The sequence below is a fragment of the Bos javanicus genome, chromosome 27, assembly GCF_032452875.1.
Source record: "Bos javanicus breed banteng chromosome 27, ARS-OSU_banteng_1.0, whole genome shotgun sequence".
Lineage (NCBI taxonomy): Eukaryota > Metazoa > Chordata > Mammalia > Artiodactyla > Bovidae > Bos > Bos javanicus.
Window position 1 is genome coordinate 28,393,334 of NC_083894.1, and position 288,358 is coordinate 28,681,691.

General features: G+C 39.5%; 2 protein-coding genes and 1 long non-coding RNA gene across 17 annotated transcripts; 2 read left to right on the top strand and 1 right to left on the bottom strand.

The window, feature by feature from the left end:
• Positions 1-5,304: 5,304 nt before the first annotated feature.
• Positions 5,305-239,170, top strand: NRG1 (neuregulin 1). Of its 15 annotated transcripts, XM_061404435.1 has the most exons (14): positions 5,305-5,491; positions 60,162-60,339; positions 70,456-70,577; positions 79,994-80,044; positions 82,064-82,114; positions 202,596-202,725; positions 214,958-215,016; positions 221,558-221,581; positions 226,549-226,651; positions 228,163-228,289; positions 230,888-231,018; positions 232,035-232,241; positions 234,381-234,522; positions 234,942-235,031. In XM_061404435.1, the coding sequence occupies exons 1-13, from the start codon at positions 5,392-5,394 to the stop codon at positions 234,499-234,501; spliced, it is 1,404 nt and encodes a 467-aa protein (XP_061260419.1). In that variant the 5' UTR covers positions 5,305-5,391; the 3' UTR covers positions 234,502-234,522; positions 234,942-235,031. The 15 variants fall into 15 exon arrangements, with proteins under 15 accessions (XP_061260419.1, XP_061260410.1, XP_061260420.1 ...); XM_061404426.1 differs by lacking the exon at positions 234,381-234,522 and having other exon boundaries at positions 234,942-239,170; XM_061404436.1 differs by lacking the exons at positions 214,958-215,016; positions 221,558-221,581 and adding an exon at positions 214,306-214,373.
• LOC133239972 (uncharacterized) lies at positions 113,090-113,278 on the top strand. The gene has a single exon (XM_061404440.1). It carries the CDS (start codon positions 113,090-113,092, stop codon positions 113,276-113,278), a length of 189 nt encoding a protein of 62 aa, XP_061260424.1.
• On the bottom strand, positions 204,799-214,964 carry LOC133239973 (uncharacterized). Its single transcript, XR_009734059.1, has 3 exons — positions 214,850-214,964; positions 207,515-207,893; positions 204,799-205,639 (listed from the first exon to the last, which is right to left on the bottom strand). It is a non-coding gene; the product is annotated as an uncharacterized LOC133239973 (long non-coding RNA).
• Positions 239,171-288,358: the final 49,188 nt, after the last annotated feature.

A 288,358-nucleotide genomic window follows, 5' to 3' on the forward strand; every position in this document is an offset into this window, starting at 1 on the left:
GCCCTTCAAGGACACTGCCTGTGGTTCTGGGAAGCAAAGGATGACTGGGTTAGATTTGCATTTCAAAAAGACATGGACTGCTGTCTGTAGCAAAATAATTGGAGGGAGCACAAGTTCGAGTGGAAAGCTTTAAGATGATCAAAGCAAAGATAGGATGAAGGCTTGGACTTGGGTGGTTCTTAGTGAAGAAAATAAAAGGAGACAAGTTACGTTGACAGGACTTGGGAAGGGGTTGGCTTCGGAAAGGAGGTGTCAAAGATGATTGTCAGGGTAGGTGATTGGTAATTGACTGATTGAAATGCTAATATGAGAACCAGGCTTTTTATGTTCACCTTATTCTATTTAAATTCATTCTATGCAAACCAGTTAGTCCTTACTAGGAGCAATGTATGGTGCTGGGAATTCTCATGGATAAGTGATACGAAAAAAAAAAGTAGATAAAGTGATATATATAATTTCCACCTTTTAGTAGATAAAGTGATATATATAATTTCCACCTTTTATAGATTCACAATCAAATAGTGTTTCTCCCTTCTAATAGATGAAATAATAACTATATGCCACAAACATAGGTGTTTATACACAAATGCACATGTCTACACACATGTATGTCTACATGCATATATGTGCATATATGGGTTTCCCAGGTGGCTCAGTGGTAAAGAATCTGCCTGCCGATGCAGGAGGCATGGGTTCGATCCCTGGGTGGGGAAGATCCCCTGGAGAAGGAAATGGCAACCCATTCCAGTATTTTTGCCTGAGAAATTACATGGACAGAGGAGCCTGGTAGGCTGCAGTCAACGGGGTCACAAAAGAGTCAGACACAACTTAGTGACTAAACAATGACAACAACATGTGCAATATATGTGTATATATATTTGAGGTATTTGTATCACAGATATTAAGTATATATTGAAAGGAGATGAAGAATATAAAAATAAGTAATTAGTGTGGAGTTCAGAAAGATAAATCAAAAAATTATGTGAGATTGTATTCTTAAAAGAAATTAAAATGTTTCAAAGACTATTAAGTTTTACATCTCCAACTTATTACAGATCAGATTTATGACTTTAGCCCTGTTTTTCGAAGTGTCCACAAAAAGAAATTAGACTCTAGTATTCAGATGTATAATCCATTTTTTATTCTATGATGTATCCCTATAATCATGAGAGTAATCCTATCATTAATAATAATGATAAATAATAATAATAACAATCATTGGTGTGGGATGTTTACAAATCATACACAGCAGAAAAGCGTAAATGCAGATTTCATTTTAGTGTTGTTGAAATGTAACCTTTTTTTTTAACCTATTTAGTATTTTTCTTAGGATTCTAAACTCATAATTTGTTAGCAAACTGACTTTACAGCAGACCGACTCTTCACAGCAGACCAAACATGACTGGTTCATAACTCTGTTGAATATTTTCCAGATGTACTGGAGGACACCATCGCCAGTTTTGCAAGGGTATCTTGTTGGTCAGAAGCCTTTTGTTTAACAAACTCAGCTTGGGTGTTTATTCTAAGAGTCTAACTAAACATAGAGGACAATTGCTAATCAGTGAATTCTTAAGGCTACTTTTATTTCATCCTCCTTACACAATAGTCTTTGCTTGTTTCAGTTTTGTGTGTTTCCCTTTGATTGCTTGTTAATATCTTTTCTGTAGTGATAGTATGTGAAAGTAGTATCTAATCTCTGAATTAGTATATAATTGTTGATCATCACTATAATTGTGCAGATAGTGGAATATACTTGGAATCACTAGTAGTGAATTTGCCATTCACATGAAACTAAGGAAGTTTCAGGGCCTTGGATTTCCTTTAATAGTGTTGGATCTAAATTTGTATTTTTAATTTTTAAAAAAACCTCTCAAATCTTAAGAGCTTCAGGTCTTAGAAAACTTATCTGGGTCTGCTTTTCATCTGTATTGTAATAATTAATTTGTTTTTATGCTTTTCTTATATCGTTTTGGCTTTATGAAAATGGGTCAATTTTTTTTTCTGTCAACTATCTAGCATTTAGTTCAGTAAATGTGAATTAGTGAATAAGTCATGTGCCTTTACTATTACACTTGGAAACATTTAACAAAATTATTAACTCATCATGTTCTATCTGCTGTGAAGAGTCAGTCTGATAACAAAATTTTGAGTTTAAAATCCTAAGAAAAATCCTAAAAAGGTAACATTCAAACAACACTAAAATGTGTGTGGTAAGGGAGATTTTCTTTTGTATCCATGCATCTTTATGAATAACTATTTTGTTGCAAAGTTTAAAAAATAATAAATTATCTTGTTAGTTAGTTTTTAAAGTTCAAAATGTCTGCAGAATTTTAAATGAGATTCCCATACTGTCAATATGTACAATACTTTGCAAAAATGTAAAATATGGTCACGTTAATGTACTTTTCATTCTTCTTTCTTTTTTCTTTGCAAAATTTTCTTGAAGTGTTTTCCAAATGGGAATGAATGAGAGAAAAGGTATATTTGACCAGTTTCATAGATTCTAAGAGTGCTTCTAACAGCTAAAACATAGCCAAAGAAAAGTGTTAAAGCTTATGATAGCATTTATTTTAAGCTGTCACTTACTATAACATCTCCATTTTGTCTTTATTTCTCAAGTTGCTTATTTATAAATCTCCACTCTGTTTTTCAGGAGTTGACATATGTTGACAGGCTAACAATATATTACCTGAGAACTGATATACCCCGTATAATATATCCTCTAAGAGCTGAACAATACATAGTAAGTTAACAAACTTATACTGTGAAGAAAAGTCATTATTTCTAAAGGGAGGTTCATATTTTGATTTTCAAGAAAGGAAAAAAATTTCCCTCCTTTCTCCATCCTGTTCTGATCATTTCCAAAGTTTGATAAAAATGTAAAACAACAAAAAATTCATCTGCTACTTCCTGACCACAGAGGTGAATAATTTAAGAATCATCTCATTGGGTTTTCTAACAGCTTCCTATTTTATCTGGAAAGATCTGAAACTTCATTTTTTAATTCCAAAATACATTTCTGCTTTATATCCTTCAATTCTAAAATAATGCTACATCTGCTAATCTGTAGCAATCAAATACTAAGCACTTACAGGGTCTCCAATCCTGGAGGAAAAGTTTCCTTTTTGAAAGGATTCCCCTTTTCTGAGCTTTGCTGTTTCCTGTTTGTTAAGTAGTGGCCCCACCTGGGAAAGCAGAGTTATTTCAGCCATCATTCACTCTCAGTTTACATTAGACTCTGTGGAGTATTATAGTGCTATTCAATATTCATAATCTCCCAGACTTTGCTGTTTTTATGGCTCAGTATAATTTATATGTGGTGTTTGTTGGAACGTTATCAGAAGCTATTTGGACATAACATTTTTCACAATAAATAATGATGGCACTACTGCTAAAATATCTTTTATTAACTTAATTCACCCAGTAGAATTGGTGTTTAAAACAATGCAAATTAAAGGTGAAAAAAAATCATTCTTAATTTAGGACAGGTTTTAAATAAATGTCCTCCGTGCCTTACATAGCAAGAAGGCACCCAGATTTCATCTTTATTTGAAGGGTGACATTTAAAAAAATACACTAAGAAGGTTGTATGTAGGTAATGGTTCATTTAGCATTCATCCCAGAGGATGGAAAATCAGGAGCAAATCCCTTTTAAAGAGGAGGAAGTAAATTTCACATAGGGATGGTTGGTACTCACCTTTTACAGACAACACCATGGGAGCCTGCACATGACCGTTCTAACTTAGCCACAGCTGTCATCTTAACTAGAACAGAACGTTTTCTTTACTTGATTCTGGATCATTCCGCCCTGCGGATCACCCTGACCTTTCCCTGTTGTCCTTCGCGGCAGGGTGCTAACGTTTTCTGGATTTCACTGCTCTTTAGAATTCTCCACCAGAGGGAGGACAAGGGAAGCGAAGCAGGTTTCACCCGCAGTTCTGAGGGAACTTTGAATCCCAAAAAACTAGAAGGATCTCCGGTCTGTCTCACCACTCCACCTCCCTGTACTCTTTCACAGCAGAACGGAGGGACTCCAGCTATCTCGGTAATTTTATCGCGGACTGCTTTTCAACCAGGGTTTTATCAGTTGACTTACAACTTAAGTAAGTTACAGTGAGAGACACTTTGGGAGGGCCCCCCATCCTACCCGTTGCAGAGAACAGGTTATTCTTTTAGGAAAAGCTGAAGATGAGAATTCTGGCAGGCACGTTGCTAAATACAGGAAAGCGGGGCACAGACACATCCGAGGAGCAGTTGAACGACCTTGGAGCCCTCTAATCATCCTTACGGTTCCCTGAGCCCTTCCTCTATCCACAACTGCCTCACTCAGTCCCCTTTCCACCCAGGAGTTTCTCTTTGCCCTGCGTGCGCGTAGGGTTTTTCACGAAAGTCAGAAAGGACCGAAAGCCAAAGTCCAAGGGGAAAAACAGCAACCGTTCCTTCCCTTCCCACGGGTTCCAAGCCTTGATTTGGCGGGCAGGTGTCAGAGCGGCAAACTTTTGACTCCAGTTAATTTTCTCTGCTTTGCAGGGCAGGGACCAGCCCTCCGGGGCGCTGCCTGGCGGGGAAGGGGCGCGAGGAACGGGAGCCCCCGCGTCCCTTCCCGGGTCTCAGGATCTCCCGGGGCCGCGCGCCCCGGTTCCCGCGGGCGCCGCCGCGGCGGCTGCGCGCAGCTTCCAGCGACCTCTGTCGGGGGTGCCCGGCAGCCGCCCCGCGCGCCGCCCCCCGCCCGGCCGGGCTCGGGGAGGGAAAGGGGCTGCGCCCGGGAGCGCCGAGCCCAGGCTCCTCCCGGTGGCGTGTCCGCGCCTCAGGGTGGGGGTGTGGTGGGGACGAGGGAGGGGGCGAGGCCAGGGGAGGGCGAGAAGGAGGCGCCAGCGTCCAACCTGCGGGTGGGTGGCGGTGGGGCAATTGAAAAAGAGCCGGCGAGGAGTTTCCCCCCCCAACTTGTCGGAACTCTGGGCTCGCGCGCAGGGCAGGAGCGGAGCGGCGGCGGCTGCCCAGGCGATGCGAGCGCGGGCCGGACGGTAATCGCCTCTCCCTCCTCGGGCTGCGAGCGCGCCGGACCGAGGCAGCGACAGGAGCGGACCGCGGCGGGAACCGAGGACTCCCCAGCGGCGCGCCAGCAGGAGCCACCCCGCGAGCGCGCGCGACCGCGGGACGGAGCGCCCGCCAGTCCCAGGTGGCCCGGACCGCACGTTGCGTCCCCGCGCTCCCCGCCGGCGACAGGAGACGCTCCCCCCCAGCGCCGCGCGCGCCTCGGCCCGGTCGCTGGCCCGCCTGCACTCCGGGGACAAACTTTTCCCGAAGCCGATCCCAGCCCTCGGACCCAAACTTGTCGCGCGTCGCCTTCGCCGGGAGCCGTCCGCGCAGAGCGTGCACTTCTCGGGCGAGATGTCGGAGCGCAGAGAAGGCAAAGGCAAGGGGAAGGGCGGCAAGAAGGACCGAGGCTCCGGGAAGAAGCCCGTGCCCGCGGCGGGCGGCCCGAGCCCAGGTGAGTGCGCCGCGCGGCCGGGGCTCCGCGAGCCTGCTCCTCCTTTTTTCCCTCCTCCTCCTTCTCGGATGCCGTCGCCTCTCCCTCGCCTGCCCGCGCGCCCTGTGCACCCGGCTCCTGGCTCTGCTCCCGGGCGTCCGCAGGGCCGGGCGATGCTCGCTCCTCCCTGGAGCCGCCCCTTACCTGGGCGCCGAGCCCCACCCGGGCGTCCGCGCCCCGCGCGCCGGGTGAGGGCGGCAGCCGGGCCCGCGCCCCGGGAGGATCCGGACCGGCCGCGCTCCCTGGCACGGCCTTTGCCCAGCGCCGCAGAGCAGAGCCTCAGCGGGAGCCGGACCTGGCGTGCCGGAGCGGAGGCCGGGTGCGCGCTGGTTCTGCGCCAGCTGCGCTTTGCACGGGGCCCGCCTGCCCTCTAGCGAGAAAAGCGGGAACGGGTGTCCCCCCTTCCAAGCGCCTGGCTCGGAAGAAGGGGTGCTCTAGAGAGAGGCCACGCGAGCGCTCGCGCAGCGGTGTTTTGGGCTCCGGGGAGGGACTGCAGGGTCCGGGTGTGCACGGACGTTCACCCTGCGTCAGCCGGGCGGTACTGGTGTTCGGATCAGCGGAGAGAGATTCCTAGAGGTCAGCGAAGCAGATCAAACCCAGCCCAGTGCCAGGACTCAGGTCCACTCCAAAACGGTTCTCAAACTTTCGGCTTTGCAGTTCTATTTCTCGTGACCTCTTTGATCAATACGGTTAATTTATGTTCCCAAGAGATGCCCATAAGGCAAAAGTTCACCTGAACTTTTGAACCCAGTTGCTCGCTGGGTGTAATAGAAAAGGAAGCGCAGTTGAGACTTTCTAGAGAAAAGTCTACTGTTGGGTCATCAGAACACGGACGTGAGTGACAGTTTCACCGTCTGTTTCACTGAGAAGGTCTGATGCTGTAGACATTACCTTGGACCTAGGAGGCACTCCATATAGATACTTGATTATGAGTGATTCAGTGAAGATGCTAAAAAAAGGCGGGGGGGGGGGCGGGGAGGGAGAAGAATATCAGGGCTTTTTTCTGCCTCTGCGATTCCCAATTCTTAATTGATCCAAATACCAGTAAGTCACTTAGAACATCCCCCAGCACAGTTTATAAAGCGCTTGTGAGGAATTAATTCAATAGCACTTGGTAGTACCATGACTGAGAAAGATAACAGAGGTATTTGCCTGTTCCTTGCAGGAAGAAAACAAGATTTGCCTAGTCCTCTTGTTGGCATCACTGAGAGCATTTCAGAGCCGGGCTTATTGGCAGAGACCTTAAGCAGGTTTTGAGCAAAACAAATTGAACAGAGAGTAATTGTTTGGCCACTGACCGACCGTTCCTGCGCCTGTTTCTGTGATAAGATACTGCTGATCCGCTTCACCTTCCTTACCTTGCACTAGTCCTTAGGAGGATGTAATTGAAATTTTCCTTATCTCCCCCAATTTTGGAGATACCCCATCGCGGTTTATTCAAGCAGGGCTGAAATGGGGGAGCTGGATTAGCAACCTCCCTAAGTGACATTCTCTACTGCCCGTTCATAGGTCAGCCTAGTGAGTGAAAGAGCTCTTAGACCTAACCACGAGGGTAAAGTTGTTAAGAGTTTTTTTGCGGGGCTCTTTAAGTGTTGCCCTGTCCTGCCTGGGAAGACTCCGCCTTCAGAAGTTTCTAGGGTCCTCTGGAGGTGGTCTGATGAATTAAGGAGGGGATGGTGGTTTGAAGTAGCATCTCTTTCAGTCTGCACTTTGTCAAGGCTTCAGGGCAGCAGTGCCTTACTTAACATAGGCATTTCAGATAAGCAGCCCTGGAGGTGGGAGATACTTTAAGAGCCAGCAGGCATTTCTGGGCCCTGCAGACCTCCTCTACTAGGTCGGCAGCTGTGTGAGGACCATCTAATGTTGTCTCCTGACACGGGGTCGCAGAGCTTCCTTGGTGACTCTCACTGTGCTATGCAGTTCCATCGCTGTAATCCCCTTTAAACCAGATAGATTGGCATCTTTAAGTGACATTTTCTCTTTATTTTTTCAACTTTTTATTTTGTATCGGGGTATAGCCGATTAGCAATGTTGTCATGGTTCCAGGCGAACAGCGAAGGGACTCAGCCATACATACACATGTATCCATTCTCCCCTGAACTCCCCTCCCGTCCAGTCTGCCAAGTAACTGAGCAGAGTTCCCTGTGCTGTACAGTAGCACAGGTCCTTGTTGGTTATCCATTTTAAACATAGCAGTCTGCACTTGTCCATCCCAAACAAATGAACTTACTTACAAAACAGAAAGAGACTCACAGACTTAGAGAAGAAACTTATGGTTGCCCGCTCCGGGGCGGTGGGGGTGGGGAAGAATGAGGGGGAGGGATAGTTAAGTGATGTTTTCTTTACCATCTTCCCAGAGAATCTGGGGTGAACTTGGCTCTAGATTAGCTTTTGGTGTGTTTGTCTCTTTTCCATCGGGTGGGTTGTCTTCTTTGGGGAGTAACTTTTTACCCCTCCTCCAAGGCCCCTTGTGCTTGTTAAACCCTAAAAACCAGATAAGAATATTTATTCTTCATTGGACTCAAAAAGAGCCATCAACTGAAAACCTGCTTTAGGTAACAGCACATGGCATTAAGTAGTACTGCTTGGAAATCACTGTTTGTTGCTTCTTGTCCTTTCCCTTGTAATGCTGTCAGCATACTTTCCCTTATCTTAGGAGAATAAATAACTGAGAGCCACAGTGGTTTGCGAGAGGAAAAACACACCTCTTTGTCAAGGTTTTTTGCACTCTTTAGTCCTCAGGCATTCTCAAAGGAAATGACCTCTAGAGGCCATGATTATAACATTGCCACTTGTAGTACCAGCTCAAATTAGGACTTACGAGGACACCCATCTCTTAAATAGCTCCCCCATCAGTGTCCTTCAATCCCAAGTTTCATCTCTTTCTTTAAACAGCCGCTGAAACTTTCTGTCCTCTATGAAGCCCATGCAGCGGCCAGGCCTCCCTTTGGATGTTATAATATTACTTCATGACAGTCAAGGGAGAGATAAGATTCAGAGAACTCAGCCACTCAGCCCTGCTGTGTGCCGTATTATATGCAGAGGCATAAACACATCTGTTGGAGGGATCGTTTCGGGGGGGAAAAGGTTTCTTTAACTTTCATGCGACATGTGTGACTGATACGTGATACATACGTAGCTATGTTTCATAGCATCACATTTTTCTACAATTAACTGAATATTGAATTGCATACTATTGGGGCTGCAGATGTTCAGCAGCATTATCTCTGCTGCAGTAATGGCTCTAATAGGTCCCAAGCCCTTGGGGTCATTGATTCTTCTTCTTTGCTAAAAAAAAAAAAACAAAACAAAACCCTCAGCATTATCCTGGGCTTTGTAACTCAAATCCATGTACCAAGAGCCCTGTAACTTCCTTCGTCTCTTGCACGGACTTTCCATGTCCAGGCTCTTCATCTTGATTCAGCTCAACAGACTTTGTCTCTCGAAGCCTGAATTGCAAACCCAGAGCTTCACCCTCCTCCCCAAATTTGGTGTCTGGCTCTAAGCTTCTTTTATGAACCTCTGCTTGCTGATGTTTTTGTTTCTTTAAAACACGCAAAGTATTCTTTTTTCCTCTTAAATGACCTGGAACCAACTCATTATCAAGCCTAGCTTAGTTCTAGAACTACTAGGTCTCCCTTCATCTCTGGCATCAGGGGTCATTTGTAAGTACAAGTGGTGGATACATCAAGACCCTTAATATACCAAATGAGTAGAAGCTGGCCAGGTGCTCCCCCGGTGACATCACCCACCTGTTTTGTTAACTCGGTGTCTCCCCAGGCTAAAGTGCTTGTCAACATTCTTGGGTATAAAGTGCGCCGTCACGATTAGGGCAGCATGTGTTCTCAGAACAGAAAGAATGCCCCGTGATCTGTTTTCAGCCTGCTGGCTTGTAACCGCTTAGATTATGTAATTACGAAATGCATTAAATGTTCATTTTAGAATGAAGTTGGGTTTATTTTGGAGAATGGTTTTAAAGCAGAAAGAGTAGGAGAAACTTGAGATACTGTTCTGCTATCTGCAAAATGAGAAGAGGATACTGATGGAAAAATGGGGAGAAAAGAAACACAAAATATGTATGTAATTAGAAAATATTGAACCAATGTGAAAGCAGTGAACATGTTATTACATGCCAGGCACTGGGATGGACACTTTTATACTTCTTAATAAGGGAGCTGCTATTCATTCACTACCCTACCATGTTCCAGGCAATGTAACACATGCTCCTGTCCTTTAGTATGAAATTGCCTCACTATTACAGGATCCCTAGTCCTTAGCACTACAGCCGGATTGCCTGGGTTTAAATCCTAGATCTGCTGCTCTTTACTTGTATAGTCATGGTCAACTGACTTAATCTCTCCATGGCCGTTTCCTTATTTGTAAAATTGGGATCATAATCACGTTATCGTAAAGTTGTTCTGAGGCTTAAACGAGATAACAGCGGTAGTAAGTGCCCCATCAGTATCCAGAGCATCTATGCCTTTGCCAAGATATTGGATTAAAATTTTCCAAATTCACCTTTTATGGTAAAAAATAATCCACAGCTGGCCTTAGATGAGAGTGAGTATAAATATTAATATCTACTACCTGTAAATAGAGAGAAAAGTGGATAAGTATGTCAAATACCATCACTGCATATATGTATTATGAAAACAGTCCTGAATGGAGTCTAAATATTGAAAGTAGAGTGAGGTGCAACATCATTTTATCTCTGGCTGAAAAAGGTTGAGGTTTCAAGCTCGAGAAGGTTTGAAACATGAGTCCTTTTCTGATCACACTGAAGAGTCGATGCTTATATAGAATGTGTGTGTAGTCTTCTCTTTGGAGACTAGTACCAATTGAAAAGGAAACTGTGTATCAACATGCTCTTGGTTATCTTTTAATCAAGTGTAACCGTATATTGCCAGCAAGGTTCATAGAATCCAGTGCAGGTATTTCTAAATATAAAGAAAATAATTAATATTAAAAAATCTATATATTTCATTATTTTATCCCCCTACTCCTCTCTAGAATGGCTATAGGCTGCATGTCTGTGCTCAATCTCTGTGACCCCATGGACTGTATCCCACCAGGCTCCTCTGTCGATGGGATTCTCCAGGCATGGGTACTTGAGTGCCATAGGTAATGCTTAAAAGTTCTAGGAGTGTGAATCTTAGCACATCCATGTTTTATTAGCATTCTCAAAGTCACAGGTGAAATTTGACACTAACAGTATCAAGAGTTATCCTGTTTTTATATGACAGGAGAAAATAGAGCAAACGTCAATATTGTGGATGAGTGATTTAAATTTTTTTTAAAGAAACAGAGAAGTGGACTTCTAGTATTTTGGTTAACCCTTGAATTCTCCTCTTGACAAACAGAAAATATAGAAACTGATATACAGTACTGGCTTAAAATCTCTTTCTCTTCATGAGAGGGAAATAGTAAGTATACTATCAGGTACATAAAATGAATTTCCTTAAAGGAACATGTGCTTTGGTGGGTTCATCCTAATCCTACATGTTTACACATGTGTCCTATGTGGGTTGTAAGAGATTTTTTAAAAGCAAGCTACCAGAATGCCAATAGATGTCAGTGTTTGTTGCTTTAGAAAAAGTGAGGTGTTAGAACTAAAAAAAAAGTTTCATCCTTCATTTATTCTCAATTTTGATAAACATAAAGCTGGCTACTTTGAAAAGTTGACAATTAGTAATACCCTCTATAACCTTGTTACCTTACTTCCTTTAGGATTGACTTAAGTCAGTCCTAAAGAAAATCAATTCTGAAGCTGAAGCTGAAGCTCCAGTACTTTGGCCACCTAATGTGAAGAGATGACTCATTAGAAAAGACCCTGATGCTGGGAAAGATTGAAGACAGGAGGAGAAGGGGATGACAGAGGATGAGATGGTTGGATGGCATTCAGTGGACATGAGTTTGAGCAAGCTCTGGGAGATGGTGAAGGACAGGGAGGTGTGGTGTGCTTTAGTCCATGGGCTTGCAGAGTTAGACACAACTGAGCAACTGAACAACAGCAGCAACCTTACTTCTTACATTTCGTAAATGAAAATACCACATTTTCACAGCCCTCTCTTCTAAATATGAAAAGATGTCTCTGCAGTTCATTCCTTAAGGAATTTAGGAGGCAGGCTGAAAATACACATCAATGCCTTCTTTTTTTTTTTTTAACTGAATGAACAATTATTTGAGAATGTGTTACATATACCTTGGATTTATTTTGCATTTGTAAACTATGAATTAAGTATGCATGTTTCTTAGGTCACCTTATTAAGACTGAGTAAGTACGTTTTTGAGTCCAGCTCCAGTAGGTCTGTGGAGCTCTGCCTTTGGAAGGTCAGATGTGGTCAGAATTCTTGTCTTTCTGGTTCACCAGTGTCGCCTTTTTCTGGCCTCCAGAGGGTGCTCCAAGAGCATTGCACTGCGATTCCCCAAAGAATGACTCCTTTTTTCTTTCCTTAAATGACTTCGGTATTCTGGGCAATCTTTGGGGAAGAAGGGGATCTGGATTTCCTCAGAGTTACTACCTCAACTGGAGTTTGTTTCCCAGTTAGACCAAAATAGACCAAATTTGCTAAGAACTCTGAATCAGAACATTCCAAGACATTATTCTGATGATGACTCTGCAGTTGTCAATTTGCAAGGGCGCATCTCTGAGATTTACTTTTATTTTCTTTTGATTTTATGGGGATATAGTTGATTTATAATGTTGTGTTAGTTTCAGGTGTACAGCAAAGTGATTGAGTTATACGCATATATATATATATATATATATATATGTATGTATGTATCAACTGTTTTTTAAGATTCTTTTGCCTTATAGATCATTACAGAGTATTGAGTAGAGTTCCTTGTGCAATACAGTAAGTCCTTATTCCTTATCTGTTTTATATGTGCTGCTGCTGCTGCTAAGTCGCTTCAGTCGTGTCCGACTCTGTGCGACCCCATAGACGGCAGCCCACCAGACTCCGCCGTCCCTGGGATTCTCCAGGCAAGAACACTGGAGTGGGTTGCCATTTCCTTCTCCAATGCATGAAAGTGAAAAGTGAAAGCGAAGTCGCTCAGGCGTGACCGACTTGTAGCAACCCCATGGACTGTAGCCCACCAGGCTCCTCCATCCATGGGATTTTCTAGGCAAGAGTACTGGAGTGGCTTGCCATTGCCTTCTCTGGTTGTATATGTAGCAGTGTGTATATGTCAGCCAGAAACTTCCCCCAAAGAACTAGCATCTTATAAGCATCTTTTGGTTGCCTTTTAGAGCAGTTTCTTTGGCATAAGTTCAGGCAGTATCTACAAAGATATTTAGTCATATTGAAAAGTTTCACTATAGCATTGGAAACTTACACATGAACACATCAAAATTAAACAAAGGATCTTTAGGGATATGTCCATTGTCATGTCTTCAGACCGTATCCGCAACCCCTAGCTAAATGTTTATGAACCTTACTTTGATTAAACTACATATTTTTGAAAACGGGTTGGAATGACTAATTCTTTTGGATATGGGCTAATGTTATAACACTGTCACAGAGGCACTGGTGTTTGCTCATGGTTTATTCCACCCTGCGCTGATCACCTTCAGCGTGAGTTCCTCCAAGTCTGTTACTCCCTTCTCTTTTTAAAGGACAATGTTGTTCACATTGTTGTGGTCCAGGTAAGGTATCACTGATGGAAAGTAGCCTTTGCTCTGCGTTGGTGTTCCAGGCCTTCTGTTTTATAGCTTCAGTCGCAGGCAGCTGGGTCCTCTGGGCAGCTGTTGAGTTTTAGTTTCAGTGATGTGAGAGAGTCGGGGAAATGCTGTATTAGGCTGAACCATCGGAACTTGTCAATTCTGTAAATGATGCACGACTGGATATTGTCAGTGTCTTATAGTTTTGTATTTGGACTGTCTTTAGTAGCTTGACTTTATGCCTTACATAGTGTTTTTGAAAATAGAAGAATGCCAACTTTGAAAAAAATTCATAGAAGTTTTGTTAGTTAAGTGAGGTTAAAGTAATATATGGTATAGAAGAAATCTGGGCTAGGAAGTCATTAAACCAGTGGCATTTTCTTCAATAAATAGACCAGGTCATGTGATATCCATGTAAAATGAATTCACCATAAACGTAGGGTGCCAGGACAAAGAGCACGTTCCCTTGGAGAGAAAAGTAATACATTTCTACCATAACATATCACTTAGATTTTTTTGAACCTTTTAGCAAACTATTGTTTTGCTTTATCTTACCCACCATATTTCTACAGAGATGTGAGTGAGAAGTATTGGTGACTAGTGAGCAATCGTGGCCTTATTTTATGGAATAATATTTTTAAAAACTTGACTCAGTTTCCCTGTAGTACAGCAATTCAGTTTTTCCAGTAGTTTTAATAGAATTTTACTGTCAAGTGAAAATGTGTTCATTATGAATGGCCCCTATTACTTTGTAAAGAAGGATAATATTAGACAAAACCAGATTTTTAAAGTATATATGTATCTGTTTGCAATTGTAACTCATCTGTTTGTTACATATAAGCTCACAATTGTAAAGACAAACTCCATTTTTAAAGGATATGTCAGTCTCCTTAACTATTCCACACTAAATGTAAAACCAGTTGTTAAAAGGAAATGTCTGAATTCTAACTTGGAAATTTTTTTTTCAGAGCAAATAAGTCTTATGCATTTACCAAAATATTCTGAATACTGACAGTTTTATATTTAAGGACTCCAGAATTTAAAGTGAAAATTCCTGTATATTTTGTAACTTTTTCAAAAATGTATTTCAATCCTAGATAAGGCATGGTTTGGATATTAACTATGCATTAAAAAAAATTCTCTATTGAAGCCCTAAAGAGAATTTTTTATCTTAATTAACTGTTTCCAGCTCAGTTCAGTCACCCAGTTGGGTCTGACTTTGCGACCCCATGGACTGCAGCATACCAGGCTTCCCTGTCCATCACCAACTCCTGGAGCTTACTCAAACTCATGTCCATTGAGCCGGTGATGCCACCCAACCATCTCCATACCAATTAACTGTTTAGTACATCATCTATTTGAAATTTTCCACTGGTGTATAATAATAGGAAATCATATTTACATATGAACTGGTAGGAAATAAATCCAAAAATCAAAGCAGAAAAAAAGTGGAGATAGTCAATAGGTATTTAAAAATAAACTAATGCCCATGATAAGAGAGTTTTCTTTTTTAGAGATAAATGCATGCATTGCTATTTAGAAATGTGGATTTTGTGAATTGAATGCTCTTTCTGTCCTTAAGTTTATCGGGAGTTACAAAAGTTTCTGGTTTTCCCTGGATGTGTTTCTTCTCCCTTTTCCTCATGGTGTTCAGTGGACTTTCTGTTGTATTGAGAGACAAGTGAGGCGGGGCAGAAGAGGATCCGAGACTTGCTCTAGTAGATGTTGACATGAAGTAGGCTGCAGATTTCTCCTGGGACACACAGCACACTGTGGTGTCATGTCTGCAATGTGAACACTTGCGTTGGGTTGACCAAAAAGGTCATTTGGGATGTTTAACATGAACTGGTATATGGAAAACATTTTTGTGTGTGTGTGGAATTTCCTTTCCCTTTCTTCTCCAAACTTGGAAACTTGACTTTTTAGTTACGAGTTTATACTGTATTAATGGTTACGAACATTTAACTGAAAGGGTTGTTTTGTATTTGTGTTCTGTATTCATGTAATATGTGAGTATACGGTAGGAAGACTTCTTTGGACGGAGGCCAACATTCTATCCATTTGTAACCTCGGTTGGGGCTGAGCTGAGTCTAAAACATGTACTCATGCAGTTCAGCATAACCCAAATGAATGCTTTAATTCCTCATTTTGATGGTTGTCTTTTCTTCTCTCCAAACCCACTGGAGTAAAGGAAGTACACAGTGAAGGATGACATTTGGAATCCACATCTATATATTCCACAGGGGATGGGATGAACCGTTACCCCTGCAAAAAAAGCCCATGTGTGTTGTGCTATGCTTAGTTGCTCAGTCATGTCTGACTCTTTGCAACCCCATGGACTACAGCCCGCCAGGCTCCTCTGTCCTTGGGGATTCTCCAGGAAAGAATACTGGAGTGGGTTGCCATTCCCTTCTCCAGGGGATCTTCCCAACCTGGGGATCAAACCCAGGTCTCCCACACTGCAGGTGGATTCTTTACTGACTGAGCCACCAAGGAAGCCCATACCTGGATTTAAGCCCTCCTGGGTGTGGTCCCACTCCTGACACCTTTGATCCAGCCAACTTCTGACAGGCAATATCTTGACATTTGGCAGCACTTTAGAACTGAGCAATATTTTGCCTTTTCCCCACATTTTCTGGCCTGTTCGCCTTAAAAATAAAAACCCCATTTCTGAATGAATGTGACCACTGAGGGGAAAAAATTGGCTCTGTTCTTCCCTGACCAATAGTCCAAGTGAGAATTGAATTATCATGTTTGAATAGTGTGATTCAGAATATACCAGCCTGAAAATTTGACCTTGAGCATCCCAGAGTAGAGGTTTCTGGGGCACTTGCGTGGTGGCCCTGTCTTAATGATGGCTGTGTGGCTCCAGGGTTGAGAAGTGCTGGTTTTAGTCCGCCAGAGGAGTGGTTAAAAGGCAAAGCTCTGGTTCTGTCCTCGGACTGCGTGGTGTGAACTCTGACAGTGGCAGGCACGTAAGCCTCACTTTCTGTGTGTGTACGCTGTGGGAAATATGACATAATTCATGTGGTTATTCTAGGAATAGTGCTGAGTATTGTGCTGGGTACAGAGTAAGAACTAAATGATCGCTTTTGTTTGTTTGTTTGTTTAATTATTAACAAAACCTAAGCACTTTTCCAATGTATCTTCTTACTTCATGCATCTGTATCAATATTGTCTGAACTTTAAGTCCTCCAAAAATAACTATAAATACTGTACATTTTTTTTACAGGGTCCTGTACCCAGAGGTTCTTTGTAAATAACCACTGTGTTGTTGATAATACATGTCAAATATTTATTAGGCATACCTTCTATGGCTTTGGACTCTTGCTGAGAGTTGGATGCCATGTATATAACACATTCCTAAAAAGAGCAGCCAGATATTCTTGACCTTGAACTTCCCTTGAATTTTGGTCTATGGATAAACTCGTATTTTTGGAGAACAGAGGAATACTAGGAGTGATGTTTTAACAGATGGGGCAATAACAGTTTAGTGTACTTGTGTTTTTAATAATATACTTCTTTGAAAATATATGCCAGTTAGTTCCTTAGTTATAACTTCTGCTTTGCTAATCTCCCATGCCTTGATGGTCAACGATAATTTTGTTTTACACGTAGTGCCTAGCAGAGTGCTTTGCATACAAATATTTATAAAATTAAGGAGTGAGAATCATTTGTATATATTTGTTGACTATTTTGTTTCCTGCGTTACAAGGATAGATAATTGTAATGATGAATTGATTTTAATTGGAGCATATTGTGTTGCACTATGTAATTTATAGTCTGAAAAAATTTTCCATTTGTGTATTAAGTTAACATTGTTTTGTGTGTGTATGTATATACATGTATATATGTGTATATGTATATAAAGCCTGCTTTTATATTTTGGTATGTTCTCTTTTCTCTGCCAACAGAGTGACAATATCTGTATTAAGCACATGATGTTTCATTGTTTGAAATTATGGAATTTTCTACATTTTCCACTTTAAATGGTTTTTCAGTAAATAAAGAAGGGGAGCCTGCCTTGAAGCTTGTGAAATGGCAGATTTTTATAAACAGTTATAATAGCAGTAGTATTGAAAATTATTTTTACCTATCTGAGAAATATACTGAAGACTGGTACTTTGCCCCCAGAAGGGTTAGTTTGAATACAGAAAATAGACACTGGTTATAATTTCTTTAGTGAGGTCACCTTGCTGTATGCTTGAAATTTTCCCTGGGGAGCAGAAGAGAGAATGATTCATGCATTATCCATTTTGGGAAAGAGTTATACATGTACAGGAATTATGGAAATGAGCTGGTGGGTTTGTCAAGAGAAAACCAATTATTTGAATACTGAGTTGAATAGAAAATGAAATACATAGTTTTCCATATATTAAGTTGAATAAGAATGAGAGATTTGGGTCCTAATGGTTGTTTTTTGGGTTTTGTTTTCACATGTTGATTGTATGGTGTGTTCTCCATTGCCCTTAACCTGACAGGAAGGAGAAATATGGATAGAAAGAATTATTTTATATATTTTGGTATTTGGAAAGCAGCATCAGAGTTTTAAATATTGTGTTCATTATTCATGCCCTATTGAAAAGGACTGGCTTGGGACTTCACTTGAAGTCCAGTGGTTAAGACACCACGTTTTCACTACTATAGGGGCACAGGTTCGATATCTGATTGGGGAACCAAGACCCTGCATGCTACACAGAGTGGCCCCAAAATAAAGAGACGGGGCTCCACTGGGGCACGGGAGAGAGAACAGCTCGTGCATTATCCATTTGGGGAAAGAGTTATACATATAACAGGAAGGTAGGTAAGACAAGGCCGTTATCTTCCACTGGTAATTAGCAGAAACTAAGGGACCCTGTAGAGAGTATAGTCTCTGAGAGCCACAGACTCTCTCCCCTCTCAGATCGAATGTACAAGACACGCCCTTCACCAAGAGAGCATCTGAGTTAGACTGTGCAGGGCAAAAAATGTCACCACTTACAAGATGCCACTCGCAATAGAGAAAATATTCACAAAACATAAAAAGGTCAGTGATAGCCTGGTATCTGAATTTGGTGACCATAGCCACACTCTAAGATAAAGACAGGTTTCAGTTTTTCCTTGCACCCCTCCACTGACGGTAGGCTTACTTCATCTCACCTCTTGAAATCGTGATGAAAAGGCAGGATGCAGCCACCTTGCCCTGAGCCCATCAATCTGGGACCAAAACTCCCTGGAGCCAGAAGGGTAGTAACAACTGTCTTACAGGGATTTGCATCTGGACAGGCATGTTTGGGAAAACTTCAGGGCACCTATACCATCAGACATCAGAGGATTCCCTGAGAGAGGCAGCCAGAGGCTGAATGGTCTTTTTTGTCATTTTAGACATGTGACTTTGTAAAGTTAATGCTGACCTTAATGCAAATGCCCATTTGGGATTTGTTGCTGTGAAACTCTAAGGCGGCTAGATGGCATGGCTTTTGAATAATGTTGTTGCTCTTGAGCAGGATAAGTTATAAGTGTATCAGGAGAACAGTGTATCCATCCCCCAGTGGTCTTACAATTCTCACATTTGCTCAGAGAGAAGTCACCCTCTGGAAGATTCAGTGTTTTGCTAGAGTCAATATGTCAACTCCCTATAAAATATAAGAATAGACTCCCTACTCAGAACTTAATAAGAATCTAATTTTTTGTTATGAATACAGTGGTTCTTTGTTTAAAGCTCCCTTGACAAATTAAGGAAATAATAGATATCCTTTCAGTTATCATTTTTCATGGTCCATTCGTAACTAAAAGCCTCTTATTTAAGTAAAAACATGGTTTCATGGACAAAGTCACTATATTTCTGGTCACTTGAGGAAATAAGAAATGGGAAATTTTATTACATATTGATATACATATTCAAAGGTCTAAGTTCTAAATTCGCACATTGACTTAATATGTGGGTATATGCTTTCTATGGAAACAAGCTTTATTTTCAATTACTTCCAAAAGGCATTAATAAATAATTGTATTTAAAATGGACTACAATTACCTTTTAACCAGTCAGATAAGTTTACGTTTTATAGGATTACTTCTGTGATTACTCATCCTATGAATATTCAGGATTTGGTATAAGAATGGAGTCATTACATTGTAAGGACATATGTACAAGCATATGTACAAAAATAGGTAACTTTCTATCTTCTATCCCCTTAGTTTCTATAAAGCAAAAAGCATACTTGGGCTATTTTTTATCTATTTTATTGACTTTGATTATTTGATTTATTTTAAATTTATCCTTCTTTGGTTTTCGTTTTTGGTTTGCAGGATAGAGGTCAAAACAGTCTCAGTTTTACTTCGAGCATTTGATTTGGTCACTTATATACTTTTGATTCTTAGAGAACAAACCAGTGTCCTCACCCAGAGGAATTTTTAATTGAGCAATCATACATGCACATTTTAGCAGTTCATGTCTCCCGACTGTGAACCTCTCAAGGTCATGTCTGCCTTGTGCTTGTTCCTATCACCAGGGGCCAGCGTAGTGATGGGGACATAGTTGTTGGTCTTAAGAATTTATTCAGTGATCGAATTAAGAAGGAAATATCTCTAATTTACTTAAAACAATGTGTTGTGGGAGTTTATGAGGATCAGTTTAATTATTATGTTTCTATTAGTTAATAGTTAATAAGAAAGTCTGAGTGGAAATTCAGCAGTACTAGCAATTCATGGATTTCTTCCTAAATTGACCATGTGTGGTTTTCCTACTTTAAATTTGCACATTTTATCTTCAAGTTCTCAGTGAGTAATAATCAGTACTGAATTATTCAGACTAATAAATAGGAATTCAAAATTTATTCGACCCTAAATTGTTTTGGTTACATTTTCTCTTAAGAACGTAAAGGCAGTTAAGAAACTAAGCTGATGCCGGTCAAGGAATTAATATTTATAAATACTTAGACCATTGCCTGGAACATTGTGTTTGTCATGTTAGGAGTTTGTTATGTAAATAAATAACAGTCGTTCCTGGTAAGTAGTGAAAAGAATCTTAAACAATGTTAATATTGCCTAAAAAGTAAGCTCTTAAATACAACCACAGCAGCTCTGGGGGAGAATCAGAACTGAAAAGGTTATCTTAGAGGTCATGTCCTTGAATCACTTCTTTTAAAGTGAGGAAACCACAAAATCCAGCAAGAATGTCTGTCCCAGTACTAGAACCCAGGTGTCCAGATTTCATGGTAGCCATTTGAATTACTGTAATGCTACATTTTCAAATCTAAGATGGACACCGTATATGAATTCAATGTTTATAGTACTGTAGGTGTTATTATGCTTCCAAGTAAGAGAGAGAATATTTCTATCATCAGATAGCTGTTTAGGGGTACATCACTGATATGATTTTAATCATTTTGAGGGGTGCAGTAAATTTAAATCTGCTAAATTTTTGTATCTAATTGTCCCTTGTTATAGTATCTGGTGCCCATGTGGGTTCAATAAATATTAACTGACAAGATGACTAGTAAAGGAAGTCGTCCTAATGTCATAACCTGAAAGATGGGAGTAGTGTGTGTATGGGGGGGCGGAGGGGAGCGGGTGTGAATTCACAGATGGTGTGTGTGAGCTGTCTCAGTGCTCCAAAACCTTGTTAGCACTGATACCTTGATGCAACAGTCTCTAGCAACAAGAATGACCTCTGTGGGCTGAGTATTCTGTAGAAAAGATGTTCAGGCAAAAAGAGCCATGAACACTTGTGCCTTGACAGCTGCTCGGAGGCCACCAGTGACTCCCTTGCATCTGTGAGCCCCTGACCAGTCACTGATCACTGTGACATTTTACCACTAACAACCTGAATTATCTTTGACCCAGAGACCCAGGGGGTCAAAGGCCTCCTAGTCCATTATTAAATTTCCAGAGTGGTAGTTCAATTTGCTTTAGGAGATTTATTTATGTTTATTTATTTAGCTTTTTGTGGAGGAGAACGAGGGAAACAGGAGGAAAGACAGATGCAGTTGTTGTCTTTTCCTCCCTTAAAGGATTATTCTTTTGTCCAGACCTTTACATGGAGGATTTTGCTAAAATCCTAAAAGAGAGGAGGGTCCCAAGCCTCAGCACGGGGTGGTTTTCATCTGCGCCTCCTACGGTGTCCTCAAGGTTACCAAGAACCATCATTAAACTGGGGCTTCCCAGAAGAATAACCCTCTCTCCACAGGTTGGACAGGGAGGGGCTTTGCCTGCAGGACAGCGCAGATCCTTTGAGAGTGGAAGGAACTTACAAAGTTTGGCTGATTCATATTCAACTGGCCCTTTTAATGAGGGCCTTAATTAGTGGATAGAAGAGACTGAAGAGTTCATTTGGAGCCCATCCAAGGAGCTGGGAGGGCAGACAGTGCTGATTCCCAGCCAGTCACAGATTGAAAGACTCTCCCAGGGAAGCAATACTGGCTGGGAGCGCTGAAGAGTGAAAGCCTGGCTTCCGCATGTGTGTGTGTGTGTGTGTGTGTGTGTGTGTGTGTGTGTGAACCTGTAAAACTGTCCAATAATCAGTCATCTTTTGAGAGAAAGAGGAAAGCAGTAGATGTGGTGAAGGAATCCCGATGTGATGGGTGGAAGGGATGCTGCTCAGGTGGGCGGAACAGAGACACACAGACAGACAGACACGATCATTTAAAATACCTGGGCTTTATTGTCTTATCTCAAAATTATGACTTTTTTAGATGAAATGTAAACATTTTAGATGCGATCTGGAACATTCAGGGTGGTATGACCCTAGACTGAAGGTGTAAACATGTTAGATGTAAAATAAAGCTATCAGAGGATTCAAAATCTGCATTGTGTCTGTCAGTGGTCTCTATAAGACTGTCCTGCCGTATCCTGTGTAATGCTTTCCCAGTACATTTTATAGTGAATACCTTTACAGAAATCTTAAGGTATTCGATAAATAATAGTCATGTAAGGTCTAGGCAAGTCAATCTATTGTATGTAGGAAATTGTCTTCTGTAATTTTTGACGGGTGAGCTAGTAATGTGGTTAATTTATCTTGGGAAACACCTGGAAGATTTTTTAGGTATGTGAATTATTTATTGAAAATATAGAGCATGATAATAAATATGTCCATAAATGACTAATACAGAAGCCTTTCATGTGAAATACCCAGGAGGAGCTGGGTGCTGGCTGTGAATTATGAACTCTGATAACCTTAAGGTAGCTGTTCCTAAAAAGGATATGATATAGTTAAGAGTTATGAGATTTTACCTCTACCAAGACCAACAAGTGTGAAGCAGCAAAGAAACAGACTAGATAGAGTTGAGAAACTTTTAACATGTTTGCTTTAAACATGATAACATTGTTTAATTTTTTTCTGTGTTGATTTTTCTTCAGATTTATGTGTAAGACGTTTCCTTTTATTTTTTGTTATAGTCTCTGTTGTTTTTCCAGAAATGATCTCCTGCACTAAAATGCACAACATGTTGTTTTAACAGTGTCAATCATCTTACTAACAGGAAGATCATAATATTAAGTTAATTTAAGGTACTATATATTTTCTCTGTCGTAACTATGAATTGTCATCAAGGATACTTGTAAACTTTCCATTATGAAGATTCACAGATTTATCTATTCTCCTGTTGATAAAGCAAATATTTTATGGAAAAGCAGCAGACTTCTTTTTTTTTGTTTGTCTATTAAAGAAGTTTTATTATTTTTTCTTTTTTTTGTTTTAAGAGAAGTGGATTAAGCTATTGTGATTGTTGCTGTGAACGTGTGAACAAGTCATTTTGATTGCCTTTTTTGACATCTATAACACTGGGTCCCTCACATAGAAACAAAAAAATGTTTTCTGCATACTATGCATTTCAAAGATCTATTGATAAGATATAAAGTGCAAATAAAGGGTCTGAGGAGAAGTGTATAAAAGAAAACTTATTTCTCAAAAACTTAATCTAAGTGAAAAAATATTGGGTAAACCCTGGGTGCCTCACTGTGGCCTAGAGATATATTTAAGTGTATCATCCAGAGGTCCATTTATTACCAGGAGAGGATCAATTCCACTTATTCTCTTTCTCTGTGGCACAGCTCCAGGAAAGAATTTTAATTGATTGGTGGGAAGATTTTAACACACAGAACTTATAAGCCACGCACTATTATTTCTAGGCCAGTGGCTTTACCACATTATTGGGTAATAAAGCTAAAAGCTGCCAAATGTTTCAGAACTTTTTTCAGAAATTTACATCCTCTCTGAGAAAGAGCTAAGAGAAAGGGCTTAGTCAGCGTGCAATTATGGTATTAGATAAAATATACAGTTCGGTCTAAAACTAAGATGCGGTGAGTTGTCACTGTACTTTAATCAATCAAAAACTGTGGAGAAGTTAGTTGTCGTTCTCACTGCCACTCCTTTGAAAGTAATCTGCCTTTCTTCTCTGAATGCTTTTAAGATTTTGTCTTTTTTTTTCTCCTTTTTCTGGTTTCACTGTGATGTATTTAGGTGTGTATTTATCCCGCTCAGGATTCACTGGGCTTCTTCAACCTGTACCTTTGCTTTATTCTGGGAAATTCACACCCATGTCTCTTCAAAGAGTTCCTTGATCCCATTCTCTTCTCTCCTTCTGGAACTTTAATTAAAAGTGCATTGGACCCTCTCATCCTAATCGCTTCTCTTTATACCTCTTTTAAAGTTCCAGTTGTTTGTCTCCGGCCATTGCTGTATTTCTTCTGATCTGTCTTCTACTTCGCTCATTGTTTCTTGTGCTGTGTATGGTCTGCTACTAAGATTTTTCATTTCAACCCTTTTTTTTTTTTTCTTAGCAGTTTCATTTGGCTGACCCCCTTTCAAATCTTCCATGTAGCAGTTTATATTCTCCTGGTCCCTGGAGATATTCTCAAGTTTGTTATTTACTTTAGCAGAATAAGCACACTTGTTTCATCATTTCTGTGTGATGCTTTTAGAAATGCTGGTTCTCACTCACAGCTTGTTTTGTGTGTGTGTGTGTGTGTGTGCTTAGTTGTCTCTGACTCTGTGCTAGTTCTTGTTCAAGACATGGAATGAAAATGAATTAAATAATTAATTGATTTTTTTAAAGGGGACTTCCCTGGTGGTTCCGTAATTAAGAATTCACCTTCCAATGCAGGGGATGCAGGTTCGATCCCTAGTCTGGGAGCTAAGGTCCCTCATGCCTGAAGCCCCCCAAACCAAACCATAAAATAGAAGCCATGCTGTCACAAATTCAATAAAGACAAAAAATAAAAAGACAGAGCAAAAGCACACGCATGCCTGCCTGGGTCTGGGTTTGTTCTTGCGGGATGCCTTAGGACCCTACCAAGTTCATGGCTGCAAATGCCAAGGCTTCTCACTCTGCTTATCTGGGTTTACAGAACCTGTCTTTAGCCTCAGCCTTCCCTTCCTGCTTCTCATAGGGTTAAGACAGTGTCCCTTAGTTCTTTGGGGTTGGAGGAGACGTGAATTTTGTTTTGGTTACCTGTAAGTATAGCTTTGGGGGGCTTCTGCATAGGAATAGCCCTTTGGCGCCTGGGTTAATATGGAGAGGATCCCATATTTCCCACCTCAGGCCACCCCTGGGTCTTGACTTCTGGATCCTATATCTCCAGGTGGGTAAATGCTCTTAAAGAAGCTGTGTGTGTGTACTGCCAAGATTATTTCCTTTATATTTCAAGATTTTCCTCAGACTTTGTCCTAAATGTTCCCAATTGTGTCAGATTCTTTTCAGGTGATGCTTATTATACGTAACAACATTTTTAGTTGTTTGCAGCAGAGGGCTATCATGGAAAACTCACCCTCTATTACTAGAAATCATTAATCAGTAAGAAACTAAAAACTTTAGGGTGATATGAATGCCTCACAAGAGATTTGATATCCTGAAGAGCCCTCAAGTTAGGAATTTTCCAGAAGGTAACATTTTGAGGATGAATTGTTGCATTTCATTGACCTTTGGGATCTAAGCAATCTTATATCTGGCCAATTTCGAGTTAAGGCGATCTCTAGGAAATGCCTCAGGTGGAGGTAGGGATGGGCTTTATAAACCAAAAGGTTAATCCTGAAAACTTCAATGAAATAAGGAGAAAGTGTCACAAAACATGTAATAGGACAAGGTTTAAATCCCACTGAATATAATTGCTGTGGTCGCTACCCAGCTTACAAGAGAAGGGGTAATACATTACCAGTGTGCCAAGGAATCAGGTTAAAAACCTGTTTTTTTGTCTTCTGGTAGAATTCAGTCATCAAGAGAAAAATGAAGACTTGACCAAGATCTCACAGCCGATTACCTGGTGCCCCTGGATATCTGTCTACAGAAGTGGGCGTGCCTGACACTTCACTTCCTGCCTTGCCTGGGCCTCAACTTCATGGGTCCCTCACTTTTTTTTTTAATTGGAATACCATTGCTTTACAATGTTGTCTTGGTTTCTGCTGTACGATACAGTGAAGCATCTATATGTACACGTATATCCCCTCGGCCTTGGACCTTCCTCATCCCATCCCTCTAGGCGATCACAGAGCACCGAGCGGTGCTCCCCGGGCCTGAGAGCAGCCTCTCACTCGCTATTTTACACATGGTAATGTACATATGTCCAGCGGCTGTGTTCTGTTGCTGTAGGGCTCTGAGGCTGCTGGTGTTGCACTCCATCAGGGCCTACTTCAGGGCGTCACGAATGAGTGTGTCCTGTAACACTCTGCAGGTGTGTGCATGGCGTGGACTGATAGTGTGCAGAGGTAAACACAGGCCTCTGTGCTTTTCAGTGTCCGTTGCAGAGATGGTTTTTGCACTTGAATTGGCAGTGTGTGCTCTCGCTGCTGTTGGAGTTCTGGGCAGAAAAGTAGATGTGATGTTTATTGAGGGGTGGGGGGCAGGGAGCAGCTGCAGGACGTGGGGAAGTGGTTGGACTCTGGTAATCGTATTTGGCGGGTCAAGGGTGAGATTTAGCCTGACGCGATTTGGACTCTACCCTGGGCCAGCGAAGCCGTGTTAAAATCAACTCCAGGTGTTTCCGTTATTCTTACTGCCTAAGTATTATTAAAGCAAAAAATAATGTGTTTTAGGATATGAAGAGGAGGGAATGGGTCACTCATTGCCTGGGAATCACTGATTTGTAATAGAGCCTGTTCTCTCTTGACAATTGCTCCTGCATGTTGAAAATGCACCATAAATCTCGAGTGAGTGTTTCAATAGTAGTTGTTCTTCCAAGTGAGCGGTTAGCACTTTTGTCTTCAAGAGGACGCTCACTCAGTCAACCTCTTTGAGTGTTTTATGCTTTTTCCTGCAGAATTTGGACTTTGCATGGGTGTAGCTACAGGTTTCCAAGTTAAATCCAGAATGAAGATGTTTTAAATCATTATGCTTATTTTAAAAATCTCAAGTATTACCAAATGATGGATGGTAGAAATATGCTGTAGAAATACGTCCATGCAGTAAAGGAGAGAAATTATAACACCATGGAACATCTTCCAGGAGATGCTTTTGACGGTAGAAATGTTGGTTTGCAAATTCCTAAGTCAGGGTCAGAAAAGATGAAGGGTAACCTTTGGGTTACTACCCATGAAGGGTAGTGCCATTTAAGACAGGTGTTTCTTTACAACTTCTGCTTATTTTATCCTAGCCCCATTGCTGTAGAATTTTCTAGGGTTACATACCTTCCTTTTTTAACCTTGAATGCCTGGCAAAGTTGTTGAAGCTCAATCTAGGTATGAACTTCATACGGGTATAGGAGAGAGCTGTTCTTAATCCGCGTGCGCGCACGCGCGTGTGTGTGTGTATGTGTGATAATTGTTCAGTTGTGTCCAACTCTTTGCAACCTCATGGACTGTAGCCCTCCAGGCTCGTCTGTCCAAGGAATTCTCCAGGCAAGAATACTGGAGTGGTTGTCATTTCCTTCTCCAGAGTATCTTCCCAGCCCAAAGATCGAACCTGGGTCTCCTGCATTGTAGGCAGATATTTTACCGTCTGAGCCGCCAAGGAATGGTTAAGAAGCAACCTTATTCCTGAAGGATAAGTTATGTCTTTCTTTGGCATGTAATTTTGGCATGAGGTGGGAGAGATAGATGTCCTGTGACTGTGTCATCTATGTCTTCCCCTTCCTTGTCTCCCACCCCAATTTCTCCTCATATTAAATACAAAATTAAGGGAGTAATACTTTGTTCAACTCTGTGATCCTCTCTGGAGAATTCCCTGTTGAGGCAGCCTGCACTCTTGCAGAGAATTTTTTCTGAGAGTAAGTTTCTCGCAGGGCAAGAGCATGGCTCCAAATTAAAGTGAAATTGGACTATCATCATCTTGGTGGCAGATAGCGTGTCTTGCACAGCTATAGGTATTTACAGCTGTGACTTATATATAATTGAGTGAATGTGAGTTGCTCAGTCGTGTCCAACTCTTTGCGACCCCATAGACTGTAGCCCTCCAGGTTCCTCTGTCCACGGGGATTCTCCAGACAAGAATACTGGAGTGGGTCACCATACCCTCCTCCAGGGGATCTTCCCAACCCAGGGATCAAATCCAGGTCTCCTGCATTGTAGGCAGAGTCTTTACCTTCCGAGCCACCAGGGAAGACCCCCTCCCCCACCTTATATATAACTAGAGCTCCTTAAATATGAAACACAACCCATGGGTCAGCAAGTTGAACAGACCATTAATTAATGATTCATTAATCAGTGTTGTTAAAAGGCGTGAGTACCAACTCTTCTTTCCGCGGTGTTGCCCACACTTGCCTGTTGACCACGTCCTGCCTGTGATGCCTCCAAAATGCCTTTCAAAGGGGACCTCCTCTCTCCACCCTCCCTACCTCTCCCTGAGCCCTGCTGGGCTTAGGAGGCTCGTTTCCCCTGCCTTTCTTCTGCCTCGCCCCCACTTGCAGTTCATTCTCTGTGCTGCTGAGAGACTTACTGTCTAAGAGTTGAACTGGGACATGACAGTCCTTTGCTTTATAAGTCTTCTTAATTCTCTTTACGTACAGATTGAGATTTCTGTTCCTAAGGTTGGCACTTGCCTGCAAGGCCCCAGGCATTTCTGGCTTCCTTTCCACTGCTCTTTATCTCCAGCCACACCCTTTCACGCCTCAGCCACAGGAACCTCTCTCCGCAGGGTGGTCTCAGTTTTGTGCCTGTGATCACGTGGTTGTCTCTGCCTGGCAGGTCTTTCTCCCATTCTCCACCTATCTAGTTCTTCCTTATCCTTCAAAGTCACCTTAAATCCCTCCTCTACAGAGCCTTTCTAACTCTTTCACACAGTTGACTACATCTTCCCCTCTACTTCCATGGTACCATCGCTTGTACCTCTTCGGGGATTCTTTTTGCTTATTACAAGTTAAAAAAAAAAAAATCCGTTCCCCCATCTCTCTCCTGATAAGGACATCATTTGATATCCCAGCACCATATCCGTGTAGAGAAGGTGTCCCGTGCATGTTGAAAGAATGAAAGTATCTGAGTAATGGTTCCTTTGTGGACACCATGACTTTTTCCTAGAAGTTGACCTTGACCATCATTCATGCTGTCCGCTCTATGGCTGTCTGTAACTTTTGTTCCTATTCCAGTAAAGTCCTCAAGCTAAGACCCACATAAAAGTCAGCTGAAAAGCCCCTCTCACGCTGCACCATGCAAGCATTCTCCTGGTAAGGAAGTCTGTGTCAAATAGAATTTTTGGTTTGGCTCTTTCTGTACAAGTTTTGGTCAGAGGAAAATCCTTCAGATCTTTTAGGCATCATCTGCATCCTCTGTTCTGTAGCTGTAGGAAATTTAGATTAGCGGCCATTATTCTGTGAGGAATCCTGAATATGTTTAATATCAGTTCTTTTTTATGGGTTGTCATCAGATCTGTGTCATCTGTTTTGTTCTTATTCCTCAGGATGTGTCAAACCCAGCGTGGTCTCTGGCGCAGCAGCATTAGCAGATCATCTGGCTTCAACCCAGACCTCCTGAATCAGAAAGTCTGGGATGAGGCCTGGATGTCTGCGTGTTAACAAGCCCTTCAGGTGATTTGATTCAGATGCCTACCCAACTTTGGGGATCGTGCTTATGGAGGGACCTATTCGATATAGGCGTTTGTCTATCTGGATAAGTCAGAAGAGTTGTCTGAAAGTGATACCTGTATCTGAGAGACTGCTGTGATTGTATAGTTTCAAGCAAATTGTCATGTGCAGATGATGTCTTGTTAGTACGGGGAGTTTTTTTAAAAACCCGAAAGATGATAAATATGCATGTGAGTAATCCATCTAAGAGCCACTTGACACAGAAGCAGAGATGAAAGGCTTTGACAAAGAAAAAAGAGCCAAGACTTTCACAGTACCCTTTGGAAGTGATAAAATTATGTACAAAGACCAAGATGTGTTTTAAGTGTGTGTTCCTGTGTGTGTGTGTGTGCATGTGTGTGTCCATGAGTGTGTTTTTCAAGGCTTACTTTAGCAATATTATAAAGAGTGAGTGTCAAGATTGTTTCAGTAGAAAACTAAAAGCTTATTATATATTTTTCTTTAAGTTTTTCCCTCTAAAAAAGAAAACATTTCATGGAAGAATCATCATATTTAACATCTGTCAGAAAAATTATATGAAAACGGTGACCATTGGAGGTGAAACGCATGTCCTTTCTTTTCTTACTTAGCTATGATAGTTCTCAAGTTCATTTTCTTAAGGCTTTTTTACTGCATCAGAAAGATAAGCTGGTGTCAAATTACTGATTTATTACAGGAAGTTTTGCTTTCATTTGTTCAGCAAATAGTTCTTAATTATATGTACCTAGTAGTTCCTTGTATTGTGCCAGATGCCGGGAATAAACAAGGAATAGAACAGAAATGATTCTTACCCCAAAGGAGAAGGTAATTTTTCGTCTAATGATTCTATACTTTCTAACAAAACTCTTATACACAAAAAATCCAAGAAGGGTAATTCTTGCTTTAAATTTTTTTTTGTACTACCCACTACTTGAACTTCATGAGCTCATAAAAAAAAATTAAATGGTAATTTCTAAATAAGTATTGTGCCCCATTCTATAATTAAGCTTTTTAATATGAACAAATCTCAACCAAACTATTTTCAAATATAATATCATTGCTAATTGTTCTCTAGTTAATTTAAGAATTAATCTTAAATCCCTGGATATCAACCCTTGTTTTGAAAGAAACCTTTTTTTAAGATAAAGTACCACATACATAACTGAATTATTGATGATTTTGGATGTTTCAGTAATCAATGAGAAGGTGATTATGTTAATATGAATTATGGTTATAAGGTATCAGGAAAGGACAAGCATGTAGGTGATTGAGAGTAATGTCCATTGAGCTTGCCGTACCTTGAAAGTTGATCTTTGAACCAAATCCAGAAGAAGTGCTTTCCTCATTGCTTATTACATGAGAGGAGTAGTTTATCAGTGAACACGTGAGCTCTGCCCAGTTAAGTACAGGAAAAACCTATGGTGGGAGAGTTGTGTCATCTGGACTCAAGGTGGGAGTGAACTTGTCATAGCCTTTATAAATATTTTTATAGGCAATAAAATAAAACAAAACAATAAAGACAGTTCTCCTCATTAAAGAAACAAAAATGACACATATGTTTGAAACTAGGAATAATGGATGCTGGCTCTCTTATTACTTTCTGTTTAGCATCCCTTACTTACTGGTACTATTTTAGGATCTCAGTTCCTTTGCAGTTTGAATGTCTATAAATTCATGTTGCTCTGTTGTAAATGATGTGCATGCAGGAGATGTTCAGCACCACTGTCTTACTGAGGGTCCGGCCCTATCTTTCAGTAATCTGCAATGTCATGATTTACAGCACAGGTGAAGAGGTTTTGATTTTGAGATTCTGCCTGCAAGACTTTGACTTGTGTCTTCTTCCTGCTTGGGTGCTGCCTCAGTGTCTTCCCACCTTCTCAATTCAGCCTTTATGTGCAAGCCTTGGATTCCTTTGCCTTCACACAAACCAACAGAGATATTCAGAAGGAATGGGTAGAAATAAATTCCATGGTAATACAACTCACAGTTAGTAAATCATCGCACGTGTGCAATCCTCATATTTCTGTTTTTAAAATTACAAATATATAAATGGCCATAAAAAAGAAACTGAGGAAATTCAGTCCCTGAACCATGTCTGATTCCCAAACCCAAGTGCTTTTTCTCTGTAGTTCGTTATTCCCCCTTTTTCTTCAATGTTCATCTTTATCTTCTATCTTTCCTATATTCTTATGCTGCCTGCATTTTTAAAATGTGTCTTTCATTTGACATCTTACTCAAGTATTTCATCTCAATCTACTTCTCTACTTCTCATTTCCTCCTTTGAAAGAAATAATTGCAACACATTTTAGAAATATTTACAATGTATGACACACTTCCAAATCTTTCTAAAATCTGTTTTCCTCAACTTCTCTATTTTTTATTTTAAAGTCACTTATCTCTTTCCTGCTAAGCCCCATTATGGAAACCCAGCATAATTTTGTAAATAATATAAATGGTCTCAGAGTTCTCCTGGAAAGAAACAAAATTGTCTTCCAGACAGCATAATCAAGGTACAGAATCAAGTCTCTGAGATAAAGTTTAGAGAGCCTCCTAATATTGTTACTGTCCCAATTTGAGTCCTTAAACCAAAAGTCCATTCTTTCTAAATAATTCATTATCACAATCCTGGAATAGTTCCTGCTTAACTACAATGTATTATTCCCACTTAACATTTATATCTTTCCCAGTCATCTTGACTATAGTTGAAAATCACTGAGTCATTAGGGACATATTGACATAACTTCCCAAATTTAAACAGCATAGACAACTTTATAAACTACTAACACAGTGATACTGGAATTTTTAATGCTGATTTTTCTGTGTGTTTTGGCTGTGTTGGGTCTTAGTTGAAGCCACAGGATCTTCCCTGTGGTGCACAGATTCCCTGGCTGTGGGCCTGTGCTCAGTAGTTGCAGTGTGAAGGCTTAGTTGCTCTGCAGCATGTGGGGTCTTATCTCCCCAACCAGGGATCAAACCCATGTCCACTGCATTGCAAGGTAGATTCTTAACCACTGGACCACCAGCGAGGTCCCCCAAATCTTTTATTTTGATTAGATGCAGTTGTTCAGGTTCTAAATGAGTGAGATATTTCATGATTATATCTCTAGTTCTCTATTCTGTAGACCTCATTTCTCTGCTCTGATAACTATACTCACCAGGGGGGTTTCTATGAGCAGGGTTTGGATAAATCTGTCCTCTTTTTCTAGGTAGGAAATCATTAAATGGAATTATATACACTGAATAACTGTATACCAAAATGAAGTATTCATTCACAAATTTATAACATTTATTTTCTTAATTTTGAATTTGATTTCTCCATCATCCTTTTCTAATCATTATATCCCATCCCTAGTTGCAAGCATTTTTTTATTTTCCTAAATTAGGTGATAGAGAAGCCCCAGCAAGACAGTAGGCACTCATGGGCAAGTCTGGGTCAGTCTCTTGTGGGGTCACTGCTCCTTTCTCCTGGGTCCTAGTGCGCACAAGTTTCTGTCTGTGCCCTCCAAGAGTCTGTTTCCCAGTTCTGCGAAAGTTCTGGCAGCTCTATGGTAGGGTTAATGGCCACCTCCTCCAAGAGGGCTTATGCAATACCCATGTCTGCTGCACCCAGAGCCTCTGCCCCTATGGCAGGCCACTGCTGACCCGTACGTCCTCAAGAGATACTCAGACACAGTTCTGTCTCAGTCTCTGTGGGATCTCTGGGAACCTTTCATTCAAAGATGGGCACAATAAAGGACAGAAATGGTATGGACCTAACAGAAGCAGAAGATATTAAGAAGAGGTGGCAAGAAAACACTGAAGAACTAAACAAAAAAGATCTTCATGACCCAGATTAATCACGATGGTGTGATCACTCACCTAGAGCCAGATATCCTGGAATGCAAAGTCAAGTGGGCCTTAGGAAGATTCACTACAAACAAAGCTTGTGGAGGTGTTGGAATTCCAGTTGAGCTGAATTCAAATCCTAAAAAATGATGCTGTGAAAGTGCTGCACTTAATATGCCATCAAATTTGGAAACCTCTGCTGTGGCCACAGGACTGGAAAGGGTAAGTTTTCATTCCAGTATCAAAGAAGAGCAATGCCAAAGAATGTTCAAACTACTGAACAATTACACTCATCTCACACACTAGCAAAGTAATGCTCAAAATTCTCCAAGTCAGGCTTCAACAGTACGTGAACTTTCAGACGTTCAAACTGATGTAGGAAAGGCAGAAGAACCAGAGATCAAATTGCCAGCATTTGCTGGATCATTGAAAAAGCAAGAGCCTTCCAGAAAAACATCTGTTTCTGCTTTATTGACTATGCCAAAGCCTTTGACTGTGTGGATCACAAGAAACTGTGGAAAATTCTTCAAGAGATGGGAATACCAGACCACCTGACTTGCGTCCTGAGAAATCTGTATGCAGGTAAGGAAGCAACAGTTAGCAATGGACATGGAACAATAGACTGGTTCCAAATCGGGAAAGAAGTACGTCAAAGCTGTATATTGTCACCCTGCTTATTTAACTTATATGCAGAGTACATCATGAGAAGCGCTGGGCTGGATGAAGCACAAGCTGGAATCAAGATTACCGAGAAAAATATCAATAACTTCACATATGCAGATGACATCACCCTTATGACAGAAAGTGAAGAAGAACTAAAGAGCCTCTTGATGAGAGTGAAAAAGTTGGCTTAAAGCTCAACATTCAGAAAACGAAGATCATGGCATCTGGTCCCATCACTTCATGACAAATAGATGGGATGGGGAACAATGGAAACAGTGACAGACTTTATTTTTTTGGGTTCCAAAATCACTGCAGATGGTGACTGTAGCCATGAAATTAAAAGATGCTTGCTCATTGGAAGAAAAGTTATGACCAACTTAGACAGCATATTAAAAAGCAGAGACATTATTTTGCCAACAAAGGTCCATCTATTCAAAGCTATGGCTTTTTCAGTAGTCATATATGGATGTGAGAATTGGACCATAAAGAAAGCTGAGTGCCAAAGAATTGATGCTTTTAAACTGTGGTGTTGGAGAAGACTCTTGAGAGTCCCTTGGACTGCAAGGAGACTCCTTAGATCCAAGGAGATCCTAAAGGAAATCAGTCCTGAATATTCATTGGAAGGACTGATGCTGAAGCTGAAACTCCAATACTTTGGCCACCTGATCTGAAGAACTGACTCATTTGAAAAGACCCTGATGCTGGGAAAGATTGAAGGCAGGAAGAGAAGGGGAGGATAGAGGATGAGATGGTTGGATGGCATCACCGACTCAATGACACATGAGTTTGAGTAAACTCTGGGAGTTGGTGATGGACAGGGAGGCCTGGTGTGCTCCAGTTCATGAGGTTGCAAAGAGTCAGACACGACTGAGCAACTGAACTGAAAACTATGTATAGCCAGCATTTACCATAAGCATATCATAGCCTCCTCTGCTTATCTGGATGGGAAGTTGGTTTCTTTTGTATTCACAGGTAATATTTTGGACATTTCATTCTGTATATTCACTTCATTCTTGGACCTCAAAATGTAGATCCCACAGGAATTACTCCCTTTCTGCAATCTGCCTTTATGAAACCAGCCAATTCTAATTGCTAGATGAAATTCTGTAGATTCCTTATCATGACTTGCTGATGCTCTGTAACAGCTATCTGCAAATACTTCTGTGAAGAGCCAACTTTGCAGTTTAGCGTGAAAGCAGGTATAGATGATATACAAACAAATGGATGTTTGTGTCCCAATAAAACTTTATTTACAAAAACAGGTGGTGGACAGGATTTGACCTGAGGGCTATATTTAGCTTTCTTCTGCTCTATAATCTCCGTTGAAAAGTTGGAAACTTGTCATCTCCATATTCTTTCATAAACATATATCCTTGCTATTTTCTCTGGCAGTCCTTATTCTGACTTTTTCTTAACTGACATTGCATATATTCCCTGGCCTATTCTAGCATTTTACTAGGAATCTGAGTTCCCATGAGGCCTTCAAAAGGCTTTTGATAAATTTATTCCAATATAGTTCTTTAAAAAATCTCAAAATAAGAGATTGATCAGATCAATGAGTATCCTTTATTTTATATTATTTATTTATTTTTAATTTTTTGGCTATGCTGTGCAACATGTGGGATCTTAGTTCCCTGAGCAGGTCTTGAACCCACGCGCCCTGCATTGGGAGTTCAGAGTCTTAGCCACTGGACCACCAGGGAAGTCCCAGTATCCTTTATTTTAGAGTTTATGCTACAAGTCCACCGCCCACCTCTCCTGCGTTTGTTCTCATAATTGTTGAACCTTGAACTATGCTCAGGATGCCATGCTGTTGTAAGAGAACCAGTTATTGCTGCAGCCCTAAAGGCATGGAGTCCTATGCTATTAGGGAAAACCAAGTGACTCAGAAACAGAAGCGAACCACACATTTAGGGCCAAATGTAGAACAGAGCTAAATAGCAGCTTATCAGTCCTTCTCTTTGCTCCCCACCCAGGAATACTCCTCCAACTCCAGCTTCTAACCCTTCCCCAGGTTTCACAGCTGACCTTTGCTCAGTGTCCACACTGGCTCTGTCTCTGGTGTGGGATCCATAACGGATGTCACCATCCTTCACGGGCACAGTTCCTTTCTGGTTACTTCCCCTTTTCCTTGCAACCAGGTTGACATTTGGTTGGTGTTTAATTGCCCTTGCGGTTGGCCTACTTCTTCTTTCCCCTCTTTTGAACTTCTGTGGTTGCTTTACAGTTGACGCACTTCTAGTCCACTGGCTCTGCTTATTGCTTAATTTCTCGTTCAGAATTTCCCTTCCAGGAACGGGCTGGGATGGGGCATGGGGGGATGGCAGAAGGTGGTAGTAAAGTTGACTAGATTTTATGGTGGACTGGATGTAGGGCGTGAAGTGATGAGAAAATGAAATTTTATATGTGTCAATCCCAATCTTCCAAGTCACCCCCCCTCAATAGGAGGAAATTCCAAGAGGAAGGGAATATATGTACACACATGGCTGGTTTGCTTTGTTTGACAGCAGAAATGAACACAGTATTGTAAGGTAATTATAGCCCAGTTAAAAAAAAATGAAATTTCAGATTTGCTCCACTGAGTGGATGTTTGTGCCATTTTTTGTTTGTTTTTTAACTAAGCAACACGAATAAAGGTCTAAATGTCAACCAAGAGATCTAGGCTGGAGACACTCATATTCACACAGGTATTCATGCTCATGGTCACCTCTGAGAGAAGGATGCGTGAGAAGATTTAGAAGTAGTGTTTTGTAAAGATCGGTGACATTGAGGTGGAGCTTAAATGTTTGAATGAAGGGTACACTCGGTCTGAGAATGCAAAGTTCTTAATACCATATTTTATGATTCTTAACTATTTTTTCTAGATCTAGCCAGTCCAGTCTGAGGATGGGTATATATACTTATCTTTGTACAGCAGAAAACAACCCAATAATGTGAAGCAATTATCATCCAATTAAAAATAAATTTTAAAAATTGGACATTAAAGAGATTTGCAAAAAGAAAAAGAAAGCACAAGTTGGAAGTTGTTTCTTTCTCTTACACAGCTTTAAAGACCAGGGAAAAAATATTTTTAAGCAACCTCGATAGGAACTCTCCAAAATAAATGCATGCCTGATTGATTCAATACATTTTAAGTCAGTTGTTTAAATATGATGAAATGACTCTGCCTTTACATAGAGAATAGTCTACCTTTCCCAACATATAAAGAAGCACTCAGATGTCTAGTTCAGAAGAAATTTTTAGGAATATATGATTCGCCCTTTCTCATTTTCTCTTCTTTATCAAGTTTTTGAAAAGCAAATTAAATCAAGTACCTATTAACAGTTAACTATTATTTTGGTTATCAAGGGTTAGAATTTGAGCCTTGTTGGTAACTGATTAGATGCCACCCATAAGCACTGCCCATAAGCATGTACTTAGAACACTTCCCATGAGAATGTAAAGTTTCTCATAATTTACTTTTGTCTCATTCTGTAAGATTCTGAATTTCTCCATAAGGGAAATGAAGTCTTATTTCTTTGTAATTTACCTAGGAAAATAAATGTTAAGCCTTCCCCAAAAAGATGTCCATACTGGAAAGACTTAGTGGAGACTGGATTAACTCTGAAAATGCTGAGCAACTTTGTAGAGAACTGTCCTGTTTCTGAAAATACTGTGCCCAGATAACCCGTGTCCAAATCACCTGAGATCCTTTTTGAAAAAGCACATTCTTGGCCTTTTCTCTGACTCTAGCGCATCCGAGTCTTCTGATGGGTCTATGAATATTTCATATCTGTTTTGGTAAACGTGCCCAGGTGACTTGTATGGGCCCAAGGTTTGAGAACCTCTGGCTGGGGAGAGGGCAGTCTGCCAGACCACTGACAGATCCCTGACCTATTTACAGATATTTTTGCCGAAACTCCATGTTTATATTCCTTAAAAAAAAAAAAAAACCTTATTGTGCAAAATCATACACTAAAAATAACAGGTCTTCTGGGATAGGAAGGGAGGAGTGAAGAGAAGTGAAAAGGTATGAAAAGTGAAAAGTAACTGGATCACTCATAAGAATAATAAGAAACTCTAGCCCAGTTACGAGCTTTTCAGGTGGTGCTAGTAGTAAAGGATCTGCCTACCAATGAAGGAGATGTTAGAGACTCAGGTTCGATTCCTGGGTCAGGAAGATCCCCTGGAGTAGGAAATGTCAACCCACTCCAGTATTCTTGCTTGGAAACTCCCATGGACAGAGGAGCCTGGCGGGTTACAGTTCATGGGGTCGCAAAGAGTCAGAGGTGACTGAGCACAGCACAGCCCAGTTACAGCTCCCAAAACATTTGTTCTTAACAACACAGTCAATTCTTTATACCCTTAAACCTAGAGACCAGTACTTCTTTTTAGGCATTGGTCCTTGAGGGCATTCTCTTCTAGCAGAGATCAGTATTAACTTCTTAATCAACATTTTTTTTTAATGACCGATACTTGCCATTAGCTGTTAAAGTGCTGCACTCAATATGCCAGCAAATTTGGAAAACTCAGCACCATCCACAGAACTGGAAAAGGTCAGTTTTCATTGCAATCCCAAAGAATGGCAATGCCAAAGAATGTTCAAACTACTGCACAATTGCACTCATCTCACATGCTAGCAAAATAATGCTCAAAATTCTCCGAGCCAGGCTTCAACAGTACATGAACCATGAGCTTCCAGAGGTTCAAGATGAATTTAGAAAAGGCACAGGAACCAGAGATCAAATTGCCAACATCCGTTGGATCATTGAAAAAGCAAGAGTTCCAGAAAAACATCTGCTTTATTGATTACACCAAAGCTTTTGATTGTGTAGATCACAACAAACTGTGGGAAATTCTTCAAGAGATGGGATACCAGAGCACCTCACTTGCCTCCTGAGAAATCTGTATGCAGGTCAAGAAGCAACAGTTAGAACCAGACATGGAACAACAGACTGGTTGCAAATTGGGAAAGGAGTACGTCAAGGCTGTATATTGTCACCCTGCTTATTTAACTTATATGCAGAGTACATCATGTGAAATGCCAGGCTGGATGAAGCACAAGCTGAAATCAAGATTGCCAGGAGAAATATCAATAAACTCATGTACGTAGATGACACCACCCTTATGGCAGAAAGCGAAGAACTAAAGAGCCTCTTGATGAAAGTGAAAGAGGAGTGTGAAAAATCTGGCTTAAAACTCACCATTCAAAAAAGTAAGATCATGGCATCTGGTCCCATTCAGATCAGATCAGATCAGATCAGTCGCTCAGTCGTGTCCAACTCTTTGCAACCCCATGAATCGCAGCACGCCAGGCCTCCCTGTCCATCACCAACTCCCAGAGTTCACTGAGACTCACGTCCATCGAGTCAGTGATGCCATCCAGCCATCTCATTCTCTGTCATCCCCTTCTCCTCTTGCCCCCAATCCCTCCCAGCATTCATGGCAAATAGATGGGGAAACAATGGAAACATTGAGAGACTTTATTTTCTTGGGCTCCAAAATCACTGCAGATGGTGACTGCAGCCATGTATTAAAAGACACTTGCTCCTTGGAAGAAAAGCTATGACCAAGCTAGACAGCATATTAAAAAGCAGAGACATTACTTTGCTGACAAAGGTCCATCTATTCAAAGCTATGGTTTTTCCATAGTCAGGTATGTATGTGAGAGTTGGACTATAAATAAGCTGAGCACCAAAGAATTGATGCTTTTGAACTGTGGTGTTGGAGAAGACTCTTGAGAGTCCCTTGGACTGCAAGGAGATCCAACCAGTCCATCCTAAAGGAAATCAGTCCTGAATATTCACTGGAAGGACTGATGCTGAAGCTGAAACTTCAATACTTTGGCAACCTGAGGGAAATAACTGACTCCTTGGAAAAGGTCCTGATGCTGGGAAGGATTGAAGGCAGGAGGAGAATGGGACAACAGAGGATGAGATGGTTGGATGGCATCACCGACTTGATGGACATGAGTTTGAGCAAGCTCTGGGAGTTGGTGATTGACAGGGAAGCCTGGCGAGCTGCAGTCCATGGGGTCGCAAAGAATCAGACACAACTGAGCAACTGAACTGACTGATTGACATGCCATCATTATAGCACTTCTTACAAAAATAGGGAAATGTCTTTCCAGCCTTTTCATCTGTGCCATCAGCTCCTCCAGTCATAGTGGAAAATGTAGCAATTCTTGAAGCCACTAAACCAGCTGCAACTCACAATGCACGTCTGTATATCAGCTTTTTTTCATAGGATCTTCATGTATTACTGAAGCCATCTTTTTAATCAGAAGAAAGCTTGTCTAGTAGTAATTTTTAAAATTATTGTCCAGGCCATGCCTTTTTTTTTTTTTTAACCCCAAGTGAGCTGGGGGTGAGGTAAAGTTTCTTTTTTGAAATATATTGTGCTTGAAAATGGAAAGTTTTACAGATTTGAATACAGAAATGTTTAAAATATCTTTATGTACTTAAAGAATATAATACAATTTAAACATAAATAAAAATAGCAAGAGGTTTATAACAAATATGATAAAGTAATATTACACTTAATATATACAGAGTACATAGAAACTGATGGTAAAAGTCTTAAGATCTCAATAGTGGATAGTTAAAAGGAAAAACTCCTTAAAAGAAGAAACATAAGCAACCAATAAACATGTGAAATAAGCTTTGGTACAGCTAGTAGCCAAATAAAAAAAAAAAAAAAAAGACAAGAACAAGTCTTCATTTTCACCTATTAAATTCATGAATATTAAAAAAGTGATAATATTCTAATTTTTACGGGAGAATGGATGAACTAATTGCCTATATTTTTGAAAGACAACTTGGTCTTTTTTTTTAATTGATGTATAATTGCTTTACACTGTTGTGCTATTTTCTGCCATATAACAAAGTGAATCAAAAGTGAGTATAATATAAATCTGTAAAGTTTTTGTTTGAAGATTTGTTTTAACTTTTTATTAAAATCCATAAATCACTTTTTCCAAAATTCAAGAAAAATTACTGCTACTTAAATAGTAAAGTTATTTGAAAAATAATTTTGTTAGCTTCACTGTCAAATTTAAGCTGATTTCTGCCGATTTGTAGGTTTGGGTTCTTAAGGGCCTTGGAAACTTTTGCAGAAGTCCTTTCTTCTCTTTTTAGTAGAATGACAATACTATTGTCATTGGATGCTAGTATTCATAGATCAGATCAGATCAGATCTGTCGCTCACTCGTGTCCGACTCTGCGACCCCATGAATCGCAGCACGCCTGGCCTCCCTGTCCATTACCAACTCCCGGAGTTCACTGAGACTCACGTCCATCGAGTCAGTGATGCCATCCAGCCATCTCATCCTCTGTCGTCCCCTTCTCCTCCTGCCCCCAATCCCTCCCAGCATCAGAGTCTTTTCCAATGAGTCAACTCTTCACATGAGGTGGCCAAAGTACTGGAGTTTCAGCTTTAGCATCATTCCTTCCAAAGAAATCCCAGGGCTGTTCTCCTTCAGAATGGACTGGTTGGATCTCCTTGCAGTCCAAGGGACTCTCAAGAGTCTTCTCCAACACCATAGTTCAAAAGCATCAATTCTTCGGTGCTCAGCCTTCTTCACAGTCCAACTCTCACATCCATACATGACCACAGGAAAAACCATAGCCTTGACTAGACGAACCTTTGTTGGAAAAGTAATGTCTCCGCTTTTGAATATGCTGTCTAGGTTGGTCATAACTTTCCTTCCAAGGAGTAAGCATCTTTTAAAATCATGGCTGTAGTCACCATCTGCAGTGATTTTGGAGCCCAGAAAAATAAAGTCTGACACTGATTCCACTGTTTCCCCATCTATTTCCCAGGAATAGATGGGACCGGATACCATGATCTTCATTTTCTGAATGTTGAGCTTTAAGCCAACTTTTTCACTCTCCACTTTCACTTTCATCAAGAGGCTTTTGAGTTCCTCTTCACTTTCTGCCATAAGGGTGGTGTCATCTGCATATCTGAGGTTATTGATATTTCTCCCGGCAATCTTGATTCCAGCTTGTGTTTCACCCAGTCCAGCATTTCTCATGATGTACTCTGCATATAAGTTAAATAAGCAGGGTGACAATATACAGCCTTGACGGACTCCTTTTCCTATTTGGAACCAGTCTGTTGTTCCATGTCCATTTGTAACTGTTGCTTCCTGACCTGCATACAGATTTCTCAAGAGGCACATCAGGTGGTCTGGTATTCCCATCTCTTTCAGAATTTTCCACAGTTGATTGTGATCCACACAGTCAAAGGCTTTGGCATAGTCAATAAAGCAGAAATAGATATTTTTCTGGAACTCTCTTGCTTTTTCCATGATCCAGTGGATGTTGGCAATTTGATCTCTGGTTCCTCTGCCTTTTCTAAAACCAGCTTGAACATCAGGAAGTTCACGGTTCACATATTGCTGAAGCCTGGCTTGGAGAATTTTGAGCATTACTTTACTAGCGTGTGAGATGAGTGCAATTGTGCGGTAGTTTGAGCATTTTTTGGCATTGCCTTTCTTTGGGATTGGAATGAAAACTGACCTTTTTCAGTCCTGTGGCCACTGCTGAGTTTTCCAAATTTGCTGGTATATTGAGTGTAGCACTTTCACAGCATCATCTTTCAGGATTTGGAATAGCTCAACTGGAATTCCATCACCTCCACTAGCTTTGTTCGTAGTGATGCTTTCTAAGGCCCACTTGACTTCACATTCCAGGATGTCTGGCTTTAGGCCAGTGATCACACCATGGTGGTTATCTGGGTCGTGAAGATCTTTTTTGACAGTTCTTCTGTGTATTCTTGCCATCTCTTCTTAATATCTTCTGCTTCTGTTAGGTCCATACCATTTCTGTCCTTTATTGGGCCCATCTTTGCATAAAATGTTCCTTTGGTATCTCTGATTTTCTTGAAGAGATCCCTAGAATTCATAAATCATGTTTAAATATAAAAATTAGGTCGATGACTTTCTGCTCATAAATTCCTGAAACGCTATGTACACAAAGAAGAAAAGGTCTCCTTGACTCACTTTGGAGCTTAACAACACTGAAAAATGACCCGACCTCTTCATTTTATGAACAGGAAGCTGAGTCCAGAAAGAGAGAGAATGGTGATCTGGGCCATGATTGTTTGGGGTCAGTCTCTGGGATTGAACTTGGTTCCTGAGCTCCGAATGATTTCCAACCTCTGTTCCTTGAGGTCTGGGATTCTTTTGGCGTGGATCCTCTCTCCGGCCCTGAGTAGGAGGCTGTGAAGGGTGATGTGATGCACAGCTAGTGGTTCTACTCACCCTGATTTATCTAGTTTTATACACAAAGGTCCTATCTATCGTTTCTTGAGATACAGTTGCACAATTCTTCATACTGGAAAATCAATAGGCTCAGTTTCTCTTTGGAAATTGTATTAGGTGTCTGGCTGCTGTAGCTAATTACTGCAAACTTCGAGGCTTAAAGCAACACATGTTTATTATCGTGAAGTTCTGAAGGTTAGAATTCCAAGACAGGTCTCACTGGGCTAAAAATCACAGTGTTGGCCAGGCTGCATTCCCTTCTAGAAGCTCTGGGAGGCAGTCTGTTTTCTTGGCATTTCCAGCTTCCAGAGGCTGCCTGCATTCCTTGGCTCAGGTGCCCATCGCCCTGACTACAAAGCCAGCAACATTACACCTCTGCCCATTCCTTTACCAATGACACCTAGGGGGCAGTATTTGCTCTTAAGGATTCACGTGAGTAGATTGGGTGAACTGGCTGATAACAGCATCATTTCTGCACTTCCAGATCCTCCCCTTGATCCCATCTGCAGAGTCCCTCTTGCCTTTTGAGGCAACCCATTCACAGGCTCTAGGAATTAAGATTGAGACTTCTTTAGGAGTCAATATTCTGCCTACCAAAGGAAGAAATGTGCTGTCTTTGGTCTCAGCTCTAAGTGGGCAATCATTTTAAAAACTTTAATTTAGAAGACTTTATAAACTGCTGAAACTTTCTGAAGACTTAACGATATAATAAGAATATCTACCAACATTTATTGAGGGCTTGCACTGCAAAAGACGCTGACTACTCAGTGCTTAAATGCATGATCTTATTTAATCCTTTTAACAGACCTATGAGGTAGTTTCTATTATAATCTCATTTTGAATGTTTAGAAACTGAGGTCTAAAGGATTCTAACAATTTGCTCATGGTTGCATAATGTATATGGCGGCAGAATGGGATTTGAATTTAGGTCTGTCTGACTCAACCTTTTATCCAGTAAGCTTCTCTACTTACACTGAATCATCTAGTGGTAAAAGTGTAACAGAGTATAATGAAATATTGAGAGTATAATTTATGTAGAGAAAGCCTCCATGATAGTTCTTTTAATATGAAAAATAATTTTTTACCATGAATAAAAGCTTTCAATATGCCATTTTACCAATGAGCTATGTTTAACTGATTAGTATTGGTTGGTTGTAAGTAAGATTTAATGATGAATTCTCAGAGTTTTCATTTAAATAGAAAAGAGAGCTATTTTGCATGACTAAGCTGAAAGTAAATAGATCCTTCAACATTTTTTAGTGCTCTTAGATTCTATAGGTAAAGAATTTATTTTAGAAGTTTTATCATAGCTTAATTGATTAATAGGCTCTCCCTCCACGCCTGTTGTTGATGTTCAGTCACTCAGTTGTGCCTGACTCTTTGCAACCCCATGGACTGCAGCACACCAGGCTTCTCTGTCCTTCACCATCTCCTGGATCTTGCTCAATCTCATGTCCATTGAGTCAGTGATGCTATCCAATCATCTCATCCTCTGTCATCCCCTTCTCCTCCTGCCTTCAGTCTTTCTCAGCATCAGGGTCTTATCCTCTGACCCAACCCCAGATGTAAGCACTGTGGAGAGCAGGGTTCTTGTTCTTCTTATTCAAGTTTGTTTCTTGAGTACATAAAACAGTAACATCCATTTAAATGGGCTTCTCTGGTGGTTCAGTGGTAAAAAGTCCATCTGCCAATGTAGGTTCAATCTCTGGGTTGAGAAGATACCCTGGAGGAGAAAAATGGCAACTCACTCCAGTATTCTTGCCTGGGAAATCCCACAGACAGAGGAGCCTGGCGGGCTACAGTCAATGGGGTTGCAAGAGAGTCAGACGTGACTCAGCGCCTGAACAACAACAAACCATTCAATAGACACTCAAAATATTGGATGAAAGAATGGAAATTGAGAACTGTCTAAGAGAATAAAGCTGGCCATCTCTATGAATGAGCCAGTATCTGGTTACTAGTTGGATTTCAGAAGGTCTTTTCAATATGGAATATTCTAATGTGTTTGGCTGAAAGACAATGTAATAGGTTCATATTATATGAGTAGGAAAGGTACATGATAACCCTGATAAAGCCAAGGTGTTTTTGCATAAATCTGTGCATCAGAGAGAAACAAGTGGCTTATTTAATATGAAGTATTTGACTCCTGTACCGACTTTATTACTTTATTCATTTTCCTGTTCAGCAAATATTATTGGGCACTGTGCTAGTTACTAGGATAAAAGATGAATTAAAAGAAAAAGTTCATGATGTAAAGGAGTCTTCTCTCTCCTGGTTAAAACAAATACTTATTAAGATAAAATGCATTGTATTAAATGGAATAATAGTGGATTTATGGGAATACAGAAGAGGGACCCTTAACTTAATACCCAAAAAATACTTCAATTGGGCTGGTCATCTTGAATATATTTTGGGAAAGGTGTAATTTAGATTTATTGGAGATTTGCAAAGATAGGACACAATTCTTACATACTCTTCATCCAGCTCCTTATTCCCTTGGTGTATTGATCAATACTGAAAATTAACATTGGTACAATGCCATTAGCTAAACTTTAGGCCTTATTCTGATTTTGCCATCTTGACTATAACCTTTCTTGCTAAAATGAAGTCATGCATCTAAGTGCTTCATTTCCTTTTTTATTCTAAATCTTCTTGCTTTATGCTTGGAGGGTTTTCCACTCATTGTAGTATTCTATGAATCTAAAATTTTTATGACTTTACAGGCCCATTGTTTTCCTTTCCTGGCCTTCCTTGTATCAATCTTTAGGTTCCTAGAATGTTTAGTCTATTCCTTTACATTGGCAGCCCTTCCCTTTGAACATTTTAGTGACCCTTCTTGATAGTTTCCAGGTGCTTTTTTTTTTTTTTGTCTTGAGGAATGACCATAGCCACATGCAGTTTTTCAGCTGTTAATTATATGATTAGGTGCCATTTGGATTCATATGAGCTAGTATTTTTTTACTTTTCAGATGATTTATGGATGCTGGCAGTCAAATCAGCACTAAGAATGAAAAGTAATTATTTTAAAGATGCAAAATATTTTCACCACCATCTTTCATTAGATTTTTACAGCTGTGTGAAATAGATATGGCAGATCTAGTACCCATAGCCACCTTCTTTTTATTAATTTTTTATTGGAGTATAATTGCCCCCCCCCCCCCTTTTTTGACCACACTGCACAGCATGTGGGATCTTATTCCCAGACCAGGGATTGAACCCTTGAGCTCTGGCATTGAAGCAGAGTCTTAACCACTGGACCACCAGGGAAGACCCCTCTTACTTCTTTTAAGGATAAGATGATTGAGTTTCAGAGTGCCTCTCTGGTCCCACAGACCAAACAAGCCTTAGACTCTGAATTTGCAAACTCCTGATTCTTGCTATTCAAGGAGACTATAAAAATCTATGAGCAGTAGCACAGGATGTTACATGTGGAGTTTAGTCATTTAAATTCATGAGCTAGAAACTATTAGCAAAGAAGCCAATTAAACTTCTTCCGAAATAAAAACAACCAAAACAAGAGCCTTTCTAGTGGCGTGCTTGTCCCTATGGAGGAAGTGAAAGTCACATGTTGTCATGCTAAGTAAGCTTCATTTTATGCAATGTGTGTGAATCTTTGTGCTGAGAAGATGCGATTGCAATTTAGGAACCAGTGGATTCTCTCAGAAGGTACAGAAAGCAGCTCACTTGTACTCTCAAGAGATGCTTTAGTGAGCTAATTTTTTATGCCAAATAAGGGAAACTGTGAATTCTAACCTTCCTTATTGTGATTGTGTGTGTTGTCTAAAACCGGACTCCTTTCACTCTGATCTGATCCTTTGACTTCCAAGGACTGTACAGGAGGGTATCACAGCCTTGTAGCTCTGTTAGGTGGGTCACAGAATTAGACTGCTTTTGATGATCAATGATGTGCCACAGATTTTCTCACTGTAACGTTTCTTTGACTCTGGTCATTTTCTGTCTCTTCAACAAATTCATGACACTGGGAACCCTAAGATAAGAAACTCGCCTTTCTTAACCTTTCCTGTGGGAGAGCAGTAAAATGATAAGGATTCAGCTGTTAGGTTGTCTGTGGACCAGCTCAAAATTGCGAAGAAAAGTCTTTAAAGCTACACAAGCTTTGAAGATACTCCAAAGTCAAACATGGGCCCTACTTAAGGAAGGATGCAAAGCTGGTTATTTAACTGTAGTGAGCAGAGCATAGAGAAATTTAACTTTGATCGGATTGGCTTCAGTGCATCAGGAAGCTTCCCTTCGATCCTGGCATTCACTTTTTAGTGTCATTCAGTTTAATAAGTTATCCGTGAATTAAAAAAAAAAAAAAATTAGAAACATGGTTACCAGAAAAGCTGACCTGCCTAAATAACAAAGGAAGACATTTTCAAGGTCCTGAAAGGACGCACTGATTTTGTGATTAGCTCTGCTAAAGTGTTTTCTTCTTCATTGCAGGTTTTAAGGGGCTATGTGAAAAGTAGACGATAGGGTGCTATTATTGGTATAAATTAGGGCTTTGTTCAAAAGCAGAGTTTTATGTTTGATGCAGTGCGTCAAAGTTTTCCCACAGCTGTTATTGTTTAAAACTACTTCTAATCATGTGTGCACCTATTCATCTTACCTGGGAATTTTATCCAGTTTAGAACATCTGAATGAGGTTCTCTCAAAAGAAAAAAAGAATTTTAGTGACATCCGTTAATTAAATGATTGTTATTCTAAATATTAATTAATATTAATATGGACACTTCAAGGTCATTTTCCTGTCCAAAATTTACTTAAGCACATCAGAAAGCACATTTTCCATTACCATAAGAAATCAATATAATATCAAATTCTCAGTAACCGGATATTTCTCAAAGTCTCTGTTTAAGTGGCTTGTGGGGATAAATATGGCAGGTATGGACAGCAAATGAAAAAGAAAAAAAATAGCTTTTGACAACAGAAAAGATCAAATTTATAAACATATGTCAAATGGAATTCGCTGTATGTCAGTTAGGTCAAACTATAATGGATCCGTTTTAACCCTGTGTATTGATGGCCTTAAATGAGGCTTGCAGGTTAGCCTCTCTGTGTTCCTGGGTGAGATGTTCTCGTAATTGGGGGCAGCTGTGGCGACAGGACTAATCAGGCAGGCCTGTTGAACACTTACCTTAAAGCTGCCAATAACGGTGCGGCTGCTGTGATTGACTCCAGATTCATGGTCACGGCCATTTGCCTTTACACCTTGACGGAGCATCAGTAATCTCTTCAGACCCACTCGGTGCTGGGTTCCCACATGGGAGCTGTCTCGTTCCAGTGAACACTAGAGTGAGACAACACTGGGGTGAGACGCAGTGTGCTCCACCCTTGTGGCATTTGGGGGACGATAGGCAATTGCACAGTTTAAAAAAATATATATTTTTTGTATCATACCATTTTTAAGAATTCTGTCGTATTTCCCCATAAATCATCAAGGTAGCTTAAAAGAGACAAGCCATTTTCATATCCGCTTATCTCCACTTTCTCCCCCAGACTATATGTTTTGCACTTGGAATATGCAGAAATGATCTATCATGGGGCGTATGCCAGGATTTATCAGGGCACTCTTAATACATCAATAAGATAAATCTTACATTTGACTTATAAACCTGTTGGACAGAGCAAACTGTTCAGTTGGTTGCCTGGGAGTTAAGAGCAGGAGCTGGGACTTCCTTGGCAATGCCGTGGTTAAGATTTCACCTTCCAGTACAGGGGATGTGGGTTCCATCCCTGGTCTGGGAGCAAAGGTCTCTTGGCAAAAAAAAAGAAACAGAAACAATATTGTAACAAATTAATAAAAACTTTAAAAATGGTCCACATCGATTAAAAAAAAGGAGCAGGAGCTCTGGATCAGACTTCTGGGGTCCAGATACTGGCGCCCCAGTATGCCAGCTCCGTGACTGTGGGAGGTTGCTTTACCTCTCTGTTTCTGTTTGGTTGTCTGTAAACTGGAACAATGCACATATCTTCTGGAATTGTCACAAAACTTAAAAGACTTAATAAACATGATGTTCTTAGGACAGACAGTGCTTGATATTTAATACATACTAGGTTACTCAACCAGTGTTAGCTATTATTATTCTAAGGGAGTTTATTGTTGAAAGTACTATTGTAACTTCACCTTGTAAGTCTTAAGACCACTATTATAGTAGTTTTATAGTTTTGTCTTTGACCTTTACTATGAAATACTGGGCACAGCCCTACAGAGCTGTATAGAAGATGAAGATTGCTAATTTCAACAAACATAATATTAATTTTTCAGGTTGAAAAATTCTCTTACCTAGTAAATCTGTGCTTATTGCCCTTGTAGAATTGTACAGTGTTGTAAATCTCTCACAGACATTTATGGAGAGGTGATCTGACTGTAAGAAACATAAAATTACTGTGGAGGCTATGAAATGAAATAATAGTTCCTAGATTTTGGTCAGCTGTCCTGGCTTTAAATCCTTGTCTGCAGCTTGACAGCCTTGTGACCTTATACAAATATTGGCAAAACCCCCCGTATCCTCACCTGTAAAATGGAAAGAATGGTTATCCACTTTATATGAAATACGTACAAGGAATAAGAAAGAGGGAAATTGACCCAAATGGTAAGTTTGGGGATGTGCATTGATCATAATAGTTTCTGACTAGTTAAGGAGCAAATTCAGACCTTGTAGACTGGGGTCAATCGATGAAGATAGTTGATCAACTTTGATTTGAAAGCAGAGGAGATCATATTAAAATGTTTGCTCTTCTTAAAATGGAGTAACAGCCTGGCCTTTGCAGGAGCCTCTGAGATAAAGTGCATTAAAGGAGATGGGAAAGTTTAAAAATAAAATTTAAAATAATTAAAAAAAAAAAAAGGAGATGGGAAGGAATGTGGTTGTGGTGACTGGGGTCTTAGCTGCTGCAGAAATCAAGTAGAAAACATTTTTTTAATTTGTTTTTAATTGGAGGATAATTGGTTTACAGTATTGGGTTCTGCCATACCTCAACATAAATTAGCCGTAGGTATACCTGTGTCCCCTCCCTCTGGAACCTCCCATCCTACCCTCTGGGTTGTCACAGAGTCCTGGCTTGAGTTCCCTGAGTCGTATAGCAAATCCCCACTGACTATCTGCTTTCCGTATGGTAATGTGTGTGTTTCCAGGCAACTCTGCATTTGCCCCACCCTCTCCTTCCCACCTCACCCCCGTGGCCATAAGTCTGTTTTCTATGTCTGTGTCCCCGTCGCTGCCTCCAGTAGAGGACATTTTAACGACGATGACCAGATGAGAGAAATCCAGGAGGATGTAAAAATGGCAAAGTCAAGGCAGGAATGCCTTTTTGACCGTTTTCCACTTAGATTTACATTTCCTTTTTTATTAGCGTCATATGGCAGAAGAGCATAGGAGTCCTGATCCAGTGGAATGCATAAAAATGAAAATAATGTCAGTGGGGCCCTTTGATCTCAAATTTTAAAAAAGCCTTTTTGAGAAAGTGGGTGTGGGTTTTGAAGTAATATTTGGACCTGGATCTCTTCTTTATCAGTATCTTCTAGATCCTTCCTTCTACTTAGTTTTTTCAGCAAGGAAATTTTGTGCTAAGTCCTTGAGATCCCATGTGTCTAATACACTTAGACATCTGGATGTTTATTGGCTTCTCCATTGGCTCAGCGGGTAAAGAATCTGCCTGCAGTTCAGAAGACGCAAGAGTTGTGGGTTCAATCCCTGAGTCAGGAAGATCCCCTGGAGAAGGACATAGTAACCCACTCCAGTATTCTTGCCTGGGAAGTGGAGCCTGGCGGGCTATACAGTCCCTGGGGTCACAAAGAGTTGGACATGACTGAGAGACTAACACTAGGCTGGACATTTGGATGTTTGGAATATCAGATCATATCAGTCACTCAGTCGTGTCCGACTCTTTGTGACCCCATGAATCGCAGCACGCCAGGCCTCCCTGTCCATCACCAACCCCCGGAGTTCACCCAGACTCACGTCCATCGAGTCAGTGATGCCATCCAGCCATCTCATCCTCTGTCGTCCCCTTCTCCTCTTGCCCCCAGTCCCTCCCAGCATCAGAGTCTTTTCCAATGAGTCAACTCTTTGCATGAGGTGGCCAAAGTACTGGAGTTTCAGCTTTAGCATCATTCCTTCCAAAGAAATCCCAGGGCTGATCTCCTTCAGAATGGACTGGTTGGATCTCCTTGCAGTCCAAGGGACTCTCAAGAGTCTTCTCCAACACCACAGTTCAAAAGCATCAATTCTTCGGTGCTCAGCCTTCTTCACAGTCCAACTCTCACATCCATACATGACCACAGGAAAAACCATAGCCTTGACTAGACGAACCTTTGTTGGCAAAGTAATGTCTCCACTTTTGAATATGCTATCTAGGTTGGTCATAACTTCCTTCCAAGGAGTAAGTGTCTTTTAAAATCATGGCTGCAGTCACCATCTGCAGTGATTTTGGAGCCCAGAAAAATAAAGTCTGACACTGATTCCACTGTTTCCCCATCTATTTCCCAGGAAGTGATGGGACCGGATACCATGATCTTCATTTTCTGAATGTTGAGCTTTAAGCCAACTTTTTCACTCTCCACTTTCACTTTCATCAAGAGGCTTTTGAGTTCCTCTTCACTTTCTGCCATAAGGGTGGTGTCATCTGCATATCTGAGGTTATTGATATTTCTCCCGGCAATCTTGATTCCAGCTTGTGTTTCTCCCAGTCCAGCGTTTCTCATGATGTACTCTGCATATAAGTTAAATAAACAGGGTGACAATATACAGCCTTGACAAACTCCTTTTCCTATTTGGAACCAGTCTGTTGTTCCATGTCCATTTGTAACTGTTGCTTCCTGACCTGCATACAGATTTCTCAAGAGGCACATCAGGTGGTCTGGTATTCCCATCTCTTTCAGAATTTTCCACAGTTGATTGTGATCCACACAGTCAAAGGCTTTGGCATAGTCAATGAAGCAGAAATAGATGTTTTTTTCTGGAACTCTCTTGCTTTTTCCATGATCCAGTGGATGTTGGCAATTTGATCTCTGGTTCCTCTGCTTTTTCTAAAACCAGCTTGAACATCAGGAAGTTCACGGTTCACATATTGTGCCAGTCAAAATAGACCCGTCACCACCACCCCCACCACCACAAGCCTGAGCCTCCACGTGGGGACTGTGACCACCTGCTCAAGACTGCTCCTGCCCCTCTTTTGATTGGGTAGTGACAGATTCCTTAAATGGCCCTCTTTTTGTACATGTGCCTCTTTAGCGCAGCCTGTGGGTGTGATGTTTAGCTGTAGAATGTGATCAGTCATTTTCTGTAGCCTTAGAGTAAGCATGGGCTTCCCCAGTGGCTCAGTAGGTAAAGAATCTATCTGCCTGCGATTCAGGAGACACAGGAGATGCAGGTTCGATCCCTGGGCCAGGAAGATCCCCCAGAGAAGGAAATGGCAACCCACCCCGGTATTCTTGCCTGGAAAATCCCATGGATGGAGGAGCCTGGTAGGCCACAATCCAATGGGTCACAAAGAGTCAAACATGCCTGAGCGACAAAAAAAAAAGAGTAAACATAGTTTTTGACTGAGCTGGTTGTGACTCCTATCTTCGAAAGGAACATTTAGAAGAATCCTGCTGTTTCAGTCAGCTTGTAGCAGTGAACTGGGGGATGTGGAACTTCATGCAGGTCTCTATGTGAAAAGCCCCGCTGAAGACTGAAATGCTTGAGAGATGAAGGTTAGCACTAGTAAGAAGCCAGCGCTGCCTTAGTGGTCCTACGCTGTGAGTAAGAGAAGTAAAATGCTGAAATTTTGCTCCTGAATTTATTGTATTATAATATGTTGTATAGTGACATGTTCTGTGCATATGTTATGAGGATTGTTCCAAATGCTTGTAAAGATATTATTTGATGATACACATTCATCCTTGTATAAGGAGTTGGGCATAGAACTGCTAAAATGGTATTTCTGGATCTAACTATCTTAACTATACTTTGAAGCCTAGTCTTCGTGTGTTGACTGGTTTAGTTTATTGCCAGTGGTATGGAGTAAGCTTGAGAATATCTTGTAATAAACCCCTGAACGGTATATAGTGACTTTCTCACGAGTGCAGGTACCCATATGCTTTATCTCATCCTCCAAAGATCCTTGCTGAACACACAGGGACGCGTAGCAGGTTTCCATTTAGGCTCACAGGGAACTCTAGTTAACTGCAGTTAGGGACAGTCTATCTGGAGGATGATTCGGCTGGACTTGAGGCAGCGTGAGCCTTAAGTCACCACATGTGGCAGCGAATAGTGACCTGTGAGATGGTCCCTAACATAACTTAAGCCCACACACTGCCTCAGTAGCAGTGGTTTTAATCCTAGGTGTATTGTGAAACACCATTGCTGCTAGACCTTGCTGCCTTACACACAGTTATATTTACAAAATATAAACCTGATAACTTTTCCCTTTTATAGTCAAATTTGTGAGTACAATTCAGAAGAGAAGACCAGATGACTAAGTATAATAAACTTTATCCATTCTGTACATTGTGACCATAATTTTCTCGATAAAGGACTTACAGAGATTTTCCTCACTTATTTACCTTTAACATGACTATAAAAACAGGGCATCCTTCTGTGTAGAAGACTCATTCATGATATTCATGTGGCTTTCCTTAACTAACATGATAAGTTACATGATAACTAACATGATAAGTCACCAGTTTTCACCGTGAGATCTGCACCTGTGTGGTAGGGCATCCTTCTGTGTAGAAGACTCGTTCGTGATATTCGTGTGGCTTTCCTTAACTAACATGATAACTAACATGATAAGTCACCAGTTTTCACCGTGAGATCTGCACCTGTGTGGTATCAGGCTTTTAAATGGTTTTGTGCAAGGAAGACTTCACTGGGGGTCGTAGCTAAAAGCTCACAGTGATTTGATAATATTTTGCAGGTTTCCTGTTTAATTTGTTCAGTGTCAAGGCTCTTCAGTTTAACTGTACAGTCAAATGTGGAGAGTTATGAGCTAGTTTTGCACCATCAGGACATCCAAAGAAAGAAACAATTCATCTAGTGTCCCATGCTATCTGCATATCTCCTCAGCACACACACGCTAAAATGCATTCCTTGTTCTTAACAATACAGTACAACATTTGATAATAGCAGTATTGAACATATTAAAAAAAATAAGTACCCAGTAGACAAGTAAGATGAGAGGATTGCTTAGATGGATAGTTCTTCTTCACCTTTATCACAAATACTCATTCGCACATTAAAGAATTGGAATAAACAAGCATCATGCCTTCAATTTTTGTGTGGTCAGCATGTAAAATAATTGTTTTTGAATTACTGCCATGGTTTTTTTCTTCTCCATTGTACAACGTATCAAATAAAAAATGTAGACATGCAAAAATAGCCTTTTTAAGTATACAGTCATACCTGCTTGCGTTGACTTAGAGTCGGAAGAGCATGTTTGTGATCTTTGAAAGCCCTGTAAAACCTTAAAGCCTGTAAAAACAAGTGCCTGTAAAATGCGTGACATCGCTCTGAGGGTTTGGGGGTTTCTATTTTTATAGGCTGCTCCTTTTTGCACTTTACTGTCTGTCTCTGTTGATACATTTCTAAGGGTGTGGATAGGTTCATATTAATGTCAAGCAAGTTTGAAGTAGATATAAGCAATGACTGTTTAAAACTTGCTCTGTCATTAAACTGTTTCAGGGTGTGGAAATGCTGCCTCCCAGAATCACAGTGAAAGCAGAATTATGAACTGTGGTAGACCAAATACAATTAAATCATTCCAAAGATGTTCAGATCATTTACTACACTGGCAGCAGTAACTTAGCATTGTGTTTACCGTCAATCAGTTTTTAATTAGGGCTTCCCAGGTGGCGCTAGTGGTAAAGAACCTGTCTGCCAGTGCAGATGGACGTAAGAGACACAAGTTCGATCCCTGGGTCGGGAAGATCCCCTGGAGGAGGAAATGGCAACCCACTCCAGTGTTCTTGCCTGGAGAATCCCATGGACAGAGGAGCCTGGAAGGCTGCAGTGCAGAGAGTGGCACAGAGTTGGACGTAGCTGAAGTGACTTAGCACACACAGCAGTGGTTAATTAACAGACTGTTTACTCTTAAACAAGAATCGAAGGCCATGTAAATTTTTTTTTACAGTTTTAAAATCCAAGTACTCGCTTTAAAATATTGCCCATGATTTAGAAGCTACCCTTGGTCTTATAAAGTTATATCTGAATTTTAGAAAGTGCTTAGTGCTTTCTCAGTGAAATAAATGAGATTATTTTATATGAGTAAACTTTGTGAGAAACACAGGTAGTTTTAAAATGTATTCTAGTAACATATACGTATTATTTTATAATCTAATGGAAGGAAATTGATTCTATTGAAAGTTGTCTCATTATGAAGAGAGGAGAAAAAGCACACAGACCATGGCGTCAACATTAGTTTGCACACTTATCAAGAGTCTGTGAAATATCCAGGGGTATTCCATTCGGGTGGTTATGTGAGAAGAAATAAAGAAAAATGTATGTTGTTGCCCAGTGCGGCAGGATGCCTCCCTTTGGGCTCCACCTGGAGTGAGCGAGGAACTTCATGTGTACTTTGCTAGAAGGTATCACCGACCGCAGAATACCCAGGGGCCAGCAGTGCAGTCGTGTGGCTGGGTTAGTGGGTCACAGATTTGTTTCTCCATTTACGGAGAATTTTAACGCCTCAAAACAGCTGTTCCCTGAAAAGCTGTGTATCCTCACGTCATAGCTGGTTTCTCCTGAAGACACAGCAGAAACATTATGACAAGTGGACTTCCAGGGATGTTGGAAGCTTCTGTGCTGGTGACAGTCTTGAAGCTACATTCAAGAGAGAAGCTTAGGCTAATCAAGAGAGGTATATCCAAATCCCAAACACCAAGAAATGTTTATACGTTGGGGTCAGCTTAAGGAGTGGATATTCTAGTTATGAAAGGCCTTGCCTCTCAAGGTCTGTGCCTCATTATGTCATAGATCATCTCTTAAGGACAAAGATGTACCAGTCTTGCATGTGAACCCCCAAAGGAGAGGGCAGATGTGTTGGCCTGCCAAATAAGAGACTGTTTTCCTTCCATCAAAGGGTTAGTGGGATTGAAGCCCCAAAGTCATGGTTACCAGGTTGAATGTAGGAGGATTTCAGTGCCATACCACTCACAGAATTTTAATGGAGAATATAATCTTAAGAGCTACATTTGTAAGTTACAGCACAGATATTCCCAAGGATCTCAATGACTACAAATTTAGCCAAGACTTCAAAAGTATTTACTGAAAGCTTGAAACTTTTTTAATGGCAGAAAGATCAGATTAAAAAGGCAAGAAAACTAAGAGAAACCAATATTCCTTTTCCTCCCTTTCTGTGTGTGTGTGTGCGCGCGCGTGCACATGCGTGTATGTATGTATATCCTTATTTGCAGAATCATGTGAAATTTAGTTGTAGATATCATGACATTTCAGCAAATACTGCCTAAGAACAAGGGCATCTTCTGCATGACCACAATGCAGTTATCACACTTGAGAAACTTAATTTTGATACAGGACCTTTATTCAGATTTCCCCAGTAGTCCTAATAATGTTCCTTATAACTATTTTTCCCCTGAAGCAAGATCCAATCACTAGTCAAAGTCTATGGCAATTGTCAGTTTTGTTTAATCTACATCAGTTTCACAGTCTTTTATCTTTCGTGACATTGATATTCCTGAAGCCTAGGCCAGCTGTTTTGTCAAATATCCCTCAATTTGAATTTGTCCAATTGTTTCCTTGCATTTGAAATCAAGACTCTTTACTAAAGTCATAATAAGTAAAGAAATGAAGATAGGAGGGTAATGGGGAAGGAGAGGTGACAGAAAGAGACAGTGGAGTAGAATAAGAGAAAAGAAAGTAAAAAGAGATGCAAATGGACTTCATGAAGATTTCAAACAAGATGACAAGATCTAGTAGATTTGTATTCAGGCTGTATTGGTAAGCAAACGAATGGAGAGGCAGGTGAGGGAACATGGTACTTATTGAGAGTTAAGGACATGTCAGATATTGTGTTTAGAACATTTTGGATAGAGATAAGGGAATGAACCTTGAAAATCTGGGCTGTATGCCAAGCTAAACACAAAATTAAGTGAAAACAACAACAAAAATTCAAACTAGTTCTTTTAATCTGTACATAAAAGAATGAGGTGGTTTATTTTTCTTAATAGATATAAACTAGTTTTGGGGTATCATTTAAAACCCTTTACTAGGTTTACAAAATTGAAAATGATCTTAAGGAGTTAAATCAGTTCCGTTCAGTTGCTCAGTCGTGTCCGACTCTTTGCGACCCCATGAATTGCAGCACACCAGGCCTTCCTGTCCATCACTAACTCCTGGAGTTCACCCAGACTCAGGTCCATCGAGTCAGTATACAAATACTATACCAGATAGATGAGAATTTAGTCTGTTTTTAAAACCTCCAGAACAGAAATTCGTGGACCACATCTTAAAGGGAAGTCTCCTAGGAAAGCTCTTCAGGAAGTAAATCTTATTTTCAAACTGTCCAAAAAAAATAACCAGAGAAAATCATCAGGTGTCAGAGGCTAAGAACAGCTGAAATATTGACTCAATTTTCTAGCTTGCTGCTGTGTCTTCACATTCAGTGTCTGCTTCTCCACCTCATCTCCCAGCCTCTAAATAAGAAAAAGGGGGATGTGTAATTGTAGGAACACTGTTAAGAAGTCACAGTGTTCAAATAGTTTTTGCTGTAATTTAATGGAAAATTTATATACTCATTCCTGACATTTTTGGAGGGATTTTCTTGGTAAGGGCAGAGTGGTAGAAAAATAAATATATGCAGAGTGGGAAAGGTACACTATTTCCTGTGCGTGCCTAACATGGTTCTGATTGCCATCCTTGGAGTCTTGATGCTACACATAGTGAATAATTGCTCACTGGATCTGAGAGGTGCAGTCTCCTTTGGTGGATTTGAAGAATTAACTTCTCGTTAAGTCCTGAAGTGGAGCAGAAATAGACTTTGTACTTGGCTTTTCTAAGACTCTATTGAAACAGAGATGTTGAGACATCACCTTCTGCGGTGTTGATTAAGTGAAATTAGGCGTGCAGAAGAAAATCCATTCAATATGCTTTTATTTTTTAAACTGTTTTATTATGGGGGAAAAAAAAAACAAAACACCAGACATTCTATATAGTATTGTAGGGATTTCCCTGAGTCCAGTGGCTAAGACTTTGCCTTCCAATGCTGGGGTGAAGGTTCAATCCCTGGCTGGGCAGTTAAGATCCCATATTCCTTTCGGTCAAAAAGACAAAACATACAACAGCAATATTGTAACAAAGTCAATAAAGACTTTAAAAATGGCCTATGTTTAAAAAAAATCTTAAAAAAGAATCTTATACTAAATCCCTGCTTCTATATATTGACTGACTTACCACAGTCAACTTCTTGGGGAATTTATTTCATTTTTATGCCTAACCATTCCCCACTGGCTTCCCAGGGGGCACTGGTGGTAAACGACCGGCCTGCCAGTGATACAGAGATACAGGTTCCATCCCTGGGTTGGGAAGACTCCCTAGAGGAGGGCATGGTAACACACTCCAGTATTCTTACCTGGAGAATTCCATTAACAGAGGAGCCTGGTGGGCTACAGTCCATAGGGTCACAAAGAGCAACTTAGCACATTCCCCACTACCATTCCGTATTGAATTAAATCTCAGATATCTGTAAAGATTTCCATAGAGAATAGGTACTCTTTGAAGCAGTCTTGCTTAAAATAGTAATGGTATGTAAGCATTTAATATAAGTGAATGAATGACTGAAAGTCACTCAGTCGTGTCCGACTCTTTGTGACCGTATTCTCCAGGCCAGAATACTGGAGTGGGTTGCCTTTTCCTTCTCCAGGGGATCTTCCCAACCCAGGGATCGAACCCAGGTCTCCCACATTGCAAGTGGATTCTTTACCAGTTGAGCCACATAAAATGTCCTATAAATTAATGCACAGTATAAGTGCTTTCCTGTCTCTGTTGAGAAGATTTAGAAGGGTGAAATCCAGTCGAACTGATAATCTGATGGGAGTGCGGTGGTCTTCTGGAAAGGTCATTTGTTGTTTGTGGGAGAGTATCTGTAGACCCAATAAAAGTGTTGTCACCAAAGAAGAGTGATGTCACCAAAGAATCCCTGTCTTGAAGAAATGAGTGTTGTTAAGATTTATGAGTGCTCTTTGTTCTCTGGATTACTACTGTTGATAGCATAGTCTAACTCTGGCTCTCCAGAGTGTTGTAACTGTGGACAAGAGACACTTACCTGTCTCTGAAAATAAGCTTCCTATTTGAAAAAACGTGTGTGATACCTGTTGTACCTATTCACAGAAGAGTCATGCAGATTAATTGTGATCTGGGATGTGACTGTGCTGTAGAAATAATGGCCCAGTTGCCTGTTCTTCTTTAGCGTAAGATTTTGATTCTTTGAAATGACCAGTCTTCAGGATTTTTAATAGTACCAGAGGATGTAAAGATGGAAGAATTGCTATCTTAAATATATATATGTATATATGTGTGTGTGTGTGTGTGTGTATATATATATATATGTGTGTATTTTTTAGAATATTTTTAAAGAATAGATTTTTATTGAAGTAGACTTGATGTACAATATAGTGATTCACAATTTTTAAATGGTGTACTATATTTTATGCTTTATGCTTTCCTGGTGGCTCAGACAGTAAAGAAGCTGTCTGCAATGCAGGAGAGCAGGATTTGATCCCTGGGTGGGGAAGATCCCCTGGAGAAGGAAATGGCAACCCACTCCAGTATTCTTATTTGGAGAATCCAATGGACAGGGGAGCTTGGTGGACTATAGTCCATGGGGTCACCAAGAGTTGGACACGACTGAGCGGCTAACACTTTCACTATATTTTATAATTGTTATAAAATAATGTCTGTGCCCCCTGTGTTGTACAATATGTCCTTGTAGCTTATGTTATGCCTAATAGTTTGTACCTCTTAATCATCTACACATATATTGCCCCTCTCCTCTTCCCTTTCCCCACTGGTGACCACTGGTTTCTTCTTTATATCTGTGTGTCTGTTTCAAAGAATAATTTTATAACCTGAGTTCTCTTTTTCCCCCTGAATATATTTTATCTGAGCATTTTTATTATTCTCTAAGCAGAGATACATTTTGACGGACACCCCCCTCCCCTTTTTCTTTGGTCTCTCAGTTAGTAAAACCTTTGTGAATGGTCTCTTGATCGGGCTCACCAAAATGAACATGTTTCTCTTGGAAAGGTTACCATGTGATCAGAACTTTCTTCCTTCTCTTTTCTTTTTTAGCCTTGCCTCCCCGCTTGAAAGAGATGAAGAGTCAGGAGTCTGTGGCAGGTTCCAAACTAGTGCTTCGGTGCGAGACCAGTTCTGAATACTCCTCTCTCAAGTTCAAGTGGTTTAAGAATGGGAGTGAATTAAGCCGAAAGAACAAACCACAAAACATCAAGATACAGAAAAGGCCAGGGTGAGTATCCTGCATGTCACAGCAGGGGCCATGCCTAGCAATACAATGGTATAAAATATAAAAATTACTAACAGCTTAGTAAATAAATATTCCATCAACAAACCTGATACATGATAAGTGAAAAGATTTTTCGTTATACGGGGGCTAGAAATTGGGTCATTATATAGGAAAGAATTTCAAAGTATGTCATCTTAGAACTTCTGGACAAAGGAAGGATGGATATGGAAAGAACTGTAACATGTGGCTAAAATAGAAGGGGTGAGAGAAGATAATATTAATAGCAAGCTGCTGTATAGCACAGGCAGCTCAGCTCAATGCTCTGTGATGACCTGAAGGGTGGGAGCGAGGGAGGGCCTAGCGGAAGGGATATACATACATATATATATATATATATATATATATATATCAGATTCATTTCATTGTGCAGCAGAAAAACTAACCAAAGTGGTAAAGCAGTTACACTCCAATTAAAAAATAAATCAAAAAAAGAATTCAAATCAAAAATTTTTCAAAAACTAAAAAATATTAATAGGAGCTATTGTAGTAGTAAGTAATACATGAGATCCTAAAATCATGTATAGAATACCTGTGCCTTACACAATCAAGCTCAGTTGGGAAAGAATCTGCCTGCAATGTAGGAGACCCGAGTTCGATTCCTGGGTAGGGAAGATCCCCTGGAGAAGGAAATGGCAACCCACTTCAGTATTCTTGCCTAGAGAATCTCATGGACAGAGGAGTCTGGCGGGCTACAGTCTGTGGGTTTGTGAGAGTCGGACACAACTTAGCGACTAAACATACTTCATCATGTGAGGAGTTAGAATGTAATCAGTTGAATCTGAACTATTCTCCAGTAAATTTAATACGTAAAAGTAATGTGTAACTGACAATTCCATTAAGCTCCATCACCGTGAGAGCAGATTAAAATATCTAGTAATCCTAAGTAGCAAGAATGCCCTCCTTGAGGAGATCCCTATTTGGGAAGGCTTCATGTGACCCCTTATAACGTCTGTGTATTCTATACCTACTCTAAAATGATGCTCTTTTATTTATTTTTTCTTCATTTTTTCCCTCCTTATTTAAGAACGTTTACTTCTAATCTCAAACTACATTTTGAAATTACAGAAGAGCTAAATGCCTCAGGTTTTTGCTTGTGAACAGTCCTTTCATCAGTGTGACATGTATCATAGGGGTTCACAGCTCCAAGGTGACCTTTTCTTCTACTTACACTTCAGAGGATTCCAGTGAAATCCCAGAGATGATATATGAAGCAACAATGAGAATCACCTCCTAGACTTTGATTTTATAGGGCAAATACCAGAAACATCAAACACACATGAGCCAGAAAAAATAAAGCGATATAAGGGAAGTGAATTTAATCTTACCAAAGTGTTTAATGACTGTGAGAGCCATAATTAGGGCTGTTTTCCTGTTTCTATGGTTTTAGTAACTACTCTGCTTATCCTTGTTATTGATTGTGTCGGTACAATGTCTTGATTTGGAAGAATAATACAGAAGGAATATCACTGTAGCAGGTACTTCAAATATACAAAAAAATAATAATAATAATTCTGTGAAGTGACAGAGTGCTTTTGTATATAATCTTATTTGTTTGGTTTTTTAACAAGTTTCCCCTAGTAGTAAGGGCAATTTACTGCACGTGGTGACTCTAATTTTGCAGGGTAAGAAATGAAGGGTCAAAAAACTGTTGTCTTTCCTTGAGTCACCCAACTAGGTATGAATAAGCTGGAACACAAATCAATGTCTTAGATTCCTTAATGTCTCATTCCTTCTCTAAAAATGGAAAGCAGACATATTTTATCACATGTGTCCATGTGGGGAAGGGAGGAGAGAGAGCAACTTGAAAAAATAAGCATGATTCTTTTTGAGAAGTTTAACAACAAAGAAAAATTACTTTTAGCTAGGTTTTGGTGTCTGTTTTGTTTTTCATCAATTAGCCAGGTTAGTAAGAAACAGTTATCTGCATAAGCGGAGTGATGTCTCATTTGTTTCTATGTGGCTATTATTTGAGAGAAAAAATATTTAAGAACCCGTGAAAAGCTTATATTGCTAGAAATATGAGGAAATGAAAGAATACTAGGGTGTTTTATACTCAGAGCATCGAAAGATTGTAGAGAGATTATCTAGTACAGCCTTATATGAAGCAATCAAGTGCTGAAACCCTGTTAGGGCTGGGGGAGCTTCAGGATTTTTAAGCAGCCCATCTATTTACAAATAGTGGTCTAAAAACTTGATTATTTATGCTGAGGTAAATTCTACCTTGTGGGAAGTTAAAATTTATTAATAATTAGGGAACAAAATAGCTAACACTAATATCAAACAGTAAACCTAAGTGCTGAATTACAGGTTACTGATGCTAAGTGCCGTGGGAGTTGGGAAGTGGGGAAGACCCCAGGAGCTTCAGGAGTCACTGTGAGAGGGTGGATTTGACTCTGCTAAAGAGAGAGAGTCCCCCTGGATGGGTAGGGTGGGTTATAGAGTAGAGCAGTAGCAGGTTCTGTTTATAGGACAATAAAGAGGCCAGTCGAGTTGGGTCAGTGAAAGAGTGGATGGGAAATTTTGCCTTGGATAAGATGCTCTGTGTTGGCCCTGGGCTAGAAGCTGGGTCCAGAGAGATGAACAAGAAGTGTGTGCTGTCTCAGAGGCTTGGTCTCAAGTGGGGAAGGGAAATATAAGCAGTTATAATTCTCAGTTTTAAATTTGATGATAGTGACGATCACAGGATGCTTTAGAAAGGTACTCACAAGGACGGTGGAGGGGACCCAGTCCTGGACTGTGGAGGCTTCCTAGAAAGAAGGGGGGGAAGGAGAGAAGGAGAAGAGGATTATCCAGGCTGAAGGAACAGAACGAAGCAGCTGCGGATTGCAGGTATTTAAGGTGAGGATACCTAAAGAGAAGAAGCTGAATAGGTTGAGTAAATAAGATGACAAAAAGGAACAACAGGAAAAAAAAGAGAGATCCCCCGGAATGAGTATGGTTCTAAAAGGCACATGTATAGGTAAAGAACTAATTTGTTACATGGCTTGGATGACATATAAAAGTGTCATTAGTATTCAGAAAGGCATTTTCATGTTGGCTTCATAGGCTCAGACAGCTAAGAGCACTATCTACATATTAATAAAATCCCATTATCCCGGAAAGGCCAATGTTCAGAAATTACTTCTTTTAAACAATAGCCTTGCTGGAAAGAATTAAGTAGGAACAAAAAAAGACTTTTATTCAGGTAATGTGACTGCAAATGATGACTCTTGGCAAAGCATTGAACATTTTTGAGCTTCCAAAAATAAGACACTTTATGTAAAGTGGGCAGCCACTGATAAGTGATCAGGTAATTGTGTTTCAAAATTGGGTATTTGATCATTTCTGAGGTTGTATCTTTAAAAAAAAAAAATTAGTGCTGTCTTTTTTTAAGGGATCAAACTGAATCTAAATTTAATTAACATTTGCAAGATGCTCTATTATTTCAGCTTTCAACTTATAAGAGAATGGATACTATTATTATACTCATTAAAAAATTAATATCCTGAGAATGAAGGAAATTCGGTTTCTTCCTGTAGATCTAATGTTAATAAATGGTTACTCTTGGACTTGAAATTGATCTGTATCTATGTCTTTTGTCTTTTTAACTCCATGTCTCATGTCTTTTCACAACTACTTGTGATTTTGCCTTAGTATCCAGTGAAGTCATAACATGTTTAAGGCAAGGGACCTGTTTAGGCTTAAACTGCTTAATAAAAAGCATTCTTATTTGTCAGCTTCCTCTACATGCTCATAATTTTTCATTGTGAAGACATTTCAAAATGTTAACAATTTGTAGTGGTTACTTGCTTACTTAACTTTATCTTACTACATTTGCTTTTAGCCCACAGGCCAAGAAGGGATAAACTGTCTCTTAAGCTATGATCACAAGCAGAGGTGAATTTTAGTGTAAGGTTTAGGATTACCCTGGGACCCTCTTTATTTAAAGTAAAATGTTGACTCTCTTCCAATCCTTCGCCTAGATTTCTTTTTCACATTTTATAATCTAGATTGTTTGTAACAGTCAGAATTTCCTTTTAATCCCTTAGTGTTATGAAAAGATTTTACACCAATAGGGACTCGCTATTATTTTGTAAAGTCTTATCCCCTCTTCAGCCCCTGCTCCTACTAATAAATGACATTCCTACATGTTCTTCCTGTGATTCTGCATTCATGTGTGAGCCTTTTTGTTTGTTTTATTTGGCTGAGCAAGATGTGGGACCAATTAAAAGAAATAGAAACTGCCCTGGTCTTAAGTGTCTACTTATCCCTTTGTTTTTGTTTCCTTTGCCTGGTGGACGATTTGATTTAGAAAACTGGTTAAAGAGTTTGGTTGTGTGACAGGTTATATTTCAGGTCAACCTGTTGGCCTCACTTGCATATCTGTCTTGTATCAGTCTTTTTTTAAATTTTATTTATTTATTTTAATCGGAGGCTAATTACAATATTGTAGTGGTTTTTGCCATACATTGACATGAATCAGCAGTCTTATTAAAGGCTGACTTCCTGTTGTTTGTGTATGGTATACATTTTTGGATGCTCTTAATTTTGTATCAGGGGCTTCCCTGGTGGCTCAGTGGTAAAGAATCCACCTGCCAATGTGGGTGCCATCCCTGAGTCAGAACGATCCCCTGGAAAAGGAAATGGCAACCCACTCCTGTATGCTTGCCTGGAAAATCCCATGGATGGGGGAGCCTGGTGGGCTACAGTCACTGGGGTTGCAAAAGAGTCGACACAACTCAGTGACTGCTGCTGCTGCTGCTAAGTCGCTTCAGTCGTGTCCGACTCTGTGCGACCCCATAGACAGCAGCCCACCAGGCTCCCCCATCCCTGGGATTCTCCAGGCAAGAACACTGGAGTGGGTTGCCATTTCCTTCTTCAATGCATCAAAGTTAAAACTGACTAAACAACAACAATTTTGTATCAGCTCTTCATTCCTGTTCTTGCTTTTTTTTTTTTTTGGACTCACCTTGTGGCTTGTGTGATCTTAGTTCCCTCTTGAACCCAGGCCCTCGGCAGTGAAAGCCCTAACCACTGGACCACCAGGGAATACCCTGTTCTTACATATTGTAATTTTGTTTAAAATTGATTCTAATTGGTTTGGTCAAGTTAAAAAAAAATTAAGGAATGATTTCTCTTGTTATCAATTGTTTCAGGGTTTTTGACTCTTAATAGAAGAGGTTTATATACATCTCTTTCTTTTATTAGTTGAGCTACTCCAACAGGTCATTTTAACTTTATATGTAAGAAGACCTTAGATTCCTTAGGTATAAAATGGGAATAACCAGTGTCTGTTTCATAGCATTTATGTGAAGCATTTTATGCAGTGTCTGATCTGTAGAGTTTCATAGGTGCTGCAGTGGCAAGTGACTTCATTCTGGTAGAACCAGATGATGACGGACATTCTGTAGTTTGCACCATGAAATCGCTCTCTCTTTTCTTTACCCTTCTCACTATCAGCAGTTCAACAGTATCTGAGCTGTGTTAACATACACACGAGAATTCATATATGATTCCTTAGGGATCAGAAGAATGGGATTATATAAACTGAGTTGATCCTTTCTGTATGCATTTAAGTTGCCTTTACCTGTAAAATATGGTGGAAGAATTAAGTATGAAAAATGAGATAAGCAGCTATGGAAACCTTGAATCTATCTTGTGAGTGAGAACTAATTAAAAGAACACAGATTGCATTTTGATATAAAAAATGAAGTTAATCTTTATAACTTCCATGTATAAATGTTTTATTGCTTTATTGTTACATTGTATCATTTTTTCTTATTCCAAGACAATGCATGCTTATTAGAAAAATCTAAAAATTGCAGGAATTTAGAATGTCATTATAATAGTAGCGGACACTTACTGGGAGACTACTCTATTTCAAGCATTGTTTTAAACACTGTATATGAATTAACTCTTTGAAAGCTTTTAGAAAATGAAAATCCACCAAAACATGCACCCCTCCCAGAACCCCAGATAACTCACCAATTAAAGAGCAAAAGGTTAATTTTGTGATTGGGAGTTCATTCATTCTTCCAAGTTAACTTTATTCTTATAGACAAGATATAGTAGCCTATTGAAGAAAGTAAAATAAAACTATAGCCATATTTATTAAGGCCCCAAATGGTTGCAATGTGTAATTTTCAAGAAAGGTTTGTCTGTTTCTACTCTCTCAGTATTTCCCATTCCTGCTCTAAGACCCACGGATTGAAGAATCTCACAGTTAAATATATCATTATAGTTCAAAGGAGTTTTTTGTGTCCCTGGAGAAATTTGAGTTTCCATTGAACTGCAAAAAGGATTGCCAACCTCTTTAACATAAATGCTTTCTCTCTTCATAATGTTTTTAAATATGCAGCTCTCATTTAAGCTTTCGTTTAAAAACAGGATTTATTTTTTCAAAACTAATTGAAACCACTGATCTAATTAAATCTTTTCTGCATAGAGATATTCTTGTTAGGAACTGCTTGACAGGTGGCAGTCCAGACTTGAATCTGTCTAAAGAGAAAACCTCTTTCATATGATATCCTATCCTTTTTGAACACTGAAAAGGTCCTTCCTTATATATCATCCAAAATATGCCTTCTTTTTCCTGTAAGACATAATTCTACCTTCAAGAGCTTCACCAAATAATTTCCTTTTCCAGATAATAAAGATGGAATATATTTACATATATCTTGTTCATAGCTCCCTGCCAGTGGAACCTCTCTTACTTTAATAGCATCTTCTCTGGTGTTAAGATATCTAGGCCCTATTCAATTCTGATCACCTTCTAAAGTCCTCTAGCTGTTGATATTATTTTTTAATCAAATGCCACTTTGAAGCATAATTCAATACTCCAGATACGATCCAGCCTATGAGCAGTGTATTGAGACTTTTATCCAATTTGATTTATGCTCTTTTAATATTAATTTGGCCATACAGTGGTACTTTTTTCTTCTTTTTTAAACAGTTGTTTAAAATGGAGTAATATTAAACATGTGGCTGATGGAAATATATTTTTCTGTATACATTGTTGTCAAGGTTCTTCTTTCCCAACCTGTATTTCTTCTACAGATTTTTGAACCTGAATGTATTTGTTATGCTTATCTTGATTACACTGATTCTTGATCTTGGCCCATTGATGCACAGTCCTAGAATTCCCAAGGGTGTCTCTACAGAACAGATTTCTTAGTCACTTCTCATGCCTGCCTTAGAAATTCACTGTAACTGTATAAAAATGACTAAGAGGTAGGTTGTAAAGAAATCTGTTTGTTTAACGAAACATTTGAGCGCAGAAAATTTCTTTTTTTTTTCTTATTGTCTTTCTATTTCTCTGTCTTTTAATTTTTTTATTGGAGTATAATTGCTTAGAATGGCAAACCACTCCAGTATTCTTGCCTGGGAAAATCCCATGGACAGAGGAGCTTGGTGGGCTACAGTCCATGGGGGTTGCAAAGAGTCAGACACAACTGAGCATGCACGCATGATTGTTTTACATTGTTGTGTTAGTTTCCACTCTACAACAGTGTGAATCAGCTATATATATACACACACACACACACACATATATCCATATATCCATATATCTATTATACATATATCTACATATACATACCTATATATACATATATCTATATATACAAATAAATACATGCATATATATATATATATATATATATTTCCAGCCTCCCTGTTGAGCCTCCCTCCCTCCAGCTCCCTCCCACCCCTCCAGGTCATCACAGAGTACCAAGCTGTGCTCCTTGTGTGACAGCAGCTTCCCACTAGCTCTCTGTTTTAAACATGGTAGTGTATGTATGTCAATTCTAATCCCCCAGTTCATCCCACCCTCCCCTTCTCTCCCTGTGACCACAAGTCCATTCTCTACATCTGTGTCTCTGTTTCTCTTTTTAAGTGTAACATTTATTTACATTCCCTGGAAGAGTATTCCAATAAACACTGCCCAGGTCTTTAGGAGAAGTTTGAGTTTAAGAGCTATCCCTGTCAGATTAACTATAAGTTAATGTTAACTGTAAATTTCATTACCTTATTTCTTTAAGAAGATTCTCCTGAGAGAGGTACTCAAGGCTGGCAGAATTTAGATCAAAGAGAGAGAGAGAGCGAGCAGCTCCAGCCACATGATCATGAGAGGCTTGATGCAGGAATTGGCACTTGAGGTGGTCTTTAAAGATCGGCTGGGGCTTTGCTAGTAGCTCAGACGGTAAACAATGTGTCTGCAATGCAGGAGACCTGGGTTCAATCCCTGGGTTTGGAAGAGCCCCTGGAGACGGGAACAACTACCTACTCCAGTATTCTGGCCTGGAGAATTCCATGAGGTCAAAAAGAGTCAGACACAACTGAGCAACTTTCACTAAGATCAGCTAATATCTTGATGGGTCAGAATACAGGGTCTGCATTCTTAGGAAGAAGAAATACACAAGCAAAAAAGCACGAAGATGGCAGGGCATAAATCTTACACATGCAGGTCGTGGAGGGTGGATTAATTCAGTAGATTGGAGGAGGAGAAGAGTTGAAATTAAATTTGAAACAATTGATCCAACCTGATTAGTTAATATTATATGACAAGAAGAACCAGAAAATTCACTTAAAATTAGGAAGGTGTAATTTACAGGAGGACTTCCCTCGTGATTCAGCGGTAAACAATCCACCTGTCAATGCAGGAGACGTGGCTCCTATCCCTGGGTCAGAAAGATCCCCTGGGGAAGGAATGGCAACCCACTCAGTATTCTTGCCTGGGAAATTCTTGCCTGTCTCCCATGGACAGAGGAGCCTGGCAGGTTATAGTCCAGGGGATCGCAAAATGTCAGAGAGGACTTAGCAACTCAATAACACCATCAACAAATTTACAGGAGGTTTGCGTGTAATTCTGAGTTGCTATCTTTGCTTCCTGCCCTGTTTTCTCCCTGTTGTCTTCCTCTCAGGAATCCAGACTGTCAATATCAGGCTCCTGTATATAAGGACACTTTAGAAAGGCTTTAATAAATCCTGAGCCAATCCCAGTAGTTTTAAGTTTTTAAATCATAGGCACTGCTTAAATTATAGGCTTGTGCAATAGTAAAGCATAGACAGATGCAAATCACAGTGTTGCCCATGTTCAGAAAGAGTGCCAAATATTGATTTAATATGTAGTTTTATGAAAGTGTGTGTTATTGTTGCACGAATATTTATTTCAATATTAAGAACCATTTGTGTGGTATGGTGCTCCCAGCAATGAGAATCGTTTCAAAGAATGACAAATTCCTTTGCTTTTGAAAGTATTAAATTCTCTTCATTCAAAATTAACATAATTCTTGATGTCATTCTACTAAGAAAGGAAGTGTAGAGCATTTTAATCTAGTCTAGCCTTCACTGAAGTATCTATCCTTACCAGATTTATAAGAAACAGTTTACACTTTTAACTTCCTTAATTAACCCTATTGGCTACTGACACTGAGATATAGAGAGGAAAGAAAACTTAACATTTGGGTGAAAAAAATATTCTGAAATGTAATGTGGTTAGTGGTAGTGTTAGAGGAATAAGTGGTAGTGTTAGAGGAATAAAAAGAAAACTTAAAAAAGAATTCCTTCAAATTGCTGATCTGGGTAATGAAATTAAGACTATGTCCAGGGTATAATTTAAATGAGATGTATCTCACTTTTGGTGTGATTTTGGTAAAATCATGAATGTATATATAGATATATGTATATATATCTACCAGTCAGTTGTGGGGGGTTTTTTTAAAGATTTTTTGGATGGACACCATTTTTTAATTAATTCATTAATTTTGGACTGTGCTGGGTCTTTGTTGCTGCACCAGGGCTTTTTCTCGTTGCAGAGAGCAGGGGCTTCTGCTCCTTGTGGTGCACTGCCTCAATAGCTCCAAGGCATGTGGAATCTTCCCAGACCAGGAATCAAACCCGTGTCCCCTGCGTTGGCAGGCAAATTCTTAACCACTGGACCACCAGGGAAGTCCAGTCAGTTGTGTGCGTGTAGAGTGAGAAGGGGGGAGTTTGAAAACTCTAAAACTACAGAGACTGTATTTTGATGATCATCATAGTTCTGTGAAATATACTTAAACCGCTTTGGTCCTGATCTTGTAGGAAGTCAGAACTTCGCATTAGCAAAGCGTCACTGGCTGATTCTGGAGAATATATGTGCAAAGTGATCAGCAAACTAGGAAATGACAGTGCCTCTGCCAACATCACCATTGTGGAGTCAAACGGTAAGAGATGCCTACTGCGTGCTATTTCTCAGTCTCTAAGAGGAGTGATCAAGGTATGTGGTCACACTTGAATCACGCAGGTGTGTGAAATCTCATTGTGAACAAATAAAAATCATGAAAGGAAAACTCTATGTTTGAAATATCTTATGGGTCCTCCTGTAAAGCTCTTCACTCCATAAGGTGAAATAGACCTGAAATATACATAGATTATTTAAAAAGGATTGGAATAATATCATGAATAGCAGAGAGAGAATGGATTGCTAAAAGAAAGAGATTATACATCCACTCTAAGTTAGTCAGGGACAGCAGGTAAGTTTTTTGCTCTGTCGAAACAGAATATGTATGTATGTATGTGTGTGTATATATATATATATATAATTTATATACAGAATATATATTGTATATATTTCATGCTAATGTGTATTATGTATGAATATATGTACATTGTGGATGTGTAAACAGAATACAATCCTGACTTAGTCCTGGCAATTTTTATGTTCTTATATATGTTTTCAATATGTCTGGCTCTAGGTAGTAGAAAGTTAAGGTTATCAGGGCTTTTTTGAGCCCATTAATTCAGAAATCAAGAGTCTTAGAGGCAAAGCATTTTTTTACTCACTTGTATAGGCTTTATAAATAAGCATTATATAGGTTTCAGCTTCTGTTTTCCTAAGAGCAGTGCCAGGGACTATTTGTTAAACAAATGAATACCTTGGAGACAGAAGGTGCCCCCTATCCTCTGACAACCCCTCTGAGTTATCTGAGGAAGCGTAAAGGAAGGGCATAGCTGGTGGCTCTCTGTTCACGATCCCTTAGTACTCCACAAAGTGATGGAGTCATTCATCGGTAGAAGCTGATGACAAGCTAGCAGTGAGCATCTCTTGAAACAATAAAATGCTGCTTTGAAACCTTTGGTGCTGTTTTGGATGATGGCGCTGGACTGCTGTCTTCACAAGCCTTGTCATCTATTATAAAACCAAGCATGACTGCACCACTTCTAGGCAGGTGATGAGAAAGAATGCCCACTGCAAAGGCCTGATCTCTTAAAGTGATAAGATAAAATTACAGAGCCAAGAAGGGAAGAACGAAAGTACTCTTAGGGGTTAACTCCTTAGGAGACTCGTGTGGTTTGATTCAGTTGATAACAGGATAGGGAGAAGGGAGTGAGATAAAAATATGGAACCAGGGTTGGGAGTATTCAGGTTAATTCCTAGTCTTCTGTGGACTTCCCAATGCATTGCTGTATATTGCAGTGTAATCAAAATTCATTTCTTTCATTTTAAATACCTCCCTCCACAGAAAGTAAAAGACAACAGTGAAAACTGGTTTCCATGATTATTTTTAGGGGCCGTGTTTACTGTATATAAAGTGTAAAAGCCATTTAAAATTTTTGTGAGTAAATATAACGTCACTTTACTTTTTAATCAGCATAGGTAAAGCAACAGGGTTTTGCTTGTGTTATTTTTTTCCACTTGGAATTTTATACAATGCAACTAGAAATGCAAATTTGAAATTTCAGTGACTTATCTTTTCTTTCTATAATACCATGTTTAATAGCTTTTTCTCAGTTTGTCAGTGACTTGCTTCAGTGCATCTTCTCCTGGTAAAGGCTCCTGAATTATGATTTGGACACTCAGATTAGATTTGTGTAGCTATGTATACTATAAAGTCCCAGGAAAATAGAATTAAAGTGTCATAGTTTCACTGAGTGCATACAGTAGGATTATATTTAATATTCCACATTTTCTGAATTGCAGTATTAAGCAGTGAATTACTTACCACTATTTTATTCTTGGCAAAAACTCATAGGATTTCTTTTTATTAATTTGGGGGTGCTGAAGTTTTGGTAACAGTTTTTCACATCCCTTTCATGGGAGAGATATTCAGCTTATTTTCCATGTTAATTTATTTAAGAATTGATCTCAAATTTGAATGTAGTATTGAATTATAAAGTGTAGAGAAATGAAAATAGGGATGTTTTGGGTAATCAATCTTTTTTACCTGACAAGAAAAAAGAGAAGGTTATGAAATATTGTCAGGAAATCATCCTTAAAACAATCAACTAAAATTCCTTAAGGACTAGAAGGGAGGAATGAAGAATCTCAATTACTGGGCATGGTGGTTGTTTTTATTTTCTTCTTAAAACGTTAAGACTAGTTCTTCCATATCCAACCTTCTCATTGTATTTAAAAAGAAATAGAAACCTAAGATTTGTTTTAAATTCCTTACTTCCTGGTTCAGTACAGCTTGCTCAATACCAGACTGTGTGTTTGTGAATGTTTAAGGTCGATTCTTCGATTTGTGAAGGACAACAACTGGAAAAAACAAAAATGGTGTGAGGCGGAAAGAGAGAAGGATTCCACTGGGATGAACTAGAGCTTCATTATAACTGGGGCTCCAGGAGAAAGCGGTACCTAGCAAGTGGTACCTAGGGATGTTTACAAGTTTAAACATCAGGAATTTTTGGCTTTTCTCTCAAGTCTGCCCTTCAGGTGCCCAGATGCATTCTTGACTCGCCGACTCTTTCTTATATTTTCCAACCTCTCCTGCTTTCACTTATGTGCCTTTATAATTCCAAACTTTGACCTGATTACGGCTCCATTTGGCCATATTCTTCTTCATGGTTCTTTTGAAGGCATCCTTTCAGTTTTGACTCCGGCTATGTGATTGTTGCCTCAGGGGCCAAATCAGATTCCCCATAAGAATCTTACTGGCAGAGCTGATCATGTCCGAAGATCCATAGAGCTTACAGCGCATCAGCGTGTTCTCCCCAGGTCCCCACCACAGCCCCAACCCAGGAGAGTGAAGCCGGAAACATGGCTGCCTAGAAATGCTCCTCTTTTCCTAGGCTGTGGGTCAGACATGCAGTTCATCAGGGCCTGTACTCTCAGGCACCAGGACAGACAGGGCCAGAGCATCCTGCACATTGGGAAATGCTCTTTTCTCCCTGCATCTCAGCAGCTTGGTTGTAGCACCACCAGAAGGAAAATATGTAATCATTCTGATGTTCACCCTTTTCTACCGTGATCTATGAATTTGCTATATTCAGCTCAAGGTTGGTTATCCAAGAAATCTCAGCTCAGATCCTGAGCTCTCAGGGACTCAAATTCACTACCTTCATGTTGTCAGGTTCCTGTCTTCCAAGATTCTGAGCAGAGGTTACACAGAAACACTCTTTCAGAGAGAAAAAGAACGCTCTACTGTGGTTGTAAGCTGTCACTCAGCCAAACCATCTCTTCTTAGATATGTATTTACCGTTGATTTGGGCTGAGAGAGTAGAATTCTCAAGAATCTCCCCCACCCCCTACCATAGTGAGAGTGTTAGGGGGAAAAAAGGTCTTAAAAATAAGAACGTGTTGCCAAAATATTATACGATGTAGAACTCCTCTTGAGATTTTATGTTGTCTGTGGAATATTAGTCATTTTGTTTGTTTTGCATGGTCTCACTCATCTCTCCCATATTTCTCCAATAAATATATAACTATGGCTTGATAATTTCTATATAGCTTGGCTTGATGAAAGATCCTGGAATACAGCCCTGAGCTAATTATCCTAGCTCTGTGCAAAGGATTTCTTTTGATTTACTTAAATTCTCACACCAGTGCTTTCTTTGCATTAAGATGTTTAGAATATATTTTAGGACAACATTCTAGGAGAAATGGCAGGAGTTAGAGGGAGAAATACACGAGAGACTGTGTTTTCTTTTCTCCTTAGGAGAAAAAGAAAAATTTAGCAAGTTGAGCTTACTGTTGGACACTATTTTTAATCCCATTATGACAGCTATGTAACTATTAGAATGAAATTAGCACAGATCGTAAAGATCTTCCATCTAATGTTATAAACATCCTAAAATGAAACTCACTGTTTAGATCTGCTTAGATTAACAACTAGATATAAATGAAATAATAGAAAAAGACTGAGAAATTCTCTGAGAAATTCCCCTTGAATCATTATATGCGTGAGTGATACAATGATCCGATTTCCAATGTTTTCAAGCATTTAGAAAAGAATGTAGATTCGGCTAGTCATTTTTTTAAGTATTTTGGAAATTTATATGTTTTCTGCCTTTTCCAGTGCCTTTTAACCCCTACCTTATTTGGAAATAAGAACCTGTCATACAGAAGCATATATAAACCTGTGCAGTCTGCTGATGACCTCTGAGACTATGTCAGTCTAACAGTGCATTTGAGTTTTCATACAAAGAAGGATCTCAAAGGCAGTCATCATTACATGATAGATTATAGGTGAATTCTTTTCATGAATTCAAATACAGTGGTTTAAAAGGCCGCATACACCATGCTCAAATAGACCCTACGCTATATGTTCATTTTCAGTTGTATTTTATTTGGCTTGGTCTTTATAGAGGAAACATTAATTTAGCCATGACTTCGTATCTAAGAAGCTCTTAAAAACTCCTGGGCATCAGATTAGGGAAGAGAATAATAGACCTAACTAGTTTTCAAATTAATTAAGTACTGCTGTCTTTTCAAAGATTGATACAGGAAACTATACAACTAATCAATCATATTTTCTACTAGGTTTTCTTTTTTTAATCAGGAGAAAAATTATTTGAGTGAGATTCAAGATCCCATAGGAGCCATGGGGCTCCTGGCAATAAAATAGCTGTTTCATTTTAGATGATCAGAAAAAAATTATTTCCACAAAATTTGATTAATGTATCAACTGTTCCTTTAAAGAGTTGGCTCATATGGATAACCAACATTGACAGTGTTGTTAGAAATGCCATGATATTGGTGAACAGCTTATGTTGTTATTGTTGTTCTGTCGCGAAGTTTTGACCCATGAAAGCCAGGCTTGCCTGTCTTTCACTATCTCCTGGAGTATGCTCAAACTTACGTCATTGAGTCGGTGATTCCATCCAACCATCTCATCCTCTGTCGCCGTCTTCTCTTTTTGCCTTTAATCTTTCCCAGCATCTGGGTCTTTTCCAGTGAGTTGGCTCTTCGCATCAGGTGGTCAAAGTACTGGAGCTTTAGCTTCAGCATCAGTCCTTCCGATGAATATTCAGAATTTATTTCCTTTAGGACTGACCGGGTTGATCTCTTTGCTGTCTCAGGGACTCTCAAGAGTCTTCTGCAGCACCACAGTTTGAAAGCATCAATTCTTCGACACTCAGCCTTCTTTATGGTTCAACTCTCACATCTGTCCATGACTACTGGAAGAACAATAGCTTTGACTAGATGGATCTTTGACTATAGGAGCAACCTATAGTGATACTAAGAAGTACAGAGTTTGTGTAGCAATCTCCATGTATATTGCATCACATAGGATTCCCATGAAGGGTGGTATGCAAGAGAAGTTTGAGTGGAAAAGGACTCTCTTTTCAATGCATAGTATTCATCCTGCCTCTATGCCATTTGTTAATTCCAAAATTTCTCAATTGCTTAACTCATTATTGACTAGAAACATATTAAAGTGTCTTTCGTTGCTCAAGTGTTATTGACTGGAGACATTTCAGTATTCACTTACATAACAAATCACAGGCCACAGGCATTAGTTTCTACAAAAATCCCCCAGTCAATACCATGCTAAAACTAACACTCATTATGAGCAAGAATTCAGATGCTTAAATATATTCCTGAAGTCATTTTTACTAGTGCTAATAAATAAGTATGCCCATCTTAAATCTTTAAAAATACTTTATCACTATTTTCAAATGTACAGCAATGACCTATAATTTTAGAATAATAAAGAGTCACATAATTGGATTTTAAATACACACAGACACATCATATGTATGCTTATATTTGTTTATGTATTTTGCTAAATAGTTATATTTAGTATATTGTGCTCACAATGAATTCTCAAGCAAGTCATGCATACATAATAATTAGAAAAATTCCTTTCCAGAAGGTGTTATTTTTAAGACAGGGCAATTTTTCTTGAGACCAGGTCCAGTTTATTAAACAAGCAAACATACAAATATATTAATGTTTCATATGTTTACCTGTCTATGCAGCATAAATTGCTCAGCTGTGTTCAATTCTTGATGATTCTAAGTCTTTATTAATTTTCCCTAATGAAGGGGGTGTCCTTTATCAATTAACAAAATTTACCAAATTACTCAGGGGGAAGATATGTTGCTTAAATATCAAGGAGACTGCAGGACTTGATAATTTTTTAAAAATCTGTAATTGTTGCAAGATTATTTTCAGTCACCACTATAACAAGAGCTAATGTGCTCAGTCTGTACATTCTACCCCAAATACACATAGAAATGTTTCCTGAGTGGCTTTAATCAAAAAGATTTTTATTAGCAAGATTCTTTTAGTATAGATGTGTACAAGTTCTTAGCTTGTAGTTATCTAGTCACTAAGTCATGTCTGACTCTTTGCAACCCCGTGTACTGTAGCCCGCCAGGCTCCTCTGTCCATGGAATTTTCCAAGCAAGAATACTGGAGTGGGTTTCCATTTCCCCCTCCAGGGGATCCTCCCGACTCAGGGATCGAACTCACATCTCTTGCATTGGCAGGCGGATTCTTTACCACTGAGCCACCAGGGAAGCCCATGAGCTTGTATTACCTCCAAGATAATTCAAAAGGTTTTTATTTGAAACCATAATCATTAAAGATATTTTTAAGGTCTCCAGGATAAATATCTAATTTTAGGAAAGGAGGTTATTTTAAGTTTTCTGTGTGTAGACACATTTTTGTACTAACCTCCTGTTCTGGTAGTTTTATGTGTCATTCAACTAAAAAAGGAAATATTTTTAACCTTTCCTCCCATTGAGATATCTTTTATGCTCTGAGATAGAATAGCTCTGAATGTGGGTTTGTGGGTTTCTTTATTTGTTTTTTTTGGTTTGTTTTGGAAGGTCACAGTGAACAACTACTTGGTTTGTCAAAAATAAATTTTAAGAGAGTCTTGATCTTCATACTAGGATTGGGACTCTGGCCCAATCCTTGTGACCCTGAGCTTCCTGCTTCTGGCTGGCTATTGTGTCACTGATGAGTCCAAGCACAGAATGAGGAAGCATCACTCCCCATGTGGGTACTTGCTTGGAAACTTATAGAAAAAGACAAATGCTGTGAATCTTTCATAATATTTTTCTTCGATTAGATTTTTTTCCCCCAAAAGGAACATTTTTATTTTCTGCAGCCCATATCAAGAAAGCTAGTTGTACCCACTTCAGAAACAAGTTATTGCCATATTACCAACTTGGAGTATCCTCTTTATTGTTTTATTTTTTCAAAGTGAGTATACAATTTATTTAACATTCAGACGTCATTAAGACGTGCAATATGGCAGTTTTACTAAGGGTTTAACTCTACCCGCGATGATTGCTTGCTAGGGCTTAGCAACAGGGTCTAGTTCACACTTAGTGCTGATTAAATATTTTACTGAATGATTATAATACCAAGCAAGATGTATTCAAAGGCTTTCATAAAAAATCAATTTTAAAGGCCTTCCTATTCAGGCTAATGACAAACACAATACGGCAGACATGTCAGTTCAACATAATTGACTGATATTATATATCACTTATATCTTTTAGTCCATCAGTATATTATGAAATGATACAGGACATCTAATAAAACCATATCTACAGAGCCAAGAAATAAATTTCCAAGAAAGAGTGATTTTACAGACCCCATCTTTTATATCCAATGCCAGCAGGCTAACTCTAAAGAGGATAAAGCCAATGGCTTTCCTGTCCAGGGTTCATGATTCCCTGGTGGTCCAGTGGTTAAGACTGTTCTTCCAATGCAGAGGACATGGGTTCCATCCCTGGTTGGGGAACTAAGGTCTCACCTTCTACATGGCTTGACTGAAAAAAACAAAAAAACAAAACCCCTGGGATATCCTCTTTAGTGGTTGCTGCTTGAGAATGTCCCAAGAACATTATACATCCTCACATACAGATTCCTTTCACTGTGTCCCATTTTCAGTAGGTGTAAGAGCTTATATAGGCCACTGGTGGCTTGATAATCTTGCACCTTGAGTGGTGTGTCTTCCTAATGCCTCATTCGAGAGGACGTCCGTATTAATTTGCAAGAGAGAAAATATAATTGGTCTTACTAAAGATGTATTTCTGATGTTTATATATACTCATTTAACTTGATGCTTATTCTTAAACATACCTACTGAATCTCAGAAGCCATTTTTTTTTCCAATTCCACAAACCATTTATCCTTAGAGCCTCTGAACTTGAAGTAATATTGCCACTTAAATTAATTCATCTTACCTACTAGTCTAGTTCTAACAAGGAAACCCTAAGTGGTCATATCTGTATTTAAAGATGATTCTATTGGTCATGAACTTTTCCAACTACATGATTAACAGGCTATTAATTCCAACATAAAATGATAATATATGACATACTTAGGATTTTAGTGCAGAGGAGCCTGGTGGACTACAGTCCGTGGGGTCACCAGAGAGTCAGACACTACTTAACTACTAAACAACATAGTATTTTAGTAGAATCTAGTAACTTTTAAAATATATATATACATATATATATATATATATGTATATATATATATCACAGATTCAACTTTTCTTTTTGTCCTGGTTAGTAATAGTGAATAATAGAATATCATTAAGTCATCTGATAATAATAATACACACAGTGATGGTTAAATAATACCCACTGTTGCATCTCTACATCTTGCCAGGCTTCATAAACCTTTGCCTTACTGAAAACATTAGATTTTAACAGCTCTTTTTGGAAGGACTGAATGAATACAGAGTTAGACAACATATTCATCCTTCAGGCCATCATAAAAGGCAGTAAGAAAGCACATCAAAGTTTGAACAGTACTGTCACAATTCCCATGATGATGGTGTGTCCAGAAGTGTGCAGGTCAGTTCTGCATGTCCTTGAGTTGGAAGCTGCCTACTTGCTCTGTACCCTGCCCTGAGTAGCTGAAATGATCAGACACTTGTATGATTACCATTGGCAATTTTATGTAGCATTTGATGCCAGAATCTGATGTTTTTCATCAATCCCAACTAGAAACATTACTTGCTTTTGATTTGGGCAGAAGTGGAATTCTCCAGAGCTCCCTAATTTAAAAATATTGACCACAACTTTGATCCCCCGGCTTTGATTTTTCCTGGTTTGGCCATTTCTATCTTCCTTTCTGAAGCGGAGCCCGCTGTCTCTTTGCTATATATATTCTTCTCCACTGAGCCCAGTGGGGGCAGGGACTTCTTGCTAATTATTCTGTCACAGCCCATCTCCTGCTCTTGGCCCAAGAAAGAAAAACTACTTATTTGGACAGTCTTCTTTTCACGTTTCTCACTCTCTGTGTGGATAAAGCCGGGGCTTTCATCACCTCCTTGCAATACTTCCTTCTTTAAACACATTTTTTGGTTTGCAGGCAGGCTGTGGAGCTGACTCCCGGCCTCCTGACTGTACATCGTAATGTCCTATCAACTTTTCTTTTTTGCAGAGATCACCACTGGCATGCCAGCCTCAACTGAGACAGCGTATGTGTCTTCAGGTAAGGAAAATAAGCTTGTCGAGTTTTACTAACCAAAACGACAGGCATCACAGCAGGCTCTTCCTTCTACTAATCAGAACCCCTTCTGCATCCACGTTTCAGCTGCTCCTGTTTTCTGCGCCAACATTTTTTCTCCAGTTCATTCTGCCTTTTTTGGATTTTCTTTAAAGGAGTACAGTTCTTGCTGTGTGTCTGAACTTGGACCTGAGAGGCATGCATGAGAAAAAGAAAACTAGATGCAACTTAAGGAGTACTACACCAGGAAAGGAGATATCTGGGTTGTAACTTCAGCTTTTACATCTTTCTAGGTGTTTCTCTTAGTGGGCTCTGCCCTCCTTCATCCATCACAGTTCATTCCTGGATAAAGTATCATTGTCTGACCTCTGACCTTTGGGCTCTTAATGCTCAGTTGTCAGTCACTAAAGTTGGGCAGAAGCACTGTTATAGGCCTGACTTTTTAAAATGCTGTTGCTTTTTTCTTTTTGGTTTGTTTGGTTTTGTTTGTTTCTCACTTGCCTGTAATATTTGCTGATAGCAGTTGTGATCTGAGCATATATTAGCTACTTAAAACCCAACTCTACTATCCCATGTATAACCCTAATTCATTGGTTTCTCCACTAGCCGTGAATGTCATTCATCTGGTGTGAATTTAATTTTTTTTTTTTTTTTTTACTTTTTCTTATCCTTTGTGATTCTGTAGTTAACAAAACCTTTAGCATATTTACAAATAAATATTTAATCTCAGAGGCCATGTGATTTAACAGCCATTTTCTATCTTACCTTCCCCAGTTTAGCCTCTTGTCTTCAAAGCCATTGTTCAAAATCATAAGAGCTAACTTTCTCTATGTCTTAGCCACTTTGACCATATTTAGGGCTTATGCTTGTGTTGCAAGGTGGTATGATCCTGGAGTATAAGAGGATCTCACTTTTCTGAGTAGCAGAAAAAGAATGATAGAGAGAGAGAAGGAATATAGAGAGATGGAGATAAGAAAAAATTTGTAGAGTTTCTGAATTTCCTCACCTTTCACTCTGACATTTCTTTAATGTACGGACTTCATTTTCTGACCCCAGTTGGTGCTGTTACAAATCTGAGCTTTTAGATTTATGGGCTGCTTGCCTTGGGAATTTGGAATGACTGTAACTATTATTTTCGGATATGTGACTTGAATCTTTATAGCTTTATGGTTGCTGAATTTCAATCCTTCTTTGATACTGAGTTGTTCTTAGTTCTTACTCATAAAAACCTTTAGGTCTCGTGCTTTTTTTTTTTTTTTTTGCATGAGATATGTTTTATGTTCTGCTTTACCTAAATATGGTCTCATGCTTTTTTTTTGCATGAGGTATGTTTTACGCTCTGCTTTACCTAAATGCTGGTTTTCCTTCTTTAGCCTTACCATCTAAGAGAATCAAGCTGCTGTGCAACCCCAATGATTGTATTATGTATTTATTTAGTACGTTTTGTTTGATCCTAATGTAATCGCTCTAGTGGACCTTGCATGGACTATATTCAGCATCGTGTTTGGCCAGAATGTTTATGCAGAGCAGTTTGCCTGAAAATATTTTCATCCTTCTTTTTTTTCCTCTAAGCATGAAAGTTGCCTTTCATTCTCTCTGAATGTGGAGAGTGTTCTCTTTGGTTTCATGTTTCTTAAAATCAAGACCAACCTAAGAAAAGGAATTGTCTGTCTTACCTGGAGTGTGGATCTGTTCAGAGTAGTGGTTCTAGGAAATTTGAAGAGAGCAGCTGGTGTGTGGAGGGGTATCTTTGCAGATGGGTACCTTTTGCAACTTTCCGAAGTCTTTGTGTCCACACTGTAGAAACATTCCTCTGTGGAATATTCAGATATTCTTTGAATATTGCATATACCTTCCTTTGACTTTGAGATGCTTTCAGCTTTTCTGTTGCACCATTTTCTAGATCTCTTGTTCTAGATGATACCCAAGGCTGGCAAAATTTCTAATTTAAGAATCCAAGTGGCATGACTCAATAAAGCTTCATTCCACTTTTATTTTTTATAGAGTCTCCCATTAGAATATCAGTATCAACAGAAGGAACAAATACTTCTTCATGTAAGTATATTTAAATATTCTGTTGACTAGTGTTTAACCCAAGACAGTATCTGCTTCTGAAGATCATGTTCATATCTCTCCTCTATCCTTATTGGGGAATGGGGTATCAAGTTTGGGAACAGAATGGTGTTTGCTGTTTGGAATAGAAATGAACTCCTGCTCTGCTTGGGATTGACCAGATATCCCCTCCCCCTGAGATACATACATACAGTTTTAAGGTAATGTAATGTCTGTGAATGTTGGAATATAATTGCACCCATTCTGAGGCCTAGTTCTGGATGAGCAACAGAGAACATTGTCGGTTGTTCTTTGTCTCTTTACTTTTGTTTTTTTAGTGTTTCGTGATGCCTTCAGCAACTGCCTAAGGCGTGATACCCAGCTGTTTGCGATCTTTATTCCAAAGCTCCTCAGTTCTCATATAAAGTCTGTTGTGATGGATTTTGGAAACTATATATAGATGCCCTTGATTCAAATTTGATAGCAAGTGACTAATTATGAAAATGTTTGAAAGCAAGTCCCTAGGCAAGATCTCAGATTAGTTTTCAAATGTTTAATGTGAAATGTGCTTTGTGCTTGTGGAGGTCTACAACTGTTAGATTGATTGGTGCTTTGCGCTGTATCAGGGGAACTTAAGAAGTTAGCAAGGACTAGTAAAAATAGTTTTGATACTTATAAATTGTGAATAGCCTAGAATTAAATTTTGATATGCAACAGGGGAGTTTATCAGGCCTTGAAAATAAAACTTACAACTACAGTCTTTCTGTCCCTGATTGTAGCTCTTTATTTAAAGCTTGTAATTATTCTATTCTAGCCCAGAGAGTGTGTTTAATGAACAATTTCCTTTCTCTATCAGCCTTGTATAAAATACTTGAACTTACTTGAGGCAATTTCAATTGTTTTGCCAATCGGTCTAAATATCCAGTTTGATTTTAAAATCCATTTGGGTTGGTGATACCCAGACTGTCACAATACGATGTCAGTGTATTTTTATTACATGAAGTATGATGTTTTGACTATACTTTAACTAGATAAAGCATCATTTAACTGGATTGATGGCAATAATCTAGTAAGATCAAACAGGAAAGGAAATGCTCAGATTAGATTGACTTCCCCTAAGGATAAGCATTACATTCTCCAAAATGATAATCCTTTCTGGGGAGTTTGGGATATTTGTTATTTAATTCTCATTAGGAAAAGATTAGAATAATTATGTAGATTTTAGCTAACTAGTGTTGAGGAATCATATTGAGCCTTGTTTTCTATTTTTGAGTGTTTATTAAGCAAAAGCAAACACTAGGATTTTCTCTCTGTCATTTTGTCTGGGAATCATTTCCCCCCTGCATGATTCACTGAAAAAAGTTATTGAAACTCTTGTAATTGGAACCCTTCATCCTATCATTAATGGGATGGATGTGATTCTTAAGTATATCTGAGTAGTTTGGGAATGGAAGAAATACTTAGGGAACTGAAATGAATCTCTCAGTTTACATTTCTGTTCACTGCAACACTGTGGAGAGAGAAGTCATTTTGAAATTTGACTCTGATCTTTAACTCTCAGCAGAATTAGTTCCTGATACTTGGTCAGGGTTTAAAAGTAAGAAAGAAGGCTTTGTGTACCGTTGCGTTAAAACATTTCAGTGACCCATTTCCGTATGTCACTCCCCACTCCTGGGGGGGTCTCAGTAAATACTGCTGAGTTGATTAATGAATTTTTTTTTTTGGCATATTGTATCCATTTAATGAATACATATTTTAATCTCAAAATTATGTTCTGTATTTTGGAAATATAAGCCAATAGTGGCAGGGTCCTAGGTCCATGCTAGCAGCATGCAATACTCAGCTCCTCCAAAGGCCATATTCAGTGGAATTCTGCACTGGGGCAGGGCTCTGATGCAAGCATATCTCAGTTTAGTAAAGGCTGGAGCTGAAACTTGAAGAACCAGCAATCATAATACCCTGGACTTAAAAATTCAAAATATATAAAAGTGTCAAAGGCCCAGGAAAAGTTCCCACAGGTCAGAAATAATCAGCCCTGAGTAGGTTTCTTTTTGCTTTGTTTCAGCCAGAAAGGAGACATGCAAAACACCTGTATGTGACTGGAGATTTTAAGAGATTCATGTTTCATCTGCAAACACTTTATCATTTTTGCCCTCTATTTGTTTTTCCTAGCATTTCATAAATTTGGTGAAATAGCAAAGATATGATACTAATCTTTCCCTTTGTAAGGCTCATTTTAACTACTTCCTCTGTGAATTTGCATTATACATTCACTCTTTTTAGAGTTGTTCATTTATAATTCTTTTAAAGTGTCTTATAATAATCTTTTGGTAAGAATTAGCATTGTTTTCCTTCATTTTATGTTATCCTTTTGTAAAGGAGGCATCTGTGACTTAAAAGATATGAATACTTTGCTAAATGAGTGTCCTGTTACACATAAGTAACAGGTTGTAGAAAAGAAGAGCTTCAAATTTGCAAAAGTCAGTAGGACTATCTTGTTCCTCTTTTACACAGCATCAGCAAAAAGTAAATTGATTGTTTAGGACAAACCTTAACGATTTCTCTCTGAATTGCCAGCTGCTGGTGACCCCATTTTGCAGACGATTTTGTCAAATGCTATAAAAAATATAATTGTTATACCAACCACTTTACTGAATTAAGTCCCATCCATTCCAATTGAATATAAAAATGAGAGAAACAAAAATAGAAAGTCTAATGAATAATAACAAGAAAGAAAATAAAGAGAACTTTCTGGAAAACAGTCTTAAATAGTAATATATGTTTCGAATCATAGTAATAGTAATAGCAAACCTTTATTGAAGGCTCACTGCATGCCAGGCAGCGTATAAGGTGATTTACATGGTTCATGGTTCTCATAAAACCTTCTTCCATTTCTCAGATGATGAAACTGATGTATTTTATCTAAAGTTTCTCAAGCAAGATTCAAACCCAGGCAGTATGCTAGCCTGTTGTAACACATGACATTTTGTTGCCTTTAAAAAAAAAAAAAGAAGAAGACTTTAATATGGAAAGGGATGAGATTCTGTGAATGGGTGGAAAAGTTGTCACTGATACAAAGTGGATTGAAAGTATGTGTAGTAGATTAAACTAAATGCATTGCCTTGAACCAGCTGAGCCCATGTAATCTTTATGTTACCCATCAAAGGGTGGTGAAGGGAAATGAAAAGAACACAGACATCAGATGGACTCATGTTCTTAAGTCTAAATACCAGTGCTGTTAATTACTGTGTATTCTTAGGCAAGTGATTCAGTGTCCTTAAGGCTCAGTCACTGTGTCTGTATAATCATGTTTATCTTAAACTATACTGAGAAGCCTAATATGAACGAATGAATGTGAATCGTTTAGCACTTAGATGGTCTTCCCTGTAGACAGAAGAGAACCAGTACTTGAACAATGCACGTGTCTCTGAAGAAAATAGAAATGAAGGGAGTCCTTCCATTTTATTTGAGCAACATAAGAAATTATCCTTATTGTTGGAGCAGGAAGGAGTTAATGATTTTTCAGTCTAAATGGTGATGTTGGAAGTTCTATGCCAAGAAATCACTGTCTTTTCCAAAATAATATATATTCTTAGCTAAGACTGCACTGGAAAGGAACTTATCCAGGAAGTCCTCTTTGAAATCTCTGAATGAAATGAACAACTCAGTCTTTAATTTGGCACCTAAAAAAGCTAGCTGAAGGAAGAATGCCTTTTGTCTGCAGAAACATTTCTGTTATAATGAGATTTACAGCATGTTCCCTGGGAGACAGCTTGGTGCTCTGGATTGAATAGATTGGACCAGGTCTACTGGCCCATTCGTGAGCTTCAGAGCTACGGTTCTTACTTCCCCCTTCATCTATAACTGACTGACCTACTCTAAATGTAGACAGAACTGCCCAGACCTTTGCTAGATGATTCTCAGCTGGAAAAAAAATGTCATTCCAACTTCAGATCTTTTTTGGTACCAAATATGAACTCTGTCCTGTGATGGTTGAAGAGCTACTTCTGATTGAATGCAAACTGTGCTTCCAGATTTCTATAAACATGGTCTTTTCAAGGGTGTGGTAATTCTGTGTCTTATGGAGAATGACAAAAAAAATTGCATGCTCTTTGGCAATAAAAGAAAAACTTTCAAAGGAGATTGCCCAACTGGTATTACCTCCACTTTCCTGCTTGCCTGGAGAGTGAGTTGCAGATTTTTAGGGCAACAGAGGGACTTGGGAAAAAGTCAGGGCTTGTATGTCAGTGTTCATATTCTTACCTTCATGCTCACTTCTTTCATTTTCTATGTGAACATGTCTTACATTTTCCCTTACAGCTTTCCCTCGTACTCCCTGCAACTGGAATATCATTCCTCAGTTCTGCCTTTCTAAAGGCATTCAGTGTCCCTCATTGCATTCCACTACTTGATAAAACGTTTCATCGAGCTTATAACTAAATTATCCTTACCCTTTGTATTCTGTTGAAATTAATCTGTTACAAAATTATTCTTTTGACCCATACAAATATGTGTGTACTGTGTATATATAAATAACTGATTTTTGTATCATACTGTAAATTTTATAAGGTATATTTTCATATATTGAGTCATTTATTCACACAATAATTCAATAATTCTATGACTTAGATTTCATCCCATTTGTTAGATAAGGAACTTGAGACTCAGAAATTTCTGACATATCCAAATTCAAAAACTATGTAAGTGGTAAAACAGAAATTTAAGCCTGAATCATCTGATTTAAATCATGTTGTTTTTTTAAATTAAAAAGTCTTACAGGATCCATGCAACTACCTTGAACTTCTTTTTTTTTTTTTAATAGTTAAAAGTTTTAAATTTTTATTGAGGTATTTTCAGTTGTACAGCAAAGTGAATCTGTTACACATATATGCACTTTTTTTAGATTCTTCTACCATATAGGTTATTACAGAGTATTGTGAAGTATCAAGTGCCATACAGTAGATCCTTATTAGTCACTTATTTTATATATAATAGTGTGTATGTCATTCACAGCCTTCCAGTTGATCCCTCCCCACCCCTTACCCCTTGATAACCATACGTTTATTTTCTATATCTGTAACTCCATTTCAGTTTTGTAGATGAGTTCTCTTATACTCTCTCAGATTCCACATGTAAGCGATATCATATGATATTTGTCTCTGTCTGACTAGCTTCACTCAGTGTGACAGTCTCTAAGTCTGTCTGTGTAACTTGAACTTCTTAAAAAAAGGGAAAAAGAGAGCTTCTTTTAAAAAAAAACATCAAAATGGAGTCTAGGTGTATAATCACACTTATACCAATTATCTCAGAGTCAACTTTTTGGTGAAATAATATACTCTCTACAATCTCCTACATAATGAAATGGACAGGAAAGTGCTGAGTTACTAGCAACATAATTCAAAGTTTTAATACTATAAAGGAGACAGAAAACAGCCTAGAATCATTCCAATGACTTGCTCTTTGACTTTGAGAATTTACCTGTTTCAAAACATTGCTATTTACAGAAGTGGAATTAAGAGCCATTGTGCTAGTAGGAATCGGATTTTCAACAAACAGGGAAATCTTCCCCAGTGGTTGTTGATGTTGGGGGTAGATGGGTAACCTTATTCTAGGATGATTACTGTTTAACCTCCTGCATGTGATGTGAAAGTCCCTCGGTCATGTCCGGCTCTTTATGACCCCATGGACTATACAGTCCATGGAATTCTCCAGGCCAGAATTCTGGAGTGGGCAACCTTTCCCTTCTCCAGGGGATCTTCCCAACCCAGGAATCAAACCTGGGTCTCCTGCATTGCACACAGATTCTTTTCCAACTGAGCTATCTGGGAAGCCTTGCATAATGTCATAAATCCTAGATATAATTTGTATGATAGCTATATTTGTTAGTATAAAATTATCAGCCCCAAAGCAATTATTTTCCTGTATTTCATTCTTTGGGGGGCTTTTTATTAGAATATTCCCTTGAACATTAGAAAAGATCCTCCATCTTTTTATCAGCTGGGAGAGGAAGGACATCTCTATTTTTCTTGCTTTTAGAGAAGAATTAAAACTATAATTGTTTTTAATCATTAGGAATAGAGCAGTGAGGTGGATTATATGTAAAAATTAAAGGAAAATTAAGTGGTGACATGAAGACAAGAGAATGGAGTCAGAGAGGCACAAAGAAAACATCAAGGAAAACAGAGCTAGCAGGATTTTGATGTTTGCTTATCAAAGTAAATGATTGAGCTGGTGGATTTCTTCAGTCTTCACTTTTTTTTCAAGTTGTCTAGGGATCTTTTAAAAATGGGAAGAGGGGAAAAAAAATGGGAAGAGGGGCCTATCTATTATTAAAAGACCTGCATGCTATAGGAAGCAGTACCCCCACCCCTCAAAAAGGAGCAATAGGTACAGGAAGGGTTAAGAACAACGTCATAAAGCAGTAAGAAATATGGATGGTGATTCAACTAGAAGTTTCTCAACTGCAGGTGATAGAAATTCAACTGCCAAGAGCTTAAATATAAATGAAGTGTACTGGCTCATAAAACTGGCCCAATTTGATCCAGAGGCTCAAATGATATGATATGACAGTTTCTCAGTCTTTATGCTTTGCTTCTCTACAAATGTTGGCTTTGTTCTTAGTGGGTTTTCTCTGTCTGATAGGGGTATAGCTGCTCATATCTTGAGGCCTCTTTCCTCTTGGTTCATAATCTAAGAAGAGAAAATCCACTTCTTATGCGAATACCAGATTTTAAGGAAGAATCTGATTGGCTCTGCTTGCTTCATATACTTACCCCTAAAATAATGACTGTATCCCAAGGAGATTAATGACTCCAATTGGGTGGGGGCTGGGTCAGATATCCACTGCTGTGTGTGTGTTTGGGTTAGTGGGACAGATGGGCTCAGTCCCTTGGGAACTAACTGCATGCTGTGGGTTCACTATAGAGAGGAGGGTTCTGTACCTAAACATGGAGAAAGTGGACCAGCCAGGCCAAACCAACATGGTCCTCTATAGCTGATGAGCAGACAAATTTAGAAGAGTCAGGAAATAGGGCTCAAAAAAAAAAAAAAAAAAAAGAGAGAGAGAGAATTTTAAAGGAAAGTTAACAATAAATGTTATTGAAAATTATTTAATTGGGCAAACAAAATTAAAGCAAATTTACCATTGTGAAGAAAATAATGAGTTAAATAATTGAAGACAACTGAAATATCATTTTTAAAGGACTCTTTATTAGTACCTAAGAGCTATCATCATTCTTAGGAATGCCCTCTTTTAATTTCAAAACTGTTTTAGCCTCTTCTGAAGAAAGTAGAAAAGAGTAGAAAAATGGGTTACAGTTTTCAAACCTGAATGCATGGGAAGCATTTTCAAATCAGTAAAATGTTCAGACTTTAGAGTTAAAAGCCAGAAAGTACTTCAGATTTTTTTTTTAAACCTATGATTAAGTAGATTTTGAGAAATTACTAGTTTCTTTGACTAGAGTAGTTGCATGTTGATTAGGATTTTCTTTTTTTTTCCAGTAAGAAAAGGAAAAGAAGCATGCTTAGTCCATTCCATTTAAGATTGCATAGAACAGTCAGCAGGTCTTTTGAAAAGTGTGAACTCACGCTGATTGAGGCTTTATCAACCTCATAGATGTTAGACTAAAACTCAGAGGGAATAATGTCTCTAGTAGTTCGTCCGTGAGCATCTCCCACGGTTCTCTGCCTTATTCTTACCATAATGCCTCTAGCGTAGCCATTGCTTGGGTACTTACTTCATTTCTTTAATAGAGAGGCTGTGGATACATAGGTCAACTAATCCTCAAAGAAATGCTGGAATGGCGCTTTCCATTTTATCTCTGTCAGAGGTCAACAAAATCTTAAAAACCGATAACATGGGCCAGTGTGGGTTGTAGCCTAAAGCTGTGCCCATCTTCCTTCAAGTCCATAACTGTCTCTTTTTAGGAGATTGGGTATTTAGATTGGGTTAGCTCATCAAACATGAGCTGTTGTTCTGGTTTTTGCTCAGGTATTCCAGAACCTCTTCTTCAAGCCTTGTAAAACATGACATGAAGAGAGGGAGCAAGAAGGAAGGACAGACTGGCTTTGTTAAATAAAGGAACTTTCATCTGTAATGATAAACTGTTTCATCAGTTTTTCTTTTAAGTTTTAAAAGAAATTTGGGAGCTATTAATATTTCCATTTTAATAGTAAGAATAATAATATATAGATAGGGATAAGCTAAGTGTCTACTAAGGTCAAACAGCAAGTAAGTGGTAAATTTACGATGCAGATTTGATGGGCCTGTTTCTACTATTTGATTCTTAGACCACTGAGGACTGACCTCCCTTTAATTAAAATAAACAAATAGTCAATAACCCAGTTCCTACTCTGTCCCAGCACAGTGCTAGGAACTGTGATGTGTGTTTCTTGGTGGAGGAGGTGGGTGGGAGAGGTGGGTATAGAATAGTCCTGGGGCTGAAGGAGTTTGCAGTAAAGTAGAAGAGCTTATTTGCGGCTAATTGTGCTCTTTGGATGTGAAAATACATGGTATAACAAAGTAGAACGTGGGGTGCAGACTTTTACTTTTTTATTTTTTCTTTTTTTATTTACTATTTTTTCTTTTTTTTTAAATTTATTTATTTTAATTAGAGGCTAATTACTTAACAATATTGTATTGTTTTGCCATACATCAGCATGAATCCGCCACGGGTGTACACGTGTTCCCCATCCTGAGCCCCGCTCCCACCTCCCTCCCCGTACCATCCCTCTGGGTCATCCCAGTGCACCAGTACAAAGTAGAACATGGGGCGCAGACTTTTAAATCGAGTTATTTTTTAAATAATATTGCTTCAGATAGAACATGTTTATTCACTCTGTGGTAAGTATTGTTTAAAACGAAGTATTGTTTGGGTAGTGATTTGTTTTACTGTTGTCTTTTTTTTTAAGTAGTCAATTGTTGTTTCTGCCTCATATTTAAAGTTTTGTCATTTTACCAAGAAGTCAGAATTCTGGCATTTATCTCATTTAAAAAGATGATGAGAATCTATCATTTGCCACTAAAAGTAGGAGGAGGGAGGAGGGTTCAGGATGGGGAACACATGTATACCTGTGGCGGATTCATTTTGATATATGGCAAAACCAATACAATATTGTAAAGTTAAAAAATAAAATAAAAAGTAGGAGTCTAAGATTAAGAGGCATCAGAAATTATGTCATACAATGTAGGATTCTGAAAGAAGTTTGGAGAGTTTCTAAAGAACTTAGAAATTTAACTGGGTATTTTAGAGGAGTTTAACTGCAGTGAGATTACTCTTTGATTATCAGAAACTTTTCCATGATACACAAATGGACTTACAAAGATACGTGATATATCTAAGGAGATATTTTTTATTAGGTGGCCTAGAAATGCAATGGCACCCCACTCCAGCACTCTTGCCTGGAAAATCCCATGGACGGAGGAGCCTGGTAAGCTGCAGTCCATGGGGTCGCTAAGAGTCGGACACGACTGAGCGACTTCCCTTTCACTTTTCACTTTCATGCATTGGAGAAGGAAATGGCAACCCACTCCAGTGTTCTTGCCTGGAGAATCCCAGGGACGGGGGAGCCTGGTGGCTGCCGTCTATGGGGTCGCACAGGGTCAGACACGACTGCAGTGACTTAGCAGCAGCAGAAATGTATATGGAAAGCTTGGAGCTTCTTGAATTTTATTTTCATTAGGTAAAGTTTGTTTTTTATTTTTATTTCCTAAAGGAAATAAATTGGCCATTTAATTGGTCCAAAGGTATCAGAAATGGCAAACTTTAAAATGTATCTTAGTTATAATGGAGTGATACTCTAGTAAATTAAAATAGTAAATTAATTCGAATTATTGCTTATTAAATATTGAAAAGTAAAATTATCCTTTAAGATGATTTCTCTCTCAATTTTATTAAACTTCATTTCCTAAGAACAGTGATTAATTGACAAGCTTCTGGTCATTTGATCAAGTTTTTAACTATAAATTCCCCATATAGGAAGAAAGATATATTAACAGAATAATCTACAGGAGATAATATGTTAAATTTTTTATAATGTTCTGTACAACTGTTGTCTTGCATTTTTACTCAGAGATACATTTTGTCAACCTGCAGAAATCTGTGTCATTCAAAAATAAGGTAACTTTGAGAACAAGTCATAATTATTTATAATTCTCAGCCTACAGAGCTATAAGAAAGAAGGAAGCTGCTACATTTATTTTTTTTAATGCTGTAAAATCTAACATATCCTCCTTCTGATAAAATGTGCCCGGAGGAACCCACCTTGTCAGACAGGATATTTTTATGGTAAAGTATGATATGAAGGGAATATAAAGAAGAGTAACTTTACATATACCTGAGAAAAAAATTAAGTGGCCATAATAGATTTTTTATAAATTATGTACATTTCCCTCTAGTTGACCTAGATGAATTTTTTCCTCTTCTCTCCTTGTAGAAGCTTCTTAATTTCATGTCCCTAATGCTCCAAAGCAGAAATACATCTTTGTTCACTCAAGCTATCTGCAAAAAAATAAACCACACAAAGAGTCCTTGGGTATGTTTTAGAATGAATAGATCATGGGGGCAGGAGAATTAGCTTGTATGTGCAAATGAGGCTGTGTGAAAGCAAGATAAGCTTTAGGAAGAAAATAGGTAGCTCAAGGGCACATAAGCGGTTTATTCGAGCCTTTATAAGTGTCTTTACGGTGCAGGTAAAGGGAACTGAGATTTAAAATTGTTAAGCTTAGTACAAAAATAGGAATGAAACATCACATCCACTCCGTGTGTACACATAGGAACAAGTATTATGGCAAATTTTTCTGCTCTTTTTTTTTTAAGTTTCTAGAATGTTGGCTGTGACCTTTTGGGTAAAAAGGGTATCAAGGATAAGTCTAACTGAAGTTTCTGGTAGAGTGAGACTTCATGAAGAATAGGGTCAGCTCTAGTCTACATAATTTTTAAAAGGTCATTCTCTCCCACGTTTTTAGAAGAGGTGCAGACCTTGGTATATTTTATTAAAGAATGAAAAAAAAAAAAGAAGAAGAAAGTAAGAATGAAGAAGAAAAAAAATTTTGAGTGTTTTAAAAACACACAAACCATCCCCAAACTTTCTTTATAATTTTATTAAAGGCAAATTTCAGACATTTTTAGGCAGTCTCTTTAACAAAAAATGTTTTTAATAAAACAAGTTTTAAGTGTCAAAAAAAAGGATGTTTGAAATTGTAAGGGAAAAAAAAGTCTTTTTGTAATCAAAGAATAAAAGTGAACTCTGTATTTTGTTATACCCATATGTTAGATCTATCTTCCAATGCCCAGCCTTACTGTCTTGGTGACTTCCTTGCTCTTGCTTCAGACAACAAGCTTGCCACTTTTAACTGTCACGGGTGTCTACATCACTTCCCAAACTGGAATGTAAGGTCTTGAATGAAGAAATTTTGGTTTGTGTTTCCATTCCAATAACACACCACGATTCTGATTCCTAGGAAGGATTTTTTTAAATGGAAATGATCATTAATAGTGAGATGATTTTTCTAGTTAGATTGTCATAATTTCTAAAAGTTGTACATAGGTGTAATTATTGGAAAACCAACTAACCTTCAATCATGAAAAATATATTTAAATATTTAAATACTTTTAAATATTTAAAAATCAAGGTTGAATAAATTCACACTGACAGATCACATTGACTTAAATCATAGATTGAAGGTTTCTTCCATTTATGATCAGTTTTTTACATGATGATTTATAAGACTGTTTCACCTTGTGTGCATGCGCTCGTGTGTGTGTGTGTGTGTGTGTGTGTGTGTGTGTGTGCGCGCGTGCTTAGTCACGTCTGACTTTTTGTAGCCCCATGGACTGTAGCCTGCCAGGATCCTCTCCTCTGCCCATGGAATTTCCTAGGCAAGAATACTGGAGTGGGATGCCATTTCCTACTCCAGGGAATCTTCCTGACCCAGGGATCGAACCCTTGTCTCTCGCATCTCCTTCATCCATAGGCAGTTTGTTTACCACTAGAGCTACCTGGGAAGCCCCCGTTTCATCTTAGATGGGATTATTGCAAATTATCTGAAAATCTACAAGTTAACTGGTTGGTCGCTGTTCCTCCCTGTGGTGCTGAAGAGTCATTTGGGAGTGAGGGAATGCCACAGCATTAAAAAGGTGGATTTTTCTTTTGTTATTATTAAAAAGGTAATAATGAAGTATAATAATATTTTTTAATGAAGACCTACCATGTGTCAGGTACTTTCATCTGAGAACAGATAGTATTTGTCCCATTAGGTAGATGAAGACACTGAGAGGCTTAGATAACTCAGTATTTGTCAAGGTTATTTTAATATCTAAATTCCACACCAGCCTCTCTGACTCCATGTCCACTGTTCTTTTTGACCACTGAGAGTAGAGGTCGAGGTGAACAAAAAAACCTTCAGAAGGTTCCTTTTGTGACCTCCATCATGTGTCTCTAAGGCCATATAATCATTGCAGCTACCTTTAAATACGCTCTTTTCCCCTACTGAGATCACTTGGACCAGATCAATTCTATGGATCAGGGTTCCTGAACAAGGTACAGAAATATATATGCACATTTACTATGATAAAAGGAGTTAAAACTAGATGGTTTTTGGTAACAAATTATATTTGTTAGATACTTGGATAATGTAGACCTGAACTGATGATCCTGTGCTCAGTCGCTCGGTCGTGTCTGACGCTTTGTGACCCCGTGGACTGTAGCCTGCAGGCTCCTCTGTCCATGGGATTCTCCAGGCAAGAATACTGGAGTGGGTTACCATTTCCTTCACCGGGGATCTTCCTGACCCAGGGATGGAACCCGCATCTCCCTCATGGCTGGTGGGTTCTTTACCACTGTGCCACTGGTGAAGCCCATGGGTAATATAGAAGGAATTCCATAAACCATTCCTCCTCCACCTAAAAAAGTATCTTGTTAAATATTAAATATCTGAAACTCAGTTTGCTCAAGATAAGACTAAGCATAGTATGTGCTATGTAGCTTCAACTACTTGATTTTGATGATAATTTTCAGTTTTTTTGAGATACAGAATAAAAACCATAGCTTTTTGTTTATATATTAGAGTGATAGGGAAGGCTATTTGGTTTTAACAGTTCCTTCAGTAAATTTTGTGTGTGTATTTAGACTGAAATTTTTTTGTCCATCCTTAGGGTCTTTTTCTCCCCAGGCAAGATGGCATTCTCATGCCCTGCTGCTGTTAACATTTAGCAGGCAGCCTTTTGTTGCACTGTGGTATAAATTCCAAGTGCCTGACAATGATTAAACAGAAAATGAAACTTGAATGGCACTACCTCAAAATCTACTTAATGTCATGTAGGTATCGCTGTAGCAATATATCAGTTTTGAATACATGAAGAATAAAAAATTTTGGCTTTTTGTTTGGGGCCAGATTTACTTTTCTTTGAAATCAAAAAGGGAAAATATACCAATTTGCGCAGAATCACTAAAACAGTGAAGTGGAGTTATAAATAGGGTGGACTATACAAATACAGAATGAATTCTATCTGAACTTGAAACGCGATACTGTACACCATGCCTAATGTATAGCAGTTGTAATTTTCTCATTTGTATACTGATTCTATTTGTTGTCATTCAGTCACTAAGTTGTGTCCAGCTCTTTTCCACACCAGGCTCCTCTGTCCTTCAGTGTCTCCCAGAGTTTGCTCAAATTCATATCCATTGAGTCAATGATGCTATCTAACCATCTCATCCTTTGTCATCCCCTTCTCCTCCTGCCTTCAATCTTCCCCAGCATCAGGGTCTTTTCCAGTGAGTCAGTTCTTCACATCAGGTGGCCAAAGTATTGGAGCTTCAGCTCCAGCAACAGTCCTTCCAATGAATGTTCATGGTTGACTTCCTTTAGAATCGACTGGTTTATTTATTTTTTTTAATGTATAACTGTAATTAAAAAGCAAGCACTCAAGAGTGATGAGACAAAGAATTAATTGGGATTACAACTCTTTCTGCATTGACTGCAAAAGCTTGGTGATCCGAATTGTGCTTCAGTGGTGAGCTCAGGACTCCCTGCAACCCCCAAGGCTCTTCTTTACCATTTGTTATTACTTAGCTATTTTATTTGGCAGGGATCCCTTCAATCTCATCTTCTAATGCACTGGCAAGCTTCCTGTCGCCAATAGCTTAGAGCCTACTACTGCTGGGGTAGGCAGCATAGCCGAACTTTCTAGCTTCTGCATCCTTATAAATAATGCATCTGGTTTCCTGTAACTACATGAACCCTTAGACTTTGGTAGGCATGTCGCTGTTAGTCAGGGAAAAAGAGTTGGGAGATGAACAGTTGTGGAAATATTTGCAGGCAGTTATTGTCACTGATTGGAACCTGACTCGATCATATATGCATTAATTACTGGGTTAGATGCTAATGGAATGCTTATGATATTTATAGTAGACATAAACAAGATATATAAAAAGAATATCTTTGCTGACTAAACTACACGCTTAATTTAACATGGAAAGTGCTTGTAATGTTAATCTAGGACCTTTCAAAATTCTATCACCCATAATTAGATCTAATTTGCTCCTCATTTTAAGAACGTCTTTTAGTTTGCACAGAATTCATTGACTTTTTGGGTGTGTGCAGACTTGTCCTTAAGAACAATAAGGAGATGAGATATTGGGTACAGATAATACCTGATGCTCCAAGTATCTTGATGGTGTAACACACTGTTGGATTTGAAATGAAGAAGGGAAAATACTATGTTAATGAAAAATGGGGATTTCCCTTGTGGTCCAGTGGTTAAGACTCTGCCCTCCACTGCAGGAGGTGTGGGTCCAATCCCTGGTTGGGGCAGCCAAAAATTACCCAAAAACAGTTAAAAGCAAAGCAAGAAATGTACATCATAGTTTTAACACTCAAGTTGTTACTTTTAGGATTAAAAATTAATGTTTTATTTTTGAACACAAAAGATATTAGTACTTAAACAAGAGACACCATTTTTTAAAACTGAAAACTGTTTTTGCAATGTTCTTTCAAATGCACCTTCAGACAATGTTAATATAAAATAAGAAAGTTTCACCCCAGTATATATCCTTCTCTTCATTGAATATGCTGTCACTGGACATTCACATTCTGACAATGTTTAGCTTATAAACACTTATAAAATTATAAGAATAAAATATCTAAATTGATTTAGATGTTGAATAAGTGGGTTTCTCTATATATTTTCATCAGAATTAATTGAAAAAAGGAAAAATCATGTTTCTAATTTGATAAAGGAAATTAATTCTAATCACTTTATTGTTGGTTTCTTTAATAATCATCCATTCATATTTGAAGAGCTGATATATTTATGAGGATAATAACATATAACTTGAATAGTAAAACTCACTTGGTCATCTTTAGTCTTGCCAAGTCAGCGCTTTTGCAGAGACTAGATAGTTATCAGAACTAATGTTAGTCAAAATGTTTAATACTTATTTCTTCAAATAACTTCCTTATTGATTACACTATCTTCTACAAGAAACCAGTTTTTTTAAATCAAATCATCAGATCTCTATCTATATGTATGTAATGTGGTTTTTTCTTTTTGATGTTTATGTTTTGAAATGTCAGAATTTCTATGCATTTAAAACATTTCCTGAATAATTCAGGAAACTTGTCTACCTAAATTTAAAACTGCATTGGCCTCATCAGTAACTAAGAAGCCTTCATCAAGAAAAGGGACTTCCCTGGCGGTCCAGTAGTTAAAAGACTCCACACCTCCAATGCAGCGGGGCATGGTTTCAGTCTCTGGTTGGGGAACTAAGATCCCACATGCTACATGGTGTGGCCCCCAAAAAAGATAATAATAAAATGTATGAATATTTTTTAATTTTACTCTATCTGCCAGAAACAATCAAGCAATAAAGTTTTTTTAAAAACTTAAAAAAAAAAATCAACCCACCATTAATTTTCTATTACAGCCCAGTTGGGTTGATGGGTGTTTTGTTTTGATATTAATAGTGACTGAGAATGAAAAAGATGGATTGTGTTTTTCTAATAGCATAATTGTCACAGTAATTCCAAAGCCTCTAGGGCATGGTCCTTTCTGGAAAGGAATTTCTGCATTTTTCTTCCAATACTCATCAAAACAAAACTCTTCAGAGGTAATCGCTTTCATAACTGGATCCTCAGTGAAGGAAAATCTGAGAAACTTATGCATGCTTATACAACAAATAGTATTTCTTGCTGGGCTCTTTTTTTTTTTTTCCTTTTAATCACTCCACAATGTGTCTGCCACACAAATAGAATCTATTCTAAGACTGCGGACTCTCACTTCTGCAGTGCTGGCATTTGTGCCAGACTGGGATTAAGAAAACGAAGTTCCTTTTTAGAATATAACACCTTGGAAGCAGGAACCACTGCAGTCCCTTCCCTCTTCTCAGTTTTGTGCAGGGCCTGGCACATATCGTGTTGTTCAGTCGCTAAGTCATGTCCCACTCTTTGTGACCCCTTAGAACGTACTAGACACTTACCAAACAATTACTGAATGAATTAATGAAATTCCCAAAGGCAGTAGGGGCAAAATCAATCTAGAACACATCTGGAAAATCTGAGAAAGAGCACACATTTTAAGAAATACATGGGAAATCTTGTTGATGTATGACAGAAAACCACAAAATTCTCTAAAGCAATGACCCTTCAATTAAAAATAGAAATAAAGTGCCCAAAAAAGAGAGAAATATATGGAAAATCTATGGCAGAAGAGTCATTAAAGACCAAAGTTTCGCTTTTCAGTTTAATATGAATAATTTTGAACTTGCTGTAAATGCACAATGTTTTCAAATACTGATTTAATTTCTCCCAAGTAATCATTGAAAGAGAGAAATTAAACTTTCCTGCTGAACTCTGTTGGAGAAGGCAATGGCACCCTACTCCAGTACTCTTGCCTGGAAAATCCCATGGTGGGCTGCAGTCCATGGGGTCTCGAAGAGTCAGACACGACTGAGCAACTTCATTTTCACTTTTCACTTTCATGCATTGGAGAAGGAAATGGCAACCCATTCCAGTGTTCTTGCCTGGAGAATCCCAGGGATGGGGGAGCCTGCTGGGCTGCCGTCTATGGGGTCACACAGAGTCGGACATGACTGAAGCGACTTAGCAGCAGCAGCAGCAGCAGCAGCTGAACTCTGCATTTATGGTATATCTTCTTCTCTCATCTTATTCACAGAAGAAATAGGCAACAGAGGGGCATCATACTGTTTATAGGTTAAAGTTCTTAGATTCATGGGCTTCCTGGAAACATCATTTGAATGAGTGGGATTCATCATGGCCAGAGTCAAGCCACACAGCAGAATGAAATGGATCACCCGATGTTGCAGATTAAATTCTGGTGCTGGGAAAAAGTGCACTGATCTGAGAAGTAAATCTGAAGTGGAAACTGTGATATGCATGTGAACTTTCACCTTCTCATGATTTCATTTGTTCTTATTTTCTTCTCTTCCTCCTATCCCCACTTCAGTCTTGTTTGAGTTCAAGTTCTGTAGAGCTCAACAGAAAGTAGTTTCTTATGTCATCAATGATTTTTTAAATTTATTTTTTATTGAACTGTAGTTGATATATAAGTTACAGACGTACAATATAGTGAGCCACAATTTTTAAAGGTTATACCGCCTTAGTAATTATTATAAAATAATTGCTAAGTTCCTCTATATTCCCCGTGTTGTACTGTATACCCTTATAGCTTATTTCACACGTAACCGTTTGTACCTCTTAGTCTTCCTACCCCGTATATCCTCTCCCACACTGGTAACTGCTAGCTTGTTCCCCGTAGCTATGAGTCTGCCTCTTTTTTATATTATGCATTTTTTATGTTCATTTGTTTATTGTATTTTTTAGACTCTGCATATAAGTCATATCAGACAGTATTTGTCTTTCTCTGTCTGACTTATTTCACTTGGCATATATTTACCCTCCAATGACTGTTTTAAAGTCTTCTTCCATTGGTTGCACTTTCCAAATGTAATTCTCAAGAGGAGACAATGATTTACAATCCTGAGAGTGAGGACAGCAAATAAGGAAGGACTGATGGGTATATGGAGAAGGCAAAGGCACCCCACTCCAGTACTCTTGCCTGGAAAATCCCATGGACAGAGGGGCCTGGTGGGCTGCAGTCCATGGGGTTGCTAATAGTCGGACACGACTGAGCGACTTCACTTTCACTTTTCACTTTCATGCATTGGAGAAGAAAATGGCAGCCCACTCCAGTGTTCTTGCTTGGAGAATCCCAGGGACAGCGGAGCCTGCTGGGCTGCCGTCTATGGGGTCTCACAGAGTCGGACACGACTGAAGCGACTTAGCAGCAGCAGCAGCAACAGATGAGTATATACAACTTGCCACAATATCTGACCTGCTTCTGTTTTTTACAGTTAGCCTTCTCTTCTGTTTTCCAAGGTGACTCAGACCTTACCACTCTCAAAATTTGAATCATGTTGTCTCTCTCAGCAGATTACCTCGCTTACTGCTTCAGAGAAGAGGGTGATTATGGGATGGAACTTCTTTTACTTTCTTGCTACCCAATCTGTAAGCCTCAGCATAATGCCAGGCACGTAACTGGTCACTTAGTAAACAATTTTTTGGTTGGATGGGTGGATGGATAGGTAGATAAATTAACATATATCATGGGGCTTTAAGTTACTTTCATTATATAAAATACAGTGGCCTTAAAATTTGAAACCTGCTTTTGAGAAGCAGGTCATCCTGAGGTTTTCCATTTTTTCCCACCAGACCGCGAAAAGAAGTTAGTTTAAATGCTGAGCAGCAAATTTCCTAATCACTTGCTGTATGCTGGCAGAATTACAGTAATATCATTTCAAGTTGGACAACTCAAGCATTTAGCCCTGATTTTTGACAGCATACACATCACTAAAATAATAATTTCTGTACCCATTTTTTTCCCCAGCCGGAGGTTATTTTGAAACCTCCTGTCTCCAGGAGTAAGTACAGCTAGTTCTAAGCCTCAGATCCTTAAAAATGTTTTCTCATCTTAGAGATCTCGCTCTGCTGTTCTTCTGCATCACCCAACGCTTAGGTAGCTTAAAAAATCCTTAAGTAGTAGTACATATCTCAATAGATTCTTTGGTATTAAGAGGTATGAATGGTTAACAATAATTTAACTTTAGATAGACCCATACAAGGGGCTTCCCCGATGGCTCAGCCGGTAAAACATCCACCTGTAATGCAGGAGACACAGAAGACACAGGTTCAATCCCTAGATTGGGAAGATCGCCTGGAGAAGGGAATGGCAACTCACTCCCCAGTATTCTTGCTTGGAAAATCCCATGGACAGACAAGCCCGACAGGCTACAATCCATAGGTTCCCAGAGAGTTGGACAGGACTGAAGTGACTTAGCATGCATACCCAGACAAAACCTGGAGTCTTTTTGTGAGTAAAGGGAAGGCTGATGGGGATCCAGTTGGACATGGATACATTTTAGGTGCCTTTAACATCAATCAGTGATAGACTGTAGTAAACATTTGGAAGGACGTGGTGATAGAAGAAAAGATGGGACTAAATCCAGGTATTTAACCTGGGGTTAAGGAGGCTTAACCTGAGGATGGGCTATTTGTCTGACCTCTAGTGACAGAGTCCTGGCAAAGCCTCAGGGAAGAATTTTTGAGGAGCACTTCAAAAGATTTATGTTTCATTTGAGAAGCCTGTCTAAAAGCCCTTTGAACCATTTAAGTTAAGCTTTCCCTTCTTACAGGAGGTATGTGGGGACAGAAAGAAGCATATGGTTGAAACTCTCTGCACTGCAGTGTTATGTAAAAGAAGTACTTTTCCTGCTAGGTTAAATTGCTGTACGTGCCTCTTGCTGTCAGTGACATGATTTAGTTAAATACAGATGCTTTTAGAGGGGCTTTGTACTGCATCATAAATATTTAATAGTTTTATAAAATTTCTGTATGCCAAACTGGAAGGCAGATACAGCAGTGGAGAAACTCAACTTCTGCATCAAAGCCTTTGACCTCACAGTGTCCACTGACCAGTTGACCTTTGAAAAAGATATCTTCAGGATGGGAGTGTCGTTAACAATAAAAGGATTCTTTTTTTTTTCCCCAACAAAATGAAGTTTACTGTCCAACCCTTCTGATTTTGTCAGTAGAATGAATGTTACGATTTCCCTGTTCACATTATTCATAGATGTTTCAATTCCCTAGTGATTAAAGAATCACATTAAGCAAAATCTCTTCTCAATAAAGGAATGGTATGGAAGGAGGGGTCAGGAAGAGATCTTAGATTTTCTGTAGCAGCTAATGGTTTGTCATAGATACTCCTTTGCCATTAGATAATGACTCAAATTGTGTGACTTATATTCCTGATATAATTTTGGAATTCATCTTAAAGTAAGTGTGATAGGGGAGGGTAGGTGGGGAGGGCTTATGCAATAGAGGAAAGAAAATAATTCAGTGAAGGTTACTGAATGTAAGATTGGTAGATTATTTGTTTTCTTTGGCATCAGGTTACAAGGTTTATGGGCTTCCCTGATAGCTCAGCTGGTACAGAATCCGCCTGCACTGCAGGAGACCCCAGTTCAATTCCTAGGTCGGGAAGATCCGCTGGAAAAGGGATAGGCTACCCACTCCAGTATTCTTGGGCTTCCCTTGTGGCTCAGCTGGTAAAGAACCCGCCTTCAATGCAGGAGACCTGGGTTCGATCTCTGGGTTGGGAAGATCCCCTGAAGAAGGGAAAGGCTACCCAGTCCAGTATTCTGGTCTGGAGAATTCCATGGACTGTATAGTCCATGGGGTCACAAAGAGTTGGACACGACTGAGCGACTTTCACTTTCACTACAAGGTTTTATAATAAAACATATGATATATGTCGTGGTCAGAAATAGCCATGAAAAAATCTTTTTAAGTTTTTCTAGCATTTTTATTATGAAAATTTGAAACATATAGAAAAGTTGAATGACTTGTGAACAATGTAGGCCATATCTCTAGATTTTACAGTTAACTTCTGCCACAGTTGCTTTGTCAAATGTGTATCCATTTATCTATCAGTCAACTTTTTATTTTTGAGGCAGTTTGAAGTAAGTTGCATTTGTGAATGCATCTTATCCCCAAATATCCCAGCATGAATGATGTACATGTTTAATTGCTTTATTTAAAATAATGTATGTTTGATGGATTATGTCAACAAACAGAACACGTGTTTCCCTGGAATAAGTCATCATATTTGGACCTGGAATTTTTTAGTCATCGTATTTCAGGTTTTAACTCAGTCATCAGAAGCCTTCCTTTTCCTGTTTCTGACGATCACGCCTTCCCCTGTCCCAGATTTCTAATTCTCCAGATTAAAAAAAGATGTAACCCTGGCTCACCAATTCTCAGATTGACATTGTATGTGTTTGAATCACTGCAGTAATACTGGACTGATCTCTATTTTTTTTAAAGATTTTCTTTGGATGTGGACCATGTGTGAAGTCTCTATTGAATTTGTTACAGTATCACTTGTGTTTTATGTTTTGGCTTTTTGGACACAAGGCATGCAGGATTTAGGCTCCCCAACCAGGGATCTAACTGTACCCTCTGCGTTGGAAGGTGAAATTTTAACCACTGGACCACCAGGGAGTCCCCTGATCGCTATTTTGGGGTGACAGTCTTCTTTCCAGAAGATAAGCTCCATTTTATCCACTAGAGTCTCTTGATTCTACACCTTCCCATGGAAGTGATTAAAGCCTACATTTTGCCTACATTCTGCACTCTACATCCCTTAGTGATGAAATGTTAATAACCGAGTCTAAATATGAATACTGGCTTCTTAATAACCCCCAGAAAAAGGGTCTGAATATTCAGTAGAGCTGTGACCAAAAGCAGTCAGAGGAGCATTAAAAAGATTAAACTTTCAAGTAGAAACAGTCACAGTAAAAGTTCACGTAAGGTATTGCTATAGGGATAACTGAGGGTAGTGGTGATGAAATTGAACCGTTCACTTTATGGCAGTTACTAAAGGGTGTCTATATGGTTAGTGAGAAACTAAAAAGCTTCACTTTGTAGCAATGAGTTGAAAGGGGAGGAGCAATATCCTTGACTTCTAGTCTTGTCTCTGAAATTAATGTTGGTGCTCCAGGCAGATTATTTTTTATCTCCAGAGATCTTTTTTGTGTAAGATAAAATTCATGGGTCAAGGCTGTTCCAGCTCCAACAGTCAGCCAATGAAAAATTTAAAACCTAATTATTCTCAAGATGACAGTTCATCTTTGCATTAAGCCTACATCCTTTCACTCCAGATGATTTCTGAGATAGAAAAGATACAAGTCATTCTTAAACCAATCTAACTAACAATACGTGGTGTGGTGTGATTTATGATAACAAAGTTTTGAACTGGAGTTCCAATCATAAGATATTTTTGTCTTACAATTTTCAAATTCATATTTTGAAAGTAATAAAAAGTGTCCCACAAGGCAGAAAAAGTTTCCACCCCTTGAACTGAGACACTGCAGAAAATATGGAGCTGGCATCTGATTTTAAATGGAATACTTCTGCTTGTAAGAGTATCATAAGGCTTATGACCTTACAGCAGAATTGCCAGTTAGATGGCTCACTGGGATGCCAGATCAGTTCTAGAAAATGCATATATTTTTATCCCTCTTTTTTTTTCCCTTTGGCACAACTTTGCATTTTCATTTTAATTAGCAAAAAGGAGAGAGAACTGTGTAGATTCTGTGGAAAATGTATATTTTTAAGATGTTTCCTCTGGCTGAAGTCTTCTCAGATGTACAGGTTTGGGTTGTGTTGAAAAGTAGAACAATTCAGATCATTCCCTTCCCAAGCTTCCCTTATTTCAGGTAAACTGAGGGTTTATTTTACACATGGCTTTTTATGACATTTCAGAGTGTCTTGAATAGATGGAACTCTTTTGTAAGTAATTCACAACTGCCTTCACATGTGGACCATCTCATGCTTAACAGTTTCTGTTTGAAACAGAAGATTTTCAAAACAAATTAACAGATTGCTAGGGCATTTGTAAGGGTGATGTACTCAATGCATTTTTTTTTAATTCCTCTGGAGATCAGTCAGCTGATCAGCAACCCAACTATAAACAAATAGCTAGTGCGTAAGTATAAATCAAGTTCAACAACTTCTATTTTTTGAAACTGTACTGAATTGTATTACATTTGCATTGATTTTCATGTTTAGTTAATTATTTATTATATTTAATTTCTCTTACTTCACCAAAGTATAGCCTTTACAATTTTCCTTAAATACTATTATACATATCCATGCACTTAAAAATACAGAGTATTTCTTGTATATTGTGCAATTTGCCACAATACCTAAGAATATAACAAACAAAAATTCTCTGTTAGCTGTGTTGCTTTGTGCTGGGAGCTTATAGTAGTGAATATTAATGAAGTGAAGCAAAGATACTTGTTGAAGGTAACTAATTCCGCATGTATTGTCTAATAATCATGAATGACCATCCATCCATATAACCTCAGAGTAGTCACTATAAAGATGATTTTCCTTTTGGTTTTTCTTCTTCCCATCATACACAGTTAATTTAATATTATTTGCTTCATTCACACAAAGAAAACTCTATATGGTGTATCCATATAGACACGACTGAGCAACTGAACTGAACTGATGATGTATCCATGTCTTTTAAGATATTTTTTCAATAGTTTTTACATCCTTTCAGTTCAGTTCAGTCACTCAGTCATGTCTGATTCTTTGCGACCCCATGGACTGCAGCACACCAGGCTTCCCTGTCCATCACCAACTCCTGGAGGTTGCTCAAATTCATGTCCATCGAGTTGGTGATGCCATCCAACCATCTCATCCTCTGTCATCCCCTTCTCCTCTTGCCTTCAATCTTTCCCAGCATCAGAGTCTTTTCCAGTGAGTCAGTTCTTTGCATCAGGTGGCCAAAGTATTGGAGTTTCAGCTTCAGCATCAGTCCTGCCAAACTACTTCCTTCTTTAGTAGTTTCCATGTTGATGCATTAACTCAGTAATACTTACTTACTGGCCTCTGTGTGCCAGGCATGTTCTAGGTAGTAGGGATGTGTTAATGGAAACAGTCACAAGTGCTGGCCCTTATGGAGCTCACATTCTGGTAATGAGTTTATCACACTTTCCATAACAAACCACACTGTGTTGAAAATACAGATAATTCAAATACCTGCTACTGTCTACCCATCTTTTGGCTTATATTTCTAATGTATTCTAAATATGTAAATGGAATGGCATTAAAGAATGAGAAATAATATTTTAAGTATATAAAATGAGCTAGAGTTATAAGCCTTTGCTCATTTTCTCATAAAACTTTTGTATTGAAATTCTCAATGACAGATCAATTTATTATATCCTTATTTGTGCTTTTGAGTTCCTTGGGATGTAATATTGCATCATCAACATCAATTTAGAGTCCATAGATAATTAAGAATTGTCAGAGATTCAATGCTACATGACCTGTTAGATTTTGTAGAAGAAAGAGCAATCTATACATGACAAAGTCTGATTATTTTAGTGCAGTGCACTGGAAAAACTGGTCAGATTGACTGTGTTTTCCTTTAAAAGTAAATGTTAGAGAAGCTGAAACCATGATGAGTGTGTAGTGTAGTATTATTTTTTTATTGAGTTGGAATTCACATAACATAAAATTAACCATTTTACTAGAAACAGTTCATTGGCATTTATCACAGTGATGTGCAGTGATCTCCGTCTAGTTCCAAACATGTCCAAGATAATATTAAAAGAAAGGTGACTTGTAAAACTAAGAAGAAAATCATTGTATATAACTAATGATTTTACTCATGGGGAGTGAGAAAATAATAGTTTCTCTCAAAGTAATCAGATTATAAACATGGGATTTAATAAAAAAAAAATCATGTCTGTATAAAATTCTCACATCCTCATCTTTGAGATCCTTTACTGTCTCTTGAACTGCAGCTGAAGATCAAAGGACCTAAACTTATAAAGAACAAAATGTGCCAGAGTAAATGGATCATTTGTTACAAAATGAGGACAACAGTCCCAGAGTCAGTATCAGACAGTCAATACAACTTCTCACAACATGATTCTTACAAGTAAGTCAAACTGTCTTTATTGAAATAATTTTCACTGGGTAAAAATAAAGGAGAATCAGAGTCTTGATTCACCCTCAAAGTGGGGAGAAAAATACTTGCCCAGTAAAGTGAAACGGGTTTCATCTTAGCCTGTTTAGCATTATGAGTAATATAGAAGAACATTGGCAAGCCCATGAATTTGGTTTGCCCCGAGAAAACTTTTCTGTTCAGGTGAAGAGAGAACTGCAGGAAAAACAGTTCAATATTGGGTTATTCCTAACTGTCCATCTCCTAAAAGGATCTATGCAAAACATAAGATTATGTAGCCTAACTTGACTTGAAGTAGCAGAGGAATTTGAGTGTTTTCTATTGGATGATATAATAAGGGGCTGCCCTGATGGCTCAGCGGGTAAAGAATCTGCCTGCAGGAGACATGGGAGATGCAGGTTTGATCCCTGGGTCAAGAAGATCCCCTGGAGAAGGAAATGGCAATCCACTCTAGTATTCTTGCCTGAAAAATACCATGGCAGTTGAGAGTTAATATAGTTGGGGTAACAAAGTTTCCCTAGATGAAAATAAATTCATAAAAGCCATATTTGGAAATAGTCATAAATTTGATAAGCATGTATCTGAACTGATCATTAGAAGATGTGAAAAAATAGAGTGGAGTATAGAGGGCATTTTAAATAGATAGATGGACATGAAAAAAGTCTACCAATTTATTAGAGGTGCCATGATTAGTGTAATTGAATTACAATTAAAAATAAAACCAAACAAAATGTGTGTATTGAATGGCTAGCATAGCTCTAGTTTGCAACAGCCAGATACTAATAGACCTGGCCTTCAAAGAAATTGCATTCTTCCCCATCCATCCTATATATGTCACATAATTAAGTAGTAACACCTGGGAAGATGTACCCCAACAAAAATAAAGTTAAAAAATGATGTATCTTTGACTTGGGACCATGAAGGAGTTCCATGGAGGGGCTGAGATGTGAGCTGGGGGAAGATTTTCAAATGGACGGGGAGAAGCTAACAGATCCACTTGAGTACTTGGTCCTCTCATAAGAAGCAGCAAGTTTTAGGGATCCTTTTAAGTCCTGAAGCTTTCTTGTGAAAATTGTGATTAATTCATTAGCAATGAATAAATCATTATAATTTATACATAGTCATCCTCAAAGATTGCAATCCAAAAAATGAAATCACTGCTATCATCATGGTATTAGATATCACAAAGTAAATTCTATGTTTTGGCCATAAACATACAGAGCAAGGGTCGACTTTTTCAGAGATAAACGTTTTCAGTGGGAAATAACCAATACACCAAAAAAAAAAAAAAAAAAGCAAAAGAGAAAGCAAGTTTATGTGATATGGTCATCCTCTTTCATCTCCTGGAGGTATGCTAAATATTTCTGATAATAAAATAAATAAAAGGGATGCAGATGTAGTAGCCTAGCTTGACTTGAAGTAGCAGAGGAATTTTAGTATTTTCTATTGGACGATATAATAGAAGGCTTCCCTGATGGCTCAGTGGGTAAAGAATCTGCCTGCAGGAGACACAGGAGATGCAGGTTCAGTCCTGGGTCAGGAAGATCCCCTAGAGAAGGAAATGGCAACCCACTCCAGTATTCTTGCCTGAAAAATCCCACGGACAGAGGAGCCTGGCGGGCTCAAAGGGTCGCAAAGAGTCGGACACACCGGAGCATAAGCACTCACGTATGCACAACATAATGGGATTGTTTTCTTCATTGAAGCTGGTTTAGAAGGAAGCTGGAATACTGTGTATCAGAAATATAAGTGCGTTTTGACTTGGTTCTGCTGAATCTCATTCTACATTACCGCAGAGCCTCTTGACCCAGGTTGACTTACTAACATTGACTTTAACTGTTGTGGTGGATTAACTGCAGTTGCAAATTCCTTGTCACTGTCTCCATCAAGGTTTATCTCCCCTTTCCTTGAATCTCAGTTGGCACTGTGACTATTTGGCCAATAGAATGCAATGGAAATGAGCCTGTACCACTTCCAAAGTCAGTCTTAAGGAGGACTGGCAGCTTGTGCTTCCTTGCTCTTGGGCTGTATCCTCTCAGAACGCAGCTGCCATGTGTGAGAAGTCCAGGCCACATGGAGAAGCCACATGTTGGTGCACCATCTGACAGTCCCAGCTGAGTTCCTGGCTGACATCTGGCATCAGCTGCTAGTCATGTGTGTGAATCTTGACTTTTTCAGCTCAGTTACACCTCCAATGGATTGCAGCCCTAGCTGATATCTAATGGAGCAGAAGAACCACTCAGCTGAACCCAGTAATCCTGCGGGCTAGTGAGATGTAATACAGTGGTTGTTAGTTTAACAACAAATGTAATGTGTTTCAGGGCAATTTGTTTCATAGCAATATGTAACTGAAATCCTGAGATCTTCCCAAGATCTCAGAACAGAGACTGTGGAAGATCTCTTCTATTTAAACTATAAACAGATCGTATGTAAATAACCTATGCTTAATTCTTGCAACTTCTAAAGATCACTAGGCAGAATTTTAGAAGGCTATTGTTCTGGAAACTTGGCACCTTTAAGTTCATTTAGCAACTACATTAAAGTAAAATTAAAATGCCTATTTCATTGTTACACTTTCTGGTTCTCTTATTTTTCCTATTGAAGTAATAGGTAAACAATATGTAATCAGATGCCTTCTTTTGATTAAGAACAAGAAACAGTATTATTTGGTAGAAATAGCATGAGTCACAATTTTGTTCAAAATCGGTGCTATTGGTGCTATTGTTTAAAAGCTATGTGTCCATAGCTGAGTTATATAAGCTGCCTGGGTCCTTTTTTTTTTTTTTTAAACAAAAAAGATAATATGTTCTGTATAGAATTTAGTGAAGATCAGAAATCATGTATGGCAAGAACCTAGCAGAGCGCCTGGAATCACAGTGGAGCTCTACAAAGGTAGCTTTTGTTGTTATAGAAGAGGTGGTTATGTGGTTTTAAAAAGGTAATAATAGTTTGTTTCTTGTTCATTGTTTGTTTAAGGGGACATGGAAATATGGGTGTTCCTGAGCTTTATTGAAGATGGAGGCTAAAGGGTTAAAGTGACATATGCTTGCAATTCTTCTTAAAAACATGTATGTTCTAGTCAAAGAAATTCTGACCTTCAATCCCATTCATATCATCCTGTATTCACTTCTTTATTACTAGTAAGACTTGCTAAAGGGATAAAGGCAACTTCTGACTCCTCGTCTCAAGTATAGACCTAATGGAGAATTCCTTTTATTCGTTACCTCCTGTCCTACTCCCGTTCTCAATTACATTTACCTTCCAACTGCATAGGAAGAAACACCATGGGAGGCTGGCTCTCTGCAAACTGATCTTAGCTCCAAGAAGCCACTTGCCTGTCCAGGGAGGACACATATATATCCCACAGTGTGATTTGTGTAGTCTGTCTCTTAAGTTCCTATCCTTTACATAATCCATTCTTTTCCATTGTAAGTGCTGGTCATCTTTAATATGATGGCTAGAGCAGTGTCCAGTAATTACTTTGTCTGCTGAATATGTTTGTTCTTAATGATTAAGGCAAGGCAAATAGTTGGTATTGGCGCAACTGAAGGAGCACTTTTCTTAATTACAGGTTACTCTTCTCAGTCCCTTCGGTTCCCTACCTGATCTGGGCTCTGAACTCTGTGTTAGTCTTTGAAATCCAGGTGACCTTGGCTGTGGGTGAAATGCCAATGTATGATACTTGCGTGAAATACTGGTTTGGTGCAGAATCATGAAATTAAGTACCACAAATTTAACCTGGGTGATATCTAAAGGAATTATAAATGATCCTAATTTAGCATAAGTATTTACTTGCCTAACTGATTTTGAGCGTTCCATGAATAATGATCATTAAAATCTTAATTCCTCTCAGTCTGAATTCTGTAAATACCTCCCTATAGATTTTCGATGATGTGAAATTTCATGTCCGTTGCTTGAATCTTTAAGAAAAATCTTTCTGCTTTCAAATCAAATAGTTAAAAGTTAGAAAGTGGGCATAGGAATTATTTTAAAGTACAAGTTACTGCTATATAAATGCAGGTTATGTAGAGGTGAACTTAAGGATAATTCATTTTGCCCAGAAGCTTGTCAGAGCCATAATTACAATTATGCAAATTGGTTCAGGCTTTTGTTGTTGTTGTTGTTAGTTATAGTACTGCAAACACATTTTAAAATATCAGTACCCTTTAAATCACTTATAATTATGGGCTAATTTCATTTTGAAAGAATGATAATATTATCTCATGCCCACTTAGAAGCTTAAAAATATTTCAAAGCAGTGGAGATTGTGTTTTACAAAATATAACGTGCTTAAAAAGCAGATTCTCTCCGGACTTCAACTTTAAATTTTATTGCTTCTGGGACTCACATAATGGTTATGTAGTATGGATTTAGAGACAGTTTTTAAGACTCCTATTGACATAGGTGAACAAAATGGTTCCTTGGAAACCATTCAGGTGTCCAGTCACAGTAAAGCGTGGATTAAAGATTCAGATGCAGACATGCAGTGAACAGGAGGGTCTGGACTGCCTGTCCTCTGTATTAAGGACAGTGCATTTCTTCCAGCCTTTTAACCACTGCTGTTTTAAAAGGAAAAAGAAAAGAGTCGGCAGTGAAACTATCTTTAAGGTAAAGCTCCTGAAACTTAACCCTAAAGGCGTGCTCTTATAGAAAAGTCTTCTTAATCCTTGCAGTGCAGTTATAGCTGAGGACATGTGGTATACATTACAGCGCTCAGGGAATTCAACCTCCGCAGTGTGGAGTCACAATGAAGGCTAATTTCAAGGCGAAGCGGGAGCCTCCTCTCTAGCTGTTACTTACTGCTGTTCCTTGTTGGCTGGACGTCAGTCCGGGACTGCTGTGAGTGGGACAGAAGGATGGAAATTTAAAGGTGACCAGTGTAGGTACATAAAGACCTCTCTTCCCTCCCTGAGCACCCCCTTCTCCAATGTATATTCCACACTTCATACTTGGGCATCACCAAGTCTTACCCAATCATTGCGACAAGGGCTGAAGGCAGAGCTGTCCATGGTTAGGAGGAAAAAAAAAACAATGTTCTTGCCGTTGGTTGAAACACCAGGCAATAACAGTCCTCTCGGTGAACAAAACTTATTAGAGGGCTGGGGACGGAATGCTATCTCTCTGCAGCAGGCAGGAAGAAATTGCTGTTGAAAAGCTTACCTCTCTAGGGAGGAATCAGATATCAGACTTTGCCAAGCCTCAGGTCCAACCCATAAGGTCCCACCTACATCCAACCCCCTGCCTCATCCTAGCTTTGTTAGATTGCTAGTATTGATCGCTGGCTTTTTCTGACCCAACAGTGGGTGCAGAAGAGAGAACCAGGGAGACTTTAGAGCATGGGAGGTGGGGATGGAAGATTAGGGCAGCTTTGGTAGGGAGGAAAAAAAAGAGAGAGAGAGAGAAGGAGGCTAGCCGGGTGGGGGCCATGGGGACTCAGCTTAACTGCTGTCTGCCTGCTTCTCTTTGATTTGATGGCCTTTATTCCTTCTAATTGGATAAAATAGGAAGTCACTGGCAGTCCCGCCTTGCTGGGTTATCCTGATTCTACTCAGACCAGCCAGCAGCCCCAGAGTGTGGATAGAGGGGTGGGGGTTGGGAGAGGAGGGAGGTAAAAAAGAAAGAGAGAGGGGAGAGAGAGAGTCTCTGGATGAGGAGGGGGACGGCAAGGGGAAGAGACTGTGGAGAAGGCAGGAGCCGCAGAGGAAGAAAGTGAATGAGCGCTCAGGAAGGACAAAGAGGAGTGGCTGGTGGGGTGGGGGAGAAGGCAGGGCGGCGAGCGCGGTGACCGCCCCTCCCGGCCGCGCTCTCGCCTCCAGCTCGCTCTGCGATGAGACGGTTCGCTGTGATGCTCGGAGGGCAGGCACCTGCTGCTCTGTGATGATTCAGCCCCTTTCAGCCGCCGCGCTCACACCACAGGATGCTGTTGCTACTGTCTCTGCTGCCGCTCCTGCCGCCGCCGCTGCTGCCGCCGCCGCCGCCGCCGCTGGTCCTGCTCCTGCTTTTACTTCTTCTGCATGACAGTTGCTTTCTCCATCTGAGCAGACCCCAGCTCCAGCTGCTCGAGGGGAGAAACATGCCTTTCAGTTTGGGCTACTGGTTTACTTAACCGACCGCCGCCACATCAGCTCCTGGGTTTCTCCGCTGGCCTCCCGTCTTCCTGACCCAGCCAGGATGGTTTGGAGAAGCATATAAAAGAACTGCAAAAGTGGCCCAGAAACAGCAGTCAAGAATTACAATATACTTTTATTTGGTTGTTGCTAGAGGTTTGTTGTTTTTTTTTTTTTTTTTTTTTGGCCTCCCCTGCCTTCCTCCTGAACTCCTCTTGCTTTTGATAATGGCCTTGGACTTGGACGACTTATCGATTTCTCCCTGTAAGATGCTGTATCATTTGGTTGGGGGGGGCTTTGCATGGTAATGGACAGTGTGAGAGGCCAGGCCTCCTGGAGGTGAGCCGATGGAGATTTATTCCCCAGACATGTCCGAGGGAGCTGCTGAGAGGTCCTCGAGCCCTTCCACTCAGCTGAGTGCAGACCCATCTCTGGACGGGCTTCCGGCAGCCGAAGACATGCCGGAGACCCAGACTGAAGATGGGAGGTCCCCAGGGCTCGTGGGCCTGACTCTTCCCTGCTGCGTCTGCCTGGAAACCGAGCGCCTGAGAGGTTGTCTCAACTCAGAGAAAATCTGCATCGTCCCCATCCTGGCTTGCCTGGTCAGCCTCTGCCTCTGCATCGCTGGCCTCAAGTGGGTGTTTGTGGACAAGATTTTTGAGTATGACTCTCCCACTCACCTTGACCCTGGGGGATTAGGCCAGGATCCTATTATTTCTCTGGATCCAACTGCAGCTTCAGCTGCTGTGTGGGTATCAGCCAAGGCGTACACTTCACCTGTCTCCAGGGCTCAGTCTGAAACTGAGGTTCGAGTTACAGTGCAAGTTGACAATGCCCTTGGGTCCTCCGAGCCTTCGGCGGTCCCCACCCCCAAGAACCGTATCTTCGCTTTTTCTTTCCGGCCGTCCACTGCTCCATCCCTCCCTTCACCCACTCGGAACCCTGACGTGAGAACACCCAAGGCAGCCACTCAGCCACCATCAACAGAAACTAATCTCCAAACTGCTCCTAAACTTTGTAAGTAGAGAGAGATGGGTGAGGATGTGTAGAGGAGATGGGTGGGCTTGAGGTCATCCGAAATGTTCTCTAGAGCGTAGAGCGGGGTCCTTGTCTTCTCGGAGTTGAATAGCAGGGTTTGGTTTAAGCGCATCATGTGACTGGGTTGCTCCGGGAGAGATGAGTGAAAAGACCTTACAAACTGCTGGTTAGAACTGATGCTATCACAGCAACTCCCTCTTCCTGGATGGTGAAATCTGGGGTGAGGACCCAGAGCTGCAGCATCTCTGAGCCATGCTTGACTTTCAGTTCCATTCCATTGGTTTCTAACACTTTTTGAAATGAAAACATCAGACCATTATATATATATATATATATATATATATATATATATATATATACTTATATATATATATATATATGACTTCTGTACAGTGAGTAGGATCCTGATTTTTTTTCCCCATATAAATTTTGCATTACCTCTCTTCACCTTTCTGTTATCCTTTGCCTTCCAGCCAGCCCAAGTTACCAGTTATCTTTCTCCATCTCTTCTTCTTGTTCCCTAAACCACTTCTCCCCACGTTTGTACTTTAATTGCTTCTTCCCAATACCACATGAAGTCTTAGATGTTTACAGCACTCACCTCTTACCAGCAGGTTGCTGTCATGCTCAGATTATAGTATAAGTTGCTGAGCACTTGTTAGGGGCAGTTTTATTCAGGATCTGGTACAATTCCACATGAAAGGATTTTCCCCAAATTAGGTTTTTTTAAATTTTATTCAAGTATAGTTGATTTTACAATGTTGTGTTAATTTCTTCTGTACAGCAAAGTGACTCTGGTGTATGTGTATATATATATATATATGTATATACACACACACACACACACACACACACACACATATATATATATGTATATGTATATATATTCTTGCCTATTATGGTTTGTCCAAATTAGTTTTGTCTTCTGGAATCAAATATTTAAATAGCTTCCTTGACAGTCATTAGAAAGTACAAGATTCATTAGTAAGATAAATCATTTTTTTTCAGATGCGTCTTTTTTGTCCATAAGACTGCAGCAATCCTGTTTAATAATCTGTGAGTGAAGAGAGCCCATGCTCTTAAAACAATACAGAGGAGTCCTACTGCCGTCTGTACTGGGTCGTTGCAATGCTTTATAATGGAAAAGTTGACAAGGATCAAACCATGACTAGTCAGATTGTTTTAAACGTCATTATAGAAGAGAGGCATTTTCTATAGCTTTTAAAAAAGTTTCTAATTTACTTTTGTTTCACTGTCTTATTTTCAGCATTGAAACTGTTTCCTTAGAAAAAAGTAAAAGATCAGAGAATTCTGTTTGAAGACCATGTGTAAAGTCTCTAAAGGAGAGGTGAGGGTAAAGATTCTGTGGTGAAATACCCCTACTGTTTCCCTCTGGATGGTAATGAAGATTAAAAATATCTTTTGCAGACATGTTGTTCAGTATGCAGGAGAGCCATATGTTCTAGAAATGCAGAAAAACTTGATTTGTGCTTGTGATTCAGGCTCATTTCATACACACCAGTTTCAGTGGCAAAGATTTAAAGAAAAAAAAAAAAGAGGCTTGCTTTTCAGGTGTAATTAGGGAAGAACCTCCTTTCTGCAGACACTGCTTTGTATCTTTATCAAATCCCTGAAGCATCATTAAAGATCTGACAGCCATCACTGTATTCACCGCCTCTTCCCACCTGGCAAAGTGACCGGGAAATAATACCCAGATGAAATGACAGGCTATAAAAAGCAAGTACAGATCCTGCAAAGAGAAGCAGAATTCACCGTGAAGACAAGGTTACTTCTTTTGTCTTTTTATCATTTTCAGCTTCAGTCTTGAATTAAAATGTGCCTGAATCAGTTCAGCTGTTCAGAAAAAGAAAGAAGACCCTTTGAAAAACTCTTTGACTCAATCCTATAATTTTGTCATTGGAGGAAAACAAGCAAACAAAGAAACCTCCAGCACATTTTCCTGATCTAGGACTGTTTTAAAAATTATCTTGTGATGTTTTGAGAAATTCTTTTCTAAGGTAAATTCTTTTCCTAAGTGTTTTAATAGATTATACATTCCATACAGTTTCTTTTCTTTTTTTTCCAAGGCAGGACATTGATTTTTCTGGCGTTTCTATTGAGTGGAAAAGATTTACTACTGTCTAAAAGCATCATAGTAGCCAGTTCTGGCCAGATACACAGCTGCAGCACTCTGAGTGCACTGGAGATAAGCCTACAAAAGCTGTCTGGGATGTAGTTTTCTAGAAAGTTAGGGCTAGACAGTTGGTTAACACTTTACCACCTATAGGGTTTGCTGTGTGAGACCCTTAGGGTTCCTTTTTTGAACTAGTGCCTGAAAACAACAAAAACATAAATATCCTAAAAATTATGAGTCTATATTTCTTTTATTTTGGAAAGGCACTGGTCCAGGGAGCTTTGGTTTTAAACACTCTTAAGTGATTGTTTAGCTGTTTTAAAAGCTTGTAACCATTAACTAAAGGACGGCGAAAAAGAAAGAAAGAAAGAAAAGCTTGGCATTAGATAGTCATTTTGCAATCCCTTTCGCATTTTGCTCTTCTGCTAAGAAACTATCGCTTAGTCACAGAAAGAACGGGGCTTTTCTTTCATCATCCTGCATGCTTTTGACATGCCTGAAGCTGTCACAGCTTATGTTTTAAAAAGACATTATCTGCGCTCTTCCGTGGTCTTAGAACTTGATTCTCTGTTTCTATCTGGCTCAGCATATTCAGTGTATTATGCACAGAGCTGTAGCCTTCAAGGTCATAGTCTGTGGAGGGCTAATTGATTCTTCTTTATCCTGGAGCCGGTGAGAGTAGAACAGAGACAATCCCGGTAATTGTGTCTGCTGTGTTATTTCCCAAACCAATCTACCTATTAGCACATCAGGGTTTTATTCCGTAAATACTAGAATTACTCTCTCCCTTACTGACTCTTCTAAAATCAAGACACTCTTTGTCTTTATTATATTAGGCAAAGTGTCACCTTTTAAATAGACTAGAGGTATAGTGACTATGTCAGCTATTTTAAAATGAGCATTTCTTTCATAAGGCAATATAATTGCATGTTCTTACCATCTTCGACAATGCATACAAGTAGAGAGTAAGCAATCTAATACAAGGCTTGAATTTACTATTTAGACAATACATAAAATATGAAAACATTAAAACAGGTATATGTAATTCTAAAGTTTTTCTGTGTGTGGTTAGTGGTTTCCCACCATAATTACACTATCATGTTAATAGTTTATAGTTTTAATCAAGGCAATTCTGGAACCATTCATTTGCTTCCTTTGCCTGGGCTTTAACATTTTTCTTACCTTTTGTTTATCTGGAAAGATCTGACGCTGGGAGATTGCAAACTTAGATGACTATAAAAAGAGCTGATTAATTAAGTTGTAAACAGGAAACTAGGGTACCATCCTGAAAGAAAATGTATTTCTGAATGGTGCAGCCTGCTTGACAACTGAGTCTTGGGTATAAGAATGTGTTCGTATTTTCTGGGACTTCCCTGGTGGCCCAGTGGCTAAGACTCCATGCTCCCAATGCAAGGGGCCTGGGTTCAGCCCCTGCAGGGAACTAGATCGTATATGCTGCAAAAATCCCACATGCCACAACGAAGACTCAATGCAGCTGAATAAATAAATTATGTATATATATATATATATATATATATGTGTGTGTGTGTGTATATATACACACATACACACTCACACACACACACATACACACACACGCAAAGAATGTATTAGTATTTTCATCTTAGGCCAAACTTGTTTTGCTTTTTCTTAAATCTTTGTACTGTTAAGTTTCATGGCACACTGTTATTACCAGAGTAACAATATGAATTACTACACTATGCAAAATTCAACATGATCAATTGACTATACTATAGGATTTTTCCCCTTCTGTTGAAAAGTGGCATTCACTTTAAGCCCAGTAGACTCTTCTAGTTCCTTGCAACTGTACCTATAGTTGTTCCAGAATGGTGATTCCAGATTTTCTCTGCTTTCACCATATTCATTGAAAGCCTAAGACATTAAAAACTGGAAGAAACGGGTAGATCCTTGATGTGAGCTAAGTAATTTTATTAATTTACTGATGAGGAAAGCCAGACTCTGAACAGTTTAGTAAAATGAACCCTTTTATTAAAATTCACAAAACTCTGAAAAGTTTAAGGAAACCCTGCTGCTGCTGCTGCTAAGTCGCTTCAGTTGTGTCCGACTCTGTGCAACCCCATAGACAGCAGCCCACCAGGCTCCCCCTGTCCGTGGGATTTTCCAGGCAAGAACACTGGAGTGGGGTGCCATTGCCTTCTCCTAGGGAAACCCTAATAGTAGAAAATAGAGCAATGTCCCATCTCCCAGAATTTAATCCCCAACAGTGCTGTTTTCCCCTGTCATTTTTCCCCTGTTCTAGAGGATTAGACGTGAAGAAAAGTGAAAGTCACTCAGTCATGTCTGACTCTTAGATAAGGGTCTTCCTAACCCGGGTCTCCTGCATTGCAGGCAGATTCTTTACCATCTGAGCCACCATGAAGTCCAAGAGTACTGGAGTGGGTAGCCATTCCCTTCTCCAGGGGATCTTTCCAACCCAGGGATCATATCAGGGGCTCCTGCATTGCAGGGGGATTTTTTAGCATCTGAGCTACCAGGGAAGCCCAAGAGAGAGCTGGAGACTAAATCTGGTAGTTTAAGTGGCATCTCACTGCTAGTTACAGGACGTACTTCAAGTGGGACCACTGGTCATGTGTATAGAGTTCCCACTTAAAAAATTAAAGTTAAATTTTCTTTTCATTCTCTCATTCTGTTCTTACTAAATTTTCGGCAGATACGATCTTTTTTATTTCATCACTCATACAGTATTCAGCTTGCTTTTGAGAAAACAGCTTAGTTTTTCTCAGATGACCTCTTTCCTGACAGGCAGCAGATGGCTATATGGCTCACCTCTTTCCTGAACATCCCAATTTAATTATTTCTCCTTATTCCTTTATGATACCCAGTTTTGCTTCCTTCCTCTCCCTTCTCACACTCCCAATTGTATCTTGAATCTTTCTTATTTTCCTAATTATGCCGTGTTGGCTTTTCTGTGTCAAAATTCTGCTACACTCTGAGATATCAAAGCATTTTCACCTGTCTTTTCTTTCCTATAGAAACTTATTACATTTTAATACTGAACAATACTTACACATTTTACAAAAACACATACCAAAAAATGTTTTCATCTGATGAACAACATACTGGTTTGTTACAGCCACCACTGATTCAAAATTTGACCCTTTTCTTTATCTCACCTTCTTCTTTTCCTTTATATTGACATATAAATATACATATCAGCATTTTCGCATTCCCAGAAAATCATGTCCCAGACTATGCATCTCTGTTTGTCTTCCTGCCCTTTAAATAATATCTCATAGTATCCTTTTAAAGCATGAAGGAAGAGAGAATCTGTAGATTGAGAAACAAAGACATTAAAAGGTTATGACTTGTCTGATGTTGAGCTGGAAGCCCCTGAGAACTAGATCTATAACTCTCATCCTGAACTTTCTTCCAGGCCATAAATGATACCATGTCTGCTTTTATGCTTGTTTTTCCATTTTTATTATTGTTGTTACGTTCATGTTTCAGTTTGCTTCTGTTGTTTCCTCTTTATCTTTATTCAGTGAATACATATCAGGCACCTACTATGTGCCAGGCATGGTTCTAAATGCATCATATCACCATAAAAACCAATAAAAGCGCTTAACCTCATAAAGCTTATGTTCTAGTGGATTTTTAGAATCGATTAGCACAACTCTGTTTCTTTACTTTGCTGCATAAATACTGAATTCAGTGTTTCTTCTCCTCATTTTCGTTTTATTCACATTTTGACTGCCATTCCTGTTCGCTAGTATTCGTATTTGTGGAACACTGAACACGTAACCAATGATATCGTGTATCTTAAAGTGAAACCACTTCTATCTCTGCTACTGGTAACTTTGCCTGATTCCTGTTCAACCTGTATGACATAATTTAACCAAACCATTGATGTGGTCAGGAAGGTGAAATGTGTTTAGCCCTTTTAAGAACACTGTCTTAAAATGGGAAAGTGTGTTAGTTGCTCTTTGAGACCCCATGGGCTGTATTCCTCCAGGCTCCTCTGTCCATGGGATTTCCCAGGCAATTATACTGGAGTGGGTTGCCATTTCCTTCTCCAGAGAGTTTTCCCAACCCAGGGATTGAACCTGTGTCTCCTGTATTGCAGATGGATTCTTTACTGCTAAACCATGAGGAAATCCCTAAGATAGAAAATATTTCCATATTTCCACCATGTAAAGATTGTAAGATTGCTTGTAGATTCTAGCAACCTGATAGCTGTAAATATTTTTTAATCATATTTTGTATGTATTTTTATGGCTTACTGAACCAAGGGTATTAAAATATTCCCGAGGATTTTTAGTTTCATTGTCCAAAGAAAGGATTGAATCTGTCATTAAGTTGTTTAGTTCTCAAATTGAAGTAAAACTTAGGTTCTTACACCATTCACATGAGTAGGAGTGATCAGTCTTCATTATCTCAAACCTTGTTGCCATCTTTGCTGCAGTGAATTGAACCTAATGTTGTGTATGTATATGCATTCAAAGATTATTTCTGACAAATATAATTGATATTATGTAGTAATAGAATTTTATATATTGGACGTTTGGAGAGATGATCCAAGTGTCTGCTAGAGGGAGGAAATTAAGATCTGGAAAAGTGAAGCGACTCACCCAAAACACTATAGCTAAGTGCTGTCAGTGCTAAGACTAAAACAGAAATAATTCTTGTCTTCTCTACACCCTGCTTTTCTTGTCCAAATTAGTTTTAGCCTTTATATTCAAATAGTAGGTATTGCCTTAATTCAAATGAGTGTGCCTTCCTATTTATTATTTAAATACTAACTAGTAAGACTCATCACTCCACTACAGATCTCTTCTTTAAAGAAGACAATTTTCCCTTTCTGATTTTGATCCGTATAGGAAATCAGTTTGGCCATTCCCAAAAACATAAGTATATGGGAGAATTTTTTGCATTTATTTATTTTTAATTGAAGGATAATTGCTTTACAATATTGTGTGGGTTTCTGCCGTACATCAACATGATTCAGCCATAGGTATACATATGTCTTCTCCCTCTAAACCTCCCTCCCACCTCCCATCCCATCCCACCCCACTAGGTTGTAGAGTACGCTTTTGAGCTCCCTGAGTCACACAGAAAATACCCACTGGCTATCTATTTTACATATGGTAATGTATCTGTTTCCATGCTACCCTCAGTTCATCCCACCCTCTCCTTCCCTAACTGTGTCTATAAGTCTGTTTTCTATGTCTGTGTCTTTATTGCTGCCCTGCAAATAGCTTCATCAGTACCATCTTTCTAGAGTCCATATATATGCATTCATATACAATATTTGTTTTTCTTTTTCAGACAGTTCACTCTGTATAATAGGCTCTAGGTTTAGCCACCTCATTAGAACTGACTCAAATGCATTCCTTTTATGGCTGAGTAATATTCCATTGTATGTGTATACCACAGCTTCTTTATCCATTCATCTGTCAATAGACAACTAAGTTGCTTCCATGTCCTAACTATTGTAAATAGTGCTGCAGTGACTGTTGGGGTACATGAGCCTTGAACAGCTATGGCTTTCTCACAGTATGTGCCCAGTAGTGGGATTGTTGGGTCATATGGTAGTTTTGGGGTTTCCCTGGTGGCTCAGAGGTTAAAGTGTCTGCCTGCCATGTGGGAGACCCAGGTTCGATCCCTGGGTCAGGAAGATCCCCTGGAGGAGGAAATGGCAACCCACTCCAGTACTCTTGCCTGGAGAATCCCATGGAGGGAGGAGCCTGGTAGGCTACAGTCCATGGGGTCGCAAAGAGTCGGACACGACTGAGCTACTTCACTATACACTATACTGTACTATGGTAGGTTTATTCCTAGTTTCTTAAGGAAACTCCGTACTGTTCTCCATAGTGGCTGTATCAATTTACATTCCTACCACGAGTACACGAGGGTTCCCTTTTCTCCACAAGCTCTCCAGCATTTATTGTTTGTAGATTTTTGATGATGGCCATCCTGACCAGTGTGAGGTGATACATCATTGTAGTTTTGATTTGCATTTCTCTCATAATGAGTGATGTTGAGCATCTTTTCATGTATTTATTAACCATCTGTATGTCTTCTTTGGAGAATTCTCTGTTTAGGTCTTTGGCCCACTTTTTGATTGGGTTATTTGTTTTTCTGGTACTGAGCTGCATGAGCTGCTATATATTTTGGAGATTAATCCTTTGTCAGTTGTTTCATTTACTATTATTTTCTCCCATTCTGAGGATTGTCTTTTCACCTTGTTTATAGTTTTCTCTTTGGATTGCTTTTCTTAAAAAACTTTTAAGTTAAATTAGGTCCCATTTGTTTATTTTTGTTTTTATTTCCTTTACTGTAGGAGATGGGTCATAGAGAATCTTGCTGTCATTTATGTCAAAGAGTGTAATGACTATGTTTTCCTCTAAGAGTTTTATAGTTTCTGGTTTTACATTTAGGTCTTTAATCCATTTTGAGTTTATCTTTGTGTATGGTATTAGGAAGTGTTCTAATTTCATTCTTTTACATGTAGCTGTCCAGTTTTCCCAGCACCAATTATTGAAGAGACTGTCTTTTCCCCATGGTATATTCTTACCTCCTTTGTCAAAGATACAGTGCCCATTGATGTGTTTATCTCTAAGTTTTCTATCTTCTTCCTTTGGTCTAGATATGGGAGAATTTTTTAACAATCAAAGCCAACCCGACTGAAGTGTGCTCCTTATTTGGAAAGAATTTCGTATCTTCTTAATAGAATATTCAGTCAGTGACATTGTTGAGGGACATTCATGCTCCTAGCAGGTTATTAAATATGTTTATTACTGATGTCTTTTACAGCTTTGATTTTTGTCTTGCCCTAGGCCTTAGCTGTCTAGTTGGGAATTTTTGAAAATTTTTTATTTTATATTGGGGCATAGTTGATTAACAATGTTGTGTTAGTTTCAGGCGTATAGCAAAGTGATTCATTTATATGTATATGTGTATCTCTTCTTTTTAAAATTATTTTCCTGCTTAGATTATTACAGAATATTGAGCAGAGTTCTCTGTGCTATATAGTAGGTGCTTATTGATTATCTGTTTTAAGTATAGTAGTGTGTCAGTGCCAAACTCCCACTCTATGCCTCCATCTCCCCTTTCCCCTCTGGTTACCATACATTTCTTCTCTATGGCTGTGAGGAAGAGACCAAAATTTTAATCCCATGTGCCATTCCTCATAGGCTTGAGCAAGTTAGATCATCTGTCTGAATCTGTTTCCTCATTTATTCGTGAGAACAGTAGTGTGCTTCTCTTGGGGATGTTTGGGGGAATCAGTGACTTAGTGGAAAACAGAAAGAAGTCCTCGGCCTAAGATACAGTAAATATAAAACCAATACCAATTTTTTCTCTCTCATTCTACTTAGACTCCTTTCTTCACTTTATTCTTTTCCCCTTTTGATCTTGAACATATAGTTTTATAACAAAATCTGGAGAATAAGTTTGGGAGTCTGGGAAAGCTTATAAAAAACTTAGAAGATGAGAGTTGAAGAAGCATCATGGTGCTGTGGAAATTGTACTGGAAACTTGTCATCAAATCCCAGTTCTACCATTTATAAGCTGTATGACCTCAAGAAAATTACATCACCATTTGAGATTCAGTTTTTACATCGGAACAAATTGGAATGTTAATCCCTTAAATGCTCGTAAGATTGTGTTGAGGGCTACATAAATTACTCTATGGTAAAAAATACTAGGATATTAGGACAAGACTTAAGAAATATTAACTTCCTTCCTCTCTCTAGCACCGTTCATATAAACACTATCTACATGTGTTAACATTCCTAGGAGTAACTTGTAGAGAGTCTTAACAGATGGATTAATTTGTTATGTCTTAGAATGAATAGAACTTTACTGATTTCTTGAACTCTAGTATCATAAAAGAGTGATTTTCCCCCATAAAAACTGTTAGGGTACATAGATTGATTCTCTTTGAGTAATGTCAAAAAGTCACATTGTGAGGGACTTTATTACAGGGAGAATGATAAGGAGTTTCTTGCAAGAGAAAAAGAGACAGGTAGTAACTAAAGTTGTTTTTGTCAAGAAAGTACCTTCTAGGGAAGGTCAGCGTAGCGAACAGGAATTTATACGGTGTAAGTATGGTGCCTGGGAGGGGCTGGACCCAAAGGATCATGTATCTTTATTTATCTGACTGTAAATGATGTTCACCAAATGTTTTTCATTGTTCCAAACTGGAATTTCTGGACCCCCAAAAGATAGCAATTCAGCTGTTCTCAGCATTTTTGCAAAACCCATAAAAAATAATAATTTATGTAGAATAATTTTGGTGGTGTCTGGTGGTGGTTTAGTCACTAAGTCGTGTCCAACTCTTGCAACACCATGGACTGTAGCCCACCAGACTCCCCTGTCCATGGGGTTCTCCTAATTTTACAGGAGCCAAATCAAACATAGCAGTTGTTTTAATTTGGTTAAAATTATAACATAAACATATATATGAATTCTACAAATAATATGTGTGTTTCATCTGTGCCCATAATATCCTGAGTAAAAGGAGAATTGATTTGATGGTTACCTAATAACTAAAATTTGGTACATAAAATCACTTAAAGTGTAGAGGAACAGGTTGTTTATCAATAAGTTTCAAAACACAAATAAAATCAAAACTCTAGCCCTGTATCTAAATGCTAGAGGCTTGTAAAACCTAAAAGAAGCAAAAAAAAAAAAAATTGTTACAGCAGCAGAGGATAATTATATCTTAAATATATCCTAGAGATTCTGCTACAGTGAACTTAAAATGAAATCTTATTAGCTGAGATATTGGTCCCTGTACTACAAAAAGAAAACAATAAGGAATTCTGGATGCACTTAAGGGCCTTTGATATTTTTGTACATCTAATGATCTTTCTTGCATAGAGATGTAATTTTAAGAGCTTGTCACTTACCAACATGTATAATAATCAGCACAGTATATGTGTTTTCGTTTATTCTTTACTGTAGAACCAGAGACATGGGAAAACTTTTGTGTGTTGGTCATTTTGATTCTTATCTATTCTTGTATGATTGATTTGCTGCAGAAATTGAACTCTGAATCAATATTGGAGCAGTGAGGCCACCACTTTTAAGGGGAAAAATACTTGATAACATACTAGGGCAGAGGCTTTTCTGACAGTGCAGTGGATATAAGCTGATAGATCCAATGAAATTTGATGAATTATCATGGAAAGCTTCCTACAATAAAGCATTTTTTATTTTGCATCACAAAGATGGTGTGACAAGATGAGACTTGATTTACTGTAATTTTCAGTGATATGCACTTGAGTGTTTGAATTGCCTTCTTTGAGGTACTGCTGTCCCAGCCAAAGGGGAAATTTGTGAGCTCTGTTTTAATCAAAAGTTACTATGAAATTTAATACTGAAGTAACTCGCTACTTTAAAAAAGCATCTTCCAAACTCATTTTATTTTAAAAATTTGTTATTTAAAATTAAAGCAAATGTCCATTTATTCGTATGCATTTGAAAATGGCAACCACATTGAAGACAAAGATGGTGGCCACGAAGAAAACGCAATTAACAGGCAAGCAAATGACACCAGAAGTTTCGAGTTACGAGCTTTGCTATCTGTGTTGGTATCCCAGTTCAGTTCAGTTCAGTCACTCAGTCATGTCCAGCTCTTTGCGACCCCGTGGACTGCAGCATGCCAGGCCTCCCTGTCCATCACCAGCTCCCAGAGCTTGTTCGAACTCATGTCCATTGAGCTGGTGATGCCATCCAACCATCTCATCCTCTGTCATCCCCTTCTCCTCCCTCCTTCAATCTTTCCCACCATCAGGGTCTTTTTTAATGAGTCAGTTCTTCACATCAGGTGGCCAAAGTATTGGAGTTTCAGCTTCAGCATCCATCCTTCCAATGAATATTCAGGACTGGTTGGATCTCCTTGCAGTCCAAGGGACTCTCAAGAGTCTTCTCCAACACCACAGTTCAAAAGCATCAATTCTTCGTTGCTCAGCTTTGTTTATAGTCCAACTCTCACATCCATACATGACCACTGAAAAAACCATAGCTTTGACTAGAGGTACCTTTGTTGGCAAAGTAATGTCTCTGCATTTTAATATGCTGTCTAGGTTGGTCATGACTTTTCTTCCAAGGAGCAAATGCCTTTTAATTTCATGGCTGCAGTCACCATCTGCAGTGATTTTGGAGCCCAAGAAAATACAGTCTGTCACTGTTTCCATTGTTTCCCCATCTATTTGCCATGAAGTGATGAGAGCAGATGCCACAATCTTTGTTTTTTAATGTTGAGTTTTAAGCCAACTTTTCACTCTCCTTTTTCACTTTCATCAAGAGGCTCTTTAGTTCCTCTTCACTCTCTGCCATAAGGCTGGTATCATCTGTGTATCTGAAGTTTTTGGTTTTTCTCCTAGAAATCTTGATCCCAGCTTGTGCTTTATCCAGCCCAGCATTTCACATGATGTACTCTACATATAAATTAAATAAGCAGGGTGACAATGTACAGCCTTGACATACTCCTTTCCCAGTTTGCAACCAGTCTATTTTTCCATGTCTTGTTCTAACTGTTGCTTCTTGACCTGCATACAGATTTCTCAGGAGGCAGGTAAGGTGGTCTGGTCTTCCCATCTCTTGAAGAATTTTCCACAGTTTGTTGCGATTTACACAGTCTAAGGCTTTGGCGTAGTCAATAAAGCTGAAGTAGAGGTTTTTTATGGAATTCTCTTGCTTTTTCTATCATCCAGTGGAGGTTGGCAATTTGATCTCTGGTTCCTCTGCCTTTTCAAAATGCAGCTTGGTGTCTGATGGTGATATAATCTTATTTCTCTAATAGTTCTGTCTTTCTCCATCCTCTCATTTTTTAGAGGGGGTGGGGGAGGCCATGCCGCATGGCATGCAGGATCTTAGTTCCCCAGCCAGGGATCAAACCCATGCCCTCTACAGTAGAAGGACCGAGTCTTAACCACTGGACCACCAGGGAAGTCCTCTCTCCTTGCTGTCCTACAGTTTCTTTTCTCTTTACTCGCCTCACCATTTCTTCTTCTCCAGTGGCCTTTCTGCTCATCCCTCCTCAATTCTCCCACCATGCTCAGAAACCGGGGTCCCAGAGCATCAGAGGATGTGGAGCAGATGGTCCAGACCTGTGGTTTCTCCCTAGATGGGATGGGGGATGGAGAGTGAATGAGACCTGAACCGCAGACTTGACCACGAACAGCCTGATGACTTTCACTGTTGCCTCTTCCTTTGCTAAGTAACAGGAAGTATTTGTTTTATGAAATATGTTCGTGTCATGCAATAAAAGCTCCATAAATAAATGGAATGATCTAAAGACAGTGGAATTGAACTCTTGTTAGCATTTGTTTGTAATCCCTTGGTGGAGCTTCCTGGGTCATAATTGCTTGCTCTTCTGGGAGCAAAAGGAATCAGTAACCATTGATTGTTACATGATGCTAAGTATTGCCTACAAAGCAAATCTTAAGAGTGATTAGTGGTAGCATTGAGTGTTACAGCTCTGATTTTTCCTGCCTATAATCCTTGAGCAAGCTGGGTTTTTACAGTTTTCCCATCAAACAACTCATGACTTTTCAAAGAGAAGAGAAAAAACATCATGTCATCTGTGAAGACTTGGGTTTACATAGGGAAAAAAAAAACACTATATAAAATAATTACTTCGATCTTTTTATCTTTTTACTTCAGTGACAGCAGAGAGATATCTACATTAACTCCTGCCTAGGAAGTTCAGTTTCATATGACTGAATCCTCTAATTATAGTTTATCTGCATTCTGAAACCTGAGGTACACATAGCCCATGACCTACATTTTACTAATCAGTAAACTATTTATAAAAACAGTGGGATCAATATAGTAAGTCTTTGGCCTCTCAAAATCCTTGGGAATTAGTTGTTCCAGGTTGCCTAGTTTTTTAAATAGCTGATGCTTTGTCACCTTGAAACTTTAATTTTATCCATTTTGGGTCAAAATCTTTTGATAATCTCTCAGTTCAGTTCACTCAGTCCTGTCCAACTCTTTGCAACCCCATAGACCACAGCACACCCATCTTTCCTGTTCATCACCAACTCCCGGACTGGAGCTTGCTCAAACTCATATCCATCGAGTCAGTGATGCCACCCAACCATTTCATCTTCTTCCATCCCCTTCTCCTCCCACCTTCAGTCTTTCCCAGTGTCAGGGTCTTTTCCAATGAATCTGTTCTTCACATCAGGTGGCCAAAGTATTGGAGCTTCAGCTTCAGTGTCAGTCCTTCCAATGAATATTCCAGACTGATTTCCTTTAGGATTGACTGGTTTGGTCTCCTTGCTGTCCAAAGGACTCTCAAGAGTCTTCTCCAACCCCACAGTTCAAAAGCATCATTTTGATAATCTACTTGTTAATGGGATTTATTCAATATAGGATCTTCATAATGCTGAATCCTGTGGTATCTTGAGGACACAGTGGGTTAGGTTACAACTTTCATGAAAACTAAGCTCATTAGGACATTTTGAGTTATATTGGGTATTCTAATCCCAGACCTATATATATTTTAAATGCACTGAGTTATTGCATGGATGCAGCTAGAATTTCAGAGCTTTAAGGCCTCAGGGAAAGGCTTTAAACCAAATCTTTTCTTTCAGAAGAGAGAAAAATAATATAAACTGTCCAATTCCTTGTCTGTGAAGTGGCACTAATTATACCTCCCTTTTGTGGTTGTTATGAGGATCAGATAAGTTAATATATATAAATATTTAGAGTCACCCGTGGTATATAAGCATTATGTATAATGTATACTAATGTAATCCTGAGCGGCCATTATGCAGGTTTTTTTTAAGTTAAATTGCATTTCTTTGAATTCCAAACTTGACACCTTGCTATGGCTTATAGCAGGCTTGAAGAAAGGAATAGGGACTTCAAGGAACATACTGACAAAGCTGTGGCTGTACTACCATTTTCATTTGGTTTGCTCGTGTGGGTTTTTTTCCTTTGTGTGATTTGTGTTACCATCTTATCTGCATTGTTCTCAGGAATTAGAAGGGGAGTTGAGAAGGATAATCATCACTCCACCTGTCAGCCAAAAGTAGAGCTGCGTGGTATAGATGGGTTGAGACAGGAAGCCCTCCTCGCTGGCAAATTGTCATCTGTTGACATGGCTGTGAACAAGCACGTGGGTGTTTGCTTAAATTTATTGCTGTGACTTCTTACTTTGTCATAAAATGGTGTGCAAGTCTATAGGGAGGGAGGCAATGGAATTCTCTTCAGTGCTGGAGAACAATTGCAGAAGCTTCAGATTCCATGATGGTTTCATTTCAGCAGGCCAGAAATCTACTCATTACCCAGATGTAGGAGTCAATAAATGAATGTGATGATCAGAGCTGTCCATGATGTGATAACAGTGATTTGGAGGTATTTGAATTTTATGAAACAGGATCACAGCAGAACCATTGACATTTCAAAGATGTCAGAGTTCTTTCAGATAACCTGGTTGAAATATTTCACTTTACTACTGAGGAAGCCAAGATATGGAAATGTGAAATGATTGGGCCTTCTGTATTTTCTTTGTAAGAAACAGAGACTGACCTAAAAAATGGCGATGCCACCTCATTGTGCTTTTTTTCCCCAAAAGCTATGCTACTTTTCGGTTTCCTAGGTGGCTCAGTGGTGAAGAATCTCCCTGCCAGTGCAGGAGACTCACGTTCAAGGGAAGATGCCCTGGAGAAGGGAATGACAACTCTCTCCAATATTCTTACCTAGGAAATCCCATGGACAGAGAAGCCTGGCGGACTACAATCCATGGGGTTGCAAAGAGTCAGACATGACTTAGCTACTAAACAACAACAATGCTACTTTTACATAAATGTTAATTTTTTAGAGTTGTAAAAACTTCCGTTTTTCCATTCTTACCTATTCTTTGTTGAGTGACTCAATAGACTTTGTTCCAAGAGTTTATTTCTAAAGGGAGAAAACATACAAAAGGATACAAGTCAGTCAGTCCATCATGAACCATTTTAGAAGATGGCAAGTTGTATAGAGAAAATAGCTCATGTAAGGTGGTCAGAGTTCTCAGGGAGAAGCACAGTATTTTAAATAGAATGATTAGAGTAAGCTGCCTCAAGAAGGGAGCGGTTAATAAAGACTTGAAGGAGGGTACTTAGTTCACTTACGGATAAAGGAATCACAGTGGGCATTGAAAGATATATGCAGTTTTGATGGGTTTAGTTTTATTTCAGATGAAAGGAAGGTCAAGAGTGAAATGGACATGTTGGGCACATAGTAGACCAGTTTGATTGGTATGAGGGTTTGGTTAATAGCCAGTATTTATGAAGCATGCCAGAGAAGGCAATGGCACCCCACTCCAGCACTCTTGCCTGGAAAATCCCATGGATGGAGGAGCCTGGAAGGCTGCAGTCCATGGGATCGCTGAGGGTTGGACATGACTGAGCAACTTCACTTTCACTTTTCACTTTCATGCATTGGAGAAGGAAATGGCAGCCCACTCCAGTGTTCTTGCCTGGAGAATCCCGGGGACAGGGGAGCCTGGTGGGCTGCCGTCTGTGGGGTCGCACAGAGTCGGACACGACTGAAGCGACTTAGCAGCATGCAGCATGAATTGTATGCTCCATCTTTCACATGTATTATCCAGTCGTCACAAAAAACACTGGCTAGATGCTGTCCTTGTCCTTCTTCTGTAAAAAACTATGGCACAGAAGAAACTGATGGTCCAGAAGTTAAAATAATAAGAAGGATGATGATAATGACAATGATGATGATCTGAATAGTGCAAGAGAGTGGGAAGAAAACCATAAGAGAGACTACAAGTAAAGAATTCCTCAACACTAATTGAATATGAGGAAGGAAGGAAATGATTATGCATACTTGAGTGATTTAGAGGTTGTTAAATTAATGAGTTTCTGAATGACAAGGTCATATATTTATTCAACATGTACTTACTGTCTTCTATGTCTTTGCATATTTATACATTTACAGAATGAAGTAGATTTATAATAAGTGACTTGTGCTTCCAGGAAATATTCATTGTTGCTTCCTGAAGTGGCCAGTCAGTTAAATAATATTAATTGTTCTTCCCTCAATATTATTTAAAAATTGAAGTGGATAAAATTCAAAATTTAAAGGCACTTTTGTTTCACTTTTTATTGACATTATTCACTGATGCTGGTGAATCAGAATTTGGGGGGAATATATTAAATCTAGCCTCTTTAGTAAATGCCAGTAATTTGTGTACTGAGGTTTATTTTGATGTAGAAGTTGCATATGGAATTGCATACTGGATTTATAGTCAGCCCATTCTACTAAAGATCCCTATGTATTATCTCCACAGCATACTACTTTAGCCTTACAGATTCTTTTATATTTAGTAATGCTGTGTGTGAATTCTTAGCTTATAATTGTACAGCTACTACAGGAAGTACTGTTTCTCCAAAATCATTATTAATATTTTTTCTCTTTTTTTCATTGAATATTCAAATAAGGCTCTATATTCATTAAATTCCACAAGTTAGATCTTTCGGTTTATGCAAAGTATGAGGTCTGAAGTACTGCAGTTAATATAAGATTTCTGGCAGCCTATTAATAATAACATTCTCAATTTGTAGCTCCTTCATCCATGTAATTTTAGTGATATATATGCTATGTTCCTTGGAAAGGAACATTTTAAGATTAAAGAGGCAGTTCACATGTTGGTGCTTTTATTCAGTTTTTCAAAACTGGTAAATGGAAAGAGACAACATAATTTCTACCTGCACTGTTCAAAAACAAGCCATGGATATTAGAGGTGCTTCATATATAGCATGACTGCAGATGTAGGCAGTTAACATTACAAACATTTCTTTATTGAGTTGTTTATTTCAAGCAGTGATTGTTAAGTTAGTAAAAATAAGGAAATAATTTTAAGTATGATGAAAATACTTATATTGGTTTAAACAATGAGGAAAAGCTTGAGCAAGAAATTGCATGTCATATTTTAATATGGTTAGAATATTTAATATTTTCTATCCAAAGGTACATTCTCATTTGAATTAAAATTCATTCTGCAATGCGAAAATTCTGATTTCTATTCCTTCTTATCTGCTGTCTGATCTTGACCTTGTGTTTCTTGAAAGGGAACTTATTTTGTTAATAATTCTTTGACTTTTGCACCAAAATTTCTTAGGGTCCAAAGCAGGAAAGAGAAAGCTGAATTTCTTCAGGTTAGCTTGGAAATTAGGATTTAGTTCTATTTACTTCCTCTTTCTGCATATTGAGTACGTAAACTCTAGAAGTTTATGGAACTCTTTGTCAGAGAAACTTCTAAATCACTTGCTCAGATGAATATGAACTGCGACTGACTGTTCTTTAGCATTTGAACGTCTACCCTCGTGTGCCCTGCACAAGAGAAGAATGGAAGTCACCATAAGTCCAAGTGAAAAACCCCTGGAGGAGCAATGCACGAATGATTCTATTTAGATTCACTGATTTCCATCTTTGGTTTCAAATAAAAGCAACCTTTTCATATTTTTCAAGGGAAAAAAGTGAGAGCCTCATTCCCTATTCCTATTATATCAATTTAAACTCTGAAAACTTCACCCAAATTCTAGATGATATTTTTCAGTCTATTTTTGTCCATCTAATGTGTGAAGATAAAAACAAAGGTATGTTGTTTTTTTTTTTAATGAAGCTAGTCAAATTTGTGAAAAAGTAGAATTTCCTAGGGAAATGTAGTGATAAATGTTATTTCCTTATCATATATTAAAATTACCCCTGTTTCTATGTATGTAACATATAACTGATTCATTTTAGAGACTAACAACAACAGTAAAACAGCTATACTCCAATACAAATTATTTTTTTAAGTAAAAGAAAATAAAATAGACTAGATAAAATAAATAAAATTATAAAATAAAGGTACTGTGGATAGGTGGAGATGAAGTTAGTGCTTGCTAGAAGGATTTTTTTTTTTAGGGCAAAGACCTAGAATTCACCCGTTTCTTCCTCTTTGGAGAAGGAAATGGCAACCCACTCCAGTACTCTTGCCTGGAAAATCCCATGGATGGAGGTGCGTAGTAGGCTGCAGTCCACGGGGTCGCAAAGAGTCAGACACGACTGAGGGACTTCACTTGTTCACTTCTTCTTCCTCTTACTCTACTGGATCATTTCTAAGGTCTTCTCTCCAACTTGATCATTAAAACTGGCTGACTGATGTTGATGACTGACACACCCAGACTGTTTCAAACAAGTTATCCATTCTGAAATGCATTTGACGCTTTGAATTTTTTATAAACAGGGTCTGCTCTCATTTGGCCACACATTATAAGCAGGTTCAGCCGCAATAATTCGAGGCAAATGTCAGTAGAAAAGAAAGGTGTTTTAATTAGAAAATCTGGCAACCTGGGGAGAAAACGAACTCGTGTCCAGAGACCAACAGAAGATTCTGCACAGCCAGGACAGCTTGTCAAGAGAGGAGAGGAATCTCTGAACAGTCAAGGCAGGAGGTTGGCTTCTGCATTATTTTCCATTGAGTGCAGACTAGCTCCCTCTTCAGAAGTTATCATTCCTGCGTGATCTGCTTGCAGGATTTCTTGTGGGGGGGAGGCATTTGGGGGTGGAAAACTAGTCATTTTTTAACTGCTTACTTTTTCCGTCTTGCTTCTTTTTATCTAGGAAAAGAATAAACAGGTTAGACAAGGCATGGTGTGCATTCAGGAAGGCATTATCAGGAGTTAGTTTCGATTGTTTGGTGATCTCAGTCATGTGATTAGGTCCTTTTAAGGTTAGAGGGTGGAGAAGGCAATGGCACCCCACTCCAGTACTCTTGCCTGGAAAATCCCATGGACGGAGGAGCCTGGTAGGCTGCAGTCCATGAGGTCACTAAGAGTCGAACACAACTGAGCGACTTCACTTTCACTTTTCACTTTCATGCACTGGAGAAGGAAATGGCAACCCACTCCAGTGTTCTTGCCTGGAGAATCCCAGGGACAGAGGAGCCTGGTGGGCTGCCGTCTATCGGGTCGCACAGAGTCGGACACGACTGAAGCGACTTAGCAGCAGCAGCAGCAGCAGCAGCAAGGTTAGAGGGAGACAGAAATGGGCAAACAGGAAAGGGGCAGAAGACTTGCTTTCAACGTGGTGTTGGTGCTGAGAAGGGAGGAGAGGCTACCATGCTGCTTTTTTAATATGTGGGGCCTTGGTTAAAGATCCACATTCCCCCTTCCTCAGCCCCAGCCAGGATTGCCTGGTAAGATGCATTGTACTTTGTGTTGTCAGCAGAGTGTTCTGTGCAGCCGAGCTCATGAAAGTCATCCTTTTGTATCAGTCGTGGGTCTGGATCGGAAAAATAAGAGTGCAGGGGATTGAAGTGTCGGGTTGTGTTGGTCTTGGCTAGCGTGACGAGGACTAAAATCGTGGAGGGAGTCTTCTTGTTAGCGAGACTCCTGGATTACCACTGTCACCACCCAGATGTCTCACCTGGTATACTGGGACTGCTTCTTGGTGTGTGCTTGCCAGAGGCAGAGTGTAATCCCAGAGCACATTTAGGCATCATTAATTAGACCAAGCATCACTCTTATATTTTGCTGTTTTCTTTCTTTCTTTCTTTTTTTTTTTTTTTACTTTCCAGAGCAAAGCATTAGTCTTCTCTTTAAATTCTGTACTGTTAGTATAAGATTCCTGCTGTTTTGAGGACATAGATAGGTGACTTGTCTGTAAGCATTTGTTGACTCTGACAAACCTACAACTTTAGAAGTAGAAAAAAAGAGGAGGACATGTTGGTGTCCATGGCTCTTATTATTATAATCAGTATGAATCCAACTTCTGCCACCAACAATAAAGTCCTTTTTCCCCCATTTAATAACAGTGTTCTTTGGGTTATGCAGAGAAAATAGAACCTTTTTCCTTAACATTTCTTGATAAAGACTATTCTCTGTAATGAAAGTGAAGTGAAAGTTGCTCAGTTGTATCTGACTCTTTGTGACCCCATGGACTAGCCTGGCAGTTTCCTGTGTCCATGGGATTCTCCAGGCAAGAATACTGGAGTGGGTAGCCATTCCCTTCTCTAGGGGATCTTCTTAACCCAGGGATTGAACCCAGATCTCCCACTCTGCAGGTAGATTCTTTGCCATCTGAGCCATCGGGGAAGCCCATTCCCTTTAATATAAGGAAGTAAAATATTCACAGCTTGCAAGGCACAGTGTACTGCTGATGTATATGGTAACATGAGTGATGTTTTAACAGCTGAATGCGTTCTGGAAATGACTTGTTTAAGCCTCAAAAATGTCCCTGTTGTCATACTGCTTATTTTACATGATTCGGCGATGGCACCCCACTCCAGTATTCTTGCCTGGAAAATCCCAAGGACGGAGGGGCCTGGTGGACTGCAGTCCATGGGGTTGCTAGGAGTCGGACACGACTGAGCGATTTCACTTTAGTTTTTCACTTTCATGCATTGGAGAAGGAAAATGGCAACCCACTCCAGTGTTCTTGCCTGAAGAATCCCAGGGACAGGGGAGCCTGGTGGGCTGCCGTCTATGGGGTGGTACAGAGTCGGGCACGACTGAAGCGACTTAGCAGCAGCAGATGTTCATTTTCAATTTCTCGTTCATAATGAGGATGAGATTGATAAAGGGCCAATATGCAAAATTTATAGGGGAAAAAGGCAGAAAGTGAAAGATAGAATATGGCATGCATACCACCTGATGTTTTTGCCAATAGTATTGATTTGGACCCTTTCATCATGTCTGAGATGTGTTGAATCTTCTGCAAGCATCTTTTGGCACTTTCTTTTGATCGAGGTCCACTCCAGACCTCCCATCCCATGCGCCACCCCCTACCCCAGACCCAAAAGGAAATAGCAAAAATGTTCTGTAGATCAGCAAATCCCACATTTTATAAATACAGAACACTTCCTATGGAAGTTTTAAGAAGAAAGAAAAAAATAAGAACACTGAAGGTTACATTTATTTTGAATTTTTCAGGGTGTTTAAAATCCAACGGTCCACTGTCCAGAAAGTGGATCAGCCAACTCAAGTTGTATTAGAGTCAGGTGTCCAGTTAAGTAGCTTTTCTTTGCTGTGTACTGACATTTGAGGTAATAGAGTGGTTTCTAAAGGATTTGTTTAACATATTACAGTTCATCTGGCATGTGGTTACATTTGTTACTTTGGAGAAATGATTGAAGTTAGTCTTATTGAATCATGGCTTTCAAAAATCCATAGCTTTGGCTCATGGCATGTGCTAATACAGGGAAGTTTGATGTATCTAGCCAGAGTGAACCCTAAACCTACTGTTTAGAAATATTGTTTATTTTTTTATATATTCATTAGAGAGGATTGGAAAAGTGAAAATTGCAAAAAAAAGAAAAAGAAAAATGACAGTACATTCCAATGTCTCTTATTCTTATCCCATGAAATTGTGTGTGTCTACCAAAATGATATCTAGCTATATATTCAATTTCCTAGCTTTTAAAAATTGAATATTCTATGTTGAACATTTTTTATGTTATTAAATTTTCAAAACACTGAACTTTTTACATTTGATGTATTGTAGAACCAAGTATTCCTGTTGATGTAGAAGGATTCTCTTTTTTAATTAAAACACTTGCTGCTCCTCTTCTGCCTTGCTAGATGAATCACGCCACGACACTCCAGCACAAACAAGCTCTTTGGCTCTTTGATCAAGTGCAGATATACACAGGGTTTTAAGCAAGGGGATTTTAAGGTTGAACCTTGTACCAGTTTGAGGACCAAGAGAGAGAAAGGGTTTGGAAGCTGAAAATTCACTTAATTTTGAGTCAACAGAAGGTCCTTCCAAACACAGTCCACAACTTTCCTTAACCTTCTTCACCTGACTCCCAGTCCTCTCTCCCCACTCCATCTGCTCCTAAGAGAATGGTTGTAAAGGCTGTCAGTGATATTTTGAGGATTATTCTTTTTGAAAAAGAAAAACGGTTTAAGTCTTCTATTTGTTGAGGTTGTAGGTCTGTATTTCCCTTAACCATGGCCATGTTTTAGAAAATGAAAGAATAGAAAATTCAGTTTTCCCTCTAACTTCCAACCTGAAGGGAGTCCAAGCAATCTCCTTGTGCCTTTGGATGTAAACGTTCTGTCTGGTCTTCCATGGATTATTCCATTCGTCTCCACCACCCTGCACACCTCTGCTGCTGCTGCTGCTAAGTCGCTTCAGTTGTGTCCGACTCTGTGCGACCCCATAGACAGCAGCCCACCTGGCTCCCCGTCCCTGGGATCCTCCAGGCAAGAACACTGGAGTGAGTTGCCATTTCCTTCTCCAATGCATGAAAGGGAAAAGTGAAAGTGAAGGCACTCAGTCATGTCCCACTCTTAGCGACCCCATGGACTGCAGCCTACCAGGCTCCTCCATCCATGGATTTTCCAGGCAAGAGTACTGGAGTGGGGTGCCAGCGCCTTCTCCACTGCCCACCCCTACCCTCCCGCTTCCATCAAAACTCAGCATCTCTGAAAACAGGAAAGCATATTAGAAGTCATAAATGTGATGCATGCAGAAAGAGTGGAAAATCAGCAAGTTTAGAAAAGTTAAAAATTGTTTGGGCAGCATCTTAAAAATATTAGAGTGTTTTTATACATACTACCTCTGAGCCTGTGGAGAAGGTTCAGAGAGCATTTGCAAAGGCAGTGAGCCCTCACCGAAGCTGTTTGACCCGGGAGACTAGAGCCCTCATCCCTCCCAGGGGGTCTATGTTTTGCTTCAAATCATCCATCTCCCAGAGAGAGGAGGGCAGCCCAGGCCCTCTTTCTATTAGCCCCTGAGGGCTGGGACAGCTACCGAAGGAAACTGGCGGTGACGATCACTTAGGACATTTGTGTTGTTTAGTTGTTATCCCTTCTCTGCTGAACACTCCCTGTTCTTGGGTTTGTTTTTCTGCTGCTGTATTCTTAAACTGATTAAAAGGAAAAATCATCCTTGAATGTTTTCTAGTTTAACTGTTTTGGCTAGTGGTGGTTGGAACAGAGCTCAGTGACAAAGGCCCGGGTTTATTTTGCTTTCTTCATGTCTGCCTTTGTTCATCTTCATTGTGTTACAGTGCATTCTGTTTCAGGATTCCTTCTGCTTTTTTAAGCAGAAGGAATAGTTGACAAGTGGGGCCTTATCCGGAAATGCAAAGGCTGATTTGATTAGAGACTTCTTTGTTCCAGGTATCTTGCATCAGAGAGCCTTTATGACAAATGAGAGAGACGGATTAAGGGTTTCCTGGAGATAATTTGTGATCTACACTATAGGGAAAACCTTGCCTTAATTAATTAAAGCTGAGATGGAATCATGAAATAGAGTCATCTTCATAATCAACAAGGTGATTTTCATCTTAAAATACTTAATAAATGTTAAAATAAACGTTAAGCAACATACATACACACACATTCATACACATACACAGTTTCTTCAAATCTTTTTCTTATTTTGATCAAATGCAAAGAAAATCCTCAAAGAAACTAACAGTGGATTCCTAAAGAGTAAGCGTTTAAGATGGACTCCCTGAAATCCTATGAATAAAGTACTTTTATTTAAGCAGCAACTTGGTTAGTTAATTCAATAAAAAGCAAACTAATGAGACATAAACATCTTTATGTGATTAGAAAGTCATCATATACACTTGAAGTGAAAATAGAAGATGCCAGTTTCTACACTGTGTTTCCAAACTTTCTTTTGACATCAAATTGTATAAGATACAGGTATCTTGTCATTTTTTCCCCTGAATTTAACTTCTCCTCTGGTTGCCTTGAAATGAGGACCATTTTTTCTGACCCCTATTCCAATGTGTGATTTTCATCCACTTCTTTTTTCATTCTCAGTCATTTTATATTCACTTCTCCCATCTTCTTTTTCTTTGTGTTGATTTCATCATTTTGCTGTCATTTCCGTAATCCTTTCATCATGACATTATCCCGCATGAACCCCCAAATTCTAGATTAGACAGATCAGCCTCCAGTTAATGTGACTGTTTATGACAACAACTGTATAAACAGTTGATAGTGTCAACCAATCCAGTGTCTACCATTCATTAGTTAAATGGAAATTCAATTGCATATGTACACAGTGGATGGATTAGTACATTTTTTTTTAATTAAAAAGTTTTTTCACTTATGCATTATCTTTCATCTGAAGACCAAAAAGAAAAAAATCTTGCAATATTGACCTTACAACACGACTCTTGTGCTACCCTATTAAAATAACACTAACAATAACAACAGCTGTGGTTATGATTATTATGTTCTTTGGAGTAATGAGCCCAGAGAACTTAATGAAATGGGTTTACAGAATACCCAAGTGCTAACCCTAACCCATCCCTCCTCTTCTTAGGCATGTATGCAAAGAAGTCCTTTTTCTTTTTTTAACTAGCTACAGATGACAAAGTAATTATTTACTTTATAAAACAGGAATGTGCGACTTATTCCCCACTGAATTAAAAAGTTTAAATTGTGTGTAAGAATAAGTTCTCAATATGACCATACTATTTACCCATACAATTCAAAGAACCAGCCAAAAACATGTCTTTCACATGGCTTAGTGTCAGTCAGAGACTACAAAGCAAATGATTTTAAAGCAGCCAGATGAGCTCAGCAACAGAGTAGATAACCGCCCTTCTTGTCAATGTGATTTGATTGTATATCATACTATATAAAGTAAAATCTCTTTCAGAGGTTCATAAAGTTTTCATTTAAATTGATTCTTTCAGTAATAGATGTGGTACAGTCCTAAGAAGAAGTAGATAATACAGTTTATCTCTCAGTTTATCAGGTAAGACACCTCTGAGTACAGTAACAATAGAATCTGATATTCTGAAGCCTTCTAGTTTTTCTGTTGTTGAGTAGATCACATGATATTCATGCAATGAATGATAACAATTGTTTTAAGTAACAATTGCTAAATGTTTAATTACATAGCAAATAATTATAAAATGGTTGTGTTTTACAAATCACTGTCCTCCACTGTTGACACTTCCTTTGATGGGCTAGAAGAATAAATAGTAAGTTGTAATCTTCAATTATGGCTCTTGACAGTGGAAAATGGATTTAAAAAAAAACAAACCCATTCAGTCCAGTATTTTCTCCCACATGCTCCATCCCTATCTAGAGACAGCAAGCCCTTGGAAAAAGAGCCTACTCTTGGCTGAGTGCTACAATGAATTGCTGACTGTCTTGCTCTCGAAGATCTTTCACATCCCTCCACATCATTTTTAAGGACCCATGACTTGGGCAATGAGCTGAAAGTGTTCTGTTTCAGAATTGAGGTTATTTGACCTTGTACCCCCCACCATGACATTTGAGCTGAATGCTCTTTGTCTGCTGCCATAAGAGCACAGATGAAACGTGTCACTTATACATGTAAGGTTCCATGTGTGGATGGTAAAATGCTATGACATGCCTTTTAGGAGGCGGAAATTTACTGTATCATGATGAAAATTGAAGAAAGCAATCTTAATCCCTTTTAATATATTTTACTCATGTGTGATGCCAACTCTGTGTATTTATGCTAATACAAAGGAGCAAAAGGTATGTCTATGGAAGCATCTAATATTTGCTTATATTATACAAATATCTTAGAAGAGCTAAATATAATTTTGTATGTATTTTTGTCTTAGCACTGTAGTTCAGTTTGATTTTTTAACTATTTCTTCACATCTAAGGAGTTATCCATGCTGTCTAATTTTATTTTATGAAACAAACCTGAAATCAAAGTCCAAGACATGCAAAATCTAAATGGTAATGTTTAATAAATCAAAGAAAGCTTAATTGAAGCTCATTGATCTTGCTGAAGAGCTCATGAAAAATTTCACCAGAATCTCTTTTCATTAATAGTCTGAATTTCCTTTCAATTTTTGCCCCCTTTTAAAAGACTATTGAGGAAATTAATGAGCAAAGAGTGAAGGCAATGATTTTCAATGCATTGTAAAAAAAACTTCTCTAGTAACTTGGCATGTGGTAACTGAGAAAAGTTGGGGATAATTTCATTCAGACCTCAGGAAACTGCATGGATAAGTTCTCCAATGTTCTTTTAGAGTGACTGATACAAAATAAAAGCATTGAATATCCAAAGGACCCAGGCAAGGTAGAAATTACAGAATGTAATATTGAATACATAGGCCTTCCCAGGTGATGCAGTGGTAAAGACCGCCTGCAATATAGGAGACCCGGGTTCAATCCCTGAATAGGGAAGAGTCTCTGAAGAAGGGAATGCAACCCACTCCAGTATTCTTGCCTGGAGAATCCCATGGTCAGAGGAGCCTGCTGGGCTAAAGTCCATGTGGTCACAAGGAGGCAGACATGACTGAGCATGCACACACCCATGATACTGGATACATGCCTTTTTTATTCATAACAAATAACATTTTGAAAGTGGTGTAAATTTTACCTCTATAAAAAATAGCAAATGATGTCATTTAGTATAAACAGTTCCTCCCCTCCCTCCCTGGCCTGGGGCACTTTAAAGGGGATGAATCAAAAGCTCAGAGGTGTTGAGCAGTCATTGCGTTTCATCCCGCTAAGAGATTGTGACATGTTTCAATTGAGCCCAAGTCTGCTTCCCAATCTAGCGCCCTATCTGCTACACTAAGGTATTTCTCAATCATATCTGTGGGCCAAGCGTCCAGAGCAGTTGGATTTTGTATTACATGAGATGTCACTGCAAACAGTAAGAGTGACCGTTTTTCCTTAGGGTGCATTCCATCCTTTTGCACTAATTCACCAAAAAATGCAAGGAAGAAAGAATGGCTTTCCCAGTACTGACTTGAAGACTGGACAACAGCCCGGTGCGCTATTGCATGCATGCTGAGTTGCTTCAGTCATGTCCGACTCTTTGCAACCCTATGGACTGTAGCCTATGAACTCCTCTGCTGGCCATGAAAAGAGCAGGACCACAGCCACCAGTGTTCTGGTTGAAGTTTACTCTCTCATCTTCCTTTGTCACCCACCCAAATTAAGCCATCTGTCTTGAGAATTTTGAATTCAGTGTTTCCTAGTTTTGTTTTGTTTTTTTTGCACCAACAAGGATTGCAACCTCCCTCATGTATATCTAGTTATTTGCACTAGAATTCTACTGTTTTAATCAAAAAAGACTTAACGAATTAATTAAGAGAATGACTGTTGTGGGCTTGACTTTGCTTAAGTCTAGGTCAATCTGATCTTTCATCAGAGTCTTTTGTTTAGGAAATGCTTATTGCCCTGATTTGAATGAAGATGGTTTACCTGTAGTTTACAGATAAAAACATCTTGATTGTATTCAGAGATCTAGAGTAAAATATTTAAATCCAATTTGGGCTGTCTGAATTTTATCATTTCTGCTTAGTTATGACATATTTTTAGTCCATCTTTTATTGTTATTTTATAACAGTCGCTATTTTACACAACTATTTTAAGTGCTTAAGAGGAGAGATTAGAGAGAAGGAATCACCTGCTTGACATGGGTGGGTATATCCGGTTATTGAGGAGAGTAAGAGACATGTTATATACAATGAAGCTTTAAGTGAGGGCAGATACAGTATTTATTATTTGATCGTGCGAAGAGTTGACTCATTGAAAAAGACTCTGATGCTGGGAGGGATTGGGGGCAGGAGGAGAAGGGGACGACAGAGGATGAGATGGCTGGATGGCATTACTGATTTGATGGACGTGAGTCTGAGTGAACTCCGGGAGTTGGCAATGGACAGGGAGGCCTGGCGTGCTGTGATTCATGGGGTCGCAAAGAGTCGGACACGACTGAGCAACTGAACTGAACTGAAACATAATCTTTTGTTTGTAAAGTACTCAAGGGTTACTTTAGTATGTTCATCTGGACTTCATTGAGCTTCGTCAACAAAAGTAAATTTCTAGTCCTTTTCTGCTTAACTGACTACAAATTAAGAGGATCAGAATATTTGCATACTTGGCTAACTCTTTTCACTAACTTGTTCAGGTTGTATAACTGAGAGCATGACAGTAATAGTAACTAATAAAGCTGATAATAAGAATAGCAATGATTATTATTTTAACAGCCGTAATAGATGAGCGAAGCTCTGAAGGGCTTCCTCAGTGGCTCAGCGGGTAAAGAATTGGCTACAATGCTGGAGACACGGGGAGGTATGGTTTTGATCCCTGGGTCAGGAAGACCTCCTGGAGGAGAAAATGGCAACTCACTTCAGTATTCTTGCCTGAAAATTTCCGTGGACAGAGGAGCCTGACAGGCTACAGTCTAAGGGTCACAAAGAATCGGACACGACTGAACAACTGAGCACAGAGCACAGCTGTGAAGATCAATACTACAGTAGAGCTAAGCCCCTCTCTCTCATTCTGGTGTTTTCATGACCATTGATATCATTGGAAAGGGATTGCTTAAAGAGGATTCTTGGGCAGGGGATGTTGGCTGGAGACAAGGAATGGGATGTAGATTTGGGAAGCAGAGACAAAGGATAATATCCACGTTACCTGTGGTCCAGGATCACTGGCGGGTAGGGGATTTGGGCTGGTGGTCCTACAGCCTCCATCTGGTACTTTTTTTACGGGTCGTCTTTGAAATGTCTAGTGTAGACTTTCTTACTCTGATTCCAATTAAAGTTTCTTTAAAGTTCTCATTTCTAGCATTATGTGGTGGTCAGTTTTAATGAGTGCTCAGAAGCACTCTCATTATATGCTAGGCTTTTCAAATAATCTTCTGTCTCGATCAATTGCTTCATCTTCTTCAAAGCAATTAACATAAGAATAAAGGAGGTTAAATTAGACTTCCTGGCCTTGGTGAAATTAATTAATATCATTTTACCAGTGGGGACAAAAAGTAGATAACCACTTTCATTATTTTATTTGCAAGAGATTATCACATGTGCAGCGAACAGAGTAGTGCAAAGTTACCCCATGCTGAATATCTTTTCAATCAATATATTGCAAGAGATATGTCATTAATTGTAATTGCTCAGGATTAAAAAGTTTCAGTTCATTGGTGAATGGAGCTGGGTAATACGCTGGCTATTAAATACTGACAACTGCTTGAGCAGTATAAAGATTCAAAAATATTTTTTCATAGTGTAGAAAAGGAAAAAGTAAATACTTATGCTCCATTAGAAAATAAGCTATCAGTTCTAAACAGTCATTGCATTTTTCAGAAAATACAAATCAGTGATTTGTGTTTTTATGCTTATTTTTATGCATGAAAGATAAAATGTCTTGTAGCCATCATGGTTTTCAGAATTTCAGAGCTATAAATGGCAGCAACTTAAATTTATCAATGAATAGTTTAGTAAAATTCATAACAGTGTATAGTATATGTTTATTCGCTAGATAGTAGTTCTAATGTTATAATTGAAATTTAACTTTTAAAAATTCTAGCCATTTTCCTTTTATTTATTTCTGTGACCCAGTAATCATCTTAGCATGGTAACTTTAGTTGTCTTTCTAAAAAGAATTAAACTTTTAGCTCTCTCAAAAACAGTCACTTTAATTTTTACCCTAATACACTGACAAATTAAATGGATTCCTCTCCCCTTCCTGGTACTATAGCATAATACCAACTTACTGTGCATTACAAAATACCACATTACTATCTGGGATTAATTTGACTATTGGAGCACTTGTTACCAAAATAATCTGATATTTATTTTTTAAGTTGACTAATCAAGTCAGTCAAAATGGTTTTAATTCAACATATAGTGAATAAGGACTAAATTGCAGACCTAATCTATTGTATTTCTCCAGTCTCACACACTCACTGTTTTGAGGGCAAAATAGTAAGTTCAGAGGTTCTTGAATGAACACATGCCCATTTTGATCAGAATGAAAGGAAATTTTGCTAATGAATTTCTAGGAATCTTTACTTCTATGAGCTAAACAGCCTCACAAGGTTATAACCTGGCTCCTTTCTAATTTCTTAGAGATAAAGAAAATTTGATAGCTTTCAAAACAGTAAAAATGTCAAATTCTTTTAGACATTGAAGATGGTGTTTTATAAATTAACCTATGACATTTTACCTTTTTGTTAATCCTTCAGATTTACCTTCAGTAACATTTAACTATGTATTAAGGTAATGAGTTTAATTGGGTACGGTGTCTAACATAATTGCCATGTCTTTAGTGAAAGGTTATTATCGTTCATGGGTCTGATGGTTGGTTGACTAGAAATACTCTCCAGTTTCACATTTTCAAGATGAATACACTGTAAGCAGAATGGTAAATCCACTATTTACACTATATTCACTATTAACGTAGACCTAGGGTGACCAGTTGCACCTGTTTGCCTGTAAGCGTTCCCAGCCCAGGGGAGTTTCCATTTTAAAATTAGGACTGAGAGGGTACAGGGGTTGCTGGACTTTCAGTGGTAAAACCAAGAAAGTCCCAGGCAAGTAGGAGTGAGTGACCCCACCTAGCTTACCGCACAAGGTAATTCCGATGAATTGAGTTTGCTAGCCATCACCTGATTCGCCCCTACTGGAATATGATTTCGATGAACTTGTAGATTTAACCACTGACAACTAAGATAAAGGATTTTGCTTAATGAAGGAGACATATGATTTAGATTCCCATGATGATATTAACAAAGGACACCACTTAGTAATCACAGCACTGAATCTTTATGAAATTGAGATATGAGATAGCCAAAGATGACTATCTCTGAAACCTTTCTTGATATCCTTCCCTCAGACAGATTTTACCTTTTCTTCTTTTTTACACCCAATATGCCCTCTACCTAAAGTTTATTATAGTGTTGATGAACTTCACTATTTATTTGTCTCCTGCGACTTCCCTGGTGGCTCAGACGGTAAAGCGTCTGCCTACAATGTGGGAGACCCGGGTTCAATCCCTGGGTCAGGAAGATCCCCTGGAGAAGGAAAAGGCAACCCACTCCAGTATTCTTGCTTGGAAAATCCCATGGACAGAGGAGCCTGGCAGGCTTGAAGTTGGATGCAACTTGGCAACTGAACACTACTAGACTGTAAGCTTCTTGAGGAAGATAGAAGCCTTTTTTGTTTATCTTTGGACCCCAAGTATCTAGCGTCTAATGAATGAATGAATTACCTATGTTTTTTCTACTTTACAGTAAAATACATGGTTTTTATTATCGCTATTTTACTGATTAAAAACTCAGAGATCCAAGATGTTATATAACAAGCATAAGGACACGGTGTTGAAAAACGATGAAGTCCAAGATGGAAAATCACATCTGTCTGATTGCAGAGCCCATTCTCTTTCCATTGTATGTGCATGTTAAGTCCCTTCAGTTGTGTCCAACTCTGTGACCCTATGGACTATAACCTGCCAGGGTCCTCTGTCCATGGGATTCTCCAGGCAAAATTACTGGAGTGGGTTGCCATTGCCCCCTCTAAGGGATCTTCCCGACCCAGAGATCAAACACACGTCCCTTGCAGCTCCTGCACTGCAGGTGGATTCTTCACCACTGAGCCCCCAGGGAAGCCCTCTCTTTCCATTAACTCTGTGTTAAATAACTGATCACTGTCAATGCTTGGAAGACCCCTTCTTTCAGCCATGCGAATAGGAATCAGCAATATGATGAAAATCCTGTTAGTCTGGTAATGAATACTGATTAAGCTTTTCTGGTAATCTGCATAATAGATTTTATAGGTTATTACTGTGGAAAAGAAGTGACTAAATGTAAAATACAATCAGGGCTGGTATGTTTAGACAGAGGAATCGAAATACGTGCTACAGTCACACAACTAAAATAAAAGATTCTGTATCTGTTTTCTTGTGTCACCAGTAAACTTCTTTTTATTATTGAAATATAGTTGATTTACAATATTGTGTTAGTCTCAGGTGTATAGCAAAGTGATTGGGTTTTTTATATTGTTTCCATTATAGATTATTAAAAATACTGAATATTGTTTCCTCCGCTACAGTAAATCCTTGTTGTTGATCTGTTTCATGTGTAGCAGTCTGTTAATCTCATACACCTAGTCTATCTACCCCCGCTTTCCCCTTTGGCAACCATAAGTTTGGTTTTTATGTTCGTGAGTCTCCTTCTGCTTTGTATATATAAATCCACTTGTATTTTACTTTTAGGTTCCACATATAAATAATATCGTGTTTGTCTTTCTCTGTCTGACTTACGTCACTTAGTATGATAATCTCTAGGTCCGTCAGTGTTGCTGCAAATGGCTATATTTCCTTCTTTCTTATGGCTGAGTAATAGTCTTATCCTATGCTTAGCTTCTTACACCCATCATCTGTTGATGGGCACTTGGGTTGCTTCCATATCTTGGCTATTATAAATAGTGCTGCTATGAATATTGGGGTCCATGTATCATTTCAAATTAGAGTTTTTATCTTTTCTGGATATATATCCAAGAGTGAGATTGCTGGATCATATGGTACCTCTGCTTTTAGTCTTAGTCTTTTGGACTCTGTGGGAGAGGGAGAGGGTGGGATGATTTGGGAGAATGGCATTGAAACATGTATAATATCATATATGAAACAAGTCGCCAGTCCAGGTTCGATGCATGATACTGGATGCTTGGGGCTGGTGCACTGGGACGACCCAGAGGGATGGTATGGGGAGGGAGGAGGGAGGAGGGTTCAGGATGGGGAACACGTGTATACCTGTGGCGGATTCATTTTGATATATGGCAAAACCAATACAATATTGTAAAGTTAAAAAATAAAATTAAATTAAAAAAAAAAGAAAACACTAAAAAAATAAAAATAAACATCCATACTGTTTTTAATAAATCCTTTTTTTAGACACAATGAACCAGATCTATGTTAAGAAACCCTTTGTGAACCTTAACTCACTGCATCCTCATTCTTCTGCATCTTCTCCTATGTATTGCATCACATCGTTTTACTTATTAAATTGGGACTCAAAATAAGAAAATATGTCAGTATTATAAAGTATATTAAGACAGCATAGACCTGCATGAAGACTATATTTATACTAGCACCTTTTCTTTCCCACAGTGATGAACTGAAAAATAAACCAAACCAAACAAAGAGTTTCCCAGTTGCTCAGAAAACATTTGTATACAGACCTTCATAATAATAAGCTCTTGGTATAATGTTACCATAGAAGTGTGATGATTCAGGCAAATTCAGGATGTTCACAGGAAACTATCTGAAAATAAACCTGAAAATATGACTTGTTTCTATGACATGGAAACAGTGACCCATTCATTAAGTTTCATTATGCAGTTGCGGTAGGGGCTTTAAAGACATTACAGTATATTTGCCAGGAATTAAATGTTTAAGGTTTCAGATCTTCAGTGCAAAATGAGCTACAACATGTAAACGTGTACACAGAGTAAATACATTATATTAGTACCTATATAGTAAGGACTTACTATGGGCAGGGCACTGCATTCCAGGAATGTATTAATGGAAATTGCAATCAAATAAAATTAAATTTGTTAGTATGTTCATTTGTTATATTTTACATTTAAAAAGAAAATGATTATAGATGAAATGTATTGTCAGTGACAAGATCACTGCAAAGTGTTTCCTTTTAAAATAATCAAAATTGGAATAATTCCTTTTGGGAGGCAAGGTGGCTTAGACATTAAAAAGTCCACCTGCAATGCAGGAGACCCGGCTTCGATCCCTGGGTTGAGAAGATCCCCTAGAGAAGGGAATGGCTACCCACTCCAGTAGTGTTCTTGCCTGGAGAATCCCATGGACCGAGGAGCCTGGCAGGCTACAGTCTTTGGGGTCACAAAGAGACACAACTTAGTGACTAACACTTTCTCTTTTCACTTATACAGGTGATTTGGCATCTTGGGAAATGATGCTATTTTTATTCTACTAAGAAGCCCACTCATGTGAATTAAGCAAAAGTAATAATATTGAGATTTTCAACACTGTACCTTAAATATCTAATTTTCAGCACTTTAACTTAGGTATCTATGTCTTACTCCTTTACCGATCAGTTATCTGTCTTCACATGAACATCAATAATACACAAACTTGAGAGCTACTGATGAGTGTAATCTGTTTTACTGAGTCAAATTATATAATAAGCCTGGAAGAAACCCAAGCTAGCATCCTGTTTAGCCCCTGCTGGTAGGCTAGTAAATATAAATAGGCAGTTCTCTATATAAAAATAGGTCTAAAAGTTGGTTCTAGAACATAAAAAATTCAAACAGTAGACTTATATAATCCCCCAAAGTAACTTCTAAAAGCCACAATTGCTTCTCACTATTTAAAAAGCTACATTCTATTGTGTACTTCCAAAATGTTTATGAATTTTTTAGTTTTGCTCTTTTTCTTCAGAATTGAACGTACTGTAAGCTCCCTTAAGTCCTGTCTACATTCATTTCATATATTTAATATATATATAGTAAATTTGCAGTTACACATAAAAAATGCACAGTGAACTTGAGTCAAATGTAAAAGTCAATGATTATCTGAACCTAACCTTGTATAACAATGGATTTTTTTATTTTTAAGTCCAGGTTCGATGCACGATACTGGATGTTTGGGGCTGGTGCATTGGGACAACCCAGAGGGATGGTACGGGGAGGGAGGAGGGAGGAGGGTTCAGGATGGGGAACACGTGTATACCTGTGGTGGATTCACTTTGATATATGGCAAAACCAGTACAATATTGTAAAGTTAAATAATAAGATAAAAAAAAAAGTCAAAAAAATAGAGTATTCCAAGATAGTTTTTCCAGTTTAATAAATCTTGAACACTTCCTTATGTATCAAACTCTTTGTAAAGATTTGAATTTGCCATCTAATCAAATCCTTTTATCCACCCTAAGAGTTAGATTCTATGACTAACCGTGTTACTCTTTTAACTGAGGGATAGATTTGACCTGGTTAATAAGCAGTAGATCCCAACCAGTCTTTTTCCAGAGACCCTCTGCTTAACCACTGTCGCAGAAAATACAGTAAAATTTAGACTTAATACCTTGAGGGCGTCTTCAGATGACTTAAGAGAGGCAGTGCAGAGAACTTTGTAGTTGTTTGTAGTTCGATGTCCAACATAGTTCAGGAGTTTAGAATTTCACAGTTCAGTGTGGACAGAGAAAGGAGAAGATGAATGCTCCATAGTATCGTATCTGATTAAACAAGTCAAGGGAGATCTCAATGGAACAGTCACATTTTAAAAAGGAAAAATTATTGGAATGAAAGCAGAATTCCAAGATTCAGAGACAGAAGAGTCTGCAGTCTGTTTTCATACAGCAGGAAGATACATCATTTCAAGTAAAGAAGCCCCATAGGGACAAGGAGGAAGGTAAGGTTAGAATCAAATGTTAGGATCTTCTTGTAAAAGACTTGAAATGCTGGGTTGAATTGGAGACTGTGTGATGCTATGCTTATTCAGTAAGGGAGTTTGGAGTATTTCGCCTATTAAGCTTAACTGGAGAAGCTATGTAAGAATTATGTACTTGGAGAATATAAATTTAAATATATTTTCCCCGAAGGGAAGTGTTTAATCTAAAATTGAGTAGTGTACTTTGTTCTATGAGCTAAAAGTGTATTATTTCCATTGTCTCCCTTTCAGATGGACAGTTAACTGTTCTTTTCATTTCCTCGTAACTCTTCATAGGCTTGCAAGTAGTTAGTCATTCTCCACTGTCTCTTTTCATGGAAAAAAACAGCCAGTGCCTTGACATCAGAAGAACTTGCTTTTTATCTTTTAAATAATTTATTTCCCCGCACCTCTAGTTCTTTGTCCAATCTTCCTAAATAAAGAACTAAAATAAGATACAGTTCGTTCCTGTGAACTGAATTCATTATGTCCCAGTCAGTGACTGGAAGCGTTTGATAATGTGTCACAATATCTTGAGTTCTTCTCTGTCCTCCTGACCACTGTTGACTCTGATGATGATGTTATAGAGGGAAATTCAGAGTAGGGATAGGCATGGTCAGACGGCTCTCCTCAAGTCAGTTGTAGGCATGGACAGTCAAAACTAGTGTCCTGCTGGGTTTTGTTTGTTTGTTTTTGCCAGTTAAAAAAAAAATGTGTTTTTTAAAAAGTTTTAAAAAATAGGGCAATCATACTTCCCTATCATGTCTGTGTAACAAAAGGATGTGTTTATTCCATGCTTGGATGGGTGATGGCCTAGTTACCATGTCTGGAGATTAATAGCGGCCATAATGCTATAATTTTCAGTAACAGCAGCAATACTAATTTAAGCCCACTCTAACAGCAAATATCTTTCTCTCTTATTAGTGTGCATCATCATTTTACTTGTTTCCACTTAAAAAAAAAATCTTTTCTGAGATTTGTTATTGGTTTTCAGTTGAATTTCAACTCATTTGAACAGATCACATCCACTGATTTGTTCAACATCTAGAATCATTTGCGTTCATTATAGCCTTTGCCTGTTTAATTTATATGTATAATCATACACAGTTACGCTGATCCCAGTGAGTCAAATGAAAGGCATGCTCATAGCAGTTAACTGAGACTTTCTACTTTTTCTTTTCAGCTATTATACTGTTACTGCATAAGTAAGAGTAGTATCATACTCTGTGTGGTTATCCTTCCTTATTATATATCATATTTTCATATGTGATTATGAAATTATAAATGGCATTATTGTCCCTTCAGTCCAAGGTCACAGACATGAACATATTCTGGTATACTTGAGAAAATAATTTGTAATGTGCAAAAACACTTCTATACTTCTATGATATATTGACCATTATGCTTCCAGAAAAAAAAAATTGTAAAGCAAGTGTGATCTATGTTATTTAGGGTCAGACTTGTAAAGTAGTCTTGATCTGAGAATAGGTAAGAAACACAAGTTTTGCACCAGTCAAGAATTTTTTTTTTATTATTAAAAATACAACCCGTAGAAATCACTTACTCTGAAACTGGATTATCATGTATTGCTTGTTAACATCCTGTTTCTGGCATTTTTATTATTGGCAGAGAAATCTGACTTCAGCTTTGGATACGATGGAAATGCTATCAGTCTATATTCACTGATTAATTAACTGTCAGGCGTTGACTGGATAAAGAAATACTTCCCTGGGAACATACACATGCTCTTTGCTATTGCAAGAATCACCAGGGAAGAGCTACAGAGATTTTTAGCTGAACTTCCTGATATCAGAGCAGAAAACTACTGCCTGCCGGAGTTAAATGACGTCCTCAGAGCCACAGAGCTTGTTAGAGGCAGAACCGACATTGAACTCAGCTGTTCTGTCTCCCAATCCAGCGTGGCTTTCATTCCAATTCTTCTCATGTTCTCTAGCAAACCTAGGGTTCTGAAGTTAGGCGAGTAGTCAGTATTTAATGCAGAACACTACTTTGATGACTCAAATTCAACATTAACAGCCAAACAGAGTATCCTCACCAGGTAGCAGTTTTGTGATTGAAGAATTTCAGGCAGTGAATTCATCAGAGCACACCTTAATAAGGACACTACAGAAAAATAATGAAATTTGCAGTGCAAAATTTGACAATTTTCCCCCTTTATTGGAGATTCACAAAGCCACTCGATCATACACAAGGTAGAATTCCTGAATTAAAATAATCTACTGACTTTTTAAGGCTTCCCAGGTGGCGCAATGGTAAAGAATCTGCTTGCCAATGCAGGAGATGCAAGAGATGCAGGTTTGATCCCTGGGTTGGGAAGATCCCCCCAAGTAGGATATGGCAGCCCACTCCAGTATTCTTGCCTGGGGAATCTCATGGACAGAAGGAGCCTGGCAGGCTATAGTCCATGGGGTGGAAAAGAGTTCGACGTATCTGAGTACGCCCACAAGCACACACACTTTTTTAAATCCAGTGTTTCTCAAGATTTTTGTCAATGATGTTTATTTTTTTTTCCAAACATCTACTTACTTTTAAAGTTCTTTTGGAAATAGTAAACTAAACACAAATGAACAAACAAAAAGGAGAATCTCAGAAGTCTTGTAAAGTTCTTTTGGTTCTATATTTCTAGTGATAAAATGGGAGCAATCATACCTATTTTTCTTAATTGTGTTGAAGCTTATAGTCGTTGGCTATTACTTTTATTTCAATTCCTTGCAGAATAAGGTGTTCTTTTCTTAAGTTTCAGCAAAGTAAAAGCTGTCATCACTATATTAGAATTTGGGATATTAATTATATAGTTTTGTGAGACTTGTGGCTTTCAGCATGACATGACTAAAAAGATTTTATAATGCTTAAAAGATGGAATCAGTGTATTAAAACTTAGTCACAAGGAAAATAGTTTTGTGACTTACCATTAGTTGCATAATACCTGCGTCTGATGCTCCCTTTTCCTTCTCTGAATATATCAGTTTCTTTCTAGATGTCAAATCTCAAATGCTCTAGAGCTATACGAACAATTATTGTGCTTCCTGGAATACCTCTCTTGTTGTCATAGGGAAGGCAGCTGGTGCCATCTCCCAAGTGTATACTGGTTTTTATCTTCCCATATAAAAAATAATAGAATAATAAGTAATTATGGGAAGGCTTATGGAAATGAAAACTTTTATAAATCTATAATTGATATAAAATTGATGTAGGAAAAGTTATTGCTCTCCTTGAAGCAACTGTCCTTTGTCATAACTTAATTTAGAATAAAAATTATGTACTTTTTCTAAACTGATTTATAGAGCACATACTTCGCAAATATCTAAAAATTCATAGATAAGTTTTGAAACCAAAAAATAAATAACAATGTGAACAATACTTTCAGCATAATTTATACTTAACCTTTTATTTTTAAAATAATAATTTATTCCAACCAGTGTGAGCAATTTAATTGGTTAGACCCTTTAGCTGTTGTTCACGTATAACAAGAATTCTGACTTGAAAATTAGCTTAAAATTTGGGGGATCAGCTCCATCAAGAAACATACTCCCGTTAAGTGCAGGCCATTTGAGAACCTCACCGTTCCTGCATGTATGACCAGAAGCCAACAGAGTCAATTTCCATGTTTATTTCCTCCTTGTCTGACTGTGTTTTGTCAGTTGACAGTATTCAGGCTTATGTTGATGTAAATTGCCATAAAGCAGGGAAACACAGGCTATTGCGCTGTCAGGGAGGCTCAGCTCTGCAGAACTGCACAATTTAAGAAAAGCATCTGCAGGAAGATTCAGTGTCAAGTTTTGGAAATTGACTCTAAATGCAAATTGGCCTCCACTCCTCAGGCTCTGGAACAAAAGTGATGGCAAGGGAGGAGCCACCAAACAGACAGAATGCACTGTTAGGCGTAACTGCTTTCATGAAGACAAAAACAGGATCCCACTTGTTCATTCACAATAGACATTCAGACCCGACACTGACACTCTGCCATCCCCCTGTTTTATTGGAGCCTGCCACGTTCCCAGGAGAAGGGTTGCCTCATTGTAGTTCTTTTTAATGTTTCCCCTCCTTCCTCCACAGGGAAATCTTCCAGCCCTTCCCACTCCGTAGGGTTAGAAGGAAAAGCTCCCTCTGACTCCAGTCTCTCCTGTAACCGCCGTACCTTTATGCTGATGAATGACTGTGATGAACGGCTGTCGTGTTTCACTTCCCCTTGAATCTTGCTGATGTTTCCTGCTGATTCATCATGCCCTGTAGCCAGGAACCTGGGTCTAAACTCTTCTTACAAACCTCCAGGTTCTTCTGATTTGCTTCATTAAGAAAAATGAATTCTGGAGTCCCTAGCTCAGAGGGACAAAGGAACAGACCAGAAGGCACATAGCATTTTTAAATTTTTATTTTATCAACACATTCATAAAATGTGTTCCCACATTTGAGGAGTTCTTTCATTTAAGAGATAAATGCATAGGAAAAGAACTTTTCATCACTACAATTTTTGCTTCTGCTGTATCTCATCAGAATAGGAGGGTTTTCTTTTTGCTTTCTCCCTTGGTATTCCAGTTTTTTTTTTTTGTTTTGTTTTGTTTTGTTTTGTTTTGTTTTCTGCACACAAAATTTTTAATAAATGTACAGTTTCCTTAAGAATAATAATAGTATACAAATACAAAATGGAAATTAATACATTAAGTTTCTCGATTCATGTTAAATATCTAAATGTTACTATCAACTCAATTTATCTGAGACCCAGGTCACTTTGGTCACAAGTTTTACTACCATGTGGAAATTCCTAGCATTTTGATGAATGAGTTATTTGAGAATTAATTATATACTCATTTTTTATATCTTTTTTAGGAATTAAGGCTTTAAATATCTATATCTAATCAGTAGAACTTTCAAAGCCAATCAGAGTAAAAGGCTGATTTTTAAATATGTTTATCCTGAGGCAGGTGTTCTCATTGACATACTATACTCTGATTCACAATTACAAGGTCAATATAAAATTGCAGGTCTTGAGATATGGGAGAAAAGAGTCTTAGGAAAGAAAGCGATCTCAGCAGGAATTTACTTTTTCACTTGTAATAGTAAGTTATTTATATAGATGAATGACTTACTTTTTGATGCAACTGAGATTTCCTCATCTCCTGTGTATATGTGTCTGCTTTCCTTCTTCATAGAGTTTCTATTATTCAGAAGGCAGTGAGAAGTATCATTTTGGGAAGTAATCCTAAAACATTGTTTTTTGATAATTAACTAGGTCTTCAAATGTGCATGGGAAAAACCTGTTTCTCAAACAGTCTTCTTTAGTCAGCACTTGCTATTGATTTTTCTTTTGACAACATACCAATTTGAACACTGCATTGTGAGATACCTACTAAAGTAGCTGTGAGAGTAAAGAGGTAATTAAGTGGGTGGTAAGAAAATTTTTATGTTCATTATCTAATTATTTTTTAACTTTTTATTTTATATTGGAGTATAGCCGATTAACAATGATGTGCTAGTTTCAGGCGGACAGCAAAGTGACTCAGCTGTACATATCCATGTATCCATTCTCCCCCAAACTCCCCTCCCCTCCAGGCTGCCGCATAACATTGAACAGAGTTCCCTGTGCTATACAGTAGGCCCTTGTTGGTTAGCCATTTTTAAATATAGAAGTTTGTTCATGTCAATCCCAAATTTCCAATCTATCCCTCCCTCTGATCCTTCCCCCTTGGTAACCATAAATTCAGTCTCTAAGTCTGTGAGTCTGTTTATATTTTGAAAATAAATTTATTTGTATCATTTCTTTTTAGATTATGCCTATATGGAGAAGGCAATGGCACCCCACTCTAGTACTCTTGCCTGGAAAATCCCATGGACAGAGAAGCCTGGTGGGCTGCAGTCCATAGGGTAGCGAAGAGTCGGGCACGACTGAGCAACCTCACTTTCACTTTTCACTTTCATGCATTGGAGAAGGAAATGGCAACCCTCTCCAGTATTCTTGCCTGGAGAATCCCAGGGACAGAGGAGCCTAGTGGGCTGCTGTCTATGGGGTCGCACAGAGTCGGACACGACAAGCGACTTAGCAGCAGCAGCAGCATAAGGGATATACTGTGATATTTTTGATAGTTTTGACCCTTGCAGAAAAAGCATACACTTACACATACCCTAGGTCTAGGTGAATCCAGCTGATAATTAAGTGAATTTTTGTCTAAAGTTCATTTTTGAATTTGAGATCATTGTAGATCCACATATGAGTTTAAGAAATGACACACAGAGATCCTCATATACCCTTTACCCAGTGTCTCCCCCAATGGTAACATACTTCTGAACTATAGTGGAATATCACAAGTAGGACAGTGATCTTGATTCAGTCAAGATTTAGAACATTCCTGTCACCAAAGCAGTGTGGCTATAAAATAGCACTCAAGTAGATTTTGAGGACTATCTCATCTCTTCAATTTTTTAGTACTAAATATCCTTTCATCTGGGCAAATTAACGAGTTTATAGGAAAAATGATATGACTCGGGGTCAGTGACCCTGAATTCAGTTCTCAGTTCTGTCACCATAACTGGCTTCATCGCTCCTGGGGAGGCACAGTCTCATGATGCTTTAATTCGTCATTTTGCAGGGACTTGCTCTAAATCAGTCATTCTCAAATGGAATGAAAGGAAAGGCTGTCCCCTCCTCCTCCTCTCCTGGAGGCTTTTCAGGATCTTGGGTTGGAGGAATTTTCCAGACACAGCCCAACACCTTTTCCTTCATCCCTCCACTTCCGCGTCTGTCTCCCCCTCCATCACACGCAGATGCTGACTTGTCTTTGCCCCTAGACTTCAGGATTTCAACCCCCTCATCCTCCGTTGAGAATTACTTACGAAATCGGATATGTAACAATTAGATAAGGTACTAGTGGGCTGTAGATTTACAGTTGGCCAACAACTAATCTCCAGCATCTCTTAGCTACTTTTCGACTTTAAAATAATGATTAAAAAAAAAAAAAACCCGCAAAGAACACTGAAAACCTTTCCACTTTATAGCATCCAGCTGATGACTCATAGGAGTGGAGGAAAATGTGCTCAACCTGTGAGCCAAGTTCAGAGGGGTGTCTGTGGAAGGCTGCCTCCAAGAGTGAGTTAGAGAAAAGGGATCTGAGGAAATGTAGTTGTTACTGGGGAATTTCCGACAGAAACTGAATCACCCAGCTTGAGAAAGTAAAGCAAATGAGTCCCTCAACAGGAGATTTCGACCCTATTCAGACCCTGTCTGATGTCTGTTTTTAAAGACATTTTAGTGTTTATAGTTTGATTTTAAAAATAGAGAACTTTCTCTATAACTTGGATGACCTATCTCCAAAACAGATTCATTGTAAATTTATAGCATAAAAGAAAGATACCATTGTTTGTATCATGATAATGACTGTCTTAAATATTGTTTTCCAGAATTCAGCCTAGCTTATTAAACCTCCTTAGTTTTATACTTCAGGTGGGTGCTCTCTCCTTGAGTGCGGCAGATACAAGTTACCACTATGACTCCTTTCTATTTCTTTCCTTAAGAAACCAGGACATATGGAAAAGGGAGAGAAAAAAATCTAAGATGTCAAACTACACCTAACTTATTGGAATGTTGAACCAAAAAAAAAAAAAATTAGTCTGACGTCATAACCAAAGAGACAAGGAAAAGAAAAGGAAATAAAGTTTTTCTATATCCCGCTAGGGATGGTACGTTAAAGAAAAATTAAGGGATGCCAGAAACTGTCATAAAGTCTGCAAAATGACAGCTAAATGAGATTTTTAGACCCACGTTAGGAGGAGCCAAGACAGGGAGGTGAAGCTAGGAATAGGGAGGAGAGGAAAGTATTTGCCCATGGGTCAGCCTCCAGGTTTCATTTCAGTTCAGTTCAGTCTCTGAGTCATGTCCGACTCTTTGCGACCCCATGAATCGCAGCATGCCAGGCCTCCCTGCCCATCACCTCCAGGTTTAGAATAACTCAAAAGACATATATACATATATATAAATCTGTATGTAGATGCAGCATTGTTTTTGACACCCGTGGGATTGCAATTTAAAAGCTATCCAGAGCTTAGGGAAGGCAGTGTCACCTTGGCGCCTCTGCTTTCAAGTAAGTTCCTCTAATTCTTGAAGCCAAGTGACACAGCTGTCCTCAGACATGAGATGCTCCGTGAGAGGTCTGAGTCGGGGAGCCCCAGAGACTGGAAGGGCAAATCAGCTCTGGGCTTGAGAGCATCCAGTGATGACTCAGGGGAAGCATGTGCTCAATTTATGGGCAGCGTCAGAGTAGTGCATAAGGCAAATCATTTGATTTTAATGACCCACTGATACTGCAGAAAACAGGAAGTGCAGCAGTTACCACTGAAGTAAGGAACTGATTTGTATTACCCAGTGTCTGCGTCTGGATGCAAGAACCTGGGTGGTGCCAGCTGCAAAACCCTTCATATTCTCAATCCTGAATGAGTGCCAAATTTGGGAGACTCAGGGATTGTTTAAGTTTCTTTTAAAACTCCAGATCTATACAAAGATGTATCAGCCACGTTCAGCCATCTTCAGCACACCACTCTATCTTAATAAACTAGAAAAGATAGTATGGATCCTTAGCAGGGGAGACAAGAGAAGCTAAGAAGAACTGGTAAAATCTAAAATGTATTATCATTGATCTTTATTGTGCTGGAGAAAAAAAAAAAGCCAGCTCTTGGCTCAGGAGAGAGACACAAGATCTATTTTCCAAGATGCTCACTATATAATCCAGCTGAGAAGGTAAACAGGAACCCCAAAAGAGCAATTATCACCTCTGGCCACAAGAAGCAAAGAAATGCAAGAGACCCATAAAGGATTATCTCCCAACACTTAAAAAATGTGTTGTGATAAGTATTAAATACATTTCAAAACTGTAAAAGTAAATAAATAAAATATATTATCACTACCAGCATTTCATTAGATGCCTGAAACAAGATTGCCCCGGTATCATCAGTGAGAATTTTAGATGAGCTTATTTTAAGGAGGAAGGGAGGCAGATAGATGACAGATGGATGGATGGATGGATAAATGGATGATGGATAGATGGATGGGGGCTAAAGGGTTATGTGCACTGAAAGACAATGGAGCAGAGCACCAGCCTCTAAAGTCCCACTTCAAGTTATTCTAAAAGGAAAGAGAACAAAGGAAAAACCGGAAACCACATATGGGATTAGCCAAGCTGAGCATGAGCCTGAACTCACTGGGAGGAGGAAGAGCTATTAAGGAGCTTGTCAAACTAGACAGATGATCCATTACCAGTGGAAACCAAGCAGCTCCAAACCATTAGCCGAGACTGTAATCCTCTCAGCCTGGGACCCGGCTCAGTGCCTGGAGAGGCGATCAGGGTCCACCTAGGAGCAGTTATAGCTGCTTACATGACGATCATGAGAACATCACCGGGTCCAAACCACAAACTTTTCTTGTGAAAAATGGAGCACATGGCTCAAGAGAATCCTAGCTACAGCCAGCCCGTGGCTCCTGAGTACACACAAGCCCCCCCGCCTTTTTTTTACAGCAGTTGTAATTGTGCTGGACTTTGATGATCACAGCATGTGAATGAAATACTTTATTAGGTGTTTGGGGGAGAAGGAGAGCTGGTGTCGTCACTTTTAGAAGTGGTGTTTTTCTGTGTTTTACGTCACCACTGGCCCTGACTCATCTTGATCAGAGACCACATAGGGGTGTATTTAAGGCCACAGACTGAACGCACACTGCCTGGGTTCAATTCTTGCCTCAGCTTACTAGCTGTTGGCCCTAGACAATTTACTTAATATTTGGGGGCCTCAGTTTCTTCATCGATAACATAGGGATAAAAATTGGCCTGGCCTCAAGCAGTTGTTGAGATGAGTAATTATATGTAATGCACTCTAACAGTGTCTGCCACATAGCAAGCACCACCACCAGAAAAGTCTTTCTCGGTCTTCATCACTTCTTCTGTTATCCTCCGAGCAACGTGCAGGTACACATGTGAAGTAATGTATCCACAGGCCTGGGGCAAAGGTTGATACGGGTGGTTATGTAGCTGTCGCAGGAGAAGCAGAAATGAGCTTCCCAATATCCTGGCCAGTTCTTACAAAGAAAATAACAGTTTACTTTGAATGGTATATAGGAAGGGAAATCGTGAAAGGGTAGAATAAGACTACGAATTTCTTTTTCATTGGGGTATAGTTGATTTACAATATTGTGTTAGTTTCCAATGTACAGCAAAGTGATTTGGCTTTATATGTATAAAATATATAAAACATGTATTATTGGGGCTTCTCTGGTGGCTCAGTGGTAAAGAATCCGCCTGCCAATGCAGGAGATGCAGGTGCAATCCCTGGGTCGGGAAGATCCCCTGGAGAAGGAAATGGCAACCCACTCCAGTATTCTTGCCTGGAGAATCCCATGGACAGAGGGGAGCCTGGTGGGCTACAGTCCATGGGGTTGCAAAAGAGTCAGACATGACTGAGTGACTCATCAACAACAAATCCCACATATAGGTGATATATATTAATAATATTTGTCTTTCTTTGTGTAACTTACTTCACCATAGTATGATAATCTGTTGCTGCAAATAACATTTTTAATGAAAGAAGAAGAAACGAACGAATTGACTAAAATATTCACTATATAAAAAAATTGTAGCTTGAGCTAAGATTCATGGTCCTTCAGGACTCATTATAATTTTCAAATACCTTGTGTTTTTTTTCACCTACGTTACTCCTCCTAGCTGGAATGCATAATCAGTCTCCTTGAATCGGTGTTATACTCATCTTTCAAGGCACAGAACAAAACTACTTTTATTCCCAGCTACAAGGATTTGCCAAAAGCTGCTTTTTATAAAGGTTCTTTTAAAATTTTCCCTACTTTCCTAGTAGACAGTAAACCCTTTAAGACAGAAATCCTGTTATCACTACCATTTATTAGTTTTAATCTTCACCTGTCTGCTTCCCCTTGGGCCCAGTCCTGAACCCTTGTGAGGTACATGCACAAAATATAGTTGTTGAGTGATGATCAAATCCCAAATCTATATATCCAAGGAGTTTCCCTCCCTGGTAAAACTCTCAGAAAATCATTTTCGTAAGCCCCAGGAGACCCAGTGTAATAATAGTGACAGCTTCTCCACAATTATTTAAATTCCATATTAAGTTATTAAAATGATTGCTGCTCCAGGTTGTTAGTTCCTAAAGGCAAGTAAAAATTCTCTTTTCAGTTAAATCAGTTTGATTCTTTCTGAATTATGGTTCCTGTTTTTATGATACTCCTGAACGCCCAGCTTGTTGCTGGTTCATTTATTAGGCTTTTGAAATGTTGAATTACTCTGCATCGCATTTGTTCTTGTATTGTCTAGGCTCTAGCCGGCCTCCTAGGGTCGTCACACCATAATCTTAAACACAACATGTGCCTTGTGGTCCAGATGTTTTCCAAGAGGGGATGCTGCCGCCAAGAAAAGCAAGATAGTATCTTGAATACCCAAAGGGATTGATAGAACTGAAAAAGCAACCATATAGCCAACTGTGTTGTTGTCCAAGAAATAATGAGCCTATTCTTTGTATCACTGTGGTTTTTATGATCAAATAGTAGAAATTTGAAAAAAATTTTATGATAAGATACTTCGCTTCACAGATTCTCATAATATCTGCTTTTCTAGAAGGGGCTTGGTGTTTGGCAGTGTGTAGATAAATCTAGGATTATAGCCACAGCAGGAGAAACCAAAAAAAAAAAAAAAGGAAGAGTTTGTGGGCTGAGTGTGTATTGTTTCTGGATCAATGCAATGTGATAAAAAGCACCTTTCCTGATATTTGCAAGTAATACAAAGAATGAAGAAAGATCGCTTTTGGAACTATAGCCTATCGCAGCTGTGAATGAGCCGCTTTCCTTGTTCTTTCTGTTTTTCTCCCTGACAAGGTTTGTCTTTTGAATTTTCTCAGTAAGTCAGGAGTGATTGCAATTGTGTGTGTTCTTTAATAGCTAAGTTACATCTTTCTGTGGTGAAGGCACCCTTTGATTGTTGTTGTCTAGTCACTAAGTCATACCCCGACTCTTTTGTGACCCCGTGGACTATAGCCCACCAGGCTCCTCTGGCATGGGATTCTCCAAGCAAGAATACTGGAGTGGGTTGCCATTTCCTTCTCCAGGGGATCTTCCTGACCCAGGGATCAAACCCACGTCTCCTGCGTTGGCAGATGGGTTCTTTGCCACCTGGGAAGCCCACCGTTTGGATTACCTACCTATTAAGAAAGAAACGTGTTAACATTACATCTGTATTTTCATTTCATTATCTTATGAAATGGTTCACATCTTTTTCTTAACTATTAATACAGTTCATGGCCATGAGTAGCAAATCTTAAAGAAGTGGGGATTTCCTGTACATCTCATTATAATACCCTAGTCAAATTGAGTCCAACCTCTTGCCTCTGAAAATGTTTTGGCTTCTCTTCTAATCTTAATCATTTGAATTGTATTATTTGTCTGGTCTGGCCTAGGAGAGGGGATCCAGTAGGAAACTGATTTAATTCTGGGGTCTGTCTAGGACTGTAGGTCTATCTTAAGTGGTCTGAGATGTCCATGACCTTTCCTGAGTCCAAATTTAATATATCCTCAACTTTAAGAACCTGGATGTCACGTCACCTTGAATGAGTCAGTTTCCAATAGAGCTAGCTACTCGATGCTAGTTTAGGTCCTAGTGATTTTCAATTTTTTTTTTTTTTCTTTTGAAGTATCTGAATCCTTGTTTTCTGCAAATGAAATCCTGTGGTTTTGCTTTAAAACAATAGAATCAGATTTCCTCTTGTCAAAGCGGTGATGGGACCCCAGGAACCCATAATGCCATTGCCCCCATGAGTACTAGACAGCATATTAAAAAGCAGAGACATCACTTTGCCCACAAAGGCCCTAGTCAGTGGACCTGAGTGTGAACAAACTCCGGGAGATAGTGGAGGACAGGGAAGCCTGGCATGCTGCCATCCAGGGGGTCGCAAATAGTTGGACACAACTTAGTAGCTGAACAACAGTGCCCCACAGCGCATGCGCTTACTCTCTGCAGCAAGTCTCAGGGCTCCTCAGCTTGCCCATCACCATGTGAAGGTGTCAGCTCTTCTCCAGCCAGGCTGGACGCCCTGCATTTTCCGGTTTCATACGATTGCCCATCGTGTCCACGTGTACAGTGAGGGCAACACAGATCCAGAGATCCCAGCTTGTCAGATGCCTAGCGCTGCCTTCCTCAGAGCCCGTGGGCTCTTCCTACAGGACCCTCAACCCAGCATTTTAAGCCCTGTTCAATATTCTCTAACAGTTCAGTAAAGCTCCAAGGCAGTAAAGACCCAGGGCACCAAGGCATTAAAATCACCCAGCATAAGTCTCTTGGTGAAGGTCAAACTCCATGGGCACCTAAAGAAAGCAAGGGATGCACACACATGGCCCTTTTCTTACCTTTTCAACATCGACAGTAACCTTGAACGGATGACCCTTTATCAGGAATCTTGACATTGGGTCTGGGGCGCCATCACAAAGGATGGAGGAATTTGAGGTGATTTTATTTTCTCATAGATTCCTGACAGGAGTCATCTGACTACTATTGGAGAGGTATCCTTTCGAATGTTAAGTGAAAATCTAGGGATTTTGTCATAATCTCTGTCTCTTCCCCACTCCTTCCTTCCCTGCCTCTTTCCCTCACCTCTCCAGCTTGCACTAGGCATGCTGTTAAGAAACATAGAATCTGAATATTGTCTGAGGATAAGAGAATTTTAATTGCAGCCACCAGTTTTGTTTAATGTACTACTGAGTCAAGATGTTTATTATGACATATTAAGCACTTCTTGAAAAGTATTAATCTGTTTTTTTTTTTAATTCATATATATTTTGATAGACTTTCTAAAAGCTTATGTGTTATTTTATTTTTGGCTGCACTGGGTCTTCGTTGCTGTGTGTGAGCTTTCTTTAGTTGCGGTGAGTGGGGCCCACTCTCTGTTACGATATGCAGGCTTCTCATTGTGGGGGCTTCTCTTGTCGTGGAGCACGGGCTCTGGGCCTGTGGGCTCAGTAGTTGTGGCTCCCGGGCCCTGGCACGCGGGCTCAGCAGTCATTGTGGACTGTGCATATGGAGTCTTCCCAGACCAGGGATCAAACTTGTGTCCCTGCATTGGCAATCGGACTATGCCACTAGGGAAGTCCTGTTTATCTGTTCTTGTTTAACTGATTAAAACTTTGGAAAAAGCAATGGCACCCCACTCCAGTACTTTTGCCTGGAAAATTCCCATGGATGGAGGGGCCTGGCAGGCTGCAGTCCATGGGGTCGCTAGGAGTCGGACACAGCTGAGCGACTTCACTTTCACTTTTCACTTTCATGCATTGGAGAAGGAAATGGCAACCCACTCCAGTGTTCTTGCCTGGAGAATCCCAGGGACGGGGGAGCCTGGTGGGCTGCTGTCTATGGGGTCGCACAGAGTCGGACACGACTGAAGCGACTTAGCAGCAGCAGCAGCAGCTTTATTATGCAGAAGTTAAACAGGAATAACAAAAAAAGTTGGGAGAATTGTCGGCATGATTCAGTGGTAAAATTTGTATTTTTTCCTGGTAATTTAACTAATTTTGTGCATTCAGGTTTAGTATAAAAGAGATACTTTAGTGGCATCCTTCTTTTAGATTTTGATATTAATAGTTGATCTGTTTTCTGCCTTGATAATTAAATTAGATATCTCGTGTTTTGCCTGAAGAAAAAAATGTTACTGAGTTTATCACACCATCATCATCTTCATACTACTGCTACTACTAAGTCGCTTCAGTCGTGTCCGACTCTGTGCAACCCCATGGACGGCAGCCCACCAGGCTTCCCCATCCCTGGGATTCTCCAGGCAAGAACACTGGAGTGGGTTGCCATTTCCTTCTCCAATGCATGAAAGTGAAAAGTGAAAATGAAGTCACTCAGTCGTGTCTGACTCTAGTGACCCCATGGACTGCAGCCTACCAGGCTCCTCCGTCCATGGGATTTTCTAGGCAAAAGTACTGGAGTGGGGTGCCATTGCCTTCTCCACATCATCTTCATAGTTAGCAGCAAAACATTTTTACTGAGCAGCCCCTGTACACACAGTACTGTTCTAATGGAAGACAAGCAAATAAATCAACCTTTGAGGTCTAATTCCTCTTCTTCCTACTTTATTTCCATAACTTAATTAACGTCCAAAGTCCAATTTTAATATGCATAAGATACTTGGCATACTATGCATACTTTAAGTATATTTCAAATTAAATCAGGTTTTTTGTTTTTTTTTTTAATGTTCTCCAGACAGGACCAGCACTACCTATTACATACATCCACTGTGAGAATTTAGCACAGTTGGCCGCTGGCAACAGACACAAAGATTTATCCTGTGCAGCTATTTTTCTGGCCTCTTGGATGCCAGCCAGTTGCCTAATGGATCATGAGTGAGTCAGTTTCATTCAGCCTCTTAGCAAAGTCATTTTGTCCAGCAGCACACGATTTTCTGTCATGTAGGCTCTTTGCCTGGCACAGCTGTGACAAGCAGAGTCTCTCTGTTTCTGCATTTCTAGATTCTGACTGGGCTTTGGCCCCAGAAAGTTGGTCCAGGGAATCAGAAGTCCCCTCTATGGGAAGAAAGATGGTGTAATGAAAGCTTCCTGGAAAAATTAGTCAGACTCTGTAATTCACCGATATTCCAAAGTGGGTCACAAACATATGCATGTATGAATACATTGGCTTAAGATGTGTCTGTACAAGAAACAACAGCATTTGCCTTTTGATTCCTTGAGGCCGGATTACTCTAACTTGCAGGAAGATAATGAATGCAGGGTATATCCGGAAGGAACTGAATAGCTTTTGCTGATAAACCTGAGTCACGGTCTTGAATTGAAGAGTCACTGTGGCTCCTCATAAGAAAGTCCGCCCCGTGCATTTGATAAGGGACCAAGACTAAGCAGGGCTTCCGTGGTGGTTCAGACGGTAAAGAATTTGCCTGCTATGCAGAAGACCTCGGTTCGATCCCTGGGTTGGAAAGACTCCCTGGAGAAGGGAATGGCCACCCACTTCAGTATTCTTACCTGGAGATTCCATTCCCCTGTAGTCTGTGGGGTCACAGAACTGGACGCGACTGAGCGACTAACACTTTCACAGGACTGAGCAAGAGTGAGAAACACGCCTTCTCCGCTCCAGCTCCTCCAAGATGGTCATGTATGGAATTTCCCTTCCAGGGGCCATTCCACTGACCTCCCAGTGCAGTTAAGTACCAGGGAGGAAGACATCATCATCCATGTCAAGGTTTTAAAATACAAACATGTCATCACAGTCCCTGTGAAGGGGAAGCCTGTCACCCAGTGCTTTTGATGGTAGCTGCCTTGACTCGTTGTGAACCACTGGAAAATGAATTTTTTTCCTTAAAGAGGATATTGAGGTGGGGGCTGCTCCTTGCACATATGCATAATCTTAGAAGAGATTTCATTATGCAAAAAGCTACATTATATGCAACAAAGGATCGTTTTAGCTAATGGCTCCAAGGACAGCTTAATTTGTCTTCTCTACGGGTCACTCATTTTTAAATGGATATTTAAAGTTTCAAAGAATATATATTCTTTAAGTGGCCCTGGTATCACGAGCAGAGCACAGGACAGAAGGAACATGCTCTTCCTTTTTATCCAGCATTCTCTGTTTCAGAAATCATTAGATGGAAGGTGCTGAGGCTAACTACAAAATGTTGATTCCCCTTGGAGAAACTGTGGTTTCATATGTAGATTACTTTGTTCATTTTCTTCTCTTTGATCCAGAAAAATGAAAATCTTGAGAACCTTTGTGGGATAGAGAGAGATGTTCCCGAGGATAAGGAAAGTTTTTTGTTCCATTATTCCTATATAACATTTGATCAGTTCAGTTCAGTTCAGTCGCTCAGTCGTGTCCGACTCTTTGCGACCCCATGAATCGCAGCACGCCAGGCCTCCCTGTCCATCACCAGCTCCCGGAGTTCACCCAAACTCATGTCCATCGAGTCAGTGATGCCATCCAGCCATCTCATCCTCTGCCATCCCCTTCTCCTCCTGCCCCCAGTCCCTCCCAGCATCAGGGTCTTTTCCAATGAGTCAACTCTTCGCATGAGGTGTTATGAGTATGTAAAAGACTGCTGAGCTGTATAGACGTTCCACTTTGATTTGTGGAAAGAACAAGAGCAACTCCTTGGCACTTTGATTCATTTTTTAACATAAGGATGCATCTCTCACGCTGGTCTGTTTTTCCTTGTGTCTGGTTTCCTGCTATCTGGCTCAGGGAGCAGATTTGGCTTCCTCTCAGCTGTGCTTTCTTAAACACTGTGCCTGGAGCCCATTCTACCAGGTGGAAACAAGTGTCTTCTTTTCACAAAGGGTAGAGGGTTGTAACTTAATCTTCTTTTCTGCCTTTCACCCCTAGAATTTATCTGGTTAAAACTCATATTTAAAAAATATATGTACTAGATTATATCCAACACTTGTTAGTATCAATTATTATCATAATTGTAAATCCTAGGATGCAGATGTTCATCCTCAGACTTTGCCAGTATTCATATGTCTGTTTGCTTCCCATAGATGAGTGTTCCAATTTCAGTGTGTTTTCTTTTCAAGAGTCTCCACTATGTAACTATTCTGACATGTCAGAGATTGCAGTCTTCCTAATATTTAGTCTCATGAGGTGCTTCAGTGTTTAAAGGACTCTTTTTATTGTGAGGTTTTTTTTTTTTCTTTCTGACCCATCATTGCACTAGATCAGTTCCTTATTTTTCTTTTGAGCATGACTAATGGTAATAAAGTCTGAGCTCCGGTCTCATATTCCATATTTTAATTATATAAAGCAACTCTGAAAACCCACACTGAGAAGATCCTGAGCCTAAATGAAATTAGGTCATGTCTCAAAGAAATCATCCTGCAAATCAAGCAAAATGTGTGTGGGTGTGTGCACATGTGAGCAAGAGAGTGAGAGAAAGAAAGGATTCGAGCACACGGCCGGTGATGCTAATAATACTTCCTCAGACAGCCCCTATGCAGTGTCCTTGTAGGAAAATGAAAGGAGCTTTGCAGTGTACATGGTATTCTTTTTACAGATTAGGACCTTACAGCCCAGAGAGAATATGGTATTTGCCTGAAATCCCACAACAGTGGGCACGTGGAGCTAGAACCTGTCTCCCATGGCTGCTCTTAATCCCATCCTTTTTTACTTGAAGCCATCTCTGCATCAGACCTGCAGTACTGCCTCACAGTCACCCGCTTAACTACTGAGGATACCCAAGGAGAGGGCAGGTGAAGTCTTAGCCTACCAGTCTATCTTGAGATGGTGAAATTCACCAGCAACGATGGGAACTCCAGAGCCACTAGACAGAACTGGAGATTATCAGTGTATATTTATCATAGTTCTATGGGGAAATACAGACATGACTCAAAAGCAGAATACTGGTACTTTCTGTACCTGGTAAATGGAGATATCACAGAGCAATCAGGGAAGAATTAGTTCCAGGCAGATGTTCACTAGGGAACTGAAAAACAGAACGGTGGAAATCACAATTGTTTGAGATCCAGTTTGAAGTTGGGTGACCACCTAGTCACTGTGATGTCGAGTGGTGATGCTCTGCTGGGCGTGTGTGAGTCTCCAGATTCATGAAATGCCACGTGATCAGAAGTACCACTCCTTTTTTGCTAATAGTATTAAATGCCATCTGTTAAAAATCAGATACTTACAAACAAGACTACTTAAATAATTGGAGGAAGCAAAATAGTGTATGTCCCATTATTATCAAAGTATAATAACCGAATAAGGATGTGATCAGACAACACGAAACAGTCCAGGAGTGAAGCAGAGGAATGTCCTCAGTGTTTGAAGCCAGTGTCTGGATGCTATAAAAATCAGACTGACTAGTCAATGAGAGTGACCACAAAATAAGATGATTTTGACCCCAAAAATGCATTAGCCTCCTTTCCAAGAGTATTTTCCAGTTTTCCATTTCTGTGTTTCCCCTCTTCACCCCCAGCCCCAGGAGGAAAAGAGGATGGTTTTTTCAGTTGTTTTGTTTGAAAGAGAGCTTGATGTCACTGAAGTATAATGTGAAGGAAAATGTTCCCATCAAAACCAGCAGTCTCAGGGAGACAGGAAAAGGGAAAGACCATTCATGTCTTAGAAAAGCTTTTCCAGGAGCTGGATCAGATTGGATAATGTCATGATCCTCTTCACTTTCAAAGTTCTCTACTGACCTTAGAGAGGCAAAAATAAAGAAGTGGTGGAAATCTACATTTCTCTTTTCCTTAGTGAAAAAAGGGTGTAGTGCTCTCCAACTGAAAACCCACCTCAATGTCTCAAGTTGTTTTCCATCCACATTTAACTCCATCCACAGCCACTTTGGGCCTTCCCTTGTGACAACTGGTAAAGAATCCGCCTGCAATGCGGGAGACCTGGGATCAATCCCTGGGTTGAGAAGAGACCCTGGAGAAGGGAAAGGCTACCCACTCCAGTATTCTGGCCTGGAGACTGCCATAGACTGTATAGCCCATGGGATGGCAAAGAATTGGACAAGACTGAGCGACTTTCACTTTCACAGCCACTTCTGGGCAAATAATAGAGTCTTGAAAATTATTGTCTCAGAAATATTGAGATTGTGATTATGATTATATTGATTATGTTAAGCAACCTCAAATATTTTCCTGCTTTTACCTTTTCCTGTCTTTGAAAACTTTTACTTTATGTTTTAATTGGAGGATAATTGCTTTACAATGTTGTGTTAATTTCTGCTGCACAACAACATGAACCAGTCATAACTACACACACACACACACACACACACACTCTCTCTCTCTCTCTCTCTCTCTCCCTCTTAACCTCCTCCCTCTCACCCCCACCGCATCCCACCCCTCTCCATCACCACAGAGCGCCAGGCTGGGCTTTCTGTGTTATTATGGCAGCTTCCCACTCGTTATCTACTTCACACATGGTAGTATGTATATGTCAATGCCACTTTCTCAATTCATCCCATCTTCTCCGTCCCCCTCTTTCCCCAAGTCCATTCTCTATGTCTGCATCTCTGCTGCTGCTGCTGCTGCTGCTAAGTCGCTTCAGTCGTGTCCCACTCTGTGCGACCCCATAGACAGCAGTCCACCAGGCTCCTCTGTCCCTGGGATTCTCCAGGCTAGAATACTAGAGTGGGTTGCCATTTCCTTCTCCTGCATCTCCACTCCTTCCCTGAAACTAGATTCATCACTACCATTTTTCTAGATTCCTTATATATGTATTGGTATATATTTGTTTTTCTCTTAAAACTTTTTTCCACAGGTTCTCATTATTCTTTTCCAAGAACCTGGAAATGCAACATAGTCAGTCCTTAATGGTTGTTTCATATGTCTGAGTTGTGCTTGATGTGGGTTAATAGAGTAAAAGTTCTGGAAACTGTAGGATTGCGTGGATGTTGCCTGCCATTCTGTCTGGAGACCCATCTTTACAGTGGCATTGAACCTTAGAGCTGAAAGAGCAAATTCTTCATAAACGTGGACTGAAGTAGGTAGCATCATGGGCGGAGCTTGAGTCAGTCTCTTCCATTGAAGAATTACTATGGCACTCCAGAGGAGACAGTTCTGGACTCATCATCAACCTGGTGTTGGCCATGCCTATAATTTTTATCATAATAATTCAGAGAAATTCTAAATTTAATTCTTAAATGTCTCCTACTTCATATCCAAAGTTAACCATTCATTTTTGGCTTGAAACACCAGAAGACTGCTGGGTGCTAAAGAAGTACTTCTTCAGCCTATAAAAGAACTGGAAAAGCTTTCTTACTGCCTGACAAGGTGACGTTGAATTACCCTCGAGTGTCAAGACTCTTTCCTGGGACTGATACAGTCCTTCAGAATAAATGCACAGTGCAGTAGAATTTCAGCTCAGTTACAAGACTCTCTGAAAGAGCTGATCCAATTGAGAGCTGAAAAGCTAACCTATATATGTCTGTGTTGGAACTGGTTGGTATATATCAACAGGCAACCAATCTAAAGGCATGGCAATCGGTTTAAAACTGTGCTACAAAAAATAAATTGCAAAAGCTGATACGACTTTCATAAATCAGGGAAGTATGGCTCTGTTGCTTTTTATAGCATCTGAATTATGGTTTAGGCTTATTATGAATTAGAAAAACAAATTTCAGTGCTTTCAGTGATACCTCAGTGTAATATGGCACAGTCTGTTAGGCTTCAGTGTGCTGAAAAGATAACAGTGATTTTCAATGAGTAAACATGTAAGTAAAGCACATCGAATAAAATTGTCTTTTTATATAGCATTTAAGGGACAGGTGGAAGATGGGACGATGAGTTGAAGGAGTGTGGCATCAAGAAATACATGTTGGTAATTCAACTGTAAGAAAACTTCATTGCAGAAGAATTATGAGGGTAGACAGGATATTCTAGCTCTGCAGGAACTGTCCTGGAGGTGGCCACATTCAAGCAAGGACATTATAAACATAAGCGCAGCTTTAAGGTGGTACAGTAGCAGCCACACCTGTCTCCCATTGCACTGGAGAGAAAACCCAGATAGTAAAAAGTCTTAGGAAATAAGGGGCCCAGGAAAGAGCCCTGAGCATCCATAACAAGGAATAATGACAAAATTGGGGCTTCCCTCGTAGCGCAGTTGGTAAAACATCTGCCTGCAATGCAGGATTCCTGGGTTGGGAAGATCCCCTGGAGAAGGAAATGACAACCCACTCCAGTATTCTTGCCTAGAGAATCCCATGGACAGAGGAGCCTGGCAGGCTATAGTCCACAGGATTGCAAGAGTCGGACACAACTTAGCGACTAAACAACCACCACCAATGACAAGATGAAAGTCTCGGAGGAGGTCAGCTGGAGACCTGGGTAAGAAAGGAAAGCACGCAACCATCCCGGTCCCAGTTTACTTTAGGATGGCCTTTGCATCCTCTAGCATATTAGTGTTAGTCTCTCAGTTGTGTCCGACTCTTTGTGACCCTGTGGACTGTAGGCATGGGATTCTCCAGGCAAGAATAGTGGAGTGGGTTGCCATTCTCTTCTCCAGGGGATCTTCCCAACCCAGGGGTCGAATCCAGGTCTCCTGCATTGCAGGCAGATTCTTTACCTGCTGAACCACCAAGGAAGCCTTTGCATCCTCTATGGCATTCCAATTTCCCAAGGCTAATTTCAGAGAATTTCTCTTCTATCCTTTTCGGCCCAAATATAACATGGAGATGAGATGATAAAATTAGTTGGGTTTGACTTTTCGTATAATACTCAATCTTAAGGCTAGGTAGGAGGGATTTCCAGAGGCACTGAGTCTAACCAGTACCTTCAGATACAACTTTTACCTCGATAGACCAAGGAAGTACATTATCCAGCACATCCATTCTCAAATAAGGCATCAATCCTCCCAGGAGAAAGTCCACAACCGCTGTTATTACTGCTTCTAGTGATAAAACCCTAAAGCTGGGACTTCCCACGTGGTCCAGCGGTGAAGACTGCATGCTTCCAATGCAGGGCATGCAGGTTCGATCCCTAGTCAGGGAACTAAGATCCCACATGCCACGCAGTGCAGCCCGAACAAAAAACAAGCAAACAAACAAAACCCTTAAAGCTAACTCTCCCATTGTTATTTTGCCAAGTATATCTTAAATGATACTCATTCTGTCTGTTTCATCCCCGTGAATTCTTTTTTAGGTTCCCACTTCATATAAGTGCGTGTGTCCCATGGTCAATTGGTTTGGGGCTTTGTCTGAGTAATTTTGCATACATAGAGCCGCGATGCAAGTGAAACTCGGCCTTTAATTAAGTAATCATTAAAAATGAAAGTCGTCTACTTTCTCTTACTCTGTAGTTGACAGTGATTGAGGAGCTTGATGGACCCATGGTGGCACCAAAATAGAATCAATAAATTAGAGCAGTTGTCAGGCCGAGATTCTGATTAGTTAACAGCTTGCCTGGGTTGGTGAGTAATACAGCTGTAAAGAGTAAAATCTATTTTCCTAGAGAAGTCAGAAGAAAACCTTTAAGACCTGGAGATTATCATACTAAGTGAAGTAAGTCAGAGAAAGACAAATATCATATGATATCACTTCTATGTGGAATCTAAAAAAAATGATACTAATTAACTTATTTACAAAACAGAAATAGACTCACAGACTTATAGAAAACAAATTTATGGTTACCAAAGGGTGAAAAGTAGAGAGGGATAAATTAGGAGTTTGGGATTAACAGATACACACTACTATATATAAAACAGGTAAACACAAGGACCCACAGGGAACTATATTCAGTGTCTTGTAATAATCTATAATGGAAAAGGATATATATATATTTATATGCATATATATATTTAATCACTGTGCTGTACACAATATTGTAAATCAAATATGCTTCAATTAAAATTAAGAAGGAGAACCTTAAATGTGATAGAGTTATGTGACAGTTGTTGATTGTGTGAACCATCTTTGAACTTAGTCAAATGTAGATGTAATTTAATATTGGAACTTGAAGAAAGAGTGGAAAGATGGCTTCACATGTAAGAGAAAAAAATGTTATAGGTTCTTTTATTTTTTGTTTTATGTCACCCCTGAATGTGATTATTATAGCTGAGAGTATTCTTTTAGAATTTCTTGTCTTTCATTGTCTTCAGCCATCTTTTCTCTGGAAATGTGCCAATATTATTAGCGGTTCAAATCTTACTGTAATGTCACTGTGGAAATCCTTATTTGAAAATATAGGGGTTTTCTTATCAACAGGACAAAGTATATAAGAAAATATTCAAATGTGCATCTCTCCCTTAAGAGTTTAAGAGTTCAAGTAAAAAAAAAAAGATTTTTTGCTAACTACTTCATTGTGATATATGACAATACCATAAAATTCACCCTTTTAAAGTGTACAACTCATTGCTTTTAGTATTTTCACGAAGTTGTACAACCCATAACCCACTAATTTAGAATATTTTCATCACCTCAGAACAAATCTCACAATGTGGTTAGTTCCTGTTTCCTCTTCCTCTCGCCCCTCAGCGATTCTGGACATTTTTGAAGCAGCTGTTCTCACTGAAGCCCTGCGTCTGCCTTTTGCATTTGTTGCTGGAAAAAATGTTATTAGTTCAATGCAACCGAGTCCAAATATTTATTGGTATATATAGTGTATTATATTATTTTCCATTTCTTTTGTAATGAAATGAGATAATGAATAATGGGATATTTTCATAAGTATAACTGATGAAGTAATTTAGCCATATTGTGAAGGAAATGAAAGAAAATGAATGCTTTTATGTAACTCAAAATTGACATAACGGAAATCAAGTGATCTAGGTAGGTTAAAGAATGCTCTTCAAGAGATAAAGTAATTACCTTTTCACTCATGTACAAACTATTACACAAATTGTTTATGTAAACAGAATTTAGATAGAAGTGCACAGCCATTTTTTAAATTTATTCAACAAAATGCTTCCTTTTCACCACAAATAACAATAAATCCTTCTTTTCTTCACTTCTGCTAGGTGGTACTTTGGGTTAATCTTGAACATCAGCTAAAAGAATTGTGGTAGTATTTATCTCATCTTTGAAACTTGGCTTGTACACCTAATATCAAATATGTTTGAATTCTTTTTCTTACTGTAGGAATAGAAGTAAATTATGACCAAAAAAAAAGTAAGAGATGGACACAGAGAAACCTGTTCTACATTGATCAGAGACTGCCCACATGTAAAAAATGACTCCAGGATATCAATCTCAATTATTTCTCTCAGGCAGCTCGTGGGAAAACATTTGTGCTTCTAAAAAGCATGTCTGCCTAAGTTCAGATGAGCCTAATGGTCATCCATGAAATCATACGTGTATGGAAAAGTCAAATGAACCTGCTGAAACAGGCTGTTTGGTCATTTGTGTTGGTAGGGTTGAGCTTTCAGAGGAGAATGGATTCCTGGGTATAATAAATGTTAGTAGTGTTTTCAGTATTATCGTGCATTTTCATTTGCAAAACAGTCAGCTCTTGGAACTTGAGGAATGGAAGAATCAAGAAAAGGAGGTGAATGATAAAACTGCTGAGACTATTTTAATTGGTCTCACAGCCCTATTTTTGTTTTTTTCTTATGCTTTCCTCTCCTTAATGACTGAATTTTTCAATAGTATTGCAAGTGAGCATAAATATTCCCACCTAGACCTTAGAAGTGCAAATTTGTTTGAGTGTGATGTTGATTTACTTGAATCAATAGTTTAACTGGGTAGAATTTAATTATATTTGCTCTCTGTTTACAGAAATATGTTTTTATTTGTATTTCTTTAAAATGGTGTTTATCTTGTCAAAGGATGAATGGGGTTCAGAGATACTAAATGAAGATCATAGCGGCATCCCCGACTTCTGTACCCTTGTTGGCAGGCCCTGGGGCCTCACAGGATTTTAAGCCAATTAGAAATTGAACACAAACAGGACTGATCAGAATAGGGATTGCCCTGACCTCCGAGGAGTCTTCAGATTTCCTCTTTTTCTCTTGTTCTGTAGAGGGGCTGAATACTCTCATCAATACTACTGGTTTTGAAACATCTTTTCATCTGTTTCATCCCCCCAGTGAGTAGAGAAATACTTTGATCTCTTTTGTCCTATGATACTGTTGTGATGATTTTATTTTTTAATTTCCTTTCTTTTCACAAATATTTGACCTGGGTTATAATGCCATACTTACAAAACTTAGGTGCAAAGCAATACCATTATTCTGATGCCTTAGGCTTTTCTAGTGGGATCTGAGACATCAAGTCAAAAGTCAGAAAATCAGTAACAGAATCAAATAAAATTAGTCTTTTTCCCTCTAATAACAGTAAACCAAAAATTCTGCTCATGAAGGGACATGCAAAGTTCACTTCTTAGTTTAATATTCTTAATTGTACCTGATACCAATATCCCCCCCAAAAGTGGGAGGAGCCTGCAGTGAAAGAAATCTCTGGATTTTCATCAGCTGGCTATCAGGTGTATATCTTTGAAGTAGCAATAGTACTAATAGCAATAGCAATATGATTAAGAAAAAGAATTTTTCCTACCAAATACACACATGTAAACAAATCTTATGTCTTACATACAATTGACTATTGTATTACTTTCTCTTTAACATCTACTTATTTTTCTTCTAAAATAGTTTCTTTTAGGATTTCAGGCTGTTGATAAGTAAGAGGCTGTTCTGGTGGCAGTTTTTCGTGTCCTTTTTTGATAAGTTGATACGTAAACAAAGTGTAATTTATTTCCTTCTGGTCAGTCTATGCATGGGAAAGAAAATGATAAAAATGAAAATCTGTACAGAAAAGAAAATGATAAAGATGAAAATCTATTCCTATAGATTCTTTTGAAAAAAATCTTAATAAAGCAAGCTATTTAAAAAATCTGGAACCAAGAATTTGGAATAAAAGTATTCACACAACTTAAAGTTTATGTTCTGGTCTTTAACTGGGGGACTTTTAAGATGATCAGTGACTAAATACCTATTGTTTGCATTGAGCTATTGATAGAACACATTCAGCCATTGCAGAAGGAAGTCTTTTATAGGAACACACTGGCCTCATGCAGTAGTGATTCCTAAGAAAGATGGTTTCACTGTCACTGTCCTTCTGACTTCTTTGCATGTGCTGATGGCCATACACTGGTTAGTTTCAGATACCATCAGCGAAAAAGGAATATGCTGAACAGGCACTTTTAAACTAATGGCTCATTATAGACCAGAAATGTGGCCCTTCCGTCACGAAGAATGATTCCAAGGAAATGACTTAATTTAACAAATTGCCAGTTGCCCACCAGCCATCTTAGAGAGGAATGATATATGCAAGGTGGGCTAAAAAGAATCTTTTCCTTAATATTTTCTTCTCCTATCCTTTATCTCTCTTAGGAGTCAGTTCAGGTTAGAGCAAGGGGTGGGCGGGAGGGGGGGTGCATATTAAATGGAAAGTGTGACAGACTTGTGAATTTTTATGGCCATTTATTGACCTGGTTTGAATGAATTTAGAGTTGCATCTTTGAAATGATCATTTCTTTCTTTCTTTCTTTTTTTAAAGAATCTATTTATTATCAGGATACCTTCCTTTGAGGAGCTATGATACCATCAGGCTGAAGTCTCCTAAAGTTTACTTAATTGTATAAATTGCTTTGCAGAAGACACAAGAAAACAATTTTTGTGTAATGGGTAGAAGATGAATCTCCATGTCACACAGACAAAGTTAGAAACACGTTCTCACATATTTTATGATGAGACAGCAGCATAATAGACAAACTAACAAAAGGAGTTCAAAATCTGTATTAAAAGGCAAAATCTGATTTCCCAAGGCTCAAACCAGTTTATGACTTGAGAAAAATGCAGAAATACTGCTTGTGTTTTTGTAGAATGTCTGATTATTCCATGCTTTATTTTGCCACTACTGTCATAAAATTAGTGGAGTGAGTTCAAGTATTTCTGCTTGAAAATCACCACTAAAATATAGTGACTTGATTCTTCAAGTCAGAGCACAAGCAAGTTCGTATTTATCATTTATAGGAAGGTTTTATTGGTCCTGGTGCATTTGGTCACCCCCACCCCCCACTCATCTGCTGATAGCCAGTAAAAGCTATAGGAAGTCTCATCAATGAAATTAGTAATCTGTGGGGACAGAGATGCAGTTAATGCCTGTCATTCTAGATTTGTGATAATTGGGATGTGCTTTTTATGACCACTGAAACTATAAGCTTGACTTAATAAAATGCAGTTGTTTCTATTGTTATATGTATTTTGAAATTCTGAACACAAAAAAGTGTTCTTTGGTAGCCAAATGAATTTGTTTAATGTTAATAAAGTATAGCTTTTAAGAATAGCTATCAGCATATGATAAATGACAACATATTTTAACTGGCTTCTGCTATCCTTGACCTGCTAAAATGGCACAGTTTCACTTTAAAGATTTGCAGAGACAGGAAATATGTGAGGGGCTTCCTGTCCCAATATGTACCAGTTGCAAGTTGAGGAATTAGAATCAGGACGCTTGAAATTAAGATTAAGATGTAGTACTTTGTGATCTGTAATAATCAGGTCAGATCATGTTTAAATGTGAACATCGTTGAGTTTAGTGCAAACCACTAGTATCACTGATATTCTTGTTTAATCCACTTTCTAAAACCGTAGAACCCCTAGGAGGGTGGGGCAATATAAAAGTAGAGGAAAAAGAGGTACAAATTTTTAGGTGTAAAATAAAGTACAAGGATATATTGTATAACATGGGATATAGCTGATATTTTGTAAGTGGAGTATATAACATTTACAAATTATGAGTCACTATATTGTACACCTGTAACTTATACAATATTACACGTGAATTATACTTCAATTTTTAAGAAGAACAAAAAAAATGTTAGTGTGCTTCGATAAGTTCTGTATTAGAAATTTACAGCCTCTGTTTGTGCCATTGGCAAATAACTGTGGAGAGTGAAGGGAACCTCAGTAAAGACATATGAAAATTATGAGAAATGTAAATTTCAATGTCCATAAGTTTTGTGTTTTTATTGTAACACAAAAATAAATAAAACTATAGAACTTAAAAGTTGGAAGCAATCTTGAGTTTGAGTGAGTCCCATTGACAAACAATTGTCAACTAGTCTACTCTTTTTTGTTACAAAAAATGACCAGCCTACATCTATTTTATCTTTGATTAGCTCTACACCGTTTTTTCTTTGTATATTCAGCTGAGAATTAGTGTTCCTATAGCTTCCATTAATTAAACCCAGTCTCTACCACTTAAATATGTAATCGTTTCATATGTTCAGCTTTGATTACCACTAGCAATAAATACGGAGAAGGCTATGGCACCCCACTCCAGTACTCTGGCCTGGAAAATCCCATGGACGGAGGAGCCTGGTAGGCTTCAGTCCATGGGGTCTCGAAGAGTTGGACACAAATGAGCAACTTCCCTTTCACTTTTCACTTTCATGCATTGGGGAAGGAAATGGCAACCCACTCCAGTGATCTTGCCTGGAGAATCCCAGGGATGGGGGAGCCTGGTGGGCTGCCATCTATGAGGTCGCACAGAGTCGGACACGACTGAAGCGACTTAGCAGCAGCAGCAGCAGCAGCAATAAACATGGAGAAGGAAATGGCAACCCACTCCAGTATTCTTGCCTGGAGAATCCCATGGACAGAGGAGCTTGGCAGGCTACAGTCCATGGGGTTGCAGGAGTTGGATATGACTTAGCTACTAAACCATCACCAGCAGCAGCAGCAATAAACATCTACCTGAAGATAATTCCATCTACCTTCTGCATATGGCAAAATTTGAGCCCCTTAACCAAACACATCTCTGTCCTGTGAACTGGTTCCATTTATCCAGTATTCTTTCTACTCTTTTCTGTGTGAAGACTGTTTCCAGTTATGACTGTATCCATGACATGCATAATGACTAAGTGAAATAAAGATGTGATGACTGAGGCATTTCACCTCCTCTTCTGGGCTTCCATTCCGGGGAACCTTGGTAGCTATGTTCGTAGCATACAGTTTGAAAAGTTGTCTCAGCCTGTCTCTATCTTCTTCCCTCTGACTCACAGCACAGAGTTATTCTCTATTCTGTGGTCCTTGTGCTGCAGGCATAACAGTTCTGTTGCAAACTCAGCCTAATTTGTGAACTCCAGATGGGCTTTCGTGTCCTCATAATGAGCCCTGTAAACATGGAATAAATATTGTTGACGCTAAGAATTTGTGCATGACCCGTCCTTGGACTGCTCAGAGCCCAACAGCAAGCCTTTCCATTGACAGTATGATGAACCCTGGAGTTATAACTGCCTTGGGACTTGAATCCTGAGACCATGAAAACACAAAGGAAGGGGCAACCCAGGGTGTGTGGAGGGTGCGGGAGGGGCAGATTTTGTCAACTTGATCCAAGAAGGGGCCTGTACTTCTAGACCTAGAGATGGAAACTGAGCCCTGCCTTTGAGAGATTATCTTTTAAGAAACAAGGACTATTGATTATCAAATGGCGAGAGAAGCCTCATGCCTTCTTGTGTAACCCACACTGCTGGGAGGCTGGGGCCAAACAGAGGAGCCAGCATTGAAGATTTTTCCTTTCCTGAGGGCTATGGCTGAAAAGGACAGATGGTTTTACAAAGCGGTTGGGAGTAGAAGGAGCCAGAAGACCAGGAAGAATGAGAGGAGAGTCTGATCTGAGCCAGGAATACCAAGTTTATCAGTAAAGACAAAAGGTTTAGTCCTAGGCTGTAAATTAGAGAAAAGAAAAGAAAGACTGAAATTCCTTCAGGAACCCAAACACATAGGAATGGGTAGTGAACAGCACTGGAGAAGGCAATGGCACCCCACTCCAGTACTCTTGCCTGGAAAATCCCATGGACGGAGGAGCCTGGTAGGCTGCAGTCCATGGGGTCGCTAAGAGTTGGACACGACTGAGCGACTTCACTTTGACTTTTCACTTTCATGCATTGGAGAAGGAAATGGCAACCCACTCCAGTGTTCTTTCCTGGAGAATCCCAGGGACGGGGGAGCCTGGTGGGCTGCTGTCTATGGGGTCGCATAAAGTCGGACACAGCTGAAGCGATTTAGCAGCAGCAGCAGCAGTGAACAGCACGGGGAAAGATTGCCTGAATGTAGACCACGGGACTGCAGGAGACACCCATGGATGTAAAGGATGTAAACTGAGTCAGAGGAATTGGCTTATAGAGAGATGTTCTAGCAAAATGAGATGAACAGTACTCATAAAAATGATCCAGGGACTTCTCTGGTGGCCCAGTGGTTTAAGAATCTGTCTTCCAATGCAGGGGACATGAGTTTGATCCTTGGTCAGGGAAACTAAGATCCCACATGCCTCAGCACAATTAAACCCATGCACTACCAAAAGAAATATAACAAAATTTTTAAAAATTATCCAAACCAAAGTTTATAGACACCTAGACTAGATTCACGGAGACTACATCTGTCTCTCAGGACTGATTGAGCTCGTAGCAGGGTCATGAGATGAAAAGTTTGTGATGGATGAGGGAGAAATCCATCATGGATGAAAACTTCACTGAAGATTTTCAAATGTTAACTCTGTTTATAAGTTGATCTTATGTTGGCATAGATGAATTTGAATGATTTTATATCTTCACTCATTGATCTTTCTTCTCCTGGGACTTGTGAGAATCCTGAGTAGGCAAACAAGAAAAAAAAAATGTACGTATAGTTTTCTCATTTGATCTGAAGCATCGTGTGATATCCTACAGAGCAAGTCAAATGGAATCATTTTGACCTTATGCCTGAGAAAAGAGTTTGATGCATTGGATGGCCAGTATGCTTTTTTTAAAGTTAAACTTGAAAATTAAACCTTTAAAAGAGGCATTGCAAGTGTGCATAAGTGTGTATGTGATTTCCCAAGATTATAGAATTATAAAATAATAGTAATTTAAGGAAAAGATAACCAGCATTTTATCTTAGGAATTTTAGCCTTTAATTATGACAATGTGTGATCCTCAAAAAGATTTTTAAAATTCCTCTGTAGTAGTCCTAAACTGAAGACCTAAGGAAGGCTTGGCGATTTTCTTTTAGAATTTAAAATTTTTTCAAATCATGTTTCACCAAATATTAGTCTCACTTGTATAACTTGATTCAGTGGGTCATTAAGACCAATAGTCAGAATTAATCCTGTGGACTAGGATTTCAACAGAAAGAAGGCTTTAGAAATGAACCTTTTTTTATAGATAAGTGGTATTTATTATCAAAGTAAATATAGTTTCAATTATTCACTCAGTTTACAAAGTCCTATTATGAAGGAAATTTTTTGATTCTTTTCTTCCAATGCTATCTGAATATTCTGGAAAAATTAAAAGCAATCCATATAAAGAGAAAACAATACATTTCAAGAAAAAGTGAATTTTGTGCTTGGATGCAGTGCTTATTTATCACTTGATAAATGATACTTTGAATTGACTTAATTTAAGTAATTTATAGCCAAGTATAAGAAAGCTGAGTGCTGAAGAATTGATGCTTTTGAACTGTGGTATTGGAGAAGACTCTTGAGAGTCCCTTGGACTGCAAGGAGATCCAACCAGTCCATCCTAAAGGAGATCAGTCCTGGGTGTTCATTGGAAGGACTGATGTTGAAGCTGAAACTCCAATACTTTGGCCACCTGATGCGAAGAGCTGACTCTGATGCTGGGAAAGATTGAGGGCAGGAGGAGAAGGGGACGACAGAGGATGAGATGGCTGGATGGCATCACCAACACAATGGACATGAGTTTGGGTGGACTCTGGGAGTTGGTGATGGATAGGGAGGCCTGGCGTGCTGTGATTCATGGGAACACAAAGAGTCGGATACGACTGAGTGACTGAACTGAACTGATAGCCAAGTATTAGATACAGCAGACTTGTAATCTGTTTCTATAAAATAAACATGCAGTGTTATATTTATTTTGATTAGCAGTAATAAGAAAATATTACCTAAAATTAGTTGTAATAGTGTCCTAGGTAAGAAAGTTGTACAAACTCAAGAGCTAGGTTCTCTTTCCAGTCTTGTCATACTCTTGAGAGAAGGACAGTAGGCACAGAAGTCAGTAAGGCAAAATGCTTCCTCAGAATTGTTTTCAGAGAGATTCAGAAGAGAAGGAAAAAATTAGGGACTGTTCCAAACTGGATGTGAAATAAAGTGTTACCTTTTGTCAGGCAATAACGTTTCTCTTTCATGGCCAACAATATTTGAAATTACATGAGTGGATTTCCTGTACTGTATGTTAAGATAATTCAACTTCAATGTTTCTATTAAAGATATATTGAAAAAGAAGTTTTAAGTACAGCCCCTTGTTTTTTGAAGCTGTGTGCTTCAAAACAATCACATAAGTGAAAATATGTCTATGAAGTTCGTGGCCTTTGTGTTTTGTTCCTTTTAGAAGGAATGTGATTTTTGTTAAAGTTATTGCTGCAGCTGCCTTTTAGAAAATTGGGTTTCTGTATTAAATAAGGCTTGGTTGCTTGGTTAGCCACTAAGACGTGTCCAACTCTTTTGCAACCCCATGGATTGTAGCCCACCAGGCTCCTCTGTCCATGGGATTTTCCAAGCAAGAACACTGGAGTGGGCTGCCATTTCCTTCTCCAGGGATCTTCTTGACCCAGGGATCAAACCCACATCTTCTGCATTGGCAGGCAAATTCTTTACTACTGAGCCACCAGGGAAGCCCTAAGTGATGCTAGTCCCAACTTGAAAATAAGGATATATAGAATGCTGGCAAACTCTTTAATCTCTCTGAGACATCATTTTGCTTTCCAATAAGTAGGAGAAATAATACAGAATGTACAGGCTATTGGGAGAACTCTGTGAGGTCATTTTTCACTGGCCTCTTGAAGTCACTCAATAATTATTTCCTTTGCTTCAATGTCTTTGCTCAGAGATGATAGAAATAGTTACCCAAGCATCTGTGTGTTAAAATGATATTTTCTTTGTTGTCTGTGAATGTGCTTGGGTATATCTAGTTACTATGTAGAGGAATCAGTTCTGCAAGACAGTTTTCAGCTATGAATTTTTATAATGAAAACCTCACTAACTGCAGTATGGCCCAGGGTGACATTTGGCACTTATATGGTTATTTTTTAAATAAAGTAATTTACATGATTGCCTTTTCTTTTTATTAGGGAGGGGGGAAGAACATAAGAATTTTGACTGTTCATTCCATCAAAGCTCCCCTTTCAGCCTTCAAAGCTTTTCTCAAGGACATTAAACACTCTTCCTAATTACTTTTTATTGATTTCTCGACATTTCTGCTCAACATTGACTGCTTATTTTTAGGGAACAAAGGATGCTAACCTAAAAATGTTAATGGTGCATTTGGAAGTACAAAATTCAATATTTTAGTCATGTCTCTTATGCACACTTATAGCTTGAAAAACTGTCTTATGTTACTGCAGAAATAAATATACAGTATTTAACTGACTTTGAGCAAATCTATGATTTGCAATATTTCAAGTTTTTAATAAGTAAAGATAAGACTTGACAGTGTCAACTGAATAAAAAATTAGTAAGAGAGCTGCTGCTGCTAAGTCACTTCAGTCTTGTCCGACTCTGTGCGACCCCAGAGATGGCAGCCCACCAGGCTCCCCTGTCCCTGGGATTCTCCAGGCAAGAACACTGGAGTGGGTTGCCATTTCCTTCTCCAATGCACGAAAGTAAAAAGTGAAAGTGAAGTTGCTCAGTCGTGTTCGACCCTCAGCGACCCCATGGACTGCAGCCTTCCAGGCACCTCCGTCCATGGGATTTTCTAGGCAAGAGTACTGGAGTGGGTTGCCACTGCCTTCTCCTACCATATTACTAATAGAGAATAAGTTGACAAAAATTAAGCAACTGCATTCGTCTTCAATTCTGCAGTCCTTTGTCATTAGTGAACACTTTATGTCCATCCCTCTCTGATATATAGCATTCATTTTGTTAGGGATAAATATGTAAAGCAGTTTTGATTAGATGATGCTTACGTGAAATCTAGCCAAAAGAAGGTGGTCTCATTTAGAGACTATTTAGAAAGTCCATTTTTTAAAATAGTTATTCATTTAAACTAGCTGGTAGTCAGGATTTGCCTTTTTAAAAAAATATTGTTTTGATATGGACCATTTTAAAAATCTTTACTGAACTTGTCACAATATTTCTTCTGTTTTATATTTTGGGTGTTTTGTTTTGTTTTTGGCCTTGAGGCATCTGGGATCTTAACTCCCTGACCAGAGATCAAATCCATACCCTCTGCATTGGAAGGCGAAGTCTTAACCACTGGACCATCAAGGAAGTCCCAGCGTTTGATTTTCAATTAGGAGTGCTACCATAGGACCCATTTTTAAAACCTTCTTGTGGGTGATTTAGATATTGTATGAAAATGAAGTTAGAGAAAAATTACAGGTCAACAAAATGAGCCTAATTTCAAATGTCACTGGAGATAATTTTCATTTTGTATAATTTACGGGCATCTCTTATAGATACACTTTTTTTTTTCTTTTCTCCATCTCTTTGATGAATTCAATCAACTTTTAAAGGATCTAGTGGTATTAAATTGCATTGAAGTCAATCAGATATCATATGCAAATATTAAATATTGCTCAAGCATCATAACTAAATTTGGCATTTCATTTGAAATAGTTCCTGCTGCCATAATTCTCCAATGATGTCTATAAATCTGTGTATTTATGTTTGTACACGCATTTGTAATATGTACCTGCATAATTTTCTCTTACTTTGGCTTCAGAAAGAAATAAATGAGTTGGGTTTTCTAACTTGGAGGTTATTAATAAATGAAAGTTAGATTATTTTCCAAAAAAAGAACTTGAAAAAGAAAAATAAGGATAATTTGAATGGAGGTTAGATAAGACCCATTACAACACTGTCACATCGGATGGTCATATCGCCAAATTTTTTGATCACTTTCCCAATTCAGCCTGGACTATTCAGTATTGGTTTAGTCTTCTGGCTCTTAGAAAACTTTAACTGAAAAGACAACCACTTTATCTGCATATTATGAAATACACAATATTATATTAGATAACATGGACTGAACATTTTACCTGAATTAATATTAGAATAGCATTGATGTGACTTAACATTGTCCTCCTGTCTTCTGCTAAGAATCCATGATGTAAAAGCAATGTTTTGAGTCTCATTTCCAACATACAGACATACTCAGAAAGTGATTTTTTATGGAAGGGAGAAGAATATTACTTCTCAGTCTATGGAAAGGATGTTAGTTTTTTATGTTTGTTTGTTTATTTTTTACTACACGGTCACAGGTAGTTCTGGACTGAAAGAATCATGAGACAGAAAGCTTTCGTGGATATATTATGGGCTTGCAGTCAACTTGCCTTAGAATTTCTCTCCACTTTGTTTATTACTCTGAGAACACAGGCCTGCAGTTCATTTTCTTCCAACCTAAGTTTCTTCATCTGTAAAAAGGATAGCGCTGGTTTAGTTGCTAAGTCGTGTCTGGACTCTTTGTGACCTGGTGGACTGCACCCTGTCAGGCTCCTCTGTCCATGGGATTTTCCAGGGAAGGATACTGGAGTGGGTTGCTATTTCCTTCTCCAGGGATCGATCCTGAAGTATCAATGCTAGATACCTATTGGGTTAGGCAGATATGATTTCTACTGCAAAAGACAAGATAACTAAAGAGAAGGATGAAGTTTTATGATATCAAGAGGAAGATGCTTAGAATAAAAATATAATATCTAGAGAATTCTTCCATCTTTGGAATCATAAAATGTCTTCTATCTCTGCTTCTCATTTCTTTTGTGCTTTTCCCTTACCTACCTTGAAGATTACCTTAAAGCCAGACCATGGTAAATAGCTTGCCCAATAGAAATGGTAGTTGCGAACATAGTTAATTGATCTCTGCTGTTTAACTCTTAGCTTCATTGTGGTATAATTTATTCTGGGTCATATTCTAGAAGTATGACTGTTAATCATGGATAGATTTGTTTCTTCTGTTAATGAGAAAGGCAACAGAAGGGTTGTATTCCCAGAAAAGCACTGCTTTTTAAGATTTCACACTTGGATACTGGGCAGGAGAATTCACTTGAGTAACTAGTAAGTCTGACATGACCCTTTTCTTTGTACTTTTCTCTTTGACCCCCTAATGAATCTGATGGGTTTTTTTTCTGACATTGTATAGAAACTGTTTCCTAACAGTACTTTGTATTCCTCAAATCTACAAAAGATTAAAGAATCAGGACAGTCTTTCTGACATTGATGCTTCTGGGACAGAGAAGGGCAGTTTCTATCACAGGTAATGATGACAATTCAATTTAATCCTTTACAACTTGTTTTTTTTTTTCATTTTTTATTTCCCTTTTAGATGATATATATCTAAAGAGTCTGGGAGTCTTATTCAGAAAGATAACCAAGCATATTTGTTATTATCATTATATATATATATAATATGTAAATATATATATTTTATGAAAAAAGAGTTGGAAGTAGAGAATGAAAATTAAGTAGAATGAATTTTAGTAGAAAATGTAGAAGTAGAGAATGAAAGAAACCTGATGGAGAATTTAGCATTTGCTTCCTAGTTAGCCACAAATCATGCCCATTCTTCAACTTCTGAATAATTTTAAGGTACTTGTCTCTTATTTTAATTTATGCCTGAGGAACTGGAAATGCTAACAGTTGCAAGTTCTATATTTGGATTTGGTACAGATGCCTGTCAATCTCACTGAAATGATAACTTCTCTCATCCAGCTTCGAGCATATCATTTTTACCTTATTAAGTCATCAGGTTTAGCTGAGCAATGAGGGTGTGATCTCTTTGTTATTGGGATTATAAAATGCTCCTGATGGTTTTTCAGGGTACTTGTGACTAAGACTTCAGTGCCAACCCTGGTATTTCTTGTCATCAGTTATGAGAGTGATGGATCCTATCTGTCTGGACCTCTGCTCCCTTGGTCGTCTGATCTAAGAACAGTCGGAACTCTGTTCTGACCTCATTTTATGCCAAGTCACAGAATTTCTTATAAAATAGAGGAGACATTTCAATAAATCAGATATATTTCATATCTCTAGAGTTGGGTCATTCATGACTTCTCTCACAGAGTTTCTCAAATGGTCAGAGCACTGGAGCACTGGTCCCACAAGTAAGAAGACTCACGTGATGCTGGGAAAGATGGAGGGCAGGAGGAGAAGGGGGCGACAGAGGGTGAGATGGACATGACTCAGTGGACATGAGTTTGAGCAAGCTCTAGGAGATAGTAAAGGACAAAGAAGCCTGATGTGCTGCCGTCCATGGGCTTGCAAAGTTGGACACAGCTTAGTGACTGAACAATGAAGAACAATTCCTTGCTCAGTCCCCTTCTCTCTTTGACCTGTGAATATGTCCTGGGGTTACCTTTCTCTAGAATGTGCAGACAGCAGCATAGGTCACATTGCCTGTTTAACAGACTCCATTTCATCACTTCTTCAATTTCTGTAAGTTTTCTTATGGCCATGTTGCTATTATTTTGGTTCTGTGTAGGAAACGCCAACTTCATAAATTGCAATTTTCCAGTGTCTCAGCCCAAGGAATATGGTGCATTCAACAGGGAAAAAGAAGCCAAGGAAACTAACCACACTTCACTTCAGCATCAAAAATCCTTCCAGTTGCAATAAATCCTCCTGTGACTAAGTTTATTCCCTGAAGGATGCTACATCCTTCTTTATATCACAGAACTGGCATCCCAGACCTTCCTAATTGAATTGAACTTCAGGTTCACTTTTAGGGCCCAAGAAGTGCTAAGTTTTCCCAGAACCAACAACATCCTTCTTGTTTTCTCTTTCTCTTCCCTCTGCCATCGGATTACATTTTTGTGTACTTTCTAACATTCATGGGTAAGATTTTTTTCTAATTTTAAAAATATGTGTGGCCAGCATTTTCGGTGGAAATCACTGTGGATATGCCAGTGTCTAGTTCTGACTTTAGAAGAAATATTTTGACACTATGCATTCGCTTACAATTTCCATCTGTTCCTCCATGTGTTCTCCTTGTTCACCTTTGAGCGACTAAAATTTGTTATTTACAACTGAAATAATTCACAGATGAAATGGCCTTCAAATCCTGAAAACAAACAAACAGACAAAAAATGAAAACAGACAGAATCACTAGGTGGCTCTTTGAAGGACTGCATCGGGCAGAGGATTAACATTGAATTCGAAACACTTTAAAGAATAATCAGATATTTTACCCGTATTGGTAAACAATGAATTAGTTTTTATTCAGTCTGCTGAAAACTGTATTTGACTTTATGATGAAAAAATGTCAACTAATTAGACTGAAAACAAAACAAGAAGTCTAGAAAACAAAAATGGGGGGAAATCATGGGATATCTTAGGCAGCATAGGTCACATTGTCTGTTTATAAGCTCTAAGAAAAGAGCTTTGATTCCAGGGTAGATGAGATTGTGTTAAGGACAAAATAGCCACCGTCCTTATTTACAAATGAATTCTTCAGGTCCTGTCACTTTTTTCTACAAAAAAAAAATCTAAAGGTAGAAAGCAGCTTTAAGTTACTGGGTAACAGAGTGCAGTTTGATTTTCTAAGGAAGGAAAGCGATAGTCACAAGCAAACACACACACACACACACACACACACACACACGAACAGTGCTCTGGAGAGTAGGGAATTAACTTCCTAAGCAGGGACCTCAGGCCTGGTCTGGTGGCTGTGACAGATCCATGCAGCCATTTGACAGGTTGTGATAACCTTTTAATGGAAAACAGTGTGAAGGAGCGGTGAAGGATTACTGAGTTCTAACAACATCTGTCTGGTAATTAAGATCCTTTTCTCATTATCACCATGTAATTCCAGGAACTTGTGTGGCATCTGTAGAATAATGACTCACTTCCGTGAGTTCTTTAGACTCTGAGAAAAATGGAAGCACTCAAATGTTGGGCATAGAACATGAGACATTGAGGTACAGGGAGAAGCAAGCTCCTCAACAGAAAAGATCACCCATCTGGGACTGATGTCTATGAAGATATTTACATCCCTGGGATTAAGTATCGAACACACTAACAAGGTGTGTAATCACATGCAAAAAAAAACTTTCTTTTAACAAAAGAGCTCTATATTTCAGTATTATTAGGAAGTAAGGCATTCTTAAGGGACAAGCCATGAATCAAACAGGTCTTTTGAAAGAATAGGGTTCAAGCTCTGGTTTCTTCTTATTAACAAGATCACCTTTGTCTCGGATGGCTTGTTTCCACTAAGAAATATAACCAGAACTTGCCTGTGGTCTGTGAACTTTCTCTTAGTGGAGCTCAGAATCATGACTAACACTGGCTGGATTTCCCCATTATGGTAGTCACTGGATTCAGTCATAACTGAACTGGCGAGTTCTCACTAGGTATTTGGAATTGCTTATCTGAGCGCAGATTCCTACTGAGACTTACCGTTTGGTTCTGCAAAGTGTTTGACTTCTTTAAAGCTTTTCCTAGATTTCCCTGACAGTCCAGTGCTTCCAGTGCAAGGGGTACAGGTTCAATTCCCAGTCAGGCAACTTAAGATCCCACACACTGCATAGCAAGTGCTAAATAAATAAATAACCTAGCATCATATGATATTTAAAAAAAAAAAAACTTTTGCATAAGTGACAAATTTCAACTGAAGACGTTTGGTACCTCTCCAGAAACTGCATGGGAACAGGAGGAATTAAACTGGCAAAGTGGACGTGGGCTAGGGTTCGGTTGAGTTCTGCCTGCTTGGATGTTTTGGGGTGGCTTTGCAGAGCCATAATTCCCTCACAGCTAAGGGGCTACACAGCCCTGATTTCCTTCTGTATACTCTTTCCTCCATCAGTATTTAGGTATGGAGCCCTCAGTGAGGAATGGAAAGAGCAAAGATCTGTATTAGATACAGACTTGCAGTGTCTGTGGCTTATATTTGAAAGGCGGGAAGACTATAGCCATTCTGAATTATTACAGCATCAGGAGATAAAAGTGTTTTATTCCCCAGCTAGCTATATCAGCTCCAGGAAAAAGAAAACATGGGGAAGGAGATGGGAGGGAGATTCAAAAGGGAAGGGATACATGTATACCTATGGCTGATTCATGTTGAGGTTTGACAGAAAACAACAAAATTCTGGAAAGCAATTATCCTTCAATTTAAAAATTAATTTAAAAAAAAGAAATGTGAAAAAAACAATAAATTATAACTAAGACCCTACATGTGAACCTTCCTAATATTCCCTGTTTCTTCCAGAGCAGGGAACAGCCAGGCAGCTTCGATAAGATCCTGGCCTCTCCTCTGCCTTTCTTTTACAATGTGTTTCAAGGTGCCCTTGTTTGGTTTAGCTGTAAGCGGAATGATGATTTCCATCAAGTTTTTCCAACAAGCAAATGATGTCAGTATATAAAACAGTTCGACCAGATGATGAGAGTAGGACACTGAACACATGGCTCCAGGTTTTGTTTTTTGTTTTTTTTTTAATATATTGTGTACTTTGGAAAAAAAGTATGAAGCGTGCACCTGTCTGTTTCCTTTTTATTGAACAACAAGGTTTAATGGCAACAGTAGGAAAACAGGTGTCTGTTCAGCTTGAGCGTGAAGGCCTAGACATTGAAAAACAAAATAGAAAAAAAAAATCCCAAGTCTTGAAGGAAAGCTTCTTTAGGCATAACGTAGTGGAGGTTAATTTATAATTTTGGCCCAGTTCTGCAAAGGCGCGGGATTTGCCTGTCATATTTCCCATCCCCACCTCTAACCTGAAAAGAATATATTCTTTAGAAAAATAAGACCTAGGGTGAACTAAGTATTATGAGACCAGCTAGTCCTGTGGGCAGCAGGGCAAAGTGTTCTCTGGAGGTGAAGCATTTAAAATTATGTGTGTTTCTCAAATGACCCTGTTTTATGAAACAGAAACAGAATGATGGACATAGAGAACAACAGAGTGGTGGTTGCCAAGGGGGACGGGCGTAGGAAGGGATGGAGGGGGAGGTTGGGGTTAGCAGATGTATCGATTCATTTATAGAATCGATGAACACCAGGGTCCTACCGTACAGCACAGAGAACTGTATTCAGTATTCCATGATAATCCGTAATGGAAAAGGATATTTAAAAAGAATGTACATATGTATAACTGAATCCCTTTGCTGCACAGCAGAAATTAACACAACATTGCAGATCAACTGTTTGTTGTTGTTGATGATGATGTCTTGTTGCTAAGTCACGTCTGACTCTTTTGCAGTCCCATGGACTATAGCCCACCAGGCTCCTGTGTCCATGGGATTTCCCAGGCAAGAATATTGGAGTGGGTTGCCATCTCCTTTTCTAGTCAACTATACTTCCATAAAAGAAAAATTGAAGAAAAAATAAAGTTGTGTGTTTGAAACTTTTTTTTCTGGCCATATGTAAATGGCCATAGTGATATTGAAAAAAGATTTCTGTGTGTTATTTGGTGACCTAGAATTTGTGCTAGGACCCTAAAAACCGCAGAAATACATTTCATGGACGCATCATCCTACAGGAAGGGATGTTTTGCTATTCTGGTCATGAACCTGGGAAAAGGGAACTCCTGGGAGTTCTGGGAAAATCTGTGCCTTGAAATTAACCAAGTGCAAGACAGCAAGATTCCTATCATCAAACATGCTTTTACTGCTTCATTACTTTATATGCAACAACCTTTGGCCTCAGTGTGGAAAATACGGAGCTTGTGGAACTGGAGTCTGGCTCTTTATGTCTACAGTCATCACACAAACACAGAATTGCTGTAATTTGGCTAAATGGCGTGTAGTGATGGACAGTCTAGGGGTTTAGAGCTGCCAAGGTGCCATTTGAAGGGATAGTCTTCAGGTCTGTTGTGTTAGAGATCCACTGATCAAAGCGGTCTGACTCCAATCGGAAACCCTTGAAAGATGATGTCTGTGTTGTCTGAACCTTGTTTTTTACCTATACTTTTATAGAGACTCCTTTACGCAAAATACTGCACATGTAGATTACTTAAAATGATTTGTCGGGAGTCATTTCCTGTCAAGGACATGCTTTCATAAATCCTAAGACTATTACTACCTACATATCTGTATACTTAGAATTTTGGGCGAACTAGAATATTGTCTGCTTGTAACAGGTTCCTTGATATCAACAGACATGTGGTAGTTACACTAGGAAAGCATCAGTCATATTGGTTTGGCTGCAAGACTTGACATTTTAATTTTACCAATGAGTGTTGAGTATTCAGAATGGGCTTCAGTCCCTCTGTCTAATAATATCGTGGTAGTTCCTAGATTGTGTGAAGAGTAATGAGAAAATGTGTGTTTAGGCTGTTTGAATGCTTTAGAAAGAGGTGCAATACAAGGTGTGAAATACAAACTTCATCATTTAGTTCTTGCTTAATTTTAATGTATATGCATACGAAGTCGTGTTAGTTCTTCAATATGGCACCAGTTCCTCTCCCATCATTTCTGTGCTAGTTTGAGCAGTCTTTCTCTCTCATTTAGGCCTTCATATCAGCTTCTTCACCGATCTCCTGGTCTCCATTTTTCTCCCCTTCCAAACACTATAGAATAGACCATTAATTTTATTAATGATGGCCCTGAGCAAAAGCCCAACTCCCTCCATGACCTACAGATTGAACATTAATTCCAGCCAGGGCTTCTTTAATATGGATGTATTATTATTTTATAGCCTCATTAACTTCACCTCCCTATTTACAATCCATCTCCCAAACTCAACTACTGCTTTTCGTTGAATGTGAGATTTAGTTTTCTACATCCACAAATTCATTTGCTTTTCCCTTTAATAGAATGCCTTCTTCTACCCAAAGTACAGATGCAATTCCGCTTCTATACTGCCCTTTCAAAGTATTCCCATTCTGCATATTTACTGTTAGGATCACACCTGCCTGACCTAATTGACTGATATTTACTCTTGCTGTTGTGAATAAAATTCTTTTATTTTATTAGATTTTCTTGCTAGTTAATACAGGTATCCAACCATTTCCTCATCAGTTGCTAAGTTGTGTTCCACTCTTTTTAACCCCTTGGACTGTGGCACTCAAGTCTCCTCTATCCCCCACTATCTCCCAGAGTTTGTTCAAATTTGATTAAGTATCCACCTGCAATGCAGGAGACCCCGGTTCAATTCCTGGGTCAGGAAGATCTGCTGGAGAAAGGATAGGCTACCCATTCCAGTATTCTTGGGCTTCCCTAGTGGTTCGGCTGGTAAAGAATTCACCTGCAGTGCAGAAAACCTGGGTTTAATCCCTGGGTTGGGAAGATCCCCTGGAGCAGGGAAAGGCTACCCACTCCAGTATTCTGGCCTGGAGAATTCCATGGACTATATAGTCCATGGGGTCGCAGAGTTAGTTGGACGCGACTGAGTGACTCTCACATGTCCATTGAGTTGGTGATGCCATCCAACCATCTTATCTTCTGCCACCACTTCTCCACTTGGCCTTCAATCTTTCCCAGCATCAGCATCTTTTCCAGTGAGTCAGCTCTTTGTATCAGGTGGCCAAAGTATCAGGGCTTTAGTTTCAGCAGCAATCCTTTTAATGACTATTCAGGGTTGATTTCCTTTAGGATTGACTGTTTTGATCTCCTTGCAGTACAAGAGACTCTCAAGAGTCTTCTCCAGAGAAGGAAGTGGCATCCGACTCCATGGATAGTATCCAATTATATCATTTTCCAATAATGATTATTTCGTCTTTCCTACAGTTATACCACAATTTGTTATTCCTGCCTTGTTGCATTGGCTAGAACTTTCAAAGCAGTAGTCAGCATTCTTGGCTTAGTCTTGATATTAAGGAAACCACCTTCCCAAGAGTTTCACAGTTAAGTATGACTTAGATTGGTGGCCAGAGTCAATATTTTTAAGTCGTATAGAGTATCATTCTAATTCCAGTTTATAAAGACATCTTTTTAAAAAGGCTGAAATTTATATTTTGCATTTTTAGGTTTTAAACATTGGTAAGCATACATTTAAACATGTACCTATAGATAAACATGCATACTGAACATATAAACGTGCAGAGAATAAAGCAACAAATTGCCATGCAGCCATCATCCACTTCAGCAGTGATCAGTTTTGTTTTGTCCTGAGATCACTCACTTTCCTTTCCTCTTAATGTTTTCAAGTAAATCACAGACATCTTATTATTCAGTGTAGAGATATTATAGCATGTATCTCTGAAAGATAAGGACTATTTTAAAACATAACCATAATACATTTGACACATATACCAATTAAGGGTAACCCTTTAGTAATATGTATTATCGAATCAATGATCAGAGTGCCCCTTTTATCAGGATCTAAATAAGTTTTACTCATTGTAATTGGGTTATGTATCTCTTTTTAATGTCTATATTTTAGGTTTTTCTTTTCTCTCACCCTTGGATCTGTATCAAGTTCTAGTTGTCTTTGTCTTTTTATCTTTTTTTAATTTTTTTTAAAGAAATCGGGTTATTTGCCCTGTAGAGCCTCTGTAGTTTGGGTTTTTCCACTTGCATCCTGTGACATTTTTTTATATGTTCCCCCTGACCCATGTTCTTCCTGTAAATTAGTAGCTGTATCTGGATGCTTGATTAGGTTTCATTTGGGTGATAAAAATACTTTATAGATACTTTTATAGAAATTGATTTTCAGTCTCATCAGTGTTGATTATCTCTTGAAATGACCATGACTTTTATTTTGATATGCCATGATTTTTTTAATTTGATGAATAAGATAATGAATTTCCCTCATAGTTTCTGTCTTTTAACCTTTAATCTACTTTCATTTCATTTACTTGATGAATAAAATAACCTATGTCATTAAATGTTACATGGTAATTTCAGCATCTCCCTGAATAACTGAATCCTTGATCAGTTCCCTTTGTTTTGATGTGATTGGTTTGGTGCTCCAAACTTTTGGCCAATCTGGAAAATGAGAGTTTAACGTTTTCTACAATGGCATGACCTTCTTCCAGCCAAATTGATACGGGTAGAAAATGCAGAATACAATAAAGAATGTGCCCCTTCTACATTTAGCCTGGCGAGATCTATAAATACATCAAATTAAGCCAGTCAAGTGTACTGCTAGCATTTGCTTTGTAGGCTATATGGATTTTACTCCTTTAGGAAAGGTATTGATAGGAAAAGAGTCAACAAACAGCTTGAAAGTTTGTTGACTTCTGGCTATGGAAATTTTATACTCAGATAAAACTGTCAGCAATTAATAGAAAATATATAGCAGACCTGTATGTCTGGAGTGGCTTCTTCGCTATGAAAAGATTACTGGCTTAAGGAAGAAAATGTAGCTTTCGTGTGACTCCACCCAGCCAGCAATCCACTGTAGGAGACTCCTTTAGCAAAGCTAAAGACATCCTAAAAGGTGTTTATGCCATTAACTTGTTGCTCTAAGAAGCAGTTTAGAATGATCACCCTGTGATCATTGTGAGTGAAATGTGCTGTAAGAAAGAAGAAAAAAAAAAAGCAACATCTATTGTTTGAAAAATAACCTTTCTTGACAAGTTTTATTTTTCTAAGGATAACACTATCTAATGACACCCAAGCATTTGCTCAGCAACTGCTGGCAACTTAGAATCTGTTTTCTGTTTAGCTACAAATGAGCTCAGGGTTACAACAAAAATTAGAATTTTGTTTTACGAGCAGAAGCCCCCATGGGTCATTTTTCATTCTGCCAAAGAAGGAAGAAATAATACTAGAGTCTTCCAGAGAGCTTGTAAGTGTGGGAGGAATCTAAAGGCAATTCTATGAACCGACTTCAGCCCCAAAATACATATAAGAAAATAGAAAATAAGCGTGTCCCGATTCACTTCTGTGACCTTGGGCATCCTGTACACTTTTGTGACTTGCTTGAGCAATTTTATGAAAGGCTGCAGAACTATTCTTTTGAGATGATTTGTATCCTCTTTTTCAATATGGGACATTAGATACTAAAGCTCAAGTCTGTCACTTAACCAATTAACCTCCATCAGCCCTTATCAGCTTATTCTTTGGACAGATGCTTACCTTCTGGGTAATCTACCAGCTTCTAAGTATTTCCAGCTTGGGACTTCCCTGGCAGTCCAGGGGTTACAACTTCATCTTCCAATGCAGGGGGTGTGGGTTCGATCCCTGTTTCAAGGCCAAAAAACCAAAACATAAAACAGAAGCGATATTGTAACAAATTCAATAAAGACTTTAAACAATGGTCTCCATAAAAAAAAAAAAATCTTAAAAAACATTACTTCCAGTTTATTAGTGAGTGCTGAGGTCCATGAAGTGAGATGCTCTAATTCTACTTTAGAAAGCTCTGGTTCCATTTATGGTCTCATGATGGTTCTTCCCTTAGGAAGAGGGAAGTGTTTCTATAGCAGAGTTGAGAAGAGGAGAGGCCAAGGAGATGGGCTCTGGGAATACCCAGGTCAGGATAGGTTTTTTTGATCTTCTCTTATCACTTTTTTTCCCCCAAGTATCTATTTGCTATTCAGCAAAGGATTGAATTACTACTTGAAAAAAAAAATGCCAACCTAGGGCTATGATGCTTCTGTGGTTCTGTCTGGCTCTGGATCTTCCTTTGGAGAGCAAATGCCTTCCCCACCCATCCGTTGGCATCTATAGGAACTGCATTAGGTGGCGTGGCTTTTCTTGCTCATCTTCTGAGCCAGAGCATCATTTTCAGGAACAACATAAGCATTTTTTTCCTAGTAGAAGTTCAAAGTGCTCTGGTACATAATTGCTGAGGTGCTACATTCTAAGCAAAAATAATAATTTCAGATTTATTTTAAAAAACTGGGAGATCGAACATCAAGGAAGCATGCAGATTTCTAAATACATAACCATGGAGAATATTACAGGTAAGGATTGAAGAAAAAAAAAACCCTGCAACTTTGCAGCAATTGACATTTTCATGTCAGAATATAAAAATTGTTAGTATTCGTATATGGTATTGAGGAAACTGCATGGAGTGATTTAATTTCATCTTCTGCAAGTAAATTGTTAAGAATTGTCCTTAAAACTCCTAGTCAGGGCTCATTCCCTCACGGAAGACAGGATCTAATGATCCTTCCTTGGGGTAAACACTATATACTCATACTAATTCCTGCTAATTGTCAAAGAAGAATAGACTGGTTTCTTATCAGCAGTTTGCTTTTGTGTAATAGCTATGGTTTGTTGGTGCTATCTACTTCACTGATAAGGAAAACACCACTTAAAACAAGCAAGAAAGTGAACCATCCTTTCCAGCAGTATTTTCTTTTTAGGCTGTCTTTGAGCAGAAAAAGCCTAGTATTCTACAGGAAATACACTGTGTGATTCTATGGGAAAATATTTAGTAATGAGCAGCCAACACTTAATTACTCCTCAAAATTTTATTCTGCATGTTTACTAAAGTGTGCAATAGTATGTGATTTCCAAAATGTTTAGTTACTGATACTATGGCCCATATTCTATGGATATGTTGCTATTAATATATTTAACTATTTCAGAGTTTTAAACCATTCAGATAACACAAAAGATTACAAATACATTGAATTTATGTAACTTGGAAGCTCAGTCAGAAATGTTAGAGAATTACACCTGAAACTTACAATATATTATAAATCATATTCTTCAATAAAAAAATTTTAAGAACTATTATAGAATTATGTGGATCTGGAAAGTTGAAAATAATTACATATTTGAGATAATTTCTTTTTCTTCTAGCTCAGTTGTTCTTCAGTTTTATTTTATAAGCAAATTGAATAGGTATGAATTATTGACAGTGATTTTGAAAGAGAATAATTTATTAATATTTACTTCATGTTTTGTAATCACTCAGTGGTTACCCCTCCAAATCAAACCATCTCTTCACATTTTGTAAAAGAATAATTTACCAAGAAACAACATTTGAGGCTGATTATATGTAATTACAGAGTCCGGACAGAAATGTTTTTGCTTCTCTTTGTTCCACATTTATGCCATTAGTAATGGAAACATGTCATCTCTTTGTGTGTAATTTTGCAGCTGGCAAAGCATTTTATCAAACTTTGCAGCAATACTATGATATCTCATTTTTGTAGCTGAATACTCTGCGACAGGTAGCTGGGACCAGAGTCCTGCAGACAATATTTGGCAAAATTGTGCCTAGCACCTGATTCTTCTCAGCTAACTCCAGGGTCCTTTCACTACCTTTTATCTATAAAGATCTCCTTTTAGGGAGAATTGTTTACAGCCTTACAAATTTCCATTGCAGTGACTTTAGCTATTGCTATGTCTAGGTGGTCACAATTAAAGAATTGTGAATAGATGGAAAGAAGAAAGGCGGGGGGTGGGGGGCGCAGTGGGAGGCAGGCAGGCTAGAAAGGAGGGAATCCTATTGCCGGGTGGAGGATTTGGGGAGTCTTTAAAATGGTAATTTTAGTCTCCACATCCATGGTTAAGTCAGAGAACTGTCCAGACCTCCTCAAAATGGTCACTGGTCACTAGTCCTGAAGTCACTTGTCCATCCTGACAGACCAGGTTGAGAGCAAAACACTTGAAAGCAACTACTGTACTTACACGTTCTTCCTTATAATTTTGAAACTGGTAACATTCCAGAGAAGGTATGTTTGGGATAAAATGTCCATATAAATGCCAAACATAAGGTAATGAAGTCATAGTTACATATTCCTAATGGCTGTTCAGTTAGCACTTACTTTTGTTGTCATTGTTGTTTAGTCGCTAAGTTGTTTCTGACTCTACCAGCAAATTTTGACAAACTAGTTACAAAGCAGAATGAGGCAGAGTTTATTAAGGACTGAGTAAGTGAGATCTCTGTTGCCTACTTCTTTTAAAAGCAGCTATGAAGGTCATCTTTTAGATATCAAAAGCACATTCTCTTGGCAGAACTGTAATCTTTACCTCTTATAAATTCCTGCCAGCTGCCTTAAAAAGAATGCTGTTTCTACAGTTTGGCTGAAGAACCTGCTCTGTCTGTTTCATTAATTTCTGGCAGAATTACCAAACGGAAACTGATTGAGCAATATAGCATGTATAGGCCAAAGACAAAGGATATCACTGCAAAATTTATAGATCTGCTTCGGGCTGACCATGCACAGGGTTCAACTAAGGAGAATATAAGGAAGCCTGGCAAAAATCTGAAAGGTGCATTTATCACCATTTCCAGCCCCGGTTCTTCTGACAATTAATTATAACTTATTCCTGTGTTTGGCTGTTGGTTCAGAACAGTTGTATCCAAGTCAGTCCACACTTTGTGTCTCCTGGGAGTTAATTTCTGCTTTGTAATTCCATGATCATTTTTATTCTTTCTGCTGCTAAAGGATTCAAGCACTAAGTAGGATAGTCCCTGACCGCATAAGAGAGCCGCTACTTCATTTTCTCCAAGAGTTATTTTATTATCAACTATTCCTATTCCTAGTGATCCTATTCCATGATCTAAGGACTTTGCAAATGATTGTGTCATAACTGAGGGTGTCATGCAAAGGATAATGCATGTCAGGGAGAATACTTTTAAAGGATTGGAGAGGGGAAATGGATTATTTCAAGTTTTAACCCCACGTTTCTTAATGCTACCTAGTTGATAAAACAAGATCAGAAAGTCCAAGGAATAGGTATGATGTATCTGTCTCTTCTGTCTATCACAGCTAATTTTCTTTGTTAGTTTGCAATGAATATGGAGTGTCTGCTTTGGCGGGGAAGGGAATGTTGGTTTTGATGTTTTTAGTGAAAGCCTTAGCATTTGTTCTGGAAGAGCCTGCTGCAGTGTTTGCTGCCCAGCGTGTGTAAGGGGGAATTCTTAGCAGACTGGCAGGAGGGATTCAGGGACTGCTGCTGGGGTCTGTTGGAGGCTCAGAGCTCCGTTGCAGGAATGAGGGTGACAGAACTCTGTGGGTGGTCCCCTCGGCAGAAATACTCTGCCCAGCTTGTCATTCCATAGATCCCTGTCAGCAGTGAAAGTTCTTAAGCACAAAACCTTTAACACTGAAGACAAACACCCACCTACTATTTTTAAAGGCAGTTGCCATGGATGAAAATGTTCATAGCACCTAAGTATATAGTTTTTCACATGAAGATGTATGTCAAAATTCATGCTAAGTGGTATATAGAAATTGCCTACTCAATGATTTTATAGGCCAAATGATGCAAATTATGTTCCCTTCTTCCTGAAAAAAAAAAAATGATAAAAGGGTAGCTGATAAGAGAGGGTAAGAAAATCACTCCGTGATTCTTTGGTTAGGTTTATAGACCCGAGCTGGACATTTAGAAAAGCATTCTGAAAAGAACTTTTTCTTGGAACAATTTAAAAATGAATCCAATTTTTAATTACCATAGTAATGATTCAAGAAAAGCATGCGTCTTTGAAAATCTTCTGATTTCTATTAAGCTTTATATCTGTTTGATAGATACCACAATTGAGATTCTTCCATATCTGCTCCATTTTGCCACCTGCTATTATTCATCAGATGCCAGTTTAGCACCAATTCCTTTACCTTGTTAAGTTGCTGAGTTGTGTCTGACTCTGTGATCCCATGGACTGCCGCACACCAGGCTTCCCTGTCCTTGTCTATCTCCCGCTCAAACTCGTGTCCACTGAATCGGTAATCCTTTACCTAGATTATTGATAATCTCTGTAAAAGTCCTATAAGAGTCCCCTGTTTTCTAAATGGGAAAATTGACCATCTGGGTGGTTCAGAAACTTACTCTTGAACACAAAGCTAGTAGGAGATAGTATTTGAACCAGATCTGTCTCCAAAGTGCAAATCATTTTGACTGTCCTTTGCTCTTCCTCCTAAAAGCCATTGGTGAGGACCATAAAATGGTCCCAAACATGCCTTAGACAGAAGAATAAGAGACCAGAAAGGCATTGAATCATTCAGAAAGTGAATAATCGGATGCTAAGTATTTTGATCAGGTAGAGTAACAATCAAGCAGAATTAGAGGAGCAATTAAGTTAAATGTCAAAGCACAATGTGCCCTGATGAAGCAAATGAAAAAGAAAGGCGGGAGAAAATGGGAAAATACATGAAAGGTCAAATATAAGTAAATAGCAGGATCTGAATTCCAGTTGCAAATACTAAAATAGAAATTAATATAGAGGACAAAGGGTTAAAAATCACTAAGACTGTGTCAGGTAATATTTCATTTCAAAATGAAATAATGTTATCAATTAGTTGCTATTTAACATTGATATCTAAATTCAGTTGCACTGATACAAATTTATATCATTATTTTTGAGCCTTCTTGGAAAATTTTTCTTTTTTTTTCTAACTTCTTATTTTGTATTAAGGTATGGCCAATTAACAATGTTGTGATAGTTTCAGGAGAACAGTGAAGGGACTCAGCCATACATGGAAAATGTATTTTTCTTAGTAGATCTTCTCTTTTCCACGTCTTTAGAAGATAAAGTATTGGTTATAAGAAATGTTTGTTGCCTATTTAATTGTAATTAAATTAACTATAATTATCCTTTTATAATTGTATTCTGTTTATTTACAGGTAGAAATTACTTAATGTGTTTAAGTCTTAATGCTGTTGTTTATTGAGCCAGAAACTTTAGTGGAGTACATCTTATCTTATATGAGCTCTTCCTTTTAAGAGTATTTAAAGGCTGCTCAGAAGAGGGAAAGATGGGTGTAAAACTTTCCCTGTTTATCTTTTATCCAGCCACATCCACATCTACAGCTGGGACAAGCCATCTTGTCAAGTGTGCAGAGAAGGAGAAAACTTTCTGTGTGAATGGAGGCGAGTGCTTCATGGTGAAAGACCTTTCAAATCCCTCAAGATACTTGTGCAAGTAAGAAAAGAAATCCTCTGTGTGACTTCTGTCCATGACCGCTTCTTTCAGATGATTCCGTGTCTCATGATGTATTGTTGCTGTCTTATCCAGTTTCGTTGCATCCTTTGAATAATGCTGTTTTATTTGTAGAGTGTTGTGAAAGGTCACACCATTTATCTACTCTGTTATATCCAGAATGTTTTTTTGCTTTTTTCCATGTGGGTGTTTGGTTGTTTTTTTGGTTTTTTGCCTTCATATTTATAAAATTGCTTTCCTTGTGGTTTTCCTCCTTGTTACCTAAGAGAGATGTGCAAATATCCTAGACGCCTAGAACTTTGGATCCCTGCATCTGCATCCAATGTATGATGGAAGCTGTAAGATAATGTTCCCTTTTACCTGGTGTCACCTGTGAAGCAGATAGGACAACTAAGAGAAGCAGAAGGGCCGGCAATTATTTGCTGACTGATCTGTTAAACTTGGCATTAGCTTTATAGCTCCTTTTTAAAAATGGAGTTTAAGTTGATCTCACTAATGAAAAACCAGCAATGTGTATTAGTTTGGAAATGCACTTAGTGTGTGTAGCATCATTGCGTGTAGAAGGCAGAGTGTTTTTTCATGCACTGTAGTTATTTATAGATATATTTAAAATGGTGCCCTCTCCAATGACCTGAAGGAGTTGATGAACCGTTACGAAGTATCACACTTATTCTCTCTCAACAGACAAAATTAAACAAAGATGTTGTCAGGACATTAAATATTAAAACCCTGCAGTTAAAATTAGTAGATCTCATTAAAAGCACATTTATTGTGCAATGCATTTTTAGTTTATGCTTGATATATAGGGTCTGTGTGGTCCATGGACTCAAATAATTAGTCATGCTAAAAGATATTTAATGTCTCATTGAAATGATTAAAAATACATGTTTATTTTGTAGTTAACTAGAAGCTGTATCTTTCATAAATATAGAGAATAGTTATAAGCCAAGATAAAATTAATAGGTAAGAGTCTTTTCAAAACTTTGAAGCAAGATTAAAAACTGAAAACATATATATAAAAAATAATTTATTTCAGGTCTGAATGATTTTATGACTGTCAAATGTTTTTTATTTTATATTGTGATTTAGCCTGTTAGCAATGTTGTGACAGTTTCAGGTAGACAGCAAAAGGACTCAGTCGTACAGGTACATGTATCCATTCTCCCCCAAACTCCCCTCCCATCGAGGCTGTGACATAACACCGAACAGTTTCCTATGCCAACATGTTTATTGTTTGAAAATTAAAGATTCACCTTTTTTGGTCACCAGCATATCAAATCTATGTACCTATAGCAGAGAATTAAAATGGGTCAGTTTTAGCCTTTGGTTCTGCCAGTTTGCTGTGAATATATCCCAAACATTCCTCCCTCCCTGAATTTTTCATTGTGAGTGGAAATAAATAAATTCTGTAATTTCCTATAAGATTTTCTCCGATCAAAATAGAAAATATCAGAAGCTGAGAATTATAATCTGTAAAATGAGATACATTTACTATATGGGTACATCCTGCTAGTCTGCCCTAGTCTTAGACATACAATCTAGTTATGTTTCAGTAAGTCTCCTTGGAAGAAAACCTTTAAATTACAGTTCCTTAGATGCTTCTCCTTTTTAAACAATCATACCCAGATTATTTAAATCTGTGCCTCCTTTTTTTTTTTTTTGCTTCTTTAAAAAAGCATCTGAGACCACTCGATTTTAATTATAATAATGAAACATGATCTTTTTCATCCTAGCCTTTGCAAAAAGATTTGCAAGCTGAGTGAGTACATATGATAGTTTCTGAATACCTCTTAGGAACCAGTGCAGTTATTCCCCACATATTAATTTCAGCTCTTCTGTGGCCCTCCCACGATCTATACAAAACATGCTATCGCCTAAGTGCTGTTCATTGGTTCCATTTTGGTATTGTGCCAACAACTGTGAGTTTTTTTTCACCCACACAGCTTTTCATTAAACATTAAGCCCAATCTATAAAGAAATACTTTTATATTTTTCTAATCTTAATGAGAAATGTTTGGTATTCCTCTAATAGTTACTAAAGCAGCAAACCACGAATAAATATTGTGTCCCCCAACTGAATCCTGTACCAATTCTCAGAAAATTTGCACTATGATTTAATCATATCTATTTTTTTTGGTAATTATAATCTTTCAGAAAACTGTTAAAGATTATCATTAGCTTTTGTTGGAAAGAAAACTGTGACATCTATGATTTTGATAAGTTTTATCCCCCTTTTGCACTGCCTTTATTGATACATGAAAGCAAGCCAGAACACTGAAGAATTGAGTATAGTCAATATGCAAAATATTTCATGCCTTTTTTGTTAAATGAGTATATTTTTAATCCCTCTGTTGCAAATATGTATAACATTAAAAACAATCACTAGTCAGAAATGAAACAAAGGCACGTCATATACCGAGTCTTACAATAATATGTTGTTGATTGGATGACTTGAATAGAAACAGAAAACGTGAAAGTGTTGCATTGGCTCATCATGGCCCTATGTAGGAAGCCAGTTCATAGTTTCCATATGGTCCATCTGTCTAGAGCAAAACATTTCTGAAGCATGAGCCACATCGTTCAAAGTCAGCTTTATCCCTGACTTAAGACATGACTCAGAAACACCACAAGCGTGTAAGTTTCCAAGTGGTCTCTCTGGTCACCTAATCCACTGTTGTCTTCTTGGGAGCTGAAGTGGAAGACTTTACAGCAAATCTCTTTTGTCTCTCCATTTAGAACAAGGTGTTCCAAATGGATTAACCATATAACAGTTAAACACTTCTCTGAGGAGAGCTTTGCTGTTACTTGGACTTCTCTCCTGGGAACAGTGTGGGAATTTCCGCGGTGTTTCTCATCTTATGTATTTCTCTTCTCTCTTTAGTAATTTAAAATTTATCTTGAGGGGGAGAAAAAAAAAACAGTTTCTATTCAAGATTGCATAAAGACCAGAAAAGAATCATTCCATCTTTTACCCTCTGGTGCCCCATGTAGTCACATGGTTCAAAGAAACAAGACACTTTGAACTTGACATTGTCCAGATTATCCTCTTGGTTTTCTCCCCTTGTTCTTGTATATCTGCCCTTCTGAGTAGTAAGAGAACTCTTTTGGAACATGTTGATGTGATTTTTTTTAATCTAAAACTGACTTTACACCCGACCATATTTATAAACCCATGATGCTGTCCTGTGGACAGATGTAGCATTCCCATGTGGGGATTAGAGTTTTAACCACCAATTTTGGTGACTAGTCTTGAGCTCTTTCACTTCAACTCTCTGGACAATTTATTTATAACATAGAGTTAATATGTTCTCCAAATTTCTTCCCAGGAGTCAATGAAATTAAATGATCTTATTTCTGTGAAAGCACTTCTAACTTTGGGGAAGTGAGTTTTTCCTTACAATACAAAATAAATGGTAGAATTACATTCTCTCTGTAGACACTGGAAAAATATATACACCTGTCTTAACAGACTGTGTTATCATGTTTAATTCCCAATTCTTCATTTTATTTAACACTAGCCATTTTTATTTGATTTGTTGGGGCCACCAGCTAGCTTTCTAACTTTGCATTTGATGTTCATTCAATCATGTAGTATCTCTGATCGTTAATTTCCTTATATTTAAAAACAGAAACAGAAAACAAACAAAGCATAGGAAAGTGGGAGGTGCCTTTAAACATGAACTTATCATTTTGTCTAATTAATTTGTATGAAACCATGTGGTACATATAAGGGCCTATATTGTATTACACATGATTATAGAGACAGTTATGAAAAAAATTTAACCATAGGAGATAAAGTCACAAAAATGTGCTATAATAAATTAAACTCAGTAAATGAAATATTAATTAAAATTTGTTTATAAAACAGCTACATCTATCCCAGGCAGTTTTGTAAACACAATGAAAATATACAGCATGGTGCCTGGTCCCTGGGAACTTAGTCTATTTATGGAAATAGAGTAACTAAAATAGTAGATCAATTAGAGTGTCTTTATCCCAGGTGGCAGAGTGCTGATTATTATGGTAATAAGAATTTAAAGAAGGAAAAGAAAAGACTGGAATACGTTGAAGACTTTATAAGCATAGTCATCACTTATGGAGTTTTTTCCACATACTATTAAATATACCATATACCATACCATCTAATCTTCTCATTAGACACAGTGACATGCATACCTAGACCAGCAACTCCATTCTGGGAAGTAAAACAAAACAAACAAAAAAAGTCAAGTTAGACAGGAGAATCAGTTTCTGAGCTCTGAAAACCAGGGAGAGGACTTTGGACGTTGTGACAACTAATCAAGAGTCATAGTACCTTCTGGAACAGTTTAGGTACACCGTAAACCTAGAAGATGTTTAGGGAGGAGAGACTTCCATACAGATTAGAGACACCTGGGCACTAGATAAGATGGGGAGAAAAAGTCAAGACATTAGCTAAGGTTAAGGTTTTATAAAATTCTTGCTTAGTAATTGATGCAAGTAAAAATGATGATGAAAATAATATAGCACATTAGTAGCTGGTGGTTCAGATTCAAGTGGTGTCCTGTGGCCTCATCATCGTGGCTGTAGAAGGAGACATTTGGAATACAGCAAAGGAATATATTTTGGGTTAGTTCTGGAGTGCCTAAGAACAGCCAGCTCGGGGAGACCTCATCCTTCAGAGCAAGTGAGACACTTACCTGCTATCACACTGAGCAGGGAGACAAACCTCTGTGAGTGGGTGGGACTCATATGGCAAAGATCTAGAGAGTCATCTCTTTAGACGACCTACCTACAGCGATGGTCATTGTAGTCATTTCCTACAGTAACATGTAGAAAATGTTATTGAAGGAATACCCATTTCTTCTGTGTCCCTCTCTGTATCTACAGTCCTGCTGTGTACTTTCTAGGTACTTATTAACTCATTTTGACTTTCCTGAAGACAGATGGAAGGAAATATTTTGGTTCTTATGGAAATCAATTTAGCGGCAGTTTGGCCTAAAGGCAGTTGCATTGTGTCCTTAATAGCTTGGTTCTTTTTTTCTCCTGAAATCAGTTAGGCAGCCACATATATTTATTGATCTCCTTCCACGAGGCAAATTCTGTGCTTGTGCTCGTTATGAAGTAGTAAACAAAATCGCATGGTCTCAGCCCTCATGGAGTCCGTAGGCCTGTGAGTAGCAGACAAATTTCAGAGCATTAATTAAACTGTAAATGATAGTTGTGCTGAGTGCTTTGACAAGTATTTAGGGAGCTAAGGGAATGTATCATGGAGGACACCAACCAGACGGAAGCAGAGTCTCCATGGGGGAAAAAACGTTTATGCAGCCCTCACCTTGAGAAGCATATAGTCTATTTAAAATAAAATGATCTGTCAGCAAAATTCAAGTATACAATACCACATTATGAACTAATTTCACATTAGATCCCAGGGTTTTTTTTTATCTTATAGCTGAAGAAGTTATAAGTTATCTTATAACTGAAGTTATTTATCTTATAACCAAAAAATTTTTAAATAGTCACCTTATGAGGTGACTGATGAGTTAATTAGCTCTTGGTGGTAATCATTAAATAACGTATAATATATCAAATCATCAGTTTGCACAGCTTAAGTGTATACAATATTGTCAATAATACCTCGGTAAGTCTGGGGGGAAATAAAACATTAAAATAAAATGCATCATTGTGAAATATTTCTATTGAAAGATATAAGTCAAAAGTGAGTATGTAGAGGTTTCATCATCAAATGGGGCTGGAGTGGATGGAAGGTTCAGAATCGCTATGCTGTGTATAGGGGCATCCTCCAGAGACAAAACCAAACCACAAATTAGCCGAGTCCATAAGTCATCATGTCACAAGGACAGAGATGTATGGGCTATAGACTGAGCCCATATCCGGTGAAATTGTTTGACCCCAAAGTAAAGGATACATCATTTAGGGTAAACAACGGCAAGGATTTTCATCTACGGATGAGCATTTCAGAACAAGCTGTACAAACAGAACTTTGGGAAGGGCACCAGGGTTCACACAAGGAGAGGTTAGTTCATAAACACCGACACCTCATTAGTGGGATTGTATGTCTTCGACATTGAAAACCAACAGTGCAGATCCAGGATGACTTAGTTTTTTTTCCCCCCTCAGTATTTATCCATGGGTCCACTGTGGCCACTCTGTGTGTACCGTTATCTCAAGTATTGGGAACTAGTCCCCAGATCATAATAAAAAAGCAACGGGATGATCCATACTAGCTGAACAGTGATGGGGAGGTCTAAGGTTGGATCTGTAGGAAATGTTGTTGAAGGAACATATTATATTTAATATTTTCTTTAATCATGTTGAAGAAGGCATTTCCTTGAGGAAACAAATGTATTTTGCAGATGATACCATAAGGAACACTAAAACACAAATTAGAAAAGCATATATGAACCTTAAGAAATTTCACTTCACAGTAGATAACAGAATGCAGATCATCTTGGAAAAATGCAGACTAATAGTAACAATCCATTTGGGAAAGAATAATGTACAACACAGATACTCAGCCAGTGAGTGGGCGAGCTCTAGTCAGAATCCCGAGTGAAGGGGTGAAAAGTCAGCCCTTGCAACAGGATCCTGTAGAAAAACAAGCCAGCACTGTGGCGTGTACATTGCCAAGTCTGGTTTACAGAGGAAGAGCCAAAGTCCTTAAAGCCTAACGTTTAAACTCACTGATAACCCTTCACACGTATATGTTGGCCTTTCCATTACCTACTGTTTGTAAACATGGACCTCAGAGAAATTGCTTCAGATGTTGTACTATGTGAAGGAAATACCCAGCTAGTATTGAGGTAGAGCGAAAAGACAGTAAGGCTGCTTCTTTTTTGGATAACTGTCTAAAACATCTCCTGGTGGAGTGATGCGTAAATAGAGGGGAAATACCGCATGTAAATCTGTTTCCCTTCTCCTGTCGGATCAAGGGAGAACCTAATGAAAATTAATGAAACCAAGAAGTAAAGACAGGAAGAGAAGGGATGTAAGGGTGGTTTATAAATTGACCATAAATTTCAAAAACCACTAAGCCATTTATAATGGCTTATAAAATTAGCAAATCCTAAATAACTGAAAGTTTCTTGGGGTTCTGGAAATATCTTTAATGATATCTAGTATCTCCACCAAAAAAGGGGGGGGGGATAATTTATTCAATTAGAATGTAAAAAATAGACCAAACACTAAACTGATTCAGAAAATGACATGAATTGATAATCGATTACACAGTAAGCATATCAGGATAATCACCATGTATTAAGGTTATTATTAAGAACCATTTTTATTTTACTGTGCAGAAGTCTTGGTTACTAGACTGTAACTGCTTTATTGAATCCTGGGTTAAATGGTATTTCAGTAATGGGATTTAAATTTGAGGTAACAGACTTACTGTTAAAGAGTTATATGGAGTCTTTTCCAAATTCCAGACTCAATGTTAAAGGTTTCTGTATAGGGGAAGGAGTCTGTGAGGAAGGTACTATTAAAAAAAAATTATTTGGAAGTCTACAGAGGAGAGAGTTGGTCACAAACTATAGAAATGAAAGCCAAAGTTCAATATTGACCTGTACTTGACCAATCAATTGCTATATGGGTCTCTTTGATACAGTTCTTTACTGGACACTATGTTCTAACCTTCAATCAGGTTCAATTTAACCAGTATTTTATGAGAGTCCTTCAAGAGCCAGGCACTGGGGTGAAACATTAGAGCTATAAAATGATCAGAATTTGTTCACCGTCTTCACAAAGAGATAATCACAAGACCAACAGGCCAGGGCAGTGGAAGAGATGGAGGCACCATGCAGTGAGAGCCAAATAAGGAATCCCTCACTCAGGGCGTGGACATGGGTTGGTGAGGAGGTGACACTCAGGAAGGAATTGATGTTGTATTGGAAGAGACAGTGCTTCATTCAGATGAAACTGTGTGAATTTTCATCTCCTGAAGAACAAATATAGAACAAAGATTGCTTACCTTTGCTTATCTTCATTTATCTTTGTATAAGAGCAAATACTAAAATTTTTAAAAATATCTCCATCTTCTAATCTGATGGGTAAAACAATTGGTATATATAGATTTGAAGCTACAGTAAGGGCTCAATTGTTATTCAGACAGATTCTTCTAAGACAGAATTCTTGGAAGGTGCTCAGACTCAGGCCAGAGCACATTGTCCACAATGAGATTAAAGCTACTGTACTCCTATCTCCGAAGAAGGTGACAGATTGGCTGCTTAAAGGACAATGCTAACAGAAAAGTATGCCAACAGCCAGACAGTCACCCTGTTCTTTTAGGAGTCATACTGTAGAGTTTAATCAGAGCCTATAAATCAGATGGGCTTTCCCTGGTAGCTCAGATGGCAAAGAATCTGCCCACAGTGTGAGAGACCTGGGTTCGATCCCTGGGTCAGCAAGATCCTGTGGAGAAAGAAATGGCAACCCACTCCAGTATTCTTGCCTGGAGAATCCCATGGACAGAGGAGACTGGTGGATTACAGTCCATGGGTTCACAAAGAGTCAGACACCAGACACGACTGAGCGACTCACACCTTATAGATCAAGTGCATTTCCATTTGCATATGCTTTCTCTGCCCAATCAATGCAGTCTGCAGTTTGCTCATGCAGAAGTTGTTTCCACTTCCTCCCATCTGATTGGGCAACAACTCCAGATGTTCACAAAAGTTACCTAATGATTATAGCTCTGAACCCTTGACTGGCCTAGGAATAGGTATTTGACATTTGTTTTGCCTCCATGATTGTCTTAAAATATCAGTTCTATCAGAAGAATCGTTTTAAAGTTCTTGAGTCCTCCCTGACTGGTAATACATTCAGAAGAGATGATGCCAGGTTTTTGCACAGTGATTCCATGTAGGAGAGTGACTCCCAGAACCTTTGTGGTAAAAGAAACCTTTGATAATCACTTAGATAAATCTTTACATTTTATCACTGAAGACAACGGTGGCCCAGTGAAGCCAAATGGACTTCTCACATCCAAACAGCAAGATTCTGCAATGCCAGGATAGAGGGCCTTAGTCTCCATCTTTGGAAGTCAGGATCTCTGACATCCTAAATTTAATGTACATACAGATCTCTTAGGGATCTTATTAAAATGCAGATTCTTATTCCATAGTTCTAGACTGGGGCCTGAGACTCTACGTGTCTACTAACAAGATTCCAGCAGATGCTGATTCTGTTGGTCCTTGGACCCCACTTTGAATAATAATAAGGATTTACACTAAGAAAATGCCTCCAAGTGAAGATAAACGTTAGTGAAAGGATAGCTCTGGTTCAGACATAGCAGGTAATTCCAAAAAGGATTGGTAGACCTTATGCAGATCTACTGTTACTGCACCAAATATTCTGTATCATTTTATGATAGAGATAAACCACCATCTTATAATACTAGTTTCCTAGGAAACATCATTTTAGAATCTTGTACTAATTAGAAAATTGATTGGGTAGGATTTTTGCTCCCCTTCATCTCGTTGTCCCATGCCTTCTTATTTCAAAAATGTCATCTAAGATGCATAATTGGCAATTTTCTGATAAATGTATTTCTTATCTTAAGGAATTCATGATTCTTGAGCTCTTTGTGAATTTCATGATTCTTAAAGAGGCATTTCTTACCTCTAATAGTTCTCTCACACACACAGACACACACGCGCGCACACACACACACACAGGCCATAGTCACACATCTTATACTATATTCTTTCCATGAAGCAAATGAGTTATTATGTGATCAAATTAAGAATTTAAATTTTTACGAAGAGTGCAAACAGGTAAGATGAAATGGTCATTATAGAATATATTCTTAGTTCTGGAATTACCTGCTTAATTATACTGTATGTCTATATGGATTTATAGTCCTGGTTCAGAAAAAATATAAAAATAAAATATCATATACTTCACAAATTTTTACATCAAATAAGTTACATGGAAAACATGGTTCCATGTGTTTTTCTTAAATTACATGGAAAGACATTCTTAATTGAAGCAGGTAGAATGACATATTCATAAGAAATGACCCAACCTCACAGGTTATAGTTCTTATTTTTGTATTTCTCTAGGTAGTTCTTCCTCTACTCATTTCAGCAAAAGTAACCAGTTCATTTAAAAACTTTTTTTGAAGAGTTAAAAAAAAACTATGTAAATAACAAGATATTTGTTGTTAAGCTTATTGATATTATTATTAATGATCATAATTATACTTTATTGACACAAGTACTCATAGGGCTGAAAATACAGAACTGTTAGTATTTATTCTTACAAGCCATTCTTCGTGAAATTGGTGAAGCAGATGTACCAGATCACTTGAGAATGTTTTTTGGGCACTGAATTTGGCTTTAAGGGGGATGGAAAAAAAAATCAACCTGATATTAGCAAAAATTTTTTGCTAATTTTTTATTCACATCTCTTTGATGCCAAAAAGGTGGTGTTTATTTTTATTTATTCTGGAAAGGAAATCATGCATGATGTTTATGGTCTAGATGAACTATTGATAATAATCATGGCTATCAGTGTGGGGCACCTGTAAGAAGTATATTTGTGTCCTGGAACTTTCTGGTGACCCTGTTTCTTTGAGTATGATATTTGGGGTAAAATGAATCCATTCTGAAATGCTTTAGTTACTGGAGTGACAGCAACAAAAAGAGCAGTTTTAAAGGACTTCCATCTCTAGGTACAGCCCCATCCCAAGACCTTGAGAACAATATTCTACCAAGATTCTGGAATTTTGATAGGCAAATGTGAGTGAGTAAAATGTAAATTTTATACAGTTTCAAAACAGTTTACCTTAAATACAAAATGATTTTCATTAAATACTTCAGTGGAAGAATAACTGTTTAAATTTTTTAAATGTATTTGTATTTGATTTGGGATGATTGCATGAAGTGAAATTTATACTACTAAAAATCTGCCTCTTTATAGATTTTTTACACCATTAAAAATAAGACCTACTTTGTATAATCTTTTTAAAAAAGGAGGATGTCATTTTTCTTGTCAGTAATCATTAGAGTGTGAAAGTGCTTGACTCCTATTGTAATTTGATGATTTCAAAGATACCAATGACAGAGGAGCCTGGCAGGCTACAGTCCATGGGGTCTCAGAGGCAGACATGACTTAATGACTAAACAACAACAAAATGAAGTACAAAATTGTGTCTACAAAAGAAAAAACTCAAAATTATTTAAATGGTAAATGATGATGGATGGAACCATATAAGCTCTTACCAAACCAGTGTTTCAGCATCAGGTGATCATTGACAAATTCGGAAATGCCCAAGAGATAATGACTTATCTGCCCATACCTTGCCAAGCCCTTTCAACCTTTCAGCCTCACACTAGTTAAATTTCAGTTAACTGAGTTTATGAAGACTGAAGCAAACAACAGAAATATATACCCCACGGTTTTCATGGGACATGGTTTTCTAAATGTTTTGTCTTCTTTTCTTTATGTTGTTCAGCCACCAGGTCATTTGTAGGACTCTCCATACTCCATAGGAGGAAAATTGCCAGTCTGAAAGTTCAGTGTCTTTAGCGTTCGATTGCTTATTACATTTTTACCCTCTAGGTGCCAACCTGGATTCACTGGAGCGAGATGTACTGAGAATGTGCCCATGAAAGTCCAAACCCAAGAAAGTATGTTAAAATAATCTGAAATTTGCTCTCTCCCCCAAACTACAGCAACAGTCGCTACCGCTTGGTGCCTTTACAGCTCAGTTGTGACTGATGCCTTTTGTTCTAATCATGGTTAACCCACTCAGGGCAGAAACCCATTCAGTACGATCTTGTCTAGCTATGTCTCCACAACAAACCACAAAGGTCATCAATTTCATAAAACCCCTCAGGATGGTCCGTGACGCTGGCCATCATGGCGGGCGGGCCCACCAAAACTCCTTTCCTTCCAGTGCGTTGGACCAGCACCATAAGCAGAGAACCTAGTTGAAGAAAACACCCAGCTCTCATTTTAAGTGGCTCCGTTTGAGAGAACACGGTCACTTAAAATGCTGGGATCTTTCTATCATGTTTACCCAAATTTTTATCCCATTGGGGGAAACGCCAGAGCCTAAAAGCCATGATGAGGACAAAGACTCAGTTCCTGAGAGTGAACTCACCAAGTTCAGTCAAATGACACTGAAGGAGCTTCTTTCTAGCATATATTCACCTCTTCTCTTTTTTTCTCTGTTTTTTTTCTACCATTGTTTTTTTGTTTCTTCTCTCAGGTGCCCAAATGAGTTTACTGGTGATCGCTGCCAAAACTACGTAATGGCCAGCTTCTACAGTACGTCCACTCCCTTTCTGTCTCTGCCTGAATAGGCGCATGCTCAGTCGGTGCCGCTTTCTTGTTGCCGCATCTCCCCTCAGATTCCACCTAGAGCTAGATGCGTTTTACCAGGTCTAACATTGACTGCCTCTGCCTGTCGCATGAGAACATTAACACAAGCGATTGTATGACTTCCTCTGTCCGTGACTAGTGGGCTCTGAGCTACTCGTAGGTGCGTAAGGCTCCCGTGTTTCTGAAATTGATCTTGAATTACTGTGATACGACATGATAGTCCCTCTCACCCAGTGCAATGACAATAAAGGCCTTGAAAAGTCTCACTTTTATTGAGAAAATAAAAATCGTTCCACGGGACAGTCCCTCTTCTTTATAAAATGACCCTATCCTTGAAAAGGAGGTGTGTTAAGTTGTAACCAGTACACACTTGAAATGATGGTAAGTTCGCTTCGGTTCAGAATGTGTTCTTTCTGACAAATAAACAGAATAAAAAGAGTTCAGATGTTTCTCTTCATTAACCAAACAGTTTGCATTAAAAAAAAAAAAAAAGCACTGAGTAGGAAAATTAAAAGCAAACATTTCACAGCAAAGGAGATAGCCTGGGTTCTATTTGACCTTGTTTAGGAAACAAGGGATTCAGGTCTAAATGATTTTTAGATGAATTGTTAAATCACTTATTTATATTATTCTACTCTCAATAATAATTTTAGGAAAAAGTTGTTTTTTAAAAATATTTATTAGTTACTATGAAATATCACAGTTCACTGCTAGATGTATACTTTTAAAATGAGAACCGGGAAATTTTGCTGGATTTCTGTGGCTTCATGAAGTTTTGAACATTCCTAAAAGACCATTTACATTGTATATAACTGCATGGATAACTAAACTACGTATCTGTCCTTCTTTTGTGAACAAGGACTTTAGCTTTTAATTCTGGAACTTTCAAAACATTATTTTAAAAATAGATTCCATATAGTTATCCATTTAGATCAAAGGTGACAATTTTTTTTTTCTGAAAATTTAGATCAGATAGTAAATGCTTTTGCATTTGCAGACCATACCATTACTGTCATAACCACAGAACACTCAGCCTATGGAGCACAAAAGCAATTCATAAGTATGGCCGTGTGCTATCAGATTTTATTTACAAAAGCATTATAATGGATTTGTCAGCCTCTGATTCGGCTTGTCAATTGCTTACCCCAAAAAATATTTCACATAGTGTATTGTGGTATAAATTCATGTAACACAAGAAACAGTGATAGAAATTGGTCATTTGGGGGCCCTAAAAGAATGAGATTTGACCCTTATTTGTCTTCATGCAAAGAGTAACCTTCTGTTTCTCATGTTAACAGTTAGGGAAGAATAAATTCTATCAAAAAAGAAATTTCATATGCATTATGAGGAGATTGGACCCATACTATTCTATCAATTTTTTAGTGGGTGGTACTTCTGATGTATTTACAAAAGCTGCATATAAAAAATCACGTTACAGACCATTTTTTGTTGTGAAAAAGTGGTAAATTGGCATTGCCAAATTTTCAAACACAGTCTCCTCTTTATTCAAAACCTTTAAATAAAATGCTTTCACTGGACAGAATTGTTCTCTCTATAGCTATAGATTATTGTTATAAAGCTAGATAAGATGGAGCATAAAAACAGAAGGTAAATAATAGAATTTTACTTAATACAGCCATTCCTTTTAGAAATGTTTGTATTCAAAGGACATGGATTTACAAATCCCTGTGACTGTATAAATTCAGTACAATTATATTTTAAACTTTAATGAAAATTCTGAACATGTGTATTGTACTTAAATTTTTGGAATATCATTGTGCACTGAAAGCAATGTAAAAATGAAGGCATTTTCCAAAATAATGATGCAGTGAGATCTGACAGTAGAACCTGAAAAAATATTCTCAATTTCTCTTTTAGACCATCTTTCATAAGATATGATTTAAAAATAGCCATTATGTATTTTAATCGGAATGTGATTCCTTGAATAAATTCTTTAGTAAGCTTTCAGTGGCACTTTTGGAAGATGTCCAGGAAAACAGCATTCAGATTTAACCTGATTTAACAAAGATAGATAGGAAGCACATTTATAAACAAAGTCTGTAATGACTGTGCATCATCAGCCCTGCCTCGTGTCTGGAAAAGCAAGAGCTTCCATTCAGAAACTGCTTTCCAAAATTGTCTTGCCCAGAGTTAATTTTCTAACTTCCATGTCTTAAATTCTCAGTTTTTACTTCCACAGACCTTCACATCGAAGGCAGGGAAATAAATATTTGCTGCTCTAAGAACTTTATGTTCAACTAGTAATGAAAGCTACGCAAAAGCTAAAAGGTGTTGCCATCTTGGTAAAGTTTAAAATTTTCTTATTTTTGTTCATAAAGTTTGAAATGCATATCATACATTTTAAAAGAAAAAATATTCCCCAGCTTCAGAGAGACACATTGTTCAACTTACCAAACCACATTTTCAGTTGATGAATCACATTGTAAAAGAACATACAGTTTTTTAAATGATTCTAAACCATAACTTACATTATTAGGATTTAATACAATTTTTCTGGTCAGGGTGTCCTATGGGACATGTATTGATTTATAAAAACTGATTTAAAATATTAAAAAAAAGGAACACATGTATCTTTTATAGGGCTTTCTTGAAGGAAGCCATTTGCCTTGAAATAAAACATTTACAATACTTTCTTGGAAAATACTGTCAAGGTTAGTAAGCTTTAGATTTCACCCCTCTCAACACAGAGTTCCTGCTTGAAAGCATTGTTTTCATCATGGTGTGTGTGTTGTGTGTGGGGGGGTGCATGTGTGTCTGTGTTTGTATATACAGACAATCAATAATCAATTTATAGACTATAGGAAAAAACACACAGCTTCAATAGTTTCAAGCAGTATGGAGCAAATAGGTCATATATAAACTAACATCTAATAGGAAGTAATTCTAGAATAGCCCAAAGTATAGACTATTTAAAAGAGTACAGTTTTAGAACTTACAGGCATATCCTCAGAATGAGTAAACTCAGATAGCCTTAAAAGTATTTTTGATTTGTAGTTTACTAGTGCCTAAATTATTTGTGTTGATTTTTCCAAATGTTTTTTTAAATTCACTGAAGTTATTAGTTTCTTTATCAAACATGTGTATCTTGCTAAAAGTAGAATAAAGACACATCAGCCTATAACAGAATTATTAACTCCAGCTAAGCATTAGTGAGATTTCACTGTGTGTGTTTTTATGAACATACTTGCTCATGGCATATGGAAACTTGGAAGAAAGGAGTTTCCTATTGCATTTCAAAGGGTTCAGTGGCAATGTGGATTGGTATATGTGAAAAAAAAAAAGCATCTACTATTGTAAAGGTAAGTTGAAAATTAGAAGTCAGTGGCTAAATTGGTCCCATGTAAAAATGACATTGACAAGACTCCTCTAGAAACCTCAGGGGGGCAAAAGTCAAGAGGACACATACCTCTTTGAGATTACTTGCTTAAGAAAACCCAAGAATGTCTCCAAATGTTAACAGAAATTATAATTGCATGTATGGACAATTTCAACTTTTCAAGAAATTTTCTTGTTCTTTTCTCTAATGCAGTTGAAAATTTAAATTAACCTACAGGTTAATCAGTTTTCTCCAAACAATTATAAAATCCTACAGCAAAAGATTAGTGAGTCAATACTTAATAGTTTCTAAAGACTCAGATTTAAATTAATTTTTTATATTGCTTACTGCACAGCAGGAAATCACATGTAGAAAAGGAAGCTAAATTGTTTACAGTAACCTTCGTGTTTTTGAATTATTAATTTAATTTGAAAAATGGAGTGGCTAGGCAGATGTTCAATAGGAAACATATGATATGTAATAAGCCTAAGCCAACATTAGATTAAATAGAACAGATAGAAAGTAATAACCTCTTCAGAAAATGAAAAGTATTTGTGTATTCTGCTTTTCTTGACTTACAATGAAAGAAATGTAGCCACCAATAGTCAAATAAATTACAGTAATGTTTGCTACAGGACTTGGGTGACTGATGCATGCTTCTTCTGCTTGTTTCCTTGTTAGGGCTTATGGCCAGAAGAGAGTACAATTTTAAGTACCAATTTCCCTTTGAATTATTTGAAATTGGAGCTGCCTGATATGAATGACTTCCCATGAAATGAAATTAGAGTTAGGCTCACCAACTTACCTATAAAACTGTAAATGCAGTAATATGTATGCATGAGCATGCTACTAATTTTATTGAAGACTTAACCAAGCTTTCTGTGCAACTAATATAGATAATTAGCAGTGTTCATGTAGGCATGGAATCATGATTCTCTTCTCTGGAAAGAGTTTCTGTAGTCATCTGTTGATTTTAACCCTTAAATTTTTACTGACGTAGGAGGAAAAGGCAAGACACGGAGGGGGTTCTAGGGAGAAAAATTGAGTCAGTTGCTCATGGAAACATGTACGGAAATTTATTATCACTTCCTCAGAAAATGAATTGTGGTACCTTGATGTTCTGAAGTTTATATGGAGGAAACAAATTGGGGGAAAATGTCAATTTGTCCAATTCAGTGTTTCACAGAGGCAAGAGAAATTTGGATTGGAAAAAACTGTTAATTTTGCTGTGAACATGGTGCAACCAAAGTCACTCTATGTCCTCTTTCTTTAAATTTATGAAAAATGTACGTGATTTGCCTGAGTACCCCGGACTTAAGGCAAAGAAAATTCTATTATATAAAGTGCCTCTTTATCATTGTTCGTCAGTGTACTATTTGGTATGTATTTATACATACATATTATACATATATATATATATATATATACACATATATAAAATCTGGGAAACTTCATTTCCTTAAGAGGTGGCAAGTTTGTTTTTTTTTTTAATATAAATTCTTGATATATCACAGAGGCTGTCAGAGTTTTGAGGGCCCGGAAATTAATCAAAACTAAGCCTGCATGCCTGCAATCAGTGGCCCAAAGTAAATCTCCAGATACACCTGTCCACCAAGCTGTTAAAACCCCTCCGCTGTTGGCCGACACACTTCACGTCTCCTTTATTCCACAGGGTCACCCTGTGAGGCATGTGTCAATACCATAAGCATTTTGTCAATGAGAAATGAACTTGTCCAAAGTCACTGAACAGGTAAATGGCAGAGAAAGGACCTGAAACCAGGATGACTCCAAACACGATCTCTCTATGAGGAGATCTGTTCATGTCCAAGCTGTTTTGGAAGAGAAGTACCCCTCCAGTGTGTGCTTTCAAACTGAAGAGATGCCCTGTCAGATTCTGGGACTGTCCTGGTATCTCTCTAGTCAGTGACCAAGGAAAAGAAATACAGACCACAGAACCCCTCTGTTTTCATCCTGCCCCACCTTCCCACCTGCCTTTCCACCCCCCACACACAAATAAGGGAGTCCTGAAGGGCCCCAGACGGTGACATTTGGTTAACAGTTTTTTGTTTCAAGAATGGAAAGCGTCACTTCTCGATTGTTTTTTTTTTTAATTTGCCTGATTTTCCCCACTTCTCCACTTGAGCCTGTGCAGGTCCGGCCAGTCCTGCAGTTCTGATGTGTCCTCAGTCAGGTGTGCTAGGACTGTGGGCTGGGGCGCACAGCTTCCAGCCCCCTCCCCTGGGCAGCGCTGCGGGCCCCCTGGGTGCCTACAGCCATCAGCTAGCATCTGGGCATCAGGGCTCAGCACTGGGAAATGCCCATCTAATTGGCTCTTTGTGATTAGAGGAAGTGGTAAATTAAAATTAACCAAAGAACCCAGGAGTTGCATCCTCCCCCGCCTCCTTTTTTTTTTTTAACCATTTGAAAAAGTGAGGCAGTCACTGCTATCCCATGCAGATGATACAGAAAACTAGGAAGCAGGCTCCCAATTGCCTCAGTGCCCTGGCTGGCTTTTCTGAGCCGAAGTGTTCTCCATGTTATACACATGATGGAGAGAGTGGAAGATCTGGGGGGAAAGGAAATAGTTTAAAAATAAGTAAATAATACAGCAGGAAATATTAGAGCATAGCTAGCCCCAATGAAAAATAGCGATCTAATGTGACAAAAATTTCCAACCTAATTGCTCCTCTTGGCTTCACCTCCCTGCTCTGCCACTCTCTGCCTTTGGGTAAAATGACTTCACCTCCCTGGAACTCCACGCCTGCCTTTTGAAAGCAGCAGGGTGAAATGATACCAAATGCCATCTCTGATGATAAATCCGGTCTTTGGATTCCCAGATAATGCAAATGCATAGCATAGAGGAGGGGTCAGCCATTCACTTCTCCCTCAGTAAGGTCTTTTAAGGGTTAATAAATACCTACCGTGTGCTGGAATTTGCACACCTCTTGAAAGAGAAGTTCCCTCTGTGGACTCGTGGGGGCGTACCTGAGCACTGCTTCCTTAACCATCCACCGTTTGTCTGTTCGATGTGCACGCCTACAGAGCCGTAATAGTCGTGTGTAATGTGTTTTGGAGTGCAGTGTATTGCTCTTTTCTGAAACTTTTTCCCTTTCTTTCTTTTTTTTTGTTGTCAACTTTCTGCATTGGCAGAGCATCTTGGGATTGAATTTATGGGTATGGACCAATCATCATTCCTTTTAGCCTGCAGAATTTAGAGCCTATGAGCTGAAACCTTTATATTTCCCCCCTGTCTACTCTTACCTTTCAGTTCCTAACTAATTTCCTTTCTCTTTAGAAGGGATCATACAGCTATAACAATGATTTCTTTGCTTTCGATCTATGGTTAGTTTACCAACGAGGTACTGAGGGCAGCAGCTTTTAGACTCAAAACCTTCACTTAGAGTTGAAAATCGCCTTACTGGGTACAATTCACATACATCCCATGTTCCTTGACCCACTGATCGGATCTGACCATGCTGTTATTCCAGAGCTGGGTAAGTTGGAGTGATTCATAAGGCTTTAGGAGGAACCAAGCCAGGGGCCTGAGAACAAAAGAAGCTTCACATACACAGACTTAAGAACACTCCGCATTTTCAGCTAATAGGAGCTTTATATACAATGTAAAAATCATCTATTCATATTGTAACCTAGAAAGCTCTTACACTGCAGCATAATATTACATACATTCCCTGATAGCTCAGATGGTAAAGAATCTGCCTGCAATGCAGGAGACCCCAGTTCAATTCCTGGGTTGGGAAGATCCCCTGGAGAAGAGAATGGTTACCCACTTCAGTATTCTGGCCTGGAGAATTCCATGGACTGTATATGGCTGAGCAACTTTCACTTTTCACTTTCAGACATGGATTACTCTAGTTTTCTGGAGATATATACAAGCACTGCACTAAGCTTCATTATCTTATGAGCAAAGAAAAAACAGAACAAAATACCCTATGCTATTTTAGATGGAAATTCTAGCCATAAAAGAATTAAATTTGAGTCACCATATCCCAAGTAATCAAATACAAATTTTCACACTGTTCCCCAGTAGCTCAGCAGTAAAGAATCCACCTGCCAATGCAGGAAACTCAACTTCTATCCCTGGATTGGAAAGATCCCCTGGAGAAGGAAATGGCCACCCACTCCAGTTTTCTTGCCTGGGAAATCCCATGGAAAGAGGAGCCTGGTGGGCTACAGTCCATGGAGTTGCAAAGAGTTGGATACGACTTAGCGACTAGTCAACATCCTAGATAGTTGGGAGAAAAGCCAGTCTTGGCAGGAAGGGGAAGCCATTTTGTCCTCCCGGAGGCTCTGCAGTGCAGGTCCCCAGGCTTCCTGAATGCTACAGCCCTGGAAGTGCGTATCAGTCAATAAAGCAATGTCCTGAATAAAGGACTATCTGGCCCCCAATCAGCTAGTGTCAGTGACATCATGCAACAAGAGCATCTTATAGCTGTTGCTTTCTTTTCAATGGTAACATCACAGTCTACACCTAATGTACTTTCCATAATCTGTGGAAAATGAGGGTGTTGCAAGCTGTCAGTTGCCAGGGATAGAAACTCAATTACTTGTACATTCCCCTCCCCCCAGAAAAAAAATTCCAAGAGAAAACTCTTCATGTGATAGGGAAAGCCCCACATTGGTGTAAGTGGTCCTTTGCACATCAGAGAATGTCACTCGAGAGTAACGAGTACGAGAAGCCCCACCAACATCCCACGGGTGGCAGGTGGTCTACATGAGGGGCATTATCTATTCAGGTTACTTCCCTTGGGATGAAATTTATCCCACTTTTCAAAAGGCATATTGGCCTTACCTGAAAGGAAGAAAAAAAAATCCCACCATCACCTCCCCTCTTCTCCCTAAAAGCATCCTTCCAGCGTTATCACTTTAAGGTCTAATTATTAAATTTAATATTTGTTTTCCCAAACAATAAAGTAGAGTGATGGCTTTTTCAGATACATGACCTCCCTCGGTAAGACCTGAAGGGTTTAGTAAAGGCACCCTGAGCTGATACCCACACACCTCTTACAGGAAAGGCTTCCAGAGGTTCCAGCCAGCCAGAACATTCCATCCTTAAGGAAAATCAGACCTTACAGGCCAATCAAAATTGAAACGGCCAAGGCTTCTCTCTCTCGACCTGGCCAGATCAGTCTGAAAAACGTGCTTGATCTGATTCATTTAATGCATCCAGCCAAACCATAAAGGCTCAGAAGTGTTTCGACTCATTAAGGCAGATCCACCAACAGGACTGATGGATTCTTTTTTTCAACGCTGTCTCTAATTTGCTCTTGTCCAGTTGACCCTGTACCACAGGGAAAAAATAAGGGAGAAAAAGGAGGGTGGTTTTTTTTTAAAAAAACATTCTTTATATTATTGTTCACCAAGTATTTCTCCTTGAACATATTTATTTTGTGAGGGTCACCTGATTTAGGGAACCATTGAAAGATCTGATAGAAACTTGAAAATACGTAATGCATTCAGGCCATCTATAGAGTCCTAAGCCACATCCATGCTCTAGGGGCCTTGGTTTCAACTGGCTCATCTTAGCACTTCTGTTTTGTCCTTTGGCTTTGACTGGGCTGCCTTTCCAGTTCCATGATTGATTTTTCTGGGGAGAGTCATCTGCTGACATAACCGGGGGAAAATGAGCAAGTCATTATATGCCATTTCTTCACGAACCCTAGTCAGTCTATTCTTTTAGAATTAACAACCACCAGAAAACTTGCAAAAGACGGCACGATGCCTTCCCCACTTTTAGCCCTTGGATAGGTCCTCTTTTTGCAGTTTGGGGAAGCAGTTTCCCAGGTTTTTCTAAAGATAGAATTGGAAGATGGAAGCACTACCAGTGCTTGCCATTTGAAAAGAAGGAAAAATAGAGTAAGTAACAGTACAGTCGGGTCTTCACTTTCTAGGCAGTGACGCTTTTACGCTCCTCTTTCTTAACCAATTCATCCCAAACAAAAGATTCCTGCTCTGCATTCTGCTTTCCCCAGAGAAGGACCAGTGGGGTGATGCCTTTGCTGCTTAGACTTAGTGCTAAAAACATCCAGGTGCCCGTTCGTTCCAGCCACATCAGCTCACAGATTAGCACCTTATGAAATTGAATTCCCTGTCCTGTGGCTCTAGGGGAAGGGAGGCAGCAGACACTCTCAATTAACATACAAGCATCCACACGCCACGTCCTCATTTGACTTACGCGGCACAGAAATAACGTGACAGGGCTCCATGTCTCCTGGTCCGTTGTCGCCCCCGCAATGCACCAGCTGCTTTGCTTTCTAATTGTGGCTGCCACGTGACGGCCAGCCTAGGTTAGGAGTTATGCTGTATGGGATAACCCTTCCAAATCTATATCCACCTTGCTTCCCACCCCAGCACTTCCTCCCTCTGGTTTTCTTTTATGTATTTATTTTTCCTCCCTTAGTATCAGGCATGCTGTGCCAGGAACCTCAGATGGCTCCTTCACTCTTTAACCTCGTTTTTCCCTCCTACCTGGCTTCCTCCTCTCTCCGTCATTCTGTCAGTCTGTCTGGCCTCTTGATTTGCTTTCTTTTCCTCTTCCAAACCTTTCTGTTTGTTTTCGTATAATCTCTGCAGCATTCTGGTCTTTTTTTTACCCACTGACTATTTTCTCCTCCTCCTCCTCTTCCTGTTAATAATCAGTGATCTTATTAATTTGATTTGACAATGTTCCTGACCTGTTAACTGGAATTTGATTACCATGGGCTTGGCTTGTAGGAAATGTTTTTGTTTAATGATAAAGTCTGCTGTATCATAGAAATGGCATTGCACCTTTTTTCATTTCAAGAAGACTTCCGGCAACTTGCCCTCTCTCAGTAGAGGGAAAAAGAAAAAAACTGTGGCTGCTGAGACAGAGAATGTAAATTGAAATTGTTCCATAAGGCCCCATGTTGATACCCAGCTATGAGACCTTCATTGGTAAAATGTTTCCCAGTTCTTGACCAACTTGTTAATCAGAATAGCAAATGCAGCTTAGACTGCTTATTATGCATTGGTTAATTTCTCTTTCTCATTGAAGTTGTGAATATTTTCCAGTGGGTGTGACTAGACTGGTTGGAAGCTTCGTTCCTAAGAGGATCGGGTTCACCATTAAATCAGCCAATCTTACTAAGAACCTGACTACCATTCTATAAGCAATTTATCCCCCTCCAAAGCCGATTTGCAAATCAAAAACTTCCCATGAATCAGAAACTGGTTGCAGTGGGAGTATAGTAGTACCTTCATCTGAAATTTCTAAACATCCCACCTCCATGGTGCAACCGACATTAGCTAATTTTCCAACTTGTCCAATGCAGGAAGGTACAATCTATTCCAAATCTTGTATCATTCGTGCCAGTGGTTTTGTAGTGTCATAAACTAGATCTCTAAGTACAACTGGTGAAGTCATAATTGTTCCTCAAAGGACAAGTCTTCCTCGCGGCCCAAGACTATCCCATCCATCTTACTGGAGTTTCTCTGATACAGTGCTGAGCTACTCCATGTCCAGCTGCTTCTGTCCCTGTTTTCCTATTAAATCATAGGAATCCTGCCTCAGTTTTGTTTCTAACTACAAGTCAAGCTCATGTTTGCAAATGTCTTTGAGTTTTCTTTTCTTTTTTTGTTTTAAGTTAAAAGTGGTTCTTTGTAAAGACCACGGGAATAGGACCTAGCTGGGAAATCAAAAAAGGCTTGGGATGGGGGAGGGGAGGGGACAGGAAGCTGGGAAGAAGGGGGAAGGGGAAGGTCCCAGTGGTGCCAATGCCACCTCCTTTTATTGGCATCAATTCCTGTTGTCTTTGCAAGAGATTTTTTTTTTAATAAAATCTACAATTTTAACCAAAATCGTTATTTTACCATTAATGTTCATGGTTTGTCAGTTTAGTACGCATCTATGGCTTAACATTAAAGTCATTGAATAGATCGTAGTTTTTTTATTATAAATGGCCCTCCAATGGGCTTTGCAGCTTTATGCTCAAAATGTGGTGCAGAGAATGCTGCACCTTAAGTCTTATCTGCCGAAGGAATGAATTGTCCCGTGTGTATTTTCTTGTGAACATGGACAATGCAGCATGCCAACTCTTCAGTTGTAAGTCCCAGCGAGGGTCAGGGACCTAGCTTCGCTGACGTCTGTTCTCATCCCTTTCCAGAAGCGGAGGAGCTCTACCAGAAGAGAGTGCTCACCATTACCGGCATTTGCATCGCGCTGCTCGTGGTTGGCATCATGTGTGTGGTGGCCTACTGCAAAACCAAGTAAACACCTCCCCGGCCTCCTTCCCCCTGAGCTCACAGGCAGCCTGGGCGGCAAAGGCTCGGCAGAAACCAGGCTCCACAGCCTTGTCCTGGAAGATTAGAAGGGCAGGGGGATTTCCTCCTTATTTTTGGTCCTGAATAACCCATTCAAGGACCTTCCTAACCACAGGCATTAGAAAGCTTTGCCTATTTGTGCGAAAATGTTCAGAAGACTTTTGCTCACGGACCACAGTCCCATGACCCAAGAAAAGGGTTGGAGGGACAGGGTTACATAGGGACCCACGCGGGTGTCTGTGGATGTGGGTCCCTCCTGAAAGGAGTGTGGTGGGTACCACAAGTGAGCTTGTCATCTCAATTCTGAAGACACATCCAATCTGCACTCAGACATAGGGGACAATGGAGGCGTTTGGTGGCGTTTGAAAGGCAGGCATTTTTAAAAACCATGATGGAGTTTTCAGTTGCATCCAGTCAGTTGCATCCAGTTCCAATTCTCCCACAGTGTGAGATTTACAAAAGGACTCTCACGGGAGGAGAAGCAAGCAAAACTTGCTTTGAAAGAATAAAAGAGAAAACATGAAAATAGATTTGTGTTCACTTTGTTGGCTGTTGAAGCTGGGTCCTTGTTAACAAATATGATTATATGATATGAATTCCTTTCACTTTTGTATCATATGTAAAATTTCTACTTTGAAATAATGCTATGCACAGTTTTATTTTATTTTGTCGTTTCATCACATAAACTCTCATGCCAAAACTAGTCATGGGAATATTATTATGATCTCAATTGAGGAACACAGACAATCTGCATTTATGCCATAGAAACAAGGACATGGATGGCATTTCCTTAATGTCCCGGGATGTAGCGTGTTGCCAGAATCAAGCAAGCGATAGAGAAAAATAAACCTTCATGGAATCCATCTTGTGAGTCTTACTAGATTCAGTCTCAATATTTGAATATTCATTACCTAGTTATACAAAAATGTACTAGAATAGGATCATGTTATAATTGTGCCAAAATCTTCTGGCAAAAGATGTACACATTTTCACTCACATACACACACTATGATACACAGATTCAAAAGTAACTCCATTTTCTTCAAAGACACACAGACAGGCAAAACTATAAATGAAATTAGCTTTATCAATTGCACAGCATGAATTGTAACCTAAGACACACAACCATCTGTAAGACTTGGGCAAAGATGGAGTGATTATGAAAGGCTGAGTTTTAGCCAAATCTCAACTTGACGTATCTCGTCTTCTCCTCTGTTTTTTCCTTATCTCTCAGCAGTCCAGTTCCATTTCTGTAAGAATCCCACCGGCTTCTTCAGTCTATTTGCCAAGAACAGATGACTCCACTTCGGAGATGGGGTGGCATGCCCTCTCTCTACCTCTCTCCCCACGAATCCATTGTCTTGAGTGTTGTGTTGGTAGAAGAAAGAACTGACTGCACTGAAAAATGTAAATAATTAGAAAAAAAATAAATCAGTGCTCCATTTTTCCCTATGCAGGAAACAACGGAAAAAGCTTCATGACCGGCTTCGGCAGAGCCTTCGGTCTGAAAGAAACACCATGATGAACGTAGCCAACGGGCCCCACCACCCCAATCCGCCCCCCGAGAACGTGCAGCTGGTGAATGTATGTTGACTCTGCCCAGTGGGAAAGTTCAGCATCTCTCCTCTGTTCAGGCACCTTGAAGTTTATTTTCTAAAGCTCTTAGGCTCTTAGCTGCTGCCATTAATCACCAGGGCTTCCAGGAAGCCAAGTTTTCGCCGAGAGAAAATAATGGGAACATTTTTTAAAGTGGATTTGGTGACTGTAAAACCAGTACATTTCCTCTTATAAAGTGTTCATTAATGGGTCGGAATAATAATGTTGAAACCCAACATTCTGTAAGGAAGCCATAACCGGAAGATAGAGCAGAGAAAAAAACACAAAGAAAATAATAAAACTCATGATACAAGAATCAGAAGGAAATGTTTTATTTTTTTATACTTGGGAAATGAAGGCTGCTTGAGTCTATCTAACTAATTAGCACTGATAACTGAGCTAAAGGCTCTAGAATCCTTTTTTTTTTAATTAGAGGCATTTTGAGGTGCCTGATGATTTACTGATTCTGAGAAGGGAGATATTAGGCCATGGAAAATGTTAAGGGCATTACCAGACTTGCTTCTCAGTAGCCAAAACAGAAGAATTTAATACTTTCTAATTCCTTGACTCTTTCTACAAGATACCAAACCCTTCGGAGGAAATATATCCTTCACCATTCAAAGATGTATTTTTAAAATTTACCAATCATCTAGCTTTTAAATATAATGAAGTCATTAAATATTAGATTCAGAGAATCTTTAGATAGCATCTTCCAAAGCTCCCCCTGGTTTTTTTACAGATAGGGTAAGTCCTTTACATATGAACAAGTTCCATGTGAACAAGTTCTTATTTGTAAATCCAATTTGTTGGTAAGTCCAACAAAGTTAGCCTACATACCCAACTAACACAACCGGCTATATAGTACTATAATAAGTTTATAATCCGTTCACATCTTTTTGAAAGTTTGCAACTTGAAGGTTCTTATGTAGGGGACTTACCATAAGAGCCAAGGCAGAACGGAACTCAGCTTTCCTGGTTTCTGGAGTATTACTCTTCCTACTTCACCATCATTCTTGTTTTGTTTTCATTTCCCTTAGATGATTGGCTTTTTATAAGCAGAGCTGGAAGAGTATATGACAGTACCATTTTCAGTCTTATAGTCAAAGATGAATTTTGTGTGGAGCAAATATATCAAAAGACCCAAGTTCAGGGTTGCTAGTAGTTCAACCACCAGGAAGTCAGAAGACTGTTAGGTGCTGATAAATTAACATCCTTCACTACCAGTGAAGTAGTTAAGGATGAAGTAGTTAAGGAAAGGATGAAGTAACATCCTTTCCTCCCCCTACCAGTGTGTTCATTAGAATGTTCTGCACAGTTGCTAAGTACATTCTCTGTTGACATACCTATAGTCTGTCATGGTGTGTGTTATAATATAGAGGAGGCAGAATGACTGCCTGAATTCTGATCATGGCTCAAGCTACATGACTGTGAGCTTTAACTTTTCTAACCCCTATTTCATCATAAAAATAATACCTACTTCAAAAAGTTCCAGTGGGCATTAAGAAAATAATCCACATAATCAATCCATTAGCCCAGTGGCAGTTGGTGAGTGTTGTATAATTGTTAAATATTATTTTCATTAGATTCACTGAGCTTACATTGCCTTCCAGGGAACAAGAGTCATTTGTTACACAGACTAAAAATAGCTCATTACATATGACAACACCATCTTTTCCTTAAAGCAAAGATCCACATGGAATAAACCTTTCTATGGTTAAGATAACCAGCTAGAGTTTCAAGTATAATTCAGATTGTATTGTTTTTGTTTCCATGAATATATCAGTTTCTTTTAGAGCCCATAACCTATCAGATCATCAAATGTCCTATTTCATCTAAGACTATTCCTATGCATGTCTTTTCCCATTACTTAACTCAATTTGGTGTAAATACTAACAGTGTTTAAAAGAAAATTTTAAAATGTCCCTCTCTTACTAATAAAGGTGGTAATAACTACTGTGATTCAGTGGTGAAAAATAAAGTAGAATCTATTTGTACCAAATATAAGACCCACTATCTATTGTATGGCTTGTCAAGGTTTATAACATTGGCCACTGTTATAAATTCTTCAAATCTCTCAGTAGCCTTGTTAGTCTTACCACAGACAATGAGGTAAAAATTTCAATGATACCATTAGAGCAACATGGATGCTGGGAAATCGAAAGAGAAATGTAGATTCAAAACATAGAGATTATTTTAAAAATTCTTCTAATGACTTAAAATTTAAAATAAGACAAAAATTTCTGTGCTTGCAACAGCTTACAAAGTAAGTACTGTGAAGGTGTTTGTATTGAATTCTAGTCATGTTATCAGTTGGAAACGAAAGAGAAGAAACAGGTCTTCTCTGATAAAATGTAGTTGTTAAAGTAGAACCTACATTGTGTGTGTATATCCAAAGACATTTTCATGAATTCTGTTTATCTAATTTAAAGATCATACTAACCAGGATAGGCTTTGCCATATGGCCACTGGAGAAATAGAGCTTATTATGCAGCATGTATATTAGAAGAGTAGATTTGTGTGTGTATGTGACATTGTTAGAATTTTGACTTCCCTAAATCTTCAAGTTGTGTCTCTTTGTTTATCCAGCAATACGTATCTAAAAATGTCATCTCTAGCGAGCATATTGTTGAGAGAGAGGCGGAGACGTCTTTTTCCACCAGTCACTACACTTCGACAGCTCATCATTCCACTACTGTCACTCAGACTCCCAGTCACAGGTATGAGAATAAAAAGCTGCGTGACATTTCTCCAAGAACTAATATTTACACGTTCCCTTTTGTTCTCCCTGCCTACGAAAGGAACAGGAGGTACTTATAAGGCAGTGCGGTCCTGTAGTGCATATGATTTGGAACAAAAACAGGCTTTGGACATCCAATTGACTCTGCCACTAATTGCTATTTGAATTTGACCCTCAACTTTTCTGTCACCAAAACAAGGGGAAGTAATACCCACCTTACAGTATTGTTATTCCCCATTTTAGAGATTGTCTTTTTTCATGCCTGACCATTTGCAGAATTGCTGTTATTGTTACTCAGTCACTAAGTCCTGTCCAACTCTTTGTGACCCCATGGACTATAGCCCGCCAGGCTCCTCTGTCCTCCACTGTCTCCCAGAGTTTGCTCAAATTCATGTCCATTGAGTCAGTGCTGCTATCTTACCGTCTCATCCTCTGGCGCCTGCTTCTCCTTTCACCTTCAGTCTTCCATAGCATCAGGGTCTTTTCCAATGAATTGCTATACTGAAAAGAGTTTGTCTAAGATACTATATAATACTTAGAAGCTGACTTCTTCCAGTGGTTGGATTGCCCTGGAATAGCACATGAAAACTGGTTACCTAGCTGAACCTCAAACTCTCAAACGCTCTGGTGATATCTGAGCGCGTACTGCCAAGGGCAGCACTAGACTTCCAAATGGAGCATATAAGACCAGGGTATCCTTAATCTAAGACGCTCAAGAACAGAGAGACTCTAAAAATATTTAGTACAAAATGGCATTTGTTTAATGTGTGTTGAATGGGTGAACATGTAAATAAAGTGTATCCTTGCAAAGCTAACCTAAATCACGATCCTATGCATCACAAGCATCTTAATAGACAGTCCCGTTCTGAGACAAGTAATGCCAGCGTGAAACATCAGTCATTTGCAAGATTTGTCACTTCCCTCCCTTTCATGTCCATGTGTGCATAGAATTAAAAATCTCCCTCTCTGTCTCTGCCTCTCACACTTCCCCTGTAGCTGGAGCAATGGACACACTGAAAGCATCATTTCGGAAAGCCACTCTGTCATCGTGATGTCATCCGTAGAAAACAGTAGGCACAGCAGCCCCACTGGGGGCCCGAGAGGACGTCTCAATGGCTTGGGAGGCCCTCGTGAATGTAACAGCTTCCTCAGGCATGCCAGAGAAACCCCTGACTCCTACCGAGACTCTCCTCATAGTGAAAGGTAAAACCGAAGGGCAAAGCTACTGCAGAGAAGAAAGCACCCCAGTAAGAGAATCCCCGTGAGCACCTGCTCTCCCACCTAAGGAAGCTGCTCTCATGAGAATAAGGGGCGCCAGTTGCCTGGTCTAGGAGTGATCCTAGTTGATGAAGGCATTTTTTGGTTTGACTGAACTCATTTTTTCCGAGCTTCTCGCATCATCCCAGTGGCTGACAGGCAACAAACTCTTAAAAGAGCTGGAATGATTTGATGTGGAAGGTGCAGCAGTTTTGGAGTTCCCAGCTTTGACCTTAGGCTCAGACCCTCTGGGGGAGTCTCAGTTTCCTCAACTGGAACTTGAGAACACTGGCCTCAGTGATCGATCAGGACCCTTCTAGAATCCTAAGTGGCCAGTTACCCAAAGTCTGGTCAATCTGGCCTCCTGTTCTCATGAGCTAACCCTTTCTTACCTTCCAGCCTCAGTTAAATCAGATCAAGGGCTGTGACCTTGCCAACTGTCCTGGGGATGGCTTGCGTTCCAGCAGACAGTATCCCTTTGTGAAATTTCAGCAAGGAATGCATCCATCAATCTCCTGTCCACTGCGGCTCGCAGTCTTCACAGGAGGTTTTCAAAGCAGATATTGCCTTTGATGTGGCTTTTATTCCAGAATGTGTTGGCTTTCTTCTGGGGCTATTGGGTTGGGTGGGGGAAGTCAAGACAAACGTAAAATAAAGATCAGAAGAAAGTAACCTGAAAGAGATGCTTAATAGCATTACTGAATTCATAGATTCTCCCGATCCATTCTCACCTAAAGTGGGGGAGAAAATTATACCCACCCAGCATTCCTAGTCCATCAAGAAGCTGTTACTCATTTGTTTTCAAATCCAGCAGGGTGTTGTCTGTTTGTTGGTTTACTTTATTGTTTTCTCAGTCCAATCTCTGGCCACTTGCTAAAAGGTTTACATAATGTCGAAGTCATACTTGGTTTTCATGGGTGGAGATGATTTGGGTACACTCCTTCGCTCATACAGCAAAGGATGACCAGTTTGGAGCTGGCAGGTCACTTAGAGCCTACTTATTACTTTTTCAAGGGCCTTTACTCCAAAATGGCTTTTCAGAATTTTATGGAATTAGTGGTTGCTCTGACTCATCTATGAAAAAGTAAGCTTGGTCCAAAGCTGGTTTAAAACATCAGCCTTAAATTCATGTAAGTGTATATGTATTAAGCCTGTTTCGATTCAATCCTTTTAGAAACTTGAGAGAGAAGATAGGGATAAATTATTTCTCCATCACCACAGGTGATGTTTATCTTTAAAGGTTGACATTTTCCTGCTGGGATAGGCTTCCTTTTATACCCCAGGTATTATTTAGGCCATCAGAATGTACCTAGCATCCTGGAGAAAAACAATGAAGCCGTGCTATGGTCTGGTTGAATCTGGATTAGCATTTCTCAGAGAGCTTAATTTAAGTATCCCCAAAATAATAAGTCTGGAGACTCGAGCCCCAGATATTTCCATCTGGAGACACTTTCCCATTTTAGACACAGTCAGATCTCACATCTGTATGACTCAGAATCATGGATGGCAAGCAGGAGGGTTAATAGGTTTCTTGTTCCTGTTAGCTGGAGATGAGAAGACGGTGTCCTGTGTCATCACAGGTCATGTCAAATTAGACTCTGCAAATGCCAACGTGAAGGAAAGAGTCCTTTAGTGCTACGCATTGGTGACATTTTTATCTAAGCTGAGAAATGTGACTCTGAATAAGCCACATCTTTCTCAGTGCCACGTAAGGTCTTCTTGTTTTGGGGGGAGAAAGCATGGTATGGTAAAAACAGTGCACTCGATGTCTTGACAACGAGATTTCCTGAGCGTTATCAAACATAGCACAACATAAGGTGACATGGTACAGCCCACCTTTGAGCAGTCAGTAAAGATAAGCCAGAGCTGGATACAGCAGTGGGTTTTGGAAGAGAGGTAGACCAGGGATTGGACATAACGATGAAGCCAAGCGTCAGCTATCTTTGAATGTCATGGTCAGTGGGATATAGAGTTACAAATGGAATGTTAAGAAGTCGCATTTCATGGAAAAGTTAAAAGCGCACAAATGTGTTACGCTGTTTTCAGGAATAAATCTAAGTTACTATGCTCTTTTTTTTTCATAAGACATAACCTTATAGCTGAGCTAAGGAGAAACAAGGCCCACAGATCCAAATGCATGCAGATCCAGCTTTCCGCAACTCATCTTAGAGCTTCTTCCATTCCCCATTTGGGCTTCATTCTCTAAGACCCCTTGGCCTTTAGGAAGGTATAGTATTTAAGTAATACTTCTTCCCCTTCCAAATCCCCGAGCCTTGGTCCTTACAAACTGAGAGGTTTCCAGGACCCTGTGCCCTCTTGTCTTAACTCACATGCTTTTATTGAAAATCATGATTAAAAAAATAAAATCACGATGAGATGGAAACAAATCTCAAACGCTTTGCTAAGCCAGGCAATTTAGCTGATCTTTGCATGCACTCCTGTGAGGAGACTCTTGACCACCTAATTGGAGATTCCAAATGTCCTAGTGTAAAACCTGAGATGTCTACAATGAAGAGAATTACTCTGTTGTCTGATGATGATATCTGATGATAAGAGAATGACCTCTGCCCCTTGACCCCCCCACCCCTCACTCTCTGCCTCTCTCATTGCACCGCACTTACGCTGGGGTCTTCTGTGCTCACACAGGTATGTATCAGCAATGACCACCCCGGCTCGTATGTCACCTGTAGATTTCCACACGCCAAGCTCCCCCAAGTCACCCCCTTCGGAAATGTCCCCGCCCGTGTCCAGCACGACGGTCTCCATGCCCTCCATGGCGGTCAGTCCCTTCGTGGAAGAGGAGAGACCCCTGCTCCTTGTGACGCCACCACGGCTGCGGGAGAAGTATGACCACCACGCCCAGCAATTCAACTCGTTCCACTGCAACCCCGCGCATGAGAGCAACAGCCTGCCCCCCAGCCCCTTGAGGATAGTGGAGGATGAGGAATATGAAACGACCCAGGAGTACGAACCAGCTCAAGAGCCGGTTAAGAAACTCACCAACAGCAGCCGGCGGGCCAAAAGAACCAAGCCCAATGGTCACATTGCCCACAGGTTGGAAATGGACAACAACACAGGCGCTGACAGCAGTAACTCAGAGAGCGAAACAGAGGATGAAAGAGTAGGAGAAGATACGCCTTTCCTGGCCATACAGAACCCCCTGGCAGCCAGTCTCGAGGCGGCCCCTGCCTTCCGCCTGGTCGACAGCAGGACTAACCCAACAGGCCGCTTCTCTCCGCAGGAAGAATTGCAGGCCAGGCTCTCCGGTGTAATCGCTAACCAAGACCCTATCGCTGTCTAAAACCGAAATACACCCATAGATTCACCTGTAAAACTTTATTTTATATAATAAAGTATTCCACCTTAAATTAAACAATTTATTTTATTTTAGCAGTTCTGCAAATAGAAAACAGGAAAAAAAAACTTTTATAAATTAAATATATGTATGTACAAATGTGTTATGTGCCATATGTAGCAATTTTTTTACAGTATTTCCAAACGAGAAAGATATCAATGGTGCCTTTATGTTATGTTATGTCCAGAGCAAGTTTTGTACCATTCCGTGACTGCTTTTTCACAGTATTTCAGCAACCCTCCACCCCATAATATTCTGTTTTTTGCTGGCTTCTCGTGCATTGCATTATGATGTTGACTGGATGTATGATTTACAAGATTTGCACCTGTCGCTCTGTTTGCTTCGAGTAGTACTCAATCAGGATGTCTTGTAATGGCGCATCCATCCAATACTCCCCCTCTGTATGAGATTTTTCTTTTGCTTTCCGTATGTGAAATGAGTTGTGTCTACTCTGCCAGCCAAAGGTTTGCTTCACTGGGCTCTGAGATAATAGTAGATCCAGCAGCATGCTACTATTAATTACAGCAGGAAACTGCATTAAGTCATGTTACATATTAGGAAGAAAGTAATATTGTGATTTTTTCAAAAACTATATTATTCATCAGAAGACAGCTTGCTCTGACTTAAAAGGAGCTACCATTTACTTTATGCGGATTGATTTTTCTCAACAAAAGAAAAAAAACAAGTTTTGGGGCTAGCACGCCAAGTGGATGCTGGCTAGCGATCAGGGTGAGGTCCAGCCCTAAGCTGAGGACTCGCTTTCACTTTCTCTTTCTGGGGGAATGATACAGCGGCTCATCTAATTGAAGAGCAAACCATGGCTGGAAAAGGTGCAATCATTCTTGACTTGTGTTTTTTCACTGATTTGGGAGCTAGTGATTGGTTGTGTCTTCTCGGCTCAAGGACAGACGTGTTATGGCACAAAACCCCCCAGCTTCAACAGCACACTCAGCAATTTGTCTGGAATACTTCTGGAATGAAGTGTGCCTGTTGTATACGGCGGTGACATCATTATACAGGACTAGTTCTGCCGTAGATTGTCTAGAGGAGGAAACATGTGGAAGACACAGGGGAAGAGTGGCCATGTGACCCAGTGTGTCATTTTTTAAGTTTTTTTTTTTTTTGCCCATTCCTTTGTCCGCATTATTCTTTTCTTGTTTTTCAATCTCACCTTGATTAGATCGTACTATGCATGAACATTTTTGTCAGGAATGGCCCGTGTGCATGTCATTTGTGATTAGGAAGAACCTCCCATGAACAAGGATGCATCAAGAAACAGCAGTAGTCTCTGAAAGATTGCACCTTTCCTTGCAGAAATGACCCCCACGTGTGCTAACCTCTCCGTTGGCAGCTGTATCATCCATTTTCCCCCTTTCTTACTTTTTGCTTTACTGTCAACAAAAATAGGATTAAGATGGGTCCGCCTTTGGCACGTCCTCTCGTGGTAAGCAATCCAAGGAAGGTCCATAGGTAAAATACTTGAAATAACTGCTAATCCAGGAAAAGAAGAGAATTTTATAAAATATTGTAGTCCCATGTCTGTCAAGTTGGGCTGGAGGTTTACTTAGGTTCCAAGCGGCCTCCTAGGAGCCATGGGACAAAGTGGGGAGATAGGTTAGCAGGGGGTTCAAAATACCAGCCGTGAATTTAAGGAGAGGGACTCTGTTGATTGCAAGTAAATGGAGTCTATTTCTTCACCACATCTCTATGTTAAAATCCAAAGGAAGAAGGGACATGCAAAGAGATCTTAGAAGAAAAGTGCAGGCTGAGCATGAGTCATGTCATCGAGCTCCTAAGTGTTTCTACAGTTCACAGACAGCGTCTATGGGCCCTTGGCATTTCGTATCCCAAGCGTCCTTCATGCTTCCATGCCACTTTCTCTGTGCTCAGAAGTGTCCTCGTGTGCTTGTTCACCTTTCCAAAGGAGCCCTTGACAACTCCCCAAGTTGCACTGATTTCCCAATTCTGTAAAATCAGTAAGCTCACAGCAGGGGAAAGAAAAGTCAACCCCAAGAAGTTCTCCAAATTATTCTCAATTGCCTTTGAAGACCTGGACTCCTTCTTAGGCTATTTCAATTAAAAAAAAAAAAAATCCTACCATAATTAAAACTCTAGAATTTTAGTTTCAAATTCTTCAGGCATGGGAGTGTTGTTCTGAAGAATTTCAGGAATAAATAAAATCTTTGATCGAGAGCAAGAAACAACATGTTCCTCAGTATGAAAAATCTCTGTCAATTTTCAGGTTGCAAAAACAGATGACAATTGAGGACAAGAGGAAGTTTTCTTTCCAACTTGGTTCTGGTCACTCATCAAGGTGACATATATCAGTTAGGACAGGCTTTCTGTCCATAGAATGATAGATTTCCTTCATAGGAAAGGCCAGCAGGCTACTCGGGGCTCCCTGCTGTGGCCACCAGATTTGTGTCCACAGGGGCATCTCTGGGATGTTCAAATGCCACCATCCCTGTTTATAAACTCAGGAGTGCAGTGGCAATGCAAAGAAAGCATGTGAACCAACATTCCCAGCCTAAGGGAAGCCTCTCTGGGTCTTCAGATGGTGGAAATTGCTGAGACGTTTGACAGTGACTTTGTTTCCTGGGTCTGAGATCATGTCCCATTGAGGAAGATGCAGGGGAGAGTAGAATATGAAAAATGCCTTTTTATTACTCTGGGTTCCTTTCACATCCTGCTCTCCCTCCTTGCCTGGTAGGACTTTTATTTCTGAGAGTGTCTGGACAGTCTCCTGCTTTCTACAAAATGGCACTCTGCCTGGGAATTTGTGAATGTGTCCCAAAGACCAATATGCCATATCTTCCTTAAGTGTGACTGTCATGATAGAGTTTATCCAGGGTCATTTGCTCTGTAACTTTTTTTTTTTTTTTAGCCTGGGTTGAAAGGTATATGGCTCACATTGGTAAAAATATAAAATACCTAGTTTTTTTAGTCCTGGCTGCATCCCACCAGCCACAAAGATGTCTATCCACAAAGGCCCATGAAACATTGCAGAGAAATGCAGACAAAAGGAAATGGCCACATATCACAAGTTCTATTATATATTCTTTTGTAAATACACATTGTACATGACTTGGATGTGTTCCTAAATCATTTACTGTCTTTATGAGTTCATGTCAGTTTCTTTTTTTTTTTAACTCTTAACTTACTGTGTAACATTGTAAATAACATAATGTCCTTTATTATTTATATTTAAACATCTAACATAGAGTTGTTTTCATATAAGTTTAAGATAAATGTCAAAAATATATGTTTTTTGGTTTTTCTTTGCTTTAAAGTTATGTATCTTTTCCTTTTGCTTTTTTTTTTAAGAATAATTTATTGTCCAGGAGAAAGAATGTATATGTAACTGAATCTATTTGAAGAATGCACATTTGAAGGCCGTGAGGTACTGATAAACTAAAGAATTTATTATCCAAAATACTAAGCAATAAGTAATTGTGATTTATTTAAGGTTTTGTCCATTTTCCATGAAAGACATACTGCAATAAAGATGCTACTCTGCGGAGATCTGGGAGTGTGGGTCAGCAGACGAAGGGTCCAGTCTGTTAGACCAGCACCTTGCCTTTTACTGTGATGGCTGTGCTAATTCAGGACCCTGTTGGATGGATCCCGTGTTCATCTTGTCTTCCATTGCTTTTGCCACCCTGCCTGTCCTCACATCATCTCCTGCCTGTCGGTTCTGCTTACCACTGTGTTCCTTGTTGAAGGAACCACAACCAAGCAATATGACTTTTTTACATAAGAGCATAGACAGGACATCATAGGGCCTGATTGCCTGGATCCCGATTGTCACCATGTTCTGTAGAGACAGCATGTAATTTCTTCCAACTCATGGAAATGTCAGTATGGAAACCCATTCAGTCGTGAGACGGAGACATGTTACCGTGGTCCAGAGGATCCGGTGGCCACCACGGCTCAAAGGCAGCCAGTCAGAACGGGGCCCTGCTAAGCTCTCCTAGAGCTTAAGTAAGTGTGCTTTCTCCATCTGGTCTATGATTGAGCGATTCGCAGTTCTAAGAGGAAATAAGGCCAAATTGGGTTCTTTCCTCCTCATTCTATCAGTAAATCAAGCTCAGTGTCCATCTTACTGATCAGGGAAGGACCTAGGCATGAGAAATGTCCTGCATTCTAAGACTCAGTCATAGGAGTGAGGATATTCCTTCTCTTCTTGAAATTAGCCTCAACAAAAGCCATATTTTAGCAAATAGATATTTGCATGAGTGATACTTTTTGTATATTTCAAGCATCTTACTCATTATTCCAAATAGGGTTGGGACTTCCAAAGTGTATGCAATTGAGGTCAGCAGTTCTTTGGGGTGACCATCGGCCTCCTTTGGAGTCTGAGGGTACCCTGAGTCTTCTCACCTCCGTATCTGTATGCAATCCTATTACCTAGTGAAAGATCCACTAGCATCATTTCCAAAGCCATCTGGATGTCTAGGAGATTCAAGGAGGGGCCTTTGTGCTAGGTTTTTCTATTGGTATTACTGAATTTTTTAAGCTATTCAGAATCCTCATATTTCTGTTAACATTGATATGCACACAAATAAACACACACACACACACAAGCACTTACAAATTTTTAACACACTCTGCTAAAGTCATGACATTCACTCACGTGTCCAGTCCACCCATGCAGCCATTGAGCAAATCAAGGAGTGCACAGAATACTTAAAAATTAAAGGTGAAGACACTTCCCTTTGTATTCAGCTTTCAACTAAGGTTTGGTCCATCCCCGGAATTGAAAATTACAGGCAGCTGTCTTAGACATTTGGGTTATAACTGAGTCCTTGCGTGCTCAGTCGCTTCAGTTATGTCTGACCCTTTGCGACACTTTGCACTGTAGCCTTCTAGGCTCCTCTGTCCATGGGATTCTTCAGGCAAGAATACAGGAGTGGGTTGCCATGCCCTCCTTAAGATACATTGATATTGGAGACAGAAGCATGGGTAATGGAGGGTGGTGTGGAGACAGCAAAGATTCACTCACGTCCACATTCAATATCTGGATAATGATTACAATCCTCCATTTATTTTAACCGTGTAGACACCTGAATGTCGCACAGGCCAGCTTTGCAAACTAGCAAACAGTCTGTCTTTCCAACCTAATATCCTCCCCATCATTAGATTTCTTGGCTCTCCGTCCTTCCGATAAATGACAAAGGGACTTAATGTCAGAGATTTGGGGTGATGTGAGGCAATTCTGAAATCTAGAGGTTTGGGATGCTGGATGGAGTGGAAAATGTTGATGATCTCATGTAGTATCACTTTGCACTCTGACTTGCTCTTTCTGTAATGGATGGAATAAAGTAAATTGATGGAAATTCTTGCTCCAAAAGATTAATTTAGAAACAGAAAAGCTTTCCGTTTACGAGAGAACCTTTCTGCTGCTCTAGGAAGCTGCCGTATTCTTAACCTTTAAGAAAGGTTAACCTTGGAAAGAGTAGTCAGACCCACTTCTGTGTGTACCTGTGGCTCCTATTAATCTCCTGACATAACAGTTGGACCTCTCCAGTGAGCTATTGGTTTTGAACTTCAAGCTCCCAAATATCACCCACCAGGGAGACAGGAAAAGGCTTTTTTTTTTTTTAACCTGGAGAAAATCTATCATGATCTACCTAATCCTTTTAAAAACACATCAGGATAAGGAGACCAGTAATTCCTAAAGAGGAATACTGTAGGAATCCTAAGGAAGAGACAGAGTATAGAGTAATAGTTCCATCCAGAATCATTCCCTAACCTTCTTCCTTCAAACTGAACTTTCGGGGATAGAATTTGATGAAAAAAACAACACTTCTTCCCACCCCACAACATGTCAAAGAGGCTAGAGGATTATTACCTTTGTCAACATAAACATCTTTAATAGATTTATGTGTTTGCTCTTGTGCAGAGAAACTATTAAACAATAACATTTTATGCTATTTTATGACTTAAAACATCCTTTATTTCTTTATTATTCTCTTAATACCCTGGGGTGTTGGTAGGTGAAATCATCAGGAAAACCGAGGCTCAGAAATGTTAAAAAAAAAAAAAAAAAAAAACTGTCCTCAGGATACTCATCTAGTGAGTTGCAGAAGTAATATGTTTTCCCAGGTTTTCTAATTGTATTCCTCCCCTTCCCCTGAGCCGAGCACAAACAACTCTTTCATTCTCAGCCCTTCATCACGTGCACAGTACAAGTTCCATGCGAAACCAAGTCTCTACTTGAAAGAATATGAGCCCCTCTGGCTCAGCACAAGTTACTCTGGAGCCCAGTTTGCTTGGCTGAGTAACTCTATGCTTCTTTCCCTAAAAGTCACTTCCCAAGGAAATGAAGTGTAGCCAGGAAGATGAATTCACAACTTCAATATGTTGGTAGCATCCTACGGTACAACAGGGAAGGCCTTTGCTGTCAAAGTGCTGTCCCCACCACTTAGTGACTTTGTGAATTTGGAAAGTTTCCTCCTGCAAGATTATTTCCTGATCTCTAACACGGGAATTCAAATGACTTTACAAAGCCATAGCGTAGTGAGAATTACATTTGAACACTTGGAGGAAGCTAGAAAACGTCAAGCACATGGTGAATACTCAAATGCTACCTTCCATTTGCTCCTTCCCCTCCAGGTTATTTTGGAAACTAAACTTTTCAGTCCCAAATGACACAGTCTATATGGCACAAACTGATCAAATTTATTTGATCATTTCTCCAATCTAGCACCAATAGCCAAATCTGTTTTTAATAACAGCTGTATGTTGAGCAGCAGCATTACTTTAAAAGATATAAAGTTGTAGCTCCAATAACTTCTTTTATTTATGTGCCTCTGGTGTAGCCACACTGCTTCCCGTAAAGTCTCTAATTTTTAATGACATTGCATTAATGTCTCATAATTTCACGGAAATTTACTGAAACATAACTCTTGGTAGAGTTTTCATAATACTGTCTTCAAGCTTCATTGCAAACAGCTGATAAATACAAAAGGATCCTAAGTTGATACAACACCCACACATACCCATTTGCCTTAATTTGTACCCAGGATGTTCAAACGAAACCATTAAATTACATCCCGGATGTCCATTTCCTTAAAAAAACTGTAACCTAGGCAAAGATCTGCAGTGACAAAATTAGAGGAGTCAGCTCCCAGACGAAGTCGTGTACATATAAGAAGCCACATTATTTATGGATGGTTCTCGCTCACTTCCATTATCTCTCCCAAAATTCTTCACGCTCCAGTCACTCTTTATGCATATACTACAGGATACTTTTTTTTTCTCATTCTGAGTATGAAGCCATGAATAATTTATAGACTTAAGCTTTTGGATTTCACCCTTCAAATTTGCATCCTATGTTAAGGATGGTGGGTGACTTGGTGTCATTACACTCATGATCAGATCTGTGATATAGTTAATATAGTTCTACTGTTAAAGGCAAGAAAGTCTAAGATCATTGCCCATATATAATCCTTCATTTAAATTAAAATGTATTCTATTGAAAATAATCCTGACTCCCTATGAAAAAAAAATATATATGAGGAAGTTTTCTTATAATTTTAAGGAAATAATCTGGATGTAAGCTTTGTATCCTGTTCATTATTAGCAATAATCAGGAATTAAGCAAACACTTCTTTTCGGTTGCATGATTTTCCTCAGGTGATTCTTTCTTGCCTGACCTTGAGCCCTTCTCTTGAAGTGAGGTGCTTAGAATGCTTCCCCAGGCTTGGGGGTTTCAAGCCAGGGTCGTTTTCGAGAGCCCCTCCAGCTTCCCACAGTTGAACCCAAAGTGAACTTTTCATCTTCTTCAGAGAATGAGTCTTCATGGGTATGTACTTTAGCAGATAATAAAGTAACAAAACAGGCAATTTCCCCCCTGGATCCTAGATTCTCTGCCATGATGGATCAGGAAGAGAGGAAAAGCTATGAGTGAGAGCCACTTGCTCTGAGTTCCTCAATTCCCAGTTCCCAGGTTCCTGCTGATTATAAGATGACTCTGCCCTTGTGTGAGAAGCTTCCTGCAAAGATCCCATCCTCCCTTCTGAAAAACCTTTTTTTGTTGTTTTCAAAATAAAGCCCTCACTTAATAGCTGCTTAGTTCCTAGACCATCTCTGATTGCTCTGACTCCAAATTCTGGAGTCATAGGGACATGCGTCTTCATATTTTGATCAAATATTTAGAAATGATGGAGTTTAGGATTTAAAGTCATTTTATCAGACTAGGAAACCTTTCTTGATTTGTTGTAGACACCACAGAAAATTTTTGGACCGAGTCAGAGGACATCCCATTAGCTTGACCAAAAACTCTTTCACGACTTGAAGCAATGCTGACTCCCCTCCACGTTAGGAGTATGGATGGCTCTGTTTGTCTGAGGAGTTAGATCTCTAGCCAGGATTGTGAGAGGAAGAATCTGGGGTCCTTCCCATTAAGCTGTTAATGCATGAGGCTTAGGGCTCCACTCAGGGTTAAAATCATGTCAATTAGCAAGCAAAGGAGCAACTAAGGGAGCATAACCCTGCCCCTGGTTAAGGGAGCCCCGTGTCCCCCACGGAGCCAGCCAGAACCTCAGCAACCTTGTCCTCTTCTCCCTCCTCATCTAATCCATGACAAGAGTGACTATACCACCGATTCGTCACACACACGTCCTCCTCTCTGCACAAACCCCGCTGCTCTTCTGCTGGGTCACTCTCATCACAGGGCTCTGTTCACCTCTGAACTGATCTGCTTCCTTCCGCTCCTCTAGGGCATCCTTCGCCTTCTGCCAGAAGCTTCCAATTGCCAACCCTGTCAAGCTGTTCTCCTTCCACAGCTCCTCTCACAGCTTAACTCAGCCTGACATGAGCGGCTCTTCCCAGGCTGGCTTCTGTCAAACTCTTCTAGCTCATCCCCTCCTCTCACCCCTCACCCCATCTTCTGCTTTTTTGTCTTCCAAATACACCCCATCAGTGTTTATCAAACTCTGATCATCGCTACACCGACTTCACGACGATTACCATGTTCATGGGTCACCCGTGTTATTTTTCGCTTATTGTTTTTCTTTCAATTGATTGCATTTTTAACAAAAATAAAATCATTTGCAATGAAACATTGTATCAATGCTGTGAATGGAAAACTGATCAGTTGCCATAATGAAAATAGAACTGTAAAAATAAATATAATAAAAAGGAAACAAAGTCATCAAGCTCTGAGAAGACACTGTTTCCTGCTAAAGTATGCGAGCTGAAAGCCTGTTCTCCATTTGACACCAGGGGAGAGTGGCAGGTGTTAGATAAATGGGAAATAGATTCAGGAACTCGACAAGATTTATTCCCTGAATTAACCACAATTGAGAGGCAGTTGACAGTGAGTTACTTCTACTGTTTTATTCAATATTATTTAATGCTAGATCCTAAAATCACTTTGGATGCAGCCTTCAATCACTCACGTATCTTACAAAACCATACAGTGTTGTTTCTCATAGATCCTTGCCTTCATGGGCATGTGTGGTTTTATAGAAACTCCCATCTCCTTTTTTCTACCCTTTGATAAAATTTTTAGTGTGATGCACTTTATTTCCTATCCAAATTTATTGAGGTTTGAGTCAATTTTGCATTATTATATATTTAAATTTTTATTTGGCTGCACCACATGATTTGTGGGATCTTAGTTCCCCAACCAGAGATCAAACTCAGGCCCATGACAGTGAAAGCTGACAAACGCTTCTTACCCCTTCTCTGGGGAGACAGAGGGACCTTGTCTGGAAATCCATCCATAACAATTTCCCCCTTTTCCCAGATAAATGCTCCTCCTTTACTGACTCACTGCAAGCCATGCATTCTTCTGTACAAAAATTTTCACCTAGCTCACAACTTCTAGTGAACCAAATTCCCCCCTCAGTAGACCATGTCCTCTTTCAAAGCAGAGAGGCTGTTTTATATGTATACCTAACACAGTGCCTGGAACAGTAGATGCTGGCTGTCTAGAGATATATCATCGGCAACCAGAGACTAGGATATTTACATGGGTTGGCAAGCATGTGAGGAATTCAAGCCAGGGGTTCCTAACCTTTTTGACACCAGGGACCATTTCGTGGAAGACAATTTTTCCATGGACTGGGTTGGGAGGATGGTTTGGGGAAGATTCAAGTGCATTACATTTATTGGACACTTGATTTCTGTTAGTATTGCATGGTGATATATAATGAAATAATTATACAACTCACCATAATACAAAATCAGTGGGAGCCCTGAGCTTGTTTTCCTGCAACTAGACGGTCCCATATGGGGGTGATGGGAGGCAGTGGCACACTAAGTGTGGGGAGCAGCTGGAAATAGAGAGGAAGCTATTCACTTCCTGCTGTGTGGCCTGGTGTCTAACAGGCTACGGATCAGAGCGGTCTGTGGCCCAGGGGTTGGAGACCCCTGACCTAGGTGATCACAGGCATTTTGAAAAGCCAATATCAAGAAAAGAGTGGAACCAAGCTTGCTAAATCATGATCAGAAGACCCGAAGTAAAAGTCTTAAGAGATGAAAGTTCCATGGCTTAACCAGATCTTGTAGCAAATCCTACCTGTGCCTGGTGCTTTTAGTTTGGGCTTCCTCCCCAGTGGTTTACTTTTCTTATAAAATCAAGGCCCAAGATTGCTGGCTTAAAATTAACCCTTTATTCTCCCTTCTTCCCTCCCATTTCTTTACAAGGTCCTGAAAAATGAAGCCTTTGACTTGAGTGTTATTCAACCAAGTCAGTCTTGTAACACTAACTCCTGCATTGCCCATTGCATTAAAGCCAACCTAAGGCCCCCATCCTTTGAAACGGTACCAAGGAAGCCTGGCACATAACAAGCTTTCGAAGAGAACTTTGAATGTCCAGGTTGAATACGACATTCAACATGTGTTGACATTCACATGTGTTGACATGTGAAATCAACACACTATATAAGTCAGTAGAATATATAATTTCTCATCAGGGTAGAATGAATGTTTGGAAGACCAAGTGTTTAGTGATATTTTCTACATGATTCTATTTCACAGTTAGGTCTACTCTGACTAGTTGCAAGGCAGAGGAAGGGCATCTACCTTCTATTATTCAAGACTTCTTTTCCTAATAGTTTACCTAGTCTAGAAGTAGTCTTCTTCACTGATTTAAAAAAAAAAAAAAACTGTCAAATTATCTGTTTAAAAAGTAAAGCTCTTTTGTTGCTGTTTATAGCTTTGTGAGCCTAAGGCTGATCCCAAATTTAGTTATCCAAAGATTAAAAACATATAACCATGTAGTTATTTAGGCTTTATTGGACTAAACAAGCCCAATGTTATGGCTACATACTGATCAATGGAAATCTAGGCAACTCTAAACTTTTGAGGAAGGACAGTTGGATTGGAAATATTTACAGAGACTTTTGAAAATTTTGGTGAAATGGGGTATCACTAGCACTGAGCTGATCAAAGTTGCAACCCTACCAAACTCTGTGCTTGTCAGATGCTTTACGATGCCAGTGTTACGTGTATCACGAAGGACAGGAGATCCCACATCACTCCTGACATCTTAAATTCCCCACCTAAAATGCACCAGGGTTACAAACATATATTTAAATACGAATAACAGGGGGAGCTTGTACATGGTCAAATCTTTGAAGTCAAAATATTTTTGCTCCAGGGTAATGTCAGAGGTTTATTTTCCTTATAAAATCAAGAACCAAGAGGTTCAGAATGAACCATGTAGATGATTACACCCCTTCCCTTTGGATACACAGCTTCCATCAAATGAGTGGGTTTGCTTGTTAACACCTAGCCCATAAGATGAAGACTGGAAAGAGAAACTGGCAAATTCACCTGTCCTCAGGCCACACTGCTACTCAGACCTTAAAACTTTTGAAGAAAGTTCAAAGAGTGGAAACCTTCTGTTCCTTCTTGCCTGTGCTCATTATCCATATTTCTTTCTTCTTCTTCTTCTTTTTTTTTTTTTTTTGGCTACACCCTGAAGCTTGTAGGATCTTAGTTCCCCTTCCAGGGATCAAACACCTGCATTGGAAGTGTGGAGTCTTAACCACTGGAACACCTGGAAGTCCCCCTCACATTCCATTTTGGAAGCTGAGAAATACTGCCTAGCTTCCCCTAGCATCTTCTTACATCACAATACAAGAATAATACAGTGTAAAGAAAATGAGCTCTGAAACCAGTGAGATCTGGGTTTAAGTCCTTCATCTTTCACTTGGGCGTTTAAGGCAAGTCATCATCCCCGAGTCTCAGATTCATTGTGTGGATTAAATGAGAAAATCATTATACATGTAAGCTGTCGTATGGGGCTTGGCCACATAGTAGATGCTCAATAAATATTATATCTTACTTGGTGGCAAATTTCTTGGGTAGGAATTCTAGCTTGTCTGCCAGTGAGAAGACAGTGTTCCCAAGCTTAGCGACCCAGCCAGGCCTCCCGGCTGGGAGAGCTCCCCTGGGTGAAGCTAGTTGAAGAGGTGTGTTGTCAGAAAGCTGGATCCCAGGCTCTGCTGCCCACATGGAGTCCTTCCTTGGCTCACCCAGCCTCACCAAAACACAGGGAGACCAAGTGACTCAGAACAGAATTAGCCCAGTAGAACAGATGTTCCCTTTTCTCTGAGAAGAAAACAATTTGACAAATTCTGAAATGGATACAGCGGTTCTCTCCAGCCAATTAGCAGGAGCTCCCTTGGATTTCAAGGTCACTGTGGGCGGTGTACTCTTCCTTCCCATGCCTCGTGCTTTGGCTTCACTCCTCTGGTTTTGAGGCTCAGCATCCCTGCACGCATTGTAAACAATCACGAATTCCACCTTAGGATTTCATCTCCTGGTGATGTGTGGCAGTCCCCACCTTCAGGAAATCGATGCTTGGCAGAAGAGTCAAGGTTTCACAGATTATGAGGGTGATGGCAGTTTTTTTTTTTTCTCCTGCCTTACGGCTTCATTTAATTAGACCTCCAGTAATAACTCGGTGGGAGAATCACTCTGCCGGACAGGCTCCAAAGTACCCACGGGCAACCTTAAGAGAAGAGCAAGTATGAGAGCTGCTGGATGACTCGTCAGCTGATGAAAAATACAGTGAAACCTTTTCTGTTTCAACGGGATCAGGCAAGGTGACTGGGAAAGCTCCCTCCCCTGGATGCAGACACCTGGTAACTCCACATTTACCAAATCATTTCAAGACAGGCTTACAGTGAAGTAATCATCAAAACAACTGTCTGACCTTGAAATTATTCTGCGGCCGCTGGACCCTGAATTCTCTGACGGAGGCAGTTAAATCCAGCCGTCTGGGACTTTGATCAACTGTGTCTGCCCCCCGCAGAACAGCCAGGACCTCTTAGCTGGAAGCTTCTCGAGGGCACAAGGCCCAAGCGGAGAAGTCAGGAGACCAAGATGCTCTTTCTCATTCTGGCAGACACGGAGTTACCTCATGCCTTTGCAAGATTTCAGATGTGTGGAGACTCTGACATTGATTACCCTTACTGAGGACATGAAACTTCACAGATACTGTTTTTCAAAAGTGGAAAAAAAAAAACCCCGAGGCCCTAAAGTTGCAGGATATTTTGGCAGCTGTGTTCAGGCTGGATATAAAGGCATCCTTGTGGGAGCATAGCTTTTCCCTGGATCCATTTCACTTGCTATCTTCAGACAGAGAAGATGGAGAGATAACCGACTGGGTGGAGGATGAACGATAACGATTTTCTGTTAAGATGGAAATGAGGAAGGCTTTACTGACAAATGACTTCCCGAGAGGCTACAGGGAACCAGTCATCCCACTTAAGAACAAGGTTGTAACTTCAGACCCAGCGCCAGAGATGGCCTAGGACACAAGACTTACTGATGTGCCCAGTTGGAACAGACACATCCCCTTCTGTTCACACTCACAGCCACAACCACACTGCCTGCCCATTAGATGTTTGAATATCAATCTCCAACGCTGTCCTGCCACTCCTTCCAGAATAGATGCATGAAGGAAATGTGTTCAAATCTCATCTGCGGACGTGAAACTCATTATTTCACTCCGCACACAGTTCCTGAGTACATGGAACATGCATAATGCTGGGCTAAGAGCTGGTGATGCAAAGAAGAATAAAATACATCTCATTTGGGCACATCTAACCCTTCCAAGTGGAGAAGGCAATGGCACCCCACTCCAGTACTCTTGCCTGGAAAAATCCCATGGACGGAGGAGCCTGGTGGGCTGCAGTCCATGGGGTCGCTAAGAGTGGGACACGACTGAGTGACTTCACTTTCACTTTTCACTTTAGTGCATTAGATAAGGAAATGGAAACCCACTCCAGTGTTCTTGCTTGGAGAATCCCAGGGATGGGAGAGCCTGGTGGGCTGCCGTCTATGGGGTCGCACAGAGTCAGATATGACTGAAGTGACTTAGCAGCAGCAGCAGCAGCAACCCTTCCGAGAGAGCAGGTCTAGTTCTGGGGACTAATGCATGAACAAATGCAATGTGACTGGTGAATTGAGGAGCTGTGCTTTAATGATAAAAAAACATGGCACTTGGATCTTCCATCATATGTTTACCACTCACCCCGCTGCATAGGTGCTATATGAATTTTGGCATGTTACTAAACCTCTTGGACCCTAGTATATTTACCTATAAGAGTTGAATAGTCTCCAAACGATATCATTAGGGGTATACATACATATACATATGTATATATACATATATCTCCAAATTATCATCTGGCACAGAGTAGCTACTCAGTAACGATCTCTCTGGGAATTTGAAAGTTCTGTGTCAATGACATCACAAAGCGCGATGAGAGCAGAGAACAGACAGCTACTTTGAGAATTATCGTTCTGCCAGGTTTTAGAAGAGTTGCTGCTAACCCAACAAAAAATTAAGGAAAGATGACTATCAATTGATTTTCATGAGAAAATAACCCGGAGAAGTGAAAGAGCAGCGTCCATTCAGGTTGGTATGGAGGGTGCAAAGAGTAGGTGGCCCTGAAGGTAGATAGAAATGCAAGGTTGATGTGGCTAGCTGGAATTAAATTTTGGAAGGAGACCACTGTGTCATCACAGAGGGTGCCTAAGAAGGAGGCTAACTGGCTCTAAATTGATAGAATTAATTCTGGAGAGCAGGGCACTAGGGCAATAAAGTAAAGAGAGAGGGTGAATTAGGAGATGAAGGTCTTGTTGTAGGTTAATGATGATGGTCAGCACCTCATTTAGACTAGAGACAAGGAAGATGAGACTGGGAAATGAAATGGAGGGGGATCTGTGAAGTGAAGGGAAATAGACTTGATGACCAAGTAGACACGGGATGTGAGATGAGAGAGGCTCCAAGGAGGTCACCAAACTTGGGCTGTGAAACTCAGCGGAGCATCCTTTGTGAGTTTATAGGAGTCCACAGGGCAGGGGCTGAAACCAGTCCAACACCCTGTTCATTAGCACAGTCCTATCCTGGTTGTAGCCATGGGCAATGAGTATTGTGCTATGCCAGCATTTACAGGGATATCCGCAGTTAATCCAACAATCCGCTGAAGCAGGTACTACCATTCTCAGACTGCAGATGAGAAAACTGAGGCTCACCTATATGAAAAGTCTGGCCTAATGTCGTACTGCCAGCAAACACTGGAGCTAGAAATCAACCAAAAATGTTTTTGATGTCAGCCCCCCTCCCCTTAACCACTTCCCTCTGTCTGTTTCTCTTTTGGAGATGCATACCTTATAGGGTTCATATTGTAAAGCCACTTAAGAGGATCACCCTCTTCAAATGAAGATAATATCTCTTCACAGTAACCGATTTTTTTCCTGGGTTTAATATGGGAGAGAAAATGTTGACTGAAGCCAGGCTGTCTCCTTCTTTCAATTTGTTTATTATAGAAGCAACATTTGACTAAGCCAGGCACGAAACTCACAATGTCCCCCAGATCTATATTCATTCATTCAGCTGGTAGTAGCCTACTGATCTTCTCTGCTTTCTTGTTCTGTGCCAGGCACGTTGTCAATTGTTTGACAATGTCTGGGATGCCTTTGGAAACTTCTCGTGCTGCTCTTCTCCATTTTAACAACTTTCATGGAAAAAGTGTCACCCCTTTGGGATTCTGATAGCTCATAGAGGAATCATGGGGTCTCTCATTTCTGGAATTGCTGAAAATACTGCAGATTATTTTTAATCTAAAATTTGAGGAACTGTATTGGGTCCTGCCCACCAGTCTTCCAGAAAATTAAGGTTTAGATAAATGGAATATTGCCTACCATATCAGTAAACAAAGGATGTCACAGTCTTCAGGGATTGCAACCACAGCCTACCATGAACTGCTGAGCCCTGAGGACCCTCAGGATGTGAAAACACAGGATACTGGCCTCAGATAACTGAGGTGCATATCAAAGGAGTGATTTCAGTGAGCCCAGACTCTTGCATCTTCCCATACAAGGAAAAGTGCTAAATTCCTTAACATGAGATATCTGGTTTTCTTTAACGAAGAGTAATATTTTGACATTCAGACTGCCTGCCCTTTGTTGCAAAACTCCTGGACCCATGCGTCCTGGCTCCCCTCTCACCTCCTCAGAGCAGTTCTCTGTGTTACTTGAGATGTTCCCTCCTTTGAGGTCCTAAAAATTCCTGCTGAATTTTTAAAACGTAACTCTCAACTTTAAGGTCATGAATGATTGTTTTTTAATGTGGATCATTTTAAAGCCTTTATTGAATTTGTTACAATATTGCTTCTACTTTATGTTTTGGTTTTTTGGCCACAGGCATGTGGTATTAGCTCCCCTGTGGCTGTTTCATTGCTAAGTCATGTCCAACTCTTTGCAACCCCATAGACTGTAGCCTGTCAGGCTCCTCTGTCTATGAAATTTTTCAGTGGAGTGGAGATACCCTGCTAGTTCAGCTGGTAAAGAATCCACCTGCAAATGCAGGAGACCCTGGTTTGATTTCTGGGTTGGAACAATTCCCTGGAGAAGGGATAGGTTACCCACTCCAGTATTCTTGGGCTTCCCTGGTAGCTCAGATGGTAAAGAATCTGCCTGCAATGCGGGATACCTGGATTCAAATCCTGGGTTGGGAAAATCCCCTGGAGGAGGGCATGGCAACCCACTCCAGTATTCTTGCCTGGAGAATCCCCACGGACAGAGGAGCCTGGTGGGCTACAGACCATGGGGTTGCAAATAAGCAGACATGACTGAGCGACTAAGCATGCACACATCCAATACTGAAGTGTGTCCCCATGTCTACCTCCAGGGAATCTTCCCGACCCAGGACTTGAACCCGTGTCTCCAGTGTCTCCTCCATTTGCAGGCAGATTCTTTCCCACTACTGCCACCCGGGAAGCCCCTTAGCTCTCCTATCAGGGATCAGATCCCTGCACTGAAAAGTGAGCTCCTAACCACAGGACCACCAGGGAAGTCCCAAGCTGTGAAAATTTTTTTAGTTGACAGTTTGAATCTCAATTCAGTCTTTGCAGAGAGACAGATCTTCCCAGTCAGGGAGGACCATGCTGGCCTCCCACTGGGTGGAGACGCCTCAGCTGTGACTTGCATGTATGGAACATAAGGGTCTGTGGAATTAGTGCCACTGGAAGTCTCCGTCACCCACGTATTCATCCCTGCCTTGAAAATGAGATGTCCATGCCTGTTTCAAAAATTAAAATTAGGGGATCTGGTCTCAATGTCAAAGTGGCAATGGAAGGCAATTGGGTGGCCATCAAAATACCGTCATTACTGCAACTGATAGGTAAGCCTAACCACCATGAATAAGAAATTCCAGAGCTCAAGGTGGGGGATCGGAGGGGCAACTTAATATTGCTTCTCTATAAATCAGTGCAACTATTTCTAGAAGAACTGGAACACTGCTTTGTCTTTGATTTTCAGATTATTCATGGCAGCACACACCGCGTCAAATGAAAACTTACATTTATGGCAGACCTCCAAGTCATTGTGATTTCTTAGATGTTAGGGATTATGCTGGATTCACCTTTAGCTCTAATGTTTAGCACTACACCTGGAACTTAGAAAGTCTTTAATAAATACTGTTCAGAGCTACCGCTTTAGGCCTTAACTGTCGACAGGGACGATCATAAAAACTCACAGAAGAAAGTAATTTAATTCACTCTAGAGTCTTCTCTGCACTTCTCTTACCCAAGATGAATGGCCAAAGAATATGTGGGTTGGTGGGGGAGAGGGAAGGTGGATGGTTTTATAAATGAAGATGGATTATAATATTGTAACGTTGTTCTTTTATTATGACCTAATACATCCTAAAAGAAAAAAAAAAAATCTCACCAAAGAAAGAGTAGAAAGAAGAATCTGTGGTCTCTTCAATTAATGTAATGGGGAATCTCAATTTAGCTCAAGAGAGAGTCAGTCATGCCTGGGCTTGTCTATTGAATTGGTGAGAGCAGCTGCCTGGAGCCTGTTTGCATATGGATTGAGGGTCCTCTTGGGACAGTTCTCATTCTGAAGGAAGAAGTTGCCTGGCAACAAGAATTTGACCCATGGAGACAGCCTTACCCAACAGAGGAGCAAGGAGGCCTGTGTACAGTGTGGTCTGTCATCTAGATCTGTCTCCCAGCTGGATCACAGGAATATATGCCGACGTGTCGCAGAAAGTGGAGAGTCTAAATGAACAAAACGAGGACAAACAAATCTGCTTTACTAATTTCTTACATTGGAGAGCACTGCTGTGTTTCAGGAGTCCTCTGATAGACTCAAACCTCAAAGGAAGGGAGGCATTTCCCCCTTTCTCACTAAAAATCCGTTTGGGTATTGTGATGTCGCCAAAACATTCAATACAGTCTGTGGCTGAGCAGCAACAGTTGAGAGGGAAAAGACTCCAAAGTCCAGTGAAGCATTAAGAATCAATTCCTATAGGAGTGGGACTTCCCTGGTGAGCCAGTGGTCAAGACTCCGCCTTCCAGTGCAGAGGGTGAAGGTTTGATCTCTGGCCAGGAAACAAAGGTCCACATGCCATGGGGTGTGTTTAAAAAATTTTTTTAAATTATTTTTCACAAGAATTATCATCAGTAATATTAGGTATCAGAAGACAAAAGTAAATTTTAAAAATAATCTTAAAAATGCCCAATGTGAGGGTATCCAGATGATGCTCACTGGGAGATGTCTGCCCCTGGTATGTAGCAGCAAAGTGACAAAGTGGTACCCAGCAGAGGGCTGATGGGAAACTCTTGTGCCCAATGAACCTTTTAATTTTTGAAGACAATTGGTGTTACTATTCCATTCCATGTTTCTCCAGGGGAACTGACAGTCACCATACATATTACAGGATGCAAATTGATGCTTGCAGAGGTGAAGAAAAGAATATCCAATTTCAATCACCATCAGTACCAATGTCCCAAAGGCAAATGTGTATGTTATGCTTAAAAACTCCTTTACCTAAAGCTAATAGCAAAAATATTATTTACAGCGAATTTACTTTTCATATATTTTAAAATATTTTTCAAAATTTGTGTAATGGAAGACATTTACTTTTTACATTTGCTTTCAAGAGAAACTTCTAGTTATAAGATGAATGAGTTCTGGGGATATAATGTACAGCAGGGTGATTCTAGTTAACAGTACTATGTTGTGAGTTTGAAAATTGGTGAGCTAGGGGATCCTCAGTGTTCCCACCACATGCGCACACACAAAGGTAGTAACCATGTGAGGGGATGGAGATGTCGGCTAATCTCATTATAGTATCATTTCAAAATATATGTACAGCAAGGCACGTTGCACACGGTAAACTTATTCAAAGTTACATGTCAGTTATATCTCAATAAGTTGGAAAAAAGAAAGAAAAAATGACCAGTTTGCTGTGATCCACACTGTCAAAGGCTTTGGCATAGTTGACAAAGCCAACGTAGATGTGATATCAATCCAGAAATAGAGATAGAGACAAGGAAGGAATAAACAGGTCCTATTTGATACAAAATGTACTTGAATATCTTAACATTTCTTTTGTTCTTCCTTTTCCCCAGCATAATGAGCACTTCCCCCTGAAAATTCCCAACCTCTGTGACTCCACACTTGTAAGGCTCTGCTCTGGAAAGACTTTAAGCAGGCTTCCATCCGGGATCATTTCTATAATTTTTTTGGCTTAATCAAAAGATTTCTGAGATGTACATGTATAACTGAACCACTTTGCTATGTACCTGAAAATAACACAATATTGTTAATCAGCTATACTTCAATATGACAATTTAAAATTTTTAAATGATTTTTAACAGCAAAGTCAAGTGAATGAGGTGTTTGTGGGTCCAGGGAGCCTTACAAAGAATCCCTGAATATGAAAAAGTACATATATGTTTAATGTATAACTGAATCATTTTGCTGTATAGCAAAAATTAGCACAACACTGTAAATCAGCTATACCTCAATAAAATAAATTTTAAAAAAAGAAGAATAACCCTGAGGTCACGCTATGCTATAGTTGTCCACTTCAGTTACCTTTAAAGAAGGTCATGAGAAAAAGAGATCTCACCAAGATAACTTAGTGTCAGCAGAGGGACCCAAGGACACTGCTGCAGGCTTGCTTCGCAGGAGGCTATCTCAGAGTTCATTTAACTGTGAATGACCGTGCAACCCAGAGTGACCCCAGGGCCTTTGAACACGTCCATCCCTCAGCACCCTGGTGGCTCATGTGAATCCATGGGGGACTGAATGGCTGGCGAGGCAAGATGTACCCCTCTGTCCCACACTTTCGAGAATCCTCTACTGGGCCATCCTCCCTTCATCGTCTCCTGAAACTTTGTAATATACATCAGGACAACAGGTGAGGACAGAACTTGAGTAGCTAGAGAAACTTCCTGATCGCACAGAAGGACAACAGGTATGGAAACAGAAGGGTGAGAGAAAGAACAGCCCCTTCCAGGTCTGAGTTCATAAGACAAGGTTTTGTTGGTGTTTGGACTGAGGAGGGAGAGACAATTTGGGTTCCTGGGCATAGGAATGAGAGAAGGAAAGAGGACAAGTGGAAAAAAGAGAAATATAAGATCTCTGTGTGCATGCTTTATTTACTATAATTCCTTTTGGTTTTATTAAAGGAAAGGTTTACATATGTCCCCTCTGTCTTGAACCTCCCTCTCATCTCCCTCCCCATCCCACTCGTCTAGGTTGTTAGGCTGATTCATGTTGATGTTTGGCAGAAACCAACACAATTCTGTAAAGCAATTATCCTTCAATTAAAAAATAAATTTAAAATTTTAAATAGAAAGGAAAAAAAAAAGGTTTAATCTGCTTTCTGTTACATTTTAGTCCCAGAGGGGTGTGTCTTTGAAAGCAACTGTGATGATACTGAGTGGTCCCTTCGGATTAGAGTATATACTTGGAAACCGTATCAGTGTGTGATTCTTTGGTAAATGACATCCTGCCTCCATCAGCCTAAAGTTGAAAAGACACCAAAGCTGTCTTAAGGAAAAGATCGCCCCCATGTGGGAGTCCTTGGTTCAGTTCAGTTGCTCAGTCCTGTCAAACTCTTTGTGACCCCTTGGACTGCAGCACACCAGGCCTCCCTGTCCATCACCAACTCCCAGAGTTTACTCAAACTCATGCCCATTGAGTCTGTGATGCCATCCAACCATCTCATCCTCTGTTGTCCCCTTCTCCTCCCACCCTCAATCCTTACCAGCATCAGGGTCTTTTCCAATGAGTCAGTTCTTCACATCAGGTGGCCAAAGTATTAGAGTTTCAGCCTATGCATCAGTCCTTCCAATGAATATTCAGAACTGATTTCCTTTAGGATGGACTGGTTGGATCTCCGTGCAGTCCAAGGGACTCTCAAGAGTCTTCTCCAACACCACAGTTCAAAGCATCAATTCTTCGGTGCTCAGCTTTCTTTATAGTCCAACTCTCACATCCATACATGACTACTGGAAAAGCCATAGCTTTGACTAGATGGACCTTTGTTGGAAAAGTAATGTCTCTGCTTTTTAATATGCTGTCTAGGTTGGTCATAATGTTTCTTCCTAGGAGCAAGCGTCTTTTAATTTCATGGCTGCAGTTACCATCTGCAGTGATTTTGGAGCCCCCCAAAATAAAGTCTGTCACAGTTTCCATTGTTTCCCCATCTATTTGCCATGAAGCAATGGGACCAAATGCCATGATCTTAGTTTTCTGAATGTTGAGATTTAAGGAAACTTTTTCACTGTCCTCTTTCACGTTCATCAAGAGGCTCTTTAGTCTTCTTCACTTTCTGCCATAAGGGTGGTGTCATCTGCATATCTGAGGTTATTGATATTTCTTCTCAGTAGTGACTCCTTGACCCCAGCCTGTCAGGCACAAATGAAATCCTAAGAGATGGTTCTGTTGCTCAAATTAATGAAATGTAGGCTCTCTTCTCCAGACCTGCTTTATCTCCGCAAGTTGGAGCAGTCTTCTGCAGAGGTATTTAAAGGTTATTAGTGGGACACTTTTAGATAGACGTCCCACAAGGCAGCACATTTGTAAGATATATACCAACTCTGAGTCAGCAGATGAGAAAGCTGCAGGAGACTTGGAGAGGATTCGGGTTCCTATCAATTAGGTGGGTTTCTGGTGTCAGAGCCAGAGCTGACCCCTGGGGAAGGAGCAGACTATAGCAGTGAACTTGCTGGGCCGGCGGCGAACAGGACAGCAGAGGCAGCAGTCTCTGGTTTAGAAAGTCTATCAGACACTCGTTTTTTTTTGCCCCAGTCCCCTCCCATGTCTCTGTCCAGCTCTGCACTCTCATGCCCTAGACTCTGCTGGAAATGGCTGATGTCCTCTACTCACAGCCTTCAGAGGATTGCTCTGGGCCTGCGGGTTTATATCCAGCCACATTACTCCTCCTGTTAGTCCATGGCCAATGCCTGAACGGTGCTAAAAGATTCCAGCTTCTTAACCTCAAGGTGCAGCAACAGTCTCCAAGTCTTCATTCATACCAGGATTCTTGACACTATCAAGATGACCTTGCTTGCTTCCTTCTCCTAAAACTTATTTATTTATTCATCTTTGGCTGTGCTGGCTCTTGGTTGCCGCAAGTGGGCTTCCTCTAATTGGGGCCGGCGGGGGCCTGTCTTGCTGCAGCGCACAGGCCCTAGTGCTTGGGTGCCAGCAGCTGTGGTTCGCGGGCTCTAGAGCACAGGCTCAGTCGTTGTGGTGCATGGGCTCAGTCACCCCAATGCATGTAGGATCTGGGTTCCCAAACCGAGGCTCGAACCCGTGTTCCCTGCACTGGCAAGCAGAGTCTTATCCACTGTGCCACCAGGGAAGTCCACCTTGCTTTCTTCTTCTTTCTTTATTCTCCTCTCCTTTTCTTACTGATTTCTTCCATGGCCTCTTCCTTAATAAATCACTGCCCTGACATCTTTGGCTCACTGTCAGCTTCTGGGACAAGACAGCTCTAATAAAACAGACCTGGAGATATAGAAACGAAGTAGCAGAAAAAATGCCCTGTTTGTTGTTGCTCTTCCTGTATTGGTATCGTGTGGACACAACGTGTGATGGAGGGAGTGCCAGGCTATCCAGAAGGCTGGCTGTTCAAGGTTCCCGTGGGGACTCTGCCAAGGGAAATGTAAGCAACCCACGATCAACCTGGCCCTGCTATGGCAGCATAGTCATTTTCTAATATGAGGGACCCACCATTTAAATTTTCAAAACCAGAGATCATGTATCATGGTATTTGAGAAAACCTGGCTTTATTTGAGACTGAACTAAATATGATACTATATTCCAGGATTACAGAGAAAGAAAATATAAGAATACAGAGACGATATGATGACTAAAATTTAGAAGACTTCAGGACTTACTCTACTATCTTAGGGAAAGCATGTGATCTGTTGGTGTTTTACTGGGGTGGTTTAGTCACTCAGTTGTATTCGACTTTTTGTGACCCCATGGACTATAGCCTGCCAGGCTCCTCTCTCCATGGAATTTTCCAGGCAAGAATACTGGAGTGGGTAGCCATTCCCTTCTCCCGGGGATCTTCCAGACCCAGGAATCGAACCCAAGTTTCCCGAGTCTCCTGCACTGGCAGGTGGAGTACTCACCACTGAGACACCTGGGAAGCCCCTGGGTAGACCTATAGGTGATATTTATTTTCTTTATTGTTTCATGTTTTATTCAAAAATTTTTTTACAATTAACAGGCACTTATTTATAATTATAAGAATAAATGCTTTCATGAAAGAAAAAAAAAAAACAGTCCAGTCAGAACATACCTAGTTTGATCTGCAGCTTGAGTGGAATTTGGGCAAATCGTCCCTTTTTGTCATTCTGTATCTTCTGTTGCCACCTAAGGTCCATGAGGGCAGAGACCTTCTTGTCTTTCTCATTCATCACTGTGTGTCTGTTGAGTGGCACAGAGATCTGCATGTGGTAGGCTGTCAATAGATAGGTGTTGGATGAATGAATAAAGACAGTGATGAGGAATTTGGGCTTCCCAGATGGCACAGCAGTAAAGAATCTGCCTGCCAATGCAAGAGATGCAAGAGACCTGGGTTCGATCCCTGGGTTGGGAAGATCCCCTGGAGGAGGGCATGACAACCCCCTCTAGTATTCCTACCTGGAGAATCCCCACAGATGGAGGAGACTGGTGGGCTACAGTCCATGAGGTTGCAGAGTTGGACACGACTGAGCAAGCACCAGACCATGATGAGGAGCAAGGTGGTCCCCTAAAAGAAACAACAGATGAATGAGATTCCTAAGGGTCAGCACAGAACTGCAGGAAAGTGGTTATTCACACGGCCAAGCTATCAGGTGTTGAGAAGCATGGTGGGAGCCAGGAGGAGCCCCAGAAGGGTCAGAATCTCCCCTGGAAGCCACACTCTCTGAGTTCCTGTATATGTAGCATCTCACTAGCCTTGATGCCTATGAGATGCTTGTTATGTCTTCCCACATATAGATGAGACTCTGAAGCCCCCTAAGCTTAAGTGAGTTGCTCAAAGTTGAGATATTGTAAAAGGAGTTGAACTCCAAAGCCAGTGATATTCTGCCCCTAAGGAGCCTTGTTGATTCCTGTACTACAGAGGCCATGGCCTTTGAAGTCTTGTTTAAGCAGGCAGACAGACTCTTAAAGGCAACAAAATGCCACTGAGTTTGAGAAAAGAATTGATGTGATTGTTAGGGCAAGAAGCTGGAGCAAAATATAATGGATATTCCTGGATGGCAGAGCGAGAGGTAATATTTATTTTCTTCTTTATCCTTTTATGTATTTTTCAAATTATTTACAATAAAGGAACAAATCATTCTCGTTTCTGTCTTCATCTTTCTTTATATTACTTTTATAGTTAAAGTTCCCACATTTCTTACGTCTTTGGGTTAATGTACGGAATAGCTTTAGTAAAATGCCATAATTACTTGAAAGGAGTAAAAGAAGGCATGAAGATTTGGGGGTGAATTATCAGGGGGTAATTCAAAGATCAGAGGGTAAAGAATCAGATATAGCTCTTTTGTTTCATTCAATAATCTTTATTGGAGACTTATTGTCCACCAGTCATTCTCTGTGTACCTGAAAAACATCATAAAGGAGACAGATAATATCTCTGCCTTCTTAGAAATATAGCCCAGGAAGTAGACAACGATTATTTTCATTGTAGGTGGGAGAAGGTTAAGCCAAATGTTCTCGAGGGACCGTCATGAAGCAGAGTCCACAGGGTGAAGTGCAGTCAGAACGGCGGCAAGGTGTTTAGGAGGTGTCAGAGGATGGAGTGAGAGTGAGGGGGCAGCAAGGCCGGGAAGCCTGAAGGTCCCAGTTTCCCCAGTGAGCTGGCCTCCGATCCCAAAAGCAGCATGCCCGCATCACTTTTCTTTTCTAGATACCTGCAGTCAGGGAAAAGAATGAACACAGTAAAACCTCAGCATAAATCTTGCTTGCCTGAGAAAAATGAGCTTTGAATCATTAACAAGGCAATTGCTGCTACACACTCATCATTACCGTTTCCTGATCCTGGTCTTTTTTACATGAGTGCACCCCACGGTGTGGATTGAATGATATACAAATGGTTACATGCTCTGGAGATATTTCTGGGCTTGATTGTTTTATGCCATGTACCACTTGTGTAGGTTATGAATTAACTAATAAATCTGTGTTACTTCCTAAGTTTAGGATCGAAAGGTCTCACTCCTTTCTCTGATACCAAGTTAATGTAACTATCTCTGGTGCTAGCAAATGAAGACTAAACTGTAGCTATTAGTACAATCTAGTTCACACACCTGGTCCCCAAAACTACCCCTCATCTTTCCTAGTGATTGAGCGATGATGTCTCTGTTATTATGAATAATTTACCCTAGATGCAATGCCAATCTATCTCAACTTTGTGCAGGTTAGACCCAATAAATATTTGTTTCAACATAAGCAATTGTTCACATCCTTTGACCCATATTTAGAACTCTGTCCTAACAAAATAGTTCTATGGCAAGAAAAACAAAATTTTGCCAAAGGATGTTCACCACAACATTATATATGGTTTGAAAAAATAAAAGCAATCTACATACACTACAATAGAAAATTATCAAAAATAAGTACAACTCCTTTCAGATGATGAAATACTATACCATTATGTAATTTTTTGCAGTAACACAGAAAAATGGTGATGCCAAGGTATTTTGTGAAAAACTGTAAGCAACTTATATAAACGTCATTATTGTAATTATGTAGAATGAAAATAGTGGTTTTCTTTGGATAATGATACTGTTAGTGCTCTTTTTCTTTTATAAAGGAAATACGTGTTTTAACTTGAGAAAGCAATTTTTGAAAAAAATATTTTCTTGATTTATCCACTAGTCAATCACATGCTTTTATGAAGAAAAATGGTGCACATCACTCCAAACATCTATTGTTTCTATGCAGCCCAGCCATCTGGCAGAATTCGTAGGAGATGACAGGCCACTGCTAATTTTCCTCCCTATCTAGAAAGTGTCCAAAACATGAGGGTCATTTGCATCAAATATAAACAAAGCCAGACACCAGCTGAAACAGTAAGGTCAGATTTTAACCAGTAACACGCTACCACACAGGGGTGTGTCCAGCATGCAATTGAATTCAATTTCGATTTTTACAGAAGTGACTGGATGTTTTAAAGGGAGGGTGAGGGAAGGAGAAGGGAGGTGAACAGAGGCTCTGAGTAGTCAGGGAAGTGAAAAGTCCAAAAACTGGAAAGAGGAGGGTTGGTCCATGTGAAAGCCATCTGGATGTGTTACCTGGTATGTCTCAAAGTTGGACTACAAACCTCCCACAGAGACTGGGAGACAGAGATCCCATCTTCAAGTATTGGCCAGAATAAACCATAGATTTTAAGGGAGCCTAGAGTTTTTCTCAGGCAAGCACTCCAGGGATGTGACTTTGAACTATTAGAAGCTATGTCAGCTTTTGTTAAGTCCTTATTTTTTTTTTAATTTTCATCTTGATTTTTACTTCTGATTAATTTTATTTATTTTTAATATAAATGTATTTATTTTAATTGGAGGCTAATTACTTTACAATATTGTATTGGTTTTGCCATAGGGGACAAGGTTAATACTTACTTGAGCAGAGAGCTCAGAGGAGCTTGGTTCAGGTTTGGTCAGGGTGAGAATTTTGTCATTCTACAGGACATTACAAATTCCCTATGCTTCCCTGACTGGCTGACTATTGATCTTTGAGTGCAGTTCAAATGCTATTAGAAATCAAATTGGGTAGAGTAGGAAGGGGAAATGCTTATGTAGAGATCTGATCAGAAGCACGCTGCTTCCCCAAGAGGGTTTCAGGACCACAGAGCATATGACCTGCTCTTCTCAGACAGCTGATTAGTGGTAGACTAAGACCCCTTTTCCTGACCCCTAATTCAGTTCTCTCTGCAACACATTATACTGTACCATAGGAAATTGCCATTTTTGTAGATCAGAAATGATGCAATATCATTAATTTCATTTTATTTAACCTAATAATCTTGCCCACCTTGATGCAATTTTAAGGGCGCTTTGGGGGGGAAAAAAAAAAAAAGACAAAACAAAGCAAATAAAACTATACTCTTTCTGAGACCTAAACTCCCTAAGAGAAAACCTCTCTTCATCATCAGAGCTCTGATTCAAAACTCAGACCTGTGATTTCAAAAGAGAATGCCCCCAGTAAAAGTGAAACATTGATTAAGGCTTTCTAGATGGAATAAAGTAGACCCTTTCCTAGATGTCAAGTTAACCAGAGGAGCACTAAATTTCTGAAAGGCTGGGGTGGGGGGGTAATGTATAGTAAGAAATAAGTATCAGTGAAACAATTACTAGTTGCTGATATGAGCAAATTTGTTTCATAATTGTGATCATATGTAATCCTCCCAACATCCTTATGAACTAGACATCATTCTCCTTTTCTTTTTGAAATGTTCATTTATTTCTGACCACGCTGAGTCTGCATTGCTGCACGCCGTCTTTCTCTCGTTGCAGTGCTCCGGCTTCTCATTGCAGTGGCTTCTCCTGTCATGGAGCGTGGGCTCTAGGGCGCATGGGCTCTGGGGGTTTTGGCATATGGGCCCAGCTGCCCCATGGCAGATGGTATCTTTCTGGACCAGGGATTGAGCCAGTGTCCCCTGCATCGGTAGGCAGTTACCCAATCACTGGGCCACCAGGGAAGTCCCTCCTTTTCTTAGTTGGTAAATTGAGATAGAAAGCTGCATTTAATTGCCCAAAGAGATACTGACATAGCCAAGATTGATCTTGAGTCTTGATCTACTAGATGTCTTCTATCAGAATGTTTACAGTATACCTTGCTGCATCCCTAAGAATTGTTGCACAAGGGTTGTTTTTTCCTTCTAATTTAAAGATAAATTTATCCTTTCTGATTCATATACTCTGGGTTGGTCTAAAGTTTGAGAGGAGTAAGAGATATCTTGTTTGAAGGCTTGTCAAATCTTGGGAAATCAGTCATACTCTAACAGGTAATAAGATTCTCTCTGTTTTTCTTACTTATTGCTCCCAATCTTAGCCTCTCTTTATACTACTAACCTGAGTTTCACTTTTAAAAACTACAAGCAGGAGGGAGAATCATTTCCCCTACGATGTATTGAAGAGGTCAATAAATACTTTCTTGAAAAAGCAGTATAAAGCTGGACAGCACTATCAAAAACAGCCATTTGAATGCTCCAAAGATTGACCAAAGGCTTTGAAAACTCTGAGAAACACTTGTCCCTGACAGCCACTCACCTGCAGAAGAAAGCAGCACTGTTAATGTTCTTGGTGTTCTTGTCAGGGCAGCGTCCATCCTTCCTTCTGGTGATATATACAGATCACCCAGAAGAAAACTGAAAATTTGTTTAAAAGTGCAAAGTTAAAGAACGGTTTAAAATAAGGAAATGAAGAAACCCCTAAAATCAGTAATGTCATAAGAAAAGCAACAGAAGTTTTCAACAGAATCTCATGATATCCAATGACTTCTTTCTAGACCATGCACCTTAAAGATAGGAACTACAGTTGCCATAGGTTTCAACTATAATGTGGTGCTGGGTTCTCAGATTCTCCAGGCCTTGGGACATAACCACCTGGAAAACGTCGAGGCTTACCATTCAGACATTTGCTTTCCAAAGTTTGACCATTACGGATCTCTTGAAAAAGATTTAGAACATTAATCCTGAGGTTTTTCCAACTTTCATTATTTTCCAGATTGCAAGGACTTCCCTGGTGGTCCACTGGTTAAGAATCTGCCTGCCAATGCAGGGGACACGGGTTTGATCCTGGGAGATCCCACATGCCGTGGAGCAACTGAGACCACGTGCCACAACTACTGAGCCTGGGCTCTAGAGCCCAAGCGATGCCACCACTGAAGTCAGCGTGCCCAGAGCTCATGCGCCCCCACAAGAGAAGCCGCTGCAATGAGAAACCTGTGTATCGCAACTAGAGAGTAGCCCCTATTTGCTGCAACTAAAGAAAGCCTCTGCACAGCAACAAAGACCCAGTGCAGCCAAAAATAAAATAAAATTTAAAAATTGCATACATTCCGAGGTTAGCCTTGTAAATATAACCACTGAATATAAGTAAGGAATTGTCTTGGAGAGGGGAAAAACACCTATTTATTTCATCACTTCCTTGCTTAAATACTGTTTTTATTAGAAAAAATATTCATTGTACTACAGACTATCCAGTGAAGTGAAGTCGTTCAGTCGTGTCTGACTCTTTGTGACCCTGCATGGAATTCTTCAGGCCAGAATTCTGGAGTTCCTCTCTCCAGGGGGGATCTTCCCAACCCAAAGATAGAACCTAGGTCTCCCGCAGACAGATTCTTTACCAGCTGAGCCACAGAGGAAGCCCAGACTATAGAGTGTCAATAATCAAATAGCATGTGTGTTAAGGCAGTCATAGGAGGAGTTATTTTCCTATGGAAGTTTGTTTACCAGAGATTAATATAAGAACTATAGTTCTATAATAAAAAAATTTTTTTAAAGAAAGGCAACCAAGTGTCTTTCATGCCAATTAATGAGAAAGCTCACTTGTCCATGACAGAGGACCACATAAACTTTGATTTTTGACATCTGGTTTCTGGAGGAGGATGAGGTTCTGACAAGCATGAAAGCAGCTCAGGGTCTCCATCAGGAATAGGGGGTGAGCTCAGGGCAGGAGGGCAGCATGTGGCATGTGCCGGGGAGCTGAATGCAAAGACATGAGAAATGATGGGAAAGAGGGCAGTGGAGGCAGAAGGGAGAGGGGTGGCAGGCGGCGTGTGTCTTCACATTGAGGAAGTTTCACAGCAGCAGGGAGTGCTGTCCTTGCACAAGTCTGCTCTACCTGGTGACGTATCACTGCTGGCGTGGAAGCCTGCTTGGGAGCCATTCCAGGCCACAGTCGTTCCTGTCACCGGCCGTGGAAACAGCTGAGGGTCATGAGCGCATGCGCATGGCTGTCCCTTTCTGTCTTGCTTTAGAGAGGAAACACTCATAAGGAAATCCGTCTGGAAGACATAGAGGTGGGAACCATTCCAAATTATTTCCAGCACGCATCTCTACAGAGATATTCCCTTAGCTACCTAGGGCTTAATATTACCCAATTTCTGCTTGCATAAAATGTAATTTTAGTATGGAGGTAATAAATTGTTCCTTTTGGAAAATTTGGAAAAGTAACAAAATAGAAGGGAAAAGCTACAGGTAATCCTACCACACCAAGTAGACGTGAACATTTTTATTGTTGCTTAGTCCCTAAGTCATGTCCGATTCTTTTGAGACCTCATGGACTATAGCCCGCCAGGCTCCTCTGTCCATGGGATTCTCCAGGCAAGAATACCGGAGTGGGTTGCCATTTCCTTCTCCAGGGGATCTTCCTGACCCAGGGATTGAACCCATGTCTCCTATTTGGCAGCTTTTTTACCATTGAACCACCTGGGAAACCCCATGAACACTTTTAAGCAGATTCTTACCTTTTTTGTTTGCGCTGATCCTCTGAGTTGTGGTGGTGTGATTATAATGTGTCTCCTTGTTTTGTTTATTCACAGGCCTTTTCTATGATGTTGTAAATGCTTGGTAAACATCATTTTTCACAGTTGCCTGATTAAAATCTTTTTGTTCCCAGTTTTCTGGCTACTACAAATGATATGTAATGTACCTTTTTGTGCATTGAATGTATTTTTCTATTTCTATTTCAGAATATTTGCTTAGGATAGATGCCAGGAATAGAATGAGTGGGTTCAAGTGGAAAACCTAATTTTTCAGGCTCTTGATTTGTATTTTTTTTTTAAATAGTTACATGCCCACCAGCAACAGCTGGTGTCCTTTTCACTCAATCCTTAATGGCACTGTATATTTTCATTTAAGAGGTTGCTAATTTCATATTCTCTAATCAAATTGAAAGATATTAATGATAAATCAACAACAAACAAAAAACACAACAAAAATAATAAAACAGTCACACTTTTCTTGCTTGTGTGCTGTGTGCTCAGTCACGTCGGACTGTTTGTGACCCTGTGGACTGTAGCTCGCCAGGCTCCTTTGCCCATGGGATTCCCCTGGCAAGAATACCGGAGTGGGTTATTACCATTTCCTTTTCTAGCAGATCTTACCCACCCAGGGATTGAAACCGCATCTCTCGCGTTTCCTGCATCAGCACGCAGATTCTCTACTACTAGCACCACCTGAAAATTGGCCCTTGAACGCTTACTATGGACTAAAGACTTGATGTGCCTGAACTCTGGTCTTCTCCCCCTGTTGGGTAGGTGTCAGGTTATGCCTAGTTAACAAACGACGAAATCCAGGCATGTAGCTTAAGTAACCTGGCTCAAGTTTAAGTAGCTGGAATGCGTATTTCTAACCTATTTACTAACCTATCAAATCTTCATTCATTTAAAATTAAGATATTTAGGATGTCCCTGATGGTCCAGTGGTTAAGCCTCCATGCTTACAATACAGAGGGTGCAGGTTAGATTCCTGGCTAGGAAACTAAGATTTCCCCATGCGTCATAGACCAGCTAAAAGAGAAAAAAAATAAACAAATACATAAACAAAATTGAGATGCTATCTTTGCTGACTTTAATCCATTCCAGATTTTATCTGGTTTTCCTGTACCTGTATCTGTTTCTTTTTTTTTTAAATTTTTTTATTTTGCTGTTGTGGGTGGGGAGTGGGGAAGTCTTCACTTAGCCTTTAGAGTTGAAACACGGGTTCTCTGTGAGGTTTCGCTGAGTCATCCTCTTCCTCAAGTGATTGTCTCATCTTGATGGTTCTAGAGCCCCATCATACAGGTAATGTAACGACTTCAGGGTACATGGATCTTTCCAACTAAAGTGTGGGCTCAGCTGGAACAGAAAAAAATGTGCCATCCATGGTCTGACTTAAGGCTATTACAGTTTTTGTCTATTTGTCTCTACCAGCTGACAATTGAAAAAAAAACAAAATGCACAACATGAAGGTTGTGAGTTAAGTTTTCGGGGGGCAAAATGAGGACTATAGCCCTGGAGTATCTCAGTTAGGTGTGAGATACTGCTCCAAAGAGGTAGGGGGATGGTCAGGATATAAGAGATTTTGGTGAAGGGGGAGTACGTGCAATCAAGCACATATGTTTGCAGATTTCTGCTAATCTCGTGAAGGTCACTGCTAGTCAGAAGGAGCAGAAGTCACCCTGAAGGACTTTAGTACTTTTCTAGATATGAAAAGATACAAGATTTGGGCTCATAAAATCAGCTCTTGAAAATACCTAACCATCTGAAGACCTATTCTGCCAGTTTTTCCCAGAGCACAGAGGGCCTCATTCTTGATCCTCACCCTGAACTCCTTTTGGGTGTTGTTGAAGGTCAGCAGCTGCAGCAGCTCACAATTTAATCCTTGTAGAGGTAGATGGCAAGGGCCAGTTGGTAGGTGACATGGTCCTTCCCTGTCTTTCCTGCTCTGATGAGTCAACTGGAAGGCCTGGTTTCTATCTGTTTTGTCTGGCTGCTCTCCAGCACAGCAATGCTCTTTGCTGGCTGTGATTAGGTTTGTGTACGTGTGCTGTGCTCAGTCATGTCCAGCTCATTGCAACCACATGGACTGTAACCCACCAGTCTCCTCTGTCCATGGGATTTCCCAGGCAAGAATACTGGAGTGGGTGGCCATTTCTCCTCCAAGGGATCTTCCTTATCCAGGGATCAAACCTGAGTCTCCTACATCTCCTTGCACTGGCAGATGGATTCTTTCACCACTGAGCCACCTGGGAAGCCATGGATAGGTTTAGGCCGCTCCTAAGTCTCACCCAGACCTGCCTTCTCTCTGTGGACCACCGCTATCGCTGTTTCTGCTACTTAAAATTCTTGCCTCCAACAGTCTATCCAACGATTCGAAAAATACTGGGGCAATAATTATTTTTTAAAAGTTCTTCAGAAGACTTTAATGCAGCAGGACAGAGGGTCCTTCTCTGGATATTTTGGTTTGGTAGCTTGGCTGTAAAATGGATGCTGTGGAATTACTGGCCCTCATTCTGTTGTGCTTTCTAGAGAAAGCATTCTGAGCAGTTTGATCAAAGATCAACCATTCCATCTCCTTGCAAGTGCCTGTCAATAAAGGGGCGAAGAAAATTAAGAAATTTAAAAAGTGTTAGAAATGAACTGAGCATGATGACAATACCAGTAATAATAAAACTAATGTTTATTGACTACATTATGTGCCAGACACTGTATCTCCATTATATCTTTTACTCTGAGGCTGGTCTTATGAAATAGAGGACTATTATTTTCATTTTATAAATGATTTTATGATTTAGAAACATTAACTTATTTGATCAAGATGACACAGCTAGTGAGTCCGCAACCAGGATTTCGGAGAGGTGGCCTGACTTCCAGTTGACATAACCAACCATGACACAATGCTGGGGTGGGGGAGGGGAGGGGGTAGGGTTTATGGAAAGAAATAGCCTAACCCTAGATGTTTAATGTTTAAATAGCAAATATAAATAAGAAACAAGCAGAAGATTGGTATTATAATAAACTTTGTTTTTATAGCTATACACAAAGAAAAAACTCACCTTCCTTTTTCAAGTGTCCATGAAATGCTTACAGACTGTGTTCAATTCTGGGCCAAAATAAAATGTTGAAAACCAGAAACTATGCAAGCTATATTTATAGATGAAAATAAGCTCTAAAATTAGCAGATTTTAGTAGTACAAAAAAATCAATATTTCTCTCCAAACTCAATCTCTATTTAAAAAAACACAATTCAAAACAATTCCTAAGTAAGAGAAGGAATTATAAGTAGAAGAATAACTGCATGTAATACAAGGACAATGGAGGCTATATATTAAAAACAGTATTTTCTAGATTCTACATATATGCATTAATATACTTGTTTTAACACAGCATTGTAAAGCAACTGTACTCCAATAAAAAATTTAAAAATAAAAACAATATTTTGATATGCAGCCAGATTAGCCAGATAAGCATGTTATCCAACACTGTGGTGTTGGAGAAGACTCTTGAGGGTCTCTTGGACTGCAAGGAGATCCGACCAGTCTATCCTAAAGGAAATCAATCCTGAATATTCATTGGAAGGACTGATGCTGAAGCTGAAGCTCCAATACTTTGGCCACCTGATGCGAAGAACTGACTCATTAGAAAAGACCCTGATGCTGGGAATGACTGAAGGTGGGAGAAGGAGGGGATGACAGAGGATGAGACGGTTGGATGGCATCATCTACTCAATGGACATGAGTTTGAGCAAGCTCCAGGAGTTGGTGATGGACAGGGAAGTCTGGCGTGCTACAGTCCGTGGGGTTGCAAAGAGTTGGACACGACTGAGAGACTGAACTGAACTGAAGCAGGTTATATCTAAAGATAGGCAAAAAACTATCTTAAGAGTTAAAATTTTTTTAGCAAGAAAGAATTAAAGTAAACAATCACAACACTGAAGTATTTCTTCTAAGATGATAGAAAAAAATTCAGTTACCTTTGATTACCTAATTAGGCTGCTGAATGTGTGAACTTCATCCATATCTTTCTAACAGAATGGGATAGAAAGGAAATATCGTGTGAGACCAAAGCTAAAAGCTAAGCAGAATACTATAAAATACTTTTTTTTTTGCTTCTCCCTTATTTATGTAACTGGTCATCTCCTTATAGAAGTCACCTAAATGGGCCTGACACTGAGAAAAGCAGGATTATCTGCCATATTGCATTCTGAGTTCTTTGAAATGATTATAAATTGGTGTATCAATTATGCTGATAAATGCCAGGTTTCAAATATTAAACAACTAATCTATACGTATTAAGATCTCCCAGCAGTTTAATTTCTAAACCCACCTTAGGTGAGTATTCTTATTCATTTATATCAATTTGTGTCTATGTGTTTGAATATATATACAGAAAACATATATACAGAAAATCCATTCTTGATCTGATTTTCTTTTCTCTTCCATGAAATTCTATTAGCTTACAGTATTCTAATCACATTTGCAATTATCTTAAGGACCCTAATGCAGTGTCAGGCACTGATAATTTCATTAATTTCACTCAATATGCAGAAATCATTAATTTAACATTCACATACTTAACTAATTGAAATAACCTCTTTTCTATACTTTCCAATGTTTTTCCTCCCACTCTACATTTTCTCCTATTTCATCATTGCTAGCAATACTCTTCCCCTTTACTCATGTGTGATGACCTTTTATTAAAAGTTAATCTTTTCCCTGCATTTTCAGGATATTAGGTTAATATTGTACCTTTCTCTCAGCATCTGGGTTTCATTTTAGCTGGGAGAATATCATGATTTCATGTCTTGTACTTTAAATTGCTGATTGATTTTTCCCAAAGGCTTGTATTTTCTATCTTGTATCACAGTCACGTGTGTGAGTTTGTGTGTGTTTTATCTCCACTCCTGAAGTGTGAGTGTCCACGTTTGCCTTATTGTGGTTTTCCCTTGGCTTATATACTAAATAGGCATATGTATATATACAGTACAGTACTTTGCATATATTATCTGTTCAATAAACACATTAAACGAGAAAACAGATGGTGCCTTTATCTTTTGCAAGCAAATTCCTCACTCTCATTTTTGCTTTCCTTGACTTGCTTGCATATAACCTCCCTACTACAGGCACCTTTGCAGAAGATGTGTTCTTTTTAAAAAAAAAAAAAAAAAGTTAATTTATTTCTGGCTGGGCTGGGTCTTCATCGCTGTGCAAGGACTTTCTCTAGTTGGGGTGAGCGGTCTTCTCATGCCAATGGCTTCTCTTGATGCAGAGCGCAGGCTCTAGGGTGTGCAGGCTTCAGTCCCTGTGGTACACAGGCTTAGCCTCTCTGCGGCATATGGGATCTTCCTGGACCAGGAGTCAAACCCATGTTTCTGCACAGGCAGGCAGATTCTTAACTACTGGACCACCAGGCAAGTCTGGTGCCCTTATCTTTGGCAAGCAACTTCTCTACTCTCATTTTGCTTTCCTTGACTTATCCTTCTTACTACAGGCACTTTTGTGGAAGATGTATTCCTATAAGGTCTGACCACTCTGTACCGGAAGCATTACCAATATTATTCCTAGATGAAAATTTAAGTTATTTTGAAGTTCAACTTGGGACTCTGTAAAATCTGAAGGAAGATATGCAAATAACCATATCTAGTTTCCTCAACAATGAATTCAAACTTTCCTTAGTCCCAACCACCACTTCAGCTTAGATTTTACAGACATTTTATATAGTTTAGTGTCAGTGATTTCTTAGGAAGACTTCACCACTTGTGTGGTTTCTTTACCCAATGACCTCTCCCTTGATGTGAAATTGTATTTTTACCCATCCAAGAGCTTCCCTGGTGGCTCAGATGGTAAAGAATCTGCCTGAAATGCAGGAGATCAGGGTTCAGTCCCTGGGTCAGGAAGATCCCTTGGAGAAGGAAATGGTTACCCACTCCAGTATTCTTGCCTGGAGAATCCCATGGACAGAGGAGCCTGGTGGGCTACAGACCATGAGGTCGCAAAGAGTCGGACACGACTGAGCGACTAACACTAGTGTTAATTAAGTAGCTAAGAGTTGGACTCAGAAACGCAGCCAGCATAACTGGTCTTAAATGATAAAGGATGGACAAACTCAGAAAATACACAAAATCTGATGTGTTAATATGATCATAGTAACCATGTATCCACAGGGCTAAACATTTGTGTTCTATTTGTGTTCTAACATTTGTGACACTATAATTTGTAATGCTCACAAATATGACTCTCAGATTCTCATATCTACATGTTCATGTTCGAGCAAGCCTGATCCATGTTTGCATTTATCAAAGAGGTAGTAAAATGAACTTGTTTTAGCTCTTCACACTCTGCTCTGTCCTAAGGGTCTCAGAGATTTATCACAAGCTCCCATTAATGTATAGTTTTAACCTACTTAAGATTCTGAGGCTCACCCCAGTAGTTGGTTGCTAAGAAATATTGTGATGATTTTATCCAGACAGACTCTTCTGAGACAGACACATAACTTCCCTACCCATGGAATAGGTCTTTCTGTAACTTCATTAATTCTTCCTGCGAGTTTTTCTGCTCAAATTCTCGTGCACTCCAATACTGGCCCCTCAAATAAACCCAGTCCAATTCCCTGGAATTATCTTTTTTCCATTAAGGCAACACAGGTAGAGGAAGAATTATGGGTTACCTAATCAGATTTTCCCAGATCTATGTGAAATTCATCTGTTTCATTCTGTCTCTTTGCCTTTTTTTTTTTTTTTTCTTGGTAATTCAAACTGATTTCCAATTCTCTGTTGAACTGTATGTTATCCAGCTCTCTATACAAAGTGAAATTTATGTACTGTTATGTGCTTGCCCTTTACGTTTTTCCAATAGGTACGTATAACTTACTGTTGTGCTTATAGAGTAATTTACATGAAGGACATTTAGCTACTCACTGGGATCTTCTGATATTAGGAAAGATTATTTCCACTGGGCTCCTTTGGAAGAGGAAATATTCTCTAAAACATATCTCATCCTCTGTGGTAGACTCTATTCTTGTCTAGCAAATATTCTCTCTCCCTTCTCCTGGCATGGGAAGAATAGAATATTCGTGTTGGGCTTGAACACATGACATGGTTAATAAAGCGTGAACAGATGTGACAGTTCAGTTCAGTCGCTCAGTTGTGTCTGACTCTTTGCAACCCCATGGACTGCAGCACGCCAGGCCTCCCTGTCCATCACCAACTCCCGGAGCTCGCTTAAACTCATGTCCATCGAATTGGTGATGCCATCCAACCATCTCATCTTCTGTCATCCCCTTCTCCTCCTCCCTTATATCTTTCCCAGCATGAATCCATTTGTCACTTTCACTGTATACTCATAAGGGATTTGATTTAGGTCATACCTGAATGGTCTAGTGGTTTTCCCTACTTTCTTCAAGTCTGTATTTCACAATGTGGAGTTTATAATCTGAGCCACAGTCAGCTCCCGGTCTTGTTTTTGCTGACTGTATAGATCATTAAATGATCTCTGTTCATTTCCAAGGCAAACCATTCAACATCACAGTAAGCCAAGTCTATGCCCAACCAGTAATGCCGAAGAAGCTGATGGTGAATGGTTCTATGAAGACCTACAAGACCTTTTAGAACTAACACCCCCAAAAGATGTCCTTTTCATTATAGGGGACTGGAATGCAAAAGTAGGAAGTCAAGGGATTCCTGGGGTAACAAACAAATTTGGCCTTGGAGTACAGAATGAAGCAGGGCAAAGACTAACAGTTTTGCCAAGAGAACACACTGGCCATAGCAAACACCCTCTTCCAACAACACAAGAGAAGACTCTACACATGGACATCACCAGATGGTCGACACTGAAATCAGATGTGACAGTATGCATGTTTACATCATTCTGCTTGCACTGCTGGGTACTGTAGTGAAGCAATATGCCTTAGGTAGTAGCTGATCTCTCATTCTGAGACTTTGAGTAAGAAGACTTGTGGGGTAGTTCTGAACCAGATTTGTTGCCTGTAGAAAGTTGATATAACTGACCTGCAAACCAGGTCAGAATGTGGAGAAATATAACGGTTGTAAGCCTCTGAGATTTGGGGTTGCTTCTTTTTAAAAAAAAAATTATTTAGTTGAAATATAGTTGATTTAAAACATTGTGTCAATTTCTGCTGGACAGCAGAGTGAGCCAGCTATACATACGCTTATATTCTTTTTCATAGTCTTTTCCATTATGGAATTCTCCAGGCAAGATGCTGGAGTGGGTAGCCATTCCCTTCTCCAGAAGATCTTCCCAACTCAGGGATCAAACCTGGGTCTCCTGCATTGCAGGCAGATTGTCTACCGTCTGAGCCACCAGGGAAGCCTAACAATACTAGAGTGGGTAGCCTATCCCCTTTTCAGGGGATCTTCCTGACCCAGGAATTGAACCAGGGTCTCTTCCATTGCAGGCAGATTTTATACAGATGGACTTTTTTTTTTTTTTTAAATCTCACTGTGGCATGCAGGATCTTAGTTCCCCAACCAAGGATGGAACTTGTGCTCCTGCAGTAGAATCGCAGACTCTTGACCATTGACCACCACATAAGTCCCCTGGGGTTGCTTCTTATGAAGCATTTTCATAAGAAATGTTTGCCCAGTGGCAATTCAGAATTGTTATGGCTCATTGACTGCTGTGTCTCTCCCATTTTTCACCTTTTTGAATAGGACAGTTTATTGCTGTCATCCTGGTCTCCTTTCACCTTTATATATCATATATATGTGTGTATGTGTGTGTCGGGGAGGCGGTGGTGTATGTGGTCAAAAGAGGATATAAATAGATTTTGTTTCCCGCTCATAAGTGTCTGGATCAAGAGCAATCAAATCTGGACCTGCTGCAGATGCTAGTACAAGATCCTGAATTTCAAATTAGATGCCCTTTGGAGTTCCTGCCTCTGGAAGTGTATGAGTTTATTTTGAATGCAGAGAGGTCTATCGACAGTTGAGACCAAGAGGGTAGACGCTGGTGAGCTCTGCTCACCTCCACTGACATCCCAAATCTGTTCCCCAAAGCACAGTGGGCTGGGAAATGTGGACGGTGCGGTGCCAGGTCTCCATAGGCCCCCCAGCCTCCCCCCCAATTTGGGCCAGTTGCCCCCTCCCCCAAGACCCCTCTGTTCCATCTAAGACTGAGCTGATGAAGGAACTCCACTGGCAAACGTTTACTCTCTCCTTATCCACCCCTACAGGAAGAAAATACTGCTGAGCCCCATGGATGTCAGCTTGGCCATGTGGCCATATGACTCCCTAAGAACAGTATAGGGAGGGATACTGTACTAGTTGTAAGGAAGGCTTTACACAACATTGAAGGTTTCTGACAGCCTTCCTACACTCCAGCCCTTATCCTGGTAATAGCATGCCCTGGATAGAAGCCACTCACACTACTGTGGAGTGAGAAGGACCAGGCATATAAAGCTGATCCAAACCAGCAGAGCAACCATCACCAACTCACAGAACTGAGAGTGAAGAAAAAGTGTCTGCTGTCACCATCAACTGAGATGTTTCTTTATGCAGCTCCATTGCAGCAAAAGCTGCCTTGATAAACTTTTGATGAAAAGAAGGGCTAATGTCCATATGTAGCTAGCATCTTAGCTAATCATCTTTCTGTCCAGATAGTTACATGTAGAAAAATCAAGCTCAATGAAGGATTATTCTGGACAGGACTTTCCTGGATGTCCAGCAGCTAAGAATCCACTCTTCCACTGCAGGGGGCACAGGTTCAATCCCTGGTTGGGGAACGAAGATCCCATATGTGTGGCCAAAAGCAACCAAACCAACAAACAAGTGACAACAGAAAAAGAATTATTCAGGAAAGTATTGAGGAAATCGGGTTTCCCTCATGGCTCAGTGGTAAAGAATCTGCCTGCAATGCAGGAAATCCAGGTTCAACTTCTGGGTCGGGAAGATCCCCTGGAGAAGGGAACAGCTACCCACTCATGTACTCTTGCCTGGAGAATCCCATAGACAGAGAAGCCCAGTGGTCTACAGTCCATGGAGTCGCAAAGAGTCGGACATGACTGAGCGACTAAGCACACACACACATTGAATAAACTAGGAACACAGAGGCATGTTCCAAACTAATTCTGCTGTCTACCATGTACAGGGGATGCATGAAAAATCCCTGGCTGAGGTCCACTGGTATACTTTTTCATCTATGTGTGTGCAATGGGATACAGCATGAGCCGCAGTGAGCGCTAGTCCAGGTAGAGGTAACCTGAACTTCCAACAGATTTCTAGAATTAGATCCAGACATTAATAATTCATGACCTTATAAACATGGTGCCTTTGGGCTATTCACCAGATTGCTTCGTAAAGAGTGGCCACAAGCTTCTTTCCAGGGATGTTTACCTTTTGTCTTGATATTGATCTTTCACTCTAACTGCCTATATCCCAATACACGAAAATATGTCTAATTGTGTGTCTTATGGATATAATTCATCAGAAACTAAACACATTCAAAAATTTCATGGTTTGCCCTAAATTTCACATTATTATCTTTGGCATTATTATTGAACTGTGCCATCAATTCTTAGAAACGTTGAAAGGAAGCTTAATGCATGAAGTCTAGATAATTATTATAAATTCAACAAATACATATATATATTTACATGCAAATTTATAAATTTATTGAAAGGCAATATGAAGAATATTCAAATTTCAGCAGCCTTGCCAGAGGTAGGGAGTAGGGGTGAGAGAAATGGATGAAATAGGTCAGAGGGTTAAAAACAGAAATCTGTTAAATGAATGAACATGTTGGCTGAACAGCAATCTGTATCATCTCTTATAAAAAACGAGGGTGAAGCTCCTTCTAGTAGATTTTTATTTCTTCTATATCTTGTCATCAGAATATGAAAGCATGTCCAGTTTGTTTGCAGGAAGCTCTGCTGTGAGAATTAGTGACCTGAAATAAACAGACTGCTAGATATTTCTCCAGTGAAAATGGGTTTATTTGGGATCGGCAGAGAAATGCAATTTGGGGTCTGCAGGCACAGTCAACCACATGTGATTCCTCCACAGGACAAGGAAAGGGGAACAGTTTTATAGAGAAAAAAGCAGGTGGCAGGGCTCTAGTAAACAGAGTCAGTGACTTTTCCTTGGCTGAGTTCTAGCCAGGAAAGAAGAGGTGTCTTTCTTCTTCCCTTTGGGTTCAGCTAACTTCACAGGGGTTTGAGAGCTCCCCCTTCTGGTATCCCAGCTCTATTTAATTGGGGCTTATTTTTTTCACACAGTCTACTTGAAATTCAATGAATGATTAGAGAAGTATTAATCTTGAAATAATGATGCTAGTTTACTTGTTTGCTATACAAAAGTGTTGTTCTTTTTATTATGTATGAGTAAAATTGGTGATAGACAGGGAGGCCTGGCGCGCTGCAATTCAAGAGGTCGCAGAGTCGGACATGACTGAGCGACTGAACTGAACTAAACTGAACTGAATATGAAATTAAAATTTCAATATTTAACACACAGTTTAGCATCAACAGTCCTGTTATAATTAATTTAACGAGTAGCAAAACCTTGCATCCACTAGAGAACAAGAAAATTAAATGGTGATTATAGCAGAAACATGTTAAAAATACAGAGTAGAATCTCAAAAATTTGCATAAAACCCTTAGTGCTGATAAGAAGAGTTCTGAAAGTCTGGCATATAAAGTCAAGGACTTTGTAAAAGTATTTTCTATGTAACAGATACAGCCAATAATACGTATCTTCAAGTTCTCATTCTTACAATAGTTGCCAAAAATATTAAGTGACCAGAATCAACTTTCAAGGGATATATGTGAGACCTGACAAACAAATATAAAAATATCCTAAATTTTTTACTGATGGAAATAAAAGGAGAATTGAGTTACTGGAGAGGTAAAACACGTTCTTAATTGGTAAGTAGACAATTAAAAATTTTCCCAGATGAATTTTTTAATGGAAAGCCTAAAAGCTTGTTTTCTCCCCTGAAATTTGACAAAGTAAAACAGTAAAGTGGCATAAATATCCAAGAAATTTTTGAAAAGGAACGGCAATGGAAGGTATTGATGTACATTATAAAATTAAAATAAATAGAATAATATCCTGCTAGAACAGAAATCATCAGACAGATCAATGAAGTAAAGGGCATAGAAACAACCTCCATATACACGAGCTTGCCTGACTGCTGAGTTGCTTCGGTTGTCTCTTCAGTCATGTCTGACTCTTTGAGACCCTACAGACTGTAGCCCGCCAGGCTCCTCTGTCCATGGGATTTCCCAAGCAAGAACACTGGAGTAGGTTGCCATTCCCTCTTCCAGGGGATCTTCACAATCCAGGAATGAAACCCGTGTCTCCTGTACTACAGGTGGATTTTTTACCACTGAGCCGATGGGAAAACCCATACACAAGTTCAGTATCTGATAAAGAAGTCATCTCACATTACTGGGTGTGAAGGAAGTAAAAGCAGCTGGCACAACTAATGAAATATTTAGAGAAAACTAAATCTTCATTATACTAAGAAAAAATTCTAGATAGATTAAAAAGCTATATGTGAAAAGCAAAGTATAGAAGAACATTTATTTAGGTTATTTAAGAACAAAGATTTTTCTTAGCAAAAGGCAATGGATGAGATTTGACCACATGGAAATAAAAATGAGCATGTCAGAAATTGAGAAAGAAAATATAAAAAATATATGCAACAAGGATCAATGCACTTTTTAATTAGGCTGTTCAAATAAAAAAGCACTCAATAAATGTAGAAAAATGATTTCACATATTTCAAGTTTCTAATAAGCAGAATATTCAATCACAGTCAACAGTATAAATTAAAACAAAAATTAGATACTATTTTTCTCCCATCAAGTGATTTTAGAATTGGTAACAATGATGCCTTGAAATTTGTACACTCCTGACAGAGAAACTGGTACAGCCTTGCAGGAAATACATGGCCAAACCCATTAAGAGATTAAAATCAATTCATATCGCCTCATTCAATGATTTCAGTTAAATATATGGAAAAGATCTATTTATCAAGTTCATTGCTGCTGCTGCTGCTTAATCACTTCAGTCATGTTCTTTACCACTGAGCCAGCCACCAGGGAAGCCCCATCAAGTTCATTACAGCATGGTTTATAATAGTGGGAGTAAACAAACGAATGCTCAGCAATAATAAAATAACTAAATGAACTGTGGCCCCTCCAGATGACTGACTGCTATGAAACCAATAATAATTATTAGAGCACATTTTATGTGGTTCCATCATCTTAATATGTGAAAGTTAAGACACAGAATTGTGTATAGAGCTTACTTACATGTATATTATATATTTATCCCTATCTGTCCATTTGTCCAAAATATCACTGAGATACAATTCTTAAAATTTTGTTATACTTTTCTATAATTTCCAAATCCTCTAATGAATTGCTCTATAGCAAGTAGGCAGATTTTCTCACTGCTACTTAGATATGCAAATATCAAAACAAATTTTATATTCATTCCTTCATCTATTTGCTTATTTCTTTATTATTGCATCTTCTTCCTTACATGCTCCCCTTCCTACTGGACAGCTGAGGAGCTCAACTTTGTTAATTGACAGTATATCAGTGTCTTCTTTTTTAAACAATTTCCTTTAGTTCGTAGTGATAAGTTGAAAACCCAAGTTTTCAGAGTTGAGCCTTCCATCTTTCTTCTTCCCAAGATGAGTCTTGACGTCTGGGTGAGGAGGGGCTTGTGTCCTTGGCGGGGGATGGAGAAGAGTCCTGAATCTTCAGTCTGTTGAGATGCTGCAGGGCCTTGCCTCTCTTAAGTGAGAATTGGGTGAGTCTGTTGATGACAGTCTCTGGAAGGTGGTGGCCCCTGCCTGTCTCACCTCATGCTGTTGTCTGTTGCTGATAAACAGCCCAGGAGCCTGTTTTCTCTCAACTGGTCGGCGACCTGTTCCTGATTTCTTCTCTTAGAAGTGTTATATAATCTTGAGGTCTGCATAAGGTTGCCATTCAACACCCACTCCCTAGCAATAACACCTCACCTTCTTTCGTACTGTAAGGACAAGTGCCCCGCTCCTCAGACAAGTGTCATCAGCTACTTTCCACATCCCTTCACAGAATGAATGGGAGTTTCCAGATGATTTCCATGCAATGCAGGAGCCAGGAAAGTCCCCGAGGAGATCAATTCAGCCCCTCTCTTTGCCAAAGTTTATCTTAGCGCTTATTTTACCATTTGTTATATAAGTGGGGGCTTCCCAGGTGGCTCAGATGATAAAGAATCTGCCTGCAATGTGGGAGGCCTGGGCTTGATCCCTGGGTTTGGGAAGATCCCCTGGAGGAGGGCATGGCAACCCACTCCAGTATTCTTGCCTGGAGAATTCCATGGATGGAGGAGCCTGGCGGGCTACAGTCCATGGGGTCACAAAGAGTCAGACACAACTGAAGCAACTCAGCATGCATGAATATAAGTGTGGGGTCCACCAGGAGAGGTGGTCTAATCCCAAAGTCCCAAAAGGGCAAGTGGAATTCAGAAAAATAGAGAACAGTTTTGAATAAGAAAATATAAAGTCTTTGACATTTCATAAATATAAAAGATGCCTAATACTTTAATGGTGGGATGCTATTATTTTTGTTCTTGTTTAAACTGCACTGTAAGTTAATCTCCTTCTAGACTTTCATCTCAACATTCCGTTTATTAGTCCTGTCTAGGTTCAGAATTATATGAAGTCTCACACATTTCAGTAAGCGTGACCACCTTAAACTGGTTGGCCTGGGACTTTACCAGTTTGGGGCTCCCCAGGTGGGGCTAGTGGTAAAGAACCCACTTGCCAGTGCAGAAGACGTAAGAGACTCAGGTTCAATCCCTGGGTCAAGAAGATCCCCTGAAGGAGGGCATGGTAACCCCTCCAGCATTCTTGCCTAGAGAATCCCATGGACGGAGGAGCTTGGTGGGCTTCAGTCCATGGGGGTTGCAGAGTCAGACACAAATGAATCGACTTAGCACACACACATTACCAGTTTTAGCTCTGGAAGTCCTGTGTCCTAGGAACCCCTCAGGGGTCCCTTGCCTCAGTCCCAGGAAGCCCAGGACAGTTGCTGACCTTAGTTTCTGCCTGTATCTGACTATCCTCTCAATGATTTAAGTTATTTTATGTTCTAAGTTCCAAAACAGGAGTCTAGAATATTTGGTCACATCCCTATTAACACAGTTTATAAAATTTCAGAAGGATGAATCCCTTTTTCCCATCCATCAGTAATAAGAAGGACAAAAGACCCTTGGCTTTAAATGAGAACAAATGAAGGTTGCATAACTAACCATCATTTGGGGATAACACAGAATCTTCAATGCTTGAGGATCAATAACTGAAAATCAGTTACTGAGTGACATATATAAAGCTTTATTTTCAACTTTCTTTTTTAATTTTATTGAAGTATATTTGATAAATAAAATCACAATAAACTAAAAATGTATAACACGATGATTTGATGTATGTAAATCCTAACTAGAATATTTTAATAAAAATTGTAAACATCTTTTTGTTACACTATTTGATTTTTTTCAAAAGGACAGATAGGAAAGTGAATTGTGAACTCTGTGTAGAGGCAAGGGTATAGTGGAGGCTATATCAGCTTTGGATGAAATATTCCTAATTTTAATCCTAATAGTGATATCTTCCATGTGATATTTGAGAAGTCACAATCTCTTAGAATGTAATTTGTCTCATCTATCCAGTGGCCTTTATAACTTGTTGTGAAGAACTGATGGGGAAACTAGAAATAATATATGGAAAGTGCTTCACTCGGGACCTGGTACATACTCTGTGCTCAATAGAAGTGGGCCCCTTGGTTTGCAATGCTAGGTTCTTATTAAGGCTTTGGTAATGTTCCTCTTCCAAACTGTACTCAAGGTAAGATCTGTCTTCAGGATACTTTGGCAGGAAACTCAATACCCATTCTAGTGCCAGGTATTCAGTAAATGTGGCATTTAAGACACAGACCCAAATATTGACTTCCTTTTCGGTTGCTTTGGCTGCTAAGTCCTGTCCAACTCTTCTGCAACCCCATGAATGGCTCCCCAGGTGGTGCTAGTAGTAAAGAACTCACCTGTCAATTCAGGAGACATAGGAGATGGGGGTTCGATCCCTGGGTTGGGACGATCCCCTGAAGAAGGAAATGGCAAGCCACTCCAGTATTCTTGCCTGGGGAATCCCATGGACAGAGGAGCTGCAGTCCATGGGGTCACACAGAGTTGGACACGACTGAAGCGACTTAGCACGCACACATGGACTGAAGCCTGCCAGCCTCCCCCGTCCATGGGATTTCCCAGGCAGGAATACTGGAGTGGGTTGCCATTTCCTTCTACAGAAGATCATCCCAACCCAGAGGACTGAACCAGTATCTCTTGCCTTGGCAGGCAGATTCTTTACCATGGAGCCACCCGGGGAAGCCCCAAATCCTTTTCAAAATTGTTAGCTGTTTCTACGATGTGAGTGATTATAGCAAACTAATATGAGCAAGTGTTTCAAAAGGAAGAACAGTGCACTCTTCAAAGGTGGTTATTATTTCACCACAGTGGTTGCTGTAGCCCAACCTGTTGTGTCCTGGTAAAAAACAAAGCAGGGGTAGAATATAATAGTGTCAATCAAGGAAACCCTTATTGGATATAGGATGCACATCTGAACACCTGAGTGCTGATTGGAGCGGCTGGAAGTGATATGTGGGCTGCTGCTGCTACTGCTGCTAAGTCACTTCAGTCATGTCCTACTCTGTGTGACCCCATAGATGGCAGCCCACCAGGCTCCCCCGTCCCTGGGATTCTCCAGGCAAGAACACTGGAGTGGGTTGCCATTTCCTTCTCCAATGCATGAAAGTGAAAAGTGAAAGTGAAGTTGCTCAGTCATGTCTGACTCTTAGCGACCCCATGGACTGCAGCCTACCAGGCTCCTCAGTCCATGGGATTTTCCAGGCAAGAGTACTGGAGTGGGGTGCCATTGCCTACTCTGATATGTGGACTAAACGGTATATATGAGCGCATGTCCACAGAATTCTCCAGTGGTCAATAAGCAAGTAAGTCATGTGCTTTGGGGAGGAGCTAAGAGAGGAGATAATACGTTCGCTTACTTGTGCCTTTGATCTTCGGTAGGTCCCCTGCCTCCTTACTGACTGGTGTTTGTATTAAAACAAACACTGAACTTCCCTGGCGGTCCAGTGGCTGAGACTCTGCCCTCCCAGTGCAGGGAGGCCGGGTTTAATCTCTGGTCTGGGCAACAGAGATGGAAGAGCCTGTGTGCCTAAGACCTGGTGCAGCCAAGTAAATAAATAAAATTCGATAAATAAATAAATATTTTTTAAAAATAAAAATTATGCCAGAGTTTCTCTACTCTTAAAAAAACCTGGGCCAAATTACAGAATCTAGTTCAACCACATACTTAACAGCTAAGCAAAAAACTGTCCAAGGTTGAATAATTTCTACCCCTCCCAAAATCAAATTACTAATAAGAAAATAAAGAGCACGTTAGTATCCGGAGTTCTCAGGATCATAAATTATTTTACTAATTCACTCTCTAGGCAATCTCATGATATTCCTAAACTATTTTAATTGCAATATCATCATTGTATTTTCAGAAATGTATAAGGAACTTGGAAGAGGGCATTTTTCCAAACTTCTTTGGACTACTTAGAATAGAAAAATATTCAAAACAAAACAAAAAATATTCAAGACTTTATTTTATTACATGATTTAGGAGAGTGACGTGGTTGCCTCAGTCTGGGCAAGCTTTCAGAATTCTGGTCTGAAGAGCCTCTCAAAGTCCCCTTCCCCCTCAAGACCTCCAGTCTGTGTGTTCATATTGGGCCACTTGGCAGCAAACGATGATCTAGAAAGCAATCAAGGAAAGTGGCTATTAAAAGCTCACAGGCTTACTGGAGGGAGAAAAATGACTTTTGCTAAAAGCAAAATCTCTAAATACCCCTGAAGCTATTTCCCCCTTGACCTATATGTGTGGCTGTGTGTGTACATATTCCCACTTTCCCCCTGATGGTTTTTTGGGGGGTGGAGTTGGTAATAATCTTTACACACATTTAAATTTAACACTTGACAAGCACTTAAATGGCTGAGTTAAACAAGAAGTCACTTGAGCAATACTGGCTCCCTGCCATTCCTTGGGATTTCATCAGTGGGGGAATCATGGCAGGACAGAAGCCAGCCTCCTAACTGTCTTCTTTAATTAGACCATCTCGATGACTATGCTGGCCTGGAGACCCTGTGTCTCTGTTTCCCTTCACCTGGATTAGATGGCTTTAGTTGGACCACTTTCTCCAGAATGTTAGTAATTTGGGACCTTGGAATTGATAAGGGGATTAGCTGCAGTCTTCACACCATTTAGCTTTTATTTGAACATTTTTCAAGGGCACTTATCAGGTAGTCACTTATTTTGCCTTTTGCTCTGCTCCATGAAGTGTGAAAATTGATCTTCTTTGCCCCTTGGAAGTTCAATAGAAGGTTATAAGTTCTTGTGAATCTTTAAAAAGCTCACCTTTCAGCAGGGGTGCATTAAAAAAAAATGATTTATTTGGCTGTGTCGGGTCTTAGGATCTTTCGTCATGGCGTTGTGGTTCACGGGCTACATGGACTTAGTTGCTTCAAGGCATGTGGGATCTTTGTTTCCCAACCAGTGATAGAACCCATGTCCCCTGCATTGCAAGGCAGATTTCTTAACCACTGGACCACCAAGGAAGTCTCTGGTGGGGGCGAGTTTTTTATGTTTTCTGAGCTTTAAGGCAATGGGTCTGACTGGTGATTTCACCTGGAAGACAAGCAACAGAAGTGTTCAACAGTCAATTCTTCTAAACCTGAAATGACCATGAAAAATAGCATCTTTGTGACATATTAGAATCATGTGTAGAGTTGTTCTGATGGCCCAAACCCTCTGGAAGTCATCTGGTTATAACAGGTCCCAAATGTTCAGGGACCACAGTGCTTTCCTTCCTCTCATGTCAAGGGTTGCATTACAGGGTTGCAGAGGGGGTGGTGGTGGGGGTGGTGGTGTGAGCCTCTGACTCCTCTGAGTACCAATAAGAGGCATAACTGAACAGTTGGAAAACTTGCAACATGACTTAGCCAAATGTGATGAGTTCTTTTTATCACCATTTCCAAATAGCAGCTCAACAGTCAACCAAGTGGAAGCTAACTGCATGTAAATATTGGACAAGGGGCAATGGGAGAATGAAGGCTAATCCTTGGACAGGTGGCTAATGGGATTAGGAAATCTGAGATCCTGATAAACTCTACCGGCTTCTCCGTGATGGAAGCACAGATCTGACCTGCAGGCCAGCAAAGGCTGGGGAACTGTGTGAGGGAGATTTTCTGCCCCACGTTTCCATAGCAACTGGGTTTTGCCCTCTAACTTCAGGGCATACTCTGAGTGCACTGGGACAGACCCTTAGATCCTGAATCATACGATCATAAGATGTTAGATCAGAAGACGATCAGAAGATGCCTTGTTCTACCATCAAGCCTACTTCCTGCATCTTCAAGTCACCAGATTTACCCACACAACAGAGCAAAGTGAAGACAGGGTTAGGGCTGTGATACATCACATGGGCTTCTCAGGTGGCGCTAGTGATAAGGAATCCACTTGCCAATGTGGGAGACATAGAGGTGCAGGTTTGATCCCTGGGTCAGGAAGATCCCCTAGAGGAGGGCGCAGCAACCCACTCCAGTATTCTTGCCTGGAGAATCTCATGGACAGAGGAGCCTGGCAGACTAGAGCCCATAGGGTCGCAAAGAGTTGGAGATGACAGAAGCGACTGAGCACGCGCACATAGCATCACATTGGTTTTGTTTTGTTGTCTCCAAACAGCAGACAAGGTTCCTTCCCCAGGCTTGATTCCCAGGTTGGGAAGATTCCCTAGAGAAGGGAATGGCAACCCACTCCAATATTCTTGCCTGGAGAATCCCTATGACAGAGGAGCCTGGCAGGCTACAATCCATGGGGGCACAAAGAATCGGACACGACTGAAGTGAAGAACATTTTCACCTTCACTTTCCCTTCTGTCCTGTAACCCTAGTTCTGACCACCAGTTACTGCTGTGATTTTGCACAAGCCAGGAGTGGCGGGTGCATGAAGAGCTGTGAGTGTGTGGGACCCTCATCCACTCATCCACTCGCACAGGTCCTGCAGGCAGTGACCCCAGCATCAGCTGTATTCTCCAGAGTCGCCAACTTCAGTGACTGTTTTACTAGCCAACCTCATTACTTATTTAGACCAGGAGCTGACGTCCTCTATATCATAAATTATGTTCCTTGTAAATCTGGATGGCGTATGCTGCGGTGGTGGGGCAAAAGTGATTTCCCCAGAGGGCGGGCAGTAGACGGAATGTAACTTCTCCTCCACCAAGGAAGATGGATGAGGCTTTTAATCGTCTGCAAAGATGCGGAAGTGGGACCGCGGTCCTGGCAGCCAATCATCATTCCAGTGTTCCTCCTGCCAGAAGACAGAGTCAGCACAGGGGTCCATGCCCAGAGATCCAAATAGCTGGAGAAGAGCTTGTGTTCTTGAGACTTCAAGAAAGCCAGATATTGTGCTGAAAACTTGACACACATTATTATATTAGAATCATCACTATATCCTAACTGTGTGTGTTAGTTGCTTAGTCGTATGTCACTCTTTGCAACTCCATAGACTGCAGCCCACCAGGCCCCTCCGTCCATGGGATTCTCCAGGCAAGAACAGTGGAATGAAGAGGTGATTATTCTAATCACCATTTTGCAGTTGAGAAAAGGGCTCAAAAAAGTCAATCTTCTTGCTTAAGATCTCTCTGAAACAGAAGAGCTGGCATTGGAATGCGTTGTTGCTATTTAGTCGCTGAGTTGTGTTTGACTCTTTTTGTGATCCCACGGACTGCAGCCCATCAGGCTCCTCTATCCGTGGGATTTCCTAGGCAAGAATACTGGAGTGGGTTGCCATTTCCTTCTCCAGGGGATCTTCCCAACCCAGGGATGGAACACACATCTCTTGCATCTCCTGCATTGGCAGGTGGATTCTTTACCACTGAGGCACCTGGGAAGCCCTTGCACTGGGTTATTTGATCCTGAACTCTGTGTATGAGGATCACACTCTGCCCCAAGAAACTGTTGACTCAGGGTTCCGATTTCACAACTAAAGACACTCAAACCCAGAAAAAGAGTTTGGTGATAACTGGTACCAACCTGTGAGCATGGAGACCTGCCTTCAAGTCCTGGATAGCCCCACACTGGTTGTCAGTCTTGGGAAAGTCATCTGCTCCCTGTGGTCTTTACTTTCTCATCTGAAAAACACAAGTGTTGGGCCACTTGATTTCTAGGATCTCTTCCAGTTTTAACTTTTTGGACTTAATGTGTAACCTGGCCAAGGACAGAGGATGGATCACCAGACTCTAAGTTCAATCTTGATGTCACAGCATGCAGTTGAACCGCTTTTACAGAACAACTTATAAAATGTAGATCTCAAACTGTACTATA

Bases quoted from the DNA above. Each gene is read 5' to 3' on its own strand.
- LOC133239972 (XM_061404440.1), top strand. From the start codon at position 113,090: ATGCTGTTGCTACTGTCTCTGCTGCCGCTCCTGCCGCCGCCGCTGCTG.
- NRG1 (XM_061404423.1), top strand. From the start codon at position 113,627: ATGGAGATTTATTCCCCAGACATGTCCGAGGGAGCTGCTGAGAGGTCC. The intron at 114,297-202,595 runs GTAAGTAGAGAG...TCTTTTATCCAG, and splicing joins CCAAACTGCTCCTAAACTTT to CCACATCCACATCTACAGCT. The intron at 226,652-228,162 runs GTAAACACCTCC...TTCCCTATGCAG, and splicing joins GTGGCCTACTGCAAAACCAA to GAAACAACGGAAAAAGCTTC.